We start from the raw sequence: 252204 nt of genomic DNA on the forward strand, positions 1-252204 counted from the left end.
CATTTTATATTTATCCCGATTCGGCCTTGTTTGAGAAACCTTAATCTAATTATATCTGATTATTCATGCTGAATATATATTCAACTTATGTTTTGATAGAGTGTGCATGGTTTGTTAGAGATGGGTGGTATATAATTATGTGAACTTCTGATTCGATCAGAAAATGAGATTATGATAAATATTTCTGAATACGTTTTTGTTCTTCACCTCTGGTTGCAGGACAAGAAATCGGCATAGAACTTACTTTGATGTAGTCAAATAATTTATACCAAAAGATCAAAGAAATAAGTCAACTTCTACATTGAGTCATGATTTTTGAGGAATTTTAATAGAAATATACTGTTAAGATGACCACAAACACTTTCAAGAAATCAACTTAGCACTAATTTCAATATCCTATTGCATTGTCTTTTAATAGATATAATGTTCTGATAATGTACATGTAGTTCGTCATTGTAATATTCACCCATTTCAAAAAGGTGAAGCACAAGGCTTCTGAATCTGCCTAGTGGTTGGTAATCTTTCAAGTCTTTGTGATGGTGTTTATTGTGGACGAAGACCTGGGGTGCGTTTCACAAAGCCTTTTTTCAATGACAAATGGCTAAAATCAGTGACAAATCTGTTGATAACCAATCAGAAGCAAGGATTTCAGTAGCTTATAACAACAACTGTCATTTGTCACTGATGACAAGTTTTGTGAAACACCCCCCTGTAGGCAAACTTCATCCCTAAAACTGGTGGCAGCGGTGGGATATGAATCCATGTTAGGCCTGTCTTCACTATCTCGAGATTGCCAAATATCCCGCTATTTGAACTATCCCGATCAAAAAACTATCCAGCTAATTTGCATCTTCATGAGACCAAAGTATTTGGTCGGGATTGTCATCCCAAGATATCGTGGGATAGTTTGCAATATATCCAGCCATTTGTCCGGTGCGTCCTCACCAGACCGAAGACTTGTACTATGAGCTAACTCTGAGCAAAATATATCGAGCTTATTTCTCAATGTCGAGTTTCAAGTTTCGAGGTCGAATCTCGAGCTGATGAAGGCGCGATTTGTAACTTTGGGATTATTTCCCAAATCAGAAATAGCGGGCTATTTAGCAATCTCGAGCTGATGAAGACGCGCCTGTTGAAATGGCTGGTAATGAAAACCTTGACAGCAATGGGGTGCTAACCCAGGGGAGATGAGTACCAGACTTACAGATGGAAGCATCAACCTTGCGCAACCTGTATGTATTTGATCTGTCCCGGAGTGAACCCCTAGGCATATAGGAAAAACTTGTCCGCTATTCTATCGACAACTCCCAAAATTTGTTAAACTCAACTTTGCTTACAGAAAGTCAATAATTATACCGGATACGGTAACATTGCTATGTGTCAGATTTTGGGTCATCTTGCTGGGTAGTGAAGTGTGAATTCTTGATGATGACAGGTTAAGAGATGATTTTAATGAATATTGTCATTTTCACATACAATGGATATGAAACAAAATCAGTGTAAATGTAGTTTTTATTGGATTATGCCATTGGTCTTGTGTGAAATTTGTGCCATTTCCTTATCTTCTCCAAAAAAGTATATTTGCAGGAAATTCATGTAGTTTTACCTTTGAAAGGTTTGAAGCCCACATAAATCTCTGAGACATGCTCTATTTTGGTACACATGCCTAAAATATATTCAAGTGTGATACATCTAGCTATTAAATGACACTTAATGCAAGCCCCCAAACCGCCTCCGTTTCCTTACAAGTGAGCAGTTTATATTAAAAGCAGGTCATCTTTTCTAGTTCACAAGATGCTTATTTTTACCTCAACCAAACATTGTGTCGTGTGGGCACTGAAAAAAAAATGTGTACTTGCATGTAGTCCATTGGTATTAAAAGTATTCTGGGTATCCATATGAGTGCATCCACATCGCAAGTTTCTGCATCTTAAACAATCTTTTTGTTTGTAAGATTACTGGGATTTACATTTATCATCAGTACTAAGTTAAGGGAGATTTGAATCTGCACCACGATTCCCTTCCATGTAGATCCTAAACGGTACCTTTAAGTCAAATTCTTATATTTCATAATTTGCAAAATATGATATTGAAACAGTTTCTCCATAAGATCGCTGGTCACAATTAGACAAATTGATACAAATGTAACAATGATGCAATTCAATTTTCATAGACCCTTAATATAGAAACAGTAATCTAAGTATGAACTTAACAGCATTAGCTAATATTGAGGTTGAATTAGCTTTCTGGAAAGCTACGTACCAACCACAATCACTATCATTATCTCTTTATTCTATATATCTTCGTTATTTCTCTCCTAATTTCTTTCCTAGATTTGTCTCTTTATCTATTGATCTACAGACCACTCACGCTCTTTATCTTTCACTTCCTCCTGTCCATCAAGGATATATACCTTAAAGGTAATACAAAGTTTTGGTATGCGGCCATGGCATGGCCTAAGGCACTATTTGAAATATTTGAACATTACTGGCAGCACCAGTAAATTTGATTTATTCAATTTCTCGAAAGCAGTGTTTTTGGGGGGGGGCTAAATTTTCTAGTGCTTATACACTGGGAGGCGCGATAGCTCAGTCGGTAGAGCAGTGGTCTCGTAATCTGGTGACCCAGGTTCGAAACCAAGGCGATGCGCTAGTGCCCTTTGGTAAGGCATTAATCCTCATTACCAGGTCCCTCCGAGAGGACCTAAATCCGTTGGTCTTCTGGTTGCTTATTAACAAGCATTTATTGCTTTCTTAGCTGTCAGGTAAAATAACCACCACTATCTACATCCACAGGGGCATCCAATTTTCAAAATTTCCAAAACTTAACATCACCTTTAATACTCTTTTTTTTCTTCTTCTCACTATTGGTATATCTTCCTCTGCAAGCTAGAGCTAAAGGATGGTCCCCTTGATGTTTGCTAGCATACCTCCATACAGCTATCAGATCAGATCATTAAACTGTCAATCAAGAAAGGTGATGTTTAGTTATTGTTTCAATTAGTGTGCCTCGATCTCCAAGGTCCACTAGAACTGTATGCCATGGTATAAGGCCTGTTTTCATCAGCTCAAGTTTGCCAAATAACCCGCCATTTCAGACTTGGGATATTACTGTATCCCGAAGCTCGAAATTGCGTCTTCACCAGAAGGATACGCTCATCACAAACTAGCTTGTACGGGCGCAAATTAGCCCACTTTTTTCCCAAATAGCAGGATACTTAGGAAACAAGACCAAGATTTCTCGGGATATTTTATCGACCTAATATCCCACTAATTACAACTGCAGGGCTAATGAAGACGCCAATTCGCTGGATTATTTGCGATCGGGATAGTTCAAATACCGGGTTAATTGGCAAACTTGAGCTGATGAAGACAGGCCTGTAGAGATGGCACAACCAAGCAGATGTTAGATTGAGAATGCGAAATAGCTAGACAAAACAGAGGTACCGAAAGATTAAAAGAAGGACATTCAAAAACGACAAACTGTTTTTTGAGGTCTGTTTAAAGGATAATGTGTTGTTTTTTCAAAGTTAAAAGACAATCAGAAAGACTTTCTAAAAATCATCTTTGGGGTTTTATTGTACGATATGTTTTCACCGCCATCCTACGAGTTATGACTGACCCTTAGTGACCCTATTGATGATGACGTTCTTCCACTTCTATCCTTGATTTAGCGATTAGATGTGCAGATGTTCATGCCAGTAATCTATTTTATTCTGTCAGTCCCACGACCTTTAGCCCTACCACTTTTTTTTGTTGACCCTAAACATGACCTTGGGTAATGATCTTCTCCAGGTTGTCCCCTGCTCTCCTAGAAATGTGTCCAAACTACGTTGTATAGAAATGAGCTTTGGATTATGTCATATGCACTGTAATGTTCACACATTTCAGAAGGTGCTAGAGGAGGTAATTGAAATTGTCTTGAGTTGATTTTCTTTCAAAAGTCTTAGCGATCGTGTTGAGAGAACACCCCCTCAGAGTATGCAGTGTCTCTTTCTTTTCTTTCACAATGAAGAACATTATAAGCATCGTGACAAGCCTGGGCAGTTTGAATTTTCAGAGTTTTCTCGCGGCTGAGGGGAAAAACCCCTCATTCATTAATAAATTAAGAATGTTTTTTGTGTCATATTACACCTGGGGTCTTTTTAAACCACAAATCTTTTGTCAGGATAGAAGGGGAAACCCCCTCCTACACATTCCCCTGTGTGGATGTTGAGCATCTCATCAATCAAAACTATAGACAGACGTCTGTGGAGGGCTGAAATTCAGGATTATTCTTTTTCTGGTTGAAGGGGGGGGGGGGGGATGACCCACCCATTGCCTACTCCAGGATGTAGAATGTAATATGTATGTCTTTGCATTTATTTTCTCCTAAACTAAGATTTTTTAATCATACCATGACTTGTTTGGGTGATTCCAAACATTAAGAAATAGCATTAAAATTGACTGTTTTTCTGACTGCATATGTGAATCCAGAGCCTAAGTTCTAGCGAAAGTTTATTTGTGAAAATTATTCAAAAGTTTGGTGGCACTTACAGGGGTAAGTGTATAACAGAGAAATCTGGCTTGAGGCAACTGTGCAGCATTATATGTTGTGCAAAATGTTTGTACTTATTCATCGTTCTCTGTGATGGCCTGTTTTTCATTCTGTTTCTATCGAGTATCAGTGCAAAATTTGGCGTGGAGTGTATGTGCACAATAGCTAATTATCCCAAAGAAAATGAAGAAAGAAATGCAGAAGGAGAGAGAGAGAGAGAGAGAGAGAGAGAGAGAGAGAGAGAGAGAGAAGAGAAGAGGAGAGAGAGAGAGAGAGAGAGAGAGAGAGAGAGAGAGAAGAGGAGAAGGGGAATGTTTCTTGAAAATGGGTGAACCCCATTTAGCATACAAGTGGTCACGACTGCAGAACAGAACATGATGGTCTAGACCTCGGATTACCTGTTTCAGTTCAATTAACTTGTGTAGAGGGCCAATTTGCCCAGGCCAATCACAATGGAAGTTAAGCTAGTCTTACAACTAGACTACTATGATGGTTTCCCCACTTGAAGAAAGAAAATGTAATTGTGTTCTATGTTTGAATCAACAAAAACATTGTGTACAGCTAACAAAACAAAAAATCTAAGCCTGATTTAGTCAGGAAAAAGTTTTCTCAATGATGCTGTTTTTCCTTTCAATCATGAAATGCCATTGTTCAAGTTCAAGTTCAATTGTATTAATCATGCACAACTTCATGGCATAAAAATCATTTTCCAGACATAGTCTGGATAATGATAAACATGATAGATAATATTTCTTTAGCATTTAATACAAAAAGTTTATAATACAGAATCCTTCCTAAACCACAAAGGAAAACAGTATTTTGGACACAAATATTATAGCCTGAAGTATGGATTCTTGCTTTGGAAGGAAATAGTTGTCTTCAATAAGAGTGAATGATTGGATAAGGCCCTTAGAATTCAAAGTCAACCACTTCTAAGTTCTATGCATATATCAGTGAATTATCTTTAAACTTGTGTTAAAATCATTATCAGTTAAGACATACTTATATAAGATATACCCCTCCCCCCTCATTTGTGAGTTTTTCTAGTCATTAAAAAAAAAATTGAATTGGACCCCATCTCCCCCCCCCCCCCCCCTTTGCAAATTCCTGGAGCCTTTTCCCATTACAGACAACATAGTGTGAACCAATATAGGTTCATAATACATTGATGATTAATGACTTACGGAGGACATTTTGACTGCCACTATTGTTTATTGTCCTTTGTTCTGTCAAAAGAATATTTTCATATATATTGTTGTTTCAATGAGAAACGCTATTTTTGTAAATGTCAAATACAGTCTCAGGCATTTTTAAATCTATTTGTGATAGAAGCAAGGATTATAGTTTTCAATTTAAGACTGATATTTGTATTACCACAGGCCTCTCTAGAACTTGTTGAATAACATTCAACATTTTTTAAAGGAAAATCATCTTTAGAGCCCTTAAGATGACTGAACATTGAGAGGTTAAAAATCATCGTTTTTTATCAAAATTTTCGTTTACATTACATTTTATGAGAACACCTCTCTAGAACTTGTTGAATAACATTTTGAGACTGTCTTCCACATTTGATGGTTTCAATCAATAAACTTTTGATTAAGAGCCCTAATATACCAGATGGATGGATGAAGAGTTCAAAAATGTCTGCACTCACTGCGTCTATTGTTGTTACATGAGATTATTGTGTTTGATGCATGCCTTGGATTTTTAAAAGGAAAGTCATCTTTAAAGCCCTTAAGATGACTGAACATTGAGAGGTTAAATATCAGCATTTTTACCAACATTTTCGTTTACATTACATTTCATGAGAACTCTAAATAGTAAGACAAAACTATTACTGCTGCCAATTTGAGGAGCAACATGTCGTCAGTTTAGCCCTTAGAAACTCCTGTCCTCAAGGGTGTATTATTCTTCTTCTTTATTAGGAGTATGAGAAGAGGGCCCAAAGGCTAAGGGTGCGTTCAATCGAATTTTCGAAGCTAGAATCACAAACATGAATCACAAATCAAAACGCCGTTACAAAAAAACAAGGTCACTGCGGTTAGCGTTCAAGCGATTTTTCATCAACGCTGATTCTAGCTCATTTCGAGCCCAGCCACTTCGCATCACACTCGCAGTTTGACCCAGGAAGTATAGGTCAACTTTGGCGCGCGCTCTTTTGAATTGTTTACGGCCGACTGTCGACCGCTGTTTTGAGCATAGATCGCAATAATAAAACAAAGAATGAGAAGGTGATGGAAGGAAGAAACAAAAATAACATAAGGAAACACAGAAAGAGAAAGTGATAGAGTTATTTAAACAAAGAATAACGTAATAGAATGTGATATAAGGAAGAAACAAAGAATGACATAAGAAAAGGCAGAATGAGAAAGTGAAATAATGCTTAAAACAAAGAATTACATAAGAAAAGGTAATAGAAGTAAAAAAACAAAGAATAACATAAGAATAGAAGGAAGAAGAAAAGAACAACAAAAGAGAAAGTGATAGAATTTTAAAAACAGAGAATAACATTATGAAAGACAAAAAGAGAAAGTGATAGAAGGAATAAACGAGATAACAACGAAAGACAGAAAGATAAAGTGATAGAATGATTGAAACAAAGAATAACATAAGAGAAAGTGATAGAATTATAACAACAAAGAATAACATAAGAGAAGGTGATAGAAGGAAAAAACAAAGAATAACATAATGAAAGACAAAAAGAGAATGTGATACAAGGAAGAAACAAAGAATAACATAAGGAAAGACAGAAAGAGAAAGTGATAGAATGATTAAAACAAAGAATAACATAAGAGAATGTGAGTGAAGGGAAAAACCAAAGATTAACATAATAGAAAGAAGAAACAAAGAATAACAAAAGAGAAAGTGATAGAATTATAAAAACAAAGAATTACATAAGAAAGGCTGAGAGAAGGAAAAGAACAAAGATTAACATAAGGATAGAAGGAAGAAACAAAGAATAACAAAAGAGAAAGTGATAGAATTATAAAAATAAAGAATAACATAAGAGAAGGTGATAGAAGGAAAAAAACAAAGAATAACATAAGAATAGAAGGAAGAAACAAAGAATAACATAAGGAAAGACAGAAAGAGAAAAAGGAAAACAAGGTATAACATAACGGAACAGGCCACGATAAAGAGCATGGTATAGTAAACGCAAATTGCATGAAAAGCAGGCGCGCGGTTTTTGCCCAAACCGGAACAGGCTCCGTCATACAATCATGATTGAGAACTCCGTCCGTTCAATAGAATTTTAGCGACCGTGATTCTGCAGAATCATGATACAAAACGCATCTTTTTCAGCGTTTCATGTTTGTGTTTTCAAACACGTTTATTTTTACGACCGACGAAAAAATTGCTTGAACGCATTGCGTTTTAAACTAAACGTCTTTAGAAACCGTGATTCTAGGGTAAAAAAGTGTCGATTAAACGCACCCTAATATGAACAGTATTAGCATTACTTTGATATCATCTGCATTCAGACTAGACTCCTTGACCCACCTTGAGAGGAGGGTCGAGTCCAGACTGATATTGGACTCTTTCTAATATGAACAGTATCAGCACTAATCGGTGTAGATCATGATCTTGGTAGATGGGATGACAGGAAAGATATTATAGATTATTTGGGAAAGTTATGCAATGCCTTGTTCATAACAATGGGAACAATTACACATAATATGTGATTCGATATAGCTGCTGTGAATGTGAAAGATAACATGATTTTAAGTGCGGATCAAGTGGGTAGTTTTCACTCTGGACTAAGTCCGGGCTTAACCCTCTTCAGCAGTGAATATGAAAGTGGTATCACACAGGTGTTTTTACAGAAAGCGTGTGTGCCAACAAGAGGGGACAAATTGCAATACCGGTTGATCTGTTTCTTCATTTTCATTGAGTAAAAAGTCAGGAAATTCATGAATTAGCTGCCAACAATTATTGATCAGTTGACAACAATGTTGAATAGGGAAAGTCCCCTCCTGGCAATGTTTCCTGTTTATCACTCAAGATTGTGGTTGCGTCAGTTCTGACTGTACTTGCCGTCTCCCACCCAAAACATGCCATATAAAGACTAGAATGTTTTCCTTTTTAATCCATTAGTTGGATGTTTATGTTAATGCCTTTGTGGGCGTTGGGTTAACAATACACTCGACCTACTTCAATTTTTGCTGTAATTGTGTTTCTCTTCAATTATGCTGTATTGATTTTGTTTTGTGACTTTTTGTTAAAAGGGGAGGTGGTGAGTTGTTAAAAACCTTTCTCATTGTCATACAGTTCAGTTACATGTACCATAATCGTTTTAATTTTTGACAAAAGTACGGAGCTACATTCTCCTTCAATTCCATCATTCTATTTTCTTCTCTATCTCTTCCGTTCTGTCTTCTTTCCTTTATCCTTATGTTTTATGTAATTTCTATTATATGTATGTATTATTCATTAACTCATATTTTTATATTTTGTATGCATTTTATATTTTGGTATGATTGTATTTATACTATAAATTTTGTATAAGTTGTGAAATGTTTATGTATGTATCACCTGGAAGGAAAGTTTCTTCATTCTTTGGAAGAAGACAATGAAATTTTATTCTAGTCTATCTATTCTATAAGTATAATTTTTTAGAAGATTTGATACCCGATAGCATGAATTTGGCCATATGCCATAGAGGGCTTGTATCACATTAGCACTTACTTCAAAAAGAATTAACATCCGAACATTACAGTAATCTGAACATGATTTCAATAGGACATACTGCAGGGAAGAGAATTACCCTTGATTATCAGAAGGCTTATAATCTTGTTACGGTAAGGAAATATGCAGCATCCTGGAGTATAAACTTGCATTTTGGAGAACAAGTTTAATGTCGAGATAATAGAATTCATGGGCTTACTGGTTGCTTACGAACAAGCATGTATGCTTTCTTAGCAGTCAGATAAAATAACCACCACCACTGCCACCACAACCACCACTACAACCACCACTTGCCCTCCATTTGAAGTAACTTAAATTACTGCGTGACCAAAAATGTGTCTGAACTTTGAGACTAGGCATGTGAACAAAGTGAAATGTAAGGAGTGCTTTAGGGGGTTCCATCAGGGCCTGATGTGAATGCAGTGAAACGAGAGATGGGTGCATCTGCAGCAGAAAGTGACATAAGAGTGGGATAGGGTTACCATAGGGTGCCTGGCTCCTCCTCAAGGGGGGGCTTTGGGGGTGCTAGGGAATGGGGAGAGTGGTACCCCAGGGGTCGAGCCAGAGATATGAGAGAGGGCATGTTTAGGCAATGGAGGATGCATTGGTGAAAATTATATAACAAATTGAATGGAAATACGGAAGGAAAGGGGGCTTTTGGGTGCTAGCGAAGGGGGAAGGGGTGGGGGAAAGTGGTACCCCAGGGGTCGAGCGAGAGATATGAGAGAGGGCATGTTTAGGGAATGGAGGATGCGTTGGAGAAAAAATTATGAGCAGAATTGTGTTAAAATGTAGAAACAGAGGAAGGGAAAGGAATTCCTGGAAGGGGGATTTCTGGAATGGGGGAGGGGGGTGCTAGGGATTAGGGAGGTGTTGTACAATGATGGGTGAGAGCTAAGGGATATTACAAATGGTTGGGGTGAGGGGAAGTTTAGGGAATGGAAGATGAGTTGGATAAAATTGTATAACTAATTTATGGAAATACAGAAGGAAAGGTGCTTTGGGGTGGTAGTGAAGGGGAAAGAGGTGGGGGAGTGGTACCCTAGGGGTTACAGGTACAGAATACTGTTGGTGAGAGAGGAAGTTTGAGGAATGGAGGATGGATGGGAGAACTTATGTAAGAATTTAGAATTTTGTTATTATGCAGAGAGAGAGAGAGAGAGGGATTGAAAGAGAGAAAGAGGATAGACATTTCTAGAAGGGAGGGGAGGGAGCTAAGGGGTGCTAGCGATTAGGGGGAGTGGTATTCTAGGGAGATAAGAAGGACTGGTGAGAGGGAAGTTTATAAGGAATGGAAGATGGACGAGAGGACAATTTTGAAAAAGGATATGTACTCAGTCAGGGAATATACAAAGGGATGGGGTGGGGGGAAAAAAGATAATAGAGCTTTTGTGAAGTTATTTTCATTTATTATCTTTTTGCAATAAATTCTAGAAAATAGAAAAGACATCAATCATGTGGAAAGATGTATAGGTCCTGTCAATCAAAACCATGCCATGATTTCTTAACCACCCCCAAAATGCATTTGAAATTGCACTATTGCACTCAAGCACTTTATATTGAAGGGTGCCATTTAAATGGAATACAGTACAAATGTAATATCAGTGACAGGTATATTTAAGGAATCATTCGGATATTGCTACCAATTCTCCTGATTTATGTGTGTAAGTTTGTCCACAGCTTTGAATTATTCTCCACTTTAGTGCATTCACATGTCAGCAGTTTGTCATAAAGCCACCGGGGCGTAAATGCCCGCCCTGGTTTTTACAGATATATGGAGTTGTTTTGTTTTATAGGCTACGAGGTTCTGTTCACATTGCCAACTTTCATGCAGCTTGTTTTTTCTATACGTATGATGAAGTACATTTTTTCTATACATAAGATGAAGTACTTTTTCTATACGTATGATGAAGTACTTTTTCTGTACATTATGATGAATTACATTTTCTCGCTGAATTACATGTAGCCTATGTCCTGCCGTGCGATAATGATTTATTGATGGATATATATGTATATTGGTGGATATGGAATTTGTGGGTGTATGTATATTGTAAGCTAACATTTAAGAGTGAAAAGAGGAAATGGTTAAACTCTGAATAGTTCCTTCTTAAATACTTGAAATACATTTTGAAATTTAAGTGAAATCATTGTTGTGTGTTAACCCATTAACCCTGAATTCTCTCATTCCCATTTAGGCTTTTATACATTAGCCACCTGATTCCCACACTCAATGGGTTAAAGGTAATACAAAGTTTTGGGAAATTTTGAAAATTGGGTGGATAGTGAATCTTAACAATTTTTATATATTTAGATGCCCCTGTGGATGTTTTATAAGCACTAAAAAAATTAGCCCCTAAAACACTTCTGTTTTCGAGAAAAATTGAATATAAAAATTTACCGGTGCTCCTGGTAAATTTTGATAAATTTCAAATAGCGCCTATGGCCGTACAATGGTAGCTGCGACCATGAAAATCTCAGAATATGTAGTTGGGATATATAATTTAAAAACGAGAATAGCTAATCGGTCGATTTTAGTCAAGAAACATTGTTTCATAGCTAAATTAATATCTTGACCTTGAGAGGGAGCTATACAACATAAAGAGTTTATTATTTATAATTTCATAACTTAAGACTCGATTTCAACCGCGACAACGATCAATGTATATTGTAGGAACGTATATGCTTTCAATATGTTAATTTGAACCAAATTCATGACCCCATACCAAAACTTTGTATTACCTTTAAAATGAAGATTTGTTTAGTATCATATAGGTTACAAGTGCATGTATTAAATGCTTTGGAATTTAAAATGTATTTAGTGTAGTGTGAAAATAGCATTATTAAAAGTCTTTATTTCAGTTTCCCCCTGATAATTATGCTGTCTAATTCTCATTTTCCATTGTAATAAGGAACTTCAAACAATAACTCCCAGGTCACTTAGCCCCCAAGCAGTTAAATAGTTAGTATCAAATAATCTAACAGAACAAACTACTTGGTAGACACTTTCTCTGGTTAATGGATGAAAAGATGGATGGATAATTCATTATAAATACCGGTAGATGGATTTACATGTTTGTTAGATATATAGGTATATATTTAGATAGATGAATAGAGAGATGGACTGAATGATAAATAAGAAAATATGATTCATAAATAGAAAACCATCATTTTCTTTCCCAGTTTTTATTTATTATCCTTTTGTTAGATGATTTATAAGTCTTGTGCGCATCGATGACCCCTGTATGACCTGTAGGCTGTAAAAGCTGTGGGAACGGACCTATTGTTGGTATGATTATGATTAAACATCCCATGTGTGAAGTTGACACCATTCTTTCTGCCCCACCACCTAGCTGAAGCGTTTGCTTTCTCTTCCGATTAGATATTGCACAGTCGATCAAATAAATCCAATAATTCTGGTACCATGGTCTTAGGGCAATGTCTAAACAGACATCTCTGTACTACCTCAGTCACTAAATCACCCGCTCAGGTGCATGAGTGTCTATGAAATTATTGTCATATTTTGTTTACTCATTTGTATGTTCATTTTTGTCATGTATTAAAGTACCAAATAAATAATGATAGTAATAATGATGATGATAATGCCGATGATGATAATGATAATAATAATTATTATAAAAAAATAATAATGAAAATAACTATAATAATATTTAAAATAAAGATAATAATAATATTTGTTAAAATGATGATGATGATGATGATGATGATGATGATGGAGAGACGTTAACAGAATATGAACAGCACAAGTTTTTTTTTGTTATCACTTGGTTTTCTTGTATTTTAAAATTAATGCAATTATTTTGAAAAAGTATAATGTGGTTCGTGTAGAACATGAATTCCACAAATATGCGATGTAACTGTTGCAAGCTGCAGAATACATGAAATGCAGATGAAAGGGAACCTTTGTTAGATGGCATTGATTTATTTAATTGAATCACATTGATTTAAACATAATATGAACCAGAACTATCATGGTTTGGCATTTAATGATAGAAAAAGTAAAATTTGCGATGTAACTGTTGAAAGCTGCAGCAAACATGGAAGTACAACGAAAGGAAAATGTTGTAAGATGGCATTGATTTATTTCAGTGAATCCCATTGATATAAACATAATATGAACCAGAACCAACACGGTCTGGCATTTAAAGAGGAAAACAAAAATCAACTCATTTTTTTTTTCTTGAAAAGATTGCCTCCTTGCTTTCCTGCATGAAGTTCATATTTCTTCCCTACATCTTTTCTGTAGCGTCAAATGATCAGTAAACCCAGAATTAATAGGGGAAAAAGAAGGGGGGAATGTAACCATTTCTTCTTTTAACTTCATTTTGCAATAAAATGTTGATATAAACTATATCAGTGGGGAATTGAACACACTCTCCAAGTCATAGTTATCACACACCAATGAACAAAGTATATATGTGTTCTACCTACACAATGACTTATCTTGACTAGATCATGAAGACGGACATTGTCGTCACAAACATTGACAACACCTCAATTTACCCTTGAATTTAATCTTTTTCTTGTTGATCAAATCAGTTGTTATGTGAGTAAATTTGTTTTGCCACTTAGAGGGAAGTAGATTCCTTTGATGGAATTCCGACACGACTACTCTTGAATAATTTGTACTACCACAAGATTTTGCCCCTGTGACATTTCAAGTTAAAGATTAAAGGTTGGCTGTAAAGATTCTGAATACATCGGTTCTGATATGTAATCAAAGTGCCTCTTATGAATCATTTACAAGTTCTTGAACTGTCTGATGAAGCACAGTGGCATTTGTTTTCTTCTTTTTTAAATAATTATGTTAAAGCTTTAAACAGCCAGCCATATAGTAAGGAGTCATTCACCAAGTGTTAGAGCATAATTTACATATTACACATTTAGATGACAATGGTGTGGAAATTATGAATATGTGTATATCACATCTTCATACTGTAATGTAAAATCAGATTATCTTGATTTTGTTTGGAGAATTTGACACCATTCTGCTCTATCCACCTGCCTACAATCGAAACGTTGCGACACACATCAGACCAGACTCTATGGTGTCTTTAATGGGATGAAATAGGCATCGATTGAAGAACTTGTGTTTATATATCAGCAGGAGAAACACATGTTAATTAAGATTGATTCCCAGATATGTTGTCTAACTGATCAAACACTTTGCTTTAGTCTGGGCTGTTTATCTACCCGATGATTGTCAGCTTAGTATCCTAAGTATGTAAAGCCGATAGGAGAAAGGTGATTAAGAGCTATGTTACAGTAAGAAAAACAAGATGCAAACAGCTTATTCCTCTCCTATCTTCCAGAGTCAAATATACGTACAGATGATACTGTTACATTGTATCGTAAGATTGCTTCTTACTCAACCCAATACAGCAGTGTTAATTAGGCACATTAACAGTTGTAATGACGCAATGCCATCAATGATGACATTCAAATCATTCAAGGAATATGTTCCAGTATAGAGGCCTGGGTGACCACTTGTTCCCCCCTCCCCCTCCCCCTCCCCCTACCCCTGTCACCACAAATATACTTCAGAAATACCCTCCATGCCACTCCAAGTAACCCCTTTAAACAAATTTTTAATTCTAGCAATAGGCATTTTGAGAGGTACTGGCTCCAAAACAAAAACTGTCATGCATTAGATGAGTTGTGTAGACCAACAAATATACACAAACTACATAACAAACAAAAACCACAGCAAATTGAAGCAACAAGAAATCACATTCATTTATAAGCATTAATCACATTTTTATATATGAGACCATGTGATTAGCATGTGTGTTGGATGACTAGCTTATTAACTTATAAATTATTTTCAATTTATCCTAAGGACATATTTTTCAAAAATAATACATATTGAGGACTCACACATGAATTTTTGTTGGAAAATCCCTACTCCCCCCCCCCCCTCCCCCTGAAAAAAGGTGTTGCCAATTCATTCCTTGTACATGTTTGCTAAATATTTATGATTTACTATGACATATCAAATTGAAATACAAACATTTTTTATTAATAAAAAAGGACATTTGTAGAGTTATATTGTGAATGACAGATAAAATGCAAATATACATGATTTTTTTTCTTCAAGTTTCACCAGAGAGGGGGCTATTTTGGAATTGTGAGTGTAGTATAAATCAGGCAAACATCAAAAACTTTGATCAACTCTCTTCACCGTCTAGAGGGATACTATGTAATATGATGTTGCATTGAGTGAGCACCCTCCTGGCTTTCAGCAGATAGATATTGTTTTGTTCTTGTATTCATGAACTAGGTCAGTTCAAGCAAATCAATTTTATCAAAATACTATCCTCTCTAACATTGGCTCCAAAAGTCATGAGATTTTTTAATGGACAGGAAGGGGAAATAATAATGAAACCTGATTTTAATTAGGTGTTGGAGCCCTGTATGAACATCACCTTGTAGAGAAGAATATCATAGGTTTCAGATGTCATTAAATGGGTCATTCCATCTCTTTTACATATTGACTAGTGAATGATCTTCATCCTATAGCCTTAATACAGTAACTACCTTGTTCCAGTGGGAATGGGTTAATGTAAAATATTCAACATCATGATCAAAACGCAATTAATTTGTTTTGGTATTATTTGACATAAGTGTGTCAAAAAATGAGAAGTTCATCAGGAACCCATCATGATCAAAACGTAATTAATTTGTTTTGGTATTATTTGTCATAAGTGTGTCAAAAAATGAGAAGTTCTTCAGGACCCCCCCCCCCCCCCCCCAGCCCCTCCCCTCCATCCCCCTCTCTTCAACCTTTCCAGAAACTGCATCTCCTTTAGTAATCACTTGATATTTTTATCCCTGGGCCCTATCCAATATTTGATGAAAGTATGATCATATCAATGCCAAATACTTTTTAAGATGAAACAACTCCAAAATGGAATCATCATGTCAAATGTACTCACCTGACTAATGACATTGCCTGACATTAGAGATCGCTCAGCTTTTTGGTAGCGCCAATGGCAAGTCGTATGTCCTAGCTCTTAGGCTGACAGACAGCACACGAATGTTCTCAAGGTATTCAATGTTCTCACCTCACTATACCTGCCTAAAGAGCTGTCGATGAGTATATCTTCTTAGGGTTACTCCTATGCTCAGTCGTGGCTCCTTCAAAAAGAAACAAGAGATTTGTGGTTCCTTGAGAGACAGAGAGAGGACGAGAAGAAAAGGCTTTAATTGGTAGCTAAGAACACGTTATTAGAACTGCATGCATAAATAGCAAGCATGCTATAGCCAGCTCAGTGGATATATGAAATAGGGAGGCAAATTCACCAATGCAATCGCAAAAGATATTGTAAGGGCATTTGTGCCCTTAGAGTCGGATTAACATGCAGTTGATATGCCTAAAGCCTTGTATTCTACACTTTTGTGTTAAGGGATTATTTTGAAGTTGAAAGAGAAAGAAAGGTAGTCATGTTTGCAGATGTTGTAAAATGTTTTGGGGAAAAAAAAATTAAATTCTTAAGAAAGTATTCTTACTTTGTGTCATAGGATACAGGTTAACACCCTTATAACCCTGAACTAAAGATAATACTCTTATCACCGTAAGCTAGAGCTTTCAACCTTATCTAAGGACCTGCAAATCTTCTTGTTGTGAATCATTGATTTCAACCTGAAAAACATATTTTCACGATGCTTTTACTCAAATGGTATGAAAGAAGCTAAAAAGATAAAAGCAGGAATTTCTTCTATCCATAATACCTTGTGTGATTTGGACAAGGATGCATGTAATCACTGCCTTAGGAAACAGGCCATAAGACTATCATATCGCTCTCTCCCGATCTGCACAGGTATCATGGCATTTTTATTTCCCTTTTTTGTCATTATTGGACCCATAAATCACACCTTAATGTTCCTCGTTTTTCTCCTTGTCGCAGGAATTTGATATCTTTGGTCTTTTGCGTTGCTTCAAAAGAAAAGACCATTACATAAAATGAATATGAGTAGTGCCTGGGAGGATCTTTTGTGTTGTTCTGTTCTCTTTTATTTCATTCTGCCTGTGTGTGATCTGATTTGACTGTTCATGTCACGTTTACATCTGTTTTCCAATGTTAATTTATTTGACACATCCTTAATCTACTAACATTTGCCATATTATATCCAAAAGTACTAAATGATTGAGGAACATGGGCAGGAAATATTCTGCTGAGAGAAAAAAATGGTGTTAACTCTGTCAAATGAAATGACCCCTTCTGCCGGTTAACAGGTGAGCCAAGAAGGAAGACTTCAATGTTTGTGTTCCTTTTTCTTCTTTTATGAGAATGTCTTGTGCCTCTCTGAGTGATTAAGCTTGGCTTGATTTTTGATCGCCGGTCTTTCGAAATTCCTTTTATTTTCATTGTTCACAGTAGTATTAAAGTCTGGATGTAAAATATTTCTTGGTTGGAAATATATGTTAGCATTTAGCTTTCCATCTTCTTTCTATCTTTATTTTCTTTCTTTCTCTCCATCTTTATTTTCTTCTTTCATATTCCACTTCTCTCTTCTTCTTCTTCATCTTCATTTTAATGACTACCTCCCCGTCTCTTTTTAGTCGTCTTCTTTTTCTGTTTGTCTCTCCATTGTCTCTGTCTTCATTCTTACTATTATCTTCCTCTCCAACTCTCTCGAAATCTTTATTTTTTTCCCCCCTCAATCTGTACTTTCTTCCTTTACACATTCCATCTTTGTGTTCTGTCTCCTTTACCATCTTTATTTTCATCTTCTGTCTTCATCCTTTGAAACCTGCCTGTCTTCATCTTCTTTCTTCCGTTCCATCTTCCAACCCATCTTCTTCATCCTCCTCCTCACGTTCTATCATGCGGTTATCCTTCGGCTAGAGCTGAACTGTCTCCAGCTCATGCCATGCCACTTGAACTAATCTTTTGCATTAGAATTAATTTCCTTCCAAATCCATGGTCCGCAATCTCCACGCGCCATCATCGCCATGGTAACCTGATCCCACCCATCTGCTTGCATCGTGGCTCTGCCTGAATTTTGAGTGAAATGTGAGGGTCGGAGAAAAAAGGAGTCACATCTCTTCTTGTTTTTCTTGTAATCGTCCCCAAGCTTTGAACCAGGGGGCTCTAGCTAGCTCTGTCTGCCTTCCTCATTTACGTGGCCGGCACTGCAACGCATTTCAGAGACAGAAATCATCATGGCGCAGTCACTGATAGGCATCTTGTCTCCTCTCTTCATCAATGTACATAATAAACATTTTTTAATACTTTCTGAGAAAAAAATCTGAAAAAATAAGGTTTGTAATTATAGGAATATCAGTTTCAAGTCAAAGTTTTGCCTAAGGCACAATGCTGGTATTGTATGCTGCTATGTTGTCTACAATTTCTAGGCTGTTTTTCTTTAACTTTGTTTCAGTTAAAGCACGTATCATTTAATTTTGCCCTAAAAATAAGATTTTAAAAAAAAAATCAATTTAAAAAGAAATTGGTAGTACCTATACAATTATCAAGCTTCAGGATAAGATGAAATTCAGTAGTCAATCGGTGAGCCTTTTTAATGCAGTTCGTTTTGTGTTTGATGTTCAACCTCCCTTTTAGACACGCAATTGGGGCTTATTTGCTTGAACCCTTTGCTAGCCAGGATGTGCATTCCTGAGACTGCCTCATTATTTGGAGTGTATGTGCTCCATAAACCTGGTATATTTTATTAAAAGTCCCGAAGCCAACTGAAGCAGAGAGAAGAAAATAAGAAAATAAGAAAGAGCTAACTCTACTGTGTTTGGGACTATAAGGGAATTCATTGTACAGCTATCCAAGAATTGTATAGCTTTACTATCAGGAATTCCTTTTTTGGTAGTCTGATTGTGATATTAGAAACATTTACAGGAACATGACGTTTCTTTATAAAATGTTTTCTAGTCAAGAGAGTCACAACTACAAGAACAGCCCCTGTGGAAGTTGCTTAAGAACTCTCTGATAACCTGCCCATGCATCTAGCTACACTTTGAAGGAGAAAAATTAAAACTCAAACTGGATGGACATGTCTCAGGGACTTAACCTAACGCATAGCTTTCCACCTGCTACTGGCTTAGATTATGTATCAGACTATCAGAGTGTGTATCCGCAGGTGGCACCTCAAAATGATTGTCACTTGGAGTCACTTTATTTACTATTGTATTTACATGTACAGAATATTGAGTGCCATGCAGAAGGGCTTTAAGTTATATATTGCAGCACATATCAGTAAACATTGAGTTAACGTAATTCATGACCTCTGGTATGGGAATTGTATGTCAAGAGAACATGGCTATAATTCATTCTGGATTGTTTATCCTGCAGTAGATTGATTGTTTGAACCAGTAAAATAAAAACAAACTCACAAAAACTTGCTGGAAATCATCATCAATAAAAACCACAACTATCATTTGCACATAGAAACCTGTGATAAGCACATTGTTGGACCTACTTTGATTTCCTTATCTTTCTATGCTCATTACTCAGCCCCTTTACATTTTTCACCAAAACTGTTTGCATATGTCATTATTTTTGTAATCATGAACATTCAGTGTGAGTTTTTTTGGATTCTGTGAGAACTATCATTACCAGAACCCAAGCTTATCTTGAATGCCCTTCTTTCTCTCTTCAGCGGAAGTAAACTCTAAATGACCGTCACTTGATGCGACTTCTCCTATCTTATTCTCTTTAATATATAACTTTATCTCATCGGAGCTGGAAGGGTATTTAATCCTATCTCTCAAGACATATATCCCCAAATAGGTCATGCCTTTCTGTCGCTCTATGCAGTAGAAATGACTTCTTAATGATTGTAACTTGATGTCAGTTCATGTCACCTTCATTATTTCATTTCATTTAATGTATAACTTTATCTGCTCAGTGGCAGAAGTGCATTAAAGATATAAAGTTGAGTTCTGGTCATGCGATTGCATTGTAAAAGAAACTGTGTGGAATCAATCAGAAAAAGTTGATCTCGTAGCATGTAAGTATTGGTGTGTACTGCAAGGTTCTGGAGTCATCAAAATGATAAGAAATTTGGCCCAGTCTTGGTAAAGTAACAAGCACTGTACACAAAAGATGTATATGAAACTACACAGACATGTGACTTAAAAATCGGGCCTCATTTTTAAACTGTTACTTGTCATATTCAGAATATGAAGACATTTGAAGAGCCATGCTTTTAAGGGAACATTTTTTTCTCTGATGTTCTTCCACACTGGCACAATAACAATGATAATGCTCCGGTTTTGCTCACAAATTATTTTTCATCTCTCCCCAAAACTCAACCTTCTCTTTGAATCCTATCTCTCAACGCATATCCCCAAACTGGTAATGCCTTTCTGGCACTCAGCAGATGCTGTATGAACATATGCAGAAAACCTGCAAGAATAAGCTAGGAATCGTAGACAACCACAGAGAATCAACCTGGAGAAGTGAATTTGACAACATCCAATTACATAGCCCTACAACCTCCTCGGTGCTATTGCTCACACTTTTTTGTAAATAATCTTTGAGAAGAGAATCACTTTCCGGGAGCTCATCATTCACGGCAGTCACGTAGAATGGATCGCTGTCAGGAAAATGATGAGCGTCGTGTCGGGTGAAAATTATAAGACAATAAACAAGACTTTTTGTTTTTTAATCTGTCTGCGTCCTGCTCGTGGGTAGTTATCTATCTGCTTGATGATAAATCAGAGTGGAAATAATTCCCACAGACTGCAATGCTGCGATGTGTCCTCATCCATGAGAGAGACAGAGACAAAGACAGAGAGAGACAGAGAGAGACAGAGAAAAAGAGAGAAAAGGGCATTTAAAGCTACGCTTATTTTTTTTTTTAGTGGAATGGTGAATTATTTTGCCTAAATCCATCTTTTAGAATAAAAATATAACTTCATTGAAAATAAGGATCAATGAATTATACTTTTGTTATTATGACACACCAGAAGAAAACAAATATCTAAACATTCCAATATGTCTTTTTTAAGCAATCAAGTTTATATTTTACACTATGAAAGCCCTATCATTTCCATTTGAATTTGAATATATTAGTAGTTACCCTGTGCTGATAGTTACTTGGTACTTCGGTATTCATAATTCTGTTGATTGATTTTGATTCAGCCCCCAATAGTAAATAGTACCTTTAACTGCTAAAGTTTTTTCCAGTCAAACCGCAGCAAAATGACTTGTAAATCTTTTGAATACCATTCAGAAGACAACAAAACAAATACAATAATAGTTATCAACTTCATAGTTACATGTATATGACATATTCATAACGAAGCTTTAAAACAGTTCGGACAGAGAATGAAGTAGGGAAGAGATAGATATGATTTATAGCTTATAGCTGTTCAACTGACTGCAGTAAAAAAATAAAAAATAAAAGTCAATGTTTTGAACGGAAGATGATATATAGTTTATATCATTTTCAATACTCTACTTCATCATAGAAATGACTGTTTTGTTATGCTCAGCCATCCATAAAACATCGCTTCCTGAACTCTTTTGAAATAAGGATTCCATGAGTTCTTAAAGGGAAAGTCCACCCCCAAAATAAGTTTGTTTCGATAGAGGCAGAATAATAAGAAAATCAGGTGAGTGAAAGTTTGAGCAAATTCTGAATGAAAATAAGAAAGTTATGAATTATTGAAGTTGTGATCAATCAAATACAAATTGGCAACTCTGTGACTTATTATACGAGCTCTCCTTCATTTGCTTTGTGCATAATATTCCATAAAATCATGTTTTCTTCGTTTTTGATGACGGAATATATATTTGTTCCTTGCAGGGGGAGTATAGAAACATATATTTGCAGTTATTATATTTAGGGTGCATGTATGGTTGAAATTTTTCTTGAGGGAAAATGAAAATTTTAGATTTTTTTAGTACTGAGCAAATGGAAGTTGAGCTCGCACGGCATGATATGTCATAGAGTTGCCAATTTGTGTTTGATTGATCACAACTTCAAAAATCCTAACTTCCTTATTTTTAATCGGAATTTGCTCAAACTTTCACTGACTTGTTTCTCTCATTTTTCTACTCCTATTAAAACTAACTTAATTTCAGGGTGGACTTCCCCTTTAACCCTTTCTGTGCCATCAAATGTATGAATATTGTGTGTTGGGTGCCAGAAGAACAGTTACTCATATCAGTGCTGGATGATATGAGTTAAAGGCGTTCTGACTCTGAATAGACAATAAATCGTCGCTGTTTTCACGAAGTGACGGTAGTGAAAAAAATTGCATTCACTTTGCGTTACGATTTTCCTCACTACCGTCACTTCGTGAAAACAAGGACGAAATGAACTTGCAAGAGACAAATCAATTATTTAACATCTTTGTTATATCCTTCAGTTCTTCCATGCCATGAGTGCAGTAAAATAACCCCTCTCAGGAGTTTTAATGTTTTCTCCTTGAATTTAGACTGAATAAAGCTGTTTATTTCTTTCTGAAATGGAAAACAGGTGCATACATTTAGATTGTAATTCCCATGTGACTTATGTAAAGCTATGTTTGACTTCAGTTATGAAAGCTGTTCAACCTAGTAACTTTGACGACACAGTATGTTTCCCTGAAGAGGAGGAGGAGGAAGGATAGAAGAAGAAGAAAAAGATAACAGAAGAATGAGAAGGAGGAGAAGAAGAATGAGATGAAGAAGAAGATGATAACAGAAGAATGAGAAGGAGGAGGAGAAGAAGGAGGAGGAGGAGGAGGAGGAGGAGGAGGAGGAGGAGGAGGAGGAGGAGGAGGAGGAGGAGGAGGAGGAGGAGGAGGAGGAGGAGGAGGAGGAGGAGGAGAAGAAGAAGAAGAAGAAGAAGAAGAAGAAGAAGAAGAAGAAGGAGAAGAAGAAGAAGAAGAAAAAGAAGAAGAAGAAGAAGAAGAAGAAGAAAGTTTCACTTGTTTCATATCTACTGAAGATGCTAAATCACCATGTTTACTTAACCATCTGATGATAGTGAGGGTGCTTTTTTGTGGTATAATCAATTCATCTTTTGAGAGCCTTAGGGCTGTTAACTCTGTGTTAACATGAATGTATATGAATAAAGATAGCCGGGCTCTAAACATACAAAATAAGCAATGTAAATCTCTGTATATTTCAATGAAGGGTGAGTTAGGAAGAGGTATTGAAATGTATAATGGATAATAGAATGGAGGGAAAGGATGAGAATAGCATTGCCTCACCAAGGAGTCACCAGTCTACATACAATGTAGATGTATACATGTATGTACCCTGGAGGTGCCATACGTGTTAGCACTATTGGTAGCAGATTGCATTTGTCACCTGTGTAAACAAGCACATTGCTGTGGAAGTTAAGTAATGTCACCACAGTCTTTTCAACTTAACCACTTTGTCCTGCGGAGTAGATATAGCAATAGACTTCATGTGGCTAAGTGTATATTATACATGCTGCCTTAGAGCCATAAAGGCATTAAGCTTTGTGTTATTATTTTAAGGGTTGTGAGTTAATGCCATTTAGCTCGATCTCAGCAGATGATAGTGTGTTTGTTCACAATAGCATTCTCTTATCCCTTTGTGTCTGTATTAGCTTTATTCAGTTATTTGAGGCACAAAGTCGAACTGGATTCAGCTTTATTGAGTACAAGTAGAATCAATTTTATTTGAGCCAAAGCTCAAAGAGAATTGAATCATTCAGACTAATAACCCCATATTGACTCCACTCAACTTGATTTCGGGACTTTTGACTCTTGTGGAATTATCTTGAGTCTGGACTTCAGTGTTGCCTCAGGCACTTGTCCAAGTCGATGACAATGATTTCAGTACTTCTAATAAGTTAAATTAAAGATTAACTTCATGTAAGTTAGTGTTAGCAGACTCAATTTAGTTTGAGACCCATCCCCATGTTGATTCAACCTGACTCAGGACTCAACTCCTTTGAAATAATTGTGAGTGTATAGTTTTGGGGCTCATATTGTACAACAATGTCAGGGTTTTAACGACTCCATTGTCTTAGCATCTTTTAGCAGACTCAACTGGTCTTGAGTGAGAGCTAGAAGAGAATCAACTTAGAGTTTGAGACTCAACCTCCTTAACTCAGAACTTGACTCCTGCTCTATTTAATGCAAGATTGTTTTAATGACTGACCCCACGGAAGACCAGCTTTCCCATGTCGGGTTAGCTGAATGTGGGCTATCCATCGTATTTTATGCATTTTTACTATGTTTTTTATACGAAAATAAATACTACTACTACTACTACTACTAGAATACTCAAGTTGTGACTCAATGCTAGGAGAGACTCAACTCAACGTGGAACTTGCTTACACTACTAATTTGATCTAAATTAATCACAATGTATTTTTCACTGTTTATCTTATGGTTTTACCGTAAGATGCTTGCCAATCAATCTATGGCACGGAATCCAAGAACTTAGTCTCTCCCTTTAATCCTTGTGGAGGAGTGTTGCGTTTCGCCACAAGAGGTCTCACTTTATCAAGTGGGTGTAAGATACACTCACCGGTATTGCAATGCATATGTCCTAGATGGTGGTGATATACACTCCTGATAATTCCTCCTCCTGAATCACAGAGTCTTCTGCCAAATCTTCTGACATATGATGAAAATAACTGTTTGGGAAAAATTGTTGTTCTTCGTACCCCAGTTCTACTGACAAAACCAACACAAGACGAACAACAGAGTGATGAAATAGATTGCATTCCCATGAATGACCCACAATCCGTTGGTTCGTAGTTCGTAGTTATTACACTTGCTTCATTATATTTTTTTACATACAGTGATTTACTGCATCATATCAGAGCGAGGTTTGAGCATTCATTTTATCTCTTGTAATGCCCTATTGGCTATCAGCTGATGATTGAATGCATACTAAATAACAATTTTTCAGGGGGGGGGGGTCGGTAGGGGTAAGAGTTAACTTCAATGCACTTGAAATTCTTTGCTTCTTAGACTGAATATTACATCTATTGTGTATTTGATAGTTCAAATCTGGTTGTTGGGTGCTGACTTGAGATTGATTTTCACCCATCTGTGTCATCACATTTCAATTAACAAACTATATTTGCAGCATAATTAATTGAATCTCCTTATGGTAGTGAGACTGAAAAATCCATATTTGTGTCTTCTTGTCTCAATCTGAATCGTGTGAGGGCAATTTGCTTGTCATAATTGAGAACGGGAGTGAAATATATATGAGTTGAGAGAAGTTATGAAATGGAGGTTGTGACAGGATAGGGAAGGAAGACAGAAATGTTGGGAAATGTTTAACCCTCACAAGCTCAGAGGAAAGAGAGAGAGAGAGAGAAAGAGAGATGGAGAGAGAGAGAGAGCGAGAGAGAGAGAGAGTAAAAGAAGAGAGAGAGAGAGAGAGAGATTAGACTCTGAGATTTGTCTAGCTCCCATATGATTTAAGATTTTATTTGAGTTTTTATTTGATGTAAGATGACATAGAGAGGTAGAAATATATGCCCCCCCCCCCAAAAAAAAAAAAATGATTAGGAAGTAGGATGGGGGCAGAGAAAGAAATAGTGTAATGTAATGTAAGGTTAGATTTATGACAAAAAATTAACATAAGGATTACAATTACATTGTGCATATGATAGAGAAGGATAACAAAATTGAAATATATAGAGACAAAGAAAGGAAGACATTTGAATGACTATAAGTAGAGAGAGGCTAGATATAAGTTGACACAATTCAAACTCATTTCATGTGAGTGTTGTAAATGGGATCGAATTCTCATTCACTTTTCAGCTCCATCTTAGAAGAAAAGCCTGTAATACAATAGGTTATTCCTATGAAGAAGAAAAAACAGTGAAAATCGTACTCTATCTCTGAATTTGAACCTCTCAAGAAACTGTCAGATTCATTCATGCTACTGTAACCCACTTCAGGGATTCAAGGACAACTTTCATTAGCTATCATGCTAGTATAAGAGAGAGGTACGTAGGAAAGATCATGAGCTGCGTTGGTGTGATATATACAAGAAATGTTGCAAAGGCAAGATCTATCTCATTTCGCAGTATCAAAGATCCAAATCAGCATTTGATTGGGAACGGGTTTGGTTCAAACAAAAACAGGTTGTTGTCCATCTTTAACTCTATCACTCTCTCTCTCTCTCTCTATTTTTTTCTTTCTCCTTTTCTGTCTTTATCCCTCTCTCTCTCTCTCTCTCTCTCTTTGTCTCTCTTTCTTCATTTTCTCTTTTTCTTTCTATTTTTGTTTTGCCTTTTATACATTTATCCCCCCCCCCCCCCCCCATTTTCACTCGCTTTCTCCCTCTCTCTCTCTCTCTCTCTCTCTCTCTCTTTTTCTCTCTCTATTTTTCTTTCTCTTTTTCTGTCTTTTCTCTCTCTCTCTTTGCATCTCTTTCTCTATTTTTTTCTTTTTCTCTCATCTATTTGTGTTTTACCTTGTATGTATTTCTCCTCCCTCCCTTCTCTCTCTCTCTCTCTCTCTCTGTCTCTCTCTATCTCTTTTTGTCTCTTACTCTCTTGCCTTATACTTCCTATTGCATTATAGGACATTTAAGAAGCCCCCTCCCCCTGACTTTGGTTTGAGAATTCTTGGAGAATGGGTGAGGTAAGAGAGTAAAGAATAAATACAGGGCCAGATGACTAACGGGGAGGGGGGGGGGGGGGGGGGGGGGGGGGGGGGGGGGGGGAAGGGGGAGGGGTGCATGGGACTGTTGATGATTTAACATCCATAGGAGAACTTGTTTTGCTGTTCCTGAAATGTCTTTTTGGATATAGAAATTTGATCTCTCTCTTCTTGCTCAGTTTTACAGAAGTCATTCGATTCTGTAGGTCAATTCCCTTAATGGCCTCCTCATTTACCTTCAAATGGAGTCAAATGGAATGATCTTGAAATGCAAATGCAATTTGCAGGTTACTGTGAAAGATCAATTTGGTGACCTTGATTGTGTCATTGAGTTTGATTGGTAATCTGGAAAAGCTTTCTCTGGAATTGAAGATGGGAAATGGCAAAGATTGATCGATCTGCAAGAAATCTGGATAGGGTAAAGTCTAAAGTTAGTCTTGAGTTCTGGTTATGAAACCGCTTAAGGTGAGAAACTATCCGAAAGTGGTTCTAAATTGTTTATCATGCAGTAAATGGAATATTTGGACCATCAATGTACGAGCAAAATTGTTATTAAGAACAAGCTGAATATTGTATGAACTGGAAAACAATCCCAACACAGTTGGTAAGAGCATGAATGACCCATATTTTGTGGTTGCAACAATCACGTTCTCATGATTTGAGTACTTTTGTAGAGCATGCTATCTGATCTATGGAGTGTTGGGTTTCGTGACCAAACATTTTGTTGAAATACCTTTATAAAACATCGAGATGATGAAGACGCGCCTAGTGATTGTATTTGAAGCAGATGTTAACAAATAAATGAACATGGTCACAGAGAAGAGACAAATTTCCATTTGAAAAAAACGAAGTGTCAACCCTACTCTTCCTAGATTAGAAGGCCTGTTTCTACAAAAGTGTTCAAAAACGATTTATATTTTTCAATCAGTTGTGTGTATGTTGGACAGAGTGCTTTGAGATATCTACAAATCTGCCTGCATTTATGGAACTCAAAGACCTGTAAGACCTGTAATTGTCCATGTAACACATGCACCTGTAGCTACCATCCCACATGTAAATAGCATTTTCACTTGAGCTGTCTCTGCCACTATGAGCATCTAATCTAGCATGGTGAAACTCGCTATTTGTGTGTGAAAGCTTTCAAATGGAAAACAAGATTCAATAAAATTGTAAATGAAGTGCATGCTATTGGCAATAAAATGAATGTGATAGCGGTCATTCTAACAAGATACACTCTGGTACATTTCTATGACATCTTAGATTCTCAAGTTGAAACCGTAATATGTAAGAAACATTATATTTTATATTTTGTGTAGGGGATGATACTCCAGCACACAAAGATTTGATATATCCCTGGTTTATGATAAAGCCCCAATAGGACATGCATCTAGAACCTGTAAGCGCAATGGCTCGGTGGTGGAGCAGTGGTCTTGTAACCAGAAGTCTGCTTCTCTGATGTCTTTTTGCTTTCTTTTATAATTTGTTGCTATTGAGATTGGATTTCCCTTTAAGAAAAATGGAAGGTATGATAAATGAGACATCGATGCGGTACAGAAATTGACAGTTCTCTTTCAATGTATTTTCATATATCAATTTACTTGTATGTTTGTTTGTTAGTGAGCCTGAATTAGTTGTACATTCCTCTCATTGTTAATTAAATTTTCCTCTCTCTCTCTACCTCTCACTCTCTCTTACAGGACAAACTCTTCTATGAGCAGTTGAGGCACTATGTATTCCAGCATGACCTACTGGTTGATAACCTCTACTACAAGGTAATAATAAACAAACAAATACATGATTTTTTGAAAAGTTATACCTATACTAAAGTTATACTAATACTAAACAAGAGGTTGGGGGCACATTTCTTGAAAATTGGTATTACAAAGGGGGACGGTTAAGTTAAAATTTGCTTGCTAACTTATTTATAGCGAAGAAAGCACCCAGAATATGGTCCATTGACTTGAACTTCCCAGAAGAAAGACAACCCTTGAGCCCAACAGCCCTTGCTCATAAAACAAACAGACCACTAAACTAACAATAAAAGTCTTGAGAGCCCTCTGAAATTTGTCAGAACGGGACTTTAGCCCTATTGACACCCCTCCTCTCTGACCCTGTCTTTCTCTCTGACCCTGTCTTTCTCTCTGACCCTGTCTTTCTCTCTGACCTTGTCTTTCTTTCTGATCTTCTCTTTCTCTTTCTCTCTGACCTTGTCTTCCTCCCTGACCTTGTCTTCCTCTCTGACCTTGCCTTCCTCTCTGACCTTGCCTTCCTCTCTGACCTTCTCTTTCTCTCTGAACTTGTCTTCCTCTTTGACCGTGTCTTTCTCTCTGACCTTGCACAGGATGTGAAGCTGACAGCAACCAATGATGATCAGTACTTTGTCTTTGAAGACTTCCTCTATCAGGTTCTCCTCATCTTCTCGAGGGACACCAGTGTCCTGAAGCACTTCGGAAAGAGCTCTGCAACACCGGCAAAGTCATACATTAGAGGTAATTATTATTGTTGTAAATATAGAATCAAATTGGCAATATCTATTAGCTTTCAGCTCTGTAACATCCACAAATTCATACAATGTACATTGAAGGTATTCTGTAGTGGAGCTTTTTTTTCCCCCTTCAAATTGGCCATGTTAATTATCACTTAAACACAGGCAATATATTAATTTGCTCTAGATTATCAGCAAAGTCATCCATTAGAGGTAATCACTATTGATGTAAAGTAAATCACGTTTATCATATTAGCCATATTAATTAGCTCTTTATAGCTCCATGATCACATCATCTACATAGACCTTTAGATTAGTTGGCATTATTGGTACACTGTCACTCATGAAGGTGGAATATTTTTTTTTTTTTATCCCAATTTATGGAATTTTTTTAAAAATAATTTAAAAATAATAGGTCTAGATAATAGTATACATTCTCAGATTTTATTGAACAATGATTTGCCAATTTGTGCTTTGCGTGACTGCTAAAGCATATGTATGCTACTATGCTTATCAACTAGGGGACCTATGCCCTTAAGTCATAAATGACAGTAATGAGGATTAATGCCCCACAAAAGGGCACTAATATAGCACATCGACACGGTTTTGATCCTGGGGCCTCACGGTTACGAGGCCATTGCTTTGTCACTGAACCATGACTGTACACAGCGGGGGCTAGGGTAGGGGGCAGTTTCCATAAATAAAATAAAAAAACAGAAAATGCAATAAATTTTCAATAATTTATTGCATTTTACCCCGGTTCCCAACATAAAAAATCTTCTGTGTGCCCATGCCTTGAGCCATAATGTATGGCCGTCTATTATCTAGATCTATTATTTTTAAATAATTTGTAAAATAAATCCATAAATTGGGGTAAAACTAAAATATTCCACCTTTATGAGCGACAGTGTAGTAAGAAAATGTGTTTATCAAACCACGGCAATATTAATCTGCTCTGTAACCTCAAATAAATCATATACCAGTTGCAACCTTTACTTGTTTACCATGAGTGGGAAGAAGTTGTCCAATTAGCAAATTATTTAGTTTTTTTTTTAAAGCATGGTTTACATTATACATGTTGAAGCCAACTTGTAGTCGATCTGAATTAGTTTGTTCTAAGTGGTACATATTGGGCATTGTTTAGATTGCCAATTGTATTCAGCATTGTAACACCAATAGAGTTAGAATCTCTTAGTGATGGATGTTAGTTTAACGCATGTTTATTAAGATCAGTAATTTCAAATTGGCAATGTCCATTAGCTCTTACACACCTTGTAACTCCCACTCCCAAGTCCTTCATTAGATTGTATCAGTGTTTGTGTAAATGGTTAAAAGGTGTTTTTGTCCGTATAGACCTTATCAATTAGCTTCAAAGCATCAGTAAATTACTTCATGCATTATGCTCGTCCACTGCCTGGACTGTTTCCAAGTCACGCGCCCAATCAGCTGAGAAAATAACACAGCCTCAACGCTAAAACGGAGACAGTCCTTGCCTTTCATTCTCACCCTTTGCGGTTGTATTTTTGGGGGTTTCGCAATCTGTGTGGGATGCATGTAAGGGAGAAGGACATAGAAGGACATAAAAATGGATAGAATCTGGACTAACATTATACCAAAACACGGACATGTTTTGTTGGTCTAAAACATGTGGTTTGTCAACTTTTAAAATAAATAAGAGTGAGCTTTGTATAACTCTCAAAGTCACAATCTGTGATAGTTTGATACTTGCATGTATTAATCAGTCAAACAAACTGGCAACAATGATTAACACTTTAACGTGATTAAAGTCATGCGTTAGAGGGAATCTGGCACTAATTGGTGTAAATGGTGAAGCTATACATATATATATGTCTGTCTGCATTGATAATATCAATTAGAACACAAACAAAAAAGTTATGTACATTATACTTAATCTGTGCTAATTTGAATGGTAAATTTGTTGTTTCAGTGTCAACATTGATATTATCAATTAGTCCTTTGACACTAACAACTAAGGTTTAGATGAAACAAAACCATATTTGTCACTTGAGACAAATTTGTAGAGAATATTTGTCAATATTATAAAACATGTATTCTTAAAGAGGCATGTTATTTTGACTGAAATGGGACTTAAAATGGAGAAAAAATAGTGGTACAATGGATAAAGTTGACCAAGATTTCTGGTACATAAGCAAATTGAATAAAGTGCAATACCTGTACATGTTTATGGCCTGAAACCTCTGATAGGTCAAGTTCTGATCACTTTAGAATATTCCCCTAAAAAATGGCTTTTCTAGAAATCTTTGCAATGAAATTATCATATCATACCTTGGAAGTAGTCATAAAGTTATACAAAACTTATTCGCCCCTCGGTGTTGGCTAGTAGGTTACTCTTAAATTTGGCACTCTGCAGTTACAGAAGAACATGGACAGCTGAATAATTCATCAGGATTAAACTTGTCTTTTTTCAGTGACCAGTACATATCGAGATTTAATTTGAAAGAATTGAGTGATAGACTTTCTGCTACATATGATGGGAGACCATTCCATTTGTTTACTACTCTCTTTGAAAAAGAGCTCTGCCTCAATTTAGATTTGTACGTGTTTCTTTTGTAGTTTGAACGGGTGACCTCTTGTTACTGTGACAGTGGTACGATGAAAGAAATTAGTGGACTGAAGGTCGTCGATTCCATGCATTATCTTATAGACCTGTCGCTTCTATGACGTCTGTATGATAACGAAGGCAGATTTAGTTGTTCTAGCCGTAACTTGTTCTGAAGACACTAGAGGTTGAAGGATTTTAGTTGCACAACATTGAACTTTTTCCACTTTGAGAATAAATTGAAAATAAATAAAGCAGCAAATTCTATTCTCAATCTGATAGCCATTTAGAAAATGAAGGTTCTCCATACAGCATTCATCATTTTGTTTGTATAGTCATGTCTATTCTGATACTTGTTTATAAGATATATTTATCCACCAGCACTTATCGTAAGCTGGTTGTTCACCATTGATGAAATAGATATGCAAACCACACAAGTGACAACAGAGGTCAACTATTTCACATTTCATTGTGTGATTCCGCAAGAGGTTTACAAAATGCTTTTGTCTTTGTTATGCAGTATTGATACTTTCCTTGATTTTAGTTAGCACATGTTTGGTTTTGAGATACAAGGGAAGTGCAATAACAAACATTTGAAATGGTCATAGAACAGAGAAATACAAACTGTAATTTGTGTAGATCGATGGCCCATCTTTTAAAATGGAAATTGGTGTTACACACTTTGAAACGATATGAAAGTAGCTATTTTATAGATGAGTTCAGTCTTTATAGTTTCACTCTGAAAGAGGAACATGTCTCAGATGATATGTATAAAAAATTACAAATTAAGAGAAATTATTAAGTGCCCTGTGAAGTATATTGAGAGAAAAAGACAAAGGGAGAATTATACTTGGAATGGGAGTCTTTTCCCTATATCTAACAACAACAAAACAGTTTAAGAAAGAATTGGATGCCACAACCAATTTCAACATCAAAAGCATTCATAGAGAAATGTAAAATAATCATGACATATTGCTTGTGACAGATACCATACATTCATTTCCATATATTAGGAAAGTGAATCTTCCTGCCCGTACATATTTCATTTTCTTCTCTTTAGTTCTCAAGGTGTGATTTTCATGTGTCTCAACCACAGGAAAGTGGTAGATATTCTGTTACATTGTCAAAATAATGTACATACAAAAATCTGTTACATATTATCTCATTCTTGCATGGTTTTATCTTAACACAAGAAAGAAAAGAATTGGTTTATACCCTTGTCAGTGCCACAGGCTGTTTAAGCTCAATATCTTGATACTGTATCCTCCAGTCTTTTGACAAACTAAACTCCCTTTTTGTTTCATCAAAATAAGTTCATGATTTTTAAAGCTTAATATGCAACAATGCAAGTATCAAGAAAAGCAAGGAAGACAAGATAAATGATTGAAAATGTGTATATAACCAAAATTTGTGATACTTTTCAAAAATATTTATTTTGTTATACCTTAATGTGTTCAAGTGTGTTAAAGTTTCTTCAAATTGAACATCTTTTGTTTGATAGATAAAATCATTATAACAGTCAAATGTTTTCTGAATAGTCTCTTTTCTTTCTTAAAGAGGTGAACGTTTCAGGTAATCTAACATTCATAGCAACACCTCTTTTTCATTATCTTGCCAAAGCTCATTATTGTATCTTCAATTATTTAGGCTAACAAGGTGCTTTATGTCACAACTCGGGTTCAATTGATCTCTATTGGTAGCGCAAAACATGCTCTAATTAAGATGGAAGTCATGCCTTTTGCCAAAGCATTTAGACGCTGGTCATGATTCACAGACATTAGATGGATAAAAGGTGTTTCGGTGCTACAAACAGTATAGTTAATGAGAATTGACAGATGTATATTCGTGTTGCTTCAAAATGACAGCTATTTTATAAAATTAGTCATTGCTTGCATGCTAATGTGTGAGGATGTGATTAAGAAAGGACTGGCAAAATTAGCATGCAGATGTCATCTTCAACTAACAATGATCAAGAGATGTTCATCACTAATATGTGATTGGTTAAAATGTATCCGGAGGTTATGAAGAGAAGTTTGTTATTGATTTTTTTTTTCCAAAGCTGATTGTTCTTGCTTAAACCTGTCTTAGTGACTAACTCTTCATGAAAGCCACCAGTCTTCAGTGGTCATGCATTTTGTTTCCCTATATAATGAAAGAAGTATGTATTGAAGAACCTGTCTAGAAAGGCAAGCTGTCTACACTGGTCACTTCTGCTGTTTCCCTTGGGTGACCTTAATAGACAGGTTTGACCAAACATATACATGTACTTTACATTTATTGTGTAAATGTTTAAAAAGGTTTGTAGAAATAAGTGGAGTTTATTGTATTTTTTAAAAACATACACATGCATACTCTCTCTCTCTCTCTCTCTCTCTCTCTCTCTCTCTTAATTGTTTCCCTTTCCCCTCTCTGTTCCCTCTTTACATCACCCACTTTTTTTTTCCTTTTCCCATGTTAATATCTTGTTCCATATCTCTGCTGTCTCTTCTGTGAAAACTTTCTTACATCAATCTATTATGCCTGCTCTCTCTCTCTCTCTCTCTCTCTCTATCTCCCTTTCTCTCTCCCTTTCTTTCTCTCTCTCTCTCTCACTCACTCTCTCTCTCTCTCTGTCTCCCTCCTCCCTCCCCTCTCTCTCCCCTCTCTCTCTCCCCTCTCTCTCCCCTCCCTCTCTCTCCCCCTCTCTCTCTCTCTCTCTCTTCCTTCTCTCTTTCACCTCCCTCCTTTCCTCTCTCTCTCTCCTTTCCTCTCTCTCTCTCTCCTTTCCTCTCTCTCTCTCTCCTTTCCTCCCTCCTTCCCTCTCTCTCTTTCCCCTTGCCATAAGCCATCAATTGTAAAGGGAAAAAAACAAACATTGTAAGACATATATTAAGTGATACTATCCAGATATCAGATAATGATATGCTCATCAAAAATGAATATATATTGATGTTTGTGTTTTCTGAATGTTCTCCCACTGCAGGCATGTTAGGTGTAGATGAGTTTGCTGTTGTGTATCCACCCAATGGAGTCATACCCTTCCATGGATTTGCTATGTTTGGTAAGCATTAAACCTTGTTCATGCGTGATATGGTTAAACACCTAAAAAGACACCACAATCAGAAAGGATACATTTTGAAGTGTATTATAATGGGGTGAAAAGTAGTAGCTATAACTGTATATATATATGCAATAAAAGCCCTTAAAAATAATCATTGCTTTGTAAGTTTTAAGATGCAGAAATGTGAAGTGTACTACAAAACCATATATTTGCCTAATTTAGTATACTTTGTTTTTGCAGTATTTGAGGCAATTTACACATGGAACCAAATTGCCACCCTGCACAAAATTCAGTGTTTTGTTGCCATTTTCTACTTTTCTATGTACTTACATGTGTAATAAACAATAGATGCACAATACTTTCTGAATTTGTAGACTGTTGGTGTGCATTGATTCTTTTTTTCAACAACAGAATCGTCATCTACCTTTAACCATTTTTCAATGAATTATCTCATTCCTCCTGGCTTAATTATTATAGGAATCACTCAATGTCTATAGACAATATGTGAATGAGATGAAGTAAAGGGTTGTATTTGACAAACAAATTTTAGGTTGCCAGTGTAGGCAACCTTTCATCTTACTTCTTGAATATATAAGATTTCCCAACATAGAATTTTGGTGGCCCCATGTCATGTTAATCACTTGTAAAGTCCAAGCTTTGATCTATGAGATGGGGTTAGGTGTGGTCTATAATTCCTTCTTAAAGATGCCATTGGATTTGCCTGCCTAGTTTTACTTACATGTACATTAACACAGATATTCATGTTTACTTACGTTTGTATATAAATTGCAAATTGTAAATGAATTTTGAAAATGTTTCCCCTGTTTGTTCTTTCCTCAAATTACAACCAGAATATAGCAGAATGGTCTTATAATAAATGTATTTCTAAACAAGTCACTTTTTAAAAGACTTCCACCTGCCTAGTACATCATTTTGTAGCATACTTGAGATGTGTTACCATTACGATTAGATGATAACACCCTAAATCAGGTGTCAGGCTAGATTTACATTTTTTGCAGTTGAAATCATAACATTGTAACTCATCTGGCTCGTAAGGTATCAACCATAAAGCAATATTATTGGGCTTGCTCTAAGATTTATTGGGAAATGCTGACTTTATGACAATATAAATCACACTTGTGGATCTTTGCTTTTAGTATGAATTGGAGGCTGTTGATTAATATTTCACCAGTAGATTATCCTGTGAATATTTTTATATTTCACTATCTATATGTATTTGTTTTAATGTACTCTGTTTAAGTTTCCTTTGGTAACTTATGGTGATATATCTTTTATATACCGAATTCACAACAAATCTACAAGGAATTCTTACATATACCTTATCCTTTTCTTGAGTATTAAAAAGACTGGTTAAAAACATCACAGAAAATCTGAATTGCAGACAAAGAGCACTGTATGGTATCCGCACTCGCACAAAGAAAGTTTTTACATGTAAACCAATGGGGATCTCAGCAAAATTTATTTACGCAGCCTGTTACCCGGGGCAACGAGCATCTTTAAAAAAAATATTGACTGGTAGTCGGGCATGAATAAAATCACAACTCCAATTTCAACCAATCAGATGACTAGATTTATTCAACATACGAAAGAGAGGTATATAAAAGCTGATAGCATGCATGTTGGCAAAAGAGAGAGAGAGAGAGAGTGAGAGAGTTCAGAAGGAGCACGCATTTATATTTGTATTTTTTTTAGCACAAAATTAATTCAATTTCCTGCACAAGCATAAAACAAAAAATCGCTACCCTAAGGGCAAAACATGCGAGGAATATATATTTTTTTTAAAGCTGTAACTCGCAAATGATTATTCATGTAAATCCTTTTAGCAACCATATATCCCCTCTGACCCATTTCCTATTCAATAAGTATGCATAATTCTTGTAAAGATGGAGTTGAAGCTAACTGTATCTAAAAAAAACCCAAAGGCACTTTACCGGGATGTCTTTCATCAATCATAACCTTTGCAATCGTTTTCACTGTTGATTAAGAAACTGTCAGTCCTTATCGAGTACTCTCTAACTCAGCCTCTCCTAACTTTTATTTCTCTCTTGCTAGTGGCTCCGTTATGTTTTGTCTACGACCAGCCAGCGGATCTGTACTATGTCTTCCGTGAGATCTACATGAGGCACCTGTTTCGTCTTCATGCCATCTCCTCTCATCCTCAGGTACGTAACCACACCCAAAGAAGCTATAAAGCTGTGCGTAAAGTTACAGATGACTTTACGAACGACTTGAATATAAGATAAGATAAGATAAGATAAGATATTTATTCGTCGTTCTTTCAAATGACACATAGAGTATAACATTAGATCATTACACATTTACAATGCAAAATAACAAATTATGGCAATGATAAAAACAAAGTTAACTAAAAGAAAGACGAGGAGACCCTGGTAAAAGCAGAGCATGTAATTATTAGGGTCCCCTCTGAGCCGGATAAACATGACGAATAGATATTTGTGACTACCGAAGAATACGATAGGGAAAAGGGGTGTAAAAAAAGAAGTGTACACACAACAACAACAACAACAACAACAACAACAACAACAACAACAAACAAGAGACGAGACTAGACAAGACGGGAGAAAAGAGAAAATATGAGAAATAATAGAAGACTACAGCACAACAGGCACAAGACAACAGGGGGAGGGAATAAGAGGTTGACAATCTGAAAATATTCAGTTAGACACATATTAATATCAAGAAGAAAAGCTTAATGGGATTCTCAAATCCTTGTAATTGCATAAGCTAAATTTGATATATGCAGATGTAGATTAAAGGGATAGTTGAGTTCTGTTTTCAGACCGCAAATATGCCTTTAAAGTGCATGGTTATTGCTCTTATTCTTATCTATGACCTTTATAGCGCCCTTTTAAAACCTAAAATTGCTAGTAAATTTAAGGTAATTTTAGACCTCAAAATGTGTGAAATTTAGCCAATACGTTCATACCAATTCAGCTCCACTTTAAAAAAAACATGGTGACCGTTAATTAATTATTCAATTAAAAATAGCAATACATGAGCCGGCTAATTGTAGGTAATATAAGCGACACGAAAATGCCAACAAAAAGCCAACATCGGCATTGGCTGAAATACGATGTAAAGGGCGTTATTTCGTTTTTTCAACGGTTTTATCAAATTTTCAAAATATCTAATATTTGTGGTGGTACACAAGTATTAGAAATCGTTATATTTCAGCCGTCTCTGAACCAATTTTGATCAAACAAAGATGATTTTGTCATTTAAATATTATGAGCTTTCAAATTTGACTCTCATTTTTTCATTATCTCAGAAAAAAATTATTTTGTGTAGCGCCCTCTGCAACAGAACTCAGCTATCCCTTTAACCTTATCATTATTATTAACAAAGCATTTTAATGCAAAGTGTATTTTTGGCTACAATTTAATTAAGATTATGGGAAATACAGTCACACTTTGTTAAAATGTCAGGAAAACTTTGGGCATCCCATATGACTCTTTTTTATTTTCAGTATATTTTGTGCCTTAGTGAGCAACAGCCACTCCAGGAATCTACAGATAATTTTCAATGACCATGTCTTCTATTTGAAAAGTGTCCACAATTGGTAAAACTGGCATGGTTCTTGTAAAGAGATGCCCAGGCATTTTGATTTCATAATAGAATCTGGTGCCAATAAATCTCTTGTTCAGCTGGATTCACTTTAATGTGAAAAGTACATGTGGCAGAACTTCAGGATGCTATGATGTTAATAGATTGTTTCCTCATACAATCTAGAATCCTTAAGCCCATTGCCTACATGAACCACGAGGCTCCTGTATTAAAACCTATGGAAATGAAAGAACTCAGTAGTCAACAGGTTAAGTATGGTGATGACATTGAACCTGCTCCATGTCGTTAGTTTTCATATTTTACGTCATTACTTTTCTTATTTCCATGCGAGATATTGTTCTGAGAGTTAGATCTAGGCATGACTTTGTAGGGCATTTGAAAGCGATAGAAGATTGGGCTATTTGAAGGGATGTAAGCATCTGGTTTGGGGATTAGGGGGATATAGAAGAGATAATGTTAATCACTTCAAATGGCTTCTTACAGATTTCATTGACCTTTATGGATTAGTCTACAGCTCTATTCAGAATGAAGTTCATTTTTTCTTCTTTTAAGAGATGTTTATAATACGAGGTATTTGTTGCGGAAATACATGTGCAAATCAGAAGCAGATGCTTCCTAAATCAGTCAATCCTTTTAACCTTTTCTTTCCAAACTAACAATAAGTCATTGCCTAGAGACGCAGAGATTAAATGATTATTCTAACCATGTTTCAGTTTTTGTAGTTTTAAGCATTATGGGTTTCTGATACAGCCACTCTAACTTTCTCAAAGACCCTTGATATACCGTGTGAGTCAAAAAAAGTTTACACCTAGAAAATTGCTAATTATTTTAAAATTCATCTATGAACAGTAAATTATTATACATCTTATGAAAGAGTGTTTTATCCCAAATCATTTGGTATCATGTTTGTGTGGTATGTGTTCACGCTTGGATGAACACGAGGCATTGCTTGCGAGAGTGCAAAAATCGACTTGCGCCAAAGTGATGCGTACAGTATGTATTATGTTGGGATTAGTGGAGTGAGAGAATGAATTAAATGTATCAAATGAAATGCATTGCATATGCTTTTTGCAAAGGGCAAAGTCACACCATCCACACGCACACGCACAAATGTTCGTTGATATTTGATATTCGATATTTGATAAGTGTGGTATGATTAATTTTGTTAGGGATGTTATTTAGATCTGCAAAGACCGAATTAATACCTAAATCCAAATTGTTTTATTCAAACATCACATAAGCAACTTTGGCGCAAGTCGATTTTTGCACTCTCGCAAACAATGCCTCGTGTTCATCCAAGCGTGAACACACACCACACAAAAATGGTACCAAATTATTTGGGATAAAACACTCTTTCATAAGATGTATAATAATTTACTGTTCATAGATGATTTTTAAAATAATTAGCAATTTTCTAGGTGTAAACTTTTTTTTGACTCACTCTGTATAAATTTGCCAGGCTTTTACATTAGATTGAACATTTAGATCCCAACTTTCTTTTATTTGTTTAATGCTTCTTATTATGGCTGCTTTTTAAGTTTATGATACCTGCTTGTTTATGATCACAAGACAGTTGTTTCTATTTTGTCTATAAAAAGAAGCAAAGATACATGAAAAAAAGTGTGGTCATTGTAATTCATACTTCAATTTTCCCATTTAAAGCTCAACAGGTGCTCCACTTTAGTACTGAAGTTATTAGAAATATCAAGTATGCCCGAGTGCAATATATCAGACAATTTGTGCAGACCATTGATTTATACAAAATTGGTTAATTCATTGTTACCTCACCCCTCTTAGAATATCAGATTTAGTTGTTAATTTTATACATGCCATTTTACCTTCTGAATTTTAGCCAGCTCGATAGAAACCTTACTCTACATGCAAGCCTTGTCAATCGTGTGTGAATTCTGACCATAGATGGAGCTATTGCTGTTTGAGTAGTGATGTTGTCCTGTATTTGTCTATACATGCACATACAAAATTTACAAATTGAAATGTATAATTGGCAATGTTCTATGTTTTAGATCAATATTTTAGATAAATATGACTTTTCTAGTAGACGTAGTAGACGTAGTAGTAGTAGTAGTGGCCAGTACCATTTTGGATATGTCTGTAATGAGATTTGTTCAAAAGCAGTTATTCCTTTTCTTCAATTTTTTTTTTTTTTAAATTCTTGTTCTGACCGGTATTTATTTATTTGTTTATTCATTTAGGGAGGTAATCAGTGGATTTAGATTGAAATTATCTGGGGAAGTTTCATGTGCTATACAACGCCTATATTACAGTATTATTAAATTACAATATTATTACTACATGTAGATGTACCCTTTTTCTCCTCAGGGTATCTTATCTCTGTGCATCCTGTTTGAGGGTCTTCTACAAACCATCCAACCTCAGCTCTTCTTTCATCTCAAACAAATCAACGCACAGCCGTGAGTAACTTTGTTTGTAGTTTGTAGCAATATTTGTATATCATTCCTATTCCAATTATAAGATGTCATGGTCCATAAGATGTGTCCTACGACCATGCAGGGATCACATGGTTCCTTGTTAGAGACCCGCCATGGAACTGATGTCCTTTGGCAAGACATTAATCTACATGTGCCACTCTCCACCCAGGTGTTAAATGGGTATACCTGTAGGTAGGAGTTCCTTGAATGCTGTGAGCACAGAAAGTGGCTGCCTAGCAGAGCCAGGGTAATATTGGAGCACCTTGAGTGCCATGTATGGTTGATGTTTGTGCTATGAAATATCCAATTTTATTATTATTATTTTATTTAATTCAGTGTTTCGTTGATAATATTGAGAATGAAACATATTGCTTGGGTACAAACATTTCAAATGCATAGGCCTGTATTAGCTTTAGGGTCAACCACATTCATGTGTGGGTGGCAATGCTGGTCCAAGAATGTTGATAACATACAAGGTACCACTTGTTTGTACTAGGAGGAGCTAGGTTTTTATTCCTGAAGCTAATACAGGCCCATGCATTTGAGAAGTTGTACCCATTAAAGGTGTTTCACGCTCAATTTTGATGATGAAAAACTGAATTGAAATTGGAAATTTGACTGATGAAAGTACATTTATTTTTGGTAACTTTTTGTAAATTATGTGGTATGGTAGGGGTTTAACTATTTCCACAAAAAACTATTCAACCTCTCTACATGAACGTTTAAAGTAAAAGGCTTATACTTTAATGAAAAATGAAGGGGAGAGACCACTTGAAATATAGTGTAGGCCATGTGAACAAATAAAAATGACATCTAGAGTGACAGAAATATGAAGAAGAAAATAATACCTAGACACAAAATTTAAAGGGGAAGTCTACTCAGACATCAAATTAACTTTCTGTAGTAAAAAGCAAGAAATGCGATAAATATCTTGAGGATAATCTGAAGAAAGAGGGAATTGTTCTTTTAAAAAGTTGTGATCAATTAATATGATATGGCATCTGTGGGGTTCCTGTTGCAAGTAGCTCACCATTTTTCTTCCAACAAATAAAAATCATAAGTGAAAGCAATTTATATACAATTTTTACAGTGCTTACATCATGTGTAACCATGCCCCCTTTTTGGCTATTGAATCTTGATAATAGAATAAAGATTGCCTTTAAATGGATGGTGAGGTATGGTAGTCTCAGGCAGTAATTACGGTAGGTTCAGTGACTAAAGATTGAAGCCAACTAAATGTAAAGCAAAGTTGATGTATTTGCACATTTACACACACTTTGATGACATAATATTTATCACCCCCCCCCCCTCAATCTCTCTCTCTGTACATTTCTAGACTATTTGTCTTCTTGATTGTAGATTAAAGATTACCTTTAAATGGATGGTGAGGTAGGTAAGTCTCAGGCACTCGCAGAAGATTCAGAAACCAAAGATTGAAGCCAATTAAATGTTAAGTAAAAGTAAATGAATTTGAATATACACAAATACAGTGATGACATGATAATTATCAACCCCCTTCTCTCCCCCCCCCTCTCTCTCTCTCTCTCTCTCCCTCCCTCCCTCTTTCCCTCCCTCCCTCTTTCCCTCCCTCCCTCCCTCCCTCCCTCCCTCCCTCTCTTCTTGGCTAATTTTCTTCTTGATTGTAGACTCAAGATTGCCTTCAAGTGGATGATGAGAGCGTTCTCTGGGTACCTTGCCAGTGATCAGCTGCTTCTCCTGTGGGACAGGATTCTTGCCTATGACAGCACTGAACTTCTTGCAGGCATGTCTATGAGTATATTCAAATGTATTGTTATGAGCATGTACACATTTGTGCTAATTGCTTAAAGCCCCACTGCACTACTTATAGCTACTTGCGCCCTCTATTTATCAAACAATGCCTAATTGGTGCCTGTTGGTCCCCATGATCCTCTTTTTCTTATGTTAATTGAGAGCTGATTTGATGAGATAATCACCTGTCAGTGACCTTGCAGGGAGGTCTAATCCCCTCTGGCTAAACTAGTGCAGACAGGCTTTAACCAGTCTCTAATAAAATTCCATAATTTGCAGTAAAACACATTAACTATTCTGTATTCATACATACTTTCATGCACAGAAGGTATCGCAAACATCTGAAGGAAGAACAAGGTTTTTTATATGTCTTTACATGGTTTCATGTTTGATACTTGATTGTTTACCTGAATAATGTAGATTTTTAAACCCAGGAAGATGTTAGTTGTCTACGGGAGAAATATTGCAATTTATTTATTTGATGGTGTCGTTTTTGGTCTCCCCTATGCAGTTCTTGCGGTAGCCATCTTTTGCTTTCGTCGGACCAACTTGATGGAAGCGTCAACTCTAGCCTCGGCTGATGCAATCCTTGCTGATATCTCAACCATCCAGATCATGCCCTTGCTTCAAATCGTCCTCTTCCCTTGACATCATAACCATAGCAACGGTTAGTGATGAGAATTTTAAGAAATGATGTGACCATTCATTGCTTGAGAATGTTAACTCTTCATATGCCACACAAATAATCTCCCTGTCCCACATTGGATTTGTCATGGGATAGATATACTAAAGGCTTCAAGATTATTTAACTATTTTCAGAGCAATATTATACAAATATTGACTGCTCATGAGGATGATGGTGGGAACTATCACTCCCAAGGTGGTGTTTACACCGGCCCTTCTATCAACCCCGAGGCGAAGCCGAGGGGGTGATAGAAGGGCCGGTGTGAACACCACCGAGGGAGTGGTAGTTCCCACCATCATCCGATTACAGAGCAGTCCATATTTGTTTTATATACCTCGTCCTTTTTATTGATTCATGATTAGGTCTAGCTGTAGGTCTAGATCTAGCTCCAAAAACAGGAAACGAGATCAAGAGGAATTTACTAACCCAAATAAGAAAAATACAACATCAAGTCCAAGGCAAGAGTATTGAATTCCTACGCGCTGCGCGCAACCGCGCGATTGCGGTAGCCTAGCAACTCTAAAAAATTGTGTGCGCAACTAAGTCACGGGAAGGGTTAGGGGTCCTATCCCAGGGTTTGATAGTAGCTATCAACCCCTCTGACGTAATGATACTTGATAGATCGAAATGCTCCTTGACATGTGATATAGTCTTGACCAATCAGTGAATGACAATCTATGTATGAGGTATATAATAATATATACTGATGTTCAGATGGTTGTCATGAAGCTAATTAAGACTGGGAAAGGGTAATTTTTGCAAAGACATTGTGGTGCACAAAACAATCTTTCTATCTATTGGTGCCTACTGTTTTGTGCCAAATTGCACATGAGGCAAACGAGCAACCATGCAAAGAGGCAAAGAAAGCAGCCGAAGTGTTAATAAACAATCACAGAAACTCTAAAGAAACCAACTAGGGGCCAAGCTCAGTTGAGAAACAGATAAAGAATAAGTTAAAGAGACAAGCATCATTTGCTCTCTTTTTTGTCTTTTTCTCAATTTTATACTCAGTTCAAAGAAATAAAAGTACTAAACAGCACATCATATAAATGTAGATGAGCTAAATTCAATAATTATTGTTACAATTGTGACAATATTTTATTTGAGCTGATACAGCAAGATTAGCAAATACATTAAAACAACTGATAAAATAATCTTTCTGTTCATATTGTGCATAGGTGTTAGACATATATTTTAGTCAAGTATTGAGATAATAGTGTGATTTTGATAGAAATAATGACAAGGAAACCAAATGTAATGCCCATGCACACTTAAAAAAAAAAATTCAACACTCGTGGTCACATTCCAGCACTCACAGTTTCTTGAATAACATTTGTTTTTAGGTACCTATACCTTATTTTTCTTATATTTTTTTTAAATTAACTGAGCTTTTAATATTTATAATTGATAGATATTTTTGTAAACAGGTAGGTACATTTGATGACCTCAAAATTGAATTAGACAATGTTAGTTACCTTTCACCAAACATGTAATATGGAATATCAAATATAAATTTCTTGGTACATGAACATCTATGTTTGAAGCTATATCTTACTGCATTATAGTCATATATTATTTAAGGGAATGGAATATTATGAAATGATGTGCTTCGTAATTTATCATATATTTTGCAGAGGCAGAATAATAAGTGATATCACTCTTTAAATACAAACAAATGTAAGCCTACTTGATAGTGCTGGCAAGAAAAGATTGCAATAATTCCCAACATGTTACATTGAATAATAACTCCTGAATACACACAATTTGTAGCACAGCATTCCCATAAAAAAAAGAGAAGTTAAATCATACAAAACCAGTTAAAAAGTGGACCACCTAGATTTAAAAATCAAAAAACCATACAGATTATCTAGATTGTATCACTCATTAATTTTTTAACTGTTACGTTTTGACAACATAATATCCCAGTTTTTTTTAATTATTAAAACAAATCTTGATTCTTTTTTTTTTGGTCACAGTCTGAATGAGTACAGAAACTTACTTGTCCCCCCCCCCCCCATAAAAAAAAAAAAAAAATTCGATTTACAGTTACCGCAAGCTTGGCTTGTATAAATTTTGTTATGTGTTTGATTTTTCCACAAAATTGATACAAGCATGCATTCAAAATCAAAATCAAAGTTCAATGAAACTGAATTGTTTTCATAGGATACCCCACATGATATGTAAGTTGTGCAAATCTAAACCTTGTGCCATGTTACAGTTTATTTCCACATCTTGTACATAGGTTAATTTCTTTTCTTTTCTTTGTATTTGCACAGTTTGGATCACGCTGCCCATCGGTCAAAGATTTAAGGCTATATGATGAGATGTCTGGAGAAGTCTTCAAATCATGCTGGCTTACAAGACTCTGTCCTACATGGACTTGCAGCTCCAGTCAAATTTCTCTTTGGTCTAAGCATGCATCTATGTCAGGAGATGCAGTTGTTGACCCTTCCTCTTCAATGTTCCTGTAATTTTGCTATGCTGTCATTAAATACAGGTCCTCAAAAAATGTCCTGATGCTATCCTCAACTAGGCTTTCGCTGAAACTCCTAGCTGTGAATTTTCTTTTCGACTTCAGTCCAAGAAGTTGTTTTTTTACCACTCTATACCTCCATCATGATTTTCAAGGTATTATTTAAATACTTTCCTTAGTTGAAATATCTGAGGGTGCGTTTATTGGGTCTTGCCACTAGATATGTACATATCGTACCCCACTATCGAACCCCACTATCGAACCCCACTATACGAAGGTGATTTGCAGGATGTCGCGTTTATCGTCTCTTCACGATTCAAAATAAAGGCCTTGTCTCTGCGCAGCTGCTTTGCGCTTTTTGAACCGGGAAGCAGCCAGAGGTCAACTACACACACATGCTTGTACAACAACATGTCACAACTCATGGCGCGCTATAGCCTGCGAACCGGAAATTCAACTGGAAGGTCCGATATGCCATGTGGGGTTCAAAAAAGCTTTGCGTTTATCATCTCTCAAAAACGTTCAAAAACGTTCAAAAACATTCAAAACACACCTTTTTGCGTCTTTAGATATGCCCATATCTAAAGACCTTTAAAAAAGGCTTTGCGTTTATCACCTTCTAAATTTGCCTGAAAGACATTTGAGAAACCTGATTCTAGGCAAAAATTTTGTCAATAAACGCAACCCTGAGGCATTTGATTCATCATCATGTCCATCTTGTGTTCTCCTGTCTTCAAGACATTATCTTGATGCTATTCTTAGCTGGACCTTATCTTTGACCTCATGCATTGTTTGTTCCATCTCCACTTTCTTGTATCTCTGCCACTCTGTCGTCACGCCCAGGTCTTTCAGGCACGTGTCTTGGTCAGGGTAGGGCTCAAACTGAATCACGGATTCAAATTGAAAAGAGAAAAACACATTATTTATAAGATATTGATTACAGTAGGCCCATTTTTCAAACATTTTGTCATGATATGAGAAATGTTTTAATGATTGATTTTTGACAAAGTGGAAAAGCACATTTGAAATTTAGTATTCCGTGCATCTAAATATCAGTATCATTGCAATGGAACAAACATGTATTCAATTTTCACTTGAGCACATGATATTGGTTGAGAATATGTTGGGCCTTAGCTTTCAAAGATGACCTTTGTCTATAAGCTTTCAATTCTGAAATGTTGAAATGGATGCAAAAAGAATTGAGTTCGTTGACAAGGGACACTTATCTCTGTGTCACACAACTCGGCTGTCTTTCTTGGTGAAAATATTACTTGTGTAAATAATATCTGGATCCTGTTTCATAAAACCTGCCATCAATAAAAGGTTACAAGGACTGTTATAAGCTACTGAAATTGGGGCTTTTGATTGACTGAGAGCCAAATTTGTCATATAAATTTGGCAGTTGTTCTTGATCAACATGGCCCTGCTCTTTTGTAACAGAAATCAGCTTGGGACTAGACACAAAAGTGTTCCTCCATTAAAGGTACTACAGCATGTCCCATTTGCAGGCCAAAAAAATGAAACTTCCCTTGAAAATGTCTTTAAGTGGGAAAATAACGACTATTAGTTGTCGAATCGACTTAAGAGCTATAGAGCCAGTAAGTAATAGTCTGATTTTCAGACCATTGTACCGAATGGCCGTACGTTTTATGCTGCGCAAAGATTCAATCAATTTCATTTTGGCCATTACAAGAAGTGGGTAATTGATGTAAACAAATGCTCATGTACCCTTTACAGCTCATTGTATGTGTGTTATTACCAAAGAAGAAAAAAAAGCCAGTCAGTCACTCAATAGTGTCTGACAGTGAAGTCTAGCAAGTAAACAGGTTCCTTGCATAATTTTAATATCAGGACACTGCTAACGTTTAAATTTCACAGATAGGACATACATGACATATTCATAGTTCCTGCAAAGTTCTACAGAATTTGATGTTGGCTGCAAAAGGGACATAGTGCCTTTAAACTAATAGAAGGAGGTCCTGTATATTTGACTTACCCTCATTTCAATCTCAGTGAAGACCCTCTCATCTGCATACTTGAGAAAGAATGACTTGCTGATCTTTATCGCTTCTGCCCCTTGGCTTACCTGGTAATGAATAAAAAATAAGGTATCTTAGCGAAAGTGCAACAAAAAGTGGAACCAAAAGATGCATAATTGTTGAAAATCATAATTTCATCACATAGAAGTAGAACCACATTGTTAGGATATGGAGCTGGTAAATGCATGTATTATCTTGATTAAGCCTTAATGTTAGTTAAAATTTCATTCAGATATGTAATGAGAAAACTTGAATTCACAAACAGCACTAATGATTACGCCTTTTGCGTTCCAGACGCATCTTTTCGTGCCACTATATTTTGCTTAGCTACCTAATGATAAAAATAATATTAATACTGTTGTTCATGGTTTATGGAAAACATTTGAAGTCAAAGATAAGGAGATTGTTTATGAAATCATTTTTAATGTAGTGTTCAGTTGCTAATAATTTAGTCATAAGATATCTTGAATGAGGATACACATCCTATGCAAGCATGTTATGATATTGGAGGATTGATTACTAATGACATGAGTTAGGCTGGAAATGAACTGAATGATGTCGTTGATTGGTCAATGAAACCGGGGTGATAATATGATTGCAAGGCCCTCAAGGAGAACAGTATGAATACTGATGAGGCTACCCTGGGTAACAAGATATATTTGCATTATTATTATTATTATCAATGAACCAAAGTATTTTGATTTCAATTTATCTTTATATAGGAGTACATTTCTTTACAATCAGATATTCATGCAAGTAATTTGAGAAATATATTCATGATACCAGATATTGAGTTAAAAATATAATTTAATTAATTAAATACTCATTGCCATAGTATGAATCTGCAGGCATTAGGTACCTATGTCCATTTTCAATAAAAAAAAAAAAAAAAATCATACACAAAAAACGAAAATCAAGGACATAGTTGCAACTGCGTCAGTGCTATCAGCTATTCTACATGAAATCAAATCTTATATGCATATCACAGAAATGGAAAAGAGGGAAAACTTACCAAGCTAACTCTGTCACTTTTGCTGTGTTTGTATCCAGGCATCACTGTCAGGATATCCTGGAAAAAAAGAGAAAGAGAATTCAAGTGTGAAATAGGTTCAACATGTCTCCTCTTTACAGGCACAGCAAGCATGATGCGTTCCCACGATTTTGTAAGCTTGTACCGATCTGTTAAAGGCTGACGGGTTATGCTGAAAGCTTAAATACACATACACACAACAATCTGTGCTTTTATGACACAAAACTACTTGAATTAGGTACATGTAGCGACAATATATTTTCTCTTTTTATTGGTCATGTTTAAAAGATGATATACTTGTAATTGTATAGAGCATTCAAAACCTTAGAATGAAATTTGCTTTGGGGCATGCATGTGGGCTAATGACCTTCTGCCAGTGGCACAACCATATTCACAGAATAATAATGGAAGAATGAATATCATTCATATTCTATCAATAACATTTGTTATATTGACTCTGAAATTGTGTGTGAAAAATTATTACCTATAGTGTAAGTTGTGGTTAAAGTTATGAGATTAGAGGCGTCTGCAATTGACATTGTTTTGTATATAATGGATGTTGATAAATAATTACATGTATGTTTCATTGCCTTTCGATTGTAAATAAAAAGAAATATGTGAGCATTGGTTTTTAATCATGTACAATCTGACTTACTTAAAAACGAACCTGTTTATATCGCATCATTTTTCAAATCCATTTTTGGACAATATGCAGTACTTTATTGTTTTATTAAAGTATCCTTTTGTCAAGATAAATACTTGTTTGTCACATTATTTATGTATGACTACCTATTATTAGCCTCACTTCACTCTTATCACTTTCACTTTGGTATAAAGTGTAAACATTCTGGACATAGATTTATTTTCTATCCTTTTGCCAGTCGTCACCATCATAAACATCACAATTTATGTTTAATGGGGATTGTTATAACCATCTATCATGAATGACATTTCAGCAGCACAATCATCACCACCACTTCTACTATCATAATAATCATTATGAATATCACCATAGCCTTCTGCATCACTATCAACTTTTTGGATATACACCACCATTGTCTCCATTATCATCACCAACATCATCATCAACATTATTATCACTGTCATCATCATCGATATCAATATCGTCAGCATCACGACCATCATCAACATTACCATCATCACCATCACCATCATCACTACCACCACCACCATCATCATCATCATTATCACCATAACCTTCATCATCATCACCAACACCATCATCATCATCATCATCATCACCAACACCATCATCATCATCACCATCATCATCATCACCAACACCTTCATCATCAACATCATCATCACACTCATCATCATCACCACCACCACCGTCATTGTTATACTTACAAATATATCTCCTGCTTCTAGTTCTCCTACCCTCACACAATATGGTGTCTCTGGATGACTCCCGGTCCTCATACATTGGAGAATGCTTTTACTCCTGAATACTGTATCCTACAAACAAAATTAAAGTTAAATATTTATAGTTTAATAATAATAATAATAATAATACAGCATTTATTATGCGCCATTGATCTAGTAAACTATTCTGAGGCGCAGAGGGATAGAATTAGAATGAGATACATAGAGAAATGAGAAGGGGGGAATGCATAGATGTACATTCAACATATAATTAACTAAAATAACATGCGAACATATATGACTTTAGATTCTTTTTAAATGTTTCTAGGGATTCTAGTGATCGGATCCTCAGTGAAAGAGCATTCCAAAGAGATGGCGCTGCAGAAATAAACGCCTTTTCTCCCAGACTAGACATAGTTCTTTGGACATATTTGGCATGTACTACCAGGTTTTAAAGTGGTGTAGAAATTTACCAGACTGTTTTTAAGGCTCGGCTACTACATGGCACATAAACATTCAGTGTAATTTCTATACCAGGTTTCCATTTACAAAGCCTGGATCAAGAGCGGCATATGTTAATTATTGTCTAATGGAAGAGATTTTAAAACCCACGTCATTTGATTGTCCACAGATAACAATGTCCAATTTCTATTTTTTTTTCTTTTCCTTTTTGTATTAATAATCATCGTTTCTAAAGCAACCTTGCCAAAGTGACAGATCAATTAATTTTAGTGCTTATTTCAAGAGAAATGTGTACACACAAAAAAAGGAAAAACAGCAGGTGCAGTTCACTCTGTACTTATTTTTTTATATTTTTGGTAAGTTCACATCAAAGTATAATTTCAACAATACTCAATGGAATACATCTTGCTCGAGTGGCAGCTCTTTGCTAAATTCTTCGAGTTACTTAGTCCTGACTAAACCCACTAAAGTACTCTCTAGACATTAACATCCCTGCCACAGCATTAACGTCCTTTGCATTAATCTACATTTGCCACTCTTCACCCAGGTGATGAAAATGGGAACCTGGTATAAGTCATTCCTTGAAGTGCACTGTGCAATGATAATAGCAGCTGGAGCTAAAGTCGAAGTAATAATTCAGTTCAGTTCAGTTCAGTTTATTAATTTTTCTCAAGCATAAAAACAATATAATATATACAAGAATGGCAAATATACATAGTAAGAGAAAAAACGGAAACTACAAAAAAAGTTTATAAAAACTTGTATGGAGAAGTTCCCAGTATAGAAAAAAATACATGGTATAAACAATTGCAATAACAAAATACAAAATTATGCAGATTTTAGCTGTTTGGAAGTGCATACTCTGCTATATTAGTATTATTTTATCATTATTATAAATGATTAAATGAACAGTCATGACAAAGACTATTGATAATAATCATCAAGTGATTCATCAAAGAATCTATAAAATATTTAATAATAGACCATCCTACGATTGAGATTACTTACAGTTATATCAGAACCTCCCTTCTTCTTGGCCACTAGCTCATCAGACATACCAGAGATGGGCGCCCGATCTCTAAGTGTCCGACCGGTGCTGCTCCGAGTGCTGCTAGGTCCGGGCGTTGTCAAGAACGTAACTGCGACGAGAGTGATTGGTTGAGAGAAAGAATTTTAGAAAGGAAAGGGTTAGGTGGCCGTGTCAATTAAATTACTTTAGGAAAATGTATAAAATTTCATGGTGAAGGTACAAGCAGTCATATAGGAATCCAGTCTTATAGGTTACTTCTCAAATCATTTTGTGTAATGTTTACAAATGCTACTTATATTTAATGATATGTATTTATACTACATTAAATTGAACTGTTTACATGAACACTAAGATTGTTTCAGGAGGATGTAAAAAGCATATATCGTGTGAAAGTTCTTTGAGAGGATTGGAAAGATTTAGAGTGTAAGTGATTGTAGTATATATTTTATCTATAACATTTTCATAATAGAGAATTAAAGGTGATGAAGCAAGGGACTAAAAAATCTAGAGCATGATGACTAATACATCGGAGCTACATGGGAGTTAAATGCAATATGGTTATGTAGAGAGGTCAAGAATGAGAATAGGGAGATTGCGATGATATCTTACCTCTGGTAAGAGGTGGTAGTTTGTTGGCCATCTTCTGGTTCATGACTTCGATCTCCTTGGCATTCTCAGCCTTCTTGAACTCTTTGTAGAATTTACCCGTCTTATCTCGCATGCAGACATCGGCTTTAAGATGCTTCAGAACGTCACAAGTACCCTGGAAACAGGTACAAGGAAAAAATAGACTTTTGAGACATATTCTCTCTCTCTCTCTCTCTGTTTTTTAATCTTCTTCTTTTTATCTCTTGCTCTTTCTGTCCTCGTATTTCATGCCTCTCTGTCTCTCCCTCTCTGTCTTTCCATCTCTTTCTTTTTCTCTCTTGCTCTTTCAATCCTCGTACTTCACCCTACTCTCTTGGTCTCTCTCTCTCTCTCTCTCTCTCTCTCTCTCTGTTTTTCCATCTTCTTTTTCTCTCTTTCTCTCTCTATCCTCGTACATCATCCTTTATTTGTCTCTCTCACTGTCTTTCTCCTTTCCCCATTTTCCTCTCCCCAATCAGCCCTTCTGTGTATATTTTGGTTGCTTCAAAACATACATATTCTACTCTATTTCTTTGAGTAATGCTTGTTATTGTTCGTGGTGAATAGATAATGATTCAAAAGAATCATCCAACATGATATTATTCATAGGGTAACTAAGGTCTTACCGACTTGATGACGTAAATCCATTCGTTCTTAATGCTATCGGGAACTATCACTTGGCCGGCTCTGTTAGAATATTGAAAATGAAAGAAAGAAATTACTTTTGTGAAAATAAAGGATAAATCAATTATACAGACGATTTAATTTCATTCTGTAAACGTGACAGGGGCTGTACTGTAAAGTGCGTAAGTTATATCTTTGTCTTGTATTATACATTCATACAGAATACTAAAGGATAGCATCATAGACATAAAGTGATGGACGGTTAAGACAACTTGAAACGAAGATAAAGCAGGAAAAAGTAAAACTGGATAGTGATATGAAATGATATAAGGCACGATGGCTCAGTAGTAGAGACGTGGTCTCGTAACTGGGAGGTCCCGGGTACGAGACCAAGTCGATGCGGTCGTGCCCTTTGGAAAGGCATTGATCCTCATTACTAAGTACCAAGTCCCTCGGTCCCCTGGTTGCTTATTTACATGCATATCATTGCTTTTTTAGCAGTCGGTTTAAAAAAAAAGTTTAAAAGACATGAAAGAATCAGGGGAATTGATTCCCTACAATAGACTTTTTAAGTTTGTCGAAAAAGAAATTAAAAAGGTCATCTCATTTGTAAATTACCAACAAAATTTAGCCTTGAGAACAAGGACGAAAATAAAAAAGGAAGAAACAAAAAGAAGAAGAGAAAGAAAGGCTTATAATATTTTAAAATGATTTTAACTGGTATTTGTCCCTTGTACTAACCTGTAGTTTTGCACTCCCCAATTAGCGGGAAAGTCGGGTAGTTTGTCGTGTCCCGTCCATGCCTTGAATACTGGAAGAGACCTGTCAAACATAAGATAACACGAATAGCTTCAATTTGATAACATTCAAAGAAAGACTTTCATGCAGTTGAAATTGTTTTCCACTCATGCCTTCTCACTGGCCACTTTGTTATAAAGAAAATGCAAGCTTTAGGTCCCAGAATTCAGCCATTAGAATTATGATTCATAGGAACATATTACTCTCTTCACAAATACTATAATCATTCTAAACCTCTTTCCGAAGAAATGAAAACGGATAACAGCCGTGAGATAGGAATTTATGCTTCTGTTGCATAATGGAACAGAAATAATGTTTGTGTTCATGTGTTTTATAAGACTAACTTCCTTTTTTCAATAGAGGGTCCTTTTCGGAAAGAATGAAAAAAATACGGCAGACTTCAAAGGACAAATAATTCTTTTAAGAGAACTTAAACAAGATGGTAATGATCAATGTCATTCATTCATCAACTTTTTGGAAATGTATGGAAAGAACGGATCGGTGTATGACTTTGTTTTAACCCGCTGGCTACTGAATTATCTAATTCAAATAGGCTTAACACAAGGGCCAACCGAATCCAGGTAGCAATGGATTAAACTCACTTGAGATATTCTAGGCAATCTTCAGGCTTCACGTTCAACTTTGTGTCAAAAATATCAGGATAGTCCTATGAAGAAAAAAAAAACAATGAAAGAAATGGTCATTACAAATCTTTTCTATCTTAACGAATTTAAGAATGAATTGTTAAAGACAAATATATAATATTCATTACGTTTGTAAATAATATCAAAATGTGTTCTGTTATTATTTTCCTCTTATGTATAGAGATGATCAGTTTACAAGCATATTTGTATCATGGTGTATATCAGGCACGAACGAAATCATAATGATACGAATACTCAACAATACATGGAATTGTTCAAGATATTGTGTGAATGCCATCCACTTCCAAAATGGTAAATAACTGTCTATTTCTGAGCTTTGGCAATGAGACACCGACCCACTTAAACATGCGCACCAATATCCAATTCCGATCACTTTGAAAAATTACTCTTAATAATTATGTCTTAGAAGTACACACAAAATCAAACAAACGAATTTAACACGTACCTGGCTATGAATGCAGAATAATTCTACTTGATCTTTGGACATGACCGTACAACTTCTATTGGTATTGTTTATCAGATCTAATTCCTATAAATATACAGAGAGAAAGACGAAATTGTTATCAGTAGCTCAAATACCACTTAACCCATAAATTTGGTTTGAAGATGATCAAAGATGCCTGCCACTGGGATGAAAAGTAAAGTACTCATGTACCTGTACTTTCCTTTTTGAATTGTTAGCTTATTTTTTCTATGAAAAAGTGAAATGAAATAAAACAAGTGGGAGAATGACGTTGTCACTGATATGTCAGGACAGGGGATGTAGGCTGACAGAGATAGAAGGCGCAATGGTTCAGAACCGATTTAAACACGCTATACTCGGGTCTGTTAATCATTCATTACCAGCATTTCTGAACGAATAACCCTGACCTTGTGTCAGGAAAACAGGTTAGTCATTTTCTGTTATCATCATATCAAGTTAGCCGTTATGTTATCATGTAAACAAACATGGCAATGTTAATGGTAACATTATCAGCGTTTTCACACTCCGATAAAGGCAAGCAGATAATCTCAGACAAGTACATATTGGTTTTCAAACGTTTATCTAAGGAGAGAGACAACGCAATAGCACTGTAATGAAATGCTGAAATTTGCCATGTATAATTAAAAAGACAAAAAGAAGCTCTAGGAACACTTCATGATAGGAAAAATGTATTGATGATATTCATAAATTTATATAAAAATTGATAACAATTCCTTGGAAGCTAGATGTTGTTTGGTTAGTGATCAAATCTAAAAATGATTCTAATTATTTACCCCAAATTTATCTCCTTTCTTTAGAATGTATGTTGCTCCTGCTGTCGTCATTGTAACTGCGATGGAACAATAAATGGAAAGTGTTTCAAGTCATGCAAGTGGTTTATTTCAGTGTTAGTTAAAAATTGTCTATATTTCACTACATCAGAGTCACGTATTCCTTTTGTTAATAATGATTGTTAATGTTAACATCATTGTTAACTGTTTCTACAGTTCACTCCATCAGATTAGTACATTCCTCTTTTTTCTTTCAATCATTGTTACTGTTTCAGTCATTGTCAATGGTATAATAAATCATCATATTTTATTACGTTGGCCTTTGTCCATTGATTACTCGTACTACAATTGCAGTAATGACAAAATGCTCTAGTTTAATCGCTTTATGAGATACTGTCATAACTTTATTCACACAGAAAGAAAGCCTAATTTCTTTTTCCGTTGAACAGATGCAGTTATTTAAGAACAGATTCACAATAACACCCGAAAGTATGCAAAGCAGATGCGTCATTAAAGAAGGAATTGTGACGCCCCATCTTTGTTTTTATCGGGTTTAATTTGAGGTAGTGTTTTGCCGTCGTCGAAAAAATTAAAGCAAATCATTATTTTTCAAGGTAAATTGTAAATTTAGTATCCTCACAGTTTCCATTCAGATATTCGAGCGACGCCCCTGTTTCGTCTTTACATGACGGGATAAGTATATAAAGTAAAGGAAAGGTGAAGGGCGTGATAGGGGAAAAGATTTAAGATGATATACTTACGTTTCCCAGACAGGACAAAATACATTCCCTCCGCTCGTTCTTGGTCTCGAATGATCACTCGATTTCGAGTGAATCTGTGAAGTTAAAGGATAGCCATTTTCTGAATACTTATCCAATTAATACTTATCACAATAAGTCTATTTTTGAAAAGCTTAATTTACAAAACTGTCGTACAATCTTTCTTTTCTTTTGATTTTAACCATTGATATCATTGAATTTAAATTGGCGCCTATAAATGCTTTTGATAGGAAAATGGTGCAATGTAAATGCTGTGAATCATTATGATCGTCGTCGTCATCATCATCATCATCACCATCATTATCACCATCATCATCATCATCATCATCATCATTATCACCGTCATCATCATCATCATCATCATCATCATCACCATCATTATCACCATCATCATCATCATCATAACCATCATCACCATCATCATCATCATCATCATCATCATCATCATTATCACCGTCATCGCCATCATCATCATCATCATCGCTATGTCCTTAAAACTTATTATTCTTTATACACAATAGTGTCACATAATTATTATAGTATGATAATTAATTTGTTAATTTATTCATTCATTCCATCAATCAACTCGCCTTTTTGCTCATTAGCAGAAATAAATAACTGTTTACTTACATGTCATACCAAGCATATTTACACATTCTCTTTTGTATTTCTGGAGGGTATTTAGCAAATTCTTCATTACTCTGCATACTCCGGACAACCTGTGCCGAAAACAAAAACATTGATTAGTTAGGGGTCGCTGGTTCTGAAGAAAAAAATTGTATAATTGTTTTCAGTTGCTTTCTATCTATTTTTCAGGCTAAAGATTTGTATACTTTAACTTGCCACCTGACATGTATTTAATAATAAGCACAAAACAATAGGTATAACCAGTTTTAGACAATAACATTAAAGGAAGAAAAGAACCAGAAATAGCATGAATACTAATCGAGCCTGATACCTTTGAACGTATTGTTTGGGTACATAAAACAAATTAACAAACAAATTTGAAATATTAAATGTATTAAAGCTTATTACAAACAAAACTATAATAAAGTTGTATAAATGGATGAATTAAATCCCATTCTTGTTCTCTCTTACTCTCTCTCTCTTTCTTTTCTATATGTTCCGTTTTAAGTTGATTTGTCTTGTGTCTTTGCAGAGTGATCATCCGTTGAATTTTAGTTTCTATTATTAAGGACGTTTTCTTAATACATTATTTTGTTCCTATGAAAGTGAAAAATCAAAGATTGTAAAAAAAAATGCTTCTGATTGTCTTGACCATGGTCTTTACGACTTCGGTTCCTTCTATTCAATGAGCATTCGGTGATTAGAATTAGATACTCGACTGCCATGCATGTACATGTAAGCTCAACCATTTTCACAAACAGAAAACAAACTTTTATATATCTGTTTTGTACTTTCATCCCCATGTATACAAATTCAATTGTAATCAAATATGTACTCACATTTTGAATTTGTTCTTGCGACCTATCGTCTTCTTCCATTGACAAGATATCCTTGATTTTATTGGGTAATCCTTCCTGTGAAGACAGAACGACAAATCAATAATATTTTAGCGGATCCCAGGAAACAGAAACGATTTATTTCGTATCAATGCAATAGGGCATTCGAGTTCATTATAGTCAATGATCGAAGATTGATGTATGTTTCCATAATTATGGAAATTATTCTTTTCACTGTTTTATTCTTTTATCTTTATTCGTTTTTATAATAACCCGGAAAATTATTTCAAGATAAATAGTCTCTTGGACAAAAACTTCCGGTCATTTATAAACCACGAACAAATACCACCCAGTAACTACTGCTCTTGGCCGGGCTCATTTGCCAGTGCAGTGGAAGTTGTCCTGCGGCTTATATGTTCCCAAAATCAGATGTACATAATCACGCGTCATCAATTTAGTTTTACTAAATTTACCAACCTTACAAAAAAAAACGTCTGTTGCGTCATGTTTCATTCTGCCCTTTGAATACGATGCGTCATTTCTGACGTACGATTGCGTCAGAGAGTTTTGTGGTCTCTCACACGCCATGTGCAAATGACATCGTCAACATTTGTGATACTTGAATGCAAAATGAACAATGCAAACATTGTGTCGAAATGCTTAAGTACGACCTAATTGTCTTCTTGGACTTAATTAGCGCGGGGGATGACGCAATCGAAACGAAAAAAAAAACACTCTGACGCAATGAGATGATCAACTTCTAAAATAAACGAGGAGCATACCTCTCTCTTTGAGAATCTTTGATAGTCGGCTGCGTCAAAGGTCATATCAGGATAGGCGGAACTAACAATGCCCTTTGGATAATCCCCGTCATTCCCTGTTCGTTTAGCTTCTTCTTCCGCCGAGGTCAAAATCTCTTCCACGACTTCCAGCAAACTTCCCTTCAGAGCTCTCTCAGATGCCTCCCTGTGTGTGGAAAAATATCGCTGGTGTTTTTATTTCATGGATAAACAATTATAACGTTTTTATGTGCAAATGAATTTGTATAAACTATACTTGACAATACACATTTCGGTTTATTTTTCTTGTCAGACAATTAGAAGTGTTGGATTTAGGAATATTATCTTAACATGTATTGAGCTATGTGAACATTGATATCAGGTGAAAGGACTTGGCTCGTTGGGATTACATGTACGGAGTGCGTTGGGTTTAGATTTGAGGCAACAGTAGAGGGAGAGTTGGTAAATCTCTTTGGAAAGTAAAAGTTATCTGCTGAGTTTATGTGTTGAATAAGGGCCCCTCTGGCTCTCATTTGATTTTTCAGTTTTCATTTATGAACCCATTGACAACTGAACCTGGATGGCTCCTGCATTAAGTCAATGGGAATTAAACAATTCAGTATTCAACGAGTTAAATCAAGATTTTCGACTTACCTCATATAGACAACGCATACCATACAGAGCCACTTCACTGCGTTAGCCTTTAACCTGAACCGCTCATAAGGCTAGAAGACAAGACAAAATATCACATATTATTTTTAGCCTTTCAAACAGGGCACATCAGCAACTCCTTAATGTATTCATACCCGAGATAAACCATGTGAAATCGTGTGAATCGGAATATAAATTGACTAATAATGTAGTAAATATTTTCATTTCTAATTACCTGTTATTGATATGAGATTAAATGTCAAATACGAGTTTGAGGTTATAGGATCTAAACGACAAAATTCATGCCAATTACTACACATTTCAAGGCCCGACTGGTATTGGTACCGAGTCGAAAGCGCCATTATAACCATGGTAAGTGCGTATTTATATTCGGTATTCAGACAGTCAATATATGTTACCATAGTAACCGGGCTATTAATTCACGCTTGGGATTCCGAAGCAATAGTGTTATGCAACAATCACTTAAATCGACAGTTTTATATCTGGAGGACGTACTCTCAGTGTCAAATCAATTCTCATTCGACAACGGGAGGCCTACACTTGTTTTCGTGTTTAGGCGTCAGCGATGAAGGATGCATAAGTAATATTTACACCGCCTGTACATTGGAATAGTACAGCGAAATTATTCTAGCAAACAAGAAAATGTGATAGCATATCACAGGTTTTAAATCATTGTAGAGTGATTTTTAAACCAATGTTTGAATTGGAATAGTATTGCTTACAAATAAGAGATTGTGTCATTGGAATGAAAGATATATATATATATATAATATTGTTTCAAGTCAGATTTTCTATGACAATGGAAAAGATCGAAGAGAAGGGTAAATATTCGAGGAGAAGGGGGAAGGGTATTATGATGAAAAGAAGAAGGAGAAGGAACAGAAAGGGGGAGAAAATGGGAACGAAGAGGCATAAGGGGAAGAGAGGAGCATAAGGGGAAGAGAGGAGCATAAGGGGAAGAGAGGAGCATAAGGGGAAGAGAGGAGCATAAGGGGAAGAGAGGAGCATAAGGGGAAGAGAGGAGCATAAGGGGGAGAGAGGAGCATAAGGGGAAAAGAGGAGCATAAGGGGAAGAGAGGAGCATAAGGGGGAGAGAGGAGCATAAGGGGGAGAGAGGAGCATAAGGGGGAGAGAGGAGCATAAGGGGAAGAGAGGAGCATAAGGGGAAGAGAGGAGCATAAGGGGAAGAGAGGAGCATAAGGGGAAGAGAGGAGCATAAGGGGGAGAGAGGAGCATAAGGGGGAGAGAGGAGCATAAGGGGAAGAGAGGAGCATAAGGGGAAGAGAGGAGCATAAGGGGGAGAGAGGAGCATAAGGGGAAAAGAGGAGCATAAGGGGAAGAGAGGAGCATAAGGGGGAGAGAGGAGCATAAGGGGAAGAGAGGAGCATAAGGGGAAGAGAGGAGCATAAGGGGAAGAGAGGAGCATAAGGGGAAGAGAGGAGCATAAGGGGAAGAGAGGAGCATAAGGAGGTACCTCTAGCATTCATATCAGAATATATAGGATTCCTGCGGATTGCGGAAGAGGACGCTGGAAATGGGAGAGGAGGGAGAGGACGAGGCGAAAGGGAGGAGGAGGAGGAGGAGGGTGAAGGGGATGAGTATGACTGAGGAGGTAGAGGGGGTGAGGCCGGGGATGAGGCCGGGGATGAGGAGGAGGGGATGGATCTACTTGATGGGGAAGGGTATGGAGGAGAGATGGAGAGGAGAATGTGTGAAGAGATAAGGGAAAAGTATGAGAACAGATTGAAGAAGAAGGACAAAGAGAAGGTGAATAAAGGCTGATGAAATTGAAACGAAGGAGGGAAAGCAAAAGCAGGAAAGATTAAGTGATTAATTATAATAGTTCTTCTCAATTATGCTTACCGTTGGTCCCGCTGGTTTGTTGTCCTCCGGTAGCGATGCGGCGGTCCTGCGGCGATTGGATACCTTCCCAGCTGAAGTAGCACCCTTCCTTGACCCACTACCATGACTAGCTGTGTCCATGTTGTCCAGAACAGTGACCCTCCTAGCACGGGGCAAGGGGTACATCATGAAGATAATTATCAATCATAAACAAAAATCCAACACGTCTGTCTCCGTTGCCACAGTTTGAACGTGAACTTTGTGCTCAGAAATGTGCTCAGAAACGTTTTCAGCGAACGTTAGCAAGAAAATATGTTAATTTTCTCGTTTATCGATCCCGCTGAGTAAATACAACGACATAATTTAATGCTAAATTTAGACAAAGATAAATTCATGTTAATGATGCTCATGTCTGTCGACTAAATGGTTATGAACTTTGTCCAATGTTTACCAAGGCAGGGAGTTGCGAAAAGAGGCAATTGGCTGGTTTCAGACTGCAGTCCAAACTTCGCGAATGTTCTCTTTAGCGGACCAGAACTAAATCACACTGGTTAATATCTAGACCATATCATTATCATCATGAGTAATACAATTTGCTTTATCACAGCAACATGTGAGGGCTGGAGCAACATGTGAGGGCTCACATGCCTCCGGGTAATAGTGTTGAATTTCACTTTTGTGAGCCCTGGCCCACACGTTGCTCCCTCCCTTTTCCTCTTGTGTTGTTTATGTATTGCATGATCTGTCAAAATGTATTTGTATTGTGCTTTTATGATCGGCCTAATAAATAATAATAAATAATAGTAATAATACTTCATTGTGTATAGCACGTTATTCCCATAGTGATCAAATGATATTGAGCTTCGTCAATCAAGCGTGGCCTAAAAATCATGGATGAGTATTATTGTGTTTAATCGTGCGGAAATAAAGAAAGATCTGAATATGACAGCTAGACGATTGTGCCATTGTGCCAGCTAGACCCCGTACAGATTATGGCTGACATAAAATGGGGGAGATGAAATCACTAACATTGATACGACGTTTTGATAGGGTAAAAGAAGTGCATGTGACATTTCACTGATAATCATCTAAACTATGAAGAACTTGGTCACCGGCTATATTAAAGATCTTCTCTTCCTATACTCCATGTCTAAATTGTATTTTCAATAAATTTCGGGTTGAAAATTTAAAAAAAAAAAATCTTCTTCAAGTTGATGTATTTGAGACGATCCAATCCAATCCAATCCAAAAGATATTTGATATAGCGCCTTTTCCTTGCAGTTACAAAGCGCTGCACACACGCTCGACAATGTTTGGGCCACTTAAAAACAAAAGTTAGACACTTCTCAGAGATCAGTAAAGAATATGTAGGCTGTTAATAAAGTAATTTCTAGCAAAATAGATGTGACTTAAGTAGTTTCTTCAACTAGTCAACAGATGAGGCCGTCTGCACCATATAACACCATAGACAACTATGGTAAAAAGTTCGAAATACACTTTACTTTAACCATTCGAGTACTACTACTGCTACTACTACTACTACTAATACTGCACCATTACTACTACATAGTTGTAATACAAGTGATGCTCATAGTATCACAGATGATGATGGTGGTGATGATGATGATGATGATGATGATAATGATGATGATGATCATAATTATAGTAATATGATTAGAAAATATAATACTATAATTAAAAATAATATTAATAATGATAATGATGATGATAGCGATGAAAATGACGAATAGATTCAATTAAATTTTTCAATCCAACAGCACTTGATGTTTGATGATTTTCTATATTCGCCGCGCCGGACTGTAAATGTCTGACTCGAAGTTAAAATGTTCAAATCTCACATTCAAAAGATGTAGGTCAATAGTGAATTAGGCAAGTGTATAGGACTATGATGTTTCTTTAAAGTATTGATATAAATGTATATTTTGATGAAGATGAATATTGAGAGAAGACAGGAAGATTGTAATGTATATTCCAATGTTTAGTGTACAATGTACTATTGGGGTGCGGCAGTAGCTTGATTATAGGTTACGAGATAACAAAAAGAAATAGAGGGAAAAGAGTGATTGGTAGATATAAACTACCACTTTTCGTCTAAATCTCTCTTTTTAAAAATTAGCATGCAGAAAACATAATTTGTGTATACTATGAAGCAAACTTATCTTCAACTACTGTTTTTTTAGGCCTCCATAAAACAATATCCAACATTTTAAAGCCATATTTTCTGGAGACGTTCGTACACATGTCAAGACCTTTTTGTAACTAAAACCGTTCTGAATTGTAATAATAATAATACGGCATTTATTACAATCAGGCTGAAGTTTATTAATGGTTTTGATTATGTTTACTTCTCTGGCGCCATTTCGTTTGGACTAACCTGTGTTTGGGTCTAAAACTTTCGCTTGGCGATCCAAGATCCATTCGCTCCATGATTCACATTTGACCCTCCTCCGTCAATTATTCTCAAAAATCCTCTTTACTCCAAATCCTCTCTCTAATCACCCCGCTTTCGGTAAGATGATTATAAATTCAAGAGGGTTTTAGACGCGATGTTGAACAAATAGAGACCCTCGAAGTGGTTTAATTTTCGAGTAGTAGACGTGTAGTTTGACCGCTATATACATACACATCTAGCCAGGCCGCCACGGCATGTCTGCTTTGTATTGTTTGTAAGAAAGTATAGAGACTGACTTGAATAGGATGGACGGAGAGACACAATGGGATTATTGGATGAGTCGTTGAGGGGGGTTGCTAACTAGTTCGTGTTCAGACAGTATGCTGTTTGCCTTTGTTATGATACATCGATTGTTATTATCTTGCCGGTATTTTATCTATTGGACGTTACTTTGTGAGTTTGGCGGATCATTGTACTGTCATGTCAAAGTTGCATAATCAAGCCGATGAAAAAATGAGGAAGATATTTCACTCGTTTGACTTATTCCTGATTCTATTTTGGTGGTGCTGATGCTGGTGGTGGAAGTAATGGTGTTGATGGTGGTGTTGATGGTAGTTTTGGTATAGTCAAGTGAAATTCATATACTATTTCCACTGCCCTATTATATACATCATTTTAAAAGTATATGGGCTGAAAGACCTAAGAGCAAGCAGGAAATGATAGATATGTATTTCATTAGTATAGCTATATTTCCCTCTTTAGGCGCATAGTTCGAAGATGGCAGGACCCAAGGCAAGAACAACCCCACCCCGTTGCTTTTTATCAATCGTATACGACTAGTGCCCACCCCCCCCCCGCCCTCTTCCGAATACACAGGATACACAACTGTGTAAATCTACGAAAAACACGAAACGAAATATACTACGTTTTGGCACCATGCACCCTCTGAACACTATAGAAGTCCAGTACTTGCCGCTAGACAACAAAAGGACCTTTAAGAATCACCCCCTTGGGAACAGATCGATAATATCCTTGTGTGAAAGATATTGTTGCTAAAAGTCCGATCGGACTGGCAATTATGATCTTGGATACAGCGGTCCGGATTGTTCCACATCTAGTCCAATGTCGACCCATCTCTTTAAGCGATCATAGCCTTACCATTAATTTCAGTGAAAATTGTTTTTGCAAAATCATGGCAAATTTATGTTGAATATCACATCCATTTTCTTCATTATAAGTTATTTCACTATGTGGATGTTATGTCTTTTGTGTTTGTTATGGCGTTTTAATTGTCTTGTATTTACTGCCATCGACCTGCTTTTGTTTTATGATTGAGAATTGTCGTGGTCTAGTGAGCATGACCCTGGATTGTGGGCAAGATGGTCTCGGTTCGATTCCCAGCCGAGCCATTAATGCCCTTAAGAAAAGCATTAATCTACAGTAGCGCTCTCAACCCAGGTGAGGAGATGGAACCTGATAGGAGGTTATTCCGACAATGCTTCCCGTGCGCTAAGGCAGGTTGGCTATATCCTGGGTCGAATAGTTTAAGATTTAAGATATTTTTAGAACAGGCCGAATTTGAATGCGCCGGGTGCCTTTATTGAACCTCTTTAGTGAATTAAGACACAACATTGTAGGTATTATCATTATCCTTGTTGATATGTGTAAAACATCATGTTCATTGATTAAGGTTTAATGGGCTGTATAAATAGCGAAGTACAACATTATTTAAAACATGCATTTATAGATAACATTTAAAAGTTTTTTTAATAATTATACAACGACCCCCCCCCCCCTCCGATACCCAAGTTTATGTCAATTCATATCCAAATTTATTTGTTAATGAGGGTCATTTATGAAGTATGAAGTAGGTAGTATCTAGCTGTCCTGGGTAAGTAATTGTCGTGGGGTTGATGAAAATGTTGTTGAAAAATTGTCCGGAATAATTATCCAAAGCGAAGAAGTTGTCGAAGTAGCAGTTTCTTGCGGAGAAAGATACGAAAGGACATGCCAGGTAATCATTATCTCACTACAGTCAAACCTGCTTTAGTGACCACCTGTCTTCAAAGACGACATTCTTTGTTTCCCTTGAAAACGGTTTCTCGTTTAAACATGTACTAAAGGCCCGGCCCCCCCACTCAGTGTTATTTAGGGTACGCATATGCTCGTACCCTCTTTTTGAAAGCACCCCCTATCTGAGGACTGCCAACATGTCCGAACCCCCCTTTCGCGGGCTTTTCGCGAGCTTTTCCTGCCTTGGAGACCCCCCTAAATCAGGAAAAATGCTCAATGTACCCCCCTAAATTTGAAATAATTTCTCAGGAGTCCAAAGAGATGAGAGAAAAAAAAGAAAAACACCCCCTTTTTAAAGAAATCTCCGGGTGAAAAGTCAAATACACCCCTTTTTTTACAATTCTCGGGCCGGACTTTGTCGCACGAAAAGTACCCCTTTACCGGACATTTTGGCAACACGCATGCGGTCATTCCAACCTCTGAGTGGGGGGGCCGGGACTAAAGGAACCTGTCTACAAAGACCACTTGTCTACAAAGACCATTTTTGTGTTTCCCTTGGGCGGCCGCTATAAACAGGGTTGACTGTATGATTTTTCCCAGTGACTATATACAGCGTGTGTTTTCTTGTTGGTTTATATCAAAATGGTACCTACCTCATGAGCACATTCTTTCCGGCTGACATCCGGGCCTCCTCATAGATAGGGGTCAGGGTCATCGTGGTCATTGACCTTGGTAAAGGCTTTTTCTCCTTCTCCTGGTGATGATAAGACCGTCGCCTGTCTCTCACCTCTCCTAGTCGTATCATCTTCTCAACGGAGTCCTTCGGAGGACGGGCGATGGGCGGTAACGACGACGAGGAGGAGGTGGAGTATGAAAACGACGATGATGATATCACTTTCTCGTCATCGGTCGCGTTGTCCGACATTCTTTATTTCCTTGTAGTTGATATCTATAAGAAAAAAATCAGAATGACTTCCGCATTTATTGTAACATACTATATGTATTTTTTTTGTTTTTTCTGTATTTTTTGATAAAAATTGGTTTTCAAACTACCAGCACACGATGATATTCCATTAGGGAAATGTAGGCCCGCACTCAGCTCTACGTATTGAGACATTAGGGACTTATCGAGACATTAGGGAGTTTTAGATTTGCGTGGACGTGGACGTGGACGTGGACGTGTGACGTCCTTTGAATGCACTTGCAGTGCCACGTCGCAGTCCACGTCGCAGTCCACGTTGTCGTCGTGCACATCTAAAAGTCCCTGATGTTATTCGTGACGAACTCTATGGCGGACCTGCAACAGCTAATTTACTTGTACGATATAAAATGTAGGCCCACAATTTTGAATGCAGTGAATATATATATATTAGGAATGTACTGTTGGCCATAGAGTTGAAATATTTTTTTCTTACCTCTTTTCATGAAATGATTGGGACAATATGGCTTATTCTTGATAAGATAAAGTTTCTATTTTCTCAGAGATGTATTAATCAATCTCTATGAATCTTTAGATTACTCAATAATGTTCCGAGAAGATATAAACTCTACCTATTAAGAAGAAATCCTCTTTCACAATCACTTCATGCACAGAGGTAACAAAAAGTATTCAACTTTTTGGTCAACGTTGTATAATTTTCAACAACTGTAGTATATAGATAGATCCAATATTTAGAAGCAAAATTGATTTACAGTGATTTATAAGAAAGCGATTATGGAATAACGTAACATCGTAACTATTTAAAAGTGGTTGTGAAATGCAGACGTTCATTGCATAATCTGAATGAAAGGTTGTATTTTTCCTGACACAAACCACGGACCTACTAGGTCCATGCACAAACTATCGCCTTGTTGTGTTGATATTGGGATGACAACAATACCGATGAGCGCATTTTTATTCAGCTTGAAGAGGAATGGGCCTTGATTGTCCATGGATGCACACAGTTCCTTATTCCTTAATCCTTAATCCTAAAGGGCATTTGATGTCGCTTTAGCCAAACCCTTTCTACAATAGGAAATAAAACGCCATTCTGTTAACTTTTTTTGAGGGGGGGGGGGTCGTCTGAAAGAGTTGTTGTGACAACAGTCCTCGGACCGTTTAATTCTCTACTGACCAAAGCGGATGCAAACGCTATAGTTTTGTTTTTATTATTTAGAAATAACTAACGAGAACCATGTACATGGCATGATACTGAGTACTACGAATGACATCATCATCATCATCAACATCGTCATCTCCAATTTTTCTCATAAAGCTTCAATCTATTTTTAATAACTTTATTTTCTGTACACTCATCTGATATGCTAGCAATATATTGTTGATGTTTTTTGTAGTTTTTTGTTGTTACTGCTTTGATGTGAACATTGATTTATTTTGATATAACTTTTCACATTTGCTATGTTTTTCTTTATATATTATGTGTTTGTGTGTTTGAATGCTTTTATAATTGTATGTATTAAGTAAACTCGCAGTTTTAGTCTTTGGACTTTTTGACAAGATTGAATAAAACATAATTTGAATTTAAATTGAATCAAATTGAATCATCATCATCATCATAATAATCATCATCAAGTGCCATCTTACAGACAGCGGCGGACACGGCCCTCCATTTCTGTTTATTATCTGCTATTCGTAGCAAGCTGATTTTGCTGATTTCTTTTTGCTTGCCATTTGTTCATGCCTTACGTAAAGCATTGCCTTCCACCGCTCCTCTTTCAAGCTATCTTCCCTGTTGACATTTTTTTTAATCTAGTTTTTCCTTTCTGTATAATTATATGACCAACAAATGACAACATTTAAAAGAAGTGAGCTGTCTCAAAAACAAGAAATAAGATTTGATAATTACATATTTTCTAATTCGCCTTTTTTTGTTGAATGCCGAAAGGGCGAGGATGCCTGTTATTGCGCTTTGTATTTCATTCCGTAAAATAATAATAATAACAATATTTAATTTTTATATAGCGCTTAATACAAATAACAGCATAGGAGATAATTTTATAGACAATGGTTATAAAGATATTATCGACAACAATTTTGAAAACGAAGATATTTTCAGGCCTGTATTTCACAATGATGTTTATACAAATATTGGAACTATTTATTATTCGTATCATAGGAGTATTTGTTATTTATTAATTTATCATTAACGTTTTATAAGCACGCAGGGTAGATAAATATAGTACGAATACGTCCTGTATAGTATTCAAGCATTTCGGGTTCTAAATGCTTATGAGAACGCTTAATCAGAAATAAACCAAACTTATTTCAAATCAAGTGCTGCAATAAGATGAACAGCAGCTATATTGAACATAACGAATACTGTATAGATATACATAATCATTAGAAGAAATCAAAAATGCCGAGTGAACATTAGCGTACTGTTTAAAATAAAAATATGACTTACCTAAATATACAATCAGAGAGTTGTAAAACAGTGATGAGTTCCTTGATTCAGACACTGAGCAATATCCTTGCCGGGTCCATATTCACAATATTTCCATGTTGTTTGTCACTATGTTGTTCTTGCACCATGCATTATATACCTCTTTTGGTTACCTGCGATTTTCTAAAATCCACTTGAGCGTCAAGTGCTATCAAGATTCGTAGAGAAGTAGTCTCTTCTCCAACAGAAGGAGAAGCTATCCAAAGATTAAACAGGAGGCAAGCGATCTTGAACAAGCATCCTCAGAAGATCTATATATCTTGTTGCTGTAGTGGAAATAGGTTTTTATATCTGTGTGTGTTCAAAAGGAGCAGAAATCTACGATTCACTTTATTCGTTGTGGAAGCAACGTTACCAGGAACTCGGCATGCGCTATCTGATTATGTAATGGTCGAGAAATCTACACGACTTTAACGAGAGAAAAGGTATTATTTTGAAAACCCGCCGAGGGAGAAAATAGCTTGTAAAATCCGCATGGGTGATGATACATAATGCTCGGATCCACACGCGTCGTCTCGTACTCAAATGGCATAAAGACGTCTTGAAGTCCATACTTACTTTCAAAGAAAGCTTGTGTTCTTTCGAAAATTACATTGGCATTATTCACGATGGTCCACAAATCTCAAGTGTATAGACAAAAGAAAGCATACCCATCAGCGATTTTAATAGGATTTTAGCATCAATCATTGAAATTCCAAAAGAAAATACAGGTCTCCTTTCTTATTTCGATTTCAGCATTAATAATTCATGTAGTTTGAAGCCTATTACATTACACGAAATGTTCATTGAAACGGCCTCGCCGAAAGTGAAATTTCCTTTCCTTTTTAAAAATAAATCATATGTTATAATTACTCCATTTACTTTACCGTTTATTCCTCCACGCATCATCACTCTTAAAGGGTAAATGAATAACGGTATACCTTCCTCAACAAAAGGCACAGCACATTTTGTACAATGACCTGGGTCTTTTCCAGTTTCACATACCCATTTCGGCCATAACTACCGCGATAGCCTAGACAAGAGTAAGACACATAATCCTCACTGTCTAATCCTAATAATTTCTACGTCCATTATTTGCTTTACACTTATGAGAGCAATCCACATTTGTGTGCAAACATAAACACCACTGCCGACGATTATGTTATTTATAAATCAATACACCCTCCCCCTCTTTTATATTTGGATAAAAGAAAATCCTTTGTTATTGGCGATTACGTTAGGAGGTGTTGAAAACGATTGTTCACATTTCGTACCACTTTAGGAAATATTTGGGAATAATTAAGGACCTTCGAAAGGGAATAAGAGTGATTGATATCGCTTGTTAGTCAGATAACTGGATCCCGTTTTGACGGATAACCCACGAGACTGACAGCCCGTGACAGACAAAAAACTGACCGACAGTTCAGTTGACTGACAGATCTCGAGACCGACAGACTTTGAGACCAAAAGGTGAATATATCGACAAATAAGAAACAGACGGTCCAATGAAATAGACAGATTACAAGACCGACGCCAAACGAAAGCGACTGACCAACATTGCATTCACTATAACTAAAAAATAAGCAGGTCTTCGAGACCTGGAATTTGGTCTTGTTACTCTCGTGGACAATTTACGGTAGCCAAATATTTCAGCCAAGTTATTCATAGGTTATAGTAAGAACAATTACTAGTCTTCCGCTTCTTTGTTCTATTAGGGATAAGGGTTAAGGTTATCAACACCTTTTCTGTTGTTGTCGAAGGGGGCGCCTGCGAAGATAGCTCCCAGACAGCTCCACCGAATTCTACAGTGGGCAGCTCTAGTCATGGTACTACGGCGCATGCGGGCGCTATTGGGATATTCTCATCCGATTTGGTTGAATCCTTTCGTTCTCAAATACCTCCCCCCCCCCCCCCATCCCCAACTGAGCGAAATATCAGCCGGCACAGCATACTAAATCTCAAATTGATTTCAAATTTGGGCCTCCCCCTATGAAATCCTGGATCGGCGCCTGATATATCTATTCAATTTTCTCAATACTACACACCAATAGCAACAAAATGGGACAATAATCACTACCACGGAGCAGAGAGTAAAAACTGTTTTAATGTTCCTGTGCGATTGCTTGTTTTGTAAGTGGAGGAAAAAAGATGTTGCCGTTTCATGACATTCAAATTTATTTTATTATCGGGTAAGTGAATGGATTTTTCGCAATCTTGGCATCTTACCAAGCATATTAACAGGGTGACTCCGAGTAATGGTGCCAATGCATTATTTTGTGTCCTTATTTCCTTTTGTTTTAAAATCTCCCCTCTAAATTACGTCTTTCTCTACTGCTTTTTTCATCATCTACATTACTTTTTTCCAGGAACCTATATTATACAAGCACTGCTTTCTAACAGATTCCTCACATTTTACTTTATCTATTATATGAATTGAGAATCATTAACATGTGCTTATTTATACTAAAATTGTAATGTATAATTTTTTATTTTATTTTCTGTAAAATGTGGAACATTAAACTTAAAACTTGAACTGTGTGCTTGAGTATTGGAGACCTTTCAGCGCATTTGCTTTCCCTTTATTATAAGCTCGGTAAAACTTGCATTTGATTATGTGAGGAAGACCACCTTACCTCCCCCCCCCCCCCCCCCCACCATGGTTCCAATGGGTGGGTTCACAGTACGCCAATGGAAATGGGTGCCCCTGTCTACAACACGTTTGACTTACCTAAACCTGCAAACCGCGGACAAAGAGAGGAAGACAAGTCATGGTTGAAAACTCACCTGCTCTATTCTAGTTCATTTCATTTCAGTGGTTCCAATTGATTGGCTGCAACCATGTGTAGTCAGGCGCGTCAGGTGCGTACCCCCCCCCCCCCCCCGCTTATTCAGCGGTCGGCTGAGTCGTTGTGATTTTTTTTGAGACCAAACAAAAAAAAGGTGACCTCTTACCCCCCCCCCCCCCCCGCTTATTCAGCGGCTGGCTGAGTCGTTGCGAAATTTTCGGCCCGATTTATAAATGTTAAACCCCTCCCCCTTGAAAAAATCCTGCGTACGCGCCTGTGTGTAGTACAATGTTCGCTAGAGAGCAGTTATAACTAATGTAGTTTAGTCGGCTCACAAGTCTTCAAGGCCGTCATCGTATAGACGAGTCCCTTGATAATGATGGCTCGTTTCATTTGGATATACGTCATCTTGTGGATGTTGAGATGTCGGGTAAGTACATCAGTTCATCCTTCAAAGTGCAAGACTTTTATTTAGGAGGGGTGTCACTCACAGTCATTCAGCATGTTCAGGTGTTGCGTTGTAAAATGTCAAAATCGAATTCATTTGTTGAAATCCAAATGTTAGCGGTCCTTTTCAATAGCCATTTTAATTCAGAAAAGTGTCAGAAATCTTAAAGCTGAAATTGAAAGGTACATTGAATTCAATCTTTCATAATAGATCTACTGCCGTATACAAACGAAATACAGCCGTATACAGGGGTAAACGTTTTACAGTTTCATAGGAAATCACAACGTCACTTGTCTATAAAATGTTTTGTTGAATATCCGTCTAAAGTGATGAGAGCCCCAAAAAGTTTGATGGCAAAATTTCACTTAAATTTTATCATAATGTGAAACAGAATGTCAATAAAGACATATTTCTGCAAATTTTTCCCCAAAAATGTGTTTGAAGTCGACTATCCCTTTGGAAATTGGTGTAGGCTTGCCACACGCTAGCAGTACGTGCAAGCAAGCTTCCTCTACATAGCTTGTTACGAGCTTATTTCAAGCTCGCTACTAACTTGCACGGTTCCAGAAATGCAAATAAGATTATCTGTCAGCCAATCAGGACAGAGGAAATTTATTAGCAGATCACAACATCTGCAAGCTTGTAACTGGGAACCTTGCGGCAAGCATGCATGGCTCCACAAAATGCCAATGAGGTAGCTTTTCAGCTAATCTGAAAAGAGAAGGGTGCAAGCTTGCGCAAGCTCGTAAGTTTATTTATATATTTTTCCAGCAGATTTTTCGTACGTTTCAACTCCCCCCCCCCTAATCAAGCATGTCGAGAGCCTTTCTCAAAGGTATAACGCGCTTTACAAGATCTGTATTATTATAATCTGTGTATATGACCATCCAATGATTCCCTATTTTTAGATCTCATTAGCAAAGAATCACAGGTATGAACTAATTATGTTACACTTAAAGTGTGCATAAATATATCAAATTTTGTGCTGTATGTTTATAGTGACAATAATTTGGTCATAAATGGGGTTTAGTCCATATCATCTGACATACACAAAAGTACACTGTGCTATACAAATGAGATTATGTAAATAATATTGAACAGCAGTTTGAAATTTAATTTTTTGTAATAATTAAAAAAATGTAAAAGAATTTATGTAACTGGCAGCCTTGTGGCAAGCGTGCAAGCTTGTTTATACATGTACACTGTTGGAATATTTATTATTACCCCAGTTTAGGGAAGGATTTTTAAAAAATTATTTATTTCTAATAGATCTTGATAATGGCATACATTCTCAGTTTTTATTGAATATTAATTTGCGAGTGTTTGTTTTGCGTGACTGCTTAATCATATGTGTGCTACTATGCTAATCAGCTAAGGGACCTACGTCCTTAAGTCATAATTGACAGTAATGAGGATTAAAGCCTTCCAAAAGGGCACTAATATATAGCTGATCGACATGATTTTTATCCTGGGGCCTCACAGTAACGAGGCCACAGTAAATTCCTCTGTGGGGTCATGTATTATGGTTCAATGCATGGCCCCACAGAGGAATTTTTCCTGTTGGGGGCCGGGGGAAAATGCAATGAATTTTTGACAATTTATTGCATTTTCTTCGTTTTGGGGGATTTGTGGAAGGGGCCGCGTACCCTAGCAAACACTGCGTACAGTCATGATTCAGGGGCTAAGCAATCATGGCCTCGTTACTGTGAGGCCCCAGGATAAAAATCATGTCGATCAGCTATATATTAGTGCCCTTTTGTGAGGCTTTAATCCTCATTACTGTCAATTATGACTTAAGGACGTAGGTCCCTTAGCTGATTAGCATAGTAGAACACATATGATTAAGCAGTCACGCAAAACAAACACTCGCAAATTAATATTCAATAAAATCTGAGAATGTATGCCATTATCTAGATCTATTAGAAATAAATAATTTTTTAAAATCCTTCCCTAAACTGGGGTAAAAATAATTATTCCACCATTATGACCAACAGTGTATATTTTCCTGCAGCTTTTTCTTATGTTTCACCTCTTTTTCCCTATTAAAGCATGTTGAGAGTCTTTTTCAAAGGTATAATGCGCTATATGAGATCTGTATTATTATTATTATATTATGTGTATATGACCATACAATGATGCTCTATTGTAGACCTCATTAGCAGAGAATCGAAGGATTTGAGATAATTATTGACCAAAAAAATGGTGCATTCGTGTATAAGTGTAAACTTTTATGCTATGTGGTCATAGATGAAGTTTGTCCCTAGCATACACAGAAATGGACTGTACTATACAAATGAGATCATGCAAACACTCGAACAACAGTTTGAAAGTATTTGTTAAATGTTTGCAACATGCCTTTTTTGTAATAACTAAAGAATTGTTTAAAGAAGTTATAGCATTTTGTATTTGAAAAAGCTGTGTAATGTAACAAACTGAACACTGGGCAATTGGTAACACTCATTTGATTTATCTGTATTATGTTTATATGGTTGTGTAAGAAGTTGGCCAGACTCTTGGCCTGCAAACTAACAAGAGCTTGCGATTGCACCGTTGCAAGCTTTGAAGCTTGCAGGGCATATCCTCTTTACCTGCAAAATTGCAGGGGCTTTAGATTGCATTCTCGCAAGCTTGCAGGACATATCCTCTTTGCCTGCAATATTGCAAGGGCTTTAGATTGCATTCTCGCAATCTTGCAGGGCTTAACCTCTTTGCCTGCAAGCTTGCAGGAGCTTTAGTTTGCGCCCCCGAAAGCTCCGCAAGCTTGCATGGCATACACTGGTCGGCCTGCAAGATTGCAAGGGCTTTAGATTGCGCTCCTGTAAACTTACAGCAAGTTTGTTGTAAGATTGCGAGCAAGTTTTGCAAGCATGAATTTTTAATACAAGCTTAATACGTTTGCCAAATATGTATTCTTTTATCAATTATTTGTCTCTAAATACATGTTTTGGGGGAAATATTTGCAGAATTTTGTCTTAAATGACATCCTCTTTTAAATATGATACTATATAGGTGAAATTTTGCCATCAAATATATGGCGAATTTGGGGCTCCCATTACTTTAAAGGGGTTTTAAAGCCCCACTGCACTACTTATGGTTACTTGCGCTCTCTATATAGCAAACAATGTATGCCTAATGCCTAAGCGGTGACCGTTGGTCCCCCATGATCCTCTTTTTCTGATGTTAATTGAGAGCTGATTTGATGAGAAAACCACCTGTCAGTGACCATTCAGGGAGGTCTGATCCCTTCTGGCCAAACTGGTGCAGATAGGCTTTCAGTACTTTGTGTCAAAAGCTATTGATTTTTTTTTAAATCGGTGAAAAATGTCAAATTTCAGTTGACAAACATTTCTATTATACACATACATGAAATAATATACTGTTGGTACTGGTGTGACATTATAAAGGGTTGTAATAAACCAAAAGCAGTGAAGAATAAGAGTTGGTGGAAAGAGGGGATAAAAAGATTGGAGAGGAGGTGGTGGTTTTTTTAAGGCGAACAAGTTGTGTGAAATACCATAACAAAATAATACAGGACAGTTCTTCAATATTTTGTAGATCAGACAAGTATACAAGTCACCATTTAGAGTAGTTCTGAGTAAAACTGCCTTATTATCTTCCATTTGTTTTTCACATGAACGAAGTAATCATCTATTACGTGTATGTACAAAGTATCTTGAGGATGATTTACTGTCACGTTGATATTATACTGGGAAGAAGACGTAAAATCCCAATATTATTGAAGATGATTAGTGTAACCTAGCAAAACGTCGAGCATGAGTGGGCCCCTATCAGGGCCACTTACTCATTCTCGAAAGAATACTTGCATGGTGTAACCGCAAGCTTTGCTCAAATATTTCTTCACCATGGAAGCCTTCAAAGATTACAATGTAAAAGAAGTTTACTAGAGGGTGCTCCATCTTCAAACATTTGACCTTCTCAAAGTAATATATCGTTTGCCATGAAAATAAATAGTTTTAAATAGTTTTAACATTTAGGGGAATTATGAGTGGAAAGTAATATTTTTCATAAATAAAATTGTTAATATTCATACCGATAATACGTTACACAACTTAATTTTAAGTAAAACATTATGACTGAAAAGGTGACCATTTTTAGCAGGTCTTAATAATGGCGAGAATGGTAATGGTAATGGTAAGGGTTTATTTAAACATACATTTTCCACTTCAAGCCACATGGCTGCATTGCAGAATTGTGTACATTGCTTAAAAACATAAATAATTATACCGACATAAATAAACTACAGTACAATTATCCATCAAATCGTATTGAGAGATAACATACAGTGTAATACACCTACATATAAATCAATAAAGTTCGCTGAACAGGTAATTATTGTTCAAATCTATTCCACAATCATATATAATGAAAAGATCGTTCGAAATAAGAGACAAAAAAAGAGAACAAAAGGGTTGGAGGGAAGTAAAGAATAGAGGTTAGGAGGGGGGAATTCAGAAAGCACAGGGAACCAGGAGAAGAATGAGAGACAGAGAGAGACAGAGGCAGAGAGAGGGAGAGAAAGGGAGAGAGGGATAGAGATATAAAGATTAAAGGAGAGATAGAGTGATATATATTGGACAATGCTTAGGATTGTATTGATCTTTGTTTCATTTATCATAAAAACATCATAAAATACATACAAAATACAAAACATAGCGTACAAGTTAAAGAGAAACATTTACAATAGAATACAACAACAACAAAAATGTCATATGAATGTGGAGACAGCTAGGAAAGCCAAAGGCTTTATTAGTGCTGCCACCGAAACAGTAATACAGTATAATATTGTTGTTTAAAAAGGTGATTACAAAAAACCGTACAAAAACTAAAGCCTAAATAGAGGGGGGGGGGGGGGAGGGGAAATAAAAACAAAACAAAAACCTGACCGTGTACAGAATCAATCTTCATTTATTTTTTTAGATTAGAAATGATTTACATCTCCTTTTAAAAACTTCAAGTGATGGACTAGATTTTATATCATGAGGTATATTATTTCACAATTGTGGCCCTTTAAAAATATAGTTGTTTTAGTTAAAATTAGTCTTATTTTATTTAAATAAAAATTAGAAGAACTTCGAGTATTATATGAATGTAATGCAGAATTAAGAATGAAAGTCCTTAACGGACATATCAAAAATAAGGTAAAAAGGACATTCGACAATTGAGAGAATTCCATTATATTCATATTAAATTCTACCCATCATATATTTGAACTATGATACGACATATTCTGTTTAGAAATCAAGCCCGAACCACGTGGATCACTGGCCAAACATAAAGCTATACCCGAAGTAAAGAAATAAAGTTCGAACCACATGTAAATGGGTACCTGGCAGGAATTGATACCTTGAAATGCTGGAGCGCTGTGTAATGGCAGCTAGGCTAAAGCCGGGGTAATAATAAATGCGCCTCGGAATAGAATTTCTAGATAGACGGCGCTATAGAAATGCCTATCATTAATATTATTATGGTTGACTGGTGAAACTTAAAGCTCTGCTCGTAGGATACCGGTCAAAAGGCGCAGAGTGTTTGTTCTTTCTGTAAATTGTTCAAACTTGTTTGTATTGCTAGGATTTCATCGATAGGGATTTCCCCTTTTAGAGAGAAAAATGAATGCTCTAGTACAAAGTAAATAGAAGGCCCCCTTCTCTTGTGTTAAAAGCCAAGCGCGCCCATTAAAACCGTAAAAGAAGGAAAACAAAGTTAATGTAAAATGAATAAAGTGACAGGTAAAATAACCATGATATTGGCCAGATAAGGCTATTCCATTCATGCTATGAAATTGCATTTAACCCAGATCACTTACAGGTTTACATTATTTTGATTCGACTCGATTGGAATTATCTGTTCCTTCATCATCATTTTGACTTTTAAGAATAATATTTAAAATCTTTTAACATTATTTACATACACTTTTTTTTGGCTCACAACAAAAACAAAAACAAAAAAAGTTGGGGGGGGGGGGACGGGAGAGGGAAAGGGGGTGCATGTTATTGCAACGCTAGGAACATCCGTCTGTAGACATGCATCAACCTAGACAGCCACAGGGTAATTTGGTAAAACTTGGTATCAGATATAACGGTAGTCGTGAGTTCTGGTGTTGAAGGAAAATACATTTCTATAGCGTCTTCAAAACTTACAATGAATGTTCAGGACTACAATATATGCCATAAAGTAATATAGGAAGACTAAGCTAATAGTCCTTTCCTATATGAGCACGACACACGTTTTCCTAATGAGTAATGGAAATCATGAGATGTGCTTTGAAGTGGACACGTTTTTCGTTTATAGTTTGCTTATTATGTTGGGCCAAAGAACCCATTTTCGTTCAATACACAACTCGATATAACTACCAACTAGATAAAGATAAAGTTCGATGACATTTTGATACCAGACCTTACTTTTAGTTTTAAAGACCGTCATACTACTGGGCCAGAAGGGATTAGACCACACAGCGAGGTCACTGACAGGTGGCAATCTCATTAACTCAGCTCTCAACTAACATAAGAAAATTTTTCTTATGTTAGTTGAGAGCTGAGTTAATGAGGATCATGGGGGACCAACAGGCACCGATTAGGAAGTTAGGAAGTTGCTACAAGTAGGACAGTGGGGCTTTAATGTTATCACATTAAACGCTGAATGAATTATCATGTACTTGAAACGAGAATAATAATAGTCCCGACCTACTTATGCATCTTATGCATAATTCCATATATTATATAGGAACAAAGCAACTAAACCAATCTTAACCGATACAATAGTATCACCTGGAAAAATACAGAGTTGAACATTTTTAGGGGTGGGCTCTTTCAATGAGATTCAGCACTATCATCAACAGGGCTCTTAGGAACCTCCTGAATAAAAGATCTATTTTTAATTTACCCTTGTTCGTCCAAATGAAATTTCTCGCTTGCAACGATGCCACATATGTAACTTTGAACCCTTTACACTGGGGACGCTGAATATTTCTTGCGGTGAAAATAAAAGATGTTTTCCTGAATATTTCAAAATCACCGAAGTGTGTGGAAATGCATTATGAAGAGATCATGTGATGAAACTGGTTCAAAGGACACCCTATTGGTTTAAGTATTATTTGACTTCTTTGTGGTGTATTCACAATACAATTGTATCGTTGTCATTCGTAAATGATCGATTACAAAGTGTAGAAAAGAAGATGTTTTTCTGAATATTTCAAAATCACCGAAATGTGGAATTGCATTATAAAAAGATCACGTAGATGAAACTGGTTCAAAGTACAGCCAAGTTAAGTGTTACTGGAATACATTGTATTTTATCGTTGTCATTCATCAAAGATTATTAATTGAAAAATAGTACTCAGCCAGAACGTTTACAATGGTTCTAATCGAGAAGGTAATCAACTTTGGAATGTATTGCCGTATTATGAAAGACGTAAAATAACGGAATAACATGTTTATTCAATTTTAATTTTCTAAATTTACCCCAGCATTCATATATATATATATATATATATATATATATATATATAAACATATTTGTAATTCTTCTTTTCAGGATGTTCACATGTCTACTACGACTGCATCTACAGGTAATGACCTCAAATAATGTATACATTTAAAATGGTAGGCATAGTTATTAGCTGTCCTGTTTCAAGTTCCCTCAAGTTTCCCTCACATTTGCAGCTAAAACGAATCTTTTACTGATTCGAAGAAAGGCCACTGACAGCATTTTTCCATTGAAAAGTCTACCATGTCATTCATATCGATGTGACGAACTAATATATGTAGATGGTAAATGAAATAGTTACATAAACAAACTCGAAATCAAAAGGTTCGAGTATTCACCAAATAACAATATCTTCTTTATTTTATTTAACATTTCTATAAAAGAATTTATATTTTGACTTTAGTAATTACTGCCATTGATGTGGCTAAATTGTATATGTACTAGCTGAGTGCCCATGAACGTGAATAAGATTCGGAAGTGTATATCATTTTTAAAGGCGAGGTTCACTTTGATATTAAGTTGGTTTAGAAGCAGCAAAATGAGAGGAATAGGAATTTGTGTTTGATTGATCGCAAACTTCAAAAAATCATAACTTTCTTATCTTTCTTATCTTGTAAATTGTTAACCTAATAGGGGACACTACAGTACCACAGGTGGCACATGGGTTTTGTACTTACGGTACTCTAGTTTTAGTTCCAAAAGGGGGGCACAGGACGGTAATTGACCCCCAAATCCAGAATTTACACTTCCTTTCGGGAGGAGGGTGCTTCTTCGTTGAATTGCCTAGTATGTGAATACATCTATGGCTGAACACGATGTAACAACACTTGATGTGTCTTTCTCGGTCTCCACTCCAAATCAAAACGCTGGATGAAGGTAACCCATAATATTCTTCCTGGCCTTCATGGCCGAGGCTCATTGAGGCATCTTGGGTTACGCGTTGTACAAAATAGGACATAAGTACATTCTATCTTCTTATAATTTTTATTATTCCGGAGATCAGTGGTAATGCCACGAAAAGTTGAAGTCTGGCATGGATTGCATAGCAATATAACTGAGATTGACATTCAAGCAGCGCAGAGCAGAGAGAGAGGAACGAGTGGGGTGTACCTTATGTAGGAAATTAGGACGGATGCCATCCCTCATTAAGGAGAAGTATGGGATGAAAAGAACAAACTGAACTAAGGTATCCACATATACTAGAGGGATGCCATATGAACACAGTGTTCTAAATTGACCACTAGTTTGTATCATAATTTCCCTTTCACTCCACAATCTTATTAGACGACAAAAAACATGTTATGTTAAAAAAATTGTTATTATCACATAAATTATAAACTGTTTCCTTGTTTTAACAGAGGTTGACGAATGTGCTTCAAACCCTTGCGGAGGAAATGGCGACTGCGTCAGTTTGCTGAGTGTTTACAAATGTTTTTGCCATGAGGGGTGGAGTGGTCCAAACTGTCAAATTGGTAAGACAGTATTTCATTTCATTTCATTTCATTTATTCATTTAAGCACGGTCACTCTCTCAGCCTATTGGTTGATTTTCATTTGAAGTTAACTCTGTATATGCCACGTTAACACTGTATTTATCATGAGATAGATGTACCATAGTCTTCAAGATTATGTCATACCATTAAAGATAAAGGTGAGTTCTGGTAATGTACTTACATTGTGAAAGAAAAGGTGTGGAATGGATCAGAAAAAGTTGATCATGTAGCATGTAAGTATTGGTGTGCACTGCAAGGTTCTGGAGTCATCAAAATCATAATAAATTTGACCCAGTCTTGGTAAAGTGACAAGCACTGTACACAGAAAGATGTATATGGGACTACACAAATGGTGTCGGGGCTAGTACTACCTGATTTTCTTATCTTTCTATGCTCATTACTCAGCCAATATACATTTTCTTCCAAAACTGTTTAGCACATGACATTTATTTGTAATCTTGAACATTCCGTGTAAGTTTTGTTTGATTCTGTGAGAATTCATTTTTTTAATTTTTTTTTTAAAAACCAGAACTCAAAATTTATCTTTAACACTGTTTATTGGGTTGTCATGGAGCTAATCAAGACCAAAAATGGGTCATTTTGCCAAGCCATCGTGTTGCAGAAGGCAATCCTTCTGTGAATGCGTGCATATTGTTTTGTGCAAAAATACGCGTGTGGCAAACGAGCAAACGAATAATGTGACCATGATTTGTTCGTCTCTTGAGAAACCAATGCCAGAAAATAGTGAGAACAGTGCCATGAACGGCCTGTCATTGTTAAGTACAACTTAAAGTCGATCTTAGTTTTTGTGAACACTCCCCAGATGTTCATCGCTATACAAGCACTGTTCAACATTGAAAGTAGTATATCGAACTTTTACATGACTGTTCTACTATCTCATTCTTTGGCATAGCGGAAAAGAAAGTAGAAAATGCTGAAACCCGTACCCGATTAAATGTTTAATATCTACGTTATTTTGTTAACAAAACAAGTCCTCTGCATAACTGATTAACATTTATTTTTGTAGAAAATTGTATAATTTTACATTAGTTTTTAAAGGTATAGACCACTTCTGGTCATGTGATTGCATTGTGAAAGAAACATTGAGGAATTGATCAGAAAAGGTTGATTATCTAGCATATCAGTATTGGTGTGTACAGCAGGGTTCTGGAATCATCATAATGATAAGAAATTTGGTACAGTCTTGGTAAAGTTACATGCACTGTACACAGAAAGATGTATATGGGACTACGCGATATCTATCCAGGCCGGATAGATATGATAATTTACCAAATATATCAATTAGTAGGCGGTTTCCCGGCAAAATTTTTAACATCACGGATTAGTAAAAACATACTCTTTCACATGATTGGTAATAAGAGCTTCCATTTCATTTTTGAGAGGGGGGCGTTTCCAAAAACTGGTCTATAACTTTAAAATCATGTTTATTCTCATTTTTATTACTCTCTTTACATGAACATATTTCCTTCGCCTTTTTTGGTCATACAGATGATGACGAATGTTCTTCTGATCCTTGCACCAATGGAGGCACCTGTAACGATGAAATAGACGCTTTCTCTTGTGATTGTCCTGTTGAATACGGAGGAGCTCTCTGCGAAGAGGGTACGTCATTATTTACTTCACCGAACCAAACTTAACCGAACAATATTCATACGCTTAACCCTTCTATCTTTCTCCATGTCTCTCCTTCTCAATTTCACATAGGTATCACAAACGGGGGTCAACATACCTAGTGAGCTACAGGGTGCACAGAGGTTCTGTTCCCTCAATCGAAAATCGTAAAACAAAGGGAAACCAGAAAAAATAGGGACAATGGGATGGAAAGGGATGTTTTGATGTAATATGTGTATTTGCTTAGAATAGCGAACCTGTTCTTTTGCCACGTTTAATTTGTTTGAGGGGTGGGGGGGGGGGGGGTAAATATAAATGTAAACGTGCAAAAGGCAAACAGATAATTAAATGGAAGTATTAAATAGAATATAAATAAATACAATTCAATGGGGTGCGAACCTCTCTCTCTCTCTTACGCACAAACAAGGAAGAACGTTATACTCTAGTATTCTATGAAGAAAAAAAGGTTGAGTTCTGGTAATGAAATTACGTTGCGAATGAGAGTGTCTAGTGTCTAGACACAATTGAGTACGGATAATGTTGTGGTTCTCAACAGTCTATGTATACTATGGTGTTTTGTAATCATCAAACACATACGACATTAAATCAGTTTTGCTGAAATTACACTGCACCGCACACATAAATGGTTATATGGGACTTCACATACATGTGGCCTGACAGTTTAGTCCAAAATGTCCAGCATTTTCTCATCGCACGTCGGAAACAAAATGCATTTTAAGATCGCTTATTTTTCAGGGGACAATTCCACAGCGATATTTTACAAAACTGACATAAAATTTGTATTTCTCACCTGTTCACAAACTTCACCTTTTCACCTTTACTGGAACAGTTCATACTCGGTCACCTTCTTTCTTATCTTTACAGAAATTAATCCATGCGATTCGAATCCATGCAGTGGTAATGGTCAATGTGCTAATGTACACGGTAAATACTTTTGCGTATGCTTCGATGGATGGACTGGTACCAACTGTGACACAGGTCAGTCAATATCACAATTCCCTTTGTTGATACGGGCACTAGTAATGATAAAAATGATGGCGATGGTTTGATTGTTTGAATAACTGACTGCTACGATATATATTATTAATAATAATGATGATAATAATAATAATAATAAATAATAATAATAATGATAATAATTTACAACAATAATACGAAAGTGGACAATGTTATAGTACTCATGTCTGGCACCATGTCACTCCTGAAGCTCCATTATTATTATTACCCTGTCATTTGCAAGGCTGCCATTAGAGCACTCGAGCATTTAAAGCGATTTATTCCTGCTAGGTTTCCATTTACCTCACTTGGATGAAGTATGGCAACTATAGATTAATGTCAAAAGATTCATATAAGTGTTGCGACAGGGATTAGAACCCAGTACCTTGTGTTTCACAATCGGAGACCTATCTACTGGACCTTAAGCATGACTGTGTATGCTTGAAGGAATCAGGGGTCCTCTCACGTCCTCTTGGTTTCGAACCTTGAACACCTTGAACATCCCTGTCACAAGACAACTTCTCCCATTGAGACGTCGCCCCTCCTGGTGATAATGATAATAAAACGCTACTACTTTTTCTACAGTAATGCTATTACTTTTCATTTTATTTTGTTAAACTACTACTTCTACTACTAATAATGATGAAAATAGAAATTATGATTATGATTATGATGGTAATATTGATTCAAATATGTCAAGGTGTCCTTTAACCTATTTCCTTTTTTCCAGATATTAAGGAGTGCTCTTCGGCTCCGTGTAGGAATGGAGGGACCTGTGAAGAACTACTAGATGGCTATAATTGCACTTGCCCTAAAGGATGGCATGGACAACACTGTGAAGAAGGTACGTCAGAAGCCAATTCCCAAGTCCCCCCACCCCCTCCAACAACAAAAAAATAAATGATTATAATGATAATATAAATTAAATAATAACGACAACAATAATAATAATAACAATAATAATCATTATAATCATAATCATTATAATCATAATAATCATAATAATAATAATGATGAATGATAATTAAAATAACAATGAAAATAACAATAAAATTAATACAAAGGTCAATGAAGTTAAGGCAAATTTGAAAAATTGGAATTCTGATAATCTGAAAGTTTAACAATAACTTGGTATTTTTATGCTGTCCTTATGTAGTCATGTCTCTCCATCATATTAAAGGGATAGTTGAGTTCTGTTGCGGAGGGCGCTACACAATTTTTTTTTTGTGAGATAGTGAACAACTGAGTGTCAAATTTGAAAGAACATACAATTTAAATGACAAAATCATCTTTGTTTGATCAAAATCGGTTCAGAGACGGCTGAAATATCCATAAATATTACGATTTCTAATACTTATGTACCACCATAAATATGAGATAATTTGAAAACCCGTTGAAATAGCGCCTTTTACGTCGTATTTCAGCCAATGCCAATGTTGGCTCTTATGTAGGCATTTTCGTGTTGGTTATATTACGCACAACCAGCCAGCCCATGTATTGTTATCTTTAATTAAATAATTAATTAACGGTCACCGTATTTGTTTGAAAGTGGAGCTGAATTGGTATGATTGTATTGGCTAGATTTCAAACATTTTGGGGTCTAAAAGTATCTTCATAGCAATTTTAGGTTCTAAAAGGGCACTAGAAATGCCATAGATAATAATAAGAGCATTAACCATGCACTTTGAAGGCATTTGAGGTCTGAGAACAGAACTCAACTATCCCTTAAAGTTTCCACCAAGTTCGTTGAGCTCATGTAATCCACTCCAGAAAAATGTGTATTTATGATATATAAATCACACTCGGTATTTCCCTTCGGAGCAAATCGATGCAGATGTAACTCTAACAAGACTTTGGAAAAGTGACTCCAGGACATTTTCACTACCTTGTCTATGTCCAATAACAATCTTTTTTTCTTAATTCCGTGAAACGGCATTGTGATGTTCACACATTCCTGTAAGTAATGAATAAGGCTACACAAATCGATTTTTGTGAATTGTTTCGAAAGTCTTTGATATCGTGTTCTATGCTATTGATTAACATGAAGTTGAGTTCTAGTCATGAGATTACATTGTGAAAGAAACGGTTTGGAATCGATCAGAAAAGGTTGATCATCTAGCATATAAGTTTTTGTGTGTATTGCAAGGTTCTGGAATCATCAAAATGATAATAAATTTGGCCAAGTCTTGGTAAAGTTACAAACCCAGTACACAGAAAGATGTATATGGGACTACACGAACACGTGGCGTAAAAATCCTACCCCGGATTTTTACGATGTTACATGACATATTTAGAACATGAAGGCATTTGAAGAGCCGTGCTTTTCAGGGAACATGTTTGATCTGATGTTCTTCCACACTTGCGTAATAACAATGATAACACTCAATAAATTATTTTTCACCTCTTCCCAGAACTCAACCTTCTCTTTAAATGTAAGAATAACTAACTATGAACATTTTTGCTCAGATATGACGCGGTAAACCGCAGCGTTTTTAAATGTATTTATGGTGGCCTAATAAAGGGTAATACGCTTCCCATTTCTGTGTCTCATAACACGAAACTCATTTAATATAATATGCATAGTCCATTTGTTCCACGCATATCCCATTCATTAAAACATTTATTTAAAAGAGGTTAAAAAAACCGCCGCGGTTTACTTCTTCATACCTAAACAAGCCTTCGACGATAACATATTTTGAAATCGATGATATATTTACTGAACCGGCTTTTCTTTAATCCACAGACACTAATGAGTGTTCTTCGGATCCTTGTGAGAATGGAGGGTTTTGTGTGGATGGAATAAACATGTTTACTTGTAACTGTTCTGGAGGCTATACAGGACAATACTGTCAGACAGGTAAGCTTTCATGATTTTGTGAAATGTAGAGTCGAGATTCAAGATACAAGATTCATTTTCACTAACCGACATTTAAAAAAAAAAGATACTTTAGAATGAATACGCATGTGCTGTTATATTACATATAAAATGGGCATACAATGGAAATAATGCGTTGTCAGTTTTACGGAAGTTTAACGTGGATGAATGATGATCAAGAGCAATTTTTTTTCTGAAATATTGCATGTTCGACCCCATAATTGTAATACTTAGTATCATAGTTGCATTGGTGTTTATTGCATATATGGCGTCGGAAAGGGCAGAGAAAGTTAAATAAAAGGTAATGAAAAACATAAAGGGGACCTACTTCGCTTAGTTGATGATATGTATATAAACAAGGCGAAGGAAGGTATAGTGAATGTAAAGCTTGTTTAGGTAATTCTTATATATCTAAACACATGGTTTAGAAAGGAGTATACTTATTTTCAAAATATTGACTTTTATTAATTGTTTATATGTTAAAGATACTATGTCCCTTTTGCAGCCAACATCAAATTCTGTAGAACTTTGCAGGAATAATGAATATGTCATGTATGTCCTATCTGTGAAATTTAAACGTTAGCAGTGTCCTAATACTCAAATTATGCAAGGGAACCTGTTTACTGGCTAGACTTCACTGTCAGACACTATTGAGTGACTGAGTGGCTTTTTTCTTCTTTGGTAAAAACATACATAAAATGAGCTGTAAAGGGTATATGAGCATTTGTCTACATCAATAACCCACTTCTTGTAATGGACAAAATTAAACTGATTGAATCTTTGCACAGCATAAAATCAACGACCATTCGGTACAATGGTCTGAAAATCAGACTATTACGTACTGGCTTTATAGCTCTTAAGTCGATTTGACAACTAAAAGTCGTTATTTTCCCACTTAGAGACATTTTCAAGCCCCCCCCTTTTTTTTAGGGAAGTTCTTAATTAGTATTTACTTTCAAATGCCGTTGGAATTTAACCTTTTCATTTTTGGCCTGCAAATGGGACATAGTACCTTTAAATATAATCTCTTTAACTTATTTTATTTCAACAGATATCGATGAATGTGCTTCCCAACCCTGCATGAACGAGGGAACCTGTATTGAACCTCAGACTGCACCTGACTATTATTACTGCAGCTGTGTAGATGGTTTTGAGGGTCAAAAGTGTGAAAAGGGTTTGTCATATAAAGATCTTTTTTCCATTCTGTTTTTTTCTTCTATCGAGCTTCTCATTATTACTTGTTTAATACTTTTTAAAATCTTTGTTGGTTTTGGGACGTTGTGCACGTTTGTTGCTTTTTCAACAACCTTTTCTTCCTTGTCACAGATTGTTTTAGGAAATTTGTATTTTCTGTGTGCCTGTTATACAATTCGAATGTGTAGTGAACCTACAGCTGCATCTGTATGTAAATGAAAAAAGGGAACCGTAAATGCTTAGGTATCCTAAAATCTACATTATTGTATGCAATATATCACAGTATTTGAAATGTATTTTGCCGGAAGCCTTCAGTTGCCGGAAGTTGAAGGCTTCCGGCAATATACATTTCAAATACTGTGATATATTGCATACGATATTGTAATGTTTGACTTTATCTGTACTTCTAAATGCTGAATGCCTTACGTTTTATCACTACATAGAAAAAAACAAGTGTTCCCCTGATCCTTGTATGAATGGAGGTTCATGTGAAAACAAATTCAACTCATTTACCTGCCACTGTCCATTTGGCTACCAGGGGCTGCGATGTGAAGAAGGTATGTCATAAAATGATATTCAGTCTTGTCAGAAAAAGAAATCTATTTCGACCAATTGATTTAGTTATTCATTTCTGCATGCTTCATCACATTACGTAGTGTGAACATATAGAAACAACATCAAACAATAACAGATTAATGCGCCACAATACAGATTAAATATTGGATAATGGAATAACACACAGAGATATAGTAATATGCCTTAGGCTTGAGGCCTTGTCATATTTCTGTATTCCGTATTAGATATTTGAATAAAGAATAATACAATCGGGAAAAAACAACAACAAAGAAATAACTAATATTTCACTGCATAACAATGCAAGAAACCGTTTAAACATTTCACTTTCTAGATCAAATGTGTGGATGCCAATATACAAAGTATATCGTGATAAAATATGTTTGAACGGAAATGGTTTAGCCATTATAAAAGTCATGCAAGTGATAAAACGGATCAAAAATGATAAACAAAACCAAAAAAACGATTGTAGGAGACATTAGTTACATCTTTGAGATAAGCATGCGCTTAATCGCACTGTTTAAAGGAATTTTTGATAAGCAAAATTCGAGTGTTATTTGGTATTCTTTACGTCTAGACTAACATATTGCATACTGGAATCGGGTGGTTCTTGTATTGAGAAATAAACCCAAAAATCCTTTAAACAGGCTTTTTTCTCTCTTGGATCATCTGTAGGTAGTTTTGTTTTAGCTATGTGATCACAGGCATGTATGCGAAAACAAATAATTGCACTCATGACATAGCAAGTAAAATGGAAATCCACACTATTATAATTTGGAAACTTGAAAGGTGACACATTATATTCATTAATATAAGCAGTAAAATCAGATTGCAGTGAAATTTTGGATTAAAAATTTAATGAAAAATAATAAAGTTATGAAATTGTAAAGATGCAATCGATTATAGACAAATTGACATCTTTGTGACGTTTCTTCCATAAACATTTCGTCTTTATAGAGATCAATCCATGTACTTCTCACCCGTGTTTGAATGAGGGAATCTGCTCGAATGAGATAATCAGATTTACATGCACCTGTCCCGGTGGTTATACTGGTCTTCGTTGTGAGCAAGGTAGGTTCTCATATTAACCCTTTTGGGAAAGAATGTTTTGACAAAGGGGGAAATTAATCACAATTTCTTCTTCAAATTGGCAACAATTACGTTTTTCTTTTATGGCTGCATTTTCTAATAAATATTCACGACTGTGAACTTTTTTGAATAGAAACAAAAACACACTCATTTCTCTTTCGAAAAACAGTGATCTAAAACCTCCCTTTTGATAAAGATTTTAAAGTTCAATTTCCTTTGGACACAATCGGGCACAATATGCGACAGTTGTTTACCTTTTATTGCATCTGTTATCCTTGTTAGGGCTCTGAGTCAAAAGTTACTAAGCCATATCAATAAATGTGGAGTGACTATTTCGAAAGCTGTAATGTGTTCAAAATAGGCGTCACCGTCACTGCATAGTAATGACAAAGTAATACTTCTGTAAATGCTTTCCACTCATACAATTGCCTTCTTAAAGTCCTCTCAGAGACGTATCAACGTTTGGAGCTAATTGGACCCTATTGGAATTGAAGAAAAACGCATCAGTCATGCTCTGTGCACAAAAGAGATCACAAATCTCTGTGCAGCCGGTTTCGTTCCACCACTGTACATTTTATTAAGTGCGTTTTTTTAATGTTTTGCCCGGATCGAAAAATTTGATTCATTTTGTGTAAGCTATGTGTCAAATTCTTCAAGAATTCCAGCTTTAGACTTCTTATACTTGTTCCTCACATTCTTCAAGTCCAAGTTAAATTTCCAATAATTATCAGTTTTATGTAAGGAAATTAATTGTTGAATGTTTTATGAAAATTGGTGAGTGTCTGATAAGGGGAAATGGTGGTTTCAAATGATAATGGGACTTCTTTTTATGTTGTGTAATTCACGATTAAATCTAATCTATTAAAATAACATGATAGTTTGAAAAGTAATCTAACCGCAACTCCATACCAATGTTAAAATACATGATATAGTCAATAATTCCTTCCAACTCTGTTTTTCGACACAGATATTAACGAGTGTTCCTCGAATCCGTGCTTGAATGAAGGATCATGTGATGACGAAATAGATCACTATAATTGTCGCTGCCCCGATGGTGTGATTGGTTTACGCTGTGAGGAAGGTTTGTAATGCGCTATATTCATAATTCACAATATAAAAACAAACTAATTCCTCTCGCCATCAATGTTACTTTTGTATGAATGAGCCTGTGTTCAATACTCTATTGTGCATCTCATAGAAATCAGGTTCGGGTTATGTAATACGACATTGTAATGTTTCCGTATTTCAAAAAGTGGTAGAAATGGCTGTTAAAATTGACTTAAGTTGATTTTTCGGAAGTATTGGCGATTTTATAATGAAAACTACAATGTATTTCAAAGAAAATTCTGGCTTGACTTCGTGGTTTGATAAATTTTTCTTTTTTCTTTATGTCTCAGAGATCAAAGAGTGCGATTCTGAACCCTGCTTGAATGGAGCAACCTGCACGGACGGGATCAATGCATTCTCATGTAATTGTTTGGCGGGTTATAGTGGTCAACGATGTGGACAAAGTAGGTTTTCACCGTGGACATAACATATGGATACCATGTCGTGTTCACATATACATAATATTTTCCTTGCATTCTTACATGTCCTTATGCCTCGGTCACATTTGCTCTACGGCTAGGATACGGCGGCCGTACGCCCCCGAAATCGACAGATACTTGCGGCGGCCGCAGATAATTTGCGATGGCCTCAGGGTCACCCTTAGAGTTATAACTGTTTTCATTTCTAGGTTCGTCGTAGCGATTAGACACGCCGTAGCCATGCTGTAGGGCGGTTCCACGGAGACCGTACGTGGAACGTACGGTAGGCTTGCCTTTTATATACTCCAGAGATGAAGCGGTAGCATCAGTCTGGCCCCCTTCGGCCGCCTTGCAGGCACCTTGCGGCTACCCTAACATATGTGACCACTACCGTATGTGAACGTGGGAATTCTGCGACGGTCCTATAATTGCTATTGGCAGTAGATGTTTTAGACCGCACGGCCGCCGCGGCAAATGTGACCTAAGCATTAATGGCGGGTTATAATGAATTCTTTCTTTTAATAACCATGTAAAAGATGATTATAGATAGAATATAGCTGAATTCGAATTTGAAATAAGATTAACTTAGATCCTTAAGACTTGATTTAAAATGAAAAGGAACACTCGGCAATGATTTGTTTGAATAAGATTTATATATGCTTTGAGGTATTTCCGAATGTCGTATTAGATACTCTCGAACGACGGATCATTTAGTCACCAATGCATGTAGATACCGTGAGAACATCCGGCTAATCAAATGCTGGAAGAGGTCCAAATATAGGAGTGTCGTGGTCGAGTGGTTTAAGGCGCTTGACTGGAGATGCGAAGGTCGAGGGTTCGAATTCCGACACGGCACTAATATCCTTTGGCAAGATATTAACCTGCACTTGCTACTCTCACCCAGGTGTCAAATGGGTACCCGGTAGGATGTCATTGTTGGTCAAACAGCTTGTGAGAGTCAAGTAACGCCCGGCTGGAATGCTCCCCAGGGAGTGGAGATTGTGCACTCAGTGTGTGCGGGAAATCACTGAATCCAATGACCGGGGTAATAGTATATGTGTAAAGCGCTTAGAGACATTTGTATAAAGCGCTATATAAAAATTAAATATTATTATTATTATTATAAATGTTTAGAATTACCGTCATTGATATATGCCAACCATTATATCAAACAGATATTGACGATTGTTCCTCCAATCCTTGTGCCAATGGAGGTACATGTACAGATGGAATAGGGGCATTCACGTGTTCCTGTCCTAATGGTTTCTCGGGGCAACGCTGTCAGGAAGGTGAGATAAAAAATAAATAAAAAAAACACATTTACGATGTATTATGCCTCATAAAATCAATAGTTTCGCTTTCCTATTTTCGGTGGGGATAAAATATATGAAATAATGGTAACTACTCTAATATTCCTCCTCTTACATTCTTTCTCTCATTCACTAATTGTCCTTTTCAGTCACGTTCATCCATACAATTGACGAGGTCCAGGACTGGAAGAAAGATTACCTATTAAATTCAAAGACTGGTAGATGATTAAAACCTTATTGTTAAATTTATTTCGTTTTATTACAGAAATCACCTTACTTTAAAAATTGCAAACTGATCAAACTTAGACTTAGACAAACAAAATTTTCTTTGAAGATTTAGTTCCTTGTATGTATAATATGGTTTTTGTTTAAAATATTGAAATATGACTTTGAGAGATACTTTTGTTATTTTAGTCCTGGAAGCATCGGTTTTCGATGTACATGTGTTGTTTGTCTTGAAGCCTAGAATGTAATAAGTGACTTATTGATCAACACCCATAAGAGCCAGTCTTGTCTCGGTTGATATCTGTTTTGTCTCTAGACATCAACGAATGTGCATCCAATCCTTGCCTCAACGGTGACTGTATTGATGAGCCGAATATGTATAATTGTACCTGTCAGCCAGGGTGGACCGGTGTGAACTGTAACATAGGTATTAGAGAAGAATATTCATTGCAGTTTTTAATTAAGCATACGAGGCGTTATTTCCAATACGTTATTACCCGCACTTATCAAGTTCTACGAAGATAATTTGCGTTTGACCAGTTATTCAAAACAAGCAATGTTTGCACTCTGCATTTTTGGTTTCACTTTGGCATGCTGGCGTCATATATTATCAACTTCGTATGTCATGTATGTCATGCTAAATACCGCATAACTTTTTGACGGAGTCCTACTTCAGAAATTGACGCATCTTGTCGAACGGTCAAAGGTCTGAGGATTCCTTAATTCAAAGGATCGCTGACGCAGGCGTATTCCCTGTCGAATGGGCTGTTAAATGGTAATTTATGAAAATATATTCGGCTATTCTGCTACTTGCAAAGGAGTATATATATATATATATATATATACAGAATAAGAAATCTGTAGATATCACATTATCTACCTGAAGAAAAGAAGTGACAAATTGACGATGATTAGTCAAATCATGGTGATATTATTATAGAAACAACATAAGAATGATAACAGTTAGTAGTCTGAAAAAGTACGATGATATTACTTCCATCATATCTGTAGACCTCCATGAAAATTTCGTGCGTATCATTCCTTATTGTAGAAAACTTATTTTGTTCTGAATATAATTTGATAAATTCATATAACCTCCATGTCTAATATATTGCATGGACTTTTCATGGTCACTATCACATATATTTTGACGAGTGTTCTTCAAATCCTTGCCATAACGAAGCTACGTGTACTGATGAATTAAACCGTTTTACTTGCACATGCGCTGAAGGCTTCACGGGGGAACGTTGTTTGGAGAGTAAGTCTTAATAACGAGATCCTAAAACATGGCAGTCGTTGTTTCTTTTTCCTTTTTCCTTTTTCTTGACATGATTATCGATAGTATGGCCAGCATTAATAACCCTGAATATCAACAACTGATCATTATAAAGATCTTGAAATGCCTGAAATAATATTGCATGGATGTTATTCAAACACAGTCGGTCATTATTATTATTTATTTATCTATTATTAATTTTCAACACACATCGATTACGCAAATTAAATTTTAAGTTATTTAGAGTACTCGTCTGTATCGATGCATTAACTTATATAAAGAATATCTATTTTCCACAGGCCTATTGTAATAAGCTCATGACTTAATATGGAATATCAGGATCTCAACGGCGCATTCCAGGTCCCAGATTGCACAAAGTGGCATCTCAATTAAGAAATGAAAAGATGAACATTAATCAAAGTAGAATGTTATATCATTATATCAGTTACAGTTCGCTAATGAGCTATTCATTTTCTTAAAAAATATTTGATTATCTATTCATGTATTAATAAATATATTTATTCCGACATTTTTTCGACAGAACCTGACAAATGTGTTTCCGCTCCTTGTGTTAATGGTTTTTGCACCAGCGGCAGCAATCGCTATCTTTGTTTCTGCGATCCCGGATGGACTGGCACAGATTGTGAAACAGGTAGGACTTTTTCTTTTTCTAAAAATATAATCGAATGCAATATGGAATAAATGGTTTCGTCCAATCACATCCCTACTACTTAAATTCTTCTCAGCATTCCCGGACAGCTTACTTGTAGGGTAACCGTACCTGAACAACAATCCTCTCGAAAACCCCAGAGGAGGACTGCTGGAGTAATGAAGGCAATTTTAAGTTGTTATCCGGTGCGATAGTCAATAGGTAGTTAGTCCGATACTTGTGTTAATGGTTTTTGCATCAGCGGCAGAAATCGCTATCGTTGTATCTGCGATCCCGGATGGACTATCATAGATTGTGAAACAAGTAGGGCTTTTTCTTTATAAAAAAAAGTAAAATTGTAATACTCATATCAATAACTTTATTTTTCCTTATATTTTAAAAATATTTATGTCATACATTTTGCAGTTTTATATTTATCGGTGAAACCCAACCAATCATTTCAGTCATTGAATAGTTCAATTATTATGATAATCAGTGATAAGTTTTCAGTAAAGTAGACAAGTGATCTTTTTTCATTTTCACTGGGAATGTTCACCTTCTCTTGCTGCCAGTACAAAGGCACGTTACCTCAAAGAAAACTGAAAAAGACATACAGAATATATAAGTGCTATAGATAATATCCATATAAACCTTTACCTTTCTTTTTAAAAGTTCATTTCAATTACGTTTATTCCACTGAAAGGCCTTGTAGGCTCTCTTATGTTTGTAGGAAATGAATTAAAAACACCGAATCATTCATAATCTACATCATTCTTGTTGTAGTTTGTGTGAAAACATAAAAGCATTATTTCATTAACAGACATTTAAGCAGTTCTTTAACAAACACACCCGAATCTTTACTCTCTCGATCATTACCACAAATATTAACGAGTGTTCTTCAGACCCTTATCTCAATAATGGAGGTACTTGTCATGACGAAGTTAATGCATTCACATGAGAGTGCCGTGCTGGTCTCATTGGACAACGCTGTCAAGATGGTAGGCTTACAGATCATGATGAATATAAGAAATCAAAAGGGTGTATTTAATTCCAGAAACAAACAAAAAATGCTATTTTTTTCTCAATTATTAAAAGTTTTACATAATCATTAGGATTATTCTATTCACCAAGATAGACGGTATATGTTTACTTGTTTAGTCAGTTTGTTTAGCTAGTAAGTGGCAGACCCGGGGCATCAGGGCCACTTGCCGACATTTCTTCATTTATTTCTAGCAATATGCATTGTAAAGTTCATTGAGAAAATTATTAATCCCTCAATCAGATTCAAAACAAAACTGTCATTAATCTTCTTTGTTTTAATTATTTCTAGTTTGGATTGATGCTTACAAATACAATCAAATGCAATATGGAATGATTGGTTTCGTCCAATCACATCCCTACTACTTAAATTCTTCACAGCATTCCTGGACAGCTTACTTGTGGGTTAACCGTCCCAGAACAACTATCCTTTGGAAAAACCCAGAGGAGGACTGCCCATTATCTTCGAGTAATGAAGGCAATTTTAAGTTGTTGTCCGGTTCGATAGTCGATAGTTAGTCTATAAGGATGTTGTGGAGGCGTCGGGGTGAAAAGGTGCAGTGTGTCATTTGCTTGACTCTAAATCCTAGGGTTGAGGGTTAAAACCCAGCCCGACACTTACGTCTTTGGAAAGACATTAATCCACATTTACACATTTTACACTTACCACCCAGGTGAAAATGGGTACCCGGTTGTTGCTAGGGTAATACAAATTGTAGGGCCGTCAGGAAGAACAGTTTTCATGCTGGTGAGGCTTCCCAGAGTAAACAAAATTATTATTATTATTTATACGACTGCCCCTTTTATTTACAGAAGAAAACGAATGTGGATCAAATCCTTGTACCAACGGGGATTGTTTGGACGAGCCGAACATGTACAGCTGCAACTGTTATTCTGGTTGGACTGGCGTGAACTGTCAGATTAGTATGTTCTATTTTACTAACCAACTTAATAAGAAAGTTTCCCTGTGTTAAGATAATTTCGAAAACATTGAAATGTAACAAACACATTTGCTTTTCTATGAAAACCAGTTTGTTTTAGTCAGTTTGTTTAGCTAGTCAGTGGCAGACCCGGGGCATCAGGGCCATCTGCCGACATTTCTTCATTTATTTCTAGCAATATGCATTGTAAAGTTCATTGAGAAAATTATTAATCCCTCAATCAGATTCAAAACAAAACTGTCATTAATCTTCTTTGTTTTAATTATTTCTAGTTTGGATTGATGCTTACAAATACAATCAAATGCAATATGGAATGATTGGTTTCGTCCAATCACATCCCTACTACTTAAATTCTTCACAGCATTCCTGGACAGCTTACTTGTGGGTTAACCGTCCCAGAACAACTATCCTTTGGAAAACCCCAGAGGAGGACTGCCCATTATCTTCGAGTAATGAAGGCAATTTTAAGTTGTTGTCCGGTGTGATAGTCGATAGTTAGTCTATAAGGATGTTGTGGAGGCGTCGGGGTGAAAAGGTGCAGTGTGTCATTTGCTTGACTCTAAATCCTAGGGTTGAGGGTTAAAACCCAGCCCGACACTTACGTCTTTGGAAAGACATTAATCCACATTTACACATTTTACACTTACTACCCAGGTGAAAATGGGTACCCGGTTGTTGCTAGGGTAATACAAATTGTAGGGCCGTCAGGAAGAACAGTTTTCATGCTGGTGAGGCTTCCCAGAGTTAACAAAATTATTATTATTATTTATGCGACTGCCCCTTTTATTTACAGACGAAAACGAATGTGGATCAAATCCTTGTACCAACGGTGATTGTTTGGACGAGCCGAACATGTACAGCTGCAACTGTTATTCTGGTTGGACTGGCGTTAACTGTCAGATTGGTATGTTCTATTTTGCTACCCAACTTAATAAGAAAGTTTGCCTGTGCTAAGATAATTTTAAAAACATTGAAATGTAACAAACACATTTGCTTTTCTATGGAAACCGACTAATACCATTGGCTTAACTTGTTTAGGGTTGCTGGGTCTTGCCCGAAAGTATCAACTTTCTATTTTTTTTTAAATTAAAATCCTATTATTATTCAAAAATGTGTAGTCCTTTATATGATTAAATTCAACTTAAGTCAAGTGAGTTTTAGAGAGGTCTATTTGCCATATAAATGTAATGTCTTTTGAACCCCAACTTTGTATAATTTGAATAGACGCCAAAACCTGAAATGTGATATCCTTAAAGGCAACTCCCTTTATTTCAATGTACTGTATTACAATCTCTGAAATCTAAAGCTTGTCGCCATGAATATTGTGAACTGATTGAAAAGTGACAAAATCACAAGGAATGTTCTAATCTGTTTTTCTAACATCCATAGATATTGATGATTGCTCCGCTGAAGCATGTGCAAATGGGGGAACCTGTGTGGATCATTTAAATGCATATACCTGTGAGTGTCCTAAAGGTTTTCGTGGAGCTATTTGTGAGAACGGTAAGTCATGAATTCATATTCTTAAGCACTAAACTAAAACAAAAATCATATATTGACTTGTCAAGTTCTTTATTCTTGTTCTAGTACGAGTCGGTTTCCCTCTGGATTTTTACCAGTAGCATATTATACTTATATAGAAAATTCACTGTTCGATCTTGATTTATATTTGTGTCTCCAGAAAAGTATATAGTAAATTTGATTATAACTCGTTTGAATTCATACATTTTTCTATAAATGTTTATATATATATAGATATAGATATATTCAACGAACCACATTCAAGATGAGTTCAAACTTGTGTTCGTTTACCTAGCAACGAACTATTACATTCACCTGTGATATATTATTGTATCTCTATAGTCAGAATATAATTTACAGACAGAAGGGGGTTGCTAGGTCGGACAAATGTCGTGGATTGCCCTTTATAGCAACATGTAAGGTATTTAATTTTCAGTCTGACTATTGAAATACAATTATATAATTCGTCACAAGGCACTTAACGCAACGTATCTATTTAATTTGATTATATTATGAAAAGAGCCTATTGCTGAACTACTGTTTTTACACAGTTATCAGTTTAACTAATTAAATGTTTATGTACAGATGACCCTTGTGCATCGAATCCATGTATGAATGATTGCTCATGCAGCGTGGTGAATGATACGACAGCAGTATGTACTAGCGACTCGGTCTATATTACTGGAACATTTTGTGAACAAGGTAGGCTTACCTATGTATCATTTTAAGGGCTTCTTTGATATATGATCTTTCTTACGATTCGCTAACTCAAGTAATTGGTCATTGCCCTTCTCTGGATGAGGTGCAAAATGAAAGTAGCAATTAAACTTAAGCTCTTTACTACCACATATGATAATAGAAACAAAAACCCTCGTGTGTTCAAACACACTCGGCCTATTGGTTTACATCTTATGTTTATAGAATGACGGCACATGTATATGAACATCTTGTTTAAGGAGAGGGTAGAAGCTAGAATTTCCCACAGATCTATAACCAGACACATACAGAAGTTCACCAGTAATCTAAAACATTCTTTAGAGGATTTGCAAGAAACCGACATTGTAATTGTTATGGAAGGTAAATAGAAAACAAAATATCATCTTCGAACAATTCATTATTAATTGCAAGGGATGGAAAAAGACTTCAAGAGGAACTCTGCCGTTTATCCCCATTTCTTTTTACATAACTTGAAATGGATTATAATAAATGATTACACTCTTGATAATATTGATTTAATTTTAAATTTCTCTATACCTCTCTGTCTCTCTTTCTTTTCAGTTCACATATGTAGTCGGAATGGCGTATGTAGGAATGGTGGTACATGTGTCCCGGATGGAATTGAGGGGGAGTGTTTTTGTCCCCTCGAATATACCGGAAATCTCTGCGAATGTAAGTCTATTCAATTTTCGCTAGACGCAAGACAATCATGTTACTTTTCGCCTACCTCTGCTGAACTCAATCTAAGATACACTCTGCACTGTTTTTAAACAGATCTTAATAGTATGATAATTGTATTCAGTGGTTACATATAAATTGATACTTGTTTGTTTATATTGATACCTGTTTTTTTTTAAAATGTGGTTTTTCTCTTTGTATTTGTTGGAAAAAAATCAATCTTCTGACATGAACCATGCAGACTCTCAGCTTAGTCAGCTATCATTTACTGCTTAAGAACCGCAAATATAAATTTTTAAACCGTAAAAGAATGGAAAGGTTATTTGTTTGTCTGCGTCTTGTTGTTGTTGTAGTTGCTTTTTTTATAATTACATTTTACAATGTATCATAAAATTGAATCATTGATAGGCTGATTCTATTTACCGGATATAAAAAAGGAAATGATATGCGATCGTATGACAAAATAATTCAGAAGGAACACCCTACCCAGCTGTACCATTGCCGTGGGTCCTTAAAGAATTTAACTTATTTTCAACTGATGAAATTTGTTGACTTCTTCTTTCTCTCATGGTAAGCTGAGTGGTGTTCCAATGATATCTGTAACGGGAACAGTATCTGTAGTGTAGTTATCATGATAATCAGTGATAAGTTTCTAGTAAAGTAGACAAGAGATCTTTTTTCGTTTTTCCTGGGAATGTCCCCCTTCCCTACTACCAGTACAAAGACACGTTACCTCAAAGAAAACTGAAAAACTGGGCATACAGAATATATAAATGCTATAGAATATATCCATATAAACCTTTACCTTTCTGTATACAAGTTAATTTCAATTGCGTTTATTCCAAGTGAAAGGCGTTGTAGGCTTTCTTATGTTTGTAGAAAATGAATTAAAAACATCTGAATCATTCATAATCTAAATCATTCTTGTTGTAGTTTGTGTGAAAACATAAAAGCATTATTTCATTAACAGACATTTAAGCAGTTCTTTAACAAACACTTTCCTTACCCGAATCTTTACTCTCTCGATCATTACCACAGATATTAACGAGTGTTCTTCAGACCCTTGTCTTAATGGAGGTACTTGTCGTGACGAAGTTAATGCATTCACATGTAAGTGCCCTGCTGGTCTCCTTGGACAACGCTGTCAAGATGGTAGGCTATTAAACAGATCATGATAAATATAAGCAATTGAAAGGCTTTGTATGATTCTGCGAACAAATATAATATATATAATTATATCAATTATTAAAAGCTTTATATGATCATTAGGATTATTCTATTCACCACGATAAACGGTATATGTTTCCTTGTTTAGCTATACAGTTGCGGTCCCAGTGGGGGGAGGGGCACATGCCAACATTTCCTCATTTCTTTCTAGCAATATGATTATTTTTTTTGTCTGCGTCTTGTTATTGTTGTTATTGCTTTTTTTATAATTACATTTTACAATGTATCATAAAATTGAATCATTGAAAGGCTGATTCTATTTACCGGATATAAAAAAGAAAATGATATACGATCGTATGACAAAATAATTCAGAAGGAACACCCTACCCAGCTGTACGATGAAACTTATTTTCAACTGATGAAATGTGTTGTCTTTTTCTTTCTCTTATGGCAAGCTGCTTGGTGTTCCAACGATATCTGTAACGGGAACGGTATCTGTGGTGTAGTGGACGGCGAACCGACATGCATCTGCTCGTCAAACTGGGTCGGAACATTCTGTAATATTGGTAGGTTTACTTTTAAAAAAAATTGCCATGATTTCTCAGGATTGAAACTATTTTAGCCGATAGGTTCTATATTTAAGTCACAAAATTCGATTATGTAGAACCCTTGTTTATAAGACGACCTCTAATCAACCGCCGCAAATTTGCAGTCCTCGGTCTCTGATGTAAATAGTTGCAACTCTTTATAAGACGGGTACCGGATGTGCTCACCTGTTTCTATTGTATTCGGTAGTTATTGTTTCACTACCGGCCATGTCTCGATATTGAAGTTGGCAGTATATATGAGTATGATAGATCATTTTATTTTACACTTAATCGTTTTGTTAGGCTCTTCGTCACTGAACCACTGTTGTATATATGAACAATGCTCAAAATCTAATAATCTTGATGAGTTATAGAAACACAACCGCAGAGACTTTCAAATAAATCTCTCTTTAAAGTCAATTTCAATATCCATGTCCACCACCCATTGATTGGTGGAGCAAAACAAATTAATTGATTAACAATGGTAATCTCACCATGCTTTCCATGGGATGTACTATATGGCATTACAATCGCCATTAAAAATATTATCTGAAAGTTGTTGCGACCGTGTTCAAATTTTCAATTTATCACACGTAATTGAAATAAAGTTTGGATACGTCTCTTTAAAATTGAGTTGATTCGATTCCGATATGGAAGAATTGTCTTGTTTCTTTTCGATTTCAGATAATCCATGTCGGCCGAACCCCTGCCAGAATGACTGTACGTGTAGTGTCACTGTTACCTATACAACCCAGTGTAACAGTGACTCTTCCCTCATCACCGGTCCATTTTGTGAAAATGGTATGTCTCCTTCTTCTTCATCATCATCATAATCATCATCACCTTCTTCTTTTTCTTCTTTTTCCTTTTCTCCTCTGTTTTGTTGTTATTCTCCTTTCTCTGTTCTTCTTTGTCGTCTCCTTCTTTGTGTTGTCTTCCTCTCCTACAAAAAACAATTCCTCATATATAAATTAAAATATAAATTAAAATATAAATTGTTATGATTTAATTACCACACAGGCCCTTGTTCGACCGGACGAAGTATGGTACAAATCACGCAAAGAGTTAGAGATCATTCAGACAAAACCTCAAGAACTTGGATAATCAATGCTTTGAATTATATCAAATCATTGTGCAGTATAACATTTACGTTTTAGCTGTAATGAAACAAGTTATATACGAGCTTTAATTTTGTTCAAATTTCTCTTCATTTAGTTCATGTTTGTCTTTCTGGCGGTGTTTGCTCGAACGGTGGTTCTTGCGTCCCCACTGGACCAGGGTCATATGATTGTAACTGCACTGTTGGGTACACTGGTACAACGTGTGAGAGTAAGTCTGATTTGTCCAGGTATCTGGGAGTTCTTATTCATTTTTCTTTTTATTTATTTATTTCCAGGCAAGATGATAACATACAAAACATCACAAGGTTGACAAATGATAACATAAACATAATGATATTTAGCACCAGCCAATGCCTGAGGATCACCTAAAAGAATTTAAAAATTCTGTCTAGAGACTCTCCATATTGGCTGGTGCATACATAAAACAAAATATAAAGATAAGGTTAACATAATTTATAAATGAATGTGTAACTAAAACTAACGGTAATATACATGTAGATCAAATACTGTTAGGATTATTATCAAAAAGGATTGAAAAAGAGCTGTTCAAACTATGCATGTATGATAAATGCATGCTAAATGCAGAAAACTGTCTGTTTATACAGTCATGTGGATACGATATAGTCAGGTAGATTACTATCATGGAAATAAATCTGGAAAAAACTTGGGAAATGAGTTCTATTTCGTTTTACTAGTCAGGGAGAAGTCAATGAGTTTTACAGAAAACCATTCAAATCAGGGGAAAAATCAGGGAATTTCATTTGTTGGAGTTTTGCTAGAGTTTTTTCTCTGGTGCAACCAGCGTATCTACAGAATTATTACCTATGGTTAGCAAAATGTGAAATGTGCTGATCCTGAAATGTTGAAAACTCTATCAGGGGTAAACAGAGAATTACGTTTTCGTTTCGTTTGATTTAAACGCTGGAAACCCTGTATCTAAAAATTTGATATTGATATTCATTTTTGTTTCTTCCCTTTCAGTGGCGTATGTAAACATATTATTGTATTCTCACATGTACACGTGACTACTATTTTGAAGGAGGGGGCAACGGGCGGGGGTGGGGATTCTACTCTTTTGACGGACTTAGCATCAAGATTGCTTGTAATGCAGTCACCTTTTATAAAAACTATATAGATAATAAATAACGAGTAAACGATTTCGCACCTCCCCCGAACAAAAACCGAGGCCCTTAAAAAGTGGTTTCCTTACTACAACGTATAGATCACACTGGGAAAAAATGTTTTGCTCCTCCTGGGGCCGACTTATGGATACTCCATTGAACCTGGAGTACCCCCATTTGAGTGTTTAGCTGTGTCGTAAAAGCTTTCGATTTGATGTACAGTACTTTTAACTTACATTGTACTGGGCCCCGTTGCACAAAACTTACCATTGATTATAACTTTGCCATCAATGGTAACTACCATTGAAACCTTGATTTTGATTGGCTGTTGAGCCCTGTTACCATGGTAGTTGCCATTGGTGGCAAAGTTACCATCAATGGTAAGTTTCATGCAACCGGTCCCTGATCTGTAACTTATTCTTTTAAATGTTATCTAAAGCTTCACTGTGCCCCGATGACCTGTGTAACGGGAACGGCGACTGCAGTGTGACTGGCGGGAATTCTGTATGTCTCTGTTACATAAACTGGGTTGGAACATTCTGTAATATAGGTATGGTCATCTCATTTTGTAGTTACTTTTTCTATTTAGCCTTAAAATGATAAGCAATATGTGGTTTAATATGGATATGTCACTAGTTGAAGGCGGACATGGTGGGTGTATTTAAAGAAATGAAATGAAGCTCAATATTCTATTTTAAAGGTAATGCAAAGTTTTGGGAACATTTCGAAAATTGAGTTTTGATATATTTGGATGCCCCTGTGGTTGGATTATACGCACTAACAAATTTAGCCCCTTAAGCACTTCCGCTTTCGAGAAATTGAATAATCAACAAGCCCTGTAATATTTTCGGCGATTAATCTATATTTGCCACTCTCCATCCAGGTATAGTAAATGGGAGCCTGGTAGTTATTCATTACTTGGATGCTGTAGCGTCCTAATTTAGGGCAGCTGGGTTAAGGCCAAAATGCAAAGTACCTTTGTAGACGCTTAGGATATATATATGCGTAATATGGTTTTAGCCTTTATTATCATCATTAATTCTTACGTATACAGACAACCCTTGTTTGCCAACAAATCCATGCCACAATCTGGGACAATGCACATTCAGTGTTGATGAATCAGCAGCTACTGCCTCATGTACGTGTAATCCATCCTGGACAGGCGACTTCTGCACTATTGGTATGCCCAGCTTTAATTCTTATCATTTCTCCTCGTTATGTTTGTTTACTTGTTGTTTGCTTGTTTACTTGCTTGCTTTGATTTTTATATGATTACTTATTTGAGATAAAAGTAAGTAAACCATCAAACCCTGGGATGCTTGCCTCGAAAAACAACAAGACAGTGTGAAAACGTAGACACACAGTTTAGTTATTCTCATACGAAAAAAAAAAAGCAGTAGAAGATATGAGAGTAGTATTTGCAATCGTTTGCAAAAGATTCACATTGATGTTCTACACAGTGGTGGATCCAGGATTTGCCGATAGGGGGGGGGGGGGGGGCGGGGGGTAAGAGTATATTTTGTTTTCGTTTTTGCCCAAGGAAATTTGAAAATCGCGGAGACCGTTATTTTCGCTCAGTGTGGGGGGGGGGGGGTAGTGTGAGTAGTGTGAGTATTAACTTTAAAAAAATCAATATAAAACAATTTTATTTATTTTTTATTGTTCAAAATATATCCCCAAAAAATTTTAAAGGCCAGGGGGCGGCCAAACAAAAACTACAAAACTGTTCTTAGTTATGCATGTAAACAATAATACATCAAGTTTTTAAAAGATGAATGTTTTTTAGTTTTCATTTTCATTTTGTTTTCGGGGGGGGGGTCGGATCTGCAATCACACTAGCAAAGCAGTTAATCAAATCCCATGCGTCGTTTATTTAGATAATGCTGTAAGAATCTACCCTTTAAACCATTGTCTTTCCGAACCGGGTGGTTCCTACTTTAATCCTATACTGAATAAAGGAATTTACTGTTTTTGACCTATAATTGTATATTTTTCAGCCGTGGCGGCGTGCTTACCCGGTTCATGTAGCGGGAAAGGAGCTTGCAGTGTTGACAACAATGACATCATATGCGACTGTTATCTGGGCAGCCTAGGACCATCTTGTGCTATCGGTGAGTACATTTGGGCACAGTAAGAAATGAACGAGTATCGTAACAATTGAGTGATTTTTCATATGAGAGGAAAACAATAGTTAAACCAGTCGGACTCAGTGGACATTTGAGAAAAACCCATGTAAACATTTCAAAGTTATTAATTTGATCATCATTGTCTTTTTTCGGGAGGGAGTTTTGTCGTTGTTTTGTTTGTCTTGACGATTAAATACATGCGAGCACCATATTATCTTTATATGTATTTTCTTATAATTTGTTGAATATCTTTGCAATATACGGTGTATTTCGTTTAAAGTAAACAAGAGCTATATTCGTGATAATTGATTAGGTCAAATGTGAACTCTCCCGAGTTGGAAATGATAGAGTTGCCAGGTTTGTTTAATTATTCGCATCTTTAAAAAGAATAACCTTTTATCCCTTTTTTCTTTATTTCTTTTTAAACTTCACTGACCTGTTTTTTTTTTCTTTCTAATTTGTGAAGTCACATTTAAACAAACATAATGTCATGGTCACCTTCCTCTATTCAATTATTCAAGAACAAATCATTACCTTTGAATCAATCTTCTCTTTTACCAAGTTGCAATCACTTGTAAATATTTAATCAAAGTAAACCCCAGAGCAATTTTTAAGACCTCAGATTTTGGTCTGTTTACAACTCAATTCTAATGAAACCAAAACGATTCTATTGAGCAATAATTACGATTATAAATGATGTTTTTAGCACAAAACACAGGAGTGTCTCTATGCACTTTACAAAAGATTATAATTTATCTATTGCGAAAGTTAATCAATCTACTGCCATGACTGCGAAATAATGTTTAAACAGGTTTCGTTTGCTTTGGTTTTAATCTCCGTATACAAATTCAAATACATACATAAATACAATTTACAAATATAATACAAATCAAGAATTAAAAACGGCCGGGAATTCTCTGATCAGAGCCATTATTAACGTGGCTCTGTTCTTGGTAGAAGTCCAGAATTGAAGAGTGAAGTGAAGAGAAGTAATTTAGTTCATGGTTTCACCATTCGTAAAGTACTGCCGATTTCTTTCATTTGTTTCCACTCATGTTAAACAATTTGGAAAGTTATGCCAGAATGAAATCACTACCCATTGCATTTTTTTTTTTGCAGATGATCCATGTGTACCGACTCCCTGTCTAAATGGGTGCTCATGTAGCGTTACAGATGCCTATGCAGCACGATGTACAAGCAGTTCACCACTCATCACCGGTCCATTATGTGAAAATGGTAAAATGTGGATCCTGAAAAAAAATAATTTTGTCATGAAGTTGTTCTACTTTTCTGCTTTGTTTCCATGTATTTTATCTCAATTAAGAAATTAAAGAACCCACCCCCCCCCCTCTCTCTCTCTCTCTCTCTATCTCTTGGTATGGGGAAATTGCGTTGTTTGTAGAGAGTGCCTTAACTCGTTGGGTTTTAAATTTGTCATTGCCATAGGCTTAACACGCGGACCGCAAGGCTCCTGTAAACAATTGGATGCTCGATTTCTTTCGACAGCTATGATTGGTTGTGCAGACCACAGACCTGTGTGGAAAGTGGAAAGTGTAGTTTAATGTCTTGCCGAAAGACATTGGAGCCGTGTTGGGGATCGAACCACGAACCATGTGATCCACAGACGTTCCCATTAGACCACGTACCTCTACACCTCTAATATTAGTTAGTTAGCAAAGAATTATTACTATGTTATTTTTTTTTCTCCCGTGATGTTGCAGTTCATCCCTGCTTGAGTTACCCATGTGAGAACGGAGGAACATGTAGAGCTGATTCATCTCAGGGATACAACTGTTTATGTCGAGAGGGGTTCACTGGAAATGAATGTCAAAATGGTCAGTTCAAATCTGTAGAATATATTTCTCCCCTTGATATGATTTTGGAGTCTAATATCATAATCATCTGGCTCCAAATTATGCCGAATATTAATGTCATACCTTTCACGAGGTTTCGTCGTCTAATTAATCTGAAAATCTAATGAAAATAATGTATTATATGTATAGAGAATAATAAGGGAATTCATTATATTCTTGAATATTCGTAAAATACGCCATTCAATAATAATAATAATAATAATAATAAAGATAATAATGGATATTCTTGTAGCGCCCGAATCCACCACGCAAGGTGCTCAATGCGCTCCAATATTACTCCAGCTCCGCTAGGCTTCCGATTTCCCGGGACACAACATTTCAGGAATTCCTTCCCACCGGTACTCATTAACACCTTGGTGGAGAGTGGCAAATGTCAAAAGTCGCTAGTTCCGCGTTGGGACTCAAACCACGAACAATTTGACCTACAGACGCATCCACTAAAACACGATTATATTACTCAATATTGATTGATTAGGAAAGAATAAATACATTACATATATCTTTTTCTCCCGTGATGTTGTAGTTCATCCCTGCTTGAGTTCTAACCCATGTGAAAACGGAGGAACATGTAACGCTGATGATTCATCCCAGCTATACACCTGTTCATGTTCAGGGGGATTCACTGGAAATGAATGTCAAATCGGCAGGCGCGGATCTACGGGGGGGGGGGTTAGGGGGTTTAAACCCCCCCCCCCCTTGGGCGGCCCAGAAAAAAAAGAAAAAAAAAAGGGGAAAAAAAGGAAAAAAAGAAAGAAAAAAAGAAAGAAAAAAGAACGCACGCTGGAGAGAAACCCTTTCAAGTGCAAATATTGTGAGAAGATATTCAACTCATCTGGTAACTTAACCAAACACATGATAACTCTGGATATAACTGTGTATTAAACTGTTACTTGATTTAAAAAGACGTTATCATGCACTGCTTTTTATGGTCTCCATTGTGTTAATAGATGCCAGGAAAACATCACTTACGGGGTTCAAATAAACACCCCAAAAAAAATCGGCTCGCCGCTTCGCGGCTCGTGGACGATGCTCTGCATCGTCATTATTTTGGTCAAACCCCCCCTTAGCAAAAAGCTAGATCCGCCCCTGATCGGTCAGTTAAAATCTCCTAATTATGTTTTTCTGTGATATAATTTCGGACTTTAATATCATAACCATCTGGCTCCAAATTATTCCGAATATTAATGTCATACCTTTTATGAGATTTCATCGTGTAATTAATCTGTAAATATTATAACAAATAATGTATTATCTGTATGGAGAAAATTACAAGGAAATTCATGATATTCTTGAATATTCTTCAATATAGGTGAGGCTTGTTAAGTTTGATGACACTTTGAGTAATGTATATAATTCATGATTAGTCGAGCACTTGCAATCACTTTGAAACCGTGCAAATTTTTAAACAAACCTATTTATTAGGAACTTTTAAAGTGTTACCAGTGCTCACGAAACCGTAAAATGTTGACATGACTCATGATAATTTTTAATCAATAACATATAAATTATATTCGAATATTCAAAATTGCAATCATGGAGGATTTTTCAAAGTTCTGGGAAGAATACTAGAGGTAGACTTTATTGGATAACTTGTTTAGCGCAAGGTTAATATGCCAAAGGGTCCATGTCCCCCTTTTTAAACGCTCTGCATACTGTTATTCCTGTTTAACCTTTCAGCGATTGGATGCCTTAGTTCCGTGTGTTACAACGGAGGTACCTGTCGATCTGACCAACTTACTGGATTATTTGCGTCTTGTCTCTGTACCTCCGGGTACTATGGCTATAAATGTGACAGTGGTGAGTTAATAACAGAAAAGACTGACTTTTCTTACAACAAATATGTTAAGATTATTGACTAAAATCTTTTAATTTCATTATCAAATTACTTTTTTGAGCTGTAACAGTGTAGTTTCTTGGGTTATATGAGTACAACAAAATGTGTAGATTATTGTTCTCTGTGGATCATAGAGGCATTTAATATATTTATTTTAAAAAAAATCAGAATCAAGGAATGTAGGCGTTAAGTAAATTGAAATGAGTTACTGCATTATATTTAATATATCAATAGCCGTGATAGGGATTTGTAGTAAAAAGAACTTACTAATCAATAAAATAATTATAATAATAATCATGATTTGTTTCTGTAGCTCCGGTTTCTGCCAACTTGGGCGCTCCAAAATTTGACAACATTATTATTTACATGTAATGTCCGTACCTACAGAGTCCATACCTGTACTCCTCTTAGTAATTACATTAAAAAAAACATCAAATAGTTCAACAAATTACATTATATCATGAGAATCAGTTTTCTAATTGTGTAACCATTCCAATGTTTCTATCTATTGCCATAACAGCTTATCCTTGTACGCTACAGAATTGCTTCGGAAGAGGAACTTGTACAAACAATCTGGGAACTTTTCCATATGACTACACTTGTTTTTGCTTTACCTTATACATCGGTCGTTCATGTGAATACGGTCAGTATACTAGCAACCTAAGATTTTTTTATCAAACAAACTTTGTCGTGACGTCACAATGAAGGGAAAGTAATTCAATATTAATCTGAACAAAAATGAAAATGAACTATTTTCATAACCATTTTTAATTGAGACACCATGAATTAATATATTTTTTATCTTTTAGTCCACGATTCATTACAAGTAGATCGAAAAAGAAGCACAAATAGGCTTTATATAGATTATACAAAAAGTGTCCAAACAGGACCCACCCCTCCCCTCTGAATAACGTTTCGATCTGCATTTGTTTTACCTTTCCGTTTTGTTATTCATTGCAGATGATCCTTGCTTCCAAACGCAGAACCCTTGTCAAAATGGAGGCACGTGCTCGTACTCTGGTGGTTGGACGAATCCACCCGTAGTCTCCTGCACGTGTTCCTCTGAATACACCGGTGATCGCTGCGAGAACTGTAAGCTCTTTACTATTAATGGCAGAGTTACAACTTTTGAAACAAGGATTTCAAGACATTTCTTTGCTTAGATGTTTATTCTGAAGTCTGGGTTCTCTTAAAATCCAGTCTTAGTAAACTGCACTGTAGATAAATTTACTGGTTATATCAACTAGCTTTCAAAGTCAGCTACATACCCCTTGTTTGTTTACTCACAACAACCTTAGTCTCCATTAACATAGATCATAAAAACAAAGTTGTCTTGGGAATGTTAAGTCTGCTGTAAATTAGTTGTGGCTAAATCTACGCCACGGTATAACTAGAACCCAATTTTTAGTTACATGATAATGAACTTTAAAATAACGATGGATTTCTCACGGGGTAGTTAACATACCTGATTTTGTTTTTCAGATTAGTTTGAAATAATGATTTAAATGTACACAAAAACTGAATATTTACATGTTCGCAACTAAATCCCTAATAGTGATAAAAAACGGAATTGTCTAACTTCTTTTCAGTACTTCATCCCTGTGAGAAACCAACTCACCCTTGCTTGAATGGTGCAACGTGTATCCCAAGGATAGATCAGTTATACAAATGTCACTGTCCTAGTGGATATATTGGCAGCGTGTGTGAATTCAGTAAGGAACATCATCTTTCTGTTTAAGTTTTAATTACACTGTAAGTCTAAGTAAACATTCCCTGAATGCGTATTGGCATAATTTTAAATCTGAAAATTTGGTGCACCCAGCCGATATATTTGTTGGGACCACCCCAAACAATCCGTAGAGCGTCCGCCTCACAACCGGGGGGTCGTGGGTTCGAACCCCGGCCGCGTCATACCAAAAGACATTAAAAGATGGGAGTTGCTGCAACCTTGTTTGGCGTTCAACCATTAGGGATAGAGCAACGTCGACATGGCGCTGCTCAGTGGCTGCCGGGCTCACAATCAATTGGACAAAAAGAATTTCCATTTTCGGTTGAACTTAATAAAATTTGGAGTGAACTTTAAAAGATTATTATTATTAGGTGGTCTGTTGAAAACAGATCACCTATTGTTTTCGTCAGAATTTTCTTTATTATTATTATTATTCTTTATTTTTATTTATTTCCTACACTTTTTTGTGCCTAGGATAACTCAAGTTCGGTTTCGTCAATTTCATTCAATTTTGGCACAGTCATAGGTCATTGTCATGAGACGTGACAGGAACCTTTTCAAGGTCATCACGTCATCGTGACGTCATCCAGGCGCCATTTTGTGAAATCACGTTATCCATCATATCTTCATGATGCATAAGCAAAGGTCATTCATATCCATATCACATATATTTCAGGTCAAGGGTCAAAAGGTCATGTCATCAAAGGTCACATAAAGGTCATGACGCGCGCGTACGTGCGCGTCAAAATTTTAAAATGCTCAAAATCACTTAACTATTAAAGGAGAGTACGAATCAGGTCATTTTAAGCATTTCAAAATTTTCCGTCCGTAAGTGTCACCGCGCGCGTTGCGCGCGCTCATAACGCGCGGAAAAGGTCAAATTCAAATTGTTTACATGATTTAGATTCCTCTTACCGTAAATGACAATTTACATTAATTTCAGTCACCCTTGACCTTTCAAAAGGCCGTGATCGCGCGTCAAAGTTCAAAATCCGCGCGTGCTGCTATGGGCAATATAATGCAAATTTGATCAAAAACATGACATTTTAAAAATCAAAATAGCTCTTCAGATAATCAATTGTTCCCATTTTTTATATCATGGTTGGAAGAAGCATGAGTTGGAGATATGATTTCATGTGTCATTTGACCCTCAATTAACTCATGACGTCATCATAATGGCCTCCAAACTCAAAATTTCAATTTGCATATTATGACGTCAGCAGATTTTTGGAAAATTGATTGTATCTCTGTAAATATTGATCAATTTTCTTTCAAATTTGGATATGTTCTACCTGAGAATATTTTCTACAAATGCAGTCAACACGCTATTTCATTTTGACAATGGTATCATGGCGTATTTTTGCGATTAAAGGAGGCATGTCAATTTTTCACATTTTGCGTGTATTCTCTATGGGACATGACTTTTTCTCAAAACTGGATTCTACATTCTGGTCTTTCGCGAGCCATATCTCCGTTGTTTTATCTTTGTTTATGCTGAGCTTTGAGTATGTTGTAGCTGAGACAATAAGCTATCACAAGTGTGCCCTTTATTTTTCGATCAGATGCCGGGATCATGCTCATATTTCACTTACAAAGTGGGATTTGATAATTCCATTTTCCGTTTACGTGTAATCTCTATGGGAAATGTTTTGGTATATCGGTAACGCACTTGACTTCCGACCTCGAGGTCCCTGGTTCGAGTCCGGGCGTCTCCAACAATTTTTTTTTTAAACTTTTTTTTCTTTTTGACCTTTCACTGTACCATCTCCTTTGAATATTAAAACACGTACAATCGCAAATAATGTAATAAACAACCATATTTACTTTATTATTACCCTATTATCACTTGATCCATTACTTTTTGCGTGTAATCCTTATGGGAGATGACTTTTTCTCAAATCTGGATTCTACATTCTTGTCTTTTGCGAGCAATATCGCCGTTATTTCAGCTTGATTTTTGTTGATTTTTGAGTGTGTTGTAGCTGAGACTTTATACTATCTAAATGTTCTCTCATTTTGTTCAGTCTGATGTCATCATGGTCTGTTGATGATAATCATCAACATCATCATGATCATCATCATCATCATTATCGTCATCACCATTACTATCAAGATCATCATCATCATCATGATCATTGTTTACATGTCTTTATAACTTCTCCCTTTCTCAATACAGTAACTATTTTAATCTATCATAAGACTTGAAGACAGACCACCTTATTCGTCTTTGTGACGAATTAAATTTCTAGTTTATTATTATTATTATTAGGTATATTCCATGAACCTATAAAATGATATATACACTTACAATAACGCAATTCCAAAGTGCGACCTATTTTATTTTTTGAGTAAAATTATCAGGTAAAATTTTGCATTTCCCCGAAATGATTGTACACTAGCTATATAACGACAAGCCTTTCGCATTACATTTGTACACTGTCACATGGGTAATATTCCAAGTAGACACGCAGTTTTCTGCTGTGATTATCACCGGGGTCGTTGTGCCCTTCAGTTTTATTAATGTTGTTGTTTTTCCGCCTATTTTATACAGTGGACCCGTGCGTAACGTTGGTAAACTTGTGCTTCAACGGAGCAACATGTAATTCAACTTTTAACAGCACTTCAACCACTTCCTCTTGTAGCTGTGCTGAAGGCTGGTCAGGTCCACATTGCAATGAAGGTAGGTATTTTAGGGGATGAAGGGGGGGGGGGTCCTCCCCCATTTTGAAAAGTGTGGTTGAATGCAGACAAATTAATGATAGTGTTAGCTACGTTTATCAGCACATATATTCCATCACAATTGAATCTCACGGTGGCGACAAATTCATTATTGGTTCTTATAAGGTTACTCAAAGCGCGTTCATGGAATTTCTTCCTATACATTTACACTACCTGGTTTGAGATTTTTGAAGATATTTGTATTGGGAATTAAAGTAGTGCTGCGGCCGAGACTCGAGCAATTTGCAAAGACGTCGTGGTCTAGTGGATACATCATCGGACTGTGGATCACATAGTTCGTGGTTCGAATTCCGCCGTGGCACTAATGTCAATTGGCAAGACATTTATCAACATTTGTCACTGTCCATCTAGCTGTGAAAATGGGCACCTGGTAAGATGCGTACTCTAAAGTTATTACATGTGCATGTTTGTCCTTGTAAAATGGCGCATTGCCGGAATACTCCCCACGGAACAGAGTTTGTGCACTATCATGTGCAGATTGCAATTGAATCTAATGACAGGGATAATGATAATTACGATGTAAAGTAATTCGAATCATGATATTAAGCACTAAACAGAGGTGAATGTGGTTAACATTATTATCACTATTATTATTATTTTCATTTTATCACGCACAATCATGTGACTTGACAAGTGGGCCAATGGCGTATTTATTGGAGGGGGGCGCAACTTGCCCTTGACCCCTGACATATACCTCCAGTATACAAGTCCGAGATTGTTATAAAATACCTATCCGAGTTATTCTCCATCATAACCCCCCCCCCCCCCCCCAAAAAAAAAAAAAAAAAAAAAAAAATATTTAAGAATTCCCATGAGATATTTCTGCCAGGATAGGTTTCTTTTTCATGGTAAATCCTAGACATCCTCTTGGGAACATTTCCTTCTCTTTTGACTATGCCTTAATGAACATTCAAAAATAAATACTATTGATCTTTTGTTTAAAAAAGTAATAGAGAATAGCTGTGTAGAAGAAACAAAAACCCAGAAAAACATGCACTTTATGTGGAGAACAGTACCGTCCAATATTGTGAAAATGTGTTTTTTCTGTCTCAATTCGTTGTAAAGTTGGATGTACAGATATGACTTGCTCCAATGGCGGTACATGTGACAGTGACGAGTCAACTGGAGCTTTTACGGCTTGCCATTGCTCTTTTGGTTACTATGGAGATTACTGTGAAAATGGTAATTTTAAAAGCATTGTCTCTTTCTGTTGTGATTCTTTGTGTTTCTTGTGATTCTTTCTGTTATCAATTGAAGTGTATACTTAACATTCGAATCGTAATACTGCGTTATTTGATCGCAATAAATCTGTGACATTCATTGAAAAGCTAATCATATTTAAAAAAATACGAGTTGAAAGTAATTAGAAGTTACTCAATTCAAACTTTACGACGTTTTCGTTAAAGGAGAGGTTGATAATTCAAATTAAAAAATAAAATAAGTTAGAGTTATCTTTGATTAACAAGAAGTATGAATAATACTTAATAAATAACTTTTGACAATTAAATGTGTGGTGTACGATTGATTAGTTTGGCATAACAATACTACGTCGTTCAATCGGTTGTCTTAGCAGTGTATTTAATTGTTGCATGCCCAAAATTAATAGATTCAGTTTTATTGCATCTTATATTTAGAGCAATATATGTATCATTCATTTGTTTTATTAATTTGATTCCAGTCAAAAGATAACATTGTAAGCTTTTTATGAAGGAACAAACGAGAGACTAACAATTTAATTAATGAAAATACTCATTTGATTTTCTGATGTTAAATGTGAAATTCCTTAGCGTACCCATGCACTTCAAACCCATGCCTTGGGAGAGGGAGTTGTATAAACAACCAGCTGCAAGGAAACCAATATTACTTTACCTGCGACTGTATCTCACCTTACATCGGCCACTCATGTCAATATGGTGTGTATTAAACAATTAATCGGAATCATTTGATTTCATCGATATCATTTTCCACAATATTATATTTTCATTGTCATCCATTTTTTTCCATTGAAAAAATATTTTGAGTGGATACAGGTTGATATACATTACTTGCATCATTATATATATTTGAATACTTGTGGAGTATCATTAATCCTATAATAATTATTTCTCGTAACTGATATTTATATGAAATAATATAACAGAAAACTTGACAACTCGACTGTAATGTTTCCTTTTGTCAAATATATAGTTTTCTTAGGTTTTTTATATCAAAATATAATAAGAAAACTGAGAAACATTGCTTGCATCATTGAATGCGAAAAATAAACGGGATATTCATTATTTGGACAAGGATTAAATGTATTTTGTATGAAATCATTTTTAAGCTTGATTTGTTTCGCTTGCCGTCTGTCCATAATGTATTGTATAGAATCTGATGAAAATTACTCACCGGTTCCTTGCAGTACTTTAAACTATCATACACGATTTCGTCAGGATATTTCTAGATTATTATCACCTTCAAGTGCTTCAACGTATCAAACTCAATAACTTTGTAGAGGTAGTTGCGAAAGACTGTAGGCCCTACCCGACTAAGACTTATAATTCTGTCGCTTGGCAACGTCTGCAAATCATTTTATCCAAGCGTTGTATCATACATGCCACTTAAATGTGTAAACGTTCTTTATTATTTTTGTCCTTCCAGTGGATCCTTGTTCAACCAGTCTTTGTCATAATGAAGGTACATGTTCATATAGAGATGGTAATTTAACTCCTCCTATACCAACATGTACCTGTACGTATGAATATTTTGGAGCATTATGTGAAAATGGTAAGTATAAGTTATCCTTTTCTCGTGAATATTTGTCACTTGGTAGTTATAAACATATACTTTCTATGTGTAAACTACCTAGTTTACAGTTATTTTCCCAACGTTTCCCTTTCTAGCACTGTATTTGTATTATTGATGTATATTGTAGCCTTTGACATGCAAACAGTGTTAACGATTGTTTATGAATATAACAAATCAAATACCAACACATAAAATCAACATAAAACAACAGAACGTTAAGTTGTGAATGTTAAAAAGTAATAGGCCTGCACAATGTTTCTTGGGAACAGCCCAAGAGGACGCCCAACACACCGCGAAACAGATAAATGTAGTAATTGTAGGCTTTCAGACAAGTTCTGAGAGTTTACGAGACCGACATCGCTCTGGCGTGGGTCTCGAGTGCCCCTGTCCATTGGGATATTCCTATTTGGGCCAGGAACCCCCCCCCCTATTAGGCTAATTTATATTACCACGTTCATAGCATACCCATGTACATCAAAACCCAGGTACAGGTACATGTATTCAAAGGGGTAGAGGAGGTGAGAGTTAAATTAGAAGTAATAAATTGATAAGTAATGCTTTATATAAGCATGTTTTATTCCTTTATTGTAAACATTATTGGTGTTATGAATATGAGGGAAACGGGTAATGAGTTTGACAACATTTTAACGTATGAAAGTAAAAATAGATGATTGCTCAAAATACGCATAATTATGACCAATATTGATTCTTTATTCGACAGCATACCCATGTACATTGAACCCATGCCAAGGAAGAGGTTCTTGTACCAACGATGCTCCAAACAATTTTACATGTGACTGTTACCCTCCTAACATCGGCCTAACTTGTCAATATGGTAAATACTGACTACTCCTTCTCAATCCAATAACTCTGTTAACATCGAATGATAAAGATGATACAAGTTCGATGATTTCAAAGGGAGTTTGAATGTACTTTATTTTCACGTTCCATATTTTACTTAATAGAGGCTATTTCTTCTTTTAAATGAATCTCGAAATTGTTTTTGTGGTAGAAGGTTGCGTCATAAAATTGTCAATGTTACAAGCTACTTTTTTCCTTCTTTTCAATTGTATGCCTACTTCAAAAGTATCTCGCCGGCTTGATATACAGATGATGCCTTTAGGATTATAAACACTTAACTCTTGTATATTTCGAATTTATAAATCGCGTTACTTTGGCAATGTGTGAAAAACCATTAAGTGATATGATAATAATGATCACCCTGTTGATTAAACATGTATTATGAGGACTCGTTTATAATTTGCATGAGATATCTGTAAATGGTATCCAGTCACTTTGACATGATTTGAAGCAGAGAAAAATTATAATGCTATTGGAAATACGCAATTTGATCACTTAAAGTAGCTGAACACTTTCTAGCCATTCACGTGGAGCTACAAACAAATTATAAAATGCATGTCTACCATACCATTTCTTTTGAAACCCGAAATTTTGTATTCATTTTTTTTTCAGTCAATCCCTGTTCTTCAAATCTTTGTCAGAACAATAGCCCAAACTGTTCATACACAGATGGTATGAATACACCTCCTGTACAAATATGTACGTGTTCATCGGGATATTACGGAGAATCTTGTGAAAATGGTAAGTAATTGGCCATCGAAATTTGCAACGCTCTGTCTTTAATACCTATTAATAAAAGATAATAACTGGATTTTTTTTAATGGAGACTTTTCTAAATTAAATAATATAGTTGTTGACCTTCTTCCAGTTTTGGGAATGAAAAGTAGGAGGCGACATATATTTTACCGGACATGGTGGCTCAGTGGTTAGAGCGCCTGCCTCATGAACGGGAGGTCGTGGGTTCGAACCCCGGCCGAGTCATACCAAAGACTTATAACAATGGGACTTCTGCCTTCTAGCTAGGCGCTCAGCATATTATATTGGAGAAGAGTAGTAATAACATATTATGTTATGCAGGGCCCGCTGGAAGAGCAGTTTCATAACTGAAGTGGCTACCCTGGGTAAATAAAACGTTATTATTATTATCATTATTATTATTATTGTACCTCAGCGGCCGAACGGTTGTTTCGTATCTGTTAATTGACTGATGAGTTGTCTCCAGACAATATTGTCCGGTAGGGTAGATACATGGGAGATGTCCATATTATTCCATGGTATAACCCTACTAGTCAGAAAAAATAATATCTTCAACTTATCAGCAACAACAAAAAATTCCCCAAAACGCACTCCTTCCTTTTCCTTGACCTCTTTACTACCGTGCAATACTGTAACATTGAAAACAGTAGAGTAATTGTATGCAATGATAATGCTTTTCACAACAGTCTTTTATTTCTTTATAAATACATTTTTATCAATTTAATCTAAAGTATCATTAACATTCAGTTTTACATGTATTCTTATTCTTGCAATTTGTACATTTATTGTAATTCTACTTGCACTGAAAAACATGTATCAATTAGTATATGACTGCCAGTTATGTTTTTAATTAACCTTGATGGAATTTGAAGCGAATTTGAATTAGTTGCAGTTCCTCCCCTCATTTGTATTTCATCATTTTCTAGCTTACCCGTGTACATCGAGCCCTTGCCGAGGGAGAGGCATATGTACCAATGATTTACAGGATACTCCATTCAACTTCACATGCGCCTGTAATCCTCCTCACATCGGCCTGACTTGCCAATATGGTGAGTATAAGGAAATGTCCAACTAACATTTTCACATGTCCATTGTTACTTAAACATTGTTCCTTGAACTGACATTATTTTGCCTTTTCTGGCCCTTTCTATACTATTGACCTACTTTCCCATCAATGTAGATTGATGATACTTATTTATTTATTTATATATATCCGATGACTGATTTACATGAGATTTTCTGTCCATGAATTTATGTTCTTAATGTTAATAACTTTCTGTTAAAATATATATTCGTTATCTAGTTGACTCATTATTTGTGTTATTTGATATTATCGTATCTACTATTGTACATGTAAATGTATTGAATGTATCCCAATGTTTTAAAATGCATATTTTGTAAGTTTAGCGATTCATCCAACAGCTGCCATTCACAAATAGTAAAACACCACGAATAAAAATAAATTAATGAATGATAAGTCATGTTGAATAGTATAAAAGAGTACAAAATAAATATTCAAGTATAGTTTTCAAATATCGATACTTATGGTCGTTATCACTTCATTGCCATATTTTTGTTATTCACGTACAAGAATAGAAAGATTAAATGTTTGTATCATTTTTGTTCTCTCCAGATGACCCATGTTTGATATCTAATAACGCATGTCTGAATGGAGGTACATGTGACTACATAAGTGGTTCTTCAAGTCCTCCTGTAAAAACCTGCTTGTGTCAAAATGGAATCTATGGAGATATCTGTGAAAATGGTTAGTATATACTGGTGAATGTAGTCATTGACATAGTGGGTTAGTTTAGAGTAGACGTCAATCATATGATTTTATTTAACAGCACTTAAGCGTTTAATACAGATATCATTTAGACCAGTTTTCATCTCTTGTTTAGTTCTCTGATTGTATTGTTCAATTATTTATCGACTTTAACTGACAAAACACTTGAATTGTGTTCCAACAAAACTTTAACCTTCTTCGGCTCATGCAAATTTGCAAGGTTTTTTAAAGAAAATCAGTCGTCGATTTGGCTTACAATTATCTAGATACATAAAGAAAAGGATGCCTGGTGATTTATCTGCAGACAATATTGTCCGGTAGGGTCGAAGTAAGAAGTCCATAATGTCTTCAAGTTATCAGCCCCCCAAAAAACATTTCCAAAAAATACACTCCTTCCTTTTCCTAGACCTCTTTACTACGATAGTGCAATATTCTACATTGAAAACATTAGAGTAATTGTATGCCATGATAAAGGCTTTTCACAGAGTCTTTTTTTGCTTTAAAATTCTAATTTTATCAATGTAATCGAATTTATGTATCATTAACATTCAGTTTTACATGTTTTCTTATTTTTGTAATTTGTATATAATTGTAATTCTACTTGCACTGTAAAACATGTATAATTCAGTATATGTTATGTTTTTAATTAACCTTGATTGGATTCGAATCGAATTTGAATTAGTGACATTTCCTCCTCACAATTTACATCATTTTCTAGCTTACCCGTGTACATCGAGCCCCTGCCGAGGGCGAGGCATCTGTACCAACAATCTACAGGATTCTCCATTCAACTTTACATGCGCCTGTAATCCTCCTCACATCGGCCTGACTTGCCAATATGGTGAGTATAAGGAAATGCCCTACTAGTATCGGTCCATGACCATTGTTTCTTTATCATGTTTTCTCTACTCTAGACCTACTATTCGATAAATTTATCAATGTATATATAATTGTATACATACAAGGAAGTTCAGGTTTCTGCTTGGAGTTCGAGAAAATACATAGAAATACAATAAATAAAGATGCTCTGTACAGGAGAAATTGTTTTACAATTTTAAAAGAACAATATTTTTCAAAATTTGTGAACAAAATTCTTCGTGTACGGAGCATCTTTATTTATTGTAAAATTGTGTTTTTGTATGTATATATATATATCCTATGACTGATCAACATGAGGATTTCTGGGCATGGGTTTGTGTTCTTACTGTTAAATTAAATTTCTGATTACATGCCTAGTATGAATTTGACTTGTTATTACATGTGTTATTTCATATTACCGTATCTGTTATTGTATATGTAGGTAAATTGAATGTATCTTCATTATGCACTTGTGTGCATATTTTGTAAGATATGAGTAGTTCATCCATGGTCTGCCATTAAACAATCGGGATAAACCATGAATAAATTAAATGAATGAATAAATAAATAACATTTTTTGTTGAAAAGTATGAAGGGTAACGAACCTGTTATTTTTTAAAGATTTATGTAAATTTGTCAAGTATTGATTTGATCCAAATCCCTTCATTGTCATGTTCTTTTTATTCACGTGCACGAAATGAATTGTTTTTTTCTGTTTCAGATGACCCATGTTTGAAGTCTAATAAAACGTGTCTGAATGGAGGTACATGTGACTATATAGGTGGTTCTTCAAGTCCTCCTGTCAAAGCCTGTTTATGTCCAGATGGATTCAGTGGAGATATATGCGAGAACGGTGAGTGTATAGTGGTCAATATGAGCTTTTAAATCAGCATCTCCCTGCTATGTGACTGGCTAATAGAATAAGGGTTCCTGAACAGTGAAGTCCATCGTACATTGTCCATACTTATTGATATTACTGGAATTTAAAATGGATGATACATTTAATAACATATAGCTGATTTTTCACCACAACTTCTTTTTCTGTGACCATTAGGTTCCACAACACATCCAACGTCACACTCTAGGGATTTTTTTTTTGAATCAGTCAGGGAGCATCATAATGATCAAAGTAATAAACAACCGACATCAGCAAACGACTATATTACAATATATGTGACAGCCAGTTCAGGCTCTTCATAATTATCGTGGTGATTAGGTTATTTGCTTGTCAGTTTCCTGGTTGTTGTTTTTTTCTTTTCTGATTGTCGTTGTTGGATGGCTGTTTTTTTTTGTTTTTTTTTGTGGTGTACTCGTACCCAACTCGTGATATTCTATACAACGTATTTAACCAATGCTTTGAGGAGCAGTACTATAGAGTTTTACCACGAGGGAAATATGTAAGAAATGTGACTCCCTAGTAATCGCTTGATTTATTTTTGTATGGGAAATAACCATGAAATGCTGAACTGCTGATATCCGCGACACCATATTTTAGACTGAACGTTCAATCGCACGAACTCCTTTTTATACGTCTTTTTTTAAATCTCTTCAGGTACAAGAATGGATCTTACAACATCAGCTCCTGCAGGAATTGACACGCTGAGTACGTGACTTCTTTTTATTTAATCATATATTGAGACAATAAATAAATGAACATTTACTAGAATATATTTAAGTTAATAATGTCTGTTGGGAGCCAGGGGAGTACAAATAATTCCAATAATTCCTCTAGCTCTCAACAGAGAGATTAAATTGTTATGTTATTTGTAGTTTTTTTTTAATCAGTCAGGGAGCATCATAATGATCAAAGTAATAAACAACCGACATCAGCAAACGACTATATTACAATTTATGTGACAGCCAGTTCAGGCTCTTCATAATTATCGTGGTGATTAGGTTATTTGCTTGTCAGTTTCCTGGTTGTTGTTGTTTTTTTTTTCTGATTGTCGTTGTTGTATGGCTGTTTTTTTTTTTTTTTTTTTTTTAGTGGTGTACTCGTACCCAACTCGTGATATTCTATACAACGTATTTAACCAATGCTTTGAGGAGCAGTACTATACAGTTTTACCACGAGGGAAATATGTAAGAAATGTGACTCCCTAGTAATCGCTTGATTTATTTTTGTATGAGAAATAACCATGAAATGCTGAACTGCTGATATCCGCCACACCATATTTCAGACTGAACGTTCAATCGCACGAACTCCTTTTTATACGTGTTTTTTTTAAATCTCTTCAGGTACAAGAATGGATCTTACAACATCAGCTCCTGCAGGAATTGACACGCTGAGTACGTGACTTCTTTTTATTTAATCATATATTGAGACAATAAATAAATGAACATTTACTAGAATATATTTAAGTTAATAATGTCTGTTGGGAGCCAGGGGAGTACAAATAATTCCAATAATTCCTCTAGCTCTCAACAGAGAGATTAAATTGTTATGTTATTTGTAGTTATTTGTTTGTGATATGTTAATTTATCGTTATATGTTATTCAAATGTATTTCGTAAGACGATGTTTATGCTTTCCTTTTATTTGTGCATGACAATAAAGAAATTCATTAAATACCAACAAATATTCTTTCGTTTGACACAAAATTTGCTATGAAGCATTTATCTATTTAAACAAAATCTGAACTTTAATATTTTAAAGTCCTGAGACACCTTGTAGATGTACTGTGTCTTACATAATTAATAGTAATAGTATAGTAGTAGCAGTATTAGAAATAGTAGTAGTAGTAGTAGTAGCAGCAGCGGAAGTCGTAGTGGTTGTAGTAGTAGTAGTAGTAGTAGTACATGTGTAGTAGTATAGTAATGGCGGTAGTAGTAGCAATTACTTATAGTTATTCCCTCTACTTTTATTATAATAACCATAAGGACTACTGTGAAAATAAATATTCATGTTCTTTACACCTTTTTTTTCCTTCTTTTTTCCAGCCATTGTGGTCGTCGTTAACTCTTTGTTGGTCGTAATCATCATTATAGGGTCCTCGGTAGCCATTTCATATTGCTGCGGGAGAAGACGGTAAAGTCCCACCTTTATTTAAAACTTTGATTCCTATTTAATGATATATGAATGTATGAGAATTAGGACACGTTAGTAAGATTTTTCACTAGTAATATTATTATTTCGGCACAAGTTCGGTAGAGGGGAAGGGAGAACGACTCCTGCCTACATGATCACTTTTTAAGTTTCCGAATTTTGCGGGCAATCAAGCCAAGCAAGTTAAATTGTGACACCTTATTACAATGACATCGGTGACCAGAATTTGACAAACAGATCATCTTACTGTCCGGATTATGAGATGATGATTGCCTGAGTTGACTTGTAATATTATCATACGCTCCACATACGACTGTGTGTAATAGGTGACAATGGTTTTCTTTTTGTTAAACCTCAATTAAGATTAAATTCAAAATACAACAAACCATAAATTATCGTTGAACAACGACTCTAGCAACATTGTTCTAATGTTGTCATTTTTAGGTAGCATTTATATCACACGATTCTATACTATTTACATGTCTCTTTTTCGTTGCCAAATTTCTAATGTAATGATCCAACTTGCTCATGAGTACGTATCAACATTTTCTCACCAGGCGAAAACGAAAGGAGCACGAAAAGGAAGACTCTACGGATCCTGCTGAATCCAAAGGGAAAGTCATCTATGGTCAGTATCAAAGGACGATCTTACCAAGACGGGAAAACGGATACGAAGACACCCTCTCGCCAGTACCCGTGGTCAATATATTCGACCAAAGGTATCACGTAACCCGACGTGGCCTTCCTGAAATACCTCCAATACCACTAGATCTGGTAGAAATCGACAATGAAGACATTTATAAGAGATACGAAAAAGTGGGGGAGGAAGGGAATGACGATCACGGACGAGATAATGGCGGGTACGATAGTCTGGAATTGGAAGATGAAAAGGTTAATGATGGAACCAAGAGCGAAAGAGGGTACGAACGGGTGGAAGTGAATGACGATCACGGACACGATAATGGTGGGTATGATAGTCTGGAATTGGAAGATGAAAAGGTTAATGATGAAACCAAGAGCGAAAGAGGGTACGAACGGGTGGAAGTGAATGACGATCACGGACACGATAATGGTGGGTATGATAGTCTGGAATTGGAAAGTGAGAATAGTGCCGATGCTGATTTGAATGATGTCAGTGGAGATGGTTATGAGCCTGTTCAAGATTCTGCACTCCCTAAACGCCATGTATATGACCCTGTTCATACTCCCGAACCCCCTAAACCCCATGTTTATGACCCTGTTCATACTCCCGAACCCCCTAGACCCCATGTTTATGACCCTGTTCATACTCCCGAACCCCCTAAACCCCATGTTTATGACCCTGTTCATACTCCCGAACCCCCTAGACGCCATGTTTATGATCCTGTCCATACTCCCGAACTCCCTAAACCCCATGTTTACGACCCTGTTCATACTCCCGAACTTCATAAACGCCATGGTTATGAGAAAACGATTCAAGAGACGGCATTCAAGGGGAACAATGACTGCCGTATGATGGTCATAAATGAAACAGTGGAGTCTACATGCTAAAGTCCGACCAAATATGACGCGTTAAACCGCAGCGATTCAAACAATTTATTTTGGTAATGACTGTCAACTGTGCAAAGGTCATACGCATACGCATATTACACTCTCGTCATTGTAAAATTATACAGAAAATGCACTGCGGTTTACCACTTTTATGAACGAGTCTTTTAAATCGGAACTTAAAATCTTTCGAGAATTCCAATAAAGATACGTGACTTTCGCCCGGTATGCTAAGCCCTTCACACGCGAGGCATCACTTCGACTGCGTTAATAATTCCCTGCGCTAATCAGTCCTGTGAATCAACCCATAAGTGAGTACGTCAATGCAGTATTTTTTGTTCAATTACCCATATTGATGACGATGTCACCCTCACAAGACCACACGAGTCACTGACGCAGTCATGCGTCAGGAAAATAATGTCTCATTTGCCAACCAGAACGATTTTTCAATTTGGTATGCCACAGGTTAAAGTAAATAATAGATCACTACCGATAATGACGGTTGCACACTTGCATGTGCCCATGGAGCTGACATATCACACAAAATGTTCTGTTTGCACTCATTTGTTTGTGTAGAACGTAATACACCAGTTATCCGTCGAAAGTCGATTGTCGGACAATCCAAACCCTTGCGTCAATCCATCGTACTCTGCATCAAGGCATTGCGTTCGTGGCTAAAGACTGCGCCTCGACTTATTATGTGCATTTATATATGCCTGAGTCACTGATTGGCCTTGAATGTTGCAATTGAATTAACGCACCATGTGCACAGTAGTTTCAAGTTCAAGTTCATTTATTCAAAACCACACAAAACATGATATAATAATAATAATAATAATATGGATATTTATGTAGCGCCGGTATCCGCCAGGCTCTGACGCTCATGGCGCTGTACATACATGTATTACTATCACAAAAATATAACTTTAACATGAAAAAGAGACTGGTTATAGTACATTAGTCAACATATACTAACCTGATTACATCAGGCGCGTACGCAGGATTTTTTCAAGGGGGGGGGGGGGGTTAACATTTATAAATCGGGCCGAAAATAAGCGGGGGGGGGGGGGGGGGGGGTAAGAGGAAACTTTTTTTTTTTTTTAGTCTCGACATATGAAAATTTGCATTTTTGCTCCGTTGGGGGGGGGGGGAGTAAGGTTACCTTTTTTAGGTCAGCCATGGGAATAATTTTTTTTTTTTTTTTTTTTTTTAATAATTGAAAAAAAAAAAATCCTAAGGGGGGGGGGGGGTTTAGGGGGGTTATGGGGGGAGGGGAGGGTTTACACACATTAAAATACCAAAGGGGGGGGGGGTTAACCCCCCCCCCCCTCCCCTGTGTACGCGCCTGGATTACATCATTAAGTGAATGGTTTTAGGACCTCTGTAGAAGCTAAGCTTGTGAGCATGCGTTGGCGAGCGTCAAACTTTAAAATTTGTCAAAATGCTTGTTGAACCAATTTCTTACACGTTTCAGACCTTTTTGAACATTTTACAAAGTTGCCTGCACGGACTCAGGGACGATCTCAGAAAGTTCTGTAGAAACTGCTTTCCCTTTTGACCCTTGCTGGAAAATGGTATTTCGGGTGGGAATAAAAGAATATGTTTTCGGAAATAGAAGTAGTATAGAGTTAGGGCCTGATTACAAAATAAGAAGACGATGAAATTCTTTGGGGGAATGTGCTTGTTGTAAAACTAATTGTCACACTGCCTAGTAGTGAGCAAGTGCGGGATTGGTTGATGTGATATTGTAATTGAAGACTTGCATAATCACAAAGAAATCATTTTATTATTATTTGTTAGAAATGATAATTCATATTGGGGAAATCTTTCTCTCTTTCTGTATTGTTTACCCCCTTCTACTTTACTCCCAGATTACTTTGTATGTAATCATAAAATGAATACATTTAGTATACTATTGTTTGTTAATTAAATAGAATATGATGATGAACGCTATGTACATAATTATTATATGTGTATATAAAATTCTAGTAAGAGGAAATCATGATGTTGTTTGTAAGTTTACTATAGTGCTATGCAGACTATTATTAATTGCAAGTTCCTTGAATACTGTAAGGAGTTTAGAATATAAATTGTTAAAGATGTATCTTTTCAAGCTCAGTAATCGCTGAAATGGGTAGATTCGGATAAAAATGATGCAGATGACTTTTGAAAAAATACATGAAAAGTTCAGGAATTGTCATGAGTTTAATTAGTATTAATGTGAATACCTGAGACAAGATATGACTTGTTAATTTACGGATTAGTAAAGTCTGAGAGTAGAATAAACATGCTTAAGGTCTATGTGTAGAAATGATCCTCAGTCTCGGAGTGTAAAGACAGAGTGGAGGAAGCTCATTCGGCAATATAGTATAGGGATGGTTATGCTAACATTCTTGTATCATGTCTATATGATTCTTAATGGAGACGCTAAGTGATGGATTATATTATTAGAAGCTATGGTAGATTGACTGATATCTCAATGTTACAGACATTAGTTGGTTAAGAATTATTCGTAGCCGAGTATTATAAGATCAATGAAGAGTGGCATTGCGCTTGTAAATAAAGCACGGAAGTTAAAATGTTCTGGTCGACTATTAGGTCTTCCTTCATTCAAAGCAGACCAAAGAAGTTTCTGTTTCGTTTGCTGGAAGTGATTTTTGGGATATGCTTCCTACTGATCTAAGAATCGAAAGATTAAGAACCTCCTTTCGTAAAAAGCTCACAAAATTACTCTGTGGTGAAAATAGGTGAAAAACACAAATTATAACTTTGTAATTATATAGTTATAATTATATAGCAACCAGTCTCGTTGTTTGGATTGTAATAATAGACACAATTGTTTTTGTTATAGAATTTGCAAACCCATCGTGTATTCTTCGTTTACTTTTTGTGTGGCTTTTATTTAGATAACGAGGGTCAGGCTCGACTAGCACATGTGCTATATTTCTGACTGTATTTTACGACCGATCACAAAGTCATTGTAAGTAGTCATTTATTGTTTTACTCTTGACACAGAACTCTTTAAATAATGTTTATCGCTGTATAACGTCATATTGACATTGTATTTGTACATTTATATATCTTTTGTTTCAATGGTGGAGAATTGATAAATTCGATTCAATTCATTCCAAGTTTCCCAGACGATATCCGTAGCGATATATTTCAGAAAGTGAACCCCGGAGAGCCAAAGCTTTGCCGTCAATTACATAGTGCCACTTAAATGAAAACAATTATTGAAATCGATTCTGATAGGGGATCGTGGTCAAAATTAAGATCTAAGGTGAAGACTGCAAAATCTGCCATTATAATATGGTCTTTACACTTATCTCTCGATCAAAGCGGCATAAAACCTATTTCGTCTTTGTGACAAATCTTATGTTTAGTTTTCATTTTGTGTTCTTGCGATAGGGTGACTTGATGTAAATATATTACATGTATTTCAAATTCAACATGTCAACATCTTTACTTTATATACATTTCTTTGCAAGGAAAATCAAAGGAAGGTCCTCGTTGACTTAATGATTTATGATATACATATATTTTTTGTTGGTGGAAGATATATATATATATATATATATTTGGTGGAAGATCAGGTAAACATCAATATTTTCACTTACATTAATTCCTCAATGGACTGGTGCCCTTTCATTCCAAACGACAAGGATTCTCAAATGGTATCACCGACCGGGCAAGCAGTTACTTGAGTCGTTAGCTCGGATCATGTTTAAAGCCGACAAGGTCTTCGATTTTTCAGGATAAAGCACAAAAACTATTTTATGTTTTACATTCACTATCCTCCTTACTCGATGCTACATGTGTTTTGAAATATGTCTTAGATATCCCATTGAATGGGGTGTTTATAAATAGGAGACGTGTACTTTATACTGACTCTTTACCAAAATCATAAATTCATATCGTTGAAGCGTCAGTGGTGGAATGTTATACATGCATTTATAATGTTACGTTAAGAAGATTGTTAATGGTTCTGTTTACTACCCACATACTTTGTTTTTTGAATTCAAGTCGTTGCTAAGATTATTTTTAAGATATGAATGTGTTAGCAAAGAAAATAATACTAAGCTGGAAGAATTATTGTTGAATGTACTTTAATCTTTAGCCTATGTTCTTTTCCACTCAATCATTGAGTTATTAATGTACAAATGTATTACTATTATGGAAATAAAAACCTCGCTTGAGGATAAGAGAAAAAAAAAATACATGCATTTATCATAATGGTGATGTAACCATAGGGGATGCAATATTCGGAAAGTTCTTTATACATTTAATATGTTCATTGTCATTTCATGAAATATTGAATATTAACATTAAAATTAGTTAATTTAAATTCATAATTTTGGGTGGTCAGTCTATTGTCTGAATTATTTAAGAGAAAGACGTTAAAATCACGAGAGCCTAACTTGTAACTGTAAAGATACCGCGACAGGATGAAACATTGAAATCTCGATAATATTTCTACTCATGGAGAAGGAGAGAGACAGAGAGACAGAGGGGGATAGAAAGATCGTCATACAAACACACATACACGGCGGAGGGGAGGGAGGGAGGGAGGGAGGGAGAGAGATAGATAGATAGAGAGAGAGAGAGAGGGTGGCAGACAGAAATACAGATATACAGAGTTTACATGATAATCATAATGATGTCCAATGACGAAACCGACATAAATGCAATAATATAATTTGGAATAAGCGAAATGTACGACAAACGAATAGAACTACTGAAAAACAATAAATCAACATTAAAATACATATTTTAATATTTATATTTAATAACCGGGCATGGTGGCTCAGTGGTTAGGGCGCCGGCCTAATGAACGGGAGGTCGTGGGTTCGAACCCCGGCCGAGTCATACCAAAGACTTATAACAATGGGACCTTCTGCCTTCTAGCTAGAGAAGGGTAGTAATAACATATTATATTATGCAGGGCCCGCTGGAAGAGCAGTTTCATAACTGGCTATACCCTGGGTAAATAAAACGTTATTATTATATTATTGTTATTATTATAACATCCCCCCTTCCTCCGTTTTTTTAATCATTATTATTAAAAAAATTAAAAAAACATATAAATAAATAAATACATATAATATGTATTTGTATGTAATATGTATACGTATATATATACAAAGTTCAAGAACTGTTTTTTGACCACGTATTTTCTTACCTCTGTTAATTAGATTGCTGTTTATCTTTATACATGTACTATTAATATATTTTGATTGTCTATTTTATGATATAAATACGACCATATACGAAATTAGTAGATCATTGATGGTTTTAAAAAAAAATCTATGTTACACAATAACTTTGAAATTTCATATTATCCAATGTACCCCAAATTGAGAATGATCTTATCTGTTTGGATTGAAATAAATAAAGTTTGAATTTGAATTTGTATCACCATACATGACGTATGGTTTATCAATTCAATACATAAGGGGCGGATCCATAGGGGGGGGGGGGGCATCGGGCCCGACTTCCCTCTCCGGCGAAAAAAAAATTGTAACGTTAATTTTACCTTTTTTAAACAAGAAATGAAATCCCCCCCCCCCAACCTGGCAAAAAATTGAAAAAAGGGTTTTGTTTTTGTTTTTGCTCAAAGAGGGGGGGGGGGGGGGGGTGTTGAGAAAAGAAAGGGAGTGTGTACTCAACCCCCTCCAAACAGTGCTTATACCCCCCCCCCCCCCCCCCCCCCCCCCCCCCCCCCCCCCCCCCCCCCCCCCCCCCCCCCCCCCCCCCCCCCCCCCGCTTATTCACCGGCTGGCTGATGAGCCGCTAAAAATTTTCTCACGAATTGGGCACACAAAAAAATAATAAAAATATTGCTCCTATATGTGATGAAGATGAGGGTTGGTGATGGTGGTAAGAACTATGATGGTGAAGAATACTGAAGATGATGATGATATTTATAATAATGATGATGACTGTGATGGTGATAGTAAATATTATAACTATGTAGTTGATGATGCCGGTTGTGCCTCGGACATCAATGGTGTTGATAATTTTATTGATTTGATTGATTGATTTATTTCCGTTTGATTTTCTTTTGCATTTTTACAAATATATAACAAACACACATTTCAAATTTACACATGACAAAAGAATATATGTAGAATAAAGTAACTGATGGAATCATTTACCATAATGGATGGTGATGGCATGGGAAATGATGCAAAGAATAAGAAGAGATAATGTTCATGGTCGGATTTTGATGATGATAACGATGTTGGTGACACAGAAATTATAGGTCGAAGTCACATCGTCCAGTTTAGTCGAAAAACGATGTCATGAATACGCGGCCCTCTACGTTACTGTTCACGTAATCTTTCCAGTCAGCAGCTGAGAAAAAGAAAAAGGAGACCGAGGGCCGAGGGAAAAACGGGCCACAAATAGTATGTTTGCCGTAACCACGAGAAATTGTAGCTGTGCAAACCATATGTGACTTTCTGTAAATTAACAATCTAATCGGATTTTTAACAGTGATTCTTCCAATTATATAAGGTTTTTTGACAATGTTCGGTGGATGATAATCTAGATCGCGCAAGTTGTGATTGGATGCCGTGGACGTGTTATTACGTGCAAATCGCATGCAAAGGCGTGTCCGCATTCAACACTGTGCAAATGCCTATGGTATTACACGAACTGCATCAGATGCTGTGATCGCCTGGAGGATTTTAAGAACTTAGAGCGAAGAAATCTTGATTAAATATCTCGATTGGCTCCTTTCTTAAGAAGGAAGAACTTTATCACTCTCGTTTATGTTGATCAAGCAATGTCTAATATGACAAAAGAGGATAACGGTGAGTACAGTTCAAGCTGATCATGATGATGTCATCTAAATGTATTGCAGATGAGATGAAATGAGATGTTGCATGATGCATCACTGCACACGAGCATCAATTTGACATGGACTCGGCCCGGTCATCTTGACTCACTTATGTGTTGAGTTGCCTAGTACTAGTATAAGGAGTGAATATTTTTGTCATGATGAGTGTGAAAGAGAAGGATATCAGAATTCTGATTTATAGTCTAGACTAGTCTAGAGTCTAGTATGTATAGATCATGTTGCACTTGAAAAACTGGTAGACTAACACTGTATCAGTAATCTGAATCATTCTAATATTTAAGTAGGGCTACTATTATTTTCTAATAGACTTCAAATTTACACACAGCAATAACCCTTCCATGTATATGCGCACTGCGTTAACATTAACATAAATTAGCCTTTAAAGTTGAATGTGTCATGTGTGTTTATGCATGTGTTGGCTCAGTCATTAGAGCGTCCGCCTCACAACCGGGAGGTCGTCGTCGGTTTGAACTCCGGTCGCGTCATACCAAAAGACGTTAAAAGACGGGAGTTGCTGCTACCTCGTTTGGCATTCAACAATAAGGGGATAGAGCAACGTCGATCTGGCGCTGCTCAGTGGCTGCCAGGCTCACGATGAAAAAGAATTTCCATTTTTGGTTTAATAAAATTTGGAGTGGACTTTAAATGATGATTATTATTATTATTATTATTATGAGATCAGGGCATGAGATTTTTAAAAAATTGAAGAGAAAAAAAAGGACAGGGTAGCAAAGTTTTTCCGTTGAATCTGATTATATTCCTGACACCCCCCTCCTGTAAACTCCAACAACGCATGAAGTCTAACCATAACAGTATGGATGCCCCTCCCCCCTCCCCTTGTTTGGATGTTGTGCCACAACAAAAATTACTGGTAGATATCAAAAATTGGAATAGTAAATAAATAAAAATAAATAAAATAATAAATGTTCACAACTTGTGGAAATTCACTTTTGCAATTTTTGTATTCCATCCCACTCTTTCATTCTATTTTCATCTCTCATTGCATTTGCATGATGGTTAATTTTAGTATCTTGTCTTCTCTTTTTCTCACCCATCCCTTTCCCTTTAAATGTCTAGACCCTATAAATTTCCATCATAGAGTAACTAAATTCCATGCGTTGTAGTAAGGACTAAGAAAGTAAGATTCCCATGTAAATCTACTGGAATAATTTGTGGTTGGGGGATGTATTTCACAGTAAACATTGAAAAATTGCCTTCAAAGTTCAATGAAGAATGGAAAGAAAAAATGAAATAAACTAAATACAAACAAAACCATGTTAAAGAGTGTACTAGATTCATGTACATGGAAATTACATTCAGACTACAATAATCCAGGCAATTATCCAGGTCTTGTCAATGTGGCAGAAATATCAAAATAATATTGTAATGATGTGTGTATTGAACTTTTTGAATAAATATTGCGAATAGACCAGTTTGTGACAGATTTAACAAATAATAACTGTTGTTGTTTAAATAGCACCTTAATCATTATAAGTTGGTTTATTTGGTTTTATACTTGTAGTTGACCAAAGTGCTTATTTTCTAACCAGTGCTAACTGTAGTAGCAGGGCTTAAATTAATCCAAGGCCATGGCCGTGGATGCCCTTTTGATTGGCCTCAATGCCCCTTTCATTGGCCTTGGAGATTTGTTGTGTACTTTCCAATTCTTCCTATTTGTTCTGTAATATAGGAATGTGCCCTACAAAAAAGTGGTCTTGCCCTAAAAATATTGAAATTTAAGGCCTGTACTAGTATAATAAATTCTTTCAGAAATTCTTCAAGAGGGCCTTTGCTTTGTTTTTCTTTGCAGACTCCACTACCCTTCCCACAGATGTCAACCGAGCCAACGATTGCTCCACAGACGATGGGGAAGATGCTGAGGAGAAGGCTAGGCTAATATGTCAGGTCCTGGAACTACAGAATACTCTAGATGGTAAATGGAAATCTCTTATGTACAAGGTTCCACACACATTTTGTTTCACAGGGACTCTGGATTTAGTTTGTTATGGTCTATATACATGTGAATGCATTGGTTGATTTGGATCCTGGTTGAATTTGGACATTTTAAGATTTTGGGGTGAATATTTTTGGGTTCATGTGTTACAGTCTGAGTCGTGAAGTATGAAGTACAAGCAATGTACATGTACAATGTAAGATACAGGAGGGGTTAACATGAATTTATATGAAAAGATGGGGTTTTGGGAACTTGCACAGAGCGAGGGAGTAACGTTCAAAGGATAGAGAGGAAGAAAAGAAAGAGAATTGCAAAATTGTTAGGGGACAGTAGACAATGCATACCATACGTTGTACGTGTCTGTTGCACGTGACAATTTATTCACAGGATCAGGGCTGAGTATGAATTATATGTCACCTCAAAATTGTGTATGAAGAGCAGGTCACCAGGGCCCTGTTGCACAAAATTTACGATTGATGGGAATTTTGCCATCAATGGTAACTGCCATGGAAACCTTGATTTTGATTGGCTGGTGAGCCCTGTTACCATGGTACTTGCCATTGATGGCAAAGTTACCATTAATGGTAAGTTTTATGCAACAGGGCCCAGCATTTAAGATTATTAGTATCTCGCTATTATTCAAGTAAAGTCAAAGAAATATAATGATAAGTTTTGGGGTCCTCACCATACCTGAACATGAGGTTAAAGGTACTATGTCCCATTTGCAGGCCAAAAAAATGAAAAGGTTAAATTCCAACTGCATTTGAAAGATATTACTAATTTAGAACTTCCCTAAAAATGGTGGGGCTTGAAAATGTCTTCAAGTGGGAAAATAACGACTATTAGTTGTCAAATGGACTTTAGGGCTATAGAGCCCAAAAGTACTAGTCTTGATTTTCAGACAATTGTAACGAATGGTAATACGTTTTATGCTGCGCAAAGATTCAATCAGTTTAATCTTGGCCATGACAAGAAGTGGGTTATTGATGTAGACAAATGCTCATGTACCCTTTACAACTCTTTTCATGTATGTTATTACCAAAGAAGAAAAAAAGCCAGTCAGTCACTCAATAGTGTCTGACAGTGAAGTCTAGCAAGTAAACGGGTTTCCTTGCATAATTTGAATATGAGGACACTGCTAACGTTTAAATTTCACAGATAGGACATATATGACATATTCATAATTCCTGCAAAGTTCTACAGCATTTGAGGTTGGCTGCAAAAGGGATATAGTACCTTTAACCCAACTTTTTGAATGCTTTTGATTTGCAGACCTCTCTCTCCGAGTAGACAAAGTGAAAGAAGAAAACTTGAAGCTCAAATCCGAGAACCAGGTCCTAGGCCAGTACATCGAGAACCTCATGTCAGCCTCCAGCATGTTCCAGTCAACATCGCCCAAAAACAAGAAGAAGTAAGTTTGCGTTGGGTACTCAGGAATCTGAAAATTAATTATGAACCCAGTGCACCATTTCAACCCCTTCTGTACTCTGTAAAGTACATAGAGACATGTGTTATAAATGCACTATACCAAAAACGTTTAATTATTTATTATTAATGTGACAAATATATGAACCAACACAGTAATTTTCTAAGTGATGCCATAGTCCAACGTTTAAATATTTTATTTTACGAGGGAAATTCTGAATTTGGAGTTGAATATATATTGAATGGGGATATGTGTTCAGTATGTGTTTATCGATTTGTGATAATTGCGGTCTCATGCGATGAGTTTCATGTATCTCGTATATGCATGTGTTTGTGCCCCTAAGAGAATGCAAGCAATGGGCACACGCACAGAATAGTGGTGAACGGTCTAATGCACTTTGTACGCAAAAACATATAGGATTGAGTGTCACTTGATAGACTTTTCAGCCGATTCATGTAAGATGGTCCCTAAGTAAATACCCTGTTTTATAGTAAAACATTATTAAACGGAAGTAGACATTTTGACTAATGCACTGTCCGTTGAGATCCATGAGGCCCTAGCTCTTATCAATTTAAATAGACTTGAATTAATGCTTGTTTGAATATCATGTAATGATTTGTACATCACACTGACACTTTCATATGATTATATTTACCATAGACACTCATTCATGTTAATTATTCTCCTTAAGGTATATTATTGAGAGCAAACAAATGGCTGGTATCATATCAGAAGGAAAATCTTAAAAGATTACTTTCCCTGTTGCAAACAAAATAAAATATTTTCAGCATATATATTGATATATCAAGTGAGCATTTTCCTCAGCAAAATATTCAATATAATAATTCAAGGAAAGATCTTGCCTATTAAAGTTGCCTCTATTTTGAAGACCCCTAGATTCTGCTTTGAGATGGGAAGACATGTTTGAGGGTCCTTGGGGAGTATAAGTTCAGCGATAAGAATTCAGTATCGACAATTGAGTTGATTCAAGATTGATAAGTGAATTGACAGCTGCACCATCTGCTTTGATTGCAGTAGATTATTAAAACTGTCGTTAAGTGGGAAAATAATGACTATTAGTTGTCAAATTGACTTAAGTGCTACCAAGTCAGTACCGGTAAGTAATAGTCTGATTTTCAGATTTTCAGGCTATTGTACTGAATGGTTGTACGTTTTGTGCTGCACAGAGATTCAATCAGTTTAACTTTGGCCATTTAAGAAGTGGGTTATTGATGTAGACAAATGCTCATGTACCCTTTACAGCTCATTTTATGTATGTTATTACCAAAGAAGAACAGAAGCCAGTCAGTCACTCAATAGTGTCTTACAGTGAAGTCTAGCAAGTAAACGGATTTCCTTGCATAATTTGAATATGAGGACACTGCTAACGTTCAAATTTCACAGATAGGACATACATTACATGCAGCGTGTTTCTATTAGTTATACTGAATTTATCTGTTTATAATGTTCTCCAGAAAATAGCGTATAATGCCAGGGAAGGGCAGTTTCTATCTACGCGCATTATCCGGATTAAAAGAATGCTCCGATTACACGGGTTAAAAGGCTGTGAAAAAAAGTTCATCGTACTCTGGCTAATGTCACCGCAAAGTATTATGGGACTGCTACTGTAGGTCAACCTGGGATTTTAGTGTCGCGCGCGTCGGGGTGAAATATTCCAATCACGTGAACGTGATCGCTTCGATTTTCGGTTTCTCTCCGCTATGTGCACTCAATCGGAACGTTGTGAGATTCTACTTACGTTATCCGGTTAGCTGTCCCTGCATTATCCTTTTAAAAGATCTCACGGCCATTATCCGGATAATAGCGGAGAAAGTCAGTTTCTATTACGCAAAATTTATCCCTTATTGGCCATTAACTGGATAATGGCTTCTAATAGAAACACGCTGATATTCGTAATTCCTGCAAAGTTCTACAGAATTTGATGATGGCTGCAAAAGGGACATAGTATCTTTTAAATTTCTGTCTATCTGAATTTGCTATTTGTTTCATGTTTTTTCCTCGTATTCAACCTTACCGGTATTCCTCCTTATTGTTTTCTTCCTTACCAGGTCAGGGGGCAAAGGCAAGAAGTCGGACAAGTGAGATAGTCTGCTGCCCTCTCAAGTTAACATCTCATTCTCATCAGATAATAGGGTGTCTGACCTGTGTGCAATGGCTTACTTGGGACAAGTACATGTTTCATGACTAAGGTGTTCTTCATTTGTGTGATATCATTCATGTAGGTACAGAGTGAGAATGTGTTGCATATTATAACTGCAGTATAATTCTCTTTTTCACTGATTTCTTTGTCGTTTATGCTCTTACATGTAACGTCTCCCTTTAAAAAAAGGGACAACATGTGTTGACTTTAAAAGAAATGTGATTCTTCCTTTTTCTGAAATTTCTTTATCCGTATTATGTATGTTGTATGCAAATGTGAAAGTTTACTTCAAAATGTGGGGAATTACTTTATGGCCTTGATGTATTCTTCTGGATTTAAAGATTCTTTGTAGATACACTCTTTATTGTAATTCAAGGAACTCTAGTAATTCTTTTTGATCGTTTAATGATCTTGATGGTGTGTGTCTCTGTAATTTAGTACTGGCAATTAATCCTCAAGAATTGATGAAAATCCCTGATATAGACCACATTACTTCAGGAGATTAATTTGGATTTACAAACTCAGTATAACTCAGTATAACTTTAATTTGCCATCCTCTGAAGAATTTCTGGTTCTAACAATCTTTTTATTGAACTTGCTGCTACATGTGAGTTGGGAAGGATACACAGTCAAACCTGTCTAATAAGGCCACCCCATTGAAACAGTAAAAGTGGCCACAGTGTAAACATAGGTGGCCTTCCTAGACAGGTTCTACAACAAACGTTTTGTTCTCAAGGGAGACAAAGTGCATGGCCTCTGTAGACAGGTGGCCTTTATAGACAGGTGGCCACTAAGACAGGTTTGACTGTTCATCTGGTGTACGTACATGCAAGAGCTTCTTGCATTATATAGCTTATAACAATATTTGGGAACATGATTTTAAAAAAAAATAGTTTTGTTAATGAAAACATAGACATATTTAATGAAAGATATATTTTATAGAACAATCTAGTCACTATAACAGCCCAAATTTAGAAAATATTTGATGACGTCTTTGAATGAAGATGTACTTTAAAACAAAAATAATATGATATACAGCATGGGAGGTGATCGTGATGAAATAATTCATTTTGGCTACAGACTTTAAGTTAAGTTTGGTCTGTTGTGCTGCAAATTAGGATAGTAATTGCGCAAAAAATATAAAGATCCAGTTCTTTTCATATAGCCATGATAAATGACTTCCCCTTTGAATTTCTTCTTAATGTACAAGTTGCCACTTTAGAAATGTCTGCCAACCATTTTGTCTAAATTCTATGCATGAGTTCTCACTAGTTCATTTGAATGAAAATGGAAATTATGAATTATTGCATTTTTCTAGAAATGTCACTTAATCTTTCTGTGTCTTCATTTTACAATGACTGTTGATTGTACTATACATGTAGCTTGTAAATATCAGTAGCAAGGAACCAGTGTTTGATATTTGGGTATTCATTGCCATGAAATTAAATTACGATATTAGACTACATGTAGATGCATATATGTGTGAATGATCCGGCAAATATCGTGCTCTGCCTCTTTATAATTATAATTTTTTTGATTTGTGTATAAAAAATATGTAACAATAAACATTTGAAGATTGTGTTTAAAGAAAGATGGGAATATAATGTACATTACATGTTATTACATGTTGGTTCCAAGAAAGTAACCTCGGCCAAAACATTAAAATGACTAGAAGAATTTGATGAGTTTTAAATGTGTATCTCAAGGTATTTGAAGCTGTTTTGCAAAACTGTACAGGAATATGTGAAAACAAATGCACCCAAGTTACTATTCATTCATCATTTAAACCATGAACTATTGTCAATTGTACAATATTGTAAGAGGCTTACAGTGTACATGTGTGCAGGCTACTAAAGTGTGCTAAAACACTGTATACAGTCAAACTAGCAGAAGTTGAATCAACTGGGACCAAATAATTAAACTGGAAATGACAAGATTTGTTTTTAATTATTCGGAACTACACTTCTTTGGCCTTTTAGGCAGAATCAATTTTTTTTTACCTCTTCTGTGTTTTTCATTGTTTCAATGGGTCCCCATTAAAAAAATGGAAAAATAATATCTAAAGAATACATGTAGTTGTAAAATAAAGTTTATAAATCTGCTTTTATAGAAATGGAAAAGGAAAATTATGATGTTCTTTGGAGCATTGATGTTTTGGTTTTTTGCCTTTTGCAAAATGGACTTGTGTGAATTAAGGTGTCAAATAGAGGAAAAGCAAATTGTCAAGTTGTATTTAATATCTTCTGAATTATTGTTTCATTTTTGGTGCATTTACCTTATGGATTCAATGGCATAAGTTATATTTTCAGCAATAAGTGTATACTGAGTAATATTTGAATAAATGAGTAGAAAAATACTACAAGACGAAAAATAGAACTGCAGATATTTCTAGTATGATAGCTTTTTTGAGAAGTATCCTTCACCCATCTATATAATCTTTCATTTTCTCATTAGTATACATCCATCTTTACCATTAATTTTGGTGTTTTCCCAGTGGTAGATAAATAGATATCGCATACAAAGTGTACTAGTAGTTGATCTGTATAAAGGGATAAGTGATTAGCAAAACAATTTTCTTTTAAACACATTCTCTTGCAATAGAACTGCATAGCAGGTACTACAAAACATGATAATTAAATGTAGGAGTATTTAATCTTACAGGCTAACATAACCAGTTGCTATAAGCTTTTTATCTTGCCATGTTACCAGTTATGCATTACTTAAATGACTGATATATTCTGTACTTACCAATACACTGTTGTACGACAGATTAACACTTTATAAATTTAGGAAATAACAGTTTTATATAATATGCTCAGAGAAACAGTTTCATGGACGCAACCAGGAATAGGTAAAAAGGATGACTAAAAACAGAATTAATTTATAAGTAAGTCAAATGGATTGTCTATTGAATTTTTTTGTTGCTGATGAATTATGCATCGTAAATATGAATATGTAAAAGAATGTGTTTCGTAAAGCCTGCCTCATGTTCAAAATAATGTATTAGAAATGAATGTATACAAACTATATGTTTGTAAAGAAGCTGTTACAATTTTTTTTCTAACTAGCTGTATTGTATTGGCTCTGTTTGGTTGTAACTTGTAAGATTTTCCATTGTCTAATGTGATATAATGATTCATTGCTTGATTCAAAGTGAAAACAGTCAATTTATTGGAACATATTCGACCAAACCAAGGGATGTGCAGTGATGATAATTTCAGAAAGTTGCACTTTATTTATAACATGAAATGGGTACTTAAAGCCCCACTGCACTACTTATAGCTACTTGCGACCTCTATATAGCAAACAATGCCTAAGTGGTGACCATGCCCTTTTTCTGATGTTAATTGAGAGCCGATTTAATGAGATAACCACCTGTTGTTGACCATGCAGGGAGGTCTAATCCCTCCCGGCCAAACTAGTGCAGATAGGCTTTAAGGTACTTACTTAATATTCATAAATTTCTTTATGAGGTGACAATCTTGATTCCTAGTATTTTTAAATTACCTTGGCCAAAGCATAGCTGTCTGTAAAAATTTTTTTGACAAAGCCACTGGAATTGATGTATAACGGATACACATTTACAACACCTGGGTCATTTTTCAGGAGAGGCAATGATAGATGAAATGCCTTATCCGAGGACAGAACTATATATGGCAAGGATTCAAACTCACATGCCCATATTCTACTCAAATTTAACCCGCTCTGGGCTTAAGGTCTTGTTCAAAATGGGTTTTATCAAAAAAAGTTAAGTCTGGGGTCTAAATTTCCTTTGTCAAACTTGACCCTAGACCCAGGGTCAGATTTAACTGAATTAGTAGAATACAGACCACAATGTTTTTATTGAAATGAACCACTATGCCATAGAGCATCCTTTCAACGCTTTTTAAATGCAGTTGGGTGGTAGCTGATTCTAAGTGGATGGGTCTAACGAAAACGGCTCGGTTTCTCTCAAACTGCACTTTCCTTCATGACCATTTAGGGTTTTTTTTTTAAAGGAGGAAGGCTGCTAGCCTCCCCCACCCAAGTTAATTATTTACCATTACTGCTTCACTTTTATAGACATATTGATATTGACAATGGTTAAAAATCTGATAAACAGCAATTTTGGCAAGGGCCTGCAATCAGTGATGTTCTCTTTTCATTGTGATTATCTTGTATCTTAGAATTGATGATTTATTTCAAAAGCTGAATTTTGATTTTTCATCACAAAAGCTGTATCTATAATTATGTAAATAGTGTAAATGAATGCTTTAAATGTGGAGCAACACTTATTTATATGTGAATATTACTTTTTATATGTTAGTATGGCAAATGGTTTTACGTGTAAACTTAAATTACTCAATTTTGTATTAATCTTGTTGTGACTGACATTCCTTCTTACGTTATTGTTTTTATTCCTGAAGATTATGTTGTGTGTTAAATAGTGCTGCAGTCGCAGTCCTTATGTTGTTTAATTACAGTGAATAGTGTAGGAGCTCTGCCACTTTGTTATTATTGGGTCATATTTCAACTTGAAGTTATTAATTACCCTTATTACATTCAGCATGGCAAAGATTGATCATGTATGAACTCAGAGATTGCTCTTGTGTGAAAGAGGACTAGTTTAAGATTCCTGGAGACCCCAAACAATGTAAAGGGACCAAATTATGCTTTGTCTTTGATATTTTAAACAATGCGGACCGTGAAACAAAAAACAAACACCTAATTTCACTACAAGGGGCTGACTAGCTTATTGCAATTCCTGAAATCTTCAATGAACATTGCGTTTTTATTAACCCATACAGGAAATGGATGGTTCATTTATAAAGCCGAGAGGAATGGAAGAATACAATACAGATAGAGTAAATGCCTAATTGTTTGTATACCACCAGACACTTTTATACAAGGAGAAAGACTTTGAAGGAAACATGAAAAGTGGTCATTATAGGCAGTTGGTCTTTACGCACAGGCTCCTTTAGTACATGTTTCAGTGAGAACTGATTTTCAAGGGAAATGCAAAATGTGGTCTTCATAGACTGATGGTTTTCTATACAGGTGGTTGTTAAAGCAGGTATGACTGTGAGATCATTTTCAGGATCATGTTCTAGTACCGTAGTTATTTATGTACACTGTGAAATGCAATCGTATAGCGTAAATTGAATTATGATTTTTCTATGTTTATTTGTGGTGCTATTAGACCCAAGTAATCTCACTTGGATTATGAAATGAGTTTCTTTTGCTCAAACCTTACTACCACTTTTCTTGTTCTTACATTTAACTAGACATGATTATATTGTTGTACCTAGGTGACTATTCATTTTAAAATGAAATAATGCAAGTTCATTTTCCTTTGCTGAAACTGTTATGTGTATTGAAATCAGAGGAATACATTTTATTCCAAGCTGCTTGTGCATTAGTTTATTTTGCTATGCTCGAATTGACAGGTTTTAGTACCGTAAGTAAAGATGTTTTTATTTAGTTTGAGTTATTATTATTATATAATGGTTTGTGTTTTGAGATTTTACCAGAAATTATATGCTTGTAAAAATATAGCCGTGTCCAATCTTTACATCATTACTTTATGTGGTTGTTTTCCTCCACAGTTTACTGAAGGGTTAATAATATTTGAAGTAAAAATCCTGAGTACCTGTTTTCTTATTGACAAATAATCAATATTGTAAATTAGTATTCAAAGGGTAAAATAAATCATGATTTTTGCGTATTTCTTAAATGTAATGGGATTTTTTTTTCTTCAAAAGTGCCGGTTTAGGTTCTACCCATGAGGTTGATACCTTTTCAAGATTGGAAACCTGAGCAATAAAAAATGACATGATAAATTCTTAACTCAGCATTTAAAGGATACACAAACTAAGAAGTCTTGAAGAAAACTGTTGTAACTTTGTCCCAAATGTTGACATTTCTTCACACCGCTTTTCAAACTGAAAACTAATCCGGTCTCCTCTGTATTCATATGTAGACATTTATAGGTGTTCAATGTGTAGCGAAGTAAGCTAAGAGTCTAATAGATATATTGTATTTCATTGACATAGATAATAACTTAAGAAATTTATATAGTCTGCTGTACTTGTGTGGGCTTGCAAGGTAGATAAAACAGAAATGAATAAAATCGGATTTGCCTATATCTTAATTGCTGACAATGTTATTGTAGTGTTCATTTCATGCTATGTGTGTGATATCTATGCAAGAGTGGATACAAACAAATGAAAGAGAGTGGATGTATCCTTTCAGCATATACAGTCCTAAGTACAGGTTGAAGGCCTAGTCTTTCCTATCCTATGTATGTTAAAGGTATGCTCTACTTCTTCTTCTTCTTCTTCTTCTTCTTCTTCTTCTTCTTCTTCTTCTTCTTCTTCTTTTTCTTCTTCTTCTTCTCCTTCTTCTTTTCTTCTTCTCCTTCTTCTCCTCCTCTTCTTCTTCTTCTCCTTCTTCTTCTTCTTCTTCTTCTTCTTCTTCTTCTTCTTCTTCTTCTTCTTCTTCTTCTTCTTCTTCTTCTTCTTCTTCTTCTCCTTCTCCTTCTTCTCCTTCTTCTTCTTCTTCTTCTTCTTCTTCTTCTTCTTCTTCTTCTTCTTCTTCTTTTTCTTCCTCCTCTTCCTCTTCTTCTCAATATCCTTAATATTGTTTTACATCATCTTTATTATCATCAACATTGTTGTATATCTTTAATCATCATCATCATCATCATCATCATCATGTACTTTAATTGTTATTAAAATGATTATCATTATACTGTTGTTATGATTATAATTATTATAAAAACTTTTAAAATTACTATTATTATTATTGTTATTATTTGTATTAACATTATCGATATTATTATTATTATCAGTAGTAGTAGTATTATCATTTTCATTGTCATCATCTTTATCATTATTATTATCTCTATTATCATTATCAATACCATAAAGTCATTATTGTTTTCTTTAATTTCTTGAATAAAGACTACTCAGGAGGGTGGATAAAAAATTCCAAGATATTCTCAATTTCGTTGCTGATATCTTGAAAAGACAGCACACTTTGGTGAGTGAAAAGGTAGAATTCACAATTTCAATTTGTACTAAGTTTATTGTTGTCATTTTCTTTGGTTTTATAGACTGTACAGATATGGTTGAATGATCGGAAATAGGTTCGGTAGAGAAAAGTAATTCTATAACGGTCCCACTAGTTCAAATATAATGTTCGTTTGGATGAACACGCGTCTTCATTTTTTGTCTCGCCTGTATAGCAAAAGCTGAATCCAGGGAGCTCCGCCGCCGAAGCCGTCCCCTGGCCTTCGGCGGCGGAGCTCCCTGGAGTTGAGCAAAAGCGAGACATAGCAGGCGCCGCTTATCCGGTGGCTGCGGCGGTGGCGGCGTCGGTGGCGGTGGCGGGGGGCAGCGGCGCCAACATCAATATTTTTAATACAATTTTAAATGTGTAAGTTCTTAATCTTAATCCTAATCCATGAAACTTGAACATAACTTATAAGGGATATCGGCGCTAGTGTAGCAAGGTATCCAAAATATAGCCTACTAAAACAGACCTCAAATTTTAGACCCCAAATTTCGTGTTTATCATTATCTCTAGGGTTAGGGTTAGGGTTAGGGTTAGGGTTAGGGTTAGGGTTCTAGGGTTAGGGTTAGGGTTAGGGTTAGGGTTAGGGTAATGATGACCACAAAATTTGGGGTCTGAAATTTGGGGTCTGTTTTAGTAGGCTATATTTTGGATACCTTGCTACACTAGCACCGGGGGCTCGTTCCTAGAAACCAACGACAAGACAGTCATAACTTTATCCGCCAACTACGGAGATGTCTCTGATCTTCCTAAACCGTTTCACGAAGAGCTTACTAGCTAGTATCTCGTGAGATCGATATTATCGGCGAGAAGAGGAGCCGAGAATTAGCCTTAGTCGCAATACCACCAGATTATTACAAAATTAATATTAGGGAAAATGCAATTATTTAAATGAATTAGTAATAAAAAAGATTAAAAATGATACCAAGAAATAAGAGATCCAATATACTTCCAAATTTGTGTAGATTAAACAATTGAAGTACTTGTAAAATATAATTGTGAGTTTTTCATTACATGACCAGTGAATCAGTTTTGTTGTTGAGATGGGCACCCCCCGAATATTTTCATTTGATAGTTTATAAAAATACACCCTTATATTATTCTTTGAAAAAATACGATGTAATGAAATTTGTGTTCAATGTTTTTGGCGTCAGCACAATATAAAAATTACAAAACTTCGATATTTCAAACGTTAAAACATTATGTTTAAACCATTCACTTTGCATAATTGAAAATAAAATTCATCTCGAAATTAATATGGGTCTGAAAACTAAAGAATACACTTCAAACTATGGCTTGCCTGCCGTGGCAAAATACATATCCCTTCGATGAGTTTACAATGTGGAAATAAAGGCGTATAATCAGTTTATTTAAGTGGGAAAATCCTTAAATACAAACATGGCATATTTTCATGAGATTATCAAATACAAAAAACGATAATTCACTGTTTAAGTGAATGTGTAGAAAAATCATAGTTGGAGGATTTATTGTCCTTTTTTGCCAGCCATAGTCTACCCAATAAATGACATGTGATGGCGCTGCCCATCGACTAAATAGTTATGACAGAGATACGACGGTGTCAGAGGTGTCATAACTCCTTAGTCAGGATGTTGTCGTTGATCTTGGCAAAGAGGGCTTGGTGAAACACGTAGCGGACAAGTTGTTCACTAACGCTGATTTAGTCAAGAAGTTAGACTTATGACGGTTTGTAGGAACGGGCCCCAGGATATCAAGTATCATCAATGATAAGATTAGTCTTTGAAGTGACAAAGTCAAGGTCAAAAGTCATTTCAGGTCTGCAAACTCAGACTTTGTTGTGCCTTGTGGCATCAAGATTTTGAATTATTTTCGGCATAATTTCAAAAGTGTTTGTTCAAATTCTTCTGAAACTTCTACCCAAGGGTTATCAAGTATCACGAATCATATGACACAAATTCCAGATCACAAAGTTGATCAAAGACGATTAGTTTCACTATCAAGTATCATTTTCACGATTTTGAGAAAAATATAGATCTAGATCTAGACGAGTTCGGTACGTAATTCTCTGGGATGCGAAATGCAAATGTACAAAAGTGAGAATACAAATTATACAAAAACTTTAAAAAGCTGATTATAAACATTAAATCACAAATCATTAAACTATAACATATAAATAAGAGAGGTAAGAATGTTACACACCGTTTTCCATAGTCGATTCATACTACCGGTAGTCTTTTCTTAGGATACCGTCATACCTTTGGGGCCTATGTGCATTATTATTCCCTCTCTAATTACTTCTTCCAAATTATATTTTCAATATCAAATCAATTATATAACAAGTATTTTAGAGACTCTAGAATAAAAACTGGCTGAGAAAAGGCATTTTGCCTAAAATTTCTCGTCACAATAAACAAAAAAGTACGTATTGATAAACTATCACTTTACGGTATCCTTCAACTAACTTTTGATTCGACTGTCAAAAAAAAAAACACTCACAGGTTTTTCTTCAATTTAAGAATCTTTACAGAAATATGCAAATCATTTGATGATGTAAATATGATAATGACACTATTTATTATTTATTTTAGGAGAATTTATATGTACATGTATATTTTTTTTTTTTCTTTTTGAACAATTTTAGCGCCAAAACTTGTTTTGGGTTATTCTTCATAAATCAAATGGATCGTGACAAACACTATCTTCTTGAGCTGCTAGTATCGCGATATATCGATTTCATGTCTGTCATGGCTTTGTGAAACGGTTTATCCACTTCATGACATCTCCGTAGGTCGGCGACAAAGATATGACTGTCATGGAGTTGGTTTCGAGAAACGGCCCCCCGGTTTTCGGCCACTTAAGACAAAATCCTATTTTTTGGACCCTTTACTTCCTATTTATTATCATTTCTTGTTCAAATCATTAAGCAAATATTATTATTATTATTTAAACAAAAAAAGAATCCCAGAAAAAATCATGAATTGCCATGACAATATTCATTTCAATTTTCACTGTTTTGGAGCCGGTTATCGACCTAGCGAGTCAGTTTACGACCGCATGTACAAAGTCAATAGGAAGCGCGTGCCGTGCGCCGTGCGTTTCCGCGATGATCTATAGCACAAGCGGGCGGAGCAGGTATCCCTGCGCCGGAGCTCCCCGGTGCTCGCTTGGTCGAAAACTAGCACTGCGGTGATCGGAAATTGGAATCTGAATTAGACGGACATATCGTGTGTGCGTCGCGGTGTTCGGCTGCATTGATTTAATACATGCGATGAGATACTTTTGAGCTTGCGACTAACACAAAATCGGGCTCTAAATCTGAAAAATACTTGAAATAAAGCTCATTTTATGGTAGGCCTACCGATATTTCTTACAGACACGCGTAAGATACTCGATTTTTCAGATTTGGGTAGCGGGACCGCCATTTACATCTCTAAAATGTGATATTTTAGGATATATTTTCCATTGCAAATGTGGTTCTTCAGTGACTCTGGCATGGTATAGTATGTGTGGGATATGTGTTATGCTATTATGCGATGTATTTTAAATGGATTTTATCATGCATCCAACGGATCGGACGAAAACTGGAACTAGTCGATTACTCCCTCCTTTACTCTATATGAGAATTAATAAATTAATTTTTTATTTTTATTTGTTCATATTTCATGAAAGATATCAATCTTGGTATAAATGATAGTAAATAATACTTCTGATTCTGATTCTTAGTAAATATTCACTTCAAATGCTGACTATTTTCAGAGAATTTCATTTCAGGGGCCTGCTAATGGGCCACCCTGCCTATAAATAGTGTCCCAACCTCAATTTTTCATCATATCATATCAAATTGCTGCATATACCTCCATATAAACTTTATACTTAAGGTATATTGTGTTTTTGCTGTTCTTTTCATGTTTTCATGCATTCCTCTTTTTCTTCCTTCCCTTTTCAATTAGACCTAACAACAACGTAACCGGTAAGGTGTCACAAATTTCAAATTTACAAGCTGGCAAGTGACAAGTTAATTTTTAAAAAGGGCCAATGCGACTTGACTGTTGACAAGGCTCACCAGCTGAACAAAAATTTCTGAAATTCCATGTTTTTTTTTCTCATACTCAATCTCTCTTTTTTCTCTTCATTTTCCTCTATGACCTATACAGTACGCAAGTGTATGTTGAAGATGCCTTCCAATGGCTTGGTTTCTCATCATCCGATCATCCAGTTCAGGAACTGTCGCATCCTCCATCAGCGTCGGATCATCCGAGACGACCTGTGGGTGAGAAATGGGGAGATCCTGAATCCAAGAAAGCTTTTCTGGGAGGAGAAAGGCTATGCTGATCACCAGATAGATTGCCAGAATGCCATCATTGTTCCTGGCTACATTGATGTGCAAATCAATGGTGAGAGCAGTTATCTGTAGTGTAGTTTCTTATTTTAAAGTTCCCCTCTAATCAAAGCGGGCTTAAAGTTGAAAAAGAGACATGTAGAAAACATTTTGACTGGAGATTCCGAATATGACAATGATTTTTCTTAGAAATCATCAATAATTCTTGAAACTACATGTAGCTCTAAAAATGATGACTCAGACCGCTTGAAAAAAAAGCCCAGTTTCCAAGAGCTGTATTGCACAAATTATAATTTCATTGCAGGAGACAACATTGGCATTATACACAACATAACTTAGCACTTGAATGGAGATTCCTTACTATAAGTTCTATAACATACCAAAAATCAACTAAATCTTCAACAATTGTTCAAATAATGTCCATGATTTAAAAGTTGTTATCGTTCCTATCTGTTTCATGTCAATTTTCTTATATTTTTAGGAGTAATTTTTCTAAAAACAAAGACATTAGTATACATACACTTTCTCACAGGTTTCACGGCAAACCGCTGCACAATATAAGTATAACGACGATGGGGTGCAGGCGCACGCGCACGCGCGTGAGTGAAGTAATTGACTGTAATCTCAAATCCTCATTAAAGTCATGCAAGTAATTCACATTATTAATTGATGATGATCACTACACCGGGGTTTCCCCCTACCCTTATACAAATAGTGCAGTGGGTTCTTGACATGCAATTGTGGTGACTCTCCTCTACACGGGGCCTCCATTTAACGTCCTATCCGAGGGACGGAGTGTTTACCACTTAACGTAGCCTGGGTCTATGAAACAAGGGGAGGGGCACGTAAACACACAACGCAAGCTTTAGTCATCCACCTGGCTTGGATTTGAACCCAAGATCTTTGGTTTGACAGGCAGACCCTCTACCGACTGAGCCAACTCGCCTCCTCGCAAGATCCCTACGTAAAACTGCAAACTGTTGGGCATTTGGGCTTAGATTTTGGGCGCCCATGTGTCCCAGGCGCATGTTAGTAATAATCATGCCTTGATTTATCTTTTCTTTTCTTGATACCAGGTGGTTTCGGTTATGACTTTTCCTCTGAGCCAGAGCTTGTGTCGGAGGGAATCCAGAAGGTCGCTCAAGGCATCCTGTCTCATGGGGTCACCTCTTTCTGCCCCACCCTTATCACTTCATCCCCAGATACATACAGAAAGGTGGGTTAACATTCCAATAGCATGTTCAGACTTAAGGAAATCTATACCAAACTTGTTCAAAGAAACGTTGTATAAACAATCATTGTATAGTGGAAGAGGCGTATAAAATGGGTCACAACATTGTATAAAAAAACATTTAAAGAAACTAGTTTTGAAGAGGTCAGCTGACATGGCAGCTGGCCAATTATCTGCGTGCTCTCACCTCTTTGATAAGCCCGCCCATTTTTATGCTTTTTGTCGATACAATGTTCAAATTAGAATGGGACCCTTGTCCTTTATCAGCTTTCTTTTGAAATGATACAATACAAGATACAAGATACAAGATATTTTATTTGGTCTTTGCAAACAAGTTACATAGAAAATTGTTTTCCACTGGCGTTACAGTCATATTCAACAAAATACATAATTACAAGAAATAAATACATCACGTTTATAGAATGAAATAGATGAAATAAGGAACAAATACATGCAAAAGATAATGAAGCGACAAAAATGGTCATTGGTACATGCACTTCAAATCATGAGTTTCAGAATTAAGCCTTGGCCATTGGTATTTCAAATCGTACAATTAAATTCCGACGCAGAAGTTTAACGTTTAACCTGTGAGTTGAATTTATGAACAGAGTCGGGTACAAATGAATATCTGAATCGTGAAAGCCGGGTTGGGGTGGGGCGAATTCGGATACCAGAACAATTAAATGAATAAAATAAATGAAGTGGATGGGTATTGTCTTTCATGATTGCACAGACCTTATCAACAATTTGCTCAGTACAATGAGACTCGACAGAAGCTAATTCTACCCCAATTATGCGTTGTGCTATTTTACGTGGCCTTTCCAATTTCTTCTTGTCATTTTTTAAGAGATTGCCAAATGAATATGTAATATTGAAAAGATGCACATTCACCATGCAATGATCAGACTAGATTATAAACTATTTACATATTGTATAGGTTGGAGAGAAGGAGAGCATATTTTAATGGATAAGAGTGTGTGAGTACTGTCATCACTGAAGGAGGAGTCCTTGCCTTTGATTGTGAATGTTCAAATGCAACACAGCAGCAGCAGCAGAGCGGTATTGATAACAATCACAATGTTGTATCTACCATCAGCAATACGTTTATCGTCATGATCATCATCATCACGTTGTCGTCGTCATCATCATCATCATCCCTCTCCTCGACATCAGTGTTGCCCTCATAATTATCATCTTCAACAAGATCATCATCGTTGTTATCATCAGCGTCACAATCAACATCACCATTATCATCAACATTATCACCATACTCATCATCTTCATCACCATCATCATCATCATCATGTACACTGTTTCTTGGTAAGATTATATTGAAGCTGACATACGGCCTGCTCATTAAAGAGAGATATGTTTTTATGTTGTAATTTGATTGTTTTTCTTCCCCTCAAATCTTTTTATAATTTAGATTATACCACAGATACACAAAACAGAGGGGTCAAACAAAGGGGCTGGTGTATTAGGTAAGATTTAATTATTTTCTTAATATTCATGTTTTTAAATTATTTGGTCATGCTCCCTTTGTCAATCAAGCAGTAATGTTTTCAACTCCAACTTTCAAATTGTTAGACTTCAAGATCAATTTAAAAATTAAAAAGCAGTTACATTGTATTACATGATAGAAGGTACTAATAATTTCTGAAAGTAATTTTTGATACATGGATACAGAGGGAGACTGTTAAAGAATTAACCAACCATCAAGTCATTTTAACCTGATGATAAATGAATTATGTCATTGCTATATGGTTTAAAGGGGCTGTAGCATGGGAAATACTTGTTGACGCCATCTACGTCTTCTTTTGGACAACTGCACGTAAACTAATGGACTTGATTAACTGGGTCAGCGCGCTAGCGTTCGCGAAACAGACCAAAGTTCTCCTTACGCTTCGGTTTCGCGTATGTTGCACGCACATGAATATGTAGGCCTACTGCGGTCGCGTCGTCCGTAGTCGTAATATATCCGATTTTTCCCGAGTTGGCCTCGGGAAAGATGCATAATCTCGTGTGCTACAGCCTCGTTAATACAGGAACCACCAGGTTCATGTATGCAGCGGGTTAAAGTTTAAATCAATCTTATTATCTGTTCTTAGAGTGCAAGAGAAAAGTTTCAAGTCGTGTTGTAAGTCAGTGCTATTCTCTCTTGCAAGGCATTAATCTACATTCCTGCACTCTATCCAGGTGGAGTAAGTGGGTGCCTGGGAGGAATTCATGCCTGTAATGCGTGTAGTGCCTCGGAACAGCTGGGCTTAAGCCCAAGTAATCATAGATTTTTGTAGGCACTTCGAGCAGCCCCCGGGTTAGATTTATGCGCAATATAAAAGTAGCTATATTCTATTTTATAATTTTGTTTATATTGCTTTTTTTATATTTTTTATTCTGATGATTGCAAGACAAAGACAAAAGTTTTTAAAAAGTGTCTTGAATTATTGCTATTCTCAAAAATATGCCCATGGCCATGTAACTTATTCCACCTCCATCCATTTCCAGGTCTACATTTAGAAGGGCCCTTCATCAGCGTAGAGAAAAGAGGGGCACATCCCCAGCACCTGGTCCACCCCCTCTCTGGCGGCACACAGGACCTCTTTGATGTCTACAGTAATCTGGATGATGTCGCCATAGTAACGCTAGCTCCGGAGCTGATTAACGCCAAGGCCGCGGTGCAGGAGCTAGTAAAGAGAGGCATTACTGTGTCAGTAGGTGAGTAACATAATGATGGTGGCAGCAGAAAGTACAGTCAAACCTGTCTATAGCGACAACCCAAGGGAAACACAAAATGTTGCCTTTGTAGACAGGTGGTCACTAAAGCAGGTTTGACTGTATCTTTTCAGAGCCTGAATAGTCTTAACTCTGTGTTAAAGTACATGAGTTGGCTCCAAACAGATTAAATGTTGAAGTCAAGTGGTTTGATCACTGGACTGGGGATGGGAGAGTCATGGGTTCAAGACATGGTATGGCACTTAAACTTTTTGGCCCAAATTCACAAAGGAGGTTCAAATTTAACCCATGGTTTAAACCCTCATTTACATAACCCATGGTTTAAAATGAGCTCAAATTAAGCGTACCTTGCCTTGAGCGTGTCTAATATTAGACCTTTGACTGCGATTATTTTGCGCTAATTTTAGACCATAGGTTATGTAAATGAGGACTTAAACCATGGGTTAATTGTATACCTCCTTAAACTGCATTGCTCTCCATGGGTACATGTTAAAGGGGAAGACCACCCTGAAATTAAGTTAGTTTTAATAGGAGTAGAAAAATGAGAGAAACAAGTCAGTGAAAGTTTGAGCAAATTCCGATTAAAAATAAGGAAGTTAGGATTTTTGAAGTTGTGATCAATCAAACACAAATTGGCAACTCTATGACGTATCATGCGAGCTCAACTTCCATTTGCTCAGTACTAAAAAAATCTAAAATTTTCATTTTCCCTCAAGAAAAATTTCAACCATACATGCACCCTAAATATAATAATTGCAAATATGTTTCTATACTCCCCCTGCAAGGAACAAATATATATTTCGTCATCAATAACGAAGAAAACATGATTTTATGGAATATTATGCACAAAGCAAATGAAGGAGAGCTCGTATAATAAGTCACAGAGTTGCCAATTTGTATTTGATTGATCACAACTTCAATAATTCATAACTTTCTTATTTTCATTCTGAATTTGCTCAAACTTTCACTCACCTGATTTTCTTATTATTCTGCCTCTATCGAAACAAACTTATTTTGGGGGTGGACTTTCCCTTTAAAGTTGCATGTCAGTGTGGTTGGATTAGCATTCAATGCAGAGTGCAGTAGAACAGTGTAATATTATGAGCATAGGGTGAGGATTCCATCATTTGAATCAGTAGGTAGACACGTTATCAAACAATGATTCATTGATTCCATTCATGGTGCACCTATAGGCGCATTTATACTGTCAAATACCTCATTTTGAAAAGTCGCGATGTTTCGTGCACCCGGTTACACTTGTGCTGAAACATCACCGACGGAGCTGTTCAGCGATGTTTTGGCGTGTTTCGGTTGGTAATGCGCATGTGCAGTCTTCCCGACCTTTGACCCCGACCTGCTTTAAGATTTTTAGCGCGCGCAATTTCCAGCTAGCGCTATAGCTAGCTAAATAGCGATACATCCCATGCACATGCATGCGATATGTTTTGTTTATCTCGCGTGTAGTATTTGAGGCAAGAGTGGATAAGTTACGAAGTACGGACTACGGCTGCTGATTCAGTTTTCCCAAATTCAATCGAAATCTAGTAGTAAAAACGATATGGGAAGGTTAAGAAAATCATCGTTGTTAATTGTTAATTTCATGCTTTCACTCATTTCTCTGAAGCCCTTTTCCCCACGTTTGCAGGGACGCTTGGAAGTCTGGTGGAGGAGCTCTCCCTGCCTCCACATCGAAATCAAGAACTTCATCTCATCATCAGTCCAATGGGAATTGTTCACTTCCATATTAATTAATCTAACAAAACACTCAAATACTACTACTAGACAGATATGGCCAGACGGGAATAACGAAGATTGAATAAAGGATGAGTTAACGGAATTGGAACAAACGGAGCTGAATGAACGGATAACACGCGCGACGATGGAAATGCTATAAATATCACACGGGAAGAACGTGGTTTAAAAGAGCGCGGGTAACAATCCGGAAGTGCCGGAAGTCACGTGCCTAACATCGCGATGTTACAACTGCGAGCGGTTATACTTGCCAAACACGCCAAAACACGCCAAAACACGCCAAAAGATCACACTTCGTTTTGGAATGTTTGGGGCTTGGCATGTCTGCCGGTAAAGCGTAGTTGCCCTTGGTAACATCGCGGCCAGGCTCCGGTTTGGCATTTTTTGGCGTGTTTGGATGACAGTGTAACTGCCCCTTATGTTGAACTGGGCCCCATTTCACAAAACTTGTCATCAGTGACAAATGACAGTTTTTGTTATAAGCTAGTGAAATCCTTGCTTCTGATTGGTTATCAGCAGATTTGTCACTGATTTTTGTCACTTGTCATTTGAAAAAAGGGTTTGTGAAACGGGTCCCTGGTGCAACAATTCGAGGGGCAATATAGTTATTCTGCTTTTGCTCTTTCGTTCAGGTCATTCTACGGCTAATCTATGTATAGCAGAAGAGTCTGTCAATGCTGGTGCTTCATTCATCACTCATCTCTTCAATGCAATGCTTCCAGTAAGTTGACCCCCCCCCCCCCCAGAGAACATGCTTAAACCAAACTAGTCAACGCATCAGTCTAAATATACATGTATATGTAAAAATAAATGTACATTTTAATACAGAGCATTTGAACAGGGGTATCAGAGCTGGCATCATACAATGAATATCAGAATCTGATCAAGTTACAGATATTATTGATACCATGCCTTATTTTGTAAATTACTTTTGTACTTTGATCCTTAGCATTTTGCCATGTTAATCCAATGGAGATGATCTGATTATATAAAACATGTATTTTAAATAGGTTTGATCCTCGTCCATGTGGGCTTTTTATTTATTGGATTATTTGATGCAAGCTATTAAAGGAAATCATGTGCACAGTGAAGTAGTGAGTTTGAAAATTTGTAGACGACAATAAACAATTCAAAACTTTTATTTTCACTTGTTAATGCTCACATGATTTTATTCATCTTTGCATAGTTCCATCACAGAGATCCAGGTATAGTGGGTCTTCTGGCAAGCAATGCGATCAACCGTTGTGTGTACTACGGAGTGATTGCCGATGGTATCCATACTCACCCAGCAGCTCTGCGTATAGCCTTCCAGACACATCCCGATGGTAACTAAACTCAAGACTCTTTTATTGATAAGGATAATAGCTCACTTTTATAATGCACCTAATACTTTGTTTCTAGGCGCAGTTCATATTATTACCCCGGTTATTGGATTCAGGCTCACCCTCACACAATGTAGCACATTCTCCACTCCCTAGGGAGCATTCCAGCCAGGCGCCATTTTACAAGCGCCACTTGCTCATCCAACCACCTTAACTTTCGCATCCTACCGGGTACCCATTTAACACCTGGGTGGAGAGTGGCAAATGTAGATTAACGTCTTGCCAAAGGACATTAGTACCGCTGTGGGACTCGAACCCTGCACCTTGTGATCTTCAGTCAGGTGACTTATCCACTAGATTACAACACTTCTACACTACTTACCAAAGCGTTTTCATCTTCATTGTTTCTCTCCGCTCAGGTGTTGAATGGATACCTAATAGGATGCGAGAATCATTGTAGTTTGCTCAGCATTGTGAGCGTCTCTAAAAATGACGCCTGGCTGGAGTGCTCCCCAGGGAATGGAGAATGTGCATACATTGTGTGTGGGCAAGCCTGAATCCAATGACTGGGGTGATAATATAGCTGTAGAGTGATTTAGATATTTAAAGCGCTGTATAATCCCAGAATAAAATTATTATATTATTACCAGTTGATGAAATTGTTTAGTTGTGCAGCCCTTCTGGTTAAGGCTTTATTTCTGTAGGACTGCTTGGAAGGTTCACAAGACAATAGGCTTTTTTTGTATTGTGGACCTTCTAATTACTGCTTCACGAAAGACCCGAATTAGATGAGATACCAAGTACAGTGTAGAAGGTTTTAATCTTTTGGACTTTCTGATCAAAATTGTTTATGGTTCACAGGTCCAATTGTTGAATCCAGTGGATATGTGGTTTATATAAAACTTAATTCTGGACATTTCCTCTTCTGTGTTGCATCCATTTGTCTTGTCTCAGCTAACTGGTCAAATTAAAGTAAATAATTTTTTTTTTTTTTTTTTTTTTTGGGGGGGGGAGTCAATATGCAGCCAAGCCATGCTTATGTAAAATTTAACAATGAAAATATTTTGACTGTTGCTAAAATGGTATTACCATACATACTTGTGTTACTCTCTATGATATGGTGGGGATTCAAACCTTGTATCCGTAGATCTATAATGTGCAGTTTGGTAACTTATCTACTAGATCATGACACATCTAATTTATTGCGCTTTAATCAACAGGGGTTGTCTTAGTAACGGATGCCCTGTCTGCGCTGGGATTACCACCTGGCAGGCATCAACTTGGCACACAACAGCTGGATGTTAGGGACAATGCTGCTTACGTGGCTGGTACCAACACTCTCAGTGGAAGGTAAGAACTGTTATATACGCTCTATGAACACCTCCTCATGTTTCTCTTCCATTGGTTGTCATGGTAGTGGATGCCTTATCTGCAATAGGATGACAGTCAGTTCATTGTCAGGGCAGGTGGATGTTCTGCTTGATATGACCACACCCCTTCTCCTCTATCACTATTTTATGTGATCGTCATGTAATTCATCTCAGTATTCATTGGCTCTATTAAAATGTTAAGTAAAATGTATTGTGAACAGAAAACTGGTAACAAATAGCCTGCCTTTGTCATGATATTTGATGAGAGAGACAGGAAAATTATTCATCAACCAACTAGCCAACCCACCTACAGGCCTGGGACATTTTAACATGATTTATTCTTTTAACTACTCACTTCCTTTATATTAAAGCCTGTTGGCACTAGTTTGGTCAGGAGGGATTAGATCTCCAAGCATGTTCACTGACATGTGGTTATCTCATCAAATCAGCTCTCAATTAACATAAAAAAAGGGATCATGGGGGACCAACGGGTACCACTTAGGCATTGTTTGCTATATAGAGGGTGCAAGTAGCTACAAGTAGTGCAGTCCTGCTCTTATGTTGATGTCTTGACTAAATAAAAACTACTTGATACTTTTTCTTTTAATTCCAGCATCGCCACCATGTCATCTTGTGTCAAGTTCTTACAAGGAGCAACCCGTTGCACCACCGTAGAGGCTGTCGAAGCTGCAACTCTTCACCCTGCCCAGCTCCTAGGAATCACAGAGAGAAAAGGAACTCTAGACTATGGCACTGATGCGGATTTCTTATTTGTAGATGAGGATTTAAATGTTAAAAGGACTTATATCGCTGGTGAAATGGTCTGGGACTCCAAAACAGGTTTCAGGAATAAATCAAGCTAGCATGTACTGTATGTATTAACCAAGCACACTGTATCCTTTGCCATATGTGCTAAATCTTATTGAATACTTATTGTTTTATTACTGAAATGAATGCACACTGTGTGCATGAAAGTACTTCGTATTATGTATATCGATATCTATATGTATATATGTAGGCATGAGGAATCATGGTACTAGAGAACACAGATGTAGCTCAACTTTCACTTTATTTGAGCAAGCTTTTGGCTTTGTAATCTCAGAAATGGATGATTGCCCTTCTGTCCTCAAAATGATAGAAATAGTAGATACTCACGTGCAATTGATCCGCTGCAGTCTCTATCTACAGTTTATGCAAACAAGATACAAGCCAAACCAACAATATCATTATCTTGCCATAACCTGGATTGTTGGTCCTTACAAATATCCCAAACTAGAATATGAACTAGAGATGGTGGTAGGCAGGTTTGTTAGGAAAATATTTTGGATAATGAGGTGCCTTAATTAGTGGAGCTAGGTTAAATGAGAGATGAAGATATATCAGATGATATTGAGCTTTAGTTTCATGTTTATGTCTGTCTTGCTTTGCGCTTTGTGAGCAATTATTATATCTCGTACATGTGTACACCCCCCGGAAAATTTTAAAAAGTGCACATTTTTGTTAATAGCAACATGTGTACATGTTCATATCAATCACACAAATCGTTCTTAACAAATCGATCACCAGAACAATGAAAATTTAGAAAAACACAGCGAAGTTGACCATGATTGCAAATTTTATGAAATTTGTGCAGACAAATGAAAATTGGCATAGTGTGCTATTGTGCAATGTGATCTCATGTGTATGTCTGAGGCACACACCATTTCATTTCATTTATGTTCCACATTCCAGTAAAGAATTCTCAAGATATCTGCCTCTCCCCACACAGTAATTAATGCCTGGCTATCTTCTTGAGTCCAAAGAAACGCAATGTTTTCCACCATTTTATTTTAATTCAGCGCGTGTCAACCTAGTGTCGGGGTCAAATATTCCAATCACGTGATCATTCCTATTTCCGGTTTCTCCCCGGTATGTGCACTCAATCGGAACGGGGTTTGTTTCTACTTTTATGTACATTGTCCGGTTAGCTTCCCTTATCCCCTATCGGCCATTAACCGGATACTGGCTTTAGATAGAAACAAGGCCGCTTAGCATAGTAGGATCTATAGCTGTACATCTAGACATTGAGCTCGAGTACATTCTGCATATCCAAACCCTTTCCTTATTGAGCCCGAGGCCAAGGTAGAATGAGAAGTCCAAGACTGTAGAGACACGGCAGAAGAGAACTTTTGAGTCTTGGACTAAAGGTCTATTCGGTGGATACGACTCGAGGTCCACTCCATCTCTGAGTCTGACTCTGTCAAAAGAAAAATGAAATTAAGAAAAAATGATAAAATAGAGCTCTGGATTGAAGGGGCATACTCCCGACTTTCTTAAGGCTCCCTCCAGATTAGTGCTTATGAGCCCGCACAGATCATATCTGGTGATTGAACATCCTGGATGCTCAGCTAGAAAGTATGTGCACTATCTGTTGAAATGGGCCTGGTACTGCTCAGAGGGCATTTCTTAAAAGGAGGGAATTCTTCTTCTTAGTCTCTTTGGAGATGCGCTGGATAGGTGTCCTTTGCTGTAGCAAGAACACTCATCATTTCGGGTGATTGTCGCTTCAGGGAATGGGTGTTTGCTAGATAGGTTCCATCCGGATTGCCAACGTTCCGCAAAGAGGACATTTTAGTGGGGCGTGGGAAGTCTTCTTGGTCTCGCAGATGCGCTGGATAGGTATCCATCCGGATTGCTAACGTTCCACACAGAGGAAATTGTGGGGGGGCATGGGAAGTCTTCTTCTTGGTCTCGCAGATGCGCTGGATAGGTATCCATCCGGATTGCCAACGTTCCGCAAAGAGGACATGTTAGTGGGGCGTGGAATATCTTGTTCTTGGTCTCGCAGATGCGCTGGATAGGTATCCATCCTGATTGCCAACGTTCCGCAAAGAGGACATTTTAGTGGGCGTGGGAAGTCTTCTTGGTCTCGCAGATGCGCTGGATAGGTATCAATCCGGATTGCCAACGTTCCGCAAAGAGGACATTTTAGTGGGGCGTGGAATATCTTCTTTTTGGTCTTGCAGATGCGCTGGATAGGTATCCATCCTGATTGCCAACGTTCCGCAAAGAGGACATTTTAGTGGGCGTGGGAAGTCTTCTTGGTCTCGCAGATGCGCTGGATAGGTATCAATCCGGATTGCCAACGTTCCGCAAAGAGGACATTTTAGTGGGGCTTGGGAAGTCTTCCTTTTTGGTCTCGCAGATGCGCTGGATAGGTATCCATCCGGATTGCCAACGTTCCGCAAAGAGGACATTTTAGTGGGGCGTGGGAAGTCTTCTTGGTCTCGCAGATGCGCTGGATAGGTATCCATCCGGATTGCCAACGTTCCGCACAGAGGACATTTTAGTGGGGCGTGGGAAGTCTTCTTCTTGGTCTCGCAGATGTGCTGGATAGGTGTCCTAAGAGTGGAAGGAATAAAAATATATTATATGGTTGATACATGAAGGTGAATGTTATTTATTGTCTTCACAGGCAGTTCTATATACTCTGCCATTTCAATGATGTATGTGTAAACAAGTATTACATTTATCTCATTTTAATAGTAGGTAGGGAATTAAACCATTATAAAAACATGATACTGATAAGTGATTGTGTAATTTGTAAAGGAAACATGACCTGTTGAATTAACAGAATTATAGAAGATCAAGAAATTATGTTTGAAACTTCCAGGTGCCCAAGGACTAGCTAAAAGCTGGTTTGTGCTGGCATTTGAAATATGAATAATACAGATCTGCCAAGTAAGCAATATATTTTCATTATCTTCTGTGACATGCACTACACAATAAACAGTCCTACATTTGTACTTGGTACGTACCTTCTATCCCTATCTTGCTGTTAGGCACCAAATCACCATTATCACCAACACCATCCATTCACATAGCATTTTGATTTCAATGAGCCATTTCACAATTACAATTATACAATAAGTATATTAGTGAGCTTGCATTTCTTATGATTACATTAGATCATGTATTCATTTGGTGGTCCTCCACATTCAGGACAAGGTCCATTGACACAGACTTGAGAGTTTAGGGGGTTGAGAAGCATTAATTTGGCTCTCGCTTTCATGTGTCACATCTGCTGCCATTCCTACTACTTGGTATAATATTGTAAACAATTTGTGTGTCCTGTATCAATAATTATCATTTGAAATTCTTTGGCAAACTTCACAATTGTTGCATAATCAGTGCCCAATGTACTTACTAGTCAATCTCAGTGTAAATTGACTAATTTCCTGCGCAAAATAGTCCCGCAAAACAAATACAACATGGATTTTTCGGATACATTGGCAAGTACGTTCCCCTCGGTATTAGACGTTGACAAACGACTTCAAGTACCTCAGGAAACTAATTTGCCCGGTCCCATCAACCTTGTTTTAACGATCGAGAGTTTACTGCATTGCCTATATCAACCCTCAAACCATGTTATATTTGGATGATAACTTTTTAGTCCTGTTTGTTCATTTCTTTTACTTCGTTTGAAAGCGACTGCCCTACTATTGATGTTGGTCCATGTGGATATTTCTTCATGGTGACGGCTGTAGATTATGCTTGATGAAAAGAATAATATATCATGATGCTTGGTTCAATCAGGTATGATCGGAATGGGTGCATGGGACTAGACGTGGTTGTTGGGCAGAGGTTGCTTCCAGCTAGAGCAAGAGTATATCAAACATTTCTGACAAACTTTATATGACGTACGACTGGAGGTATAAACAAAGACTGTGGTCTGGGTGAACTGCAGGGATCTCGAAGTTGGGCGTGGATCGGAGCTTGGGTGTGTAAGTAATAGTTGAAGATCATAGTTAATGTGGCTGATGAACATGAAGAATCCTGTTTCGTGTCCTTTACTCATAACAATAAGGGCGCCGCCTGTGATTTTATCACGATGTTAAAATGCCGAGTACAAAAGTGCAGCAAGAAATTCCTTGTGGAATCCCTTGTACACTGCTTGTTTTTCTGTGTGATTGCGCAGCATCTTCTTGGGCAATTAAGTATTAGGATGTCCATCTGTTGGAGGGGCATGAGTCCGCTGTGCTGGGTGCACATGCGGCTTAAAGAGAAGGTTGAATACTACATTTAAAGCACTTTCCATTGATAATATTATTACCTTTTGTTCATCTCTGTCTCAACCTGCATGTAGTCAAGATGGATGATTCAAGAAAAGCAGGACATGAGTTAGCAAATACCCATGCAAGGTTGCATGCATACATGTACATAATTTCCATCAGTCCATTACATTTTATCTTCATTCTTCGGCACGGGCGTATCCTTCGACGCCCTCCTCGTTCTAGATGTGGCCTTTGTTATTATCGACCTAGGCTTCTTCACCGAAGCTTTCGCTGTATAAGATAATGAGATGAATTCTTGGGATGCAGAGGACATTTCGGGACATTGCGTGTATATGAAGTAGCCTCCCTCGACAAGGCTGCAGTGAAGGACTTTGACACTGTCTTTGAAGGCTTCATACTCTTAGCTGTGCTAGATTTGGATTTCTCGATTAGGATGTGCTGCCGAAATAGCCATTTGCTCAGTCCTGAAAGGGAATCATAAGTATTATCATCCTAAACACTTTTGTAATACTCAATCTTGTGTTCCTCTGGAAGCTTCTGTTTGATTTGGCTCAGCATGATCCTACTGTTGAGCTCAAGTCTGCATCTTGTGTGGTCAGGGAATCGACCGCATGGCTCGCCATGTAAGGAGGAAGCATGCAAAGCTTAGCGAGGAAGAAAAAAGGGACTATAGGGAGAAAATTCTAAGAGTAAGTTATTGTACCTGTTTCGCTAACACGTATCTATAATATCATTGTATAGTTTATAGCTATCCAATCCTTAATGCTTGCTTCTCTATTTTTCTTGTGTAAGGACTTGTGATTTAGTAGAGGGATTTCCTAGTGGTGTTGCCTGTGCACCACTTCATAAACGGGGGGAGGGGTGCATTGTTTTAAACTATCAGAAGCACAAGATCACCCACATCTCAATGATGTCACTCTTCCTGTCAGGGTTTCAAAAAACTGTTCTGACGTAACCAAAGCCAACTGCCACAAAGGATTTGGTAATCTGTAATATTTCATTTTTTTAATGCAAGGACAAACCCGGTTTTAGCTAGTCCTTGGGCACCTGGAAATTTCAAGCATAATTTCTTGATCTTCTATAACTTTCTTAATTCATCAGGTCATGTTTCCTTTACAGATTATACAATCACTTATCATTATCATGTTCTGTTAATGGTTTAATTCCCTACCTAGTATTCATCCATGTACTTCAGAATTCTGAGTGCCAGGCAGAGATGATGGGCCTAGTCTCTGCTTATTCTTGTATTTTTGACTGCCAATTAAAGGAAAACGAAAATTGGTTGATTGGGTTGTTGACAGGCATCATAGACATGTGGGCTGTTGCCCAGATGCTCGATTGAAAGACACTCCTCTTCAGATGTTGATACATCTTTGGTTGGAGGAATTTTCTCCACATCCCTAGTCTTCTGTGAGAACATCCTCATTTGGACGAGGTCAACCTCATTCGGACGAGGTCAACATCATTGTCCTTATTTGATTCATACAGCCGACAGACAATTAAAGTTTGTAGCCACTTCTTTCAATCTCGCCGACGTTTTGAATGGATTGTCAACAATACTTGTGAATTGTTCCATAAGGGACGACACTTCATGCATCAACATGCAGCAGGATCATTAATCCTTGAACTTGAAGGAAGATATTCTGTCTGATCCTGTGAATTCGTGGAAAAGGGCCATGGCCTTGGGTGTTATTTTCAACTGTATGATTCTACTTTCTCAAAGAAACAAAAATATATATAAACATCAATACTACAAATAACATACCAATTTAATACTTTAGCTTTAATATTATTGTTTATCAGTTTCTCAATTTGAGTTGGAGACAAAAAAACTAGCTGGATGTAGAGACGAACCTGTTCGATTTTTCTGACTCTGGTATTTATTGGCCCTGACTTTCATGTTGGCCCATTTCGTCTTTACATCGGATGCACTCCTCTCCATCCCGCACTGGAGCCTTAGCACCTCAGCACACTTCCCCCAGTACTTCGCCTTCCTGGATTCGACCTGAACAGTACAAATGTTTGCAGTCAAAATTTGTCACTTTACTTTGTTATGAAGAAGTAGTCTTGTTTTTTTTTAAAGAAAAAGACTACTTGTAAAGTAGCCACTAAAAATGAAGTAACTGATGGAAAAAATAATTCTGATCAAAGTCTACACAGGTTTCTTCTTATCACAGCAGACATGTGTTGTTGAGCCCATTAGCAACTAGAGATTTTGTAAAAAATGGCCTACTTATTACTCACTGGCAGATATTGCAATATTGCTCTCATTTTGACATTGTTCTGAACAATATGAAATAACTCCTTACACGTTTATTTCTGTACATTACAAGTTTTATTTGAGGACACCCAAGCACTTCAGTTCATCACCTGCAGTCCCTTCACCCCTAAGGAGTGCCTGCAAAACTCTTTGTTCAGTTTCGTTGAGCATTCCTAGGAAAGACCGTAGCATCGTATCTTTGGACACTGTAGAGTTCAAGGCAGCAGTCAAAGTGGCTTTGTTGAACTGTATAGGCCAGTATACCAGAAGAACATAGGCATGACAGAGAAAATGGTGTATCACATGTTTATTTTTTGACAAATTTTTGTTGACTTTTGACCTTTAAAAAGTTTGATATTCATGTATAATACAAACAAAACAGACACATTTTTTATACAAAATAAAACAAAATAAATGCAAGAGTTGTTTTGCTTTCCAATAAATATGGAATAGATTTGAAAAATCAACAAACAAACAAGTAATATATGTAGTCTCAACTCAAGACCTTGAGTTTTCTGGGTAGCGACATATCAATGTATGACATCACAAGTTTGGGTAAGAAATTCCTATGAAATAAAGTGTAGTTTTTTATATTGCATCATGTGAAAACGTTAGTTTACCGATAACTACAAACACACACACACACAAACCCACCCACCCACACACATACACAAATACACAATGCATGTGTAATACTTACAATACATATCAACAATATCAATTGTTCCCATTGCACAGAATATGGAATCCATATTCTAAAATAAGCACAAGTGTTCTGAAAATTCCCAGTGTTCTTGAAAATATCCATGGATGTGTTCAATACTTTGTTATGATAATTCAAACATTATGCCACTCATTGAAGCTCATTTGGCGGCACATATTCAGCCGACATCCTGTGTAGCCAAATTTGGTCTGGATTCTATCCACGTATGGTGCTCTCCTTCCAGCTTGCTTGCACATGACACAGATTTTCTTCCTATCAGCAAAGGCCACAAGACTATAGCCAGGAACAATGTTCTTGGCCACAAACTTCTCGATGGGACGCTGTCCATCGGCACTCGATCACCGCTTTCATGAAGTAAAACCATCCCCAAGCTGATGGAGAATGGCCAACTTGAACACTTTGAGGGACCAACTCCTTCTGTTCTTTGGATGGGGTCTTGTTGATAACTCCCACAAGATGTAGGCATTGAGGATAGCTATATTCAAGAGCCCCCAGAAAAGTACTGCCACCTTCTTCCCGTTCTCCCAACATCGTAGTAGCTACGGAGTTGATCTGCATGGTCAACATCTCCCATCCGCGCCTATTTTAATCAGTGATGACCGAAGGAATGGAGATGATTTCCTCTCGCCTGAAGTTGGTCCGCTGCTTCTCAACATAACTTCCATCGTTGTTTGTGGATAGCATGTACACATCCTTGTTGTTCTTCCATTTCGTCACCATGATGTTGGCCTTCACCCACTTGACAGTGTCATACTTATGCAGCCTCATGTTGGGCAGTTCACGGGGGACTTCAATCCGATTGCTCCTGAGTGCACCCCAGAAGTATGTGTCAACTTGGAGGAGGTCTGCAGCTAGCGGCAACAAAGAAAAGAAATTCCCTGTATAGACAGTATGGTTGCTCAGAAGATATCTGTTCATCAGCCCCATGACAACTGTGTAGCAAAGGCCAAACTCCTGCACAAGTAGGGCATTTATTCCACATCCTGTATACACTTGGAAAGCTAGACAGTATGCAGTTGCTGAATCACAAAGGCACCACAGTTTTATGCCCCACTTTATAGTTGGTTTCTTGGGCATATATTGCTTCCAAGACAGTCTTCCGTTGTATTTTATCATGGCTTCATCGATGGAGAGTGACCGTCCTGGTACAAACATGTTTGGGAAATTCTCCTGGAGTATATTGACCAAGTTCCTGACCATTTGAATTTTGTCATTTTCGTCATGGTCTTCACGGATATTGCTACAGTGAAAGTAAGGACAAAGTTTCTTGTACCTGTTCTTTGTCATCAGCTTTGATATGAACTCATTTCTCAGAGCCTGATCTTGGGACCAGCAGTCCAGGTATTTGGATGTTTTGTTGATTCCCATTAGAATGTTGATCACCACGTATGCTTTCACTTCATCAGCATTGGTAGGAGTCCATGAAGGAGCTGAAGAAGCGTACTCATTTTCTTCGTTCGGTTCTACTGGGGGTCTTTTTGTGGCTGCATATATGTTAGTATTTCTCACTAAAACCTCGAAGAAATCTTGTCCAACAACATAAAGAACCTCTCTGCTGCATCAATGATTTCAGATAGGCTTTTAGTTTTAGGCCTATGTTCCCTGATAAGAATAACTATTGACTGAGAAGTACTATTGAAAAACTGTTCCATTAACAACAGCTCAACAACATGCTCATATGTCGGCTCAAATCCAGCCAATTTCAACCAATTTTCAAAATAACTGTGTTCTGGTTATGAACTTAACAGGTGATTCCCCATTCTCGGGTCTAGCGCTACAAAATTTCTTCCTAGATCCTTCACCGTTTAAATCAAACCTCTCTAGAAGCGCCTTCTTCACCAGATAAATCACTATGTGCCATGTAGTTTGCTAGTCTTCTCCACTTACCGGGAGACAGTCTGTCCCTTACATGTACTTACCGAATCTACCATGAAGTAACTTTCTAATGACCTTCCACCAGTTGCCTCACCTTTGGCTTGATGCTTTTTTGTCTTAATATGCTTCTGTAGTAACCTGAATCCCTGTGACTTGCTCCCAACTGTTCTGCCTGCTCGAAAGGAGCCCAGGTCCTTACCGACCACTCCTTCAGTCCGGTAGTGGATAAAAACATTTTCTTACACACTGGCTTTCTTGGTTGCTTGGATATGGGAGGAGGAGCTCGGCAACTACGAACCAATATAGAATGGATTTGTTGCACATGACAACCACAAGTTACGCCTAGTAAGAGACAGTGCATAAAATCCACAGGAAAACCCCAACAAACGGGAAGTTCTGGTAGATTAATCAATGGACCGGGTCCTTTCACTCCCTTAACAGGTCTATTCTCCTGAATTGACAGAATCATGTCTTGTAACATTTCATCATCGGTGCGATCATTATATTTGCATACATCAATAGGATATTTAACAGTTCGTTCAACTACTTTTTGTGGGTGATAGCAAAGACCACAGCCATAGGGACCATTAAACCCAATGGTGTTTTGCATGGAGGAACGTGCAGGGTATCAGCACAACAACAAAGACCAAAGAGTTTACTTCGGACCTCATCGTCGCCTCATTTCCAAGAAATACCTTCTTCAGCCAATCCTTTTGCTTTCTTTACAAATTGCTCTAAGAAAATCTCCATTTTGGGTTCACTCTTTCCACACCAGATACCTGCGAGTAATAAGTTATTATGTCGGAGCGTAGGAGCTAATTCATTTATCATTAAGAATATTGGCCACGTAGAAAATCGGGGAGACTTGAATACAGGACATCCATCAGTGTTGAAAGTATATGAGAAATTTTTGTCATAGCCCAATAATTCTTCATCAGCCATCCTTTTCTTATAAATATCTCCATCATATATATCTTCAATTTTTTCAGGGGACAATTTATTCCTATTTCTCCAATGTGAAAGATGTGCTGTTGTATCTGGTCTCTAAAAAAGTGACTTTACTTTTGTGAGAAGTTCTGCTGTAATGAAGAAATTTTGTTGACACAAATTATTCACAGCACAAAGGTGACTGCAGTGTGGACATAACAGATTGTCTTCTGTAAGCACATTGTATGACTTCACATAGGCATAGCACGAGACACAATAGAAATGGAAGGTTAATTCTAATTCTTGGTTTGAGAATACTTTTTTGAAATTCCCATCAACATGACCAAACAAAGTGTTTATAGGTTCACACAGTTGGATAGCAGCTATGGATGAAAGACAGTGTCTCATCACAAATGACAATATCATTAAAATTGCCTCAGCCTTTCTAGTTTGTGTCCCGTTGAAAAGAAGCTCGTAGTACCTCCTCACAAATACTTTGTCAGGCCACACATCCAGGTCGTACATATCCTCAACATTCTTGCAGACGAATGAGATGTGAAAGGACCCAAATCTGGCTCTCCCTGATGCTATTTTGCGGCAAGTGACTGTTTCTTAATTTCTTCTCCACCTGTTTTTACATCCGGAAGGGGATGCAACAGTGTGGAACTGCAACGGGTGATACAGACTTTTCAATAAGTATTTTGCATTCACATGACGTTTTAGCTTGCCACCACCAGGAACGTCAGTGAGTACGTCATCGAACTCCAAGAGTAGCGAGGACACCTGTCTTTGCTCCTCGCCTGAAGTTCCTTGGCAACTTTGACGTCGTCGAACTTGGAAATAGCAGGAGAGACTCGGGAGGCAATTTCCTCTCATATCCAACTTCGTCACTGTCATTCATACCGACAATCGTATCATCTTCCTCTTCAACAACCGAAGTCGCAGCTAGTTCCAGCACTGCTGCAGTATGAACCTGGCTCACTTGGTCGTCTTCTCGTCGCAAGTACCGCCTTGAGAGATTGGCATGAAAAGTGGTGACTCTCTTGCCCAGATCAACCTTGTAATCTAGCTGTCCTTGTGTCTGTACAATATGGAAGGGGCCCTTCCAGTGCATCAGAAGCTTATTGTGGTCCGTCGGAAGAAGCACCAATACCTCGTCACCAACCTTGAACGACCGCTTCTTCGCCTTATGTCGACGAGGTAATCTATGGATGTTTGCAAATTGCATTTTGACTATTTCATCATCACTTGTAGGCTTATTCATGAACAAAGCAATCTTCTTCTTCACAATGCCCTCCACATCCTCATTTGCGTGGTTTGCACAACATACATTAGGAGATTTTGCTTTCTCTCGTGCAATTCTGCTGCAAGTAACTTATTCGCACATTCTCGCTCTACTCTTTCAAGCTCCCTCTGTAGTTGCGGGATTCGTTCCTTCTCCAAGTCCATAATTCTGTTAGCATTGATGAGATGAATTTCCCTGTGCTTCCAACAGTTTGGCTTCAGCTGCCTGTTTATCTATTTTAATGATTTCAATCCAGAGTTTGTGCTATCTTATTTTTAGAATGTGCTCTTTCCATAAAATATCTAGTCTCACAGCTTGCTCCTCCTCTGCCAACTCCACCATCCTTTCCTCTGCTAAGCGACATCTCTTGTTTTGAGAGGGGAAACTCGACGCTCGCTTCACAGAATAATAATATAATAATAATAATAATAATAGCCTAATAGTCCACTCCAAATTTTATTAAACCGAAACGGAAATTCTTTTTGCCCAATTGATCGTGAGCCCGGCAGCCACTGAGCAGCGCCAGATCGACATTGCTCAGAAGGAGTCGTCAGAAGAGAAGTGTTGATATCTGTATTGCTGTATGGTTCAGATTCAGAATAATTTGATACATTAAATTATGTTGGATTAAATACTTTGATGAGACAAATTTCCCTGTGCTTCCATCAGCTTGGCTCAGCTGCCCATTTATCTATTTTAATAATTTCCATCCAGAGTTTGTGCTTTCTTATTTTGAGATTATGCTCTTTCCATAAAATATCTAGTCTAACAGCTTGCTCCTCCTCCGCCAATTCCACCATCCTTTCCTCTGCAAAGCGACATCTCTTGTTTTGAGAGGTGAAACTCAATGCTCGCTTCACAGAAGGAAATTATTGTATAGTTATGAATACCTTGAAAGGGGTAGTGGGGTCACAGTAGATGCACTAGGCTTGGAGGCTCGACCTTCAGACGTAACTTCGAATGAGGTTGTCCTGTTGCCACTCGCCAAAAAAGTAGTCTATATTTGTAGTCTTCTAGACTACTTTCTAATAACCAAAATGAAAAAGCTCCAAATAGTATTATTACAAACACTGAGAATGTAGTCTAGAAAGAAACGGTGTAAATTAGACTTTGCATAGGCCTTATATATAACTTATAAGAAGGAGATGCATTTTGAAATTTGACATGTGAATTTCATTTTCAGGGGAGAAAGAAGTAGACCCAAAACCAAGTCTAATTTGTATTTCTTAAGTGCAAACGTCATTATGAATGTTATCATCTTGTAGCAAATTTCATAAGCTTTCTAATGATGTATAATTTGTGGAGGTTTCAAATTACAAAGACATGAAAAAGATGATTTACTCGGAACGTTTCCACGCACGGGGCCGGGGCGCGGGCAGACACTGACCAAACAACTTTTTCAAGAAGGTACGGACCCCTACCAAGCCCAGGCCCCAGACCCAGCCCAAGGCCAGTGAAGGCAGTGTCCGATACGGCACTTTTTTCGCTTCGACAACATCAACTGGTGATGTTAAATGTGATGAGCATTACGAGAAAATGACATATGATGACATAAATGGTACCCTGGGGTACCCAAAAAAATTTGGCCATTTTGTTGAATTATTATTTTTTTTTTTAAGGCTGTACCCTGTGTTACCAAAAAGTGGGAAATTATTTTTGTGATTTTTTAACCTTCAATTGTGTCCAATGTTCTTGTAAAAAATCCTTTAAGTCCTGTATTTCTAAAATTCATTGTTGTTATGAGTAATTATTCTATTATTGATATCATTTCATGCTGTTATGATACACCCTGTATTATTATTGTGGTATAATTAAAATTATTAATTATAAATGAAAGTTCTATTTTGTGTTATGATGCTATCTGTGTACAGCAGTCATGATAATCTCATGTGTTGTGAATAAACAAATTTTCCAATTGAATAATAAAAATGAAAACATTATGAAGTGGTATTATCTTTTATTTTCTGTCTTGTCAAGAATGAGGAGAATTTCTCTACAGCACGAGATCGAGCTCTTTCAACTTTCTCGGCCCTTGTAATCTTCCGTCTTTTACGTCCTTTCCCTTTCAGTAAATCCCCGTATCCACCATCACCTTCCACCCATGGCATTTTCAAAGTTTGAAAGTTTGACAGTAACGCGCGCGTTAACTATGTCGATGATGCGATGTTTGTTTGTTGTTGTTTTTTCGAAAGAGTATACAGGTACGGTACGTACGTGCAATAACATCAAGTTCTAAAATAGCCGCGGGTCGGGACCGGACGCCGGAGCTAGCTAGCACTATAGTGTGCGATAGCCACCGTAGTGCGCTTGTGATCGTGAGCGAGCGCTATAGCGCGAGCAGTGCATGCATGCACACCATGCATAGTATACACCATAGAGATACCACGGAACTATGTACACGCACTTCATACATTGTACTCGAGTGGACGCGAGATGGCGCTACACAACGCGGTACCCCGGGGTAACGCGTGGTGCATCATATAAACCATTGAAAACTTCCTTAAATTACTCCTGTCAATAACAAAAGCCAGTATCATTGTCCTGGGATCCTTGCTTACCTTTTCCAGGGCAGTTGAGAACTGTTTTCTTTTCTTTCCTTTCTTTTCGTCGAACTTCTGTCGCACTCCAACAGGCTTGCACAATGCACGAAGTTTGCGAGGTGTCACGTGACAAGGTTTGCACACGGCGTGCTCGCCATCCACTTTCGAAAAGTTCGGAAAGCTGTTAGGAAAGTTAGCATATCGTTCGGAAAGTGTTAGGAATGTTAGGAAAGTGTTCGCAAAGCGTTAGGAAAGTGACCCAATGTTAGGAAAGGGGAAGAAGTCGGATCCGCGCTCTGTACGGCCATTGTACTCTCCGCTGCATGCTCATCTCCACGTGATTCATCGCTGTCACCTTCCAACATTTTTCTATCCTTATTCTTTCTTGTAGATCTTATATTCAATGACGCTCGAGGATCTGATTGCCCTCGGGAGAATAGTATGATTTGATGTTCCTCTGATGCGAAAAGTTTTAGCTTGTTCCGAGAATGAGTCATTGTATATTTGTTTGATATCCCTTCACCTGTATCATTCCTTGGACACTTTTGTAATAACATGTACCGTACTCACATTCACATCACACATTAAACAAAACAACAACAACAAAATTGCACAGCTGAAATGAAACAATTGAAGTAAAAACGTGTGGTGAGTAGAATGATGACAGATGAATGATGGCGGAGTTACCACCGTTTTACTTACGGTGCGGTGAAATGTATGAAATGAAGAAGACAAGACAAGACACAGACTAAACAATAAACTAACCTTATATTAGACGTAAAAGGATACAGACTGGATGCTTGTCTAGATGCTGAACAGGCTTTGACACGTAGCAGAATCCAGAAGTAGAAGTAAAAGCTCAGCTAATTAATGATGCTCAGATATAGTATAGATAGTAAAACCTCTATCCGTCGGAAGGTGACGTCAAAAGGGTAGATTCTCGTCTCTAGGCTGGAAGTTGGTTTCCCATGTGTACTCATCAGCTATCAAGATCTCGAATGACCCGGTGCTTAGGAAGTTGGATCATTGCCGCGAGTCGCGCGCCCGTAAACGGACGATAAACGAATACGTAAGCGCATCCAAGATGCATACATATGTATATGTATGTGAAATACCTGCGCTCTAGTAAAATGACCTGCGCCTGGTCACACATGTATCTACGCGTTCACGAATATACAATGAGAGAACTGGCATAACAAATGCCATTTTACAACACAATGAAGGATGTAAATATGTTAAGCTGGCGCTAAGCTGCCTCTAAGCTGCCTAAACAGTTTCCCTAGGGAAGAAGTGAAATATTTGTGACGTCAGAAATAAGAAATGAACTATTCGGCAAGAAACGTCTTTCCTAGCAAAACTATTCTTTTTTTTGTTGTGTACACTCCTAATGCAGAATCTTACAACATGGTATATCAACATGTATATTGTCTTTACCTACTCTGGTGTCTCCCATATTCCATTGTGTTGTAGCTGAGACTATGCTCTACAAATGTACAAAAATACAATTTTTGATCCGAAGACGGGATCATGGTCAAATTCTGAAGAATGCAAAATCTGCCATTATGGTTTCTACTTGTATGTATGCTATCTCCAATTGAGTTTGTGTTATAATTCCGACATTGATAGTCATTTAGGAATGATTTTTGGTATGCATGAACTTGACATCATGGGTAAACTTTTGGTCACACTCATTGAAGTGCACATCAAGGGGGACTGAATTTGTTCATATGCATGTAATATTAAAAATGAAAGGTGGGATTTTTTTAAAAGCCCAAATTATTTTATTGACTCTGTGTTATTAGATGATCGGCCGGGTAGTGTAGCAAATCTCCAAATTAGCTTGTACATAGCCGTGTTATGTGGGTGGAGGGTGGGATTTTAAAAAAAAAGACCAAACCTCCATTGGAGTTTTTACATGTGTTGTGTCTTGATCAAAGCGACAGATCACTTTATTGTCTTGTTATTATAATAATTATTATTATTATTATTTGTGTACTACATATGTTGTGTCTTAATCAAAGTGGCAGATCACTTTATTGTCTTGTTAAATTTTGTGTATTGTGTGTGGAAATCATTTCATATATACTTTATTAATATTTTTTATTTTTCTGAGTAATGTTATAATATGCCATAATTATCATTATTATTATTTGTGTAATTGTGTACTACACTTGTGTCTCCATCAAAGGGGCAGATCACTCTATTGTCTTGTTATTATTATTATTATTTGTGTATTGTGTGTGTAAATCATTTCATATACTTTATTAATATGTTTTATTTTTCTGAGTATTGTTACAATATGCCATGATACTCTTTAAATTATATTTTATATTCATGCTATTAAAACTTGAAGAAAAAGATCTAACAGTTCTGTGATACAAATTATTGCTTGTACCGTAAGCTATTTTTTTCAGGGGAAGAGAGATATGAAGAAAAGGTGAGAAAGAGGCTTTAATACAGAGAGAGAGAGAGATAGAGAATGAGAAAAATGAAAAGGCTGAGCTTCTGATTTCACATAGTACTACCTTGCTACCTATTTTTTCCCCCAATTTTCTTACTCCAATTTTCTTACTCCTAAGGGGGGAATGTTGTTAGATGCCATTTTTTCCCAGCGAATCCTCTCTTTTTTTCTTTTTTTTTACAAGGGGGCGTGGTTGAGGGGAAAAAGAAAATCCTAATTTTTTTTTAGTGCTCACTATCACCCCTGATATTAAAGTGTCTTGAGCACCTTTTGCATGGTGGATTTATCTTTAAAATCTCTGAAATCATTTTTATTGAAGGTCAATATTGTAGGAACACTAAAAACAGTATTTGTGTGTTTTCCGAATGGAGCGATGACATATAATATGCACCGAGTCAGGTAGTCTATAAAACGAAATTGATCTTAACTTCACTGTTGACCTTAAAGTTGCAATAATTTTCCTTTACCTATTTGATGAAATGATACTGAAAATATGGTTTATTATTGAAATACATGTTTTAAGTTTATATGTTCTCCTTGCTTGATTGATCCATCTCTTTGACTCTTTAGATTGATTAACAGAGTTCTGAGGGGATCATGTAAACTTCATTTATCAAGAATAAATCATATTCTCACAATCACTTCATGACAACAAATAAGAATAAATTATTTAACTTTATGGCCGGGTATTAGTGTAGCAAAGTTTAATTATTTATGCATATACCATACAAATTCATTTGTAATTAATTTATTTCAAATTCCCTTTAGCTCTTCGTGGGTTGATAATTATTATAGCAGTTTAGACTCCTCAATCTTTGTAAAATTAAGTCATATTGCATCTAAGAATCTTCTAGTATATTGGACATGTAATAGAATGTATTGAAAGCTCCATGGACTTCGTCTAGAACCATTGAGCAAGAACCCTGATCGTTACCGAGATTTTTTCCTCAATTGATTCTGCAAGATCGCGAAGAACACAAAGAAATTTGTCGATACAAAAGTGATGAGGTAGCTAACTCGAGTCTTCAGTCATGATGATCAATGCAATATTCTGGGAGTAGAAGTCAGCGAACGTATATAGACTTTATTAATTTCATTATAAATCAAACTCGAAATACAAACTGAATATATGCAGTTATGCTCAATATTAATCATACCCTTTCTATCAGCAAGTTCCTTCATGTTAGTTGATTTGGGGTCGCATTGAATTCATGAAATTGTTGAAGGTCTCTTCTTTCAGGTTAATAGCTGTTTACACGATAATCCTATTCTTAAAGGGGAAGTCCTCCCAAATATGAAGTTGGTTTTAATAAAAGCAGAAATATTAGAGGAACGCTAGGTTAGAGAAAGTTTTTTTTTAATCCGATCAAAAATGAGATTTTTGAAGTTGCGATCAATCAAACCCAAATTTGCAACACTGTGACGTATCACGCGAGCTCTTAATTCTCCAATTTACTTTAATAGACATTCATTTTCTCAGTTATTGATGACGGAACAGATATTTTCCTTTACATGGGTCGAATTGAAACATATTCGCAAGATACGTCACGGAGCTACCAATTGGTATTTGATAGATCGCAACTCTAAAAATTCATAAATTTTATTCGGAATTTGCTCAAAATTTCACTGACCTGTTCCGCCCATTTTCAGCTTCTAGCTTTAATTAAAACCAATTTAATAACAGCAGTGACTTCTCCTTTGATTTCGCAATAAAAATTGAGTTGACTTACGTTTATTGTATCCTATAGACAGAAACAACGAATAAAATCGCAGATTGACATTATAGTCTCATATGATTAATAAAGTAAACATATTGATCAAGATGTATATAACAAATGAACAAAGACCATGTTTAATTTCTCATTCAGTTGTTTAATATTAATTTGCATTTTAATAGACACAACTTGTAAAACTATAAATAAAGTGAACACGTTGATCAAATTATACATACATATTGAAATTCAATTTAATTTGAAAATCATAACTTCCTTAGAGACCTTTAAATCCAAGCTGAATTTTTAATTTTTTTTTTAACAATACCTGTACTTGGCACTATGACACTCATCCGAACTTTCTCGTCCAAACTTTCTTACTCTTTCTATTTTTCTTGTGCGCCTCAGAATAGCATTGTCTAGATAGACGGCGCTATACAAATGCCTATTATTACTATTGTTGTTTAAAAAGATCATATTTATATACATATATATTTTTGTATATATATAATATAGAACAAACATTTAAACTTGGTTTATCCTCCGTCACGGCAATATACAAATAATAATTACAACAATTTAAAACTAGAAATACAATGGTGTCACAACGATATACGTGCAATGACGGCCGTTTTTCTATGTGTCAAACGAAAGAGCTTATCTCGGACTTTCCAGAGCAATTTGTAAGAAGTCTGTAGCTTCTGTGATATTGGAGATAGAAAGACCTATACAAACGGCCCGCGCATATTTTTTTTACACAACTGTTTAGCCATTTTCGCGAAAAAATTCCAAGAAGTGCTCTGGTGAAAGAGTCTAAGTCGTCAGCGCACTTATGTGCAGGCACGTACACCCATGGAAGGGAAGATGATAGAAAAGGGGGAAAACAAGGATAGTGGAGAGGATAGGGAGAAGGAAACACAAGGAAATACATAAGGAAAGAGAAAAGGATAAGTCAAAGGAAGAACATGGAAATACATAATTGAAGAGCTAAGAGGATCATAGATCTAGACTAAGGAAAAACAGGGAAATACATAAAGAAGCTAGAGAAAGGGAATCTATCAGATTAAAACAAAGAAATAGATGACGAATTAGGAGAAAAGGATAGATTGAAGGAGAAACAAAGAAATACATAAAACAAAAGAGAAGAGTTAAGAATGAAGGAGAATAAAAGAAATACCGAAGGAAAACGTACTGGGGATAGATTGAAGGAACAACAAAGAAATATATAACGAAGGAGAAAAAGGATAGATTGAAGGAAAAAAAAGAAATACATGACAAAAGAGAAGAGGATAGATTGAAGGAGAACACAGAAATACATAATGAAAGAGAAGAGAGGATAGATTTAACCCAAAACAAATAACGAGTAGGCCTATGTACACATGTACAGCTCCAGCAATCCAACAAAACTGCTAAGGATAATGCTAGACTCTGTCTCTAGTCGTTTGCAAAGTATATTTGACTGAAGTGGCTAAAGAGTTGTGTAAAAAAAATATGCGCAAACGGCCCGAAACGGACAAAATGGCGCATGGACGGTGACGCATGAGTGATTCCGGAGAACGAGGATTTCAATGACCTTGATGGGATATGTGCTAGAGATTTTGCCTAAGAAGTTTGAAAGGAATTGGGATAGAGGAAAGGACCTATAGCAAGGATCGCAAACACTGCGTGAAAAACGGATTGTGGTAAATGAAGAACACGTGATGACCGTGACGCATGCTCTGGCACTAACAGCCGTCCATACTAACACAATTATGCAGAGTTTAAAATGGCCCCCGTTTCACTGACATAGATATTTAGATCGCAAGTTGCAATTATTTCGAAATTTTCTTGAAAACTGCATATTTGGAGGTCACTTTTCGTAAGGACGGTCAGAGTCAGGGAACATATTTTTGTATTTGGCTGGAAAGGGCCTAGCTTTAAGTAGCTAAATTCAAAAAAGGGTACGGGTTTGGTCAGACACGATGAAGCTATTCGGCCAGAGAAAGTAAGCAAAGAAACGGACAAAATGGCACCAAAATATTAATAGGAATAGGGAAGAATGTGAATGAAAACAAAGCATCGACGAGATCGTCATTGCAATAAAAATCCTTCAGATTTCTCTTCTCTACTATGACCGGTTTCAATTTTATTTCTTAAGACAGTGAATTCAAAATTACAATTTACAAAACAAATGCAACAAAATTGATACCGTCAAACAATACGTACGAGCGCATTGCGCCAAAATGGCGCGTTGCTTGGTAACAAAATTATCATTGTTATATATTTCTACACCATAGATAGCAAATTAAAACTTACCAACAAGTTCAACAAACTATCGTTATACATACGATACGTAAAGGCGCATTGCGCTAAAATGGCGCGTTGCTTGGCAATGGAATTATCATATTTAAGTAATATGGACTGCCTTCAGGGCAATACGACATATATCGCCCGAACCGAAGGTGAGAGTGATATATGACAAGGGATCAATATTACCATGTGGACTATTGACATCAAACGTTACTAAAAAAAAACTATTATCGTCAATATTTTGAGATAGATGATTCAAGAAATATACACTATGTCGGATATAGCTCTTTACAAGAGTCAATTATGGTTTCAGTACAAATCAATCAGAATGCTTACATGGTGAGTAGGACATACATGTATTGCGTCAAAACATAAATAATCATACAATTATGAATAAGCTACAGTAAAATTATCCAGCAAACCATATTAAGAGATAACGCACAGAAATTGAATTTTCTTAATAAATTAGTTATACACCTACATATAAATTAATAAAGTATGCTAAACGGGTAACAATTGCTAGTCTTTTTCAAAATCATATAGATATGAATAGATCGTTCGAAATGAGAGAGAAGGCAAAACAAAAGGGCTGGAGGAAAGTAAATAAAAGAGAGGTAGGAAAATGCAAAGAGCATAGGAGATCCATGAAAAGTATGAGAGAGAAAGACAGAGGAAGAGAAAGGGAGAGAGGGGAGGGAAAGAGAGATAGAGAGAGAGAGAGAAGACAAGGCTGATGATGAGAGTGCATAACTGACAGGTAAAAAGTACATTGACATTTGAAAGAATACTGGTTGAAGATCCAAAATTTACAAGCAAATATGAAAGACCTTTTGTGTTTTAAAACGTCTTCTTTGATACATTTAATTTGATGTATATTTTAGGAAAACCATAACAATAGTTGTTCATATATTCAAAATCCGTAATACATGATTTTCCTTTTTTGTTAAAATATTTTTTATCAAGGCTTTTTTTTTTCTTTTTTTTAAACTTTTTTATTCTCATTTTTGTGTAGTTCACTGTATGTTTCTCTTTTGTTCAAAATGATCATTCATGTATTACGTTCAAAAGAATCGCCTTTGTCTGCTTTATTTGATGACTTATTTGATGGCGGACGATTCATTATTAGGCAACTTATTTCTATGGTGGTACGGGAAGGGTTTTGGGAGGGACGGGGCAGAAGGACTGGAAAATGATGTGTTATTAAGCAGGAGAGATAAGCGGATAAGGGGGAGCGGGCTTGTGCGATTTGAAAAAGTTCATTTTCATTTTTTCATCGAAGCAACTTCTTTTTTCCGTGTTGATCTACTCCAAATAAACAGCCCCCATCTAGAACAGCTTTTGTAGGCGATATGCAGGTAAGCCGCAAGCCACCCTCACCAGGCGATGTATCATTTTAATCAACAGTACTGTTTAGGATTGCAGATCATTCCCGCCACGGTTCCGCGAAAGAGAGGTTGTGCAACGGCGTAACTCACCGGGTTTAGGAAACTGTTGGTGAAGCGAATCGTGGAGATGAAGGCGAGCATTACATCGGGGAGCTTTCTTTCCAAAAGGATGGACTGATCAGAGCTGGTGACGATGACGAAGATGACGTGGGGCATCCAAGACACCAGGAATGAAATGATGATGAACGAAAGGCTGCGTGTTGCCTTGCGAGCTGAAGCATCGGAATCACGATATTCACGATTTCGCTTTGACTAAAAAATAGAAATAAAATAAAATATAAAACCATATGGAACATAATAAGAAGGAAGGATCGTTGAGTTATGTTAAAGGAATATTGTGTCATTGGCTTTCACGGTTTTGTCCTGCATTTTTCTCAGAATCACAAATCTATCAAATTAAAATAGGAAGAAATAACATGCTCTTGCTTTTTATTTCCTACTAAAAATCTAAAACGTCTCAAACAATTTTGCTTTATATCTTCAGTTGAATGTTTCTCCTTGTTTTTGTTTTGTTTTTTTTTCTGGGGAATGGGGGGGGGGGGGCACTTTTTTACCGGTAGGTAGATGCACTTCATGTTCTTCAAGCGAGTGTGTCACTAAACCAAATTCGAACCAATTTCCCACAGGTTTGTCATTTTACAAAAAGTGAAACAGACTTCAATTATATATTTTAATTTATCGACATAATATTGAAATATCGTGGATTATGCGATGCAATTAGACAAGGGTTTAACAATTTATTGTACTATTTTTAACAAGGTGCCACAACCTCTTTTCCCAGATACAATGGCATTTGTTATGAAACGTATTAAAGGATGTTCACATGTCTAAGCAATTTTATTAAAGAGAAGAAAAGGACTATGCAAAAGTTTTCTTAAATGGAAATGCATTTTCGACCTGAATGATAAGAGTTGGGAAACATATTGTTCTATTGGATTTAATTGTGCCAATAAAGTCTAAAAGATGAAAAATAAAGTTCGATGTTTTTGTGAACATGTTTCCAAAAAGTAATGTCATACCTTTTTGTTCTGACCTGTCTGCTGAACATCCGTGCTTTTCATCGCAATCTTGGAGTCATCTTGGGATTGATGATGCGGCGCCAAATTAGACCCACCATTCGAGGAAGTCCCAGTATTTGGCTCTTCCTCACAACCACTGGACTTCATATTAAACTTGTCTTTAAGATGTTGCGCTCCTAGGGAGTTTCGTATCTTGTATAGGATTCTGGCGTACAAGACGGTGATGATGAAAAGGGGTAGAATAGTCATCATCACCGGAAGTGACAGCAGGAGGATCCTGATGAGGCGGTCACCATCAGTCGGAGTGCTGGCATCGAACCCGAAGAATGCAAAAGGGAGCCAGAAAATGAAAGCCACTACCCAAGGGATAGCATTAAGGAGATACGCTTTGGTTTTGCTCCTGCTTGTGAAATGTTTGATAGGTTGATAGGTGGCTTGGTATCGATCAACGCAGATGACGACGATGGTGATCACGGAAACACTTAGGACACCGTCGTTGATGCCGAGAAATATCTTACACCAGAATACCCCTGGGTGACAGTTACTTACGAAAAGGACAATGAGCGAGAAACCAACCGTCAAGTCGGTTAGGATGAGATTGATAATGAAAGAATTGTTATATGTCCGAAGTCGTTTCTCTATGACATATGCGACGAGCATAACCATGTTAGATGTGATGATAAGAGAGGCGTAGACAATGAACAAAATGGCACTGGTAACACTTTGTAATGGCGCTTCAAGCATGTCAGGAACATTGAAGGGAGGTGGGCCATCGGGTTTGCCTGTCCCTGGCAAACCCTCGTCCAAAGCAATGTTAATCGGAAAAGTAATGCTCGACATTGCAATGGCGTAAAGAACGATTGAAATATTAAGGGATCTTTTCCTAGAGTGAAAAGGGAAAGATGTAAAATTGTAAAATCCGTAGTCTTCTAAATCGTATGCAAGCCCTTTGCGCGGGAAAAAAGGGTGACTTTTCTTTTAAATTTGCAATGGTATGATCAACTTCTTATAGCTTCTGCGATCAGTTGATCTTTGAAAAGTAATCCTCTAGAATAAATTTGTCATTAGGGGCCTACGCCACGCTGTACCCTCCAAACAAACAAACGGAATCCGACTTGAAATGTGTAGATCTTATGCGTCTGATATAATTTTACTGATTTTTGTATGTTTGCACACAGTATTTTCGGTCACGTAACCAATATAAAGCGATGATTCTTCCAACGTATAAAGGAAAACCAGCGGTCATTAATTCGATTGCGTTTCTTTAAAAATAAACAAATATCTGCCTCAGTCCTTTGAAGTATGACATGTAAGTCAGAAACGAAATTGTGGTCCATCTAGCGTTGCTGCCCAGCTCTGTGGAGATTCGAGTTTGTCTTCTTTTTATGTAGTTCGTACAATTTTCGAGTATTCAAGGAGAGCATTGATTTTTAGAAAGAGATAAAAAAAAAATATGATGTAAGCAAATTTTTTTTTTATCCGAGCTCGAACAAAGTCAAACAAAGCTGACAAGTCCCCGCGAGCAGTAGGAACCAACATAATTTTGAAAACTATATTTTCAGGAGAATAGTTTAGACATTTAACAGTTACAAAATTAATCAGTTGTTATCCCCAGGCACCGCCCACCGCCAAACTAATTAGCTTTGAACAATTGTTTTGCTTTCAATGATTTGTTGACCCCGCTGATTATTCTTATTTTGTAGTTTTTCATTTCCTTAGTAAAATATGTAACCGTAGGCCTATTTTTTTTTACCTTAACTTTTTTCATTTTTGTCATATTCGAACTTCTTGCCCCTCTCCCCCCCCCCTTTCTCTCTATCCCTCTCTCTCTCTCTCTCTCCCTTTCTCTCTCTCTCTCCCTCTCTCTCTCTCTCTCTCTCTCGCTCTGTTATCTGTAATATTCATTCTCTATACAGTTTTTCACTCATTCAATCGTGGTCAAAACATCATCTCCCTGTGGATGTCCCCGCCTACTGCTACATGTGCCCGAGGAGTGAAAGTAATGAGCCATACAGCAATAGTGTTGGTTATTGAATATCCGAGAGATAAAGCATGAAATAAAGCTTCCTAAGATATAAATGAATTTCACAAATATCAATTCACCTTTTTTTCTTGATTTTATTTGAATAATAAAGTATTTTAATTTATTTGTAAAATTAGATGTATGACCTAATACCCTCCCGTCTCCTCGGACACAAGTAGCAGTAGGCGGGGACATCTACAGGAAGATGATGTTTTGACCACGTCAAGCACATGTTTTTTTCATAATCCAAAGAAAATCAATGATAAGGCTTTGAATTGATCTTTGTGAAAATAGTTTGTATCTGAGTAAGCTTCATAACATCCGTTTTCACTCGAATATTCGATGTACAACACTAGTTATATACCTCACTTAAGTAATCCAGCCATCTGATTGGTCGAAATTGCATTCATAAACTTCAACTGTTCCTGTAAAATTCCCGGTAACCATGCTTAAAACATTTAATATTTTTAATAACCATGGTTATTAAAAAAATAGGTCAGTCTCCATGGTTACCCCATAGGTTTACATGTTAAAAAATGGTTTGAGCGATGGAGGATACCGTATGTGTGCGAATAATTGGTCGGTAATTTCAATACAATTGAATCTCGATCGATCTTACCGACAATTTTATCTTGCATTGTTGACATGAAGACGAAAATAAACTTCCAAAAACAAAAAAACATCTGCCGATAGATCTTGATCTAAGTTCGTGCCAATATGCATTGCAAAAGTAAAAGAAGAGTCCGTATATGGAGCTTTTGCGAAGCATTCATCACACGCAAAGCCGGTTTCAATCCATTTTAATGTATATATAGTACAAAACTGCCAAGCATGTTAATAACGCGCGATGGCCGAGAGGTCTGAGGCGCTGACTTTAGATACATCACCTTTTGTACGCAAGAGTTCGAATCTCATCTTGGACCAAAAAAAAAAGTATTTTTTATTTTTTAGTCTATTTTTTTTCGGCATATAAAAGTATTAATGACTGCTTTAATATTCGAGAAATAGTTGTTTTTATACGCTCTCGGGAAGGTTACAATTGGGCTATTCCCCTCGGCACGCCTCGGGTAATAGCACAATTCTAACCTTCCCTTGAGCGTATAAAAACAACTATTTCTCTCAAAGCAGACATTAATACTATATTTTATTGTATGGCTTATTACCCCTCCCCTCTCCTAAGGCAGATGTAAAGACGTAGGCGGGCACATCTACAGGTACAAACTGTAGGTGATGTTTTCACCACGTAAAACACGTATACTCAAAAGAAAATCAATGCAACCGGGCATGGTGGCTCAGTGGTTAAGAGTGCCCGCCTCATAAACGGGAGGTCGTGGGTTCGAACCCCGGCCGAGTCATACCAAAGACTTATAACAATGGGATCTTCTGCCTTCTAGCTATAGGCGCTCAGCATATTAGATTGGAGAAGGGTAGTAATAACAAATTAATATGTAATTATGCAGTGCCCGCTGGAAGAGCAGTTTCATAACTGAAGGGGCTACCGTGGGTAAATAAAACGTTATTATTATTAGTAGTAGTAGTAGTAGTAGTAGTAGTAGTAGTAGTAGTAGTATAAACGAAGCTGAATTGATATTTGTGAAATTCATTTGTATCTTAGGAAGCTTTATTCTGTCCTTTACATCTCGGATATTCAATAAACAACACGTACTAGCTATATGGCTTATTACCGTCCCCTTTCCCCCGGCATATGTAGTCTTCTAGCACTACATAATTCACTTCAATTGAGCAAGAACGTACCCTGATCGAAGATCGCGAAGAGGATGTATAGAACGCGAAGAAAGTTGTCGAAGCTTTGATACAAAAGTGATGAAGCAGCTAACTGCAGTCTTCAGTCATGATTATCAATGCAATATTCTGGGAGTAGGAGTCCGCGAAAATATAGACTTTATTAACAAAGTTAATTCAACTCATATAAAATATAAACCAGTGGCGGATCTGGGGGAAAAGGCGTGATAAAACACGTTAATTTGACCCCTCCCCTGGTGCTCAAGGGGGATGCGATTTTTCATGCGTTAGTCCTTATTTTAATTAATTGATTAATATTAATCCATAAGTTAGTTTCTGAGGTTATCCTGCACCCCCTCCCCCTCTCTCTCTCTCTCTCTCTCTCTCTCGTACATGATTGTCTCCGACATAAATAAGCATAGTAACAAGAGATCATCACGTGAACTAGTGATTGTTTCGTCATAGATTCGAGCGCATGCGCAATGTGAAAAACAAGCGCATTAAGCGCGTATGTTGAATAACCTTAGCAATTTTTGTTTACATATTCCTCACAATATCTATATTGTTCTCGTAGTGTTTATTCACTATACTTTTCTCTGCCTTTTCAGCCAATTTTTGCCTAATTTTGGTCGATTGTGCGTCTCATTTCTTGTTATTGTCAACATCTAGGCAATTTGAAGCCTTAGATCTGTTGCCAGATTGAGAATTTGAGAATTACCAGCGTTATGAGTTCTCGAACTACGGTATGAGTATGACCAGTAACAGTATGACCGTAGACACAAAGTTAACGTGTATCAAGCGATACATGTCGGGCAATGCCGTTATTCATCCGACAAACCCCGACTTATGTTTCTCAAAATGTGATTTATGTTACTACTTTTACTGGACTTCAGAAAGGAAAAATTCGTTATGCGAGTCTGACTTTTAGACGTAGCCCACGATAAATTATTAAATATTGGGTATCGGCAGATAACCGAATTTAACCCATTTTCATCTAGATCATCTTTGCCTATATTCAAACATTTTCAGGGAGAAACAAAGTTAGGATTTCTGAAACGCAGTGTAACATAAGTGATAAAATGTGTGTTTGTTTTATTTTCAGGCACAATTACAATATTCTAGTAGTTGTTTTAACTGGGCCTTAGTCAAGTTCTTGTAACTGTTTCCCAATTTAAGTTTAAATAAAGCGAAATAAATATGAACAAACCTTGTTCTCTTCCTTTCCACTTTACTTCTGTTCCTCCTATTTTAGATCCGTTCTTCTTATATTCTCTTATTTGTTTCTTGATTTTCATGTTGTATCTTCTTAGTACATGCAGTCTTTTCTTTCTTGGATTTCTTCTTCCTTTAACTTCCACCTTTTCTCATCCTATTCACTTTTAGTTTCCTTCCATGGGGCTCTACATTTTGTTTTTGTTTTCACTTTTATATTTTTCCCTCCCTCTCCATTTTTAATTTTTAGAATTGCATTGCATAATCACAAATGAATGAATAACTTCGGAAGTTGACGCATAAAACATTTACTTAATAAAATGTGTTTGAGCATAATAATGGTTGAAGAGAGGGGGTGCTAATGAGTAAGATGAAAATATTTAGAGAGGATGGACTCATGAGAAATGAAGAGAAAAAGATTGAGGTGTTAATTTTATCAGTTCACCCTCTTTTTTTCTTGTTTCTTTTTAAAATTTCATTTAACTTCTCTTTCTTTTCTGTTCTCATTCTTCTTATTCTCTCCTTTCCTTTTATATTTAACGTTTACTTCTCAAGTTTCTCTAACTTTCCCTTTTCTCTCTTTCTCTCTCTCTCTTTTCATATTTTGCTTCATTTCGTTCACTCTTATAATCCCTTTTTTCTCTTTATCTCATATAATTCTCCTTTTATTTCTTCTTATTTTCCTTCTTTCCCTCTCTTTTACTCATGTTTCCTTTTTTTTAAATTAAATTTAATTTCAGTCTTTTATGGCGTGACGAACGCCTTCGTTTTTCACTATATCTCTCTTTTTACATGCTTTTATTACTATTTTCATGACTATTTTAATCAAACTCATGCAGAATTTAATCTATTTCATTCTTTTCATCTTTCCCTGCTTTTTTACGTATTCACCATGCAGGGTCATCTGAGAGTAGACGTCGAGCTTCAGGGTCATCTTCTTCTCCTCGCTAAGAGCGTGAAAGACGAGATGTCCAATCTCGACTTTGTCGAGAAGCGGAGACTTCCAAACCGCGAAAAGGTTTACATCTACATCCCTTGTCGCTATCGTCATCGGACGGATAGACACTCTCTTCACTTCTACGGCTACTTTGAGTACCATCATAGCAAGCGTCAGCTCATCATCCCGATGTCGAAGCTCCTCAACCAAATCGCGGTTGAAGAGCTTCATCGACTCAAGTCGGAGTCCAAACCGTCGACACCGTCGGCTACTTCACCGCGGTGTCGACGTCGAATTCCACTCAACGATGTCCTTGGATTGGAAGTTAAACTCAAAGAAGAACATATCTTTGAGTTTCCCCAACACAAGGACGTCGTTGAGTGCAGGCCTGCTCTTTCCATCAATGTCCCTCTTGTTCCATCTTCCACCTCGAACTCGAGGCCGAGAAAGCGTAAGATGGACGATGATTCCTCATCATCTTCCTCTGCGAAGAAGGTCTGTTATAATAACATATTTTCAGTTCCACCGCGCACTGAATAGAGGATGTGTTTCTTTATACAGGCATAATTCTCCTTTCAATATTTTTGATTGTCTTTTCCATAAAGGTTCGAAATCGACAACAAAACTTGAAGAAGAAGAAGAAAAGAAGAAGAAGAAGAAGAAGAAAGAAGAAGAAGAAGAAGAAGAAGAAGAAGAAGAAGAAGAAGAAGAAGAAGAAGAAGTAGAAGAAGAAGAAGAAGAAGAAGAAGGAGAAGAAGAAGAAGAAGAAGTGGAAGAAGAAGAAGAAGAAGAAGAAGAAGAAGAAGAAGAAGAAGAAGAAGAAGAAGAAGAAGATGGGGTGGGAGAAGAGATGGGGGTCGGGGTAGTATTATCATCCACAATGCAATATCATGTCAATTAAGGCAGATCACTTCTTAAAGCCCCTCTAAAGTGTGGGAGTCCCAAATTCGCAAAAGAGGATTTAAGACACACAAAAACAACTAATCTCATACTAATACTAATCTTACACATTGTAGATTTCCCTCTTTGCTTTCTTTCTAGTTTAAAACGGTGCGATGGAATGTCATGTCTCATTCTTCATCTACATCTCTCTTCCTATTTGCGTTGAACTGAATTACTGTTTCGGAATAACTGTTTTGGACTAATCCTTTTAGAATATGATTGTTTTGGACTGACTGTTTTGAACTTATAGCTTTGGAATGATTATTTAGCTTGGTCTAATACTTTTGGATTAATTTTTTAGATCAACTATTTGACTTGTCTTTGTTTTGGACCACATTTTATGCTTGTGAAGTAATTTTGGACTATTTTAAAACAAAATATTGTACATTGATTCTAGTGAACTTCAGAATCTGTATATTTTTATAGTTTTTTTATAAAAATAAATCAAGAAAGAAATCCCGCAAATCTGTCTGCTGTTTCATTATTTACAGTTTACCGAGTTTGTTTGATAGTAAAAATATCATCTATTGATATGTGAACCTATACATAGGTGAAACAAACTATGAGTTAGAATATAAGACAAAAAAGAGTGATTGAAGCGAGTATGGGTATGGTTGTGTTCGCATTTGAGCTAATATATCAGTGTGCTAAACAATGTTATGCTAAAACTGAGGGAGAGAAAGGAAAGGAAAGGAGTAAAGATGAAGAGAAAGAAGGAGCAAGAGAGAGAGAGAGAGAGAGAGAGAGAGGGGGGGAGGGGGAGGGGGCAACTGTCGACGAGACTGACAAAACAAAGAAAATACAAACAAAAAATACAGCAAAGAAGAAAGTTCCAAACTGTCCCACATCCCACAATACGGACAGCCCATGAAACCAAGTATACCCATGAAAAAGTTAAGACAAAATAAAGAATTAAATAGAAGTGGCCAGAGGCCAAAGAATTCGTCTCGTGGGCTGTTGGTATTGTGGGATGTCGGTCTATATTAGTGAACCCTGTGAAAAGGGACTAGACATAATTTACTGTATACATGGACATCTATCTTATATACCCATGCTGTATAGAAGGCACCCGAGACCGACATTTTCGGTCTACGGGCTAACGGTCACGTAAAGCAGTGGCGGATCCAGGGGTAGGGGCCCCCACCCCTGTGAAAAAACAGGTAAAAACACATTAATGTTACCTTTATTTGGAGACAGGCCCCCTCCCCTGGTGCCTAAGAGGGAGGGGGGTGCGATTTTAAAATTTTCGAGGGAAAAAGAATTAGTGCTCACTAATGAGAAAGTTATGAATTTTTGAACTTGCGATCAATCAAACACAAAATTATCTGCAACACCGTGACGTAATTTGCGTGCTCTTCTCCAATTTACTTTTTTTAATAACTAGGAGAGGAGCACGCAAAGTTAATAATCTTTCCTTTTCTTCGCTCTTTGATGACAAAACAGATATTTTCGTTACATAGGTCGAATAGAAACATATTCGCAAGCTACATCCCAGAGCTACCAGTTTGTGTTTGATAGATCGCAACTCACAAAAATCATCACTTTCTTATTTCGATCGGAAATTGCTCAATGTTTCACTGACCTGTTCCTCTCATTTGTCAGCTTCTAGCTTTCATTAAGAGCAATTTAATATCAGGATGGACTTCTCCTTTGATTTTTTAATAAACATTGAGTTGACTTTGGTTAATTGTATCCACTAAAAGAGAAACAACCGGGTAAAATTGCACATTAACATGAAAGTCTCATATTGATCAAAATGAACAAACATAATAAGTTTCTGATTCAGTTGATTATTATTTGCACTTTACAAGACACAACTGTTGAAATTAAATAAAGTAAACATATTGACTAAAATATAAATAAAAATGACCAAAGATTATTTTTAATTTCTTATCAGTAGTTTTATATAAATTTGCACTTTAATAGACACAACTTGTAAAATTATAAGTAAAGTGACCAAGTTGATCAAAATATACATACAAATTGAAAAAATATCATATTTAATTTGAAAATATATATTTATTTATTTATGTAGAACAAAAAAATTAAATATGGATAATCCTCCGTAACGGCAATATACAAAGCATAATTAAAACAATTGAAATGCAAAATCCTTGAGCGTTCTCTTCTTAACTATGACCGGTTTCAAATTTATTTTTTCAGATAGTGAATTAAAAATTACAATTAACAAACAAATGCAACAAATTTATACAAAAAATACGTACGAGCGCATTGCGCCAAAATGGCGCGTTGCTTGGTAACAGAATTATGATATTATATTGTTATATTTCTACACCATAAATAGCGAATTCAAAATCACAAACAAGTGCAACGAAATATCATTAAACATACAATACGTAAATGCGCATTGTGCTAAAATGGCGCGTTGCTTGGCTACATAATTTCCATATTACGCACTGTTACATCATAGTTAAAATCATCTTATGTCATTCTCTATCTCCATTTGTACTTGATTAGACATGTAATGGGTTGTTGTTATATCATAAATGCATTATGCATGCATTCATATAACAACCGCATCATTCTCTTTGTTCAACTAAGGCTAGTTCAACCCTGACTGAAATAAATTTATTAAATATTTTTCTTTAATCTTATGTTCAGTTTCATTTTCTGTCCTCATTTATTAAAAAGGTATGACATCAAATTTGTATTTATTCCTTTTGCAAATCTTGATATATGTGTACTCACATTTAGAATTTGATATTTTTTTAATCTCTTATATGTTGACAATGGGTTGTCATTCTAGTCCTTAAAATATTTCCTGTGTCTCCGATATGTTGTTTTCCACAACCATTACAATTTAGACAATAAAGCAAGTTTATAGATGTGCATGAAAGTGTATCTTTTAATTTCAACGGTTTTTTCAAATTATATTCCAATTTCTGTTGTAAATAATGTTATTAGTGGTGGGCATATATGGGCACGTTTTATATTTCTTATCAATTTGTTTAATAGTTCCCCCTTGTCTTTGTTCCAATTACGCTAAGGTCAACATTTTCTTTGAATGAGGCGCCTGTCTCCAACTTGAAACGTATTTCGTTTTCCCAATTATTTTTTTTACCTGAGAATCTTTAGTTAAAGGAGGAACATTTGTTTGCTAGTGTTTGAAAAATTCCCATTATTGGGATTGTATGTATTACATAAAATATATTTTCTTCTTGATTTGTTTTCGTTTTTGTTTGTCTCAAAACATTTTATATTACGTGCCTTTTGTGTACCTACTCAAGTGTTTCGGATATGTCTGAAGCATGAGCATGAATTCTAATTCTTCTAATCTTCTTTCTCTCACTTCTTTATTCGATACAATTGTACAAATTCCTCTTGCCAGATTATATGGTATATTTTTTTGTGTGGCGTAGATGACAGGAGTCAAAATGCAAATACTGATGAGTGTCAGTTACTTTATAATGTATATTCGTCTCCAACTTTCCATTTATGTTCATTACATGTATATCCAGGAACGGCATCTTCTCTCTTGAAACCTCAATTTTGAATGAAATATCTTTATGAATATTTTGCAGGATACCGCAAAATAATGGAACGTCTCCAAAATCTTAATATTATAAAACAATCATCGAGGTATCTTAGCCAATTTTTCTCCACGTATAATATGGCTTCTTTTGAAATGAGTTCTTCTACTTTCTCGTAAAGATCTTTTTCAAAATACCCGAAGAACATATTTGCATGTGTTGGGTTCATCTGGGTGCCCATTGCTGTTCCATTGATTTGTTGATAACATGTACCATCAAATTGAAGTACACCATTACGCAGTATCAACTCAATGGCTTCTAGAACAAACTCTTTGGTTATTTTTGTTGTTGCAAAACAGTCGTAAGATTGTAAGATGGTGTCGCTAAAGTTCTTTTGTATTCGCCAATACTAGCGACATGCACGTGATCATAATTAAGCATTCGCCGCTCAGTGCGATACCCCCTTTACGAACGTTACTAATTTTTGAATTCGCCAACTTTTTTGACGAATGTTGGCGAAAACTCCTGGTACTCAATGGATCGATTCTATATAGGACCCGTTTGCAAAGAGCCTACGACTGCTCTGCAAGCGCTTGCAACCGTTTGCAGACAAATGAATTCGCTCATTGCGAGAAGAAAACCGTTCGCGACAATGAAAACCGTTTGCGAACCCTCCCGCAACCTTCCACGAACCTTTCGCAACACTAAGAGTCTCTGATTTTCGCCAACATTCGTCATAAAAGTTGGCGGATCCAAATTCGTAACTCTTTGGTTATTCTAGTTTCCAACTCTTGAGGATATGTTTCAAATCAATATAGAATAGCATCTAAACTAACTTCATGACCAATATTAGTTTCAAACGTAACTAAAAAAGTATTATCTTTAATATTTTCTACACTATCTCGGATAAAGCTCTTTACATGTGTCAATTATGGTTTCAGTACAATATAAAAAAGATTGCTTACACGGTGAATAGGAAATACTGGTCCTCCAACTATTGGCCTCATGTTTCAGTTCACATCAGATCTACATTGTACAAAAAGAGCTTTTTCTATTTTAAAACGTTTTCTATGATACGTTTACTTTGATGTGTTTTAGGCAAACCATACAAATGAATGTTCTTATATTCAATATTCGAAATATATGATTTTTTTTTGTGAAACTACTTTTTTTCTTCTCGAGGTCTGTTATTGTCTTCATTTAATGAAAAAAAAAAATTACCCCAAAAAGAGAACAAAGAAGTAATTTACTTCTTTGTTCTCTTTTTGGGGTAGCCCATTGTATGTTTCTCTTTTGTCTAATTGATCATTCATTTTTAAAATATAGAAATCTTTCTCCATTAGTACAAAAGCACCCCTTTGTCTGCTTGTTTGATGACTATATCGTCATCTGTCATCAAACCTTTCAGGGCGGACGAATCATTATTAGACAAGTTATTTTTGTGTTGGTACGGAAAGGGTTTTTGGAGGGACGGGGCAGAACGACTGGAAAACGAGGTGTTAAGCAATAGAGATAGGAAGGTAAAAGGGACAGGGCTTGTGCGATTTAAACAGGTTATTTTTCTTTCTTTTTTTGATCGAAGCAATTTTTTTTTTAATGTGTTGATCAACCGGCACTCAGACTCGAACTTAGTGGCTAGAGATACCAAACAGCCCGGGCGGAAAACTTCGTAAACTCTCAATTAACAGCTCCCCATCCCCTCTCGCCTAAAAGTAACATGTGGATGTTGCTTTTGATAAAAATACTACCACTAATAATGATGATGAATATGATCATAATAATAATAATGATAATGATATCAATAACGATAATAATGATAATAGTAATACAAATAGTGATTGGGGTTCTTTACTTTATTTTCGGCATAAAGGAGGATAAGGGGAGGGGCGTTCTCCACCCCCTCTAGAACAGCTTCTGTGGGCGATTTGTGCCCGTTATCCAAAAGCCATCTTTCTCAGGCGATGTATCGTTTAATCAACAGTACTGTTTAGGATTGCAGATCATCCCCGCCACGGTTCGGCGAAAGAGAGGTTGTGCAACGGCGTAACTCACCGGGTTTAGGAAACTGTTGGTGAAGCGAATCGTGGAGATGAAGGCGAGCACTACATCGGGGAGCTTTCTTTCCAAAAGGATGGACTGATCGGAGCTGGTGACGATGACGAAGATGACGTGGGGCATCCAAGACACCAGGAACGAAATGATGATGAACGAAAGGCTGCGTGTTGCCTTGCGAGCTGAAGTATCGGATTCACGGTATTCACGCTTTCTCTTTGACTAATAAAATAAGAATAAAATAAAATATACAAGCATATGGAGCATAATATGAAGGAAGGACCGTTGAGTTATGTTAAAGGAATATTGTGTCATTGGCTCTCACGGTTTTGTCCTGCATTTTTTCAGAATCACAAAACGATCAAATTAAAATAGCAAGAAATCACATGCTCTTGCTTTTTATCTCCTTCAAACATGCAATCTAAAATTTCTTGAACAATTTTCATTATTTCTTCAGTTGAATGTTTTATCCTTTCTCCCCTTTAAGTTCTTCAATTGAGGGTGTCACTAAACCAAATTCGAACCAATTTCCCATGGATATTAAAAGAGGTCTCTTAGTTAGACATTTTGACGGCATACATTAAGTTGAGAAATTTGTCAAAACATACAAAAACCCATTCACTTTTCCAAATAGAAAGTTTAAACAGATGATTAAATGATTAATGATTAAAATCCGTCTAACTTGTGTAATATTATGACGGGAATAAAAGCAGATATAGGTATGTGCAAGGGCGGAATGAGAAAAACTTCGATCCGTGAATTTTAGTCCATTCGCCTATTTAGCAATCTCGATCTGGGCCTCAAATCAGAAACTCATCCGCCCTCTAGCCAAAATACCGAGACTACAGAAGAATTCTAAATCTTCCGATAGTCAATCGGTCCCTATAAAATAATGTGCCATTGTTTCATTCTATTAAGTCGTTTTGTTCAATTCAATGTGAAACAAGATCGCAATACCTACGTTGTATTGCCCATAGAAATTCCTTTCCCCTTCTTTTTTTAGTATTCACATCGTCCTTTCCACCTCTTTCCCTTCCCTGTCTCCTCTTTCCTCTCTCTCTCTCTCTCTCTCTCTCTCTCTCTCTCTCTCTTTCTCTCTCTCTATCGCCCTTACCCTCTCCTCAGTTATCTCTCTCTCTCTCTCTGTTTCTACCTTTAATGTATCTCTCCTTATCTCTTTGATATCACGTGTGTAGGCCAACTGATGCAGTGTATAATTATTTGCATTTTTCGTTTTGTTTATCATAACCACTGTTGGTCATAATGGTGGAATAATTATTTTTACCCCAATTTATTGAATGATTTTGACAATGATTTATTCCTAATAGATCTAGATAATAGTATACATTCTCAGATTTTATTGAATGACAATTCGGGAGGGTTTGTTTTGTGTGACTGCTAAAGCATGTGAGTGCTGCTATGCTAGTCAACAAGGGGACCTACGTCCTTAGTCATAACTGACATTGATGGGGATTAATGCCTCATAAAAGGGCACTTATATAGCCAATCGACACGGTTTTGATCCTGGGGGCTCACAGTAATGAGGCCATTGCTTAGCCAAAGAATCATGACTACGCAGCGGGCGCTAGGGTACGTCGACGCCCCCACAAAAACACAAAAACAAAGAAAATGCAATACATTTTCAATAAATCTTTGCATTTTCCCCCAGTCCCCAACAGGAACAATTCCTCTGTAGGGCCATGCACTATGGTTCAAGGTATGCCCACATAGAAGATTTCTTTATGTTGGGGTTCGGGGCAAAATGCAATGAATTATTGAAAATTTATTGCATTTTCTTTGCTTTTTTGTTTTTGTGGGGGCGTCGACGTACCCTAGCGCCCGCTGCGTACAGGCATGATTCATTGGCTAAGCAATGGCCTCGTTACTGTGAGCCCTCAGGATCAAAACCGTGTCGATGTGCTATATTAGCGCCCTTTTATGAGGTATTAATCCCCATTACTGTCATTTATGACTTAAGGACGTAGGTCCCCTAGTTGATTAGCATTGTAGCACACACATGCTTTAGCAGTCACGCAAAACAAACACTCCCCAATTGTCATTCAATAAAATCTGAGAATGTATACTATTAACTAGATCTATTAGGAATAAATCATTGTCAAAATCAAGTTCAAGTTCAATAAATCATTCAATAAATTGGGGGTAAAAATAATTATAACTGTTAACATCCCTTCAAAAATTATACAGCAATGTTCTATTTGTAAAATGATCCCTTCAGACTGTCCCGCTGGTCAATTTTTATACACCAATAAAATCTAAAAAATTAAAATGTAAAATTCGATGTTTTTATGAACGTGTTTCCAAAAAAAATGATGTCATACCTTTTTGTTCTGACCTGTCTGCTGAACATCCGTGCTTTTCATCGCAATCTTGGATTCATCTTTGGATTGATGATGCGGCACCAACTTAGACCCACCATTCGAGGAAGTCCCAGTATTTGGCCCTTCCTCACAACCACTGGACTTTATATCGAACTTGTCTTTTAGATGTTGCGCTCCTAGGGAGTTTCGTATCTTGTTTAGGATTCTGGCATACAAGACGGTGATGATGACAAGTGGTAGAATAGTCATCATCACCGGAAGTGACAGCAGGAGGATCCTGATGAGGCGGTCACCATCAGTCGGAGTGCTGGCATCGAACCCGAAGAATGCAAAAGGGAGCCAGAAAATGAAAGCCACTACCCAAGGGATAGCATTAAGGAGATACGCTTTGGTTTTGCTCCTGCTTGTGAAATGTTTGATAGGTTGATAGATGGCTTGGTATCGATCAACGCAGATGACGACGATGGTGATCACGGAAACACTTAGGACACCGTCGTTGATGCCGAGAAATATCTTACACCAGAATACCCCTGGGTGACAGTTACTCACGAAAAGGACAATAAGCAAGAAACCAACCATCAAATCGGTTAGGATGAGATTGATAATGAAGGAATTATTGTATGTCTGAAGTCGTTTCTCTATGACATATGCGACGAGCATAACCATGTTAGATGTGATGATAAGAGAGGCGTAGACAATGATCAAAATGGCACTGGCAACACTTTGCAATGGCGCTCCAAGCATGTCAGGAACATTGAACCGAGGTGGGCCATCGGGTTTGCCTGTCCCTGGCAAATCCTCGTCCAAAGCATTATTAATCGGAAAATTAATGCTCGACATTGCAATGGAGAATATACAATTATAAAATCCGTTGTCTCAAAGATCGTTTTCAATCCCTTTGCGCGGTGTAAAGGGGATTTTTCGTTTTAATTTGCAACTGTATGATCACTTTCTTATGGCTACTACATCGGTTGGTCTTTGAAAAGTAATCTTCTACACATCCGAAGCTCACGCCACACTTTAGCCTCTAAACAAACAAATATAATACGACGTGAAATGTCTAGACCTTATACGTCTACTAAAAGAATTCTGATTTTGTATATTCGCACACAATAGTTTTGGTCACATAACCAATATAAAGCGATGATTCTTCCAATGTCTAAACGAAAAGCAGCCTTCATTAATTTAACTAAAAAATGATCAAATATCTGTCTCAGTCCTTTGAAGTATGACATGTAAGTCAGAAACGAGATCGTGGTCCATCTAGCGTAGCTGCCCAGCTCTGTGGAGATTCGAGTTTGTCTTCTTTTTATGTAGTTCGTACAATTTTCGAATATTCAAGGAGAGCATCGATTTTGAGAACGAGAACAAGAAAAAAAATGTGATGTAAGCAGAAATAGAAACGATCTTTTCAAGAGATGGATCATCAGTTCCAATTAGTATCATTAATTCTTGAGTATCCCGTTAGGCACGCTAGGTGCATTATTATATACATGGTCAGGATAGCAATTAAATCAGTTGTTAACCCCAAGGCACTGCCCACCGCCACACTACTTGGCAGAGAACTATTGTTTCGCTTCCAATTATATTCTTATCACGCTGTGCAGCTAATATTTCTTATTTCTATTACTTTACTTTATTCTTTTACTTGGAAATTTTCCTGTTTCTTCATATTTGTTTTGTCCACCTCGATCTCTCTCTCTCGTTCTTTTTTTTTTTTTTTTTTTTATCTCTCTCTCTCTCTCTCTCTCTCTCTCTCGCTCTCTCTATTCACCCATCTCTCAAAGTGTTTCACCCATTCAAACTGGCAAGAGATTACTTTGAATACCCATATTTAGCCTGTAATAAGGCTCTTTATTATGATATGCAAAAACATTGTTAATATTTTGTATCAATTATGTCATCTGCATTTTGCATTTGATATAGAATATTCTAAAACATTCATAATTTTCATGGGAAGAAAGAAAAAGACCTCCGGTAAAAGTTTTCCGAGTTAATAATGAAAAGTATGACGCTGGTCAGACGTCACATTAGTCGTGAGTCAGGGTTCTTATGACTATTCCTGAAGAAGAAAGCTTATGCCCATAAGAGTTGAAGTGAAGGGAGGAATGTTAACATCCAATGGTCAGATATTTCCAAGAAGAAACACAGTTTTGCTACCTGGTTCTTCCGGCTGGTAGGAAGTAAAGGTTTAAACCAATCAGGTGTAAGATGCAAAATGAGTGACCAGGTACACTGCAAAAACCAAGGGTGTTCAATTTAACACTCTCTTGGTATCTATATCGGACAACTCCTCTGGTGTTACTTAACACCATTTTCTGGAATTAGATAATTTCAATTCTATTTTTGGTGTTAATATTTGACAACTCCTACTGGTGTAGATTAACACCAATATCTGGAATCATAACAAATTCAATTCCACTCTTGGTGGTAATATTTGACAACTCCTACTGGTGTAGATTAACAACAATATCTGGAATCATAACAAATTCAATTCCACTTTTGGTGATTACATTCTTGTTGATCTAATGGTCCCACATTCCCACATTTCCTATTATCGACCATTATCGACCAGGGTAGAAGAACCAATGGTAAACTGATAATTCATAATCTCCATCACATAGATCATTTGAAGTAATTTCAAGATTAACATTTAAATGATACAGGCTGGTACACGAAAATATAATAAATATGCATGTTGTGCCTTTGTTAGTAATCTTATAATCAATATATCTACTGCTAAAACGTTAATGTAATTGTAACTAGATCGGACAAATAATCTATTGGTTAATAATTGCCAAAGGAAAATGCAAATCACAAAATTGATGTGAATTGTCATAATTTGCTTAACAAATCATGATAAATGTATTCTTCTGTGAACACGTGTAAAGTAATCATTACCACGCGTACACTTTGTGAAAACTTATTCGACCAATCAACCATCTTAAACGTAATCACGTGATGATACTTTCAACACCGAGCATAAAACAACACCATGTTACTTAACACCAAGTAATTATTAATGCATGCTTAAATCTGACCGGTGTTAAAAATAACACCAATGGTGTCAAAAAATTCAATACCATACTGGTGTTAGAAATTTAACACCCTGGTTTTTGCAGTGTACAAACGAATAACATTTGGTGTTGCGTAGATTTCAAAACTATTTCTAAGAATATTAGTCACCCAAAATATTGACTATTTGGTCTGTGGGGTAAATTTGTTATAAATTCAACTAGACATTCAATTCCAATGCAAAATATGTTGCAATGAGAAGGAGAAAGATGTCCTGTTAATTTTCCATGTAAGATCATGAATATATATACATATATACACTGTTGGTCATAATGTTGGTCAAAATCTTCTATGTGGGCATGCCTTGAACCATAATGCATTGCCCTACAGAGGAATTTTTCCTGTTGGGGACTGGGGGAAATGCAATGAATTATTGAAAATTATTGCATTTTTTGTTTTTTTGTTTATGTGGGGCGTCGACGTACCCTAGCGCCCGCTGCGTACAGTCATGATTCATCGGCTAAGTAATGGCCTCGTTACTGTGAGCCCCCAGGATCAAAACCGTGTCGATGTGCTATATTAGTGCTCTTTTATGAGGCATTAATCCCCATTACTGTCAGTTATGACTTAAGGACGTAGGTCCCCTAGTTGATTAGTATAGTAGCACACATATGCTTTAGCAGTCACGCAAAACAAACACTCCCTAATTGTCATTCAATAAAATCTGAGAATGTATACTATTATCTAGATCTATTAGGAATAAATCATTGTCAAAATCATTCAATAAATTAGGGTAAAAATATTTATTCCACCATTATGACCAACAGTGTATATATATATATATATATATATATATATATATATATATATATATTTATACAACACCTACGTGGATCCCTGTCATTTGATTGGAGGATTGTTGGTCACATGATATTCAATAGATGGTATATTGCACGGTCGTGCATTTTTGGTTATATGCGCCGTGCTTTTTTGGTTATATGCAGACTGCGTACCTCTCTGCCGTGCGCGCGCGTATCCCTGCGTGTATCTGACGCGAAGGCAATCTGAATGTAATCGAGAAGGCTTGAATCCAACTTGAATTTATCTTAAATATAAGGAGTAAAGCATAATTTGTTGATTAACGTTCTATTAGATCTTCTTCGATGTTGTATAAAACAAATAATGAATGTTTTTCATTCGTTCAATGGTGCGAATATTTTCATTCGTTGAAAGATTAACATTAATTCTATTCAACTCGGCTGACGCCTCGTTGAATAGAATGTTAATCTTTCAACTCATGAAAATATTCGCACTATTGAACTCATAACCATTCATTATTTGTATAATATACACCCTGTATATCCCTACATGTTCTATTATCAGGATAACAAGTTAAAAATATTCTAGACAAGAGTGGAATGTCAAACGTTGGGGTTGAGGATACCCCCTTGAACCTAGGTAGGCTTAAGTCATCTTGGGACCTTAATAGATTAAATGATATTGATTTGCAAAATTGGAATAATGAAGTTAATAGAAATTGTTTGTGCTTTAATTATAGACTTTCTAAACAGGAAGGTGGTTGGAGAGCTATTTGTTGAAATTGGACGTAGGTGATAGATATCTCTTTAATAATTTCGTTGTGGTAATGATAAGCTGCCAGTTACCAAATGTCGTTATTTATCTGATCAACCTTATTTCATTGTGTTTTAAATTCTCCCCTCTAAATTTCCATTTTCTCTACTGCTCCTGTTTTCCATCTACATTGCCTATTTTTCCAGGAACCTTGATTATACAAGCATCACTTTTTAATAGGTTCCTCACATTCTACTTTATCTATTATATAAATTGAGAATCATGACATGTGGTCATTTATACTACAATTATATTATATATTTTTTATTTTATATGTATGTTTTTATTTTGTGTAAAAATGTGGACAAATAAACTTGAACTTGAACTTGAAACCTCTTGAGTTACGTTCCCTGTTTAATATTAAGTTACAGGCTGGTAAATTTCATTATGTTCTGGTGTTTTCAGCTTCCAATGACTTTCGTAAGCAGTATATTAAGAAACATTATTACAGTAGACCTAACGTTATCAAATTATCCATCATTTATTCAATGCAAATTCGGTTAAGCAGTTAAAGAACCTTTCCAAATCCTGTTAGATCATTATGTCTAACTTTGGATAATTTGTTTTGTCCTTTTTAATACGTTAGAGTTTTGGTTAAATGGGTTGTTGTCGTTTTTAGTATCATATTGTATATACATGTATATAGTAGTTTTAGTACTGCCAGTTGAGATATAGGGTATCATGCATATTTTTAAAGTATATTCGAAAGCTTGACTTAATTTGTTTGTTGTTCGCTGCCAAAGATTTTCTTGTTTTTAAAGATTTTCTGTAAGTGTTTTTTTTTAAATAATAATGTTTATTATTATATTTGTACTATTCAACTATATTTCTTGCATGCCCCAGAAGGGGCCGTTAAAGAAATTTAAAAAAAATCATTGTAAATGCCATTGTTTTTGTCAGGACATCTATATATAACCCCAAATGGTACATTAACCGTAAATTATACAAACTGGTATATTACCCTAACCCTAACCAAAACACTAAATTCAAAACAACATTACTACTTGTTTCTTGGGAGGCCTTAACATTTCTTCTGCCTGCAAATGTACGTTGAGGACAATACTTCTTTTGTTCAATCGTTAACAGGACACGAAAATGTCCTGCTAATGACCAATGTCTATGACTCATTTTTTCACAGTGTCCTTCTAAAGACGATGTAAGGTGTATATATATAATAATATACACCGATGTCTAACCAAATTATATATATTTTCCATTTGACGTTTCCCTTTGTAAGTGTCCTTTATTTCTCCAGTAAGTGCCCCCCCCCCCTCGCTTTGAAAGACGATTAGCCACCCATTAATAAATTACGTGTATTTCTGTTTGTTTCGTTTTTTTTATGTAAGTTGGCTTGTTTGTTTGCTTGTTCAAATGTCAGAAATTTTCGAGTAAAGATATACTCCTTTGAAAAATCGAATGACCAATTTTTGTGTGGGATTTCTTTTGATTGTTTTGTTGATCTTAAAGATCCCTCAGTTTGCATGAACGTTACGAAAAAGAAAAAAGGAATTGGTACACTTAAAGTTCTTTCTGTATAAAGTGTTTGATTTTGAATATTATATTTTGTATATTTTAGATTTACACACACTTTACAAAATAGATTGAAGATATTGATTTAGACAAAGATATATTATAGCAGAAGGCGTATTAATACGATTCTTGACATTCCTGTCCGATATTACAGCGATCGACCATTACATCAAAGCTCTTTAAAGCAGGGGCGGAAGGTCTGGACCCCCTCCCCGACTCGAGTCACGTGTATCTTTTCTTCCCTTCACACCTCTCATTCCTCCTTTATGGTACAGTTAGAGTTCATTCATTTTTGGTTAGGAATGGAAATTTGTATTAGAGTAGATAATGCCACGATCAAACCCTATACAGTTAATGATGTAAGAAAGCAATAAAGAAAGAAGAAAATAAGAAATAAGCAACGACCTGATAAAGGCCATACCCTGGCCTTCTTAAAGTTCGCCAAGATGTTATACGTTACTACAATGTGCGTACGTGCCTTGTTAAGCGAGTTAGCACTTTATGTTATTAATATTCTCTGATAATAATATGTTACTATATGTTACATACTATAATTTCATACGGGCGAATTCCAAATGTCTGAACGACTCAGTTTTAAGATAAACAAATGTTAAAAGGCGATACGCATTTGATCTTGTTCTCGATACAGGAATCACAGCGCCCCCTTGTATTTTAAATTGAATACCCTCCAAATTTTGGACATTCATTTTTTTTTTTTAATTTAAATTTAAATTTTAATTTATTAACAACAACACATCACAATAATGACAGTACATATGAACAATCATACAATGCAAAAAAAAATAAAAAAATACTGATACATGTATACATGACATAAGAGTAATGTCGATTGAACAGTAATGGTTTTAAAACGATATTTTTTAGACATACATCTGCATACTATTAAATGTACAAAAGATATATACGTAAATATGTATATTACTATGTTTAGGTGATGTTGTTAATGGGAACTAGAAGTTAGCACAAGTGCTAGTCGAGCCTAGTTCCATTCTTTGGCAAGATTTTTTTCTGTTAATTTGTTTTTACATATGAATGTAAAACTTGTTTGTTTTGTATTTACATATGAATGTAAAACTTGTTTGTTTTGTATTTACATATATACAACAAAATAATACAATATCATGTAACTTTTTTTCTTTACTAAAATGAAAAAATGAAAATGAAAAAGCTTAAGCGTTAAAGCATTATAATGAAAGAAGACAAATCTTTGAAGAAATAAGATCATCAATGTGTTCATAAGAAATGAAAAGGATGTATTAATAAAAATAATCATACACATGTATGTACATGCACAAATCCTGTAAAAGCTCAAGGCCGCTATAATCGTTAACAAGGAAGTGTATACATATAGAAAAGGAAGACAAGTAATATAAAAGGAAAAAAACGAAGGGGGATGGGATTGAGCCCACGTCATTTACATAGAAGGTAGGTGGAAAGATGTCTCCGAAAAGATAACCTTGATGTTTTTAATCTAATTTCATCTGGCAGATCATTCCACAGCTTTGTTCCTACAAACGAAATACAAAATTGCCCTTGCGTTGTTTTACATTTTGGTTGATAAAGTAGGCCACTTTCTTTTCTCCTAGTTGCATATCTGTGCTGTATCATCTGACAATAATCCACTAAAGAGTGTGGTAAAAAAACCTTTTACCAAATCGTACATAAATGTTGATACAAGAAGTTCATGAAGTTGAAAATATTTAAAATGTTTAGACTTTGAAAAAGGGCTTTGGAGTCTGTTTTAAGTGGACTGAATGTAATTGCTCTCATTGCCATTTTTTGACTTAAATATATACAATTTAGATTACTTTTGTAAGTGCTCCCCCATACTTCTACTCCATAAGAGAGGTGAGGCTGTATAAAAGCCTTATATAATAACACAAGTATATTCTTGGGAACAAAATGTCTCAGTTTAAACAGAATACCTACTTTCTTTCTTATGCATTTGTTTATTGTCTGAATATGTTCTTTCCATGAAAGGTGACAATCAATTTCAATTCCTAAAATGATGCAACCATGAACCTATGCAACAGATACATCTTTAATATCTGATCTTGATATTCTCACAGATCCCTTTTTGTCTATTGATCTACCTTTGGATTTCATAATCATATAGTTTGTTTTCTGTAGGTTAATTGTGACTGCACCTTCATTAAATTTTCACTTACAATTTCTAAATCAATTTCTTTTTGTCTAGGATTAAAAGTATGAAAAAGATTTGAGTCATCAGCAAATAATCTGAAATTGGAAGAAGTTTGTGGAGTTAGGTAAGTCATTAATATATAGTAAAAATAATGTTGGTCCAAGAACGGAGCCTTGAGGGACACCACATGTTATATTCAATTTCAAAGACATTTTGTCTTTATATTGTATAAACTGTGATCGTTTACACAAATAATCTTCAAACCATTGCAAAGCTAACCCACGTATTCCATAGTGTGACATTTTTTTGAGGAGAATGCTGTGGTTTATAGTATCAAATGCCATTTGAAAGTCAATAAAGATGCCAACTGTTGTTTTACCCTCATCAAAGTATTTCAATAGTGTATTTGCAAGATTAATCAAAGATAACTTAGTGCTATGTTTCTTACGGAAACCATACTGGTGTTGAAACAAGATATTGGACATTCATTTTTTTTTTTTTTTACAGATGTCACTGTTTATGTTTCGTCTTTACGGCCAGTAAACTCCTGCTCTAGCTGCCCTTTTTAAAGAAAAACAAAGACGTACAATCTTATCCAACAAGACAGTCAAATCAATTTTACCCATCCAATCCCAAAACCACTACGGCACATAAATTAATTAGGCATAGTGGCCCGCACAAATGGAATGCACCGCCTTTGGATCAGGTTAATATTCATCCAGGGATTGCATTCAAAGCAGCAGTAAAAAGAATGCTGCTCTCCCAATATATTGATTAATCGTCTAATCGTCTTCTTTTTTAACACTTATATGTTCAATCATCTGTAACTCAATATTGATATAATCATCATTACTATTATTACCATTATTATCACCATCTTCATCATCATTACTACAATTAGCATGTTTTGAATAAATTATATGACATAAAAGACCCAATCCACCTTTACAGGTCATATTTAACTGTTTACCTAGGAAAACCATGTTAAAGGGACTCGGTAACATTGTTGAAGGTTGAGGAAAAACTTGCTTAATTTTTGTATAAAATGTTACTTATTATATTCCATCTACTGTACTAACCCGCTGACATGCAAACAATCCTGAACAAAATCTCAAACCACAAAGATATCTATGGTTTTCTTTGAAGGCGTCACTGTGAAACACGCTCTAACACTGATTGACAGTAAATTCTCCTAACCGTTTTTGAAGTTTCCCAACCATTTTTCCATGAAAAAAGAGACACAAAACAGGCTCTAATAATCTTTCAACACTTACATGTCTGGAATGGTATGTAGAGCCAATGTATTGCTTTGTGACGATTTAAAACGATGTAAAACTGGGCAAAATACGTTTAGAAGAGATAAGGGGCACTTGTCCTACGTAAAAAACGGGGCACGTTTGGGGTACTCAAGAGCCCCCCCCCCCCCCCCACCCCCCAGAGCGCCGCTTCTTTCCATATGTGAAACTCCAACCCATATCATTTCCTCAACTTCAAGTGCGGCTGTTTGTGCAAACAAATCTTCATGTTGCCGCCGAGTAAAGCTAATTTATACTACCCAGCAACTACGAGGCGCCAGTAACATTTTCGAGCGAGAAGAATCGGATAAAAAATGTTTAATATTAGTGATTATTGAACAAGCATTTTGCCAGCGTTTGATTAATAAAATAAATTAATAAAAAGAAAAAATTCAACACCTATGATATTTGTCATTATTACATTTGAAAAAAATAAGAAAACATGCAGCAAAAATTAGTTGGCAAAAAATGGTAGTATGGTCTTTGGTTTTTAGTGTAAACCAGTCTACGGCGTTTTGTTTGCCCTCGGCAAATGTTCGATTTGAAATACGAGCTGAAATTTTGACATGTGTTTGCAAGGAAGCGATAAGACATTTTGAAACGAAGAAGAAAAAAACGCTATGGTATCATTCTGTATGTTACATATTAACATGACACAACAGTCTGAAATGAAATACAAATATTTTTTGATGGTATATGTTTTCCGGCAGAGTCGAGTAAATCATATTGCACCGACTTGTTTCGTGCCTGCAAATGCTTCCAACAACTTACATTTACATAAACAATGTAGTTGGTTACATTAATATTCGGGCAAAGTAACATTTTATCTGAACGCTAAATCGAAGCAAAGTATCGACATGCCAGTCGTCTATGCACTCTGATTTCGAGCCATTGCCTAGATTTTTTTCTCCTTAAGGATCTCTTGCTGAGTTTTTCCGCCATTTCTCTATACAACCAGCCTGCGTTAGTAAAATATTATTGTCTACGTATTCTTTAAATTAAATTTAGCTATGAGTCTCTTGTTCATTATTGAATCAATACATGGGAGATTCACGACAGTGTTGATTCTGTAATCAGAAGGAGGAAAGCGAGACTCTCTACATCCATTTGGAATATCAAGTATGCAGCGTTTGATATGCACCATGTCAGGTTAACGTCACCATAGGTTGACACTCTCACCGGAATACAATATTGGCGTAAAGAAATCATCGTGACAGCGTACCATTTTGCAAGACATGATAATCTATCCTAGATTTCTTTTTGAGAAGTACTTCATGCCATTTGATAAATGAGCCCTGCGAGGATGGTTCTCTGTGTAACTAGGGAATACTTTTTGGCATACTTCACCAACATTGAGCTAATGTTGAACTTTCACTAGGAAGTTTGTACTTTTCCTAAAAATCTCAATGTAATATGAGATCAGATTTATATTTCAGTTTTGTCGTCATTACCGTGATTTCAAGCTACCTGTTCAAGAGGGCGGCACTTCATTATTGATTGTTGCTCAGTTTTGCAGGCCGTATTATCGACGGTAGTGAAAAGACACGTTTTTCCCTGCCTGCATAAATCGATGCTCATTTTTTGTCTATGCTGTCTGGGGCTCAACGGGCGACCCTTCTGTGCTTTGACAAAACGGACAACGCCCAAACATTGACCCGTTGAGCGCATCGGTGTTGCAACACGAATCTTCCCGCATTATCGGGTCTGTAATGTCAAGTAATGTTATATAGATTTCGCAATCTACGAGAAGAAATAATGAACTAATTTGTTTAAGCTCGAGGAGTCCATGTGCATCCCGTCTCACGTGTCCGGAAACATCCGTCACATTGAATTGATTTCTCGTTAGGTTAAAAGCAGCTGAACAAGAGGTTCATTAGTAAGACAAAGAACGTGTACTCGAAAATGACTTTGATTACCAATACACTGTTAAAAAAATAAAGACGTCCATATCCTTGGACAAGATGGTTTGGCGTAGACGGGAAGCTAATTTTTAGGATCGCTCAATAGTTTGGTGCCATCACTTCTGAACCTAACTTGTTTGAAAACTGCGGATTGAGCACATACCTCATCTAATCAACACGGATGTACCAGTTTACAGACTTCAAAAGATTTTGGATGAAAGGTTTCGAACCGAGGACACGGCGGCTCATTAGAAATACCAGACAACTATATCACTGAATATATAAAATCATATTTTATAAAATATTTTGTTGGATTATGAGATGATGGAGTCAATGATTGAAAGTAAAATGTGAGAAATTATGGATTAAATTCAATGCTCAAATATTATTGTAGTTAAATGACTCCACGTCGAATCTTCAACCTGGCTTTCAAATAATCACAGGGCAATGGATAGCGCGGACATTCATCCTGCGTGGAATGCATCAGAAGAAAGCTCTAAAACAGAGAACGATTTCTTGGACGTGGATGACAGGTCTGCAGCAGAAGATCTACGAGAAGAATAATGATCTACTTTGATTAAGCTCGAGGAGTCCATGTGAATCTCGTCTCACGTGCCCGGATACAAACGTCACATTAACTTAATTTTTCGTAACGTTAGATTCAGGTGAACAAGAGTTTCATTAGGGAGACAAAGAACGTGTAATGAAGGGCACAGGTGGTTATGTATGATTGCCGATACACTGTTAAAACAAATAAAGACGATGAAAGATTGTTATCTAACTTATGAACAGTCGTCGGATACATGTCCTCATGCAAGTTGGTTCGGCGTAGACGGGAAGCTGATTTTTAGGATCACTCGATAGTTTGGTGCCATCACCTCTGGAACTGACTTGTTTGAAAACTGCGGACAGAACACAAACCTCATTTAATCGACACTAATGTACGAGTTTACAGACTTCGAAAGATTTCGGATGGAAGGTTAATTGGGTTCTACTCCGTGTTATGTACCTCAGCTTATATTTACAGCGATGAGATTTGATTGTTTACGTCAGGCATCGATCATCTTCGTTAAACAATCTTGATCGGGTTCGAACCGAGGATTTGTCGGCTCATTAGAAATGACAGAGATCTAATCACTCACATATGAACATAGATTTTTGTTGGATTCTAAGATGATGGCGTCAATACTAATAAAATGGTGCTTATAAAGTGCTTTCCATCGAAGTCTTTAAACGCTATGATTACATGATTTAGATAAAAACCGTGAGAACTTATGGATTGATTTCAAAGCTCAAATATTATTGTAGTTGAGTGACTCCAAGTCGAATCTTGAACCTGGCTTTCAAATAATCAAAGGGAAATGGAGAGCGCGGACATTCATCCTGCGTGGAATGCATCAGAAGAAAGCTCTAAAACAGAGAACGATTTCTTGGACGTGGATGACAGATCTGCAACAGAGGTGATACTGTCAATATTTACAATGGGCTTAATCATAGTTCTTAGCATATCTGGGAACATTTTTGTGTTGGCGGCAATTGTTCGGGAACGCGTTCTTCATAGCAAGACTTCTATCTTCATTGCAAGCTTAGCCATTGCAGATCTAATTAACGCCAGTCTGAACATGCCTACTATATTAGTAAGTTGTATATATGACAAGTGGATATTTGGTGAAATTATTTGTGCCGCTATCGGTGTTTCGGTCGTTACAGCATGCACGGCAAGTATCAACACATTGGGAGCAATAGCAATTGATCGTTATTTCGCCATCGTGTACCCATTTAAATATTCGGAGCGCATGTCGGCCTGTCGCGTTGCCGCCATTTTGGTCTGGATTTGGACACAGTCTGTATTATTCGGTCTCATGCCTGCGTTCGGTGTGTCGGAGTTCGTTTACATTGAATCGGAATATCTCTGCTCCGCTGACTGGTCTACCCATTTGTCCTATACGATCATCATCGTCCTGGTGAACATGGGAGCCCCAATAATACTGATGACCTACTCCTACAGACACATATTTCGGATTGCGTCCGCGCATCGCAAGCAGATGAGGACACGGCATAATTTAAACGAGTCTGGCGCGGATGTCCCAACGGGCAGGAATCGCACAACCGTCATAGCTTTCACAAAGAGAGCAAAACAATTGCGACAGGACACCAAAGCTGCTACAACTCTCTTGATAGTCATGGGTACGTTTCTAATCTGTTGGCTACCACATACGATCACGATGCTATGCTTCGCCTTCCCATCCTGCACCGCTATTCCTGAGGGCTTCTACGTCGTGTCCACCTGGTTTGCCATGTTAAATTCTGCCTGCAATCCTTTTATTTACTGCATAACGAACAAACAGTTTCGACAGGCTTTCAAACGTACCTTCGCTCAAATGTTGCCGGCATCTTGGAAGAGGAGAATGGATCGACGCGTAAACCCAGATCCGACATTAGGGACAACAGCGACAGTTAAAGCTCCGAATTCAAACATCTCTATTTATTCACATGATCTTAGTCACACGGATGACAATATTCATTCTCATACACCAACAATTATTGCAGACTGTTTATAGACCAATTTACAAATGATTAGTCAGAATGGGCAGATAACGGTCGCTTGAGAGTAAGTTTGGCAGTTGAACAGGATTGTATTACTCGGGTCATTCAAAATGATATTTAGAAAACAGATCGTTATGTTCTGCTAAAACAAATGACAACCGTGTGATTTGAACTTAAAGAAGGAAATAGTATTGTCCATTGATACAACTATGAAATTCTTATGCAAGTTGCACAAGAGGTGTCATTCTGATTGCGTTATCATACTTGCGATAGTCGAGCCTTTGAACAAATTCTGTAAACGATTAAGGTGCCTGATGGTGCTCTTCTTACTGCAGTAAACTAGCATGAATCGCCTCGAAGCTTAACTATAAAATTGAGTTCTGGTCATTTTGCGTTGTAAAATCAATTGTGTGGAATCGAATTAAAAAGGATGATCATTTTCAGTAGCAGATAAGTAGTGGTGTATACTGTGAAGTTTTGATAAGAAGTTGGCCCAGTCTTACTAAAAGTCTTAATCACAGTACACAGAAATGTATATATAGGACTACACAAACATATGGCATGAATTAAGTGTGGTCCACAACCTTTAGCTGTTACTTGTCATAATTTGAATATGAGGGCATTTAAAGAGCCGTTATTTTTCAGGGGACACCTTTTCGGAATGACAAAAGCTTTCAAGTTATGTTTTAATATTTCCAGAACTCAATCTTCTTATTTAAGGATGAGATAGTAGGCTTCGTATGGAAGAAAATAGAGGGGGCTCGGGGGCTCGACTACCCCCCCCCCCCCGCAACCCCCAAATATTACCAAATGTACTCGCGTCTATGTTTGACATCCAGGCTGATGGGCACTTCACTCATCATGAGGAGCCCTACACCTTGTAAATGTGATAGAAAACGTCAATTTTATTTTACCTTGTACACAGAGCAACACAATCTTCCGAGAATGTAAAGTGGTTCATTTTGATCGCCTCGGAATTGATTAAAATTCTCTGAACGCATATGACGGAAGAAAAAAAATCAGAATATATAAATGTGCATGTATTATGTCCGTCCGCTTTTATATTCAATATTAGGCCTAATTTCGTAATATGTAAACTGTATATACGCCTTGTTTGTTACGCACATGTTAATGGCATAACTCATGATCACAGAAATATTGTTATTTTGGGGTCTGTTAAACCTTGTGAAGCTTTGCTTCCGGTTACATGGATGAATTAAAGGCCTTAAAGTAAGATCTATTTGAGCACATAATCACTGAAAACCTTGAGTCGTGACATATAAACAATGTAAAAATGTGTCACTGAGTTATTTTGTTGAATAGTTGATTAATTATGAATTGTTAAATATTTATAAAGCGAAAGTTCCCCGTAATCCAAAAGACCGGCAGCTAGCCTTCAAGACCGAAAAACAAACAGATACAGTGTAAGCAATATTTTTTTTGGTTAACTTAGATGAAGGAAGAGCAGCCAAAGGAATAGATTCAGAAAATAAAGAGAAGAAAAAACTAACGTATACACACAAAGATAAAAAGAAAAGATACAAGAAAGACAGAAACAGAGGAATACATAATCAAAGATATAAAAGGATGATGGAAAGAGAAATACATAGAAATACATATCAGAATAAAGAGAGAAGAGGAAAAAGGAGAGATAAATTCAAAAAAGGAAAAGTGAAAATTCAGTTATTTCGGTCCCAAGAGCTACATAGTTGTAGATATCCCTCAAATAATTCAATTTTCTATATTTCGAAAGCTGCAGATTTTATAAAATGTCATTTAATAATAATGCTTTTGTTTCTGCCTTCACTTGCCGCTCGTTGTTACGAGACAAGGCCGCAAATAAGGGAGTGAAAGATTGATTTTAAATTACTCTATGTGTTAAATTAATTATGATCGATCTTATTCAATTAGTAACTGGGTTAACAATAGCCTTATTCCAGGCGTATTGTGGTTTTCCTCCTAAACATAATGTAAAAGCTGGTTCTGTATCCATTGTCTCTGTAATTATCTAGGCAAGGTATCAAATGAATGTGAAAACTCGATTAAATCTGAAAGAAGATTAAGGCCACCGATCTGCTTATGCAACTGAACTAGTTAATATCTTTTGTCAAGATATTACCCTACATTTGCCACACTCGACCCAGGCGAGGTAAATGGGTACCTGGTGGAATTATTCCTTGAAATGCACTGTGCGCTGATTACGGCTGCCGGAGCTAAATCTAGGGTAATCATTTCCAAAGCTCTTTGGAAGCATATAGAGACGTTTTATTATTATATAGTCACAACTAGCGTGACTATAATCATGACTAGAGAAAAACGCATGTTGGTTTATTGTTGGAAAAGCCAGTGAGTTGCAGAGAAAATGATCCTCGTGCTCGATGCACACGGATCGTCATTTCGATTGCGTTATTCTCTGCGCTAAACAGGTCTGGGAAGCCAATTATCCCAAACAGGGGGTGTTTCACAAAGATCCTAAGTCGAACTTAACTCTAAGTTGGACTTAAAAATTATGGAAAGCCATTTGTAGCCTTAAAATAATAAATATTCAAAAGCAAAAAATCAAGTATTTTAGACTTTTTATAAATTCACATCAAGAACATGAAATCTCCCTGATAATAGAAAATATGCATGATTTAAATCATCATTTTATGCCTTTTAAAATAACTTTACAACATATCTTCATAGATGCTAACGGCTTTCATAAGTGTTAAGTCCAACTTAGAGATAAATTCAACTTAGGATCTTTGTGAAACATCCCCCAGGAATTATTCAAAACATTGTTCTGATTGCCCTCGTGCTTTTGCGTGGTTTTTTGTTGTTGCGCGTTATCATTTGATAAATGACGCGTCAAGCACGTAACTGGTCGCTGGCTGGCGCAGTCTTACGTCAGGCGAATGACGCCTCATGTGCAGTGAGCATTACTCACGCATGCGCACTATCACTGATTGTAATGTTAAGTGGAAAAGACAATGACGTAGCATTCATTTGGTTTTTTCCGTTTGTTGCAAAAGTTGCACTGTGCATCACTGTACAATAAAATTCTGTTGTGTATTCTTGTCAGGTTTGTATATTGTGTTGATTTCATAAATACCATTGTAATACACACATATATAACATTAAACTTGACATTTGATTGAAGTTTGGTGGAAACTTGAATTGTCCGCCGTGAAGTATTCAAGAGTCGCTGCACAACAAGTGACGACCCTCTGCAAGTCCTTGGCATTGGTCTTGCCTAGATGGAGGAGTATGTAAACAAAAATTAATGTTAAAGCCATCATAATATTGTATGAGTCCCTGTTGTCACGATCTTCGTCCATTTCTCTTCCTTTCTCACTCCTTCTCCCCCCCCCCCCTCTCTCTCTCCCTCCCCTCCCTTCCTCTCTTTTTCCCCATCGTTTGATATTCCCTGTATCGTGTGTATGGTTATATTCGCCTCTGACTAAGTGTTCTAACTTTCATCTTATAAATATTAATTAATAAATGCCTGCGTAAAACAGTAAAAAAAAAATGGTACTATAAAAAACTTGTATATATTTCATTTATTTCATTCACCAGCCGCTTTTCAGTTATTTACTTGCATATTATAGGTCTTTATTTCTTATAATTCCAATGATGAAGGGGAGATGGCAAAGGAGTGTAGATAGATAAGTAAAAGATTGTGGAGAGAAAAGAAGGGGAAATTGCAGGAGAGAAGTAGGCAATGAGTGAGGAAATAGAAAGAAATTAAAAACAACAACAGAAAGTGAGGAGTGGGTGTGTGTATGAGCGTGTGTGAGAGAGAGAAAGAGAGAGAGAGAGAGAGAGAGAGAGAGAGAGAAAGAGGGGAGATTTCAAAGTCAAATATGTTACATTTTTCTTAATTTATATCTTCTTTTTTTTTAATTTAGGGCCTGTAGAGATAGTTTTCTAACAGCATGTGGCACTGGAACGAGTTTCGTCAGAGGGCCTATTAAAATACATGACTAATTTTCACTGCTTTCCTTATCTTCTCTTATTACTGCTTCTTTATGAACTTTTAACATTGGCAGGATAACATCTAGGAGCATGCAGGGAGCTGATGATCACCAGCGTTGGGATTTCACATAGAGCCATTATTTTGTGTTCTAATAACACCAAGCGGAAGATTCATATCTATGTCATATTGGATTAATAGTAATGAAGCCATCCTTGAACATTCATGATTTTGCCCTCCGCCGTTAACAAATATCGATTAAAGACATGATGGAGACGAGCGGGAAGGGAGAAGGGGATGTACTTAGAGAGAGAGGGACAGAGAGCTAGGGGAGAGAAAGAGGAGAAAGAGATAGGAAGGAGAGGGCGAAGGGGTGCGGACTGGAATGGTGTCTGAGGAAGAGAGGAAGTGAGGCAAGAGACTAGAGAGGGGAAAGAGACACAGACAGGGGAGAGAAAGAAAGAGAAGGAAGAGAATGAGAGAGAGAGAGAGAGAGAGAGAGAGAGAGAAAGAGAGAGACCTCGAGACGGGAATGGGGGGTAGGAGAAAGAGAGGTAAAAAAGAAAAAGATAGAAAAGGAAAGTGGTGAAATAAAGAAAGAGAGGAGGGGTGGGGGAGAGAGAAACAGAGAGGGAGTAGGAAGGGAGGGAGAGAGAGAGAGAGAGAGACCTCGAGACGGGAATGGGGTGTAGGAGAAAGAGAGGTAAATAAAGAAAAAGATAGAAAAGGAAAGTGTTGAAAGAAATAAAGAGAGAGAGAGAGGAGGGGTGGGGGAGAGAGAAACAGAGAGGGGAGATGGGGAGGGAGAGAGACCTCGAGACGGGAATGGGGTGTAGGAGAAAGAGAGGTAAATAAAGAAAAAGATAGAAAAGGAAAGTGTTGAAAGAAATAAAGAGAGAGAGAGAGAGGAGGGGTGGGGGAGAGAGAAACAGAGAGGGGGAGATGGGGAGGGAGAGAGACCTCGAGACGGGAATGGGGTGTAGGAGAAAGAGAGGTAAATAAAGAAAAAGATAGAAAGAGAAAGTGGGAGAAAATAATAAAGAGAGAGAGAGGTGGGATGGGGGAGAGAGAAACAGAGAGGGGGAGATAGGGAGGGAGGGAGGGAGAGCGAGAGCGAGGGGGGATGATGGAGGTAAGGAGACAGACAGACACCGAGATGGATGCGATTTGACTGGTCGATACTTCATCAGTAACTGTCAATTTGAAATAACTGGTGTGTGAAATACATATTCATGTTACTCATCGACACTTCCTTGAAATATAGGAACAATTATATTTATGTTGCATTGCATGTGTGCAGTTTGAAATGATTCCATGCAGATTTTGGAGGAGAGGTATAACAAGGATCGCAAAAGTCACTAGAGCTTTTACATTACCTGACATTACTCAAGCCCAACCCTCATCATTCAAACTGATCGCAAAGTAAAACAAAGCAAAGTAAAACACGTGGAAGAACATTCTAGAACAAAACTGGATGAGAATGACTGTAAAGAAGCAGACAGATGAAAATGTTTGCCTTATTTTGTAACATGTCCCTATCGGTAATGATATGATAGAATTATAAGAGACAATAAAAGATCAAGAAAAAACACAATCGCCCATTTGCCCCCTTGAATGAACGCGAGAATTTTGTTTTTCTTCACCAATTTAAAATCGTGATAAATGGAATCTTTGACGGCAATTATATTAAAGATAAAGTGAGAAGGAAATCGAAATCTTATCGCGCCAAGACCGTCATTTCTAACCGTCCCTTCTCTCGGCCCTTCTCCCTTTCTCTCTCCATCTCTTCCTCTCTTTTGTGCAATAGAATTTCGACATTGAAGCCTATGTGCAATAGTTTGGCCAGGAGGGATTAGTCCTACCTGCGTGGTCGCTGGCATGTGGGTATCTCATCAAGTCAGCTCTCAAATAACGTAAGAAAAAGGGGATCAACCCATCGGGGACCAACGGGTACCGCTCAAGCACCGTTGGCTATATAGAGGGCGCAAGTAGATACAAGTAGTGCTGTCCCGCTAAAATGTCTCATATAAAGACAAATATCAATTGAGCAGTGCGACATTTCGTTACCCCTTCATAATGGTCATATTATTTATGTTTTTAAACAGATTCTTTTTAAAGAATTCTTTCTGATGATATTTAGATGGATTTAATTCATGGTCATAGATAATTTGTAATGAATACTTTGGTTACAAGTATGCCATAGACGAGAAACATTTTAAAAAGTTTTGCACAAAACGCAATACATTATATTCACCTTTTATTCAAAGTTGAGGTATTTGTGATTGAAATTACTAAAATATAGAAAATAATGATAATTTTTTTGTTAATTTTTATAATAATTTTCAAATATTACTTTATATGGAATGAGCAGAGTATGAGGTGAAAGGCATTTTTTGTATTTTACGATGGTGGTGTTACTTTAAAACTGTCAGAAATGGCGCTTGACTCGTTTGTGATAAAACTTTTCATTTTTGTGACTGCTAATTTAGTTTTCATTAACAACATTATGTTTCAAGGATACTTTCCCGAAATAAACGCGTTTAGAATTACGAGTCACGCTGCTGAACATCAATACCTACTTGAGGGTTAAAAATCCTGGTAATTGATACTCTCGTATATTTCCCTATTCTCTTGCTCTGTGTTAATCTGAAAGAAGAAACCAACCAGGTAACCAGTGAAAGGCTGTCGCGGAAAATGATATTTACTAAATTCATAATAGTAAAATCACATTTGTCCTGGTAGTGACATTGATGCATCTACTCATCACCTTTGCCATTACTTTATGGCAAAAAAGAGCTACAAAGGTGAACTTCTACTTCAAATAGTGCTTTACCATGTTTTTGCGTAGCACGAGAAAACTCGGGCTTCGTATTATGAGTACTGAGAGAAGAATGGCCAGCCCGCGTTTACTCGGGCTTCGTAAACAGCGGGTAATCAATTCTATTCAAATTGTCCTACTTGCAACAAAAAGAAGTGAAACATTCAATTTTACTTTCATTATCTTGACATAATTATAAAAAATAATACATTTTGATTAGCCGTCAGAAATTTTGAATTGGTTTGTCACCACCACCACCACCCACCCTCCCCCCAACAAAAATAGAAGTGCTATTAGTGTATTTGTTAGGGGCATATGTCCTGTATAATTTGTATTCATAAGAATAGTTTTCTTTTTTCCCCTTTTTGTTCACATTTGTTTACTGTTAATCACTTGGGAAACCATCACTCCACCCATGATAACAATCAAGACTGCAATGATGAAATGATCAAAAGACAGCCTTCCATATTTAATATATTAACAGGGTTGACTCTCGAACCTTCCATAAAATACTTGAAGTAGCAACAATGTAATAGTCTACAAATCGTTTAATACAGAAGTAAATATAGTTAAATCACTTTAAGATGTATAACTGACATTAACAGATCATTTATTTAATATATCATTGATAGAGACTTATAGATCCATATCGCTCAAATTTCAAGGAAATTCTTTCACCTCAATCCTCAGTTTCATCCTATAAGATGGTAGCTGAAATTGTAAACATCACTGTTTCTTCATATAGGATTAGTTATCTTTAATTATTTGGAAGTTGACAGGATGATAAGGTTGTTTAGCATTATTGAATGTGATATTCTACAAAAAAATAATATAAATAATAAATAAACATCATGTAAATATTACATTTTAAGCCTATTTTCTACTATCATCTTTAAAGATATTATGTCCCATTTGCAGCCATTATCAAATTCTGTAGAACTTTGCAGGAATTATGAATATGTCACGTACGTATGTCCTATCCGTGAAATTGAAACGTTGGCAGTGTCCTAATATTCAAATTATGCAAGGAAACCCGTTTACTTTCTGGACTTCACTGTCAGACACTATTGAGTGAGTGACGGACTTCTTGTTTTCTTTCTTTGGTAATAACAAATAATATACAGAAAATGAGCTGAAAAGGGTATGTCTACATCAATGACCCGCTTCTTGTAATGGCCGAAATTTAACTGATTGAATATAGGTGCAGCACAAAACGTACGACCATTCGGTACAAGGGTCTGAAAATATGACTATTACTATATGGATTGCATTCTTCTGAGTCGATTCGACACATAATGGTCGTTATTTTCCCACTTAAAGACATTTTCAAGCCCTTTCGTTTTGAGGGAAGTTCTAAATTGGTATTATTTTTCAAACGCCGTTGGAATTTAACCTTTTCATTTGTTATGCAAATGAGACATAGTACTTTTAGGTATAGTCCCATGTAGAATTGTTCTGCATTCACTACTGAATTTGTAGGCTAGTTTCCAGGAAGAAAGGGCTGTATTGGACTAGTGGTAACCCAACAAAGTCTGTTGAATGGAAAAATGAAAACAGATATGCAGCAGATCACTTATAAAAAGACTGTCACTCCTGTATCACTTTGTTATCCGGCCCTTTCTCTTATGAAATCTGTAAATGACAGATTTTATCACTACATTATTTGTCTGAAGATGTTACAATATTCTGCCCATTAAAATTCTTCTTGCAATTTTGTTCCATGAAAAAATCATACGGCAGCAAATTTCTCAGGGATTCGGGGAAGTAATTTCTACCTTAGGATATGATCCAGAAACGCTAAGACGCTGAAGAAAACCTTGCATATGAGGAAAGCATCATAACGACTCAGACATAATTATTGCAGACATAATTGCTCTGACGTACATATAATTGCCCTCTTCACCGTTTTCACTATTATTTTCCTAACATGGCCTCCCTTTTCATCTTTAATCAGGCTTTTACCCATTTTTCCCGGACTTTTTAAGATATTTTCTAGCATCCCCCCCCCCCAAAGGGTTTTAAAAATAATAATAGGAAAGGCTATATCGACTTGCAAACGAGCGGCAGTACAAGTATAGTTGTAAAATATTACCTAAAAGAATCACTACAAATTAATTTTCATTCCATTGCCATCATATACATTTCAATCTTGCTTCTTCATGTATTTTCAGAAGTTGACAGTCTTTCTTTCTTCAAAAGTATTTTAAAAAATGATGCCAGTTTATTGGTGATCCTACGCCCCAGCGACGATTTTACAAAGAGGTTTATTTCAGCATAAGAAATAATATGGTTAGGGTTGGGTTGCGATTTTTTGTTTGTGTTTAGTGTAAGATTTTAGATAAGGTGCAGACGTGAGGTGGAGAGTCTGGTTAGTGTTAGTATTTTCCGTGGATCAATTTATTGCTGAAGCATCAAGCATGTGTCCTAGAACCAATTATGTTTGACAGCCAAAAAGGAAAGCCAGCGGGATGTAAAACGCCATTTTAAAATACCAATACCACGACGTCTCCGTAACATCATATGATATTTATGTACACATAATGTCACACATCTGTGACACAAGAGATTCAAAACTATTGACTAGAATTGTTTGAAACATTCATTATTTCGGCATCTCCTACTTAGAAAGTCATTATAAACTCACTATGAAAATCAATAGGAAATAATATGCTTTTCCTTGTTCAGCAATATTAAATTTGATGGTAGCAGCCTAAATCATGTATATGGCACTGAAATCCATTATAGGCTATCCTTTTATGCATGGAGGTTTGAACTGAATTAATTACAAATTACCACGAGAAAGGAGAGTCCATGATCTGTATTATTGATTCCTCTCAGTATCATTCAATCATAATTGATCATTGTTAGAATTGTCAGCGACCTCATAACCCCAATACAAAATTGAATTCAATTGTCGAGATGCCGTAATTGGATTAATGTTACATATTGCCAAAGCCTTCTCATTTTAGACATGGACACGATTCGCATGACTGTCAGATTTTCACGCATACCACTTCGTAGCCTGACTCTAACAGTGGATTTGGGAGGGGCGCAACCGGCCCATTACCCCTCCCTATAAAATATTATTTGGCATTTAGTACTCAACTGAAATTGCTTTTAATTGTGTAATTTCGAAGTAGCCCCTTGCTTGACTCCTGGACTCCTGCTCTTGGGCAGAGGAGTAACTATGGGGGAGGGGTGGAGGACACGCCCCAAATCGAATGACTTTAACACAATTGAGAGCGGGGGGGGGGGGGGCGATTAAGGAAAAGGAAGAAGAACGTGAGATAATAATTTAAAAGGTGATAGTTTGCTCGAATATGATATTAAGTATTAAACCTGTAAACAGAAACTGACTCTTAATGTTTATTATTCGGAAATATCTTTGTTAAAGGGACTATAATCTCGTTACTGATAATCAGTACCGATTATTGCGGGAGAAAAAAAATAAGATTCTTTTTCTTCTTTAAGTTTTTAATCTTAATTTGGATCAGGAAATTAGGCATAAGGATTGAAAGAGCATCTCCAACATCATCATATGGTACTTTGAGATCTAATAAGAACAACAAAATCAAAACAAATTACCTCTCACATCTGTTTAAAAGCGTTTAGATTTCCTTGTTGCTCTATTCATAATCGTATTAATTATACTGTTTAATGGAAATAGATACTCTAAATTACCTCGTAAAAGACCACTCCGTGACAAATTTGGAGTCGTTTATTGAGTGAATTTATTTTTTTCCTTCGACAAACTTGAGTTGAGAAATGGTGGTATAGTTTCAAGCTCCTTGCTTATAATCATACGCTTTTAATACTGATAGTTAAATCAATAATGATAGTGGTGGTTATGCTGATAATAATAATCATAACTTCTGGGTTGATGAAGTAACTGCAACAAAACAATGATTCTTGATAGCATCGTATCAATTCGATAGTCAAGTATGGGCATACAGAATAATATTGGACTATGATGGCTATTAAGCAAGCAGTTATGTCGATATGACATTTCGATTAGCCTTTAGATAAATAGCTGGGAAAAAAGCGTAGGGTATTGTGTTAATAGCAGGTGTTTCAAGGTTGAAATCACACCTAATGAATACAAATTTATCTCACAGCGTATGGCATATTCCAAATCAATATGTACGAAAATGAGTCAAGCTGTATACATGCTCAAGCTCTGTTTGGGGGGTGGGGGGGGGGGGGCGTCATATAATATTCGACCATTGCATGATATAATGCATGCTGCAACCACATTACCAGGTCCCCCGGAGAGGACCTAAAGCCGTCGGCCGTCTGGTTGCTTACTTACAAGCATTTATGCTTTCTTAACAGTCAGGTAAAATAACCACCACTTCCACCACCACCACCACCACCACCACCACCACCAACACCACCACCAACACCTCAAGCTCTGTTTGGGGGGTGGGGGGGGGGCGTCATATAATATTCGACCATTGCATGATATAATGCATGCTGCAACCACATTACCAGGTCCCCCGGAGAGGACCTAAAGCCGTCGGCCGTCTGGTTGCTTACTTACAAGCATTTATGCTTTCTTAACAGTCAGGTAAAATAACCACCACTTCCACCACCACCACCACCACCACCACCACCACCAACACCACCACCAACACCACCACCACCACCACCACCACCACCACCACCACCACCACCACCACCACCACCACCACCACCACCACCACCTTGATAAGTATTTATGTCGATAGTTTCAAATAACAGACAAATGTGGTCGCATGAAGTTCTTATCCAGATTATTCACTCACTCAAGACACAATAGGGTCTCTCCGATCACTACTCATATAAATAGTTGACAAGATATTAATCAGTGCAGTAATAACAGGTAGCTGTCAGCTGTAAAATCTCACACATCCCCGGTGATATCTATTTCATTGTCAAATTATCGTATATGATTTTGTGATGTAGTGTGCATTGAAGAAGAAAAAGAAATGGAGATACGAGTGAAAGATAGAAGACATGCGGGGAAAAAGATAAAGAGCGAATGTACTTGTGTTCATATCACTTTAAAATGCATCATTTTCTCGAAAAGGGCAAGAAGTATATTCCCTCCCGGCTTGGTCAATCTGTCCCCTTATATCTTGACGATCTAATACAGCGTTTTTCCACCAGGGTGCAATTGAAACATGGGGTGCCGCAGCGACATCTCTAAGCTGTGGGCAAGCGTGCCACGAGAGAAATATGCTTAAATGAGAAAATTGAAGGAATAAAGTCGATTACATGAAAACCGAAAATAAGAAATGTCTAGAGTTTGTAATTTCAATAGGAAATAGTATTTATGTTTAAGATGATAAAGTCTTTCTCCCTAGCTCGCTTCATTCAATCGCAACATTTAGAAACGGGATGATTTTAGGCAGCTAAGTGCCTGTATACCTCCATATGTGGGCAACGAGGTGCCCCAATAAACTTCTATTTGATAAGCGAGGTACCCAAATATATCTTACATTTTTTCTACAAAAATCCCATTTTCCACGCTCATTCGCTTCACTTGCTTGCAATGTTAAACAACAGAAAAATTCAGGGCAACGAGACGACCGTATATCCTCCTATTCATGTATCGAAATGCCCCATAATATCTGTGTTTTTTTGCATTTATGTGTATTTCTCGGTGGGTGCCCGCATACATTATTGTATGTCTTATCTAATGTGTTGATATTTTGTTTTACCATATTAAAATTTGTCCTTTCTTTTATTAACTCGCTTCGCTCGCTTTTTTAAAAATTACAATCAGATATGCTCGTATGTGTGTGTGTATGGCAAATACGGAATGCCAGATTGATGCAAAATGATTTTTTTTTCTGTGATCAATTTCAAATTAGGGTGACGTAAAGATTTTTATTTCTTAAAGGGTGCCGTGACTGGAAAATAAAATGGTAGAAAAACACTGATCTATAAACTTAAGACTGATGCCCCCCCCCCCCCCCCATGACTGAGCCCACGCTACGCCATTGCTTTCGGGAAAAGTGCGTTGAGTCGGAAATCAAGGTGTGTCTCCCATCGTACCGTCTCTATAATTTGTGTGTGTGTGTGTGCGTGTGTGTGTGTGTGTGTGCGTGTGCGAGAGAGAGAGAGAGAGGGGGGGGGGTGAAAATAGAGTTATATATATTAATCATGACAAAACATATTGTCATCGAGAATAAATTTCCTTTCCCTAACTATTTGCCCTTCCTAATTGGCTGCACGACATCTCGGCGAGGGCATTCCCTAGAATGACTAATTATCTTAAAAGGAAGCTCTCTTTTTAGGGAGAGGGGGATGTGCATGCACACACACACACACGCACACACAAACACACGCAACACACACAACGCACGCACCCTCACACCCACACGAATACCCCTAACACACACACACTCACACACCGTCTCTCTCTCTCTCTCTCTCTTTCCCTCTATTTATCTCTCTTTTTCTTCCTCTCCCTTTTGTTTTCTCTCTCCCGCCCTCCCCCAATAATACTACTACTATACTACTAATAATACATTACATTTTATAAAGCGCTTAATACAATGTTTCTAAGCGCAAGAGAAAGAAGTAAGGAAAAGGACGGAAAAGTGAGAAATACTAAAGAAACATGTTAAAAATATTGAATTACAAGTAAACGGCAAAGAAGAATATGACATTACACAAAATAAGGACTACATCAAAATTGATCTAAATTATAGATAAACCAGATATGGACTCAGAATTATAAGAAACCATGTGAAATATTCAAATACAACTTTAATAAATACAATCCCGTCACCCTCTCCGATTACATCATCATCGACATCATCATTACGTGCCAGGTCTGTTACAGACTTCGGTGTTCATGGCCCTTCATTTCTGAAGCAGCTGGTATTGGTTAATTTAATTTTGTTCTTGCTTTGCAGATATATGCGAGGCATTGTCTTCCCTCCTGCTTCTCTTTTCAGCAATCTTCCGGTGAATATTTTTGTTTCTATCTACTAGATAAATTATGTATATGTGACAGATTGCATTTGCCTTTTTCATATCGTGTTGATGAATGATGGTTTTACCCTTGACTTCCTTAACACTTCTTCATTTGTTATCTTTTCTGTCCATGATAATTTATTCATAATCTCTCTGAAGAACCGCGTCTCGTCTCTGTAGCCTTTAATTTTCTTTTATGCACTTTGCTTATTGTCCAACACTCAAACCCTTAAAGAAGAACTGACCCGATATATGCCTTTAAGACACGGATTTGGGTTTTCACAGTAATGTTCATATATCTCATTACGGATATTTTCTTCTTATTAAGTGTATCCTTTGCCATTCCATTGCTTTTCTTTATCTCATGAATACTTTTCCCATCTGATGCTATGGTGCAAAAAATGTTTGCTACAATGTTTGCCATTTATTTGCGAGATTGCATAGGGTTGTCAAAGACTTTTACAAATATTATCATACATACTATTCTTCTTGTTGTCTTTTGGGATTCTGCTGCTAATCTGCATGGCGAAGTTTGGTTATATTCTTACCTCCAACCCTAAAACCAATGTGATCCTTGATCGCTATTATGATCGTTGTACTGTGACTGTCCTTACTGCATAATCAAGTCCCTAGCTCTTTGGAAATTGCAAAAAGTCTTTTTAATTTGTTTTTTATGGACAAATTAAATGTTGACAATTATCGACTGATTTCTTTAATGTCTTCCTTTTCCAAGATCTTGGAGAAAATTAAATATATTCGAACAGTTGTTTTCCTTAAAAATCACAATGTTTTCTTGAACTTTCAGAAAAAAAACATAGCACCATTCATGCTTTTCCATCGTTGGCTGAGAAAGTAGGTCACTCTATTGATAAATCCTTTCAATATATGGTTGGTATATAATTATGTTCCTCGACATCTCTATAAGGGCCTTTGACATAAATAATCATGATATATTACTTTATAAGCTTTCCCGTGGTAGTAAGTAGGACAGCCATAGAGTGGTTCAGGAAATACCTTTCTAATGGAAATCAATATGTCTTTCTGAATGATTGTTCATCAGATTTTTAGTAATATTAACTGTGGCGTTCTCCAAGGAGGTCTGCTAGGTGTGTGATTTCTATAAGTACTTTATCGTTTATACTCTTTGCTGACGACACAAATCTGTTCACTCCCACAAAAATCCATACACTCTAGAACTATCTAAAATTCTATAATGGATTAAAGCATACAAACTTTCACTTAATCTTCAAAAATAAAATACATGTTATTTAGTAAATCTATGAATTCATTGCCGATCGAAATTCAAGACTCCTCATTGCATGGAAAACGTCTCTTACATTAAATATTTGGGCCTTTTCGTTGACAGTAAACTTTCATGCAAGTGTCATGCCGTGAGTATGATGAGAGGGCTATATTCTCAATGTTTATAATCAGGAATTGTTACGCCCCTGCTGAGGTGTCATTAGAAAACGTGAAACAGGTGATTTCGGTAGTTTTGATCGCACTTGAATATGAATATTTCGAAACTATAGAAACCTGAATTCTCTTAACTACGGAAATCTATTCTCTGAAAATGTGTTTTATGTATACTATAGTGGTCTGGAACGAAGATCTTGGCTGCGCATCTGTCTCACGCTAACTTAATCCCAAATCATTATATTAAATGTGAGTTACAACAGCATTCATAGTGCCACAATTTGATATGTTAGACAAGCAATGCCTTGGATTTCAGAGGAATGTATTTCAAATGTATAACAGTATTTCAGAGATTTCAAATCAACCAACTTTCCACGAGGATCACTGACGCGTCGGCCTAAATTTAATTAAATTTTTTCGCCATTATTCATAAGCGATATATTTTTGTATTAATCCCACAGCTCCTGAGGACTAACTGTTTGCCTCACCAGAAATGAAGAAAATAAATACTTTCCAAGAATATGGAAGGAAGGATTAATTAGCGCAGAGGAACACCAACCACTCTACAACATTGCTAGACATCTGATGTTTATAGAGAATATAAATTAATGGAAATACTGATAGATTATTTAATTGAGTAAAGGCGGAAATAACAAACTGTGGTTTGGTTATCGTAATTAGACACGGTTTATATTATTATAATTTGATAAATCATTGATTATCATTTAAACTACTGACATAAAACTCTCCTATTGCAGTCTTCTACACAAAAATCGGTAATCATGATTTTGTTCCGGTTTTGATACAATATTGATTGCGTTTGCACTATATTTTCGTTATATGCATGGGCGATTCGTCATTATGCAGCAGCGCTGAACAAATGAAAATTATCGTACGAGAGAATTGCCATTTTCCCGGGCATATTAAGGGGAGTCTAAATAATGCATGGACGCACACATTTTAGCATCCTTTTCCCTCTTCCGTAATTCAATTGTCATCCGACCGATGTTTAAAAATCCATCTCCAATTAAAACAGATAGAGTATCGGTACCGATTAGCTCTCTACAAGACCAATCCTCCCCCGGCCAATTTGTTCTGCCACTTACGTTGACAGTTCTCTGCGTAACGCTGTTTTGATACTCAAACGAAATTAAGGCAACCAAGACGTGACCACCAAAACAGTGTAGAGTGGCGGTATTGTTAATGTTATTGTTAATGTTATCGATTAGTGTTGAGAAGCCGAGCAAATTAAGAGCTGCGTTGTTTAGCGGATTCTCCAAATCAATTACTTAGGGTACTTAAGAACTCGGGCATCACAAAGAATATAACAAGATTATCTGTTGTTTTCAAACCCAATGGTTAAGATATTGGTGAAATCATACTCATTTTGATTCCCAAATTAGATTAAAGTGCCATATACCTCAGTTCATTTATAGGCATGTCGCACAAAAGTCATTCGTCATTAAAATATGTGTAGCAGATGAATATAGTCAACAACCCTCTTTTTAGGCAATCGAATGAAGACAGAAATAGTGACCAATGTAGAGATTTGTCGGGCAATCTTCGACTGGTTCGTCATTTCGCATATCTTTGGAGAGAGAGAGGGGGTGAACAAAACCGACTACTAAGCCTACAGGTAAATGGTCAATGTGGTCTCTGAAGAAAGAGCTTCTATGTCATCATACATGTAATTTGCCCATGGAGATAGCTCTCAATCTGATACAGAAACAAATTATTTAGCTGGGGTAATTTAGAATACGTTAATTCTCAATATCTTGCTTCTTTCGACACATTAAGGGGTATTGAGCCCAAATACATGGCAACATACAATATTTGACGCGTAGTTTGCATGGCCACACCATTGTAAAGTATATGATCAATGCTACAAATAAAAACTTCCGGCTTTCGTCCTCACTTCAAAGGCATTTCCGACCATCAGTATAACACACGATTTATTACTGAAATGTCATTCCTTGTTCTTACAGGAAAGCAGTCATTAATTATCAGGCAGTATATTTGGAAAGACAGCTAAAGTGGAGCCATTTCCAAGAGACCCACAATGAAAATTAATGAATAAAAACAAATTATATGGTTAGTCTATAATGTACGCCGTTCATTCTATATATTTCTCCATTTGATACAGGCTAAAGATTCTGAATAAGATCAGTCCGCTGTTTGGAAACGTATTATTCGCTGGCCCGGGTGCAGGACTTAATTATGAAACCATGTAACCTTATTGTCTCAAAGTGGAAAAATAAATCAACAAAAAAAACCCCACATACCCCCCCCCCTAAAAAAAAATGTGGAGCGTTGAATTTAGCGGATTCCAATTCGTTTCCGACAATCCAAAGCCATAAATCACAATATTGTCTGAATTTAGAGGCAGGAAAATATGAATCTAGAACGGAATGCTCATTGTTTATTGACCTCCATTAATTTTGGATATAATTTAGGTATTGTAGTTGATTGGATGAAAACATGTTTGTTTCTAGGAATTCGTGCCTTGCTTTCACTTGCAATCAATTTTAATTTTTGACTTTTGTCGTTTTGGAGAGGTGACAGTCTCCTGCTCCTGCTGATGAAATGAAGTGATAATCAAGCAATCATCGACGAGATGTTTCATAGTTATGCGAGATCGGGTCAGGTACGAACGTCACGATTTTAATGATCAGAAGTGATATTGAAATCAGGTCATCCGAGCCCGTTATATTTCGTGCGCTTTGCTCCTTTAGTTTCCGTTTCTAATGTGTGATTTTTTTACTCTGATGAGTGCTAAAGTACTTTATGATGACAATAATTTACCTCTTCTGAGAACCCTTTCTCGCTCAAAATATATTTATTTATACAGGCCCTAAATTTGGAACTCTCAACGTAATGATATCAAACCTGGCCTTTCACTCAATTCATTTACGAGGAAAATAAATTCGTTTCATTTACAATCCTAAATAAAACAAATTAAATCTTTGCATAGCCCATTCGTGTTTTACTTTTCCTATTTCTTATAGTTTTCTCTCCTGTCGTGTTTACCTGACTTTTCTTGTATAAGGTAACTGGCCATTATCTCTGCATCAATCGAACAAATCGCTTGTTTATTTCAGATCACACACTCTCTCCTTTCTCCTCTTTTTCTATGTTCTCATGTGTAGTCCTTTTTAATTTGTTTGAAAAACCTTCGTAACCTTTCCTGTTGCTACCGTGCTCTCATGTTCCTTTTGCTTGTATATTGATTTATTATCCGTTTGCGTTCTGACTTATCATTTAATTCTTTGTTGTATAAGTCTTTGTTGTCCTTTACATTTACACCCCGATGTATGATACGCATATTGTTATAACTTTTCAAATTATGGATTTATTATATTATTTTCATTCCAAAATTAACGATGAATTTATTTATTTGTATTTTTGGTAATGAATTTTTTACATAAATTTATGATTATCACCATTTGAAGAATGTACTATGTTGTCCTTTACATTTACATCCCGAAGATGATATGCATAATTGTTATAACTTTTCAAATGATGAATTTATTATATTATTACCACTCCCAAATTGCAGATGAATTTGTCAATTAAATTCTTGATTATCATTCAATTCAATTATTCAATTCAATTAAGTTTATTCATTTCCATAAAAATCACATTAAAAAAAACACATTCATATAATAACATGTAAAATCTTTCACTAAAATATACATAAGTTCATTAAAATATTAAACAATAATGGAAAAAGGGGAGTTATAAAAACCCAAATAAATGAGTTTGCCGAGATATTTCCCCCAAAATAATTAAACAAATTGTGATGAACATAAGAAAGATTTGAAATTACATAAACTTATTTTGCCCCAAAGAAAGCTCGTATAACAAAAAAACAAAAAAACAACAACATACAATCCCTACGAAAACACACATATATATAAAATGGAAAAGTACTCTACCAAAAATCATATGTAATTAGATGCTGCTTTACACTCCTTTTAAATCCATTGTAATTCATTATAGATGTTATGTTATTTGGCCAAGTATTCCATATTGTTGGTGCTTTATGTCTGAAAGAAAATAATAAATAAGATTTATCAACAACCTATAGATGGTATTTATTTCTATTCCTTGTATTATAAGTATAAATTGCATTATTGAGTGAAAGCATATTGTTAAGTGAACTGGGCAAAAAACCTTGATTGTGTTTAAATAATAGAATTAAGAGGCAATATTTATTTAGTTGATACACATCAAGAAACTTAAGATTCACAAATAATGGTCTAGTATGGGCACGATAAGAAGTTAGAGAGAAAATTCTAACCACTTTCTTATGTAACAAAAAAAGAGAGTTCAATTTTGACTTGTAAGTATTTGCCCAAACAGTATTACAAGTAGTTAAATATGGTAAAATGCTTTGAGGTAAAACTGTGCGGAGTTTTCCAACGATACCAACACTCTTTGACACTTTATTAGTTATATACAAAATATGGTCAGTCCATGACATACTTTCATTAATTAAGACGCCTAAAAATTTAACAGTGTGGACTCTTTGGATAATTTTATTATTCATTGATATTTTTAAATCTTTAGAAATGTTGGAATGAATATGTGATTTTCTATTGTAAAAATATACTAAATTGGACTTTTCAGTATTTAAGGACAATCTATTACTATTAAACCAGTATGACACGTTGGTCAATTTATTGTTCAAATCATAATTAATTGATGAATAATTATCTGTTGAGTAAAGAATGTTGGTATCGTCGGCAAACAATATAAACTTCAATTCACTTGAGCAATTGGGAAGATCATTTATATATAATAACTAGATGGAATTTTGACTGCGCGCAGTCGAAAATGATGCCCCCGCCATAGAGCAATTTAAACAAGTTTGGAGTTTAAATCTCCAGTGGTTCTTGAGATATCATGATAACAATCTCAATGTATGGAATTTCATAAGTTGACCTCTGTGACCCTTGACATTTGACCTACGTGCTCCAAAATCTAATCAGATTGTCTTCCTATGGTGATACACACTATCATTAAGTTTGAAGTTTAAATCTCCAGTGGTTCTTGAGATATTATGATAACAATCTCAATGTATGGAATTTCATAAGTTGACCTCTGTGACCCTTGACCTTTGACCTACGTGCTCCAAAATCTATTCAGATCGTCTTCCTATGGTGATAAATACTATTCCCGAGTCTTAAGTTTAAATCTTAAATGGTTCTTGAGATATTGTGATAACGGTCAAACGGGACGGACGTACGGACGGACGTACGGACGGACAACCCGAAAACATGATGCCTCCAGCACCACCTTCGGTGGCGGAGGCATAAAAATAACATCATTTGAGGAATCTAAATTCTTAATGGTATTTTCCTCAGTGGATCCCTCTATTTTCACAGTATTTACCTTAAAAAGAAACATCCCTTTACATTAAATAGCACCTTCCTGTCGGTGAATTAAACTGTGCCTACACTGTTACTTCAAGGAGACGAGTATGACTGAAGCGGGAAGATAATTCCGATCTAAGCGCTCCTCTTTAACTTCAATCTATTATGTATCTATAAGAAGGTGAATCCAATTGCATCAAGGAAAAAACTGTTATTCACTGCATGAAATCCATCACCTTTGGCAATACCGTCAGCTTTAACAGAACTTTGACCCAAAATATGTCACGTATTGCGTCAAAATCTAATTACATCCGGTTGTGATCGATCGATACATTTGTATAAATCTTTTCCCGCTGAAATCAGAGAAGTTAAGTTAAATATTATTCGGTAGAGTGTCTGCATGAGATTGTTCAAATGACTGAATGAGGGAAAGCGGTCAGTAAATGTCAAATGTAAATTAAAAGGCGTTTGCTAGGCAGGCAATACATTTCTGAATGTTTTGTTACTGTTTTTCAAACGAGGTTGGGCCTATTATCCTCCTGTTGGGGGAAAAATGGACCATGTTATATCAACAAATTTTGTTGGGGAGGGGGGGGGGGGGGGGGAGGAGGTTGATGCATGCGATTAAGCGATTTTTATTAAGAAATATGAATAAATATATCCATCTGCAATTCTTAACATCCCCGCGCCCCTTCTCACTCGCTCTCTCTTTCTCTCCCTCTCTCGCTCTCCGGTTATTTCTCTTTTTCTCTTCCCCTCTGTTTCTGTCTATGTCTCTGTTTCTGTCTCTGTCTCTAGACCTCCCTCCCCTCTCACCTCCTTCTCTACCCCCTCTCTCTCTCTATTTGCCCCTCTCATTCTCTCCCTGTGGACGGATGAGGCTTTTGCCCCCGCTATTTTTCTTACCTCTATTTTGTATATCCCCTAAACTTACTCCTGGCTTTATACTCGTCGTTAATGTGCATATCGAATTTTGGTCATACTTATATTCTGTCAACGGTCAACGATCTGCATTAAAATCTGTTTGTGAATATGAGGAGTGATACTTAATAATGTAAGTCAACATTTTCAGAAAAAAAACTCTAGAACATTCAAGATTTCTACACTACAATACACAAAACAAAACAAAATAAAACAAAACAACACAAAACAAAACAAAACAAGACAAACCAAAACAAATCGAAACAAAACGAAAAAACAAAAACAAATCAAAACATAACAAAACCAAAGCAAACCAAAATAATAAAGTGAAACAAAAAAAACTTCTCGGTCTACAAGTTAACATGATTAGAGATGGGCTTCCATTGGCATGCAGTTATTTTTGAATGGAAAATATGACATTGAAACTTTAATGCTTTTGACAATTGCTAGTCATTCAGCACTACCTGCCTCAAAACAAAACATACAAACCAGAAATAAAAAATCCAAAGCAAAACAAAACAAACATCTATAGGCCTACAAGTCAACGTGATTAGAAATGAGGGCTTCCAATAACCAGTTATTCTGAATGAAAACTATGGCAATGAAACTTGACAATTGCAAGTCATTCAGGCTTCACCACTATAAACCTGCCTAATCAGTGCCTGTATTATTTTTGTATGGAGGCATTCCAGGCAGCCTATGTCGTAATTTTTTTGTCCAACTCTGCTAAAACAATTATATTGATGATTATAATAATAACAACAGCAGCGACAATAATACTAACAATAATGATAATAATAATAATAATAATGTTAATAACGACGATAATGATGAATATATTGATAATAATGATGATGAGGATAATAATGATTATAACCGTAATAATGATAATAATAACAATGATACTGATGATGATGATAATAATAATAATAATAATAATGATAATAATAATGATAATAATAATAATAATAATAATAATAATAATAATAATAATAATAATAATAATAATAATAATGATAATAATAAATCTGAATTTACACAGCGCTTAAAGCGGTATACCGTTTCTAAGCTCGTCATAAATGATTATACAGTCATCTGATTCATTCACGCGCACAATGTGCACCATCTCCACTTTATTCGTCAACCATTATGTCAGTCCCCTAGGCTAATATAGTTTGAGGGTGCAGACCGTGCAGTGGTAGAATCTACACCCTCCCCCTTTTTAATAGGTTCAAACAGGGGGGGGGGGGGGTATAGCTCGGGGTATAGTAGTTGTAGGCCTACAATCTCAAGTTCAAGTTCAAGTTTAAGTTTATTCAAACCAATCAAACACAACATTTTACAATCAATTGACACAAAAGAAATAAAAAACATGATAGGTTTGGGACCCCGGAGAAGCAGAGCTTGTGATAAGGGGCCCCTTAAAAGGTACATAAACAAAAACAAAATAACAGTATTTAGAATAACCGATGACAAAAACATATTTACAATGATAACTAAAGAGTAAATATGGGAACAGAAAAAAAGATAACACACATACACATACACACCCACGCACACACACACAGACACACCCACACACACACATACACACATGGCTTTCCAGGATCTACTTTAACATATTTTGTAATCTCTCAAAAAGATATTCTCGACATGTATGTTTAAACATAGGTAGTGTTGGACTGGATCTGATGTTTTGTGGCAACTTATTCCATTCTTTGATACAATTAATTACAAAAGAGTTCGAAGCAGTTTGTGTTCTCGCAAACGGCTGATGGATAAGATTTCTCTGACGTGTGTTGTACGAATGGACAGTCGAATTAACAATAAACGCATCTTTTAAAAATGAATTATTTTGAGCAGATTGAGATTTGTACATGAATATCAAACAATTCATGGAGACTAATTCATCAAGAGGCAACATCTGAAGTTGCACAAATAAAGGATTACTTGGAATTCTGTAATTTGAATTTGTAATGAGCCTGATAGCTTTCTTCTGAAGGACTATTATATGGCTCCTATACGTATTTCCCCATGCAACATTACAATAAGTTAAGTGAGGCATAATGATAGCATTATAAAGAGTTACTAAAGTTTGCTCTGGTAAAAAAAAGCGTAACTTAAAAATCACACCAACACTCCTCGAGACCTTGGTACAAACATTGCTGAGGTGATCTTTCCAAGTTAAATGATCATCAACTGTAACTCCAAGAAACCTTACATTTTGACTCCGGTTGATCAGATGACCACCTATTGTCAGGGGGTCAATATTATCTGGGATTCTTTTGCCCCTTGATCTAAAAACAACATATTGAGTCTTACTAGCATTTAACAAAAGTTTGTTGCAACAAAACCACTTAAATATATTGTGAACTTCATTATTTGCAGACAAAATCAGATTATGCATGTCTTTGTGCCATGGTGAGAGAGCAAGCAAGTATCATCAGCAAAAAGTGAATAAGTAAACAACTGAGATGAGTTTATAATATCATTAATATAAATCAAGAACAATAAGGGGCCCAGGACTGAGCCTTGGGGTACGCCATATTTTACCTTCCTAGATTGTGATTTAACTCCATTAACCACTACATACTGTAATCGATTATGTAAGTAATTTTTAAACCATTTCAAAGCTATCCCACGAATGCCATAATGCTCAAGCTTGCTTAATAATATATCATGATCAATAGTGTCGAATGCTTTCGATAAATCCAAAAACACACCAAGACAAAACTTCCCAGCATCAATTGCATTTATAATAGTGTTTACCAAATTCAAGACACCCATACTTGTAGAGCAATTCTTTCGAAAGCCAAATTGTTGTGGGATCAGAATATCATGAAGTCGAAGGAAGTCATCCAACCTTTTATACACTATTTTCTCTAGAATTTTTGAAAATATGGGTAACAAAGCAATTGGTCTATAATTCTCAATGTTCTTACGATCATTCTTCTTGAATACAGGGATTACTTTAGCTATTTTCAATTTGTTTGGGACAATACCCTGAAACAAGGACTTATTAAAAATATCACACAAGGGTTCAACAATGCATTGAAGACAAGTTTTAATGACTTTTGGGGAAATGTCGTCAGAACCGCATGCCTTGGATGGTTTTAGAGTTAAAACAAAGTTAGAAATTTCATGAACAGACGTTGGTCTAAAGTACAAGGACGAGGAGTGATTCTGCACTGACAAAAATTGATTGTATGATGTTTGGACAGGAGGAATTTCCTTGTTTATTTTAGAGGGCAAATCAATGAAATATTCATTAAAATATTTTGCTTTTTGTAAGTCTGATTTTAACAGTAAATCATTATGATACATATCATTTGGAAGTGGCGTCTTCTTCCCCCTCCCAAGCAAACCATTAATATGAGACCAAGTCTTTCTAATATCATTCTGAGTAGTTCGAAAAACATTATCATAATAATCCTTCTTACTTTGACGAACAAGGTTTGTCAACAAGTTTTTATAGTCAACATAACTTTTCCGATTAATCTCATTTTGGTTCTTAATATATGTATGATAAAGCTTATGTTTCTGATTAATAGATTTCAGAAGACTTGGAGTAATCCATGGTTTCCTGCATTTCTTCTCAGTCACACTCAATTCAACTAAAGGGAAATGTAAATTATATAAGTTGGAAAAAATATCACTAAAATAGTCATAAGAAACATTTGCATCAAACAAGCTATATAAACTAGACCAATCAACTTGAAGAAGATCGCGTTGGAAATTATTCATTCTTTCATCAGTAATCACACGTCTAAATAATTTATTGTGTACCTTTCCTGTAGTGACTGCATTGCCTTTGTTAATGCTACAAATTGGCATGTGATCAGAGAAATCAGAACAGAATATTCCACAATAGAAATGGTCTTGAACACAGTTTGTAAATATATTATCGATTAAGGTTGCTGAAGATGACGTGATACGAGTCGGTTTAGTGATTAGGGAAAGCAACCCAAACGAAAACATAAAGTCAACAAAATCTTTTACCTTTTCATCTACATCAACATTTAACAAATTGATATTAAAGTCACCCATAATATAAATGTCATTCCTTTCTTTACTCAGTATTTGCATTTCATGATCAAAGCCATCAATAAATGATCTAATGTCATTACCAGGTGCTCTATAAATGCATCCGACAATCGACTTTTTGTTTGCAATACTAATTTCTAAAAATACACATTCATAATAAGCAGCCATAGCCATTAGCCATTAGCCATTAGTCATTAGCCATTTTTACTGTCTAGGTCTAGATCTATCATATCAAATTCAAATGTTCTGTGTCTGAGCAAATTTGCGTGGCATTCAAAAACCTAACCGCGTGAAAATACTTTTTTTTATTTAAAGAAAAAGAAAGAAACAATGGTAATTTTTGTCTTGAGTTTAGACTAAAAGTAAATAAATATTCACTCCTTTAAAACTAAAGCATCAACAACAACAACAGCACACGCATGTGGAACTAGAATCTGGAACGCAAAATTTGGAAAAATTTGGACTCCAAAATGACAGATCCAGACAATAAATCAAGCGGCAGATTAGGAGTTGTAAGTGAAATTATAGAGTTATTTGTTTCTTACTTATAATTATTGTATTGCATGAGTGTGCTATTGAAAATCAATTAAATTATAAGCGAGATGTGAGCCCGGTCCCATGCCTCCACGTTTGTGTGGGCTATCTATTGTCTGAGACTCTAGTCCTACTACTAGCGCTAGTCCATACGTACACGAATCCGGGCTAACTCGCCCCAGCCTCAAAGACTAGGGCGAGAAATCCCGACATGATTCACCGTTCGAGAGATACCAATATATGTTTGTGCTCATTGTGACTTAATAATGCCATTTCCAACCACAATCTGTAATGGAATTGTGTTAAATTAAATAAATGATACTTTTGAAGACAAGTCAATATAAGTATAACTAGGGTGTCTGATCGCGCACCCGATGTTGTGTGCTAAAATACTTCCCATAGAGATTGCACGCATCCCTATGCAGTCTACGTGCATTGCGCGACCATTAAAATTGGTCAATGATTTTATGAAAAAAAATGAAATTCAAACCTTTGGGGCTTGTGATCCTGAAGGTGAAACTCAATAAATGAGGTGTCATATGAAAGAGCAGGTTTTTCTCCATATTCCCCAAAGGGGCGCACTCCCAAAATTCTAAAAATATCTTGGTCAAAACAGCGATTTAAATGTTGTTTGCATCCTAGCTCCAAAATTTGCCACTTTCCTGAGCTGCGCCCCCCGGGCTTATGTCCGGCTAGACGTAAGGAAAATATGTATGCACTTATTTTTTCGCTAGCCCCAAGAGATCACTCGCCCCAACAGTTTAAAAATACCCTTCCCACATTTTTGGAATCAGCTAATTAGGGAGGCGTGAGCTCCGCTCAGTCCAAACCATGGTTACATCGCGTAACATGTGCGCTTATAGTGAATGAAAGTATGGATGGCCGTTCCCACCATAAACCCCGGAAGTTGAATACACGTTATAGTCAGTGGCAATATCGCGGAGACATCTCCGCGATATTGCCATTGACTATAACGTGCATTCACTTCCGGGTTTTTTGTGCGACGAACGCTAACCATACTAGTCAATGGCACATGTCGCGGAGACAGCGTAGCTCAAGCTTGCAAGTCGCGCATTGGCTTAGCAGCATGCGTACGATATGCATACGCTTGCATATCGCGCGATACAGCTGTTTGGCTAAATTTAGCAAAACAACATCACTCTGCGTGGACGTCTTTTTCGTCGATTTTGACCAAAATGATATGAATATACCAGCATTTTGGAGGGGCTGTATCTTTTGATTGAAACATCGGTGAAGCTTCAAATTTGAAATGTATTATTCTGATTACACTTTTTATTCAAATATCAAACAAAAATGGTGAAAAACGATCCCAAATTGAAAATTGAAAAATCGTTCAGACACCCTAGTATAACTTCTCTTTATTATGTAAAATGACACAAAAATGGCATTTCGGACAATTCACTCACAGCTCGCAAGTCTCATTGCCGCACGTACATTAAATGTGCGTTGTATCAACTCGGACCACTGAAATTTGAGCAGTGTTTTTGTCAGTAAATCACTGCAAAAATATCATTTTCATAATGTATATAAGGTCTATTTTTTATTCCTGGTATAAATTTTGTTATTGAGAAGTCGAATGTACTACATTTTAGACGAGATGGCTGAGTTTGTTCACATTCTTTCGTCCTGGCTGTAAATAGCAGACTACTGCTTAGCTGAGTGCATGTCAGGACATCTCGCGCTCCCTAGGGGGGTAGGTGCAGGGAGGGGGAGTTGCGCGGAAGCTTTGAAATAAGACGATTCGTTGTACCTTACTCGACTCATAATCCTTGTCTGAATTCAGTCCCTCCCCCCTCTCGCGCGAAGCTTTGACGTTTCACTAAATTATTAGAGAAAGGAGACGATTTGTTGTACTATTCTCGACTCTTTATCCTTGTCTGAATTCTGTTCCCCCCCCCCCTCTCGTGGGGGGGAGGAGGGGGGGACTCAGTTTCCCCCTTCCCGCGCAAAGCGCGGAAGCTTTGACAATAGTTGTACCGTTCTCGACTCCTTTTCCCTTTTTCTTCCTACGTCCTCTTTCTTTTTTTTCTTGTCTTTCTCTCTCTTTTTTTTTGGCTGGCATTTTTTGGGGGGCGACCGCCCCCACTGCCCCCCCCCTGGCTACGCGCTTGCGACTCCATGTACACATAGCTGCATTACTATCCTGGCTCTGTATTAAAACCTGTTCTATTGATTCTCAACATTTCAAACACCACTGTGCAAAACTCAACTTGTTTCACTAAAAGTCAGTAGTGACAATTTATGACACCTTAATAGCAGTAAAATACAATTTTTTCAAATCACTGATGCACGATGTTACTTTGTTAGAAAGAATAATTTAAAAATTAAAATTGTGAGTCTACTGTCAAACCACGAGGAAGTTTGTGCATCTTCTTCCTTCCTTCCTTTTTGAGTACACTGTACAGACCTCTTTACAGAGTATTGTCGTACTATACTGGCGGTGTGTGCAGGTGGACCACTACACGGGGGTTTACCCACTCCAGCAAAGCATAGAGAGTCAATGCTAATGCGTATTGACCTCTAGCACTGCATGCTTGCTGTGAGGCAGGTATTATTAGACCCATACACAAATACACACAACACACAATATATAGACTGCATACGATCATGTCGCTGCGGCTGTAAGCAAAGTTTGACAGTAGACTTACAATTTGAATTTTTTAAATATTCTTTTTAACATCTGTAAGTTGAAAAAATGTATTTTACTGCTATTTACATATATGTACAAGTAGGTGTCATCAATTGTCACTAAAGTACAGATTTTTAGTGAAATCAGTTGAGTTTTGTACAGTGGTGTTTGAAATGTTGAGAATCAAAAGCACAGCTTTTACTACACAGCCAGGATAGTGATGCTCCTACATGTACATGTATGTGTGGGTTTACCCTTATTACTCAATTTACGAATAGTGCAGTGGGTTCTTAAAGTGCATTGAGCGCTGTACAGTAAGTTTACATGCTCTCATTAGCTGATACGCCCGAGTGGCTTCAAATTTAAATGAGAGAGGGCGCAACTTAAATTCAATGGCAAAGTCATTACGTAATATTACGTCACACCACAGAGATTTTGACACGTTCTGCTTTAAAGGACAAGTCCACTCGAAAAATAACTAACTTTCAATAAAAGAAGAAAAATCAGACAAATCAATCAAAAAAAGTTTGAGCAAAATCGGATAACTAATAAGAAAGTTATGAATTTTGAAAAAGTATGTAAAACTATGGAACAATGAGAATTACAACACAAATTGCCAAGATGGTTATCAGTTTGTGACGTCATGTCCTCACAACTTTTCAATTGCTTTACATAGTTTAATCCCATTAATTTCCCTTTTTATCCCCCAAAACTTGATTTCCCCATGCCTTTGCCCAGGTTATATGATTTGTATCATATTGCGTGCATGACATTTCCCAAAAACTTTTTATGAATTTTGAAGAATTGATACTATTTTCTGAATATTGTATTTCATAATTATTGATTTTAATATAAATAGTTTATCAAAATTCAATTTTTTCATAATTTATCTGGACAAAAATTACCCTTTATTTGTGCATCTACACAAACACATATTACTAACAATCTAACTTGGATGCTGGTGTGAAGAAATAAGATTCTTAGGGTGAAAATAGGAAATTTATATTATCAATATAAAGAAAATAATTAGTGGATAGTGAGGTCCATACGTCATAGATTCATAAGTGAGTTGCCAATTTGAGTAGTGATTTTCAAAGTTTTTCATGTCATTAAAAATTCATAACTTTCTTATTAGTTATCCGATTTTGCTCAAACTTGTTTTGATTGGTTTGTCTGATTTTTCTGGTTCTATTGAAAGTAACTTATTTTTGGAGTGGTCTTGGGCTTCAAACAGGTGACGCACTTCACACATTACTGACGCACATTCACACATAAAATACAAAAATCAACGGACATCTCAAAATAAATTTCCAGTTTGTACCTCAAATACAAATAACAAATAGGTGTACTTAATTGAAAAAATCATAACAAATAGAGGGTTTGACTGAAATATCATAATTTTGGTATTTAAAAAATGGAAAATCGCAAGCTTGCTCATCACACAAATATAGCATTGAGTGAATGGAGAACAGCAATGGCCAATAAGAAGGGCCCTTGTCGGCGCCAATTTAGTAAAATGAGGCTGCGATTTTCCGAGATCGGATGAACGATTTGCACATGCACTAATTGTAAGCTGAAGTTCTACATGTATGTGCAAACTTGCTTATATCCACATTGGCATCATTGCGTGCATGTGTGTGTTATTTTTGTATTGACTACGGTATTCATGTGTGCAATTGCTGCCTATTAGCATGCAGTGCAGCACTAGAGGTCAATACGCATTAGCATTGACCCTCTATGCTTTGCTGGAGTGCGCTAGTCCACACATAGCTGCATTACTATCCTGGCTGTGTATTAAAAACTGTTTAGACAACCTCTATTGATTTTTTCAACATGTCAAACACCTTTGTACAAAACTCAACTGAGTTCACTCAAAATCATAAGTTATGTGACAATTGATGACACCTATATAGCATTCAAATACAATCTTTACAACTTACAGTACCATTTAATGTTAGAAAGAATACTTTGAAATTTCAAATAGTGAGTATACTGTCAAATTTGCTGAACAGCCAATTCGTATTCATTGTCCTTTGACTGAAACAAAGTAACCTTTTGCCTTTTGCAACATCTCTTTATTATAGAACTTAAACTTGTGTCTTTAAGTGATTTGATCTTTTTGGTAACAATTATATTTTGTACCAGTTAATATTTATATTTACTTTCCATTTGATGAATTTACACTTAGCTTTCCATACTTGATGACCTCCATTCCTCTTTCAAACTTCACACATCACTCATTGCCATTGCCACACCTTGTTTCTTCCATTCCATTTCTACTTCACATGGTTCTATCAATTGTTTAGTTTTCATTTATATTTAGAACAACTCAAAATCACCCTTCCATACTGTCTACATGTATTGGTTGTTTCTTCTCCCTGGGTTCTTCCATTTTTTGTACCATTTCATTGCAAAAAATTGCAATTATTTAAATGAATTATGAAATAAAAATATTAAAAATAATCGCAGGGAATTAGTGTTTGCAAAATACTTCAGAAAATAATTGTAAAATACAATTGTGACTTGTGAGTATATTAGGTTATGACTGGTGAATCAGTTTTGTTTCTGAGATGGATACCCCAGATATTTTTATTTGATAATTTATAATACACCATTATATTTTTCTAATTAAGATGCGATGCTATGAAATTGAGTCCAATGTTAGGCTTCAATAAAATATTGAATAACAAAATGTTAGCCCTCTAAACATTAAAACATATGTTTTAACAATTCAATTTACACATTTAGTCCACTTATAGTCACAACGTAATAATCACTTTTAAAGATAAAGACCAGTTATGGTCATGCGATTGCATTGTGAAAGAAATGTTGTGAAATCGATCAGGAAAGGTTGATCATCTAGCATAGATATACTGCAAGGTTCTGGAATCATCAAAATGATAAGAAATTTGGCCCAGTCTTCATAAAGTTACAAGCACTGTACACAGAAAGATGTATATGGGACTACGCACACGTGCGCGACACGTGCGTTTTTATCTCTCACACACCAATACTAGATAAACTAATTTACCAAATATATCAATTAGTAGGCGGTTTCCCGGCAAAAATGTTATCATCATGTATTATTCAAAACATATTATTTCACATGATTGGTAATAATGAGCTTCCATTTCATTTTTTTTAAATTGGGGTGTTTCTAATACTGGTCTTTACCTTTAACTGATTAGATAGAGGGAGAGAGAGAGGGTCTCCTGACAGGCTGCCAGAAATCTTGCCATTAGAGACGGTCTCCCACTCTCCCAAATAAAAAATAATCTCCCACATTGGCTGTGCGGCTCTACTGAAAAATGTGATTCCATCAAATAAAAGGGAAAGAAAATGCCTGTTTCAATGTGGAAATCCCAGCTTAGAATGAGACTATCAGGAGTAGCAGAAACGCATTAAAACAGGTCTTGCTTTTGCATTTAATTGAATGGAAACAACAGAATCACAATTTAGGTGCCCAGTGCAAAAGTACCCTGGCGCCGCAACTGGTTGCATGTTTTTTTTCTAGCAATAGACCCTACATGTACTTTCTGTTCGATTGCAGCAAATAAAAATATATGATCGTTCAACTTTAAAAGAGCTTTCTTTGTGTGTGTTTGCTTCCAGGTCCAAACTGCTCAGACGACTGACAACTGGGACAAGAGTGACTGTGTGACATTTGTAATGCACAATGAGGACCATACGCTTGGCAATGCTCTCAGATATATGGTTATGAAGGAGTAAGTAATAATAATAATAATAATATTGGATTCTTACATGTATATAGCGCACGTATCAACCTTGCAAGGTCCTCAAGGCGCTCCAACATTACCCGGCTATGCTAGGCTGCCGATTTCGACGCTCACAGCATTTTAAGTATCACATAAGATGACAGTTATTGTGATTGCTCTGGCAACTATTGTTCCTCTGTGAGATTCTAGCACTGCTTACCATTTTATAAGCCTTATAAACAATCTTCCTGTACCACATTTTGTATCATTGGATAGATACCATTGGATAGATACATGTACACCCAAAGGCTGCAAGATTATTTAATTGTTTCCAGTGTAAGATTAATCTACACCAATTGATGTTAAAAGGAACGTCAGGGAGCAAATCAAGACTAGATATTGGTAATTTTGCAAAGCCGATTTTTTTTTTTTTACAGAGCAATCCATCCTTCAACTGGGGAGTGTTTCAGAAAGACTAGGATCTGCTTTAAGTTGGACTTAACTATGGCAGGGCGTTCATGCCACTGTTTGCTCTCACCATTTTATACTGACATTGGTCTCTCAAGGGACGTACAAATCATGGTTGCAAATCTACAGAATTTCCATTTTTTGACAATTCATTATTGAAGGAATTATAAGGAAAAAACATCTAAAGATCGTAATAGTGAGAGCAAACAGTGGCATGAACAGCCTGCCATAGTCAAATCCAACTAGAATTCGATCTTAGTCTTTGTGAAACACTCCCCTGGTTCCCTAGTGTTTTTTTCAAAAATGCCTGTGTGGCAAACGAACAACTGTGCAGAGAGGTGAAAAAAGGAAACAAGTGTTTAATTTCTAACATTAACCTAACAGGATTTACCCTAAGACTAATACTCTATTCTAACTGGCCTGTTTTCATCGGATGCACCCGGACGCATCCGATGAAACGGCCAGTATGAAAGCAACAGAGGAGAAAAAGGTGATTAAATAGCCGATGAAAAGAAGAGAAATAGGCGATTAAATTCTCCTGGTCAAGAGCAGGAGAAATTCTCATTCTATCGGTGTGACACCGATGAAACAGCCACTGTGAAAGCATTCGGGAGAAAAAGGCGATTAAAACAGCGATTAAAGTGGTCAAAGGTCGCAGTGTACGCACGCTTTATCGTAACCAGCTGTGTTTGTTGACTTATGGTTGAACATGCTGCATGCTAGCTAGATGGAGCGCGGGCTTAATAATTACGCAATAATTCTTCACTTCCGGCAAGGGCCCGCCACAGCGAGTGAATTTCACCGGCAGTATGAAAGCGACAGGGGGAAAACTGCGGTTTCACCTTTGTTTACATAAGGAAAATTCAATCGGTATTTTCATCAGTGTGCAGTATTAGAGGCTAAGCTTAAGCTTAAAGCTTAACTGAAAACCCAATAGAAACCCAAGCCCTTCTCCCTCTCATCTTCGACAAAAATAAAGCCTGGAGCAGATATCACCACTGCAAATCTCAGACTGTCCCCATTTTGAAATATAATTTTTATGTCAGAATTAATTCTTCACATGAATTGGGCCTATAAAAAAAAAAAGTTGTACTACCCTTTAGGTGCCAGAACCTAGGTCGGGCATTCGGATTTCCTTTTTTTTAATGCCTGATAGAGAGGTGAATAAGTGTACAGGTATGATGTCGTGTTATTTTGATTCATTTGCTCGACTTTCAATCCAAGGGTTAGGGGTTCTAATCCCAGCCCAGGGGGGGTGTTTCACGAAGATCATAAGTTGAACTTATCTCTAAGTTGGACTTAAAAATTATGGAAAGCCGTTAGCAACATTGAAAATATTTTATAAAAGTTATTTCAAAAGACATAAAATGTTGATTCAAATCATTCATATTTTCTATTATCAAGGAGATGTCATGTTCTTGATGTAGAATTTATGAAAAGTCTAAAATACTTCAATTTTTGCTTTTGGAAATATTTAATTTTGAGGCTACAAATGGCTGTCCATAATTTTTAAGTCCAACTTAGAGTTAAGTTTGACTTAGGATCTTTGTGAAACACCCCCCTGGACTAACTTCATGTGGCAAGAGATTAATCCACATTTGCCAGGTGTAAATGGGTACCAGGCAATTTCATGGGTAATACTAATCGCAGGGCCCTCAGGGAGAACAGTATCGGTGCTGATGAGGCTTCCCTGGGTAAACAAATTATTATTATCTAATTTATGGCATGTAATTATGGGAAGTTTTTGAGCATAGCCATTTGAAGGAACAGTTAAATATGTGGGGTTTCAATAACCTCAATAATACTCTTTCAATTGCATTCACCTGGACCCCACAGATTATCCCTTTGAGAATTGATTGTTTGTCTTTATTACCATCTTGTACTTGTCATACCTGTTCATTTGGCTCACTATTGTATATTTACTGTATTTATAACTGTATTGTATAACTTGTAAACATGATCAGTTTTGGTCCTTGGACCTTTGAATCATGTATATTTATATGTCTTTTTAAACCAAAATAAATAAATATAAATAAATAAATAAAAAACAATTTTTTTTTTTAAAAGGCTAGATTGTTCGCAATTTTTACCTTAAACTGGCAAGTTAGAAATTCAATTTCTTGCCACATCGTACCAATAAAATGTCTGAAAGCAGCATGCATGGTTATGAACTACACTCAAAAGTTTTTATTTTGAACTTCCAGTTTTGTGTAAAAAAAGGGTGATTTGTAAACCTCAGGTGTGTTGGCGATTTAAGAATCTTCTTTCCTAAATTCCTGATGTAGATACATGTAGATAGATAGATAGTTTATTGGTTTCCATAATATCTCATTTTACAAAGAGTGTGACAACATATTGAGAATGATTATCATACAATACCGCTGCACACTATTCAGAATATTGTCCATTGAAGGTACATGTATTACAAAGATTTGGTAAATTTTGAAAATTGGCAGGATAGTGATTCTTTACAATTTTGATATATCTAGATATCTGGCAGGATAGTGATTCTTTACAATTTTGATATATCTAGATGCCCCTATGGATGTATTATAAGCACTAGAAAATTTAGCCCCTAAAACACTTCTGCTTTCAAGAAAAATCAAATATACAAATTTACCGGTGCTCCCGGTAAATTTTGATAAATTTCAAATAGCGCATACGACCATACGATGGTAGCTGCGACCATGAAAATCTCAGAATATGTAGTTGTGGTATATATATTCCAAACGGTAATAGCAAATCGGTCGATTTTATTCAAAGAACTTTGTTTTATAGCTTAATTAATATATTGACCTTGAGAGGGCGCTATACATCATAAAGAGTTTATTATTTACAATTTCATCACTTGAGACTCTATGTTAACCGTGACAACGATCACTGAATATTGTAGGATCGCATATGCTTCCAATATGTTCATTTGAACCAAATTCATGACCCCATACCAAAACTTTGTATTACCTTTAAGTTGAACTTAAGATATATAGTGGTGGAACCTACATGTATAAAGTAAAGTTTATAAAATACAAATACATGCTAAAACAGGGAATGGGAGATTACAGGAATACATGAACCGATACTCACAATTAACTACAAAAGACAAGGAAAAGGGAAGGGAATAAGGTATGTCAAATACAATATGGTCAGGCAGCAAAGCTGGACACAATGTGTGAAGAAATGTTTGCCCTTTCTTTTTAACCTGTTGACTACTGAATTGTATAGGTCCCATAGGCTTAATACAGGGACCACCAGGTTCCCGTAAGCAAAGGGTTAATAGTCCATCAGGTGTGTCATCAGAGCTCTGAATCAAGGATTATTGTTGAAACAAACGTGAATGTAGAATGCTTGTCTCATAAAGGTTATCCAGTCTCTCTTGACCCTCTAAGCACAAATGAAATACAGTGGAATCTCATTATAAAGACCTCCGATATAATAAGGTCATTTCGCTGGTCCCGGTTCTCTTGTTTTTTACCTTGATTATTGATATAACAAGATTCCTGATATAAACAAGGTAATTACATGGTCTGAAGGAACTCATTAATTCATAATGAGGTTCCGCTGTATACAAAATACAATTTACTATTTTATTAACAGCATTGAGAAATAGGTACTCTTAAAAAACACATTTTGTGCAAATATTTGCTTCATATGCTTACATTGTAGTACTACCGGTAGGCTTTTAGGTGATGTGTATATTTGGAAAATAATGCATCACTTTGTAAATAGAGAGTTTCTTATCTGTTTTTTTTAACAAGTACCAGTACATGTTATAGACTATAATATCACATAGCTTGTCCTTGGCAGATGATTCTATTAAGAATATTGTAAGGTTGATTTTGTGTACGTGCTCTTTTGCAGGGTAGGTCAACCTTATGTATCCATAATATACATGTAAGATATTTGAAAATGAAACCAAACAAATAATTAGAAAGTAAGGTTGTGATGAAACTATTGTAGGGTTCCGGTTGAGGTTGATCTTTCGCAGGAAAAGGTAAATTAGTTTTAATGGGCGACTACTTGAAAACAGTTTTAAGCTACATGTATGTAATACGATCTACAACTGACATATAGTTTCACATTCAAATTAGATTTTTAATGGGCGACTACAATTGCAACATTTGCAATTTAAGTTCATATACATTGTAGATCTGGAGGATCATAAATTTTATTTAAATTGTGCTTCCTTAACTTTTCTTTGATTTTCAATGATTTTCAAAATACTTTTATGGATGTATTTCTGTATTATGAATGTGCCCATTGTTAAAGATTTTGTTTTTTTTATATATTTTTGTAATATATTTTTTATAGCAAATAAGGAACCAATGCAATACATTACAACCAATCGGTTGACCTCTTAACATTAATGGGATAGTTGAGTTCTGTTGCAGAGGGCGCAACTGAGATAATGAAAAACTGAGTATCAAACTTAAAAGAACGTACAATTTAAAAATGACAAAATCATCTTTGTTTGATGAAAATCGGTTCAGAGACGGCTGAAATATCCATAAATATAAAGATTTATAATAATTGTGTACCACCACAAATATTCGATAATTTGAAAAAGCCCTTGAAAAAACGAAATAGCGCCTTTTATGTTGTATTGCAGCCTACCGGGTATGCCAATGTTTTTTTGTTGGCTTTGTCGTTTTGGTTATATACGCACAACCAGCCGTCTCATGTATTGTTATTATTAATTAATTAATTAATTAACGGTCACCATACTTTTTTTTAAGTGGAGCTGAATTGGTATGATCGTATTGGCTAAATTTCACACATTTCGGGGTCTAAAATTACCTTCATAGCAATTTTAGGTTCTAAAAAGGCACTAGAAATGTCATAGATAAGAATAAGAGCAATAAGCATACACTTTGAAGGCATTTGCGGACTGAAAACAGAACTCAACTATCCCCTCTAACTCATACATGTAGATGAGTTGATACACTCTTAAACCCTGCTTCAAACACCTGATTATTGAATCTTTAATTTGTCCTCCCTCTTTCAGCCCTGATGTAGAGTTCTGTGGTTACAGTGTTCCTCATCCGACAGAGAACAGGATAAACTTCAGGATACAGACCAAAGGTTCATCTCCATAATTATTTTCTTCTCATTAACTGCCCAAATTCAACAAATCAGTTCAATACATCCTTACTGAATTGCCGTGTTTTGGGACCGATGAATTTGCAATGTCTGAAAAGGCAAAAGTCGATGGAGGGAAGTTGTTTGAAATGTATTTCCTGTATTTGGTGTAATGGAGAACAAAAATTGATCAATATTATGCTCAGGATGAAATAAATATTTATAATTTTATTTGTATGAACAAAAATGAGAGAATCACCTTGTAACTAAGTTAGTTAAGCATATGTAACTTTATGATTGTTTCTTTGCTACCGTATTTGGATTTTATCCAATAAAAAAGCCTGTGGAGGGCTAAATAATTTTATGATTTTTAAAAGTTGCTTTAAATGATAATGATAGGGTTAATATGATGTAATCACACAATGTGGAGCAACAGGGTATGAAACAATGAAACGGTTGGCTCAAGACCGAGGAACTTGGATAGACACTTGGAGAGACACTTGATATAGAATTTTGAATGGGTCACTGAACCTGTCATAAACTGACAGATCACTATTGATGAATACATTTAAAGAGGTTGCATGCATGTGAAGCAATTCTAAATCAGATGTTAATCTTTTTTTGTAAATCATATGGTATATAATAAAATATATTTTGTTGCACTCTTAACAGTTGAAAACTAATTATTGCAGTTACCAATAATATCAACAATTTGAAGGCATCTGGAATAGGTGATTTAAAACCATGCTTACTTCATGGTAGTGACTTAGATGGAGCTCAAAATATCAAACTGTTTTATATAATACAGTATGTGAAAATCAAAACAATGATGTCAGTTGCAAAATTGAAGGAACAAAATTATAGATGTACATGTAGCTCACAATACCATTCCTTTCATCTGATTTATGACAGATCAAAAGGGATAATTTGATAATGAAAATAAAAACTTATAGCTCGCAGTGTCATAATTTTCACCTGATTTGTGATGCATCAAAAATTGTAATTTGATAAAATCGTTGAGACGATTCTGTGTTTAGAAATAAAACTGTCTGCTTTGAATTATGTATATGTTCATGTCCGATATTTATACACAAAATCAACTTTATTGTTTTATAAAAGGTCCATGTTTCATGTATTTTAGAGACTTTTTTTATGTTGCTTCATTTTTGTAATTTGATATTTCTCCATAGGTGCTCCTGCTGGAGATGTTTTTGGTAAAGGATTAGCGAATCTGTCAGAAGTATGTGATCACATTCAACAAACATTCAAAGTGAGTCAAGGGAGTCAAGTAAAGTAAATGATGCAAACTTTACAGATTCAATCTTAATGTTTTTAGAAATGCTTTCTGTAACTTTGTTTTAATACACAAATGGAAAGTAGTGTGCAAATGAAGCCAGATTTCCCAATTCATGTTGGCTCTTCAAAATAATGACTTTAAAAAAAAATTATGAATTGAGATAAAGTTGTGTTCTGGTCATGCGATCACATTGTGAAAGAAACGTTGTGGAATCGATCAGAAAAGGTTGATCATCTAGCATATAAGTATTGGTGTGTACTGCAAGGTTCTGGAATCATCATTTTTGGTTAAGTTACAAGCACGTTACACAGAAAGATGTACACAATGTATGTGGGACTACACGAAAATGTGGCATAAAAATCTGTCCCGATTTGTATGATGTTACATGCCTTATTTAAACAGCCACGCTTTTGAGGGAACATTTTTTATATGATGTTCTTCCACACTTGCACAATACAATGATAATGCTCACAAATTATTTTTCACCTCTTCCCAGAACTCAACCTTCTCTTTAATCTCAAACTTTTACTAATCTCAAAATTCTATTCAAACCAATTTCATGTCATTTATTCTTGGATTTTTTTCCTTTATTCTTTCTTTGTTTCTCTCAGGACACCATACAAAAGTTCAAAGAAGGCATGGATACTCAATGACCCAGAATTAAAACAGCATAAATTATGAAGAGAAGTGGACTCATGACCCTCTTATTCCCGGTCATATTCAATATGGCAAAAGACAGATTGAAAATTCATCACATTTTTGATGATTTAAAGTGGATGGCATGGAGATTTATGTCATTTTTCTGACATGTCATCATTTTGTCACTTTCTTGTGGAAGTAAATACTGACGTGCGGTACATAGGAAGATTGGAAGGCACCAATACTCCGTCAAGACAGCGAGATCTCAAGTTGAGATCTCAACTCAGTGACTAAGTTTTAGATCATCACAAGCTTTAGAAGATGCCATACTGTACCACTTGTGCAGTTCTATGTACAGAGGGGAAGGAGAGAACTTAACAAAACAAAAAGGACTTTTGAACTTCTCCAAACTGACTTGTTTACATTTTTCCATTTTATAAGGAATATACATGTAATTCATTGATTGATATATCAAGAAGAACATGCTATTTTTTTAACATAGAGGATAAATTTTGCGTAAATTTTTGATGTAATTCTGTAATCAATATTTAGTTTGATCTGGAAATTCTTTTTGGTGCAAAAGTTAGTCACTTGACATCCTCAAACTTTATAGAGTAGAAACTCCAGTATGACATTTTTCTTAAAATAAGGTTATCAACAATAAGGTGTCAATTTTTTTTAAACAACTACCGTAAATCTCTTTGTATAAGACGCACCTGTGTATGAGACACACCCCTATTTTTAGGACCAAGAAAAAAGACAAAATTTGTGTGTGTGTGCTTTTGGTTTTGTTTTTTGTTGACTCCGTAGGCAGCAACTTGTCACAAATAATAGTAACAATGTTGTTTTTAAAACTAAAGACGACAGACAAATTTTCCACCAAGTCCAAACAGAAATTTGGACACATGCTAGTTTGGTTCTAGTTTCATAGTGGGGAGTCGATGTCCTGTGAGTGAGCTGGGACCATGACATTGCTCTTCCGGGCACGGGTGAGCGTCGGCCGGCACAGTGCTATGTGAAGGGGCATAATTTTTTATTGAGACTTATACACAAAGATTTAGGGTAGTAAATATGTGGGTGTGAGATCTCATCCTTATACATAAAGGTACAGTAAGATAAGACAAAGTACAAAGTATAATGAAATTCACACTTCAGATGTTTATATTTCATTTCTTTTATTTTTTACAATGGATGAGACACATTGAAATCTCATACATGTATTTACATAGTAATTAAAAAAAAGAAATTATTTATTCCAAGTATTTATGATTTCTAAATGATGTTGGAAGCTATGAAGTATGAACACATTAATTAAACAATTCAAATAACACAATACTGAACAGGGTGGTTATTTTTCATACAAAAGCTTTCTTTAAGAATCCACATTGCATACTCGTATTTGTTGAACTCCATATGGACCAGTATGAATTAAAATTGTTATGCCCACAGTCACACAGACTATACCGATGCATGAGCAACAACGGAACAAACAATTGTAAATGTTGCTCTCATGGGCAAAGAATCTATTGGTTGACCAACGTTGCATCCCTGTTTGTCCCCCAGAGGGTTGTTTGGGCAAGTTATAGAAAGTTTATTGAAACGTGGCTTTTTGGTTAGTTTTTTTTTGCTCCGTTAGTTAAGGGCTCCGCATCACTATACATGAGTTGCAAATATTTTTTTTGAGCAGACTAGTTCATGCACCCATGCAAGAACCTACTGAAAAAGAGGCAGCACTGAACCCATGTCTACCTTGGCTTGCATGCGCTGCTTTTATATCATTCTTTATTTTCCTCAAACTCCTTGACCGGTAACCCATAGAATGCCAGGTAAATTTAAATTATTTGTATGCAACTTGAGCATCTCTAGAGATGGATATGTTGCGCTTTATAAATATTGTTATTATTATCATTATTATTAAAATTTGAGGTTTATTTCATATTACTTTTCAAATTACTCTCTATGTGATTTGTACACTTCAATCTGTGTATCGTACCTACTCCCATCACCTCAAGTTAACACAAACAAATAACTCGTATAATTCTACATGTAAATATTACACATACATTGAAAATCATATAGAGTAAAGTCATTGTCTATCACTACAAAGTACATATACTGCAAACTTAGAAACAAGTCGTATGTACAG

General features: G+C 36.3%; 12 protein-coding genes across 15 annotated transcripts; 8 read left to right on the forward strand and 4 right to left on the reverse strand.

Moving 5' to 3' along the window:
- Positions 1-26767: 26767 nt before the first annotated feature.
- Positions 26768-46187, forward strand: LOC577655 (TBC1 domain family member 19). Its single transcript, XM_030980213.1, has 9 exons — positions 26768-26776; positions 28492-28566; positions 29136-29283; positions 34823-34900; positions 36974-37083; positions 40847-40938; positions 42603-42718; positions 43238-43393; positions 45688-46187. The coding sequence occupies exons 1-8, from the start codon at positions 26768-26770 to the stop codon at positions 43372-43374; spliced, it is 765 nt and encodes a 254-aa protein (XP_030836073.1). The 3' UTR covers positions 43375-43393; positions 45688-46187.
- Positions 46188-46445: 258 nt separating this feature from the next.
- LOC100888165 lies at positions 46446-69637 on the reverse strand. Of its 2 annotated transcripts, XM_030981133.1 has the most exons (19): positions 69165-69637; positions 66414-66709; positions 61356-61497; positions 59475-59545; positions 58824-59007; positions 58045-58119; positions 57209-57297; positions 56561-56634; positions 55803-55858; positions 54991-55074; positions 54483-54547; positions 53824-53904; positions 53085-53145; positions 52441-52594; positions 51810-51940; positions 50325-50432; positions 48936-48992; positions 47881-47970; positions 46446-46766 (listed from the first exon to the last, which is right to left on the reverse strand). In XM_030981133.1, the coding sequence occupies exons 2-19, from the start codon at positions 66683-66685 to the stop codon at positions 46626-46628; spliced, it is 1935 nt and encodes a 644-aa protein (XP_030836993.1). In that variant the 5' UTR covers positions 66686-66709; positions 69165-69637; the 3' UTR covers positions 46446-46625. The 2 variants fall into 2 exon arrangements, with proteins under 2 accessions (XP_030836993.1, XP_030836994.1); XM_030981134.1 differs by lacking the exons at positions 66414-66709; positions 69165-69637 and adding an exon at positions 63730-64162.
- Positions 69638-72299: 2662 nt separating this feature from the next.
- LOC105439422 (neurogenic locus notch homolog protein 1-like) lies at positions 72300-110546 on the forward strand. The gene is made up of 28 exons (XM_030980214.1): positions 72300-72398; positions 79968-80001; positions 81278-81391; positions 82921-83034; positions 83929-84042; positions 84791-84904; positions 86804-86917; positions 87987-88109; positions 88573-88686; positions 89660-89773; positions 90759-90872; positions 91189-91302; positions 98146-98259; positions 99556-99666; positions 100711-100824; positions 101295-101405; positions 102111-102227; positions 102642-102860; positions 104108-104218; positions 104723-104848; positions 105666-105779; positions 106914-107030; positions 107516-107629; positions 108192-108311; positions 108978-108982; positions 109346-109465; positions 110023-110064; positions 110463-110546. Exons 1-28 carry the CDS (start codon positions 72345-72347, stop codon positions 110544-110546), a joined length of 2976 nt encoding a protein of 991 aa, XP_030836074.1. The 5' UTR covers positions 72300-72344.
- LOC105439423 (fibropellin-3-like) lies at positions 96633-99049 on the forward strand. The gene is made up of 4 exons (XM_030981135.1): positions 96633-96739; positions 97550-97660; positions 98146-98259; positions 98863-99049. The coding sequence occupies exons 1-4, from the start codon at positions 96688-96690 to the stop codon at positions 99003-99005; spliced, it is 420 nt and encodes a 139-aa protein (XP_030836995.1). The 5' UTR covers positions 96633-96687; the 3' UTR covers positions 99006-99049.
- LOC105436828 (neurogenic locus notch homolog protein 1-like) lies at positions 109064-125692 on the forward strand. Of its 2 annotated transcripts, XM_030981136.1 has the most exons (18): positions 109064-109465; positions 110023-110145; positions 110463-110594; positions 111092-111214; positions 113783-113911; positions 115036-115152; positions 115758-115883; positions 116611-116736; positions 117479-117592; positions 118231-118359; positions 119301-119423; positions 120008-120139; positions 120879-121001; positions 121740-121871; positions 122571-122621; positions 123257-123307; positions 123958-124045; positions 124621-125692. In XM_030981136.1, coding segments are annotated over exons 4-18 (2415 nt in total). In that variant the 5' UTR covers positions 109064-109465; positions 110023-110145; positions 110463-110594; positions 111092-111213; the 3' UTR covers positions 125594-125692. The 2 variants fall into 2 exon arrangements, with proteins under 2 accessions (XP_030836996.1, XP_030836997.1); XM_030981137.1 differs by lacking the exons at positions 111092-111214; positions 113783-113911.
- Positions 125693-131929: 6237 nt separating this feature from the next.
- Positions 131930-144123, forward strand: LOC752528 (short coiled-coil protein B). The gene is made up of 4 exons (XM_001179444.4): positions 131930-132405; positions 134263-134385; positions 135679-135817; positions 137902-144123. The coding sequence occupies exons 1-4, from the start codon at positions 132378-132380 to the stop codon at positions 137933-137935; spliced, it is 324 nt and encodes a 107-aa protein (XP_001179444.2). The 5' UTR covers positions 131930-132377; the 3' UTR covers positions 137936-144123.
- An 809-nt stretch (positions 144124-144932) lies between these two features.
- Positions 144933-161463, forward strand: LOC577808 (N-acetylglucosamine-6-phosphate deacetylase-like). Of its 2 annotated transcripts, none has more exons than XM_030981138.1 (9): positions 144933-145013; positions 149180-149419; positions 150441-150580; positions 152022-152076; positions 153101-153310; positions 155713-155801; positions 156267-156405; positions 157623-157752; positions 158386-161463. In XM_030981138.1, the coding sequence occupies exons 2-9, from the start codon at positions 149191-149193 to the stop codon at positions 158633-158635; spliced, it is 1242 nt and encodes a 413-aa protein (XP_030836998.1). In that variant the 5' UTR covers positions 144933-145013; positions 149180-149190; the 3' UTR covers positions 158636-161463. The 2 variants fall into 2 exon arrangements, with proteins under 2 accessions (XP_030836998.1, XP_030836999.1); XM_030981139.1 differs by having other exon boundaries at positions 144949-145025.
- Positions 161464-166395: 4932 nt separating this feature from the next.
- Positions 166396-168435, reverse strand: LOC100888306. Its single transcript, XM_011668369.2, has 3 exons — positions 168381-168435; positions 167780-167893; positions 166396-167318 (listed from the first exon to the last, which is right to left on the reverse strand). The coding sequence occupies exons 1-3, from the start codon at positions 168433-168435 to the stop codon at positions 166396-166398; spliced, it is 1092 nt and encodes a 363-aa protein (XP_011666671.2).
- An 11753-nt stretch (positions 168436-180188) lies between these two features.
- On the reverse strand, positions 180189-182755 carry LOC105439411 (beta-2 adrenergic receptor-like). The gene is made up of 2 exons (XM_011668347.2): positions 181364-182755; positions 180189-180596 (listed from the first exon to the last, which is right to left on the reverse strand). The coding sequence occupies exons 1-2, from the start codon at positions 182201-182203 to the stop codon at positions 180297-180299; spliced, it is 1140 nt and encodes a 379-aa protein (XP_011666649.2). The 5' UTR covers positions 182204-182755; the 3' UTR covers positions 180189-180296.
- A 10403-nt stretch (positions 182756-193158) lies between these two features.
- LOC577990 (beta-2 adrenergic receptor-like) lies at positions 193159-197437 on the reverse strand. Its single transcript, XM_778184.3, has 2 exons — positions 196103-197437; positions 193159-193985 (listed from the first exon to the last, which is right to left on the reverse strand). Exons 1-2 carry the CDS (start codon positions 196940-196942, stop codon positions 193686-193688), a joined length of 1140 nt encoding a protein of 379 aa, XP_783277.2. The 5' UTR covers positions 196943-197437; the 3' UTR covers positions 193159-193685.
- Positions 197438-207995: 10558 nt separating this feature from the next.
- On the forward strand, positions 207996-210917 carry LOC105439410 (D(2) dopamine receptor A-like). The gene has a single exon (XM_011668346.2). It carries the CDS (start codon positions 209001-209003, stop codon positions 210198-210200), a length of 1200 nt encoding a protein of 399 aa, XP_011666648.1. The 5' UTR covers positions 207996-209000; the 3' UTR covers positions 210201-210917.
- Positions 210918-236072: 25155 nt separating this feature from the next.
- Positions 236073-251393, forward strand: LOC590216 (DNA-directed RNA polymerases I and III subunit RPAC2). The gene is made up of 5 exons (XM_030981140.1): positions 236073-236190; positions 242475-242587; positions 248049-248125; positions 249313-249392; positions 250031-251393. Exons 1-5 carry the CDS (start codon positions 236149-236151, stop codon positions 250070-250072), a joined length of 354 nt encoding a protein of 117 aa, XP_030837000.1. The 5' UTR covers positions 236073-236148; the 3' UTR covers positions 250073-251393.
- Positions 251394-252204: the final 811 nt, after the last annotated feature.

This window comes from Strongylocentrotus purpuratus, unplaced genomic scaffold (assembly GCF_000002235.5).
Source record: "Strongylocentrotus purpuratus isolate Spur 01 unplaced genomic scaffold, Spur_5.0 spur5_scaffold_11, whole genome shotgun sequence".
NCBI classification, from domain to species: Eukaryota; Metazoa; Echinodermata; class Echinoidea; order Camarodonta; family Strongylocentrotidae; genus Strongylocentrotus; species Strongylocentrotus purpuratus.

Coding starts and splice junctions, on each gene's coding strand:
- LOC577655 (XM_030980213.1), top strand. Junction 34,901..36,973: donor CCATGGATTTGCTATGTTTG/GTAAGCATTAAA, acceptor CTCTCTTGCTAG/TGGCTCCGTTATGTTTTGTC. Junction 42,719..43,237: donor CAGCACTGAACTTCTTGCAG/GCATGTCTATGA, acceptor TCCCCTATGCAG/TTCTTGCGGTAGCCATCTTT.
- LOC100888165 (XM_030981133.1), bottom strand. CDS start 66,685: ATGTCGGACAACGCGACCGATGACGAGAAAGTGATATCATCATCGTCG. Junction 48,993..50,324: donor TAGAAGCAGGAGATATATTT/GTAAGTATAACA, acceptor CTTTTTTTCCAG/GATATCCTGACAGTGATGCC. Junction 46,767..47,880: donor TCACTGAGATTGAAATGAGG/GTAAGTCAAATA, acceptor TCCGTGATTCAG/TTTGAGCCCTACCCTGACCA.
- LOC105439422 (XM_030980214.1), top strand. CDS start 72,345: ATGATGGCTCGTTTCATTTGGATATACGTCATCTTGTGGATGTTGAGA. Junction 91,303..98,145: donor TGGTCAACGATGTGGACAAA/GTAGGTTTTCAC, acceptor TAACATCCATAG/ATATTGATGATTGCTCCGCT. Junction 110,065..110,462: donor TTGCTTCGGAAGAGGAACTT/GTACAAACAATC, acceptor TATTCATTGCAG/ATGATCCTTGCTTCCAAACG.
- LOC105439423 (XM_030981135.1), top strand. CDS start 96,688: ATGTACAGCTGCAACTGTTATTCTGGTTGGACTGGCGTGAACTGTCAG. Junction 97,661..98,145: donor TGGCGTTAACTGTCAGATTG/GTATGTTCTATT, acceptor TAACATCCATAG/ATATTGATGATTGCTCCGCT. Junction 98,260..98,862: donor TGGAGCTATTTGTGAGAACG/GTAAGTCATGAA, acceptor GTTTATGTACAG/ATGACCCTTGTGCATCGAAT.
- LOC105436828 (XM_030981136.1), top strand. Junction 116,737..117,478: donor TGGAGCATTATGTGAAAATG/GTAAGTATAAGT, acceptor TTTATTCGACAG/CATACCCATGTACATTGAAC. Junction 121,002..121,739: donor CGGCCTGACTTGCCAATATG/GTGAGTATAAGG, acceptor TTTCTGTTTCAG/ATGACCCATGTTTGAAGTCT.
- LOC752528 (XM_001179444.4), top strand. CDS start 132,378: ATGTCTAATATGACAAAAGAGGATAACG. Junction 132,406..134,262: donor TATGACAAAAGAGGATAACG/GTGAGTACAGTT, acceptor TTTTCTTTGCAG/ACTCCACTACCCTTCCCACA. Junction 134,386..135,678: donor ACTACAGAATACTCTAGATG/GTAAATGGAAAT, acceptor TTTGATTTGCAG/ACCTCTCTCTCCGAGTAGAC.
- LOC577808 (XM_030981138.1), top strand. CDS start 149,191: ATGTTGAAGATGCCTTCCAATGGCTTGGTTTCTCATCATCCGATCATC. Junction 153,311..155,712: donor AGGCATTACTGTGTCAGTAG/GTGAGTAACATA, acceptor TCTTTCGTTCAG/GTCATTCTACGGCTAATCTA. Junction 155,802..156,266: donor TCTTCAATGCAATGCTTCCA/GTAAGTTGACCC, acceptor ATCTTTGCATAG/TTCCATCACAGAGATCCAGG.
- LOC100888306 (XM_011668369.2), bottom strand. CDS start 168,435: ATGGAGATTTTCTTAGAGCAATTTGTAAAGAAAGCAAAAGGATTGGCT. Junction 167,894..168,380: donor AAAAGGATTGGCTGAAGAAG/GTATTTCTTGGA, acceptor ACCGGACTGAAG/GAGTGGTCGGTAAGGACCTG. Junction 167,319..167,779: donor AAAAAAGCATCAAGCCAAAG/GTGAGGCAACTG, acceptor TCGAGGTTTTAG/TGAGAAATACTAACATATAT.
- LOC105439411 (XM_011668347.2), bottom strand. CDS start 182,203: ATGTCGAGCATTACTTTTCCGATTAACATTGCTTTGGACGAGGGTTTG. Junction 180,597..181,363: donor AGACAGGTCAGAACAAAAAG/GTATGACATTAC, acceptor TCTATTTTTTAG/TCAAAGCGAAATCGTGAATA.
- LOC577990 (XM_778184.3), bottom strand. CDS start 196,942: ATGTCGAGCATTAATTTTCCGATTAATAATGCTTTGGACGAGGATTTG. Junction 193,986..196,102: donor AGACAGGTCAGAACAAAAAG/GTATGACATCAT, acceptor TTATTTTATTAG/TCAAAGAGAAAGCGTGAATA.
- LOC105439410 (XM_011668346.2), top strand. CDS start 209,001: ATGGAGAGCGCGGACATTCATCCTGCGTGGAATGCATCAGAAGAAAGC.
- LOC590216 (XM_030981140.1), top strand. CDS start 236,149: ATGACAGATCCAGACAATAAATCAAGCGGCAGATTAGGAGTT. Junction 236,191..242,474: donor CAAGCGGCAGATTAGGAGTT/GTAAGTGAAATT, acceptor GTTTGCTTCCAG/GTCCAAACTGCTCAGACGAC. Junction 242,588..248,048: donor AGATATATGGTTATGAAGGA/GTAAGTAATAAT, acceptor TCCCTCTTTCAG/CCCTGATGTAGAGTTCTGTG.